Here is a 210,863-nt window from a genome sequence, read left to right as displayed (position 1 = left end):
CGGATGGTGCTGGCAGCAGAGTAGTGGCCCTGCTGGCCTTTTTTGTGGGGCTTCCCACCTCATATCCAGTGTTATTTTGGGGGTTTTGTGGGGTATGTTTCATTTTTTGAGGGGAGGGGGTAAATTTACTTATTTTATTTGTTATCATTATTATTTTTTATTTAACAGAGGTACTGGGGATCAAGCCGATGACCCGGTGTATGCTAAGCATGCACGCTACCACTGAGCTATACCCTCCCCACTTTTACCCAGTGTTAGAACAAAACAAAAATTTAATTAGGAGATATTACATAAATGTCTGCCTTTCCATCTTCTCTTGAAATTTTGGCCAAGCTGGCCACTCCAGGTTCACGTTCTGATGCAGCCTGAGCCTTCGGCCCAGCTGGAGCTGTGTGGGCAGAGGCTGCCCGCAGTAGATCTACCCTCAGGGACTCTGTTTACCTCGGTCCCCACCTCTCCCTGTTGTTTCCTGCCAGCATGCTTTTCTCATCTCTGCTACCTAGAAGGCCCCTCTAGGCATTGCAGCCTGTGGCCTTGGCTCCAGTCTCTCTCCAGTCATTCATTCAAAAAGTACTCAGTGATCAGGGGCTGGGGGGAGGAGGAAATAGGGAGTTAGCGCTTGAGGGGGACAGTTTTGGTTGGGGAAGATGAAAAAGTTCTGGAGATGGATGGTTGTGACAGTTGTACAGTAACACAGATCCACACACTTAAAAAGGGTTAAAATGGAGCAAATATGTCCCCATTAAGTCCATGTCTCTTAAACTAAAAAAAAAGAAAAGGTGAAAATCATAAGTTTTATGGTATGTCTATTTTATCACCACAAATTTCATATCAATAGAATTTAATATTTTTTAAAAAGTGTGCAACAAGTATTAACATCTAGCAAGCCCCAGGCACTCTGCTGGGTGCTAAGTAAGACAGATGTGGTCACCACTGTAGCCTGTGAGACAGACACTAAACAATAATTTCTTCATTATTACTCTTGAACAAGGGCTTCCAAGGGGGAAGCAGCACAGGGTCTGGGGAGATCTTCTCATAAAGGGACCTGAGCAACCTTCTCAGACTATGAGGCGGGGTCGTTCAGAGGATGAGGATGGTAGAGCAACAAGATACAAACAGGGTTAGGTGTGCTGACATCTCCCTTCCCTCCCCTCTGGACCACCCACCTCCAGGCTTCTTTCAGATGAGAAATCAACTTCAGTTTCATTTCAGCCTCTGTTATGCTGAATTTTCTTTCACTTGTATCAAAGCCCGGTGCTTACTAATACACGCTTCCCGTGGAAGACTTTCTCGCCCTCCCAGTGGAAACAAGGTTCCCTGTGGTAAGCTGTCCCATCACTGTCTGCTTCACTCTTTGTGGCAACTGTCTGGTTGTAATGGAATTATTCAATGTTTAGTGTTGGTGTCACAGGCTAGAGCGGTGATCACATTTAGCTTACTTAACGTCACATCCCCGGCTCCCAGCAGAGTTCCTTGGGCTGCTAGACACTGAGCTTTTGTTGAACATAAGAATGAGTGGAGAGAACTGGGCCAGATCAGGGCTTATAATCTTAAAAGCCTACAGAAGCCTGCTAGGTCATGTAAATGAGGAAAGTAGGCAGGCTGTAAACAGGAAGGATGTCTGCATTCCTGCCCAAAGGAGAACACACACGCTCTCCCTTGAAGGACACCCCTTACGCTTTCAGTTCTCTCCCTTAACCCGGACTGAGTCGTTTGGCCATGTCCAGCTGCAAGGGAGGCTGGGAGGTATAACTGAAATTGGGGTAGCCATGAACTCAGCTAAAAACTGAGGGTTCTATTACAAAGGAAGAAGGAGAAAACAGACTTGGGGGACAGCTAAAGGGCTGTGCAGAGAGACAGCTAAGATCTGAAGACTGAGTACAAATTTTCTAGATTAGTGATTCTCAAAGTGTGGCCCACGGGGGTCCCTGAGACCCTTATAGGGGGTTTGCCAGGGCCAGCCATTTTCGTATAAAGTAATAAGGCATTATTTGCCTTTGTCACTATGTTGACATTGCAGTGATGTTGCAAAAGCCATCTGGGTTAGACTGCTGCCTTAGCACAAATTAAGGCAGTGGAACCACACCATGCTAGAGACGTTGTACTCTCACTGCCAGGCACTTGCAATAAAAAAAGAAAAAAATAAGTAATGCCAGTTTCACTTAAGAATGCCCTTGATGAAGCAGTAACTATTAATTTTATTAGCTCTCAATCCTTGAGTACATTGTGTTATGAAATGAGAAGCAGCATAAAGCACTTAGGCTGCAAATAAAGCACAGTGGTTGTCTCAGTAGAAACCCTTGTACGAATGGCTGGAGTTGCAAGCTGAACTCGCCACTGTTTTTTGTGGTAAGGAAAGGCCATGATAACGTGCATGTTGAACCGGTCACTCAGGCTGCTGTGCAGGAGATGGCCTGGAGGAAGGCAGAAGGGAGAGGCCAGGAGACCAGTGAGTCCAGGCAGAGAATGATGATGGTACCCTGGATGGGAGTGGTGGGTGGCAGTGGGACAGAGTGACTTGGACAGACTTCAGAGCTACTTAAAGGGTAACATCCACGGGAATTGGTAAATAAATACTTGGAGGCGGGGAGGTTGGGTGAGGAAGGAGTCAAAGGTTACACCCAGTTTCTTGGGCTTGAGCAGCTCGGTGGATGGTGAACCCTTCACTGAGTCGGGAAACTTGAACAAGAAGTCTGGGAGGGCAGTAGTACGCAGGCCATAAGTTTGGTTTGGGGTGAGTTGAGTTTGCCATGTCTGGTGAGCATCCAAATGGAGAGGCCAATGGAGAGACAGAGACCACATCTGGAGCTCAGGAGAGATCTGGGCTGGAGAGAAATGTTAAAGGCTGGCCAGAGACAAAGGCCCAGAGGAAAAGAGATTGGCCCACAGTTGCTCTGGGTGTCTCAGATGCCTGCTGTCAGTCCACGGGGCCAACGACAATGCTTCAGGTGCCAGGAGCCCCAGAAGCACCCACTGAACTCCTCAGGGCCCTGGAGCCAGGGGCTGTGCGGCGGTTGCCACCACTGCGGTCACATGTCCTCCGTCTGCCTCCCACCTCTTTCCCTGAAGCCCAGGCCAGCTTGTGGTATCACTGATGCAATCTTTCTCTCGCCACCCAACAAAAAAGCACGGTGATGATTTTTCTTGGCACCCCAAGAGAAGCATGGTGGCACTCTGGCCTCTGGCCGGGTTCTGCTCAACTTTTTCCCTTGACTTTGCCATTTTCACTTTGACACCTTCCCTGAGAGGCAGGGGGTGGGGATCCCAGTCCCAGATGGTGACGCTGGGGGTTGGCCCAGGCCCAGGGCGTGGAGGAGCCTCACTACCAGGTTTCCTGTCTCTCGGTTTAAGCACGTCTCTGCAGAAGTAACAGGCGCCCTCCCCAGTGGGCTCCTGCTCCCAGCCCTCACATCAACACACCTGTGCGAGAAGCAGAGGGGAAGAGAGACACAGGCCCAGAGGTAAGAGGGACAGATTGCTCCGTTCCTTCCCGCTGGTCAGGGAGGGGGAGGGGACCGTGGCAGCAGATGTGCTGCAGTGTGCTGGATTCCTGGGTCTCTGCCCACAGCTCTGGCCACCTTCTCTTGCATTTTGTGAGCAGTGATTTTCCCACTGGAAGCTTCCAGAGGCGGGGAACTAGGCCACGCTTCTCCCTTCGTCCCCACTGTGCACAGCTCAGTGCCCAGAGCGGAACGGGCTCCCCAGAGGCTTGGCAGAAGGTTGACTTGGACTCTGAGGGACGGGTGCTTGGGAGCCCCGGGCTGAGAAAGGCCACAAATCATGGGGAGTGGAGATGAAGACAGAGAGGGGGAAGAAGGGAAAGAAAAGAGGGAAGAAGGAGTGGGGAAGACATAAAAAGAATAAACAAATATTAAGGAGGGAGGAGTCCTAAACAAAAGACAGGAAAAGAGAAAACAAAGTAAAAGCAAGAAAAAGGGTGGAGTCTGTTCTAGAGACAATTCTCCCCCAAATCAATCTTCCCAATGACACGGTCAAAAACACCAGAACTCATACTTGCAGCGTCTCAAAAGCCAAATGTTGGATGTCGCTGCCTTTCACTTGCTCCTTATGCGTGTTTTTATGTTTTTCGTCTACTTTTGCAGATTTTTAGGACTTGTGAACAACAGGTCTAAAGACACTTCCACTTCAGTTAGCTTTAAAATGATGAATGAAATGGGAAAGCTAACATTTCCAGAAAGGGTTGAAACAGCTTTTACGGATGACCCGCTGGGAAAGTGATAGATAGCCGTATTTTTAGGTCATACGTCGTTAGAAAAATGGGTTCTGAGAAATTGGCTTTAAGTGTCTCAGCTACTCCGAAAGGGGAACCTAGTGGCGTTAGAAAAGGATTTGCAGGCCCTCCCTGGGCTTGGTGGGTTTGGGGGTGGACGCAGGAGGGGAGATGCTCTGCAAGTGGGATGCCCTGACCGACGCCAGCCTCTCTGCCCTCAGTCTTGTCCCCTGTCCTGAGACCTCCCTGGCCTCAGCCTTGTTCCCTGGGCGTCCTCTGCCTCCTCTTCGTAAGTGGATCCTGGGCCAGGGCCTCATCGTACAGTCAAGGCCCTCAAAATAGGAGAGGCCGCGTCCTCACTAACTCGAAGATTTCGCTCTGGGTGGGAAAGCTCTTCTTGAAAGTCCTGCTCTTGCGGGGCAAACTTTCTGGGGTGCGAGGCTGAGAGTAGAGCCTGATGGGGGAGTCTCCGCACCTCACTTCTGACAATTTCTTGCGCTGTGTGGAGTCTGGGCTCGTACAAAATGGCCGCCCTCTTCACCTCAGATGACGGGCTTCCCAGGGGACCAGGTCAGGGGGAACTCGAGATGCCTCCCTCTTTCAGTGTGGGGGCACTTGGGTAGAGGAGGTCCACCTGAGATACCAGCTGGCTCTGGGCAGACGCCCCGCAGCACCTGGGCCTTGATCCTGGCCCTAGTGGTGAGCTGGCAACCAAGGAGCTGGGTAAACCAAGGGCCTGGCACGTTTTAGGCACTTGGTACATGTTTGTTGAATGAATATCTTTGATGAAGGTGGGTGCGGAGAGGGGCAGGCGGGGGCCTGGGTTCTTCAGCTCCGAAGTTGAGGTCTGTTCTACATCTTTCGGGGGATCGTGGAAGAGGGAGGGCTCCGGTCCCCCAGCGTGGGTGGCTGAGGCAAAGGAGAGGATGGTGGAGGTTGCAGCCACCGAACCACAAGGGTCCCTTCCAGGGACCACGTCTCGAGGAAGTTCATGTGAGGCGGGTAGCAGCAGAGGGGGCGCGTGCGGTGGGGGCGCATCCCGCCGCTGGGCTGGAGGGGCTGATGGGGGGCCGTGGGGAGAAGATAAAAGCGCCTGCGGGACCACAGACTGTCACTGTGGTGGGCTGTGCCCTCTTCCTCACCTCCCCCCACCGCCTGCCGCTCAGCCCAGCCAGGCGGGGGCAGCTCACACGCTCCGAGGGTGTGAAGTGCTGGGTCAATGCTCTGGTCTCTCCTCACCCAACGGCTCCGCTCCTGTGTGTGTCTCGCCTCTCAGAATGTGCTCATCTCTCTCCCTCTGCCCCGACCTTGTTTGCACCGTCCTGGGCTTGGTGTGTGCCTGTACAGCGTGTGAAGTGTCTCTGCTGCTTTAATGAGCTGCTCTGGGTCTCTCCGGGCCTTCCTCTTTCCCTCCCACACTCTCGTCGCCCTCCCTTGGGGCCTCTGTGTGTTCCTCTGAATCTAGCCTTTTCCTTTTGTCCACCCTGCAACCATCTCCCTGGCATCCGCCCCTGGGCTCCAGGCTGTGCTCTGCAGGCTCCCATTGCGTGGAAGCTCATAGAAGCCTCCATCTCTGCCAGAGGCCTTGGATGCCAGTTTCCAGGCCAGAAGGGACTAGAGCTCAGTGGCAGCCGAAGAGGGGAGGGAAGCAAGAGGAGAAGAGGCAAGGGGCACCTCCAGGGAGACCAGGAGAGCCGGGATTGCATCCTGAGGCTCAGCGGAAGACAGACACAGATGCAGGGAGCTGAAAGTGGAGGCATCCACTTGGGGAGGCACAGAAACAGGAGTGCACAGATATGAGCAGAGAAACAGGGAGATGGAGGGAGGGAGTAGAGGGGAGCCAGGGCCTCGGGGACCAGCGGGCCTCCCAGCCTCTCTCGGGGGACTGTGGTGTACAGGATGCTACTGTACTGGGGCAGAGCACCTCTGGGGAGGCTGAGGATGTGGGAATCAAAGGCCAGCTCTCTGGGGCGGCAGCGGAAGCCCCAGGCACTAAAGCAAACAGCAGCTGGAAACCCATAGCCTCTTCCTCCCAGCCGAGCCCTGGCGTGGGTTGGGGCAGGGCAGGGAGCTGGTAGCAGGGGCGGGTGACCCCAGCATCACAGAGTGGGGAAGAAAAAGTGGCCACCACTTGGGGAGGGGCAAGAATGACCCCTATTTCTATCTATTGCTCGGCCATTGGAGCTGACTTGGGACCCCAGGGAAGGGCTATCCCACCTGGAGAGTCCCCAGCCTCTGCTCACTGAGGCCGCAGTGAATGTAGGATGGGGGCACAGAGGGAAGCATTCCCAGTGTGAGAGTGCCCTGCCCGCCCCTAAGTGCCTCCGTGGCCCGCGCTGACTTGTAAACAACTTCACCTGTGACGGAACCTCCTTCCTGCCCTCTTCTCCTCCTAATTCACTGGTTTAAAAAAATTCTGTCAAGCCCCTACCCTGCGTTAGGCCCTGAGTCATTCTTCTTTCATGCAGAGCGAGTGACCGGAGGGGGCTTTTTTTTTTTAATTTCCCTCAAACATCATTAGGAGGACCAAGCCTCCAGCACCCATCAGAGTCCTGAAGGGGCAGGGCCGACACGGTGACTCTGTTGTTGTTGTATGTTGTTGAGGGGGGAGATAATTAGGTTTATTATTTTTGTTGATTTAAATGGAAGTACTGGGGATTGAACCCAGGACCTGGTGCGTTCTTAAGCATGCACTCTACCACTGAGCTATACCCTCCCCCAACATGGTGATTCTGGAACCCAGCAAGGGTTTGAGCTTCAGGTAGGGAGCCACCTGACGAGAGTTGTAGTCCACGGTGGACACGGGGAGAAGCGGCGGGGGTCGGGGGTGTATACAGCCAACGCTAGAAAATATGCCCAGAGCTGGAAGAGGATAAGGAAGAATTCCCTAACCTTTTCCCCCAACCCGGCCCTCCCATCTCTTCTGGGTGTTTCTCAGTGGCCGACCCCAACCAGGTGCTGGAGGGTGAGGGGGCCTGGGCAATGCAGTGTGTAGGGGTCAGCCTCCTCCTTGCGGGGAGCCGGACAGAGAGGACGGAGAATGCCTGCGGGTGGGGTGGGGGGAGGTGGTGAGCACGGACTGGGATGACTTGGCTTCGTGCAGGCTGGTGTTCATTGTGTCCCAACACGTAACTGACCCATTTTAGTAACAGAATTGATATATCTGAGTACAGAAAAAAGTCGTCAGTGAGTTTCCCTCTTCCGTTCAATTCAATTTGGTTTAAGTTAACCAAACACATCCTGAGACCCTTCTCTGTGCTCCAGCTGGTGCCACAGCTGGCACTGCTGGCTGGACCATCATCTCCAAGAGCTGGTGAAGGAGAGGTGGGAACCCAAATCACTGCAACGTAAGGTAGCGGGTGGGCACGCCCAAGACGGTGTCCACTGCTGGGGGCTGTGGGAGGCCATAGTGCGATCACTGCTAAGGAGGTCTCCAGGAGAGAGAAAGACCAGGCTTGGGGGTGCAGAAAAGAGGTCTGAATGCACAGGCTCTGGGCCAGGTCTGTGCCAACACTGTCCCCAAGGCCGGTGCCGCTCTGAGGTCTGCGAACAGTCTGGGCCTGGAGTTCAAAGATACTTGAGCCTGCTTCTGTTTGTCTGGTGGCCTTCCTTTAGTCTCTCCTCCCTCCGTGTCATCTGGTCCTGTTATCAGGTCAAGTTTCGTAAAGCTCTACAAAGACCACGTCACATCTCTGCTCAAAACATCAGCAGTGTTTGGGGAGGGTAGAGCGCGTGCTTAGCATGCAGGAGGTCCTGGGTTCAATCCCTAGTACCTCCTTTAAATAAATAAACCTAATTACTCCTCCCCACAGCCCCCCCCCCAAAACCCAGCAGAGGCTCAGTCTCCCTCAGAGCCAAGCCCAAACTCTCCTCTCTAGCTCTGTCAAGATTCAAGGTCAGTCTCCACGTGCCTGCCCCCACCCCTGTCATCCCCAACAACTTCCCTCCCCAGCCCTGCCACTTTGCATCTCACAGTGGGGCGCCGCTAGCTTTCCTTTCCAGCTGGCTCATTGAGCCTGCATCTGACACCCAGAGGTTTTGAAAACGCAGATGGCTGGACCCACCCCATTCCTGATTCAGCAAGTCTGGGGTGGGCCCGAGGAGTTGCCTTTCTCACAAGTTCTCCAGTGACGTCTGCTGCTGATCTGGGACCACACGCTGAGAGTCACAGCTCCAGCCTAATGCTGCCCATTCCTCCAGGTCCCCTCCCCCACAGCCTCACCCACCTTCCAAGATTTGGGGGCCAAGTTCTGCAACAGCGTCTTTCTGCTCTTCCCACCCAGAGTCCTTATAGGGTCGGTCTGACAGTGAGCAGGGCATCACTCCCGCCTCTTTCTCTGTCTCCCCTCACACCAAATCAGGCCTCATGTCCTGGGGATTTTTTACCTCAGAGCAGTCCCTCAAGTCAGCATCTTTGAGTTCCGGCCCTATCATGTCACCCGGATTCTTGCAATCCTGCCCCCTGTGCTTGGCCTCCTCCAGCTCATCATTCACTCAGCAGTGAGAGAATCCACCTTGCAAATCTACTCCTGTCCTTCTCTCCGTAAAATCTTCTACTGGCTCCCTAGTGCTCAGGGTCAAGGCTCAGCCTCCCAGCATGGCATTCAAGGGCCTTCATGACCTGGCTTGGCTCCTTGGGCCCAGTCCCCACTCATTTTCCACTTTGTCTGAGAATCTTTTTCTGATTCCACCAGGCAAAGAACGCACCCTTGGCCGGGGCACCGCAGGTTTGGGGCGAACCGGTGGGTGTCTGTTTAGAGGGCTTCACGTCTAGGCCCCAGCCTGGCTGTCTGGGTCTCTACGGGGCCGCAGGCCCAGTGAATGCCTGTTAATTGATGATTTGTGTCTCCCCTAGGCCCTGCCCTGTCTGCTGGGGAAGGTGCAGGTCCCTGCCTGCCTCAGCAAGGCCACAATGGACCTGGGAACCTCTCTTAGGCACCTGTTCCTGGTGCTACAACTGGGTGAGTGCTCAGACTTGGGGCCTGAGTGCCAGGTGGCCTGGGAGGAGGGGCTGAGTGGAAAATGCAAAGTGGGGGTGGGGTGGAGGCCGGACAGCCACACCTGGAGGCCTGACCCTGTCTTTTTCCACCTAGCGATGCTCCCAGCCGGCACTCAGGGGAGAACAGTGGTGCTGGGTAAGGCAGGAGACCTAGTGGAACTGCCCTGCCAAGCTCCTGAAGAGAAGAACTTGCCCTTCACCTGGAAAAATTCTCAGAACATAATTCTGGGGATGAGGGGCAAGGGCTCCTTCTCGATCAAAGGTAAGTTGGCTCTGCTCCCTGCTCCCCGCTCAGGGAGGACAGCACCGGAGAGTGAACACCTCTGGTGTCAGAGCCCAGCACCTCATAGTCTCTGGGATTCCGGAGGGTTCTGACTGGCAGAGACTCAGGGCCCTCTCCAAGTCCAGAGTTTCCCTCTGCCAACTGCTGGTGGACCGGGAAATGTTGTTTGGTGGTCTATTATAATTTCAATATCTTAATATTCATGGACTTGTTTCAATGGATATTAGGAAAGTAATTATCAAAGAAACTTCATGATTTCATGATTAGTGTTGCTACAGGCCCCTGGTAATACTCTGTTGACTTCCATTAAAAGCTACGGAATGATTTTTCCCTAGCTTTTTTAAAGTGAAAAGCATTAAGATCTCAATACATCTCAGGGACATGCTTTGCAATAAAGGAGATTATGTTTTCACGTAAGATTTACCCTCATGCTCGCCTTTAAATACCTCTTCTTTCTTCTGTGTGTGGCCTCTAAAATTCAACACATTTTTGAATAGGAGCATCATATGAGTCAAAAGTAGAAAAATGCCAGGGGGGCAGAGTATAGCTCAGGTGGTAGAGCACATGCTTGGCATTCACGAGGTCCTAGGTTCAACCTGCAGTACCCCCTCTAAAAATAAAGAAAGAAATAAATCTGATTGCCTCCCCCTGACAGAAAAAAAAAAGCCAATTAAAAAAAAAGTCACCAGCATGAAATGTATTTTTGTAAATATAGATTTTATTTTATAAGCTTATTAGATATATCATTTTTGCATTTCACCACTTATTTTTAATTAATTAATTAATTATTTAGTAGAGGTACTAGGAATTGAACCCAGGACCTTGTGTATGCTAAGCATGCACTCTACCACTGAGCTATACCCTCCCACCCCCATTGCTTATTTTTAATATTATATTTTTTAATTATGAAAAAGTCAAACATATATAAAAATAGATTATATAATGAACCCCTCCATGTATCCCACTCAGCTTGAACAGTGATCAATTTGTGGACAATTTAGTTTCACATCTATCTTTGACCCTCCAACCACCTTATTATTGTATAGCAGATACCAAACTTGTCTCATTTAATCTGTAAATATTTCAGAATGTGTCTCTAAAATGTAGTGACTCTTTAAAAAAATGTATCCACAGTATCATTATCACCTCTTAAAAATTGAAAATAATTTCTTAATGACAATAAACATCCAGTGTTCAAATTTTCCCAATGGCCTCATAATACTATTTTTAAATTTAGTCTATTGGAATCAAAATCCAGATAAAAATTCATGCATGGTATTTGCTTGATATGCCCCTTAAATTTTCTTGAATTTATACATTTATTCTCCTTTTTTTCCCCCCTTCTTGCAACGGATTGTTGAAGAAACCAGGCAATTGTTCTGTTAAGCTTTGTGTGTTGTCAGTAGGAGCTGCTGCACTCCTGTGGTGTCATTTAACATTTCCTCTGTCCCTTGAATCTGCTATAGATTGGTGGTTAGATCTAGAGGCTTGTTCAAGTTCATATTCAATTTTTGACAAGGTGGTGTTTTGTGCTACCAATTTCATTACATCAGGAGCCGTGTAGTATCAATCACTCTTTTAGTGCTATTAAGATTAATCAGTGGTTCAAGCTGAGTTAAGTGATAATTATAGTAACATTATTTTTGTTTGTTTGTTTTTCGGTGAGGAGGTAATTAGATTTATTTATTTATTTTTGGAGGAGGTACTGGGGATTGAATCTAAGACTTCCTGCATGCTAAGTGTGCAACATACCACTTGAGCTATATACCCTCCCCACAGTAACATTATTTTTAGTTTTATTTTTCAACAGTTGCTGCTGTTTCTATCAAGTGATACTGGCTTTCAGCTTATTACAGTGATATAAAGTTTCCTTTTAAAATAAGTTAATTTTTTAAAAAGTGAATCCACTTAAAGATGTTATGTAAATAGGACAGGTACATTTGGCCAAAATCATGCATGAGGGGAGGGAATAATTGACGTTTCGGAAATACAGCTCCAGTCCAAGACGCTGATTTTACTAGTGAGGAAGCTGGGGCCCAGGGAGAGGAAGTTTCTGCCCTGAGCTTTTGTGCCCAGTTAGAGGCAGAGATATGGCTAGATCTTAGCTGTGGCTATGGTCTTCCGACTTTCAGCCTAGGCTCTGCTGTGGAGTCATCTTCAGTGCAGTGGAAGCTGAACTGGCCACGGTGCATGGGAAGCCATCTCTGATGAAAATGCATCTCCCCTTCCTGCCTCCATTGGGGGGATAAAATCTCCTCCTTTTCTGGCAGGAGGTTCTTGCTGGGCTCCTGGAGTCATGATTCAGATACCCATGGTCACCCTTCAGGTCTGGACATGAAGAAAAAGGGGGAGATTGGGCTGGATCTTTATTGAATCAAAGCCATTTCCTAAAATTAACAAAACCCCCAATTCCTGATCTCTTTCTGATAAAAACACAAAGCAGAAACCAGCACATTAACCAGGCTGACTGCCCTTTACCTGCCTGTGTCTTCCCCTCCTTCAGACAGCTGCTTCAAGAGGCCCCTGATCAAACTAACCTGCGTCCGCCCCTGGGGTGGGCTCGGGGTGCCCATTACATAATGTATACCCTTGGGCAGAGCTCAGGACAATAATCTCTCAAAGCTTTTTTTTTTTTTTTGTCCTAGAATTTTATTCTGCTAAACTGCTTGAAATAAGTGGACTTTCAGCTGGGATTTTATTTTATTTTTTATTAACTTAAAAGTTAAATTAATTTGCAAAAGTAATACAGGTCCATGGTAAAAATTTTAAATGGTGCTAACGACATACAGTGACAATAAATCTCCCTCCTACTCCTCATGTTTGTTCTTATAAGGACATTAATCCCTTCACCATCATGCCTCACCTAAATTTAATTACCTCCCAAAGGCTCCCTCTCCAAATATAATCGCATTGACTGTTAGGGCTTCAACATATGAGTTTGGAGGGGGACACAGTTCAGTCCATAGTAACATACTTTTCCCTATTCCTCTCACTAAACACAGCTGAAAACCCTGCACATTGCATGCAGAACTCACTTAAGAAGATTCTGAAGGGTGTTAAGGAGAGGGAAGTCTGGTAGGGACCTCAGGGCCTGAGGAACAGCACAGTGGTGAGTTTTCTTTTTGCCTCATATGCCCTAGTCTTGGGGCTGAAGAAGCTGGCAACCTGGAAGCTCCAGTGGGCACATGGGCACAGACAAAAATAACTTTCAAAAAAGCCTGCTCCCCTTAGCCAAAGGACCGGGAAAAGGAGCAACCCAGTGAGAAAAACTTCAAGACAATCACAAGTCTACTCCAGCCAAACAGGGAGGAGAAACTGTGGCCCCACCCCCTCCCATGGGAGCAAAGACTGAATAGTAGCCTAAACTTCCACCCTCCTGAGGCTGTAATGAGGCACCCAACGCCCCCACTGAGATGGGATCAGAGGATGCAAGGTTGAGAGCAGGGCCATTCATCCCCACCAGCCAGTGACAAGGCTCCTCAACCCCTGCAATGTCAGTGGAGACCATAGGAGGGAACTGGCCTGCCGCCCCCATCATGCAGTCAGGAGGCAGCCCTCCTTGCTGGGGTGGTGTCAGAGGGTCTAGCGAAGAGTTAGGACTTTCACCATCACCCAGTGATAACCAGGCCACCTCCACCTCAGGGTCCATGGAGACCATGTGGGGAGCTGGAACTTCCACCTCTGAGTTATGAGGAGCATCCCCTTCTAGCACAATGGAGGATGAGAGGGGAACCCAGATTTATTCCTCTTCCCTTGTCAGAGTGGTGTCCAAGAGAGCCAGTTAAAATAGAAGGTTTAAATAAGATCCAGAATCTCATAACACTCAAATGTTCAGATTCCCACTGAAAATCACTTGTGATATTAAGAACCAGAAACATCTCAAACTGGATGAAGAAAAGAATCAACAGATGCCACACTGAGATGAAAAAGAGATTAGAATTATCTGACAAAGATTTCAAAGCAGTCATGATTAAAAAAAAATCCTTCAGCAAGTAATTACAAACATGCTTGAAACAAATGAAAAACAGAAAGACTCAGCAAAAAATAAATAGAGGATATAATTGAAAAAATGGAAATTTTAGAACTGAAAAATATTTATGTAGAAAATCTTAAGGAATCTACTTTTAAAAATTTCTTAGAACTAATAAGTGAGTTCAGTAAGGTTACAGAATATAAGATAAACATACAAAAATCTAATGTAATTCTATCTACTAGCAATGAACATGTATACACAGAAATTTAAAATACAATGCCATTTACAATTGCTCAAAAATACTTAAGTATATATTATAAATATGCACAAGATTTGTGTTCTTAAAACTACACAGTGTTGATGAAAGAAATCAGAGATCCATATAAATGGAGAGACATGCTATGTTCATAAATTGGAAGACTCTACACAGTCAAGATACCAATTCTTCCCAAACTGATATACAGGTTGAACACAATTCCTATCAAAATTCTATCAAGATAAACAAACAAACAAACAAACAAACAAAATTCCAGCAAGATTTTTTTGAAGATACAGATAAGGTTTTTCTAAAATTTATATTGAAAGCAAAAGGAACTCAAAGAGCTAAAACAATTTTGAAAAAGAAGAATAAAGTAGGAGAAGTCAGTCTATCTGCTTTCAAGACTTATTATACAGATAGAGTAATCAACACTGTCATATTGGCAGAGGGAAAGACACATAGATCAGTGGAGCAAAATAGAAAACCCAGAAATAGATCCTCAGAAATATGCCTAACTGATTCTTTTTTGCAAGGGTGCGAAAGCAATTTAATGGGGGAAAGATAGCCTTTTCAATAAATGGTACTGGAGTAATTGGACATCCATAGGTAAAAAGCAAAATCAACAACAACAAACCTTTGACCTAAGTCTCAAACCTTACTTTATTTTACTTTTTATTTTTGGTACTGGGAAGTAATTAGGTTTATTTAATTTTGGAGGAGGTACTGGGGATTGAACCCAGGACCTTATATATGCTAAGCATGTGCTCTACCACTTGAGCTATACCCTCCCCAGAACTTATTTTAAAATTAACTTGAAATGGACTATAAACTTAAATGTAAAATGTAAAATTACAACACAGAGGAGAAAATCTTTAGGATCTAGACTAAGCAAAGAGTTCTTAGACTTGACACCAAAACCATGATCCATAAAAGAGAAAATGGACAAGTTGGTCTTGCTCAAAATTGAAAACTTTGCTCTGTAAGAGACTTTATTAAGAAGAGGAAAAGACAATTTATAAAATGTGAGAAAATATATTCATACTACATATCCTATAAAGGACTAGTATCCAGAGTATGTAAACAACTCTCAAAACTCAATACCCCAAAACCAAACAATCCAATTAGGAAATAGACAGAAGACGTGAACAGACATTTCACCAAAGAGGACATAGAGATGGCAAATAAGCACATGAAAATGTGTTCAACATCATTAGTTGTCAGGGAAATGCAAATTAAAACCACAATGAGGTATCACTACACACATATCAGGATGGCCAAAATGAAAAACAGGGACAACATCAAATGCTGGTGAGGATGCAGAGAAACTGGTTCACTCTTACATTGTTGGTGGGAGTGTGAAATGGTACAGCTGGTATGGAAAACGGTTTGGCAATTTCTTTAACAAACTAAACACGCAACAACCGAGCAATTGCATTCCTAGACCTTTATCCCAGGGAAGTAGAGATTTACGATCACACAGAAATCTGTATACAACTGTTGATAGCAGCTTCATTCATAATAGCCAGCAACTGGAACAACCCAGATGCCCTTTAATGGGCGAATGGTTATATCCATACCATGCACTATTTTTCAGCAGTAAAAGGAACGAACTATAGATTCAGACAACAACCTGGATGACTCTCCAGAGAATTATGCTGTGTGGGAAAAAAAAAAAAAAAGCTAATCCCCAAAAGTAACATACAGTGTAATTCCATTTATATAACATTCTTAAAATGACAAATTACAGAAATGGAGAACAGATTAGTGATTGATTACCAGGGGTCAAGGAAGGAGGCGTCTGTGAAGGAGGAAGGGGGTTTGGCTAGAAAAGAGCAACATCCTTATGGTGCTGGAAATGTTCTGTGTTTTGATTTGTATCAATGACAATATCCTGGCCGTGATATTGGGCTATGTAGGGTTTTTTTTTTTTTCTAGTTTTTGGGGGGGAGAGGTAATTAGGTTTATTTATTTATTTATTTTTAATAGAGATACTGGGGATTGAACCCAGGACCTCGTGCGTGGTAGGCACACAGTCTATCACTGAGCTCTACCCTCCCCCTGCTAGTTTTGTAAGCTATTACCTTTGGGGTGACCTGGGTCAAGGATACTCGAGATCTCTCTGCATTATTTCTTATAATTGCATGGGAATCTACAGTTATCTCAAGATAAAAAGTTTAATTTAAAAAATCACTAGGGTGAAAAAACGAGCTTTCATAATTTCAGAACACACCAAACAAAAAGAAGGAAGAAACTCCGCGTTTGTACGCTTAGAAGGATGACAAGCACATTTTGTCAAGTGGAAAGCAAGCTATGCATGTGATACGGTCCCATGTGAATTTAAAAATTCAATGCCTGTGACTATATGTCTTCATGGACAAAGAAAAAAACATGGAGGAATCCACATCAAATTGTTTCCAGTAGTGTCAGGAGGGTGGGCCAAGGGAGCAGGGTAGTGTTGAGTCTGTATGATTTTTGTAGTTCAAATAACTAACCTAAAAAGTAAGGATTATCTTAACGCAACGTTATGTATTTTTCAAATTATTTATTAAAAAAATTTTTTTGAACAGGGACTTTTATTGATTTAGGTTTTTTGTTGGGGGATACGTAACGAGGTTAATTTACTCATTTATTTTTAGAGGAGGTACTGGGAATTAAACCCAGGACCTTGTGCATGCTAAGCATGCGCTCTACCACTTGAACTATACCCTCCCACCCTTAACACAACTTTGAAAATGTATACTCATGAATGTTTCCCTTTCATGAAAAATTATTTCTAAATATCATTTTTAGTGCTAACCTAATAGTCCATCAAGTCAATATACTGTGATATATAGCCATCGTCATTTTGTGTAATGTTGTCCTCTGTTAACAACACTGTAATTATTTTTGTACCTCCATTTGGGCTTGCATTTTAAAATTATTGTTTTAAGGATAAAGTTCTAGAAATGGAATTAAGGATATGCACTTTTAAAAATAGTTGGTGTATATGGCAAGATCTCTTCCAGGAAGGTTCCACCCACTTACAGTAAATCTAGATAATAGTGTCCCCATGTGCCTCTCCCCACAGCACCCTTTGGCACTGAGCAGTATTATCTAAAACTTCTTTTTTTTCGCTAATTTGATGGTTGAAAAATATATCACAGTTGTTTTAATTTGCATTTCTATGATCTCCTGTGAGACTGGAACAATGTCCTCCTTTCTAAAAATTCTTACCTCTTTTGTGTCAATGTTTTTCTTCTGTTCCTGTGATATGATTTTCCTCCAGAACAGCCCCTCTTCCCAACTTCCTGATCTTCCTGACTCCTCCAATTTCTGAACCCCAGAGTCAGGTATTTTTCTCTACTTCAGTCCCTGGTTTCCCATCAGTCACTGACTATGGCCATTCCTTCCCATGGAAGTGTTCCTCTGTTTCATCTCCTCTGTTCTCATGGAAATACCACCATCACGAGCCAAGGCCACATAGCTCTCACCTGGATTACAGTGGAAGCTTCCTGACCATTCTCTCTGCTAGTCTCTGCTACCTTGATTCCCTTACACCTACTGCAGCCCTGGCTTCCAAAGTGATGCTTTGCACCTGTCACTCCTTCGCCCATTAGATTAAGCCTGGAAGCCTCTGCCAGACTGTCACCTCCTCAGCATCTCTTCCTGCAGCTCCGCTGCCGGGAACCTCCACACCCGGATGTTTTCCTCCCTGCCTTGAGCTGGTTGCCTGTGCTACTTTCCTGGAGCTTTTCCTCCTTCCTAGATGTCCCTGCTGCTCCCCTTGCCTCTAGTCTGCTGCCTGTACTCCTTTTAGGGCTTAGTTCAATACTGGTCTCCTCCACGAAATGATCCCAGACTCACCCATACTCTTCGACCTTTCACAGAGTACCGTCACTTTTACAAAGTGTGGAACGGTCTGCACAAGGGGATCATGATGAGCCCAGAAGACGTTTTAAAAGGGAAGCAAGGAGGAAAAGTTATTTTAGGGAAAGGGTGATATGTCTCATTTTGAACCAACTGAGTTTGGAGTGATGGCAGGACACCCAGAAGAAGTTGTCTCTTGGGCCACTGGAATGTGGGCCCAGAGTGAAGGAGAGAGGCTGGGGCTGGGAGTCACCTGCGGAGCTGACAGAGGATGCTGTGGAATTTAGAATGTCTACAGAGATGGGGAAGAGGATCCAGAACAGAGTCCAAGGTGGCATCTAACGGAGATAGCAGAACAGGAGTGCCAGATGAAGACAAGGGAAGGGTGCTTAGATATGCAGGAGAGAACCCAAGGAGGCAAGAAGGAGGCAGAACCAGAGAAGGCTCTCCCTCAAGAAGCATGGTAGATTGTGAAAGGACTGTAGTAGGACTTCAGAAAAACTGGGGAGCTAGCCAGCGCGTAGACCCAGGGGAGAGAGCAGGTAGGGTAGGGACTCCTGTAGGATAGATGGAAGGGGAGGTGGGTGAGGGCTGGAGGGAAAGCTGGGGTTGGGTGTGAGCCCAGGGCTACGGGTTATCTGGAAAGGTCTCCTGGAGAGGATGAGCCTAAGCAGTGGGAAGGGGCTGGGAGGTCTGGAGGAGGGGAGAAGGGAGGATGAAGGCTGATAACTCCTCTCCTCATCAAGGCCAAAATAGGGAGAGCACCAATGACCTCTTGGGGGGGGCGGGGGTAGAGGCAGTGCCAGGGGGTTGAGGTGGGGGGCTTTCTCTCAGCCGCCTTCACCCCATCCCTCCAAACATGCATTCCAAGGAAAAGGCCATGTGTTGGCTACGTGAACTCAGCTTCTAAAGCCCTCCTCTCCAGGAATCCTGGAGCTGCTGCTGTACCCAGAAAATTTCAGCTGAAGAGAAGAGCTTCTTCTTGGTGATGGTTGTTAGTTTTAAGGAGGACACTGGAGGAGGCCACATGTCCGTGCCTGAGGAACTTTCCAGAGACAGTACTGTACTGTGTACCCAACAGGCCTGAATTTTGATCCTGGTTCCACCACTTACTGGAGTCAAAATCCGAAAGGTAGAAAAGGGCAAGTGAAAAGCCCCTCCCACAGCCGTCTCAGGGTGTTCACTTCCTCTCTCCAGGGACTGCCAAGGTGACCATCATCTTACGTTCACCTCTAGAAATACTTGTTTATAGACATGGCAGGATGGATAGGTAGATAGATGACAAATAACCTTCTCCCTCCTTTTAAAACAATGGTAGATATTGCTTTATTCAGTTAGTGATGTTTCTTGGATATTATTCCATCTCAGTATATAAAGACCCTCTTCTACTGATTGCATCGCACTGAATGGCTGACCTCTGATCTATTTAACCTCTCCCTTCCTGGTGGACATTTAGTTCTGTATGTGCCTCTATAATTCTGGTAGCTATTCCAAATTACCTTCCAAAGAAATTGTACTGGTTTATGCTTCTTTTGATAATATGTAAGCAAGAGTTTGGGCGACACCTTAATTCTCTGAGCCTCAGTTTCCTTATCTGCAAGATAAACAAAACAGCACATGTTGCTTTTTAAAAAATTATTATTATTTAAAAAAAATTTTATTGACGTACAGTTGACTGACAATGTCATATTCGTTTCCTGTGTACAGCATGGTGATTCGATTGTTTGAGATGATGCATATAAAGTATTTGGCACGTAGGAGTTGGTGCTCCCTAAATGAGGATATTAGTTTATTTGGGATTAGTGAGATATTGTCCTGGCCAGGTAAATGAATGTCCTGGGACCTCCTCGCCAGTCTGGGGTTCTCAGATTAGGACGAGGGGCAGATTCTGCCAGAAATTGGCAACTCAGATCAGAAGAGTTGTGGGCACTGCCCTGGCCAGAGGTGCTGGGTCTCCAGGGTACCACAGCCTCCTCCATATGGTGTTCTCTCCCAGGTGCCTCCAAGCTGCGCGCTCGCGTAGAATCAAAAAAAAACCTGTGGGACCAAGGATCCTTTCCTCTGATCATCAAGGATCTTGAAGTAACAGACTCTGGGACTTACATCTGTGAAGCGGGGGGCAAGAAGACAGAGGTGGAGTTGCTGGTGTTCAGACGTGAGTGGGGCAGGCCTGGGACAAGGACGCCTCCAGCCAGTCTCTCTTCTGCCTTGACTCCCAGCCCTGTACCCAAACCAGGGCCTGAGCCGGTGGCACCCTAATGTCCAGAGACTGATCAGACAGGCTACCATGTCTCCTCAAACCCTTCTCAGGCCTTGGGTCGGGCAGAGGGAGACAAAGAGACCTGGGATGAGGGATGGAGTGGGGAGGAAGGCAGGAGACAGAGAAAGAGGCAAGAGAGACAGGGAAGAGGGGAGTGGAGGGAGAGGGAAACCCTGCCTTGGATGGGGGCGGGCAGAAGGGACAGAAGGGTGATGCTGGGACGGAGTAATGGAGAGACACTTTGGGTTTCCTGGCTTCTTCTCTTCTCCTGGGGGTAGTGTGTGTGTGACACAGGCAGCCTGCTCCCTCCACAGTGACTGCCAGCTCCGACCGCGTGCTGCTGGGGCAGAGCCTGACCCTGACCTTGGAGAGTCCCTCCGGTAGTAACCCTTCAGTGCAATGGAAGGGTCCGGGGAACAGAAGCAGGAAGGAGGGCAAGAGCCTGTCACTGCCCCAGCTGGGGTTGCAGGACAGCGGCACCTGGACGTGCACCGTCTCCCAGGACCAGCAGACACTGGTGTTCACCAGGAACATCCTGGTGCTGGGTGAGAGGCGCTCCCCTCCCCTGCAGGCTCCCCCTGCCTTGGTGGCTGACAGACCCTCCCTCGGCTCTCACTGCTCTGCTCCTGGGTTGGGGTGGGGGGAGACAGAGAGAGGCCAATGCCAGGGCCCCCTAGAGCGGAAGTCTGTCCTGAGGGGTATGCTGGGTCCTCTCTTCCTCAAGGAGCTGATTTACACTCACCTTTCAGGGTAGTGGACCCTGAGGAAGGAAGGGACAGAGGCGGTAAGGATGTGAGGGGCTCCAAGATCCCCAGAGGAGTCCCCAGAGGACGAAATTCAAGCGCATCTATCTTCTTTGTTGCCTCAGCTCCCTGCCCCCCAACCAAGTTGGCAATCCACTAACTCAGGGACACTAATGGCAGCAAGCCAGCTCTGATGAAATTTGATGTCGCATCTTCAGAATCCTGAGCTAGGTGCTGTGAGGGAAACCCAGGGCCCAGAAGGCAGGCTCTGCCCAGATCCTGTCCTCTGGGTGCTTCTGTGACACACAGTACAGTAGTGCAGTGGGGAAGTGCGTGGACTCTGGTTAAAATCCTGGCTCTGACTTAACCATGTGGCCTGGGGCAAGTTGCTGAACCCCTCTGGGCTTTGGTTTCCGCATCTGGAAAGCAGGGATGGTGGAGCCTACTTTATCATGTTATGGGGAGAAGTAAACTATGGAAGGCACGTGGTCAGCCCGATTCAAGTATCTGCTCTTATCTTGTGAGGCTGATAAATTATGTATCCAAGTGGCACAGGCCCAGTGCCCTCTGTGCTCCAGGATCCAGAAGACGGAGAGGCCCCTTTGGCTGGACTGTTCCAGGAGGGCTTCTAGGAGGAGGAGGCACTGCCACGGGACCCCCTGGGATGGGAGATGAGAGAGGAGATAGAGAGGTAGAGGGGCATTTAAGGGCCTGAATGGTAGCCTCGGTGTTTGGACTCACCCGGTCCCCTTCCATCTCCGGGCTGCCCCCACAGCGTGCCTGCCCTGCCCTGTATGGACCCAGGTTCTCTCCCCTCCCCGCTCCAGCCTTCCAGAAGGTCTCTAGCACAGTCTATGTGAAAGAGAGGGAGCAGGCGGTGTTTTCCTTCCCACTCACCTTTGAAGACGAAAGCCTGAGTGGGCAGCTGATGTGGTGGCCGGCGAAGAGGGTTTCCTCCTCCGAGTCCTGGATCACATTCTCCTTGAAGAACATGAAGGTGTCTGTGGAAACGGTTCACAAGGACCTCAAGCTCCAGATGAGGGAGAGGCTCCCGCTCCATCTCACTCTGCCCCAGGCTTTGCCACAGTGCGCGGGTTCTGGAAACCTGACCCTGGTTCTCACCCAGGGGAAGAGGAAGTTGCATCAGGAAGTGAACCTTGTGGTGATGAGAGGTGAGGAGCAAGGCTGAGATGGGAGGGCAGGACAGGCCCCGACAAGGACGCCTAAGCCCTGCCTGCCTGATGGAGCTGATCAAGGGCCCTCTGGTTTGGGGGCTGGTTTTGAACTGAGGCTGGAATCCGCTGTCCTTCCCTGACATCCAAGAGCCAGCCTAGAGTGGGCGCCACTAGAACTCCCAAGGGCAAGTGCTGAGAACCAGGTTCTAGTTCCGCGTCTATCCAGACCGCTCTGACCCCAACTCAGCCCCGCCCCCCTGTGGGTTTTCTTTCTCCTAAAGAGGATAACGAAATCTGCTCTTTGTATGACACTGCTGATGCTAAGGTCAGGAGCTACACGGAGGCCTGCACATCCTTATCTCCTTCGTCATCATAATAACCTCTCAGATAATAACGGCGAAGACTGGATGCTTAGTACATGCCAGGCCCCACTCAAGAGCTTTATATATTATTTGTCCTTTTAAATTATCATCTGGGGCTCAGGTTGGTAAGTAACTTGCTCAGGGACACACAGATAGTAAGCAATGGGGCTGGGATTCAAATCCAACACTGCTGAACCTCAAAAGCCGCATCCCCTCTCTTAAAACTGCATGAAAATGTGCTCTGAGAGGCTGAAAGAGGGGTGCTGGTGTAAAGCATCATTTTGATTGTTCTGCAGAATCCCCTTAGAGCACGGAGGTGCTGGGAACCCAGGGGCCCAGGCTCCCAGCCTCAGGCTCTTGTCTCTCTGCAGTGACTAAGTCCCAGAACAGTTTGATCTGTGAGGTGCTGGGACCCAAGTCCCCCGAGCTGACACTGAGCTTGAAGCTGGAGAACCAGAGCGCGAAGGTTACAAATCAGCAGAAGCTGGTGACGGTGCTGGACCCTGAGGCAGGGATGTGGCAGTGTCGACTGAGTGACAAGGACAAAGTCCTGCTGGAATCCAAGATCGAGGGTGAGTGAGGGTCCAGGTTCCATGTCTGAACCCTGAGCTTCTGCCTCGAGGGCTGCAGGACCCTCCCAGGGCTGTGACCACCCAGCCACCTAGTTCCTCTGAGATGAGTGGGTTATAGGCAGGTGCCTGGACACAGGAGTCCAGGTGAGGGGAGGTGGGGTGTGGTCCTAGGCTCTTGCAGTCCTGTAAGTTCCCACCTCCCTAAGCTGTACAACCCAGGAACGGGGCCCACCTGGCCAAGAGCCCTCCTCCCTGGCTCCTCTTCAAACCCAGACACACACAGATCCCCGCCCCCCCGCCCCCACATACACAGACACGCATGCGCACAGCACACTGCCTGGACTGCAGCTTCTGGCTCCCTGGAGTGCCCTGTAGTCCCAAACCTTGAAACCACTTCCCCAGCCTTTCCCTTCAAGCCCTGGTGGACGGCCCTGAGCATCCTGCCCATTCTTCCAGCCCAAGGATCAGACTAAAGTGCAGCTGGGCAGCAAAGCCTTCCTCGGGCCCTCCACGGTGCCCTGTGCCCTGCCGGAGGGCAGTGAGCTCACACACCTCTCTCTCTTGCAGTTTTGCCTCCCGTGCTCACCCAGGCCTGGCCAAAGCTCCTGGCCTTCGTGCTGGGCGGCATCACAGGCCTCCTGCTTCTCACGGGGTTCTGCGTCCTCTGTGTTAAGTGCTGGCGCCGCAGGGTGAGTGAGCCTCCTCAGACCCCCTCACACCCCACGGGGAGCTCGAGCCCTGGAGGCCTGTCCAGCAGCAAGGGTACCCTGGATCTGTGACCTGCTTCTGCTCCGGCTCCCGCTGCCCACTGCCGAGCTCCCTCACTGCAGGCTGGGCCCTGTCCCAGGTCCCATGCGGAGGGAAAGACAGGAAGGAGCAGAGGGAATTCTGGGACAGATGGCCACAGGCACTGCCTCTCCCCTCTCAGCCCTCCCCACTCCCCCCTCCAAGGGGCAGCTCCCTTTCGGAGGCCTGGGACCCTCATGACCCCTCTCCTTCTCCCTGGACAGCGCCAGGCAGAGCGGATGTCTCAGATCAAGAGACTCCTCAGTGAGAAGAAGACCTGCCAGTGTCGCCAGTAAGGAGCTGAGGGGCAGAGAGGAAAGGGAGGGGCACGTGGGGGGAGGGGAGGAGATGGGGGCTACAGGGAGGTGAAGAGAGGTGAGAAGGGGGCAGGGGTGGCCCAGGAGGTAGGAAACAGGTAGAGGTGGGGGACAGAGGTGAGGGCCAGCAGGCCTGGGTATGTCTGGATATGGTACCCTGGCTGTGGCACTGGAGGCCATCCCTGCCCTGGAAGAGAAAGTTGGGGTCTGGGAGCCATGGAGGCCCCAGGCAACAAGGAGCTGGGGAGGAACAGATTTGCTCCTCTTTTTCTTTGCCCCTCCAGCCGGCTCCAGAAGACCTATAATCTCACTTGAGGCCCCGGCCAGGAGGAGGTTCCACCTGCAGCATCCCCAGCTGTCTTCCCCTGCCTTCCTGGGCCTGCAGACCAGATGAATGTAATCCACTGAGTGCCTCTGGCCACCCCCTGCCCTCCTCTTCCATTGTAGGCCTTGGTTCTCCTCTTCCAGAGGCTCGCTGGCACCCTCTCTTCCCCATCTCCTTTTTGCTCAAACTCTGGCCCTTCATTGATTTCTTCTCGACTCTCTCCCTCACTGCTCACCTGGATCACAGAGGCGCATGTGGGACCAGCCCTGCCTGGCCTGGAGGGGGAGGCTGGGTGTCTGAAGCACGAAGCACAGGCCTGTCACTGTACGGGAGGAGACCCTGGGACCAGAGGCGGCAAGGACTAGCCCCAGATCACACACGCAGTCAAGGAGAGTTCAGGATCCAAAGGCTTCTGACTGCCAGCCTGCTCTGCTCCATTCTACCTGTCTCCCCCTGCGTTGGCAGAAACACAGATTCACATCCTTACCTGACACAGACAGGCACCCAGGCACGCTTGTGCGCACACACAACTCCATATCACCCAAGCAGCACGGCTCGGTTTATAAACCAGTTTCACATCCTTTGTCTATTTGAACCTCATGAACATCCTACAAGGCTGGTGGTGACAGGATCGAGATTAGCATCTCCAGCTGACAGACTGGAAATGGAACTCAGAGAGGGCAGATGATAGCCCTGGTTCACACAGCCAGTAAGTGGACTAGCCAGGACTCCAGCCCTCTGGTTCCACTGCTGTCTCTTGAACACGGGGACAAATACCACACAGATCTCTGCAGCTGGCTAGTCATAGATGCCCAGCATGTACTTGGATTCACAGGAGCCCTCCAGCACAGGGAGGTTGCCTCAGAGAGTTCAGGAACCTGCGGGAGGGCCTCCCTGCCTCACCTGCTGGCAGCCTCCCTGTTCCCAGGGCACAAAACCGGCAGTTCTCCTAATTAGGACACAGGCTGGGAGCACAGGGCCTGTGGGGGAGAGTGTCCAGCGACCCACTACTCACCTTGTGCAGAACCTTCTGGAAGGTGAACTTTGCCAGAGAGAAGGGGTGGGGAGCTGGCCAAAGACTGAACCCTCTGAGGGGACCTCCTGTGAAGGCTGACAGCCCTGGGCCTTGGTCCCCCTGCCCTGCACCCTCCTTCATCCCTCTCCCAAACCACTCAGGACACAAGAAAATTGGGGTTCCAAGTTTTCTTCTTCCTCCTCTCCTGATCCATTTCTCTCAGGACCCCCAGCTCCTCTGTCCCTCTCTCTCCCTTCCCTTCCTCACTACCTCCTGCAGTCCCTACCTCCTTTTCCTTTTCCAGCTTGCCTCTTCCAGGAAGAACACCCAGCTGCCGTCAGGGCTCCCCATGGCTTGCTCTGTATTCCTGCCCACTCCCCACCCCTGCCTTCCTGTGCTGAGAGAAAAATACAACATACTTACAGTAAAGAAGATGCTGTTCTGTGTGTGTGTGTGTGTGTGTTTGTGTGTGTGTATGAAAGAGAGAAAGGGAGAGAGAGAGACAGACTCTTCTCTGGAGACCTGGAAGCTTCTGATCTTTGGGATCAGATCCAGAGGGGGAGAGGTTGCCAGTCTCGTTCAGAAAGGAGATGGAATTTCCCTAGAGAGGGAAAAATCCTTTGGAGACTGATTACCCACGTCCCCACCCCAAAGGGCCCTGAGTGTGCGGTGGGTGTGTGGCAACTGAGGGAGAGAGACTGCAGGGCTGTGTGCTCTACTCATGAGAAACTGCGATGCGTGTGGGAGAAATGTGTGTGTCCCCAACACCAGTGTGAGTTTGTGTTCCAGGAAGAGGCAGCGGTGTGTATGGGGGGATGCATTCTTCTAGCCCTGTGTACCCCCATCCCACAAGCAGCCTGGCCTTCATCCCCACCGCCCCTCACTCCGCACAGCCTCCAGCACCTGCCCGTGGAGCTACACCCCAGGCACAGCCCTTACAGACACACTCACTGCCTCCCCAACACCAGCTGCCTCCTCGAGCTTGTGTTCGTGAGGAAAACGGGGTGGGGTGGGGGCAGGACACCAGCCGGTTCGCCAATGAAGCCGGTTCCCCGCTGTCCTCCTCGCCCCCTCCCTCCTGGCGCCTTCCTCGCCCCTCCCCCTCCCAGTCCCCACCGTGCGGTCCCCCGCCCCGCCAAGCTGGCCTCCATCCCGACCCGGGGCGGCGGGCGGCGGGCGGCGGGAATCCGCGAGAGAGGGGCTCGGAGAGACCTAGTGGGGCCGAGCCCGAGAGGCTGGGATGTGCGGGAGGAGGGAGGCCCGGAGGGCGGAGGGAGGGGGGAGGAGGACGGCGAGCTGGAGCCGGCAGGCGGCGGGAGCCCGGGCGAGCCGCGTCGGGAGTGCGCTCTCCAAGGCAGTGCTGGGCGCAGCCCGAGGTAAGGCGACCCCGGCCCTGCCCCCCGCGGTCCCCTCCCCACTGCCCCCGCTGCCTCCTCTCCCCTCGGGCCGGCCCTTCCTTCCCAGCCACCTGCTGTCTCTGGCCTGGAGACCTCGGTGGGTGGCAGGCAGGAGGGAGGAGCCTTCTGACCTTACCCACTTCACCCCAAAGGGCGAGGGACCCCTGTCTGCCTGGGAGTCCCCCGACCCCCTCCCACCTTCCTCTGATCTTTCTCCGTCCTTCACCTCCTCTCTCTGTCCTTCACATCCTTCCTGCCGCCCTCCCTGAGTCCCCAGCTCTTTCTTCCTGAACCCACCCCCGGGGCCTGGGTGGGGGTGGGTGGGAAGGGGGTCCAAGGCTGTAGGAGAGGGTGTGGGGGGGCGCTCCTGACCAACTCCCTCCACCTCCCTCTGGCTGGCCATTGCCATGGCAACTAGGGTGTACTGGGCTCCCAGGGAAGACAAAGGTGGGGGATGGACTAGGACCTCTGAGGGAGGGCAGGAGTCTAAGGTTCTTCCATAGGAAATAGACCCTCCCACTGATGTGCCCCATTCTTATCCCTTTTACCCCATTATGCCCATCCTTCCTGCTTCCACTCTGTTCAGGGTTTCACCCCCAATTTCCTCTTAGCCCCCTTCCCAGGGCTCAGTGAAGCCAGGAATCACCAAAGGCAGGACATCCTTCTTCCCATCGGAGGGAAACTGAGGCTGGGGCAGGGGAGGAAAGAGTGGGGTCCTACCAGGGGGAGTCTGAACCCTAGTGAACACTGGGCTTTTCTTCTCAGCCTCTTTATTCCCTGCTCCCTCCCTCCATTCACCTCCTTCTCCCTGCAAAGCCTCCTCTCCGGGGGTCTCTGGGCTTCTCCTTCCATTTTCAGATACTCACTTTGCCCCTTCTTTTTATCTCTTCTGCTCAAACTCTCCTCCTTCCCCCCTAGTTTCCCCTCTTTCCATTTCTGGATGCTTCTGATGTCAGCGGTTTCCCTGTCTTTGGGTTCCCTAGCCACCCCCCTCCTTGGTCCCAGCCTCCTTTCTCCTGTCTTCCCAGATTCCCAGTGAGTGGGAGGGTGATTGTGCAGGCTCGGGGAGATGGGGCTGAGCACCAGGACCACTGGACCCAGGAGCCTGGAAGGTTGGGGAGGGGCTGTAATATCACATCCCAGTTTCCTATGAGTCCTCGAAGAGAAACAAGTCATGCCTCTGCCATCCATAGCTCTGAAGAAAGATTCAGGGATGAAGACAACAGTTGAGTAGGACTGAGCAAGGGACAGAAGGAGGGACCTGGGAGCCCCAGAGGGAGGAAAGATGGCTGACAAAGGATGGGAGACAGGAGGTCAGAATAAGTTCTGGAAAGCGGGGTTCTTATCTGTGTAGGGTGTTGGAGTAGCCATCTGGTTTAAGGCAGGAGAATGACCCTGTGACCCCTAGTAACCAGTCATTTCTATAGTTTCAAGAGAAGGGAGACATTGGGAACCAATGAGAGAGCAGCCTAGGCCCCATCTTTCCCCTCCCCCTCCTACATCTCATCTCTCCCTTGCAGTCTGTTCAGGCAGCTGAGCCTCCCCCCCACACACACCCCTGGGGGCACCCAGAAGAGCCCTGATTGGTCAAGAACCAGAGGAAGAAAAGACTTGGACGTCCTGGCATGGGGACCAGGTCTCTGCAACCAGCCTCACAGCTGGGGAAGCAGTCAGCTTGCCTCCCCCGTCAACTGTAGGGTTACTTCAGAAGGGGCCCCACCCAGTATGGAGGCTGAGGACGACCTCTGCTGACCCTCAGTCTCCTCCTCTGCCTGCAACACCTGACCTTAACTGGGTCAGACATGCAATGCTGAGCCGCAGGGTAGACCAAGGGGCAGCCTGCCTCACTCCCGGGCAAGGGTTGTGGGCATCATGGGGGTGTGTGTGAGTGGGGCTCCTGGGTGAGACCTAGCCCCCACCCCCAGGAGTTCGAGGGGGGTGGGGGGACTGAGGAAGGATGGCTCGGGGTGGGGCGGGGGCGGAGGAGGCCTCCCTTCGTTCAAACGCCTTGTCCTGGCTGGCCTGCGGGCTCCTGGCACTGCTGGCCAATGCCTGGATCATCCTCAGCATCTCAGCTAAGCAGCAGAAGCACAAGCCGCTGGAGCTGCTGCTCTGCTTCCTGGCGGGCACGCACATCCTCATGGCGGCTGTGCCCCTCACCACCTTCGCAGTGGTGCAGCTCCGGCGCCAGGCCTCCTCCGACTATGACTGGAACGAGAGCATCTGCAAGGTCTTTGTGTCCACCTACTACACCCTGGCCCTGGCCACCTGCTTTACGGTCGCCTCCCTCTCCTACCATCGCATGTGGATGGTGCGCTGGCCCGTCAACTACCGCCTCAGCAACGCCAAGAAGCAGGCGCTGCACGCCGTCATGGGCATCTGGATGGTCAGCTTCATCCTCTCCACACTGCCCTCCATCGGCTGGCACAACAACGGAGAGCGCTACTACGCCCGCGGCTGCCAGTTCATAGTCTCCAAGATTGGCCTCGGCTTTGGCGTCTGCTTCAGCCTCTTGCTACTTGGGGGCATTGTCATGGGGCTGGTCTGTGTGGCCATCACCTTCTACCAGACGCTGTGGGCCCGGCCCCGGAGGGCTCGGCAGGCCCGGAGAGCGGGGGGCGGGGGTGGGGCCAAGGGGGGCGGGCCAGGGGGGTTGGGTACCCGGCCAGCCTTTGAGGTGCCAGCCATTGTGGTGGAGGATGCCCGGGGGAAGCGGCGATCCTCGCTGGACGGCTCCGAGTCGGCCAAGACATCCCTGCAGGTCACCAACTTGGTCAGCGCCATCGTCTTTCTCTATGACTCACTCACAGGGGTGCCCATCTTGGTGAGACTGGGGTCCCTCCACCTGCTCTCTCCAATACCCAGGCCCCAGCATGATCACCTGACCTCCAACTCCATCAGCCACACAAGCAGCTTCATCATCTATCTTCCCTCCTCTCCCCAACCCCACTGCATTTGTGAGTCCCCATCTCCGTCATCCATCTTCTAGTTTCCATTACCCTCAGCTCTGTAGCCTGTTCTCCAGTTACCAGTACTCAACTCCATCATCTGTCCTTGGGTTCCACTCCCTGTCTTCCGGCTCCACCATCTATCCTGCAGCTCCACTATTCAGTGCCCCAGACCTATCATCCAGCTGCCAGGCTCCACTCTCCACTCCTGAATTCCCTCTAGACACAACAGGATCTTGAGCACTTCTGGTGGCAACCCCAGAGAGCTCACCCCACCCACCCCAGCCTTCTGCATCCTCATCTGGTCCCTATTCCTGAATTTCAATCTGTCTTCAGGTTTACTGTACCGCCTCTGCTCCCTCCCTCTGGACCCCAGGGCTCTGTTCCCAGTACTGTCTCCTGACCTTCCTCTGAGTCAGTCCCTCCCACTTTGTTCATCGTCTTCATCCTTCAACTTTGCCTCTGTCGCGATCCTATGTACACTGAGCCATCCCCTCCTGACTTCTTGCCCCCCAGCTACATTGGGATGTGGGATCTGGGGTCGAGTGAGACTCCTCAGCTCTGGGCCCTGACCAGGGCCTCTCCTGTCCTTCCGCCAGGTGGTGAGCTTTTTCTCCCTTAAGTCGGACTCCGCTCCCCCATGGATGGTGCTGGCTGTGCTGTGGTGCTCCATGGCACAGACGCTGCTGCTGCCGTCCTTCATCTGGTCCTGCGAGCGCTACCGCGCCGACGTGCGCACGGTGTGGGAGCAGTGCGTGGCTATCATGTCCGAGGAGGATGGTGACGACGGTCAGAGGAGGGACTGGGCTCTTACTTTCCTGGGCATCAGCTTCCTTTCCTGACCTTTTCTAGCCGCCCTTCTCCGTGTGGGGATGGGCTGCCCTGGAGTGCCCCCTGCTGGACAGAACCTGTGCTGCCCCTGGGCTGATTCCAGGCTCCCCTTTTCCCAATCATCACCCTTATGTACACCCACTGCTTCCTTCTGCACTGAGGGCTCCCTCCACTGGGGGTCAGTTCCCTCTGGAAGCCTACACTACCCAGCTCTGCCTCCAGAGTCCCAACACAACCATAAAGGAAGGATGTGAAACAAAGGGGGAATCTAAGCTTCCTGAAGGACCCCCCCCCCCAGCTATAGACAGCTTCGGGGGGGGGGGGGGACTGTCTCAATTAAGTGTGTCTGTATGTATGAATGACTAGGGATTCAGCATTGGACACTACAGACATTAGCCACTCTTGCTTTCCTCTTGGAGTTCACAGACTAATGGGAACAGGAAGATTCCCTGGAGGAGCTTAAAAGGGGGTTGGAGCTTTTAAAGGGGAATGGGAGGTGTGCATTCGCTGCCTGTGACCACTCTGCCCCTTTTCTCTCCTAGATGGGGGCTGTGATGACTATGCAGATGGCCGAGTATGCAAAGTTCGCTTTGATGCCAACGGGGCCACAGGACCAGGAGCCAGGGACCCCACCCAAGTGAAGCTGCTGCCTGGAAGGCACATGCTCTTTCCCCCTCTTGAGAGGGTCCACTACTTACAGGTATGGGACTAGACAGTACACTTCCTGTCCTAGGTACTTTTCTCCAGTCTGTTACCCAACCCCCTCCCCCATTCCCTATTCCTGGCCTGCAGGGCACATTAGGGGTAGGTGAAAGGAGGATGTGGTGAAGGAGGCTCCTCTTCAGGCCTCTCAAAACCAGGTTTGCCCAACAGAAGATGTTTTGCAAAAGTTTAAGGGGTGGCGCCATCTTGCAGAGGAACCCCACTTTTGTTCCTGCCTCTAGCCGCTTGTCCCTGCAGCACCTCTGGGTCTACTTGCTCTTCTCCCCAGGTCCCTCTGTCCCGCCGTCTGTCCCACGATGAGACCAATATCTTCTCTAATCCTCGGGCACCAGGCTCCTTCCTGCACAAGTGGTCATCCTCTGATGACATCCGGGTCCTCCCAGCCCAGAGCCGGGCCCTAGGGGGCCCTCCTGAGTACCTAGGACAAAGACAAAGGCTGGAGGATGAGGAGGAGGAGGAGGCTGAAGGTGGGGGGCTGGCCAGCCTCCGCCAATTCCTGGAGAGTGGGGCTCTGGGGTCAGGTGGGGGACCCCCACGGGGTCCTGGCTTCTTCCGTGAGGAGATCACAACCTTCATCGATGAGACACCTCTGCCTTCTCCGGCTGCCTCTCCAGGGCCCTCTCCTCGCCGGCCCAGGCCGCTGGGCCTCTCACCACGCCGACTCTCCCTTGGGTCCCCTGATAGCAGAGCCATTGGACTTCCTTTGGGCCTAAGTGCAGGGCGACGCTGCTCCCTGACAGGTGGTGAGGGGAGTGCGAGAGCTTGGGGAGGATCCTGGGGCCCAGGTAATCCCATCTTCCCCCAGCTGACCCTGTGAATCCAAGAGGACCTGCTGGACTCAGAGGAGGGGGCCTGGGTGGGTAACACCTCGATCCATCACTGAGCCTGGGGCAGCTGCCACCAGACTCCGGGGAGATGGGCACTGGATCTGGGGCCCTGGAACCCCTGCTGTCTCCCATCCAAGTGACCAGATGCCCTAATCGCCTCCCATCAACCCTAGCAAAATGTATTAAAGTCTGAAGTGTTACCATGGAAACCTCTGTGTCCAGTGTGCTATGGTGGCAAAGGGATGGTCAGAGGCTTGGGGGTGGAGAGGCTCACAGAGGACAAAATAGAGCAGGGGCAGAGGACAGAGGCACAGAAATACTCACAGAGAAAGCCAAACAGGCAGACACACAGAAACAGGCTTACGACAGCATGCTGAGCTGGGGTGGGGGGGCATGGGGAGAAACTTGGGGTTTTGGGGTGTGAAGGATCTTTGTTGAGTTCTGTAGAGATGCTTGTAGAGTAGGTCTCTATCTCCCATGCCTCAGCTCCCCTCCTTGCTCCAAATCTACCAGCCCACTTGGAAAGGCTTTGAGCAGATGGTGTCACAGGCCTGGAGTTTACCCTCCTCCCTGCTGCTTTCTGAAGCTCTTTTTCCAAATGTGTGTGGGGGTGGGTAAGTGTGTGGGAGGCACGCACACTCCTTTTTCTGGACCCAGGAGTGCAGGGGAACAGAGCTGCAGCAGCTACTCCCACCCCGTGGGCCTCAGGGGTTGGGGTCAGGGATCTAAGTGGCTCCTCACGCTCTCTCCTGAGCACCAGGCCTGCTCCAGCGTCAGCTGTCTGCCCGGCTCCCTCCACGGTCCGTTTCCCGTCCCGCACTACCCGCTGGTCCGAAAGCCCGCGTTCTGGAAGTTCTGCCCGACTTCCCCCGACTCCTGTTTCTCTCTCATACCGGCCTCTCCTGGGGTTGGTTCTCAGCCTCATCAGCTCCCTTCGGCGACGCTCATTCCTGCTCTCTTCCTCTCCTCCCTCCTCTCCATCTCTCCTTCCTTTCCCCTCCCTCTCCCTTCCCCCTTTCCTCCCTCTCCCCCTCCGCTCCCGCATTTCCCTCCGGCAGCCGGCCGGCCGCTCTGGCATCATGCTCCGGCTCCTCCGGTTGCTCCTGCTCCTGCTGCTGCTGCCTCCCCCGGGGTCCCCCGAGCCCCCCGGCCTGGCCCCGCTGTCCCCCGGGGCGCCTCCTCAGGCCCCCGACTTGCTCTACGCGGACGGACTGCGCGCCTACGCGGCGGGGGCCTGGGCGCCGGCGGTGGCGCTGCTGCGGGAGGCGCTGCGGAGCCGGGCGGCGCTGGGCCGCGCGCGGCGGGACTGCGGGGCGCGCTGTGCGGCGGAACCGGGGACCGCGCTCCCCGCCGCCCCGGGACCCGACTCCGGGCCGGGAGCGGCGTGGGCCTCATGGGAACCTCTGCTCCTCCGCGCCGCGCTCCGCCGCGCCGAGTGCCTGACCCAGTGCGGGGCGCGCAGGCTGGGCCCAGGGGGCGCGGCGCGGCTGCGGGTGGTGAGCGCGCTCCGGGACGCCTTCCGCCGCCGGGAGCCCTACAACTACCTGCAGAGGGCCTACTACCAGGTGCGCGGCGGCCCGGCCCCGTGGGTCCTCCCCGCCCGGCTGCCGTCCTCCCCCCAGCCTCCTCCCTGCTCCCCGGGAGGGGCCGCGCGCCAGTGCCCGGACTCGGGTGGGGCTGTGTTGATAGGACCTCTCCTTGGGAGTCGGTCCTGTCGAACTGCGACAAACAAGCACCCATCGAGGTGGCAGAGGGACAACCTTTGGAGTGTGGGAGCAAAGTTGGGATGGGGGGCATGCGGCGGGGTGGAAGCAGATCGAAGACGGAGGGCAGGGGCCTGACGGTTTAGGAAGTCTGACTGAGACCTACGTGGGGTGACAGCCACCGCTTCCCAGGAGTGAAGCGGAGCGAGCAGGGGCGTAACGCGCCGCTGGAGAGAGAGCGTGGGGGCTGTGGTGGGGGGTGAGTGAGTGGGAGCCTTCGCTTGGGCTAGCGGGGAACTCGGAAAGGGAAGAAGACGCGGACGAGGATAAGGGGCCGCGTGTCCAGGGGCGGGGGCAGTGGACACTGGCAGCTTCTGGTACGGTAGCTTCTGGCTGCGAACTAACGCCTACGTGGCCGGGGAAGGGGGGCGCTGGTCACACGCACCTCAGCTCAGGGTCCTAGAGACCTGCGGCTTTTGCTGGCCGCTCAGGTCACCCTGGCTTCCCCACCTCACTTAACCAACATTTCCACCTAGTCTCCCAAACTGAGGCCCCAGGTTCCTCTGCCTGTATCCCACCCACTCCAAAATCTTTAGACCCCCCCCCTTTCCTTAGCTACCAGACTCCTGAGAGTCCTAACATACTGGGGGTCTGGAGGTTGGGAGGTGGGCACTTCTGACCAGTAAGTCTTCAGAAGGCTCTGGGGCAGTGCCAGGTGTGTCTAGGGTTGGGGTGGGCTGGTGAGGGGGCAGAGTCTGACACCCCCACCTCAGGGCTGACTCCCTCATCCTTCCCGCTTCTCAGCTGAAGAAGTTGGACCTGGCAGCAGCTGCAGCACACACCTTCTTTGTAGCAAACCCAACACACCTGCAGATGCGGGAGGACATGGCTAAGTACAGACGAATGACCGGGGTTCGGCCCCAGAGCTTCCGGGACCTGGAGACACCCCCACATTGGGTGAGACCCTCAGCATCGCCCCAAGCCTATCCCGAGCCTCTAACTGGCTGGGTAGTGGACTGTGGCCCTGTCCACTGGGCATCAGGAAATCTGGGTACTGTCCTCGGTGACCCTGGATGGGGAGTCCCTCTCTGGGACTTCGTTCTGTTCCTGAGGATCACTAAAGCCCTGTGTCCCAACATTCTGATTCTGAGGTTCGCCCTTGTATTCCCCAAGGACTGGGGAACAGGGACCCGGAGTCCAGGCCCCAAAGGGGACCAACGCCCCTCCCCTTCTTCCTACCTCCCAATCTCCTTCGATACCCCCTCCCCCAGGATCTCAGGTGACTTACCACTCCCTCCACAATAGGCAGCCTATGACACTGGCCTGGAGCTACTGGGGCGCCAGGAGGCAGGACTGGCACTGCCCTGGCTAGAGGAGGCCCTGCAGGAGAGCCTGGCCCAGATGGAGAGCTGCCGGGCTGACTGTGAGGGGCCTGAGGAGCAGCAGAGGGAAGAAGACGAGCAGGAAGGGACAGGGAGCCAGGGGGGCCTCTATGAGGCCATTGCAGGTACAGAGCCGGGAGTGCAGGGGTGCATGGGGGAAGGCGCGTCACAAGCTGAGTGGCTCAGGTGTGTCTCCCGCAGTGCACTGGATTCGGGTCCTGCAGTGCCGGCAGCGCTGTGTGGGGGACACGGCCACACGTCCTGGTCGCAGCTTCCCTGTCCCCGACTTCCTGCCTGGCCAGCTGAAGCGGCTGCATGAGGCCTATGCTCAGGGTCAGTTGGGGAAGGGTGAGCCCGGGGGATGACTAGGGTTGGAAACAGGGAGAGTGAAGGTTTCTCTCTGATGGTACCCTAAGCCCCCTCTCTCCATCCCTCCATCTGTCTCTGCATCTGTACTTGGTCAGGGCTCCGCGGGGACCATCACCTTGGGAGGACTCTAATTTGCTCTCCTTTGGCACCGTTGTGGAAAGCCCGGGATGGGGTCACAGGGCTCCTCCTGCCCTTGCTGCTTCTCACCCTCCTTTACTCTCTCCTCTTTGCCTCCTATCTGAACTCTGCCTGCGCAGCTCAGGTATGTTCCAGGAAGCTTTGGAAAGAAGCAGTGGATGAGCCTGTCTGCGGGTGGGCTGGGGGCTGTGGAGTCGGTTGGCACTGGGGACCACCTTCTCCGGCTCTGCCTCTGTCCCGCTGGCTTCTCGCCTCCGCCCAGGGATCGCTGCGGCACTGGGTCTGTGTGCCCCGCCCCACACTGTTGCTCTGTCTCCAGTGGGGAATCTGTCCCAGGCTGTGGAAAATGTCCTGAGCCTCCTGCTTTTCTACCCGGAGGATGAGGCTGCCACGAAGGCTCTGGACCAGTACCAGGCCCAGCTGGGAGAGCCAAGACCCGGCCTCGGGCCGAGAGAGGTAACTGCCTCCGCACTACCCTGTGAGGTAGCCCCACGTCAAACAGATACTTGAGAGACAGCACCTGGAGCCCACCCCCATTCCCGCCAAAGGCCACCCCGAGCCCAGCATCTGGCTTGTCTCCACTGCCCGCTCCCCACTTAGACTCTCCTTTTGAGTCCAAGCGCCAGCCTGGCCCCTCCCCTTAACCTCACTCCTGCCTGCCCCCACCTTATGCACGAGTGCACACACATGTGTGCACACACTCACACACATACACGCTCCCCCCTCAGTCTGAGCCCCGACACCCTGAAGCTGCTGAGGGAGGAGGGTTGCACCGGGGGGCACAGCCAGCAGTAGGGAGCCTGGGGCTCCTCCAGCCGTAACTTCCTGCACCCCCACCCCCGCCTGCTCCCTGCGTTCACCCACCTCAGGACATCCAGAGCTTTGTCCTTCGATCCCTGGGGGAGAAGAGACAGCTCTACTATGCTATGGAGCACCTGGGGACCAGCTTCAAGGATCCTGTGAGTGACCCCACTTCTCAGGAGGGAGACAACAGTGATGCCCTACGTGGATGTATCGCATCAGTCCCCCCCCAACAGCCTTTCCTATTTCTCCACAACCCTGTGAGGCCTGAGAGGACACTGTGTCCCTGGGTCACAGGGACAGAGGCAGGTGCCTGTCGTTAAGGGTGGTTTTGGGGTCATGCGGGCCTCTGTGTTGGTCTCTCCTCTGCCACAAACAAGCTCTGGACCTTCACTTGGCTCAGCCTCAACTTCCTCACCTGTAAAATGGGAACAATCACACTTATCTCATAGGGCTGCTGAAGCCCCGCATTGGCTTCAACATCTCTGCTGCTGCTGCTTTTATTACTCTTCTTCTTGCTGCTGTTTTTATTGTCATAATGAGGGGAAACTAAAGGGCAGAGGTGACTCTCGCTAGTACTATAGCATTAGGCAGGGCTTCCCAACGTTTTAGCGCTACTGACATTTTAAACCATACTTTCTTATTGGAGAAAAGGGACGATCCTGGAATGTGAGGCAGCCAAGGCCAGCTTCTCTGACTTCTTCCCAGTAGGTGTCGCCAGTGCTCCCTGAGTCATGAACATCAGCACTGTTTGCAGACATAGCAGTGTCCCCTGACTGGCAAATCTCCCTGTTTGGGAACCGCTGGCTCAAAGCGTGGACTCTGAAGCTAGTTTAAATCCCGACTCTGTCCCTTACCAGCTGTGTGACGTGATCATGTTACTTTACGTCTTTGTATCTCAGAGTCCTCAACTGCAAAATGGGCACTTTAACACTGCCTGTTTGAGGGGGGAGGGTATGACTCAAGGGCAGAGTGCATGCTTAGCATGCGTGAGGTCCTGGGTTTAATGCCCGGTACCTCCTCTAAAAATAAATACATACATACATACATACATACATGCATACCTTCCCCTGCCACAAACAACAAAAAGCAACAACAACAAAAAAGGAAAAAGTACTTGTTTGATAAGCCTATCGTAAACTTTAGATGACAAATCTCACTTCCATGTATAAGGCTCTTAGACCAGCACCTGGCCAATAGAGACCTGCAAGTGCTATGTTGTTGTTGTTACGTTATTAATATTGTTATTACAGAGTTGGGCCCAGTGTCCAGGGCTCCCGACAGTGAGTCCAGGGCTTTCCCACCTCCACCTTCTCCTCTGGAAGCAGGAGGACCTTCATGTGATTGTTCAGAGTCTACGGTCAGGGATTCAGGGGTGGACTTGATGGGTGATGGTGCTTTTCCTGACTGTCCCAGGATCCCTGGACCCCGGCAGCTGTCATCCCGGAGGCTCTTAGAGACAAGCTCAGGTAGGAGATGCCTGTGTCGGGAGGGGCGTGGCCTGAGCTGGAAGAGGATGGGAGGGGCCCAGGGAGGCCGGATCTGGGGAAGATGGGTCTGGCTGGCCTGTGCCTCCACTGAGCATATCTCTCACCCCTGAGAGAGGATCAGGAGAAGAGGCCGTGGGACCATGAGCCTCCTCAGCCGAAGCCCTTGACTCACTGGAAGGGTGAGTTCCTGGGATAGCAGGAGGCAGGAGCCCAGAGAGGCTGGGGCTGCCCTCAGGGGACCCTCAACCCCCTCTGCCCCATCCCTCCCCTGCAGATGTCCTCCTCCTGGAGGGAGTAACCCTGACCCAGGACGCCAGACAGCTGAATGGGTCTGAGCGAGCAGTGCTGGATGGGCTGCTCACCCCAGCCGAATGTGGGGTGCTGCTGCAGCTGGCCAAGGTGAGGAGACCTGTCAGTCGGTGGCATGGTGGCTGGTTGGGGACCCTCAGGCACAGCTACCTTCTCTCTGGCTCGTGGCCAGCCTCCTGTCCTGCCGTCTCTGACTCCCCAGTGGGGAAATGGTTCTTGCCACTGTCTCACTGCTGTGGACAAGTTCCTTTTCCTCTCAACTTAGCTGACATGGGCTGGACATTTTACAAAGGAATTTTCCTAGAAATTGACAGGAAGAACAAAACAAAACACAGAAAGGCGTTAAATAGGGGTGAGTGCTTGGTTGGCTGGGAGCTTAGTTACTGGCTCAGCCGCGGGCGCAGCAGACACACAGCCTTCTTCTCCATCATCGCATCCCCTCCTAGTTTGGGTTGAATGATCCATATTCACCAGGCTGAGTCTGCCATTTTATGAATCTTCGGTCGTCATCCTGGGCTAGTATTCGTTCAACACTCACTCTTTGAGTGCTTGCTGTGTACTAGAAACTCCTAGGTTCCAGAGAGGTAGACAAACACAGACCGTGCATTCAGGAGCTCAGTGTATAGAGAAGGAATTGGACGTGGAGACACACAATCAGAGTGGGTGATGAGTTTGATAAAAGAAGTATGTAGTCATCCAAGTAGAAGCCCTGAGATGCAAAGTCATGGAAGATTTACGGGAGAGGGTGGCATTTGAGCTCCGTCTGAAGGTTGAGTGAACCAGGCAGAGAGGGAAGGAAAGTCAGGCTGTGAGGGAGCAGAATGAGGGGGGTCCTGGGAACGGCAGTGGAGCACAGGAGTTAAGAGCACGGGCCAGTCCCAAAGGTGATGACCGGTGTGACCTTGGGCCACATATTTTAACATCTCTGAGCCTAGTTTCCTCCTCTATGAAATGGGGCTAAATGCAGCAGTTTTGTTGTAGGGTTGTTGCAAGGGTTAAATGAGTTAGCACATGGCAGAGCTCTTTGAAGAATCTAGAAAGTGTTCAGGATTAGCTGTCACCATTGCAGGCTGTGTATTATCCAGAGGCGGTATAGGAGTGGAGGCACAGGAGAGATGGGGAAGGACCTCTGCACCCTACTGAGGACTTAGGACTTTTTTTGTAGTTGGTGGACAGCTTTCTGAAGGATTTAAGGAGGGGTTGACTTTGCTGTTGCTGTAGAACCTCCAAGTGCAGGATCTGGAGTCCCCATCCTGCAGGGCCAGGAGCTCCCTCTAGTGGCACTGTGGAGAATGCAGTGGGAGAGGAAAGTGAGGGGGAGTTTCTGGGGTGATGCCAAGAGCGCCCCTGCCCTAGGTTAGGGCCTCATTTCAAGGGGATGAAGATGGGGACAGATGAGAAATATTTAGAAAATCAAAGATAGAGAAGCTAAGATAGAGGACTGAATCTATGTGGAAGACGATGAAAGAATGGAGTCAAGGATGATCCCCAAATATCCGACGTTCTTCCTATTCCTTGATTACACTAAACCCATTCTGGCCTCAGGACCTTTGCACTTGCTATTTCTGCTGCCTAGAAAAATTTTTTTTCTCTCAGATATTCCTTCATATCATTTAATTTAAATTTAGATGTCACCTCGTCAGTTAGCTGTCCCCTGACTCCTGCTGGGGTATGCTCAAGGTTGTAACCCTGCTCTAATTTTCTGTGACACTTATCACCATCTGAGTTGATCTGGTTGGTTTGTCTGTTTGTTTATTATTTCAAAATATAAACCCCATGAAAGCAGGAACTTTTCATGTTCATAGTTGAGTCCCCAGTGCCTAGAACAGTGGCTGACACATAGTAGTTGCTCAGTACCTACTGAATGAATGCATGAATTTAGGAATAGAGGGTTAGATGCCTTGGGTGGCTAGGTGGCCTCTAAGAGATGTGGTTTATATATGGGGTAACTAGGTAGTGGTACTCTGAGTTTAAAGAGGTGTCAGGAAAGGGACATCCAAATACCAGGAGACCTCCAGGTGATGCGAGTCGGGTAGGCAGTTGGGTAATTGGGACTCAGCATCCAGGGTTCTCACGTTCTCCAAGAGAGTGTCAGGTGGGAAGAAGTCGGAGAGAGCTACCTGGGCAGATGCTATGTCCCCACCTGAAGTTAGCCAGGACCTGGCCCCGGTCCTGCCAGCGTCCCGTTCCAGACAGACTCCTCTATTCTCAGCTCATCGGGGATGAGTGGTCGTGCCCCTCCTGCCTCACTCCCGCAGCTGTCCTTACCTCTCAGAGCCCCTTCCTCACTGAAGGAAGCTCTCCAGAGTTCTCTGCTGAGCCCCTTTGGCGAGTGGGATTCCAGATCTTTACCAGCAGTGACAGCACAGATGTGGAGATAGTCATTCTCTGGGAAAAAAGCAGCTGCTCAGAGAACTCTGGAAGCGTCTACCCTCTTCCAGGGAGTGGGAGCGTTGGAGGGAAGGCTGGGTAGCCCTGTGGGCAGTGAGGGGAGGGCAGTAGCTGGGGGCCCAGCGGAAGTGACTTCACACTCCAGTGCTCTCCCTGTTTAGGACGCAGCTGAGGCTGGAGCCAGGTCAGGCTATCGGGGCCGCCGCTCCCCACACACCCCCCACGAACGCTTTGAGGGGCTTACGGTGCTCAAGGCTGCACAGGTGAGAAGAGGCGCCCGTGGCCTGGTCTGATGCCGGAACCTGAGCGAGCTGGGCACCGGGGCCCAGCGTCTCCTGGGGGGGTGTGCTCTCATAGGAGCAGCCGAGGCCTCTGCCCAGGGCAGAGGAGGGGGTTCCAGACCGAGGGGCCCATGTTGTCATCAGTGAGAGGAGCAGGTTGGGCTAATGGGCTGCTGAGCCCCAAACTGTAGGCGGAGGTAGCGGAAGTGGTGCCGGGTCGGTAGCTGGGACCATCCTTCCAACCCGCCCTTTCCCTCCTTCTTTTCGCTGCCCGCAGCTGGCCCGGGCCGGGGCCGTGGGCAGTCAGGGTGCTCAGCTGCTCCTGGAGGTGAGCGAGCGTGTGCGGACCCTGACACAGGCCTACTTCTCCCCGGATCGGCCCCTGCACCTCTCCTTCACCCACCTGGTGTGCCGCAGTGCCGTAGAAGGTAACCACCGGGCAGCCTGGCCGCTCCTCCCCACCTTGGGCCCCTGTTGGGCCCTATACGCCCTCAGCTGTGTGGTTTCAGTCTTCACTCCAGGAAGACTGACTCCTCTGCCCGGGCTGCGGCCAGCTCCTCGGCTGGGCTGTGACCCTGGATCTGCAGGGTGGGTGTGGATAGGCTTCCACCAGGCCCCTTCGCTTCGCAGGAGAGCAAGCGCAGCGCATGGACCTGAGCCACCCGGTGCATGCAGACAACTGCGTCCTGGACCCCGACACCGGGGAGTGCTGGCGGGAGCCCCCAGCCTATACCTACCGGGACTACAGGTGGGTGGCCCTCCAGGGTTCAGGCAGGTGGGCCTGGCCGGGAAGGGGTCTCACTGCCTCCTGTCTTCCTCCCTCCCCAGTGGACTCCTCTACCTCAACGATGACTTCCAGGGCGGGGACCTGTTCTTCACGGAGCCCAACGCCCTCAGGGTCACGGTAAGTGGGGCAATGTGACAGGGAGCCCAGCTGTGGGCTCAGGATTCAAAACAGAAGGTTCCCAGAGGCAAATGCAGGGAAATGGATGGGCCCCCTTAACCATCTCCTTTCCTGGCCTCTCTAACACCTCCCACCACGTGTCTTTTCAGGGCCTCTCCTAGCAGAGGTCCATTACGCCAGGAGACCCTGCCTTCCGCATTTGCCTCACCTCCTAAGGGAGGGCGAGTGAAGTGCAGAATCCCAAACCCCTGTTCCAGGTGGAAGCTCAGGGCTGGGATTGGTGGAAGGGGAGGAACAGTGATTTTTTTACCATGAATTGCTCTGTCTTACCCAGTTACTGCCTTCTCTGCTACCACCACCAACTACCTGTAATCCAAGCCCTTCTTGGGGTGGAAAAATGTCCCCAAGATCCCGCCACCCAGAACCCAGGGTTTGTTACCACACCCATCCCCTCAGATGGCTTCACACCTGGTTCAAAGGGTTGGCCAGGAAAAGTCAGGGCACCTGGGGGATGGGCCAACCCAAGGCCCTTGAGGGAGGCCCCTTCTCCCTTCAGCTCCAACGCCTCTGGCCTCAGGCTGGCATTCGTGCTTCCCAAGTGGAGGTCCATTTCCCATTTGCGCCAAGATAGTCTCTGAATTAAGGAGGGAGAAGTGGTAGGCAAGAAAGCTGACCTTTCCGGGGCCCCTGCCCCCGTCCTGCTTTTGGGCAGGAGTCAGGGCCAAGTTCTCTGAGGGACTTTCCCTGGAGCTGACCCCACCCTCACCCCCAGGCGCAGGTTCGACCTCGCTGCGGGCGCCTTGTGGCCTTCAGCTCTGGTGGGGAGAATCCCCATGGCGTGTGGGCTGTGACGAGGGGACGGCGCTGCGCCCTGGCGCTGTGGCACACGTGGGCACCTGAGCACAGGGAGCAGGTGAGGAGGAGCGGGAGTAGTGGTGTGAGGTGTGGGCAGGGGCTGAGATCTCCCAGGGAAGGTCCTTGGGCCAGGGAGGCAGGGGATGGAGCCAGACCCTCCTCCCCATCTCCCAGGAGTGGACAGAAGCCAAAGAGCTGCTGCAGGAGCCAGAGGAGGAGGAAGAAGAAATGTCCAGCAGAGACCCTGCCCCAGAACCCCCCAGCCGCAGGCTTCAGCGGGTCCAAGACAAGGCTGGGAAGCCATCTCGTGTCCGAGAGGAGCTGTGAGAGGCTGAGCCAGCTTGACTTGTGAAGGGTCCACCTTGATGCCAAGACCCATGAGAAGCCCCTATGTGACAGGAGGAGAACAGCCAGCTCTCTGTCCCTGCACCCCCATCCTCTTGGGGATAATGAGGGACATCAGCCCTGGACTCAGAGGACACGGCACAGACTGGCTTGGGGGGCCAGGCTTGGCCCAGCTGGCAGACCTCCTGCCCTGGGACAGACAGAAGACTGGATGCCACCCTGGAAAGAAATGGCAGGGGATAGGGCCCGACTGCGGGGTTTAAAGGAGGAGGAAAAGAGGGAGGACACCCCGCTGCCCTCTCCCAGCCTGCCAATAAAGGTCCTGAAGACCCTCAGCCAGGGCCCAGTCAAGTGTCTCGCAGTTTGCAGTTTCAGGGTGGCTGAAGGTGGGAGTGGCGGTGGCTGTGGCTGGCCTGGGAGGAGACAGGTATCTTGGGCCTCCGGAGGTGGGGCCGCTCAAGGCTGTGATTTGTCAGGGAAATCTCGGCCACCTGCTCCCCTCATGCAAATGACCCCTAACCCCTGACAGCTGCTCCTTCGGCCTCCTACCCTAAGCCCCGTCTTCCCTCACCGAGCTTGACTGAGACTTAGGGCAGCCTGATCCCTCTGGTTCTTGCCTTCACAGCCCCAGCAGGGCCCCGGGTGTCACGGGGGCAAGGAGTGGGTCCAGCCTATGATAAGAGTAGGGGACAGGTTGCCCTCTACTTGCGAGTCTTTCTCCACTGAAAGCAGGGCCAGGCCTGTCCATTCTCCTTGCTGGATCCCCTGGACTTGCCCCCACTCCCCCAGGATCAGACCTGGGGGCAGCTGGTTGGGGTTTGTCCAGAAGAAGGATTATCCAGATCAGTCCCTTCTAATCTCAGCTCCTGCCTGCACCCTCCCCATATTCGCTGTAACCCGCTTCCCCCACTACCCTGAGCTAAGGAACACAACTTGGGGTGTTGACAATGGGCCATCTCTCACCCTCATTCTCTGCCTCCTGGACTGGTTGCTAGGTAGGCCCTGAGGGCCAAGATCATTGCCATGGGTGGGGGCCAGGGCCTGGGGGGCCCCTGGAACTGTGCTTGCTGCTGCTCCTTTGCACCCCTCCCAACCCTGACCCTTAATCCTCACAGCTTTGCTCTAATCCCATGGGGCCTGATGCTCTGCTCTCTGCCTCGAGAGAGACCGGCTGGGGGAGCACACCCCCCCCCCCCCGCCGCCAGGGCTCGCTACGGGGGGCTGCTCCTCTGTATCACCCCGCACTCCTGCTCCCACCCTCCCCCGGGCTGGGCCCAAGTCTCTCTGGAAGCCACACATCTCCCTCCCTGTCCTCTCCCCCCACCCCTGCCAGCTGATTTCATTTGCCTGACGTTAGCCCTACCCTTCCCTGTCAGTGCCCCCCCGCACCCCCCAGCCGGGGCCAGGCCAGGCCAGCTCCTCTGGCAGTAGAGCCGGGGCAGGTGACAGGCGGGCGTCGCAGCTGAGGGAGTGAGGAGGCACCCGGGAAGCGGAGCTGGAAGCCTAGAAGAGGTCCAGTCAGAGCCCAAGTAAGAGGGAGCTGGCCCAGCTCCGCCCTCCGGGGCTGGGGGCTGCAGGGAGGGCGGGCTGCACCAGCGCTGGCTGGCTGCACCCTTGGAGGGGCTGGCAGAGCAGGGGAGGTGGTGCCAAGCACCCAATCATTTCTCTCTTTGAGGGGTGGACTCATGAGGAGTCCTGTGTGGGGTGAGGGCCTGGTGGGGATCCCCTGACACCTACCCCCATTTCTGGCAGGAGTAGGAGCCACCCCTCAACCTCGCAGCCATGGGGGAGATGGAGCAGCTGCGGCAGGAGGCGGAGCAGCTCAAGAAGCAGATTGCTGTAACCCCAGGACCCTCCTGCTAGGGGACCCCCGAAAACATGGAACCGGGGCATGAAGGACCGTGGCCTGCGGGGAGGGGGCTGGATTCACCCTTGAGTAACACCTTAGAGACCCCTGACCTGGAAGTGGCCAGAGACTTTCTGAACTTAGACCTCATATTTGGGGTGCCCCCCAAACCCTAGAGTCCCAAGCCCACCTACCTCAGATGACCATTCACCCCCACACCCCACCTTTACCCTCCTCTGATGCCTGCTTTCCCCCACAGGATGCCAGAAAAGCCTGTGCTGACATTACTCTGGCAGAGGTGAGCTCTCCTGTCCCCCGACAGGGCTGGAGGGGATGCGAAGGGAGGGATGGGAGCTCCCTGAGCAGCCACAGCCTGGTGCCCAAGCTCTAGAACAGCACGTCCTTGGAACGAGGAACGACATTTATTAATTCATTCAGTAAGCATCCTGTGAGGTCTGCTCTGGGCCGGGCACCACGTCAGAGACCAAGGAGGAAGATGCCATCCTATCTCCGTCCGTAAAACAAGAGTGATCACCCCCTCACAGGGCGGTGAGGATGAGGAGGGGGCCGTGCCTTGTAAATCAGAAAGCCCCTGGAGGCTCTCATTACTAGTTGCCTAATACTGCAGTTTGGCGGTTCTAAGATGCATGTTTTCACATTTTGACATTTTGGAAATCAAGATGCATCCACTAGAGGGTATAGCTCAGTGGTAGAGCGTGTGCTCAGCACTCACAAGGTCCTGGGTTCAATCCTCAGTACCTCCATCAAAAAAACTAAAACAAAACAAAGATGCCTCCAGCAATTAGTGATCCCTCACAACTATAGTTGGCAGGGTTTTTCTTTCTCAGTGACCCCTAAAAGAATCATGCTTCTTAGAGTTGGTAGCACCTCAAATTGGATGAAATGTTAATAATGAGTAAATATTTACTGAAATTGAGCCAGACACTGAGCTAAGTTACTTAAATACATAATTTTAGTTAATTTTCGTGGCAATCCATTAAGGTAGGTGCTAGAAACCTCATTTTACAGAGGAGGAAACAGGCTCAGAGAGGTTAAGTAACTCACCTGAGAAAACAAGTAAATAGAAAGTCAAGTCTATTGTCTCTGGACCCCCAGCCTAAGTCTAGAAGCTGGATGGAGTTCAAGGGGCATAGGACCATAAAGTTCCGGAGGTGCAGTGCAGAGCCATGGCGCTGCCCTAGGTCCCAGTGAGAGCTGGCTGTGCTGCAGTGGTGCGTGAGGGCAGGCTCCTAGCGGCTGGGTTTGGCCAAATGTGTGCATCGCTTCCCAAGTCCCTGTGCAGAGGCCTCATGTTGGCAGCTTGAATTGGTGAAGGTGGGAGTATTTACATGGTGGAAATCCATCCCCCCCACAGAGGAGAGGTGGTGGTTAGACCCTTAGCAACCTGCCCCGGGCCACACCGGTGTCTGTCCCCAGCATCCGCATCTGTCTAAGCTACTCCTAGGCAGAGGCTGGTTTCTCTGAGGCTGGGGGCCTGACCTGGAGGCTGGCACGGAACAGAAACTTGTACAGATCAGTGGCTGTAACACTGACATGTGGACATATGCCCTGCTCACTCTGATTTCTAATGTCCCCTTTCCTGCAGCTGGTGTCTGGCCTAGAGGTCGTAGGACGAGTGCAGATGCGGACCCGGCGAACGTTAAGGGGACACCTGGCCAAGATATATGCTATGCACTGGGCCACCGACTCCAAGTGAGGCTTGAGAGGCGTGGTGGGGATGGGGGGCAGGGAGGAAGGAGGCTTGGGTGACCCAAACGTCCTCTCCCCAGGCTGCTGGTAAGTGCCTCGCAAGATGGGAAGCTGATCGTGTGGGACACCTACACCACCAATAAGGTACTGTCGCCCTCTCCCTTGGGGCTTGATGCCGCCCTCCTCTGCCCTCCCCACCGGGAGCTCGGCTCAGGCCCCCTGCCGCACGGCCTCCTGCAGGTGCACGCCATCCCGCTGCGCTCCTCCTGGGTCATGACCTGTGCCTATGCCCCATCAGGGAACTTCGTGGCGTGTGGGGGGCTGGACAACATGTGTTCCATCTACAGCCTCAAATCCCGGGAGGGCAACGTCAAGGTCAGCCGGGAGCTCTCTGCTCACACAGGTGAGTGAGAGACCAAGGGTCCAGGGAGGCCCTGGTCCTGGTGGGGTGTGGCCCTGTAGCCAAGGCCCTGTCCTAACCGCCCCCAGGTTATCTCTCTTGCTGCCGCTTCCTGGATGACAACAACATTGTGACCAGCTCTGGGGACACCACGTGGTGAGGACCGAACACCGTGGGCGCTGGGGCTTGGGAGGCACTCCTGTGCTGGCCTTTCTCTGTGACAGCCTCCCCTCCCTCCTCAGCGCTCTGTGGGACATTGAGACGGGACAGCAGAAGACTGTGTTTGTGGGACACACGGGGGACTGCATGAGCCTGGCTGTGTCTCCTGACTTCAAACTCTTCATTTCGGGGGCCTGTGATGCCAGCGCCAAGCTCTGGGATGTGCGGGAGGGGACCTGCCGGCAGACTTTCACTGGCCATGAGTCCGACATCAACGCTATCTGCGTGAGCCCCACCTCTGTGCTACACCTCCCAGGACTGCCTCCCACCTCCAGCACCCCGTCCTGTATCTGCTCCCGTAGGCCCCCTGCCCCTTTCCCTTTAATTTTCCCCTTTGAAATAATTTCGCCTTACAGAAAAGTTGCAAGAGTAACAGAAACAGCTCCCATCTGCCCTTCACCCACGTCCACTGTTAACGTTTCACCACATTTGCTTTACGGAGAGGGAGGAAGTGAGGGAGGGATGGACAGACATACACCAAGATGGAGGTGTAGGTACATTTTGTTACTTCTTCCCCTAGATCTTTTGAGAGCAAGTTGGAGACCTCCTGCCTCTTTACCCCTTAAATTCTTCAGTGTCTGCTTCTTAAAATCAAGGCCATTTTTACACAGCCACTGTCTATTTCTTAAAATCAGGAAATTTAACACCAATGCAATACTGTAGCCTACAGTCTATATTCAAATTTCACCGATTACCTCAAAAATAGGAATTCTTTTTCTGTCCAGCAACGTGCACCTCATTTCCCTGCCGTGTCTTTTCAGTTTCCTTTAAACAGGAACCATTTTTGACCTTTCTCTGTCTTTCATGACATTGACATTTTTGAAGAGTACAAACCAATTTTCTTAGACGTCCCTCCGCGTCAGGTTTATCTGACATTGCCTCAAGATGAGATTCAGGGTATGCGTTTGTACTCGGCCCTGCGCTTACACGCTGATCCAGCCAACTGTCATGGTTGGAGTCTGGGACAGCCTCCGCCCTTCTGGTGGGGTGACCCTGGGCAAGTTGCCCAGTGCTCTCCCCTGCAACGTGGACATAATGAAGGCCAGTGAAGGGTGTAGGGGAGCCCCGGCAGCAGCTGGCAGGTGATAAACATCAGCGACCACGCAGGCGGAGGAAGGGACGACCAGAGAGGCTAAGGGAAACAGCTGGGCCTGGAGCCACCAGGGCAGGAGCAGGGAGAGGGCAGGAGAGACAGCAGGGTGCCCAGGACTGAGTCCTGACCTCCCGGCCACCTGTACCCCCAGTTCTTCCCCAATGGAGAGGCCATCTGCACAGGCTCGGATGACGCCTCCTGCCGCCTGTTCGACCTGCGGGCGGACCAGGAGCTGACCACATACTCCCACGAGAGCATCGTCTGTGGCATCACATCCGTGGCCTTCTCCCTCAGTGGCCGCCTGCTCTTTGCGGGTTATGACGACTTCAACTGCAACGTCTGGGACTCCATGAAGTGTGAGCGCGTGGGTAAGGCCCCCGCCCCCACCCCCGCTCCCCTCTTACTGCTTCTCCCTGACTACTGAGTGACTGACTCCGAGCTCTACCCCTAGAATCCAGTCCCCCTTGGTTCCCAACCTTGGACCATCTCCTTTCAAAGAAAAGTTGCTCTAAGCGGCCCTTCTCCACCGCCCAATGCCATAGCTGCTCCCCGCCCGAGGGGCCCCTCCCGTCATCCCCAGACCTGTGGACCCTGGATGTCCAGTCAGTTCTGGGTTCCAGGGGCATCCCCTGAAGGGAAGGGCAATCTCAGGGACAATGCAATGACAGGATCAAGGGGATCGCGAGTGACCTGAGGGCTCTGGCCCAAAGCTGGGTGCTTCTTGGGGACTGGCCTGGTCTGAGGTTGAATCAGCGAGTGTGGCTTCTTCTCTTGGGAGAGGCCAGGTGCCAAATGAAGGTAATGCTGGCCAGAGAGTCAGGATCCAAACCTTAATTCCGTTGTTTTCTTTCTGAGCGCCCTTGGCCAAGTCACTTCTCTCTGGGCCTCAGTTTCTATTTGGAAACCCTCCCTGTTTTCTAATGCCCATCAAGGTGCCCTTGCTTTTTCTCCCAGCTCAGTGACACCTCCCAGTCCCTCCCTGCCCCTCCCCCACCCCAGGTTCTCGGCACAGAGATTGGCCTCCAGAGAAAGCCTGCCCCTTAGGGCTAATCCTCTTTCTCTGGGGGCTGGAGTCCCACACCCCGCCTACCTAACCTAGGGCCCCTGTGTGTGACCATACACTCCCTGTCAGGCTGACTCCTCTCCCTTTTCTTCAGGCATCCTCTCTGGCCACGACAACAGGGTCAGCTGCCTGGGGGTCACAGCTGATGGGATGGCTGTGGCCACTGGTTCCTGGGACAGCTTCCTCAAAATCTGGAACTGAGGAGGCTGGAGGAGGGGGAGGTAAAAGGCCATGAAGACACTCAGCTGGCCCTGCCCTGCCCAATTTCTTTAAGATTTTCTCTTCTAAGACCCCAGCTGCCATTCCCGCCCAGCTTTCCCCTTTGAGGGCAGTGGGGAGGATGGGGAGTGTGCCTTTGGGAGGCAGCATCAGGGACATGGGCAGGGAACTGCCCCATCTCCTCCCATGGCCTCCCCTCTCCATGGTCCTGACAGCTTCTCCCTTAATGAGCAAGGATAATGCACCCCTAACCCCCGCCCTTGGCAGGCCTACCAGGCTTACTGTCTGAGACCTTAAGCCCTAGGATCCCTCTCCCAGAGCCACCACCTTTGTCTAGACCCAGGTGGAACAGGGTGCTCGGCCCCGTGACTATGGCTCTGGCACCACTAGGGTCCTGGCCCCCTTCTTCATGCTTTCTCCTTTGTCTACCTTCTTTTCTCTCCTAAAGCACTTGCAATAAAGCGTAGCTGTGATTCTTGCCTCCCACCTCACTTCTGTCCCCAAAAGATGCAGGTCCCACTTAAATAACAAAGTATTATGGGAGCAGTGATAAAGGTTGGGGATCAGCTAGCTGTGGGCAGAAGAGAGGGTGGAGGCAGAAGCCCAAGCCTCCTGGGGAAGGCCTGAGATGGGTTAGGAGGAGAAGGTGGCTGGTGGGGTGTGCACGACAGTTCACACCCGCCTGCCTTTGGTGACTGTGTATTTGTCCAGAAGGGTTATGTTGAGACGGGATCAGACTATAAAAGGCCTATAAAAAGCCAGAGTCTAGACTTTATCCTAAGGGCAGTGGGGAACAACTGGGGAGTTTTAACCGAGTAGTAACGTGATCAGTGATGCTCCTCCGGAAGATCATCCTAGCAGCAATACAGGTGGATGAAATGGAGGGAAGGGAGCCTGGAGGGAATAGAGGGAAACAAGGTAGGAGGCAGGTGGCAAGAAATGCAAGAGCAATAGGACAGAGGGGCAAGGGAGGGGATGAGGGAGAGATTAAAGATACAGAATCACTAGGATGTAGGGATTGTAGGGACCGAGTGCGAGGATAAGGGATAGTCCGAGGGAAGGATTCAAGGTGATGGCCAAGGTTCGGGTTTGGCAACTAGGTGGCTAGTGCTGTCATTCACAGGGATGGAGAACGGGGGAGGAGGAATAACTCTGGGGAGATCACAAATTCAACTTTAAACAAGCTGACTTTGAAGCACCTGTGGGGCAGCTGGATAAAGGTCAGGCTTAGGCAGAGAGACCTGGACGTTACCAGAATACAGATGAGTGACAGCTAAAGTCCTAGAAGTGAACACCCAGGGAGAGAAAGAAAGAGTCAAGGACAGTGCCTTAGGGAACAACAGGATTTAAGGGAGGTACGTAAAAGAGGCTTAGAGGTATCAGTGCGGGGGACACTCAGGCCAGGGAACACAACACCCTCCCTCTCCAGACTGTCTTTCTCCATGCAGAAGACCCAGCACAAGGTTTAGGTATAATACTTAAAAACATCATTTAAAATCACTTCCTTTAATATACAGAAACACATAAAACACAAAGAAAGCCAAGGAGGCTCTGAGTCCCAGAGTTGGTAGTTTAGGAGGGGCTGAGGAAAACGAGCCTTTCCAGTCTCCCAGGGAGAGAAGGGATGAGAGGCACAGAGTATCACTCAGCTCCTGGCGAACCCTGTACTGGGGCCATGCACGGCCTAGTTCTCCACCAAAGGAAAGTGCCGATTTTCCTTGTCCTGGCCCTGGCCTTGCTCCCATGCTCTTCCTCCAGTTTTTGGAAGTCGTCCAGTTCCCAGAACAGCCCCTCCTTTTAGTTCCTTAATGTTTTCACTCAGGGGAGAAGGCCGCTTACTCTGCAAAAGGCAGTGTGCAAGTTGAGGGAGGGAGGTTGTCCAGGGGAGGGAAGAGTCGGGGAAAGGGCCTCCCACCTTTCCGTTGGATTTCCTAGTAACAGATTTCACCCTGTGTCCCTTTACCTGCCGTGGTGTCAGAGTCCCGGGGGAGTTGTCATCCTGCAGGATGGTGAGAGGAGATCTTCCTAGTACCTTGCTGTTTGGTTTCCACCTGCTGCGCATGGAACCTAGGGTGGGGACGGAGTTAAAACAAGGAGCCAAGATTAGGGGCTTATAGTTTATTCCTCCTCCATTCATCCAGGGACATTATCCCAGAGTGTTAGCCCAATTTCTCTTCCCCATACCTTGCTCTTAGATTCTGTACCTGGAGATCGAGGTGTCTCAGGGTCTCTCAAGGGCTTGTCTGAGCCCTGGCTGCCCACTGGGGTTCCTGAAGACTGTCCTGTTTCCTCCTTGGAAAACACCTGCTTGGAAGGGAGCTCAGTCTGACTCCAAGGTGACATCTGGTCCTCAAGGGAAAACTGGCTGTCCAAAGGCAAGTCCAGTTGAGAAGACGGAGGTGTCTCCAGGGGCAGAATAGGCTCTGGGGGAAGATCTGATTTGGGGTCTTCGGTCTCAAATACGTCGCTCAGCTGTTTCACCAGTGGGCTTGGTGGCTCTAGCGGGGGAGAAATGAAGTGAGACAGTGACCCTCTGATTTGTATCAGGTGGCTCTAGCGGGGGAGAAATGAAGTGAGACAGTGACCCTCTGATACAAATCATTCAGCAAGGAGGAAAAGATGTACGAGCCTTAGGAGTCATGCCCTCGTGGGTGAGGGACTGGGAAGAGAGAAGGCAAGGCGTGAGAGAGCAAAATGTTCAGAAAAGAGTGACACAGGTCCAAAGCAGGAGGATGGAGCCCCCTTTAAAGTGGTGCCCTGAGAGGATAGCTTCATTTGACCCCACCTAAGGGTGCTAGGTGACGGCCTGAGCAGAATAACCTGAGCCCAACACTTACCTCCGCTGCTGGTCTTCATAGGTGTCCGTGCAATGCCAAGGGTAGGAGAGCGGGGATCTGAGTCCTGGGTCTGCTTAAGATCCTCCAGCTTCTCTCCTGCTGGCTGGTCTGGCTGTGGAGAGCTCTCCACCTGTCAGAACCAAAAGTTAGAACAAGTCTGGGCCCTGACTCTTCCCTCCCAGGTCTCTAACCTCAGTCCGATACTACAGGCTGGAATTGCCAAAGCCCTCAGACATCCAGCCTGCTTCCCCTGGTTGAGAATGTGAAAAACAAGGCCTCAAAGTAGGGGAGTGAGGGTGGGGTGGGAAGTGAGAGGTCTTTCAGAATCAAGGCAGTCAGGTTAGGCAGAGGCCCAAGAATTCAGACAATGTCGCTGCCTCCCCTACCCCGGCCCGGAGTACCTGGATGGGAGTGCGCAGGATGCCGGCGGTGGGTGAACGGGGGTCCGCCACTCGAGAAAGAAGCTTGTTGTGCGGCGGCGGCCGCGCTGGAGTGACTGGGACGCTCTTGGCTGAGCCCATCTCAACCGGTAGTAATAGGATGGGGCGGGGCAGGGCCCGGCCCGGGCGAGGAGGGGATGCCTGTGAGAAGTGACTCAGGTCTCAGTCCTTACCGCGACCACGTTCAGCCTGACTCCAGACCACCCGATCTTCCCCGTTCCCCTCTGAGGAACCGCCTGGCCGCTGGGCTAGAGGTCTCTATGGGGATAATGACTATTACAGCTGATAGGGCAGCTCCTTCCGGGCCTGCCGGGCCCTCGAACTTATCCACCAACTTATTCAAATCACTTACCGGGCCCCAATTTCACCTTTGGGTGCAAAGCAGCTCGTTCCTCAGCTCCCGAGGCGGTTTCAAACTTCCCGCCACGCCCCTGCCTTGGCCCCATTGGCTGAGCCGACGCAGGCTGCTATAGGCCCGCTGTGTGAGACCCGCCTCCAGTGGAGGAAGTCATTGGGCTGAGAGGACGTCCATCATGGGGGCGTGGAGCCAGTGGGCAGCGGCTTGGCTAGCCCAAGGGAGACGCCTCCTTCATCACGGGACTTTTGTTCCGTATGGTGCTGCGAGTAGTCCGTAGAGAGATTTTGCGGAATGCCAGTCTTCGCTTTTGAGACTTTCAGTTTCATTATCATATGATTTTATTAAAAAAATAGAATCATGAATTATTACGCTATTCTGCACAGATCCAGCTGGAGACAGAGTTATGAAGATTCTTCTCAGGCGAGAGAGATAGTAATCTTTATTGGTAGACAGAATTAGCAATCACTCGACACTAACCCTCTCAAACCTCGCCTCATTGGACAGCTGCTTTTCAAATACTAAGAGTACAACTGCCCTTCTATTTTCCAATTGGACGAGCCCCCAGGAAAGTTTCTGGGATTGACTAGTTTGAACAATCGTCAGTCTCTGCGCTTCCGTGGAAGGCACGCGAAGGGGCTGTAGGGGGTCCCCGAGTCCCAGCAGTCAAAACTGTGAGGCCCACCTCGCTGCTCTACGTGCGCTCTGCCCTGGAGGAGTGGGATTGGTTCTTTCGACCATCCATTGCAATAGAAGCGCTTTTCACTGGCGTTAGTCAAGAGGCGGGCAGAGGGCGGAGCATAGTGGGTAGACTGCGTCCAACTGCCATTCTCGCGCGTCTTCCCTTCCGCGCAGGCGCCTAACCAGTAGCGCTCATTGGACGGAGGGGAAGGGGGTGGGGGACTAGGAGCGGTGGGAGTCGCCGTGTGTGGAGGAGCTGCTGCCGGTGTCATGGCGGAGCTGAGTGAGGAGGCGCTGCTGTCAGTTTTACCGACGATTCGGGTCCCCAAGGCTGGAGACCGGGTCCACAAAGACGAGTGCGCCTTCTCCTTCGACACACCGGTAAGCCCATTCCCCACGCCCGCAGCAAGCACGACTTCCTTCCATCGCCCTGGTCATTCTGCCGGGGCCTGCAAGGCTTGGGCCACCGCCTCCCTGCGGTGCACCATGGGACTTGTAGTCTCCCACGCTACTCTTGCCGTTGCTTTAAATTCGCGGAAGCTGTCGTGTGACTACGGCCCCCAGAAGCCACCGCGCCCGCCTCACCCGCTCCCGGCCTCGTGGAGCACTGTGGGGATTGTAGTCACTCACTCCCCTCACCGCCGTTCTGAGCTAGAGGAGCACGCCGGTCGCCGGACTACATCTCCCACGTGGACCTCTGCGAAAGCCGGGAGTTGGCGTTGCCTGTCGCGCATGGCTCTCCGGGTTTTGTAGTCTCGTGTGGGAGTGATGGGGCGACCCCCCGCTGTTCTGGGCCCGGTTGGGGTAGGAGCGGCGGGTACTGCAGTTCCCAGGCGCCTCGTAGCCTGGAAGTGGCCACGAAGAAGGATGGTTCTGAGGAAGGCCGAGTTAGAGAGCCTCCACCCGTTGTTAATATGGACAGGGGGCGGGGAGGTGGGTCACTGGTGGTAGAGAGAAGAGGTAGAAGGCTCTAGTCGTTTCTCCTTTGAGGTGAATTATGGCCGCAGCCCCCTCTCTTTCTCCTGTCCATCACACAGCCAGAGGGAACCCTTTTGAAAGTGTTCCCTCAGAGATGGTTTCCTTCGTGGAGGACTCTTAGGGCCTTTTCCCATCCCGCTCCCACTCTTGACTAATTAGACAAAGCCGCCACCCACACCATGCCTCACGTTTTGCAGGCTCCACCCGGTACCTCCCTTCCTGCAGTTCTGCCTTCCTGTGTCACCCTCGGGCAGAGACCAGCCTAAGGCCAGGCCAGGCCAGGGCCTGAACTGAGAGGGCAGCTGCCTGGTTGGGATCCGCCCCCCTCACCACCCCTCCCTCAAGCTGCTGCTGGGCCCTGCCCTGGGTGTTCAGCCAGACCAGCTCGTGGCAGGGAAAACTGCAAGTCAGAATGGAAAGGCTTCATCAGTGCATCGCCAGTGCTGAGTGTAGCAGCATGATCTAAGGCCCAGTTCAGGATCATCACTGTGATTTGTGGTTTGCTCTGTTTGCTAGTCTTGGATCTGGGCCTCAAACAATGTGCTGCTTCTCCAAAGCCTGGCTTTGGCAGAGCTAAAAGAGGACTGCTCAGAGCAGAGCTCCAGGGTTCCCAGTCCTTGGTGGAATCAGCATCTTTTATTTTTTTATTTCCAACAGACGAGTTTAATCACTGCAGAGCTCCCCATGCCTCCCAGTTTATCAAGTGTATGACTTGGTGAAGCCTTGTCTTTCTCAGGAGGGAAAGGGTTTTTTTCCTTAATTATCAACTTTATCAAAAGAAGTCTCCCTTCTTTTAATTACCTACAGTGGCTCCCTCTTTCCTGTCTCTCCTTAATGGCTTGAATAATCCAAATGGGGTTTTTGTCGTTTTATTATACTTGCCTTCTCTCGCCCAAGCCAAGAGACCTCCATTGGTTGACTTTGCTAACCAACTTCTGGCGTATTTGAGTATCTTCAAATTGGGTTCATGGTAGAAAGAGCGTTTCTTTGACCTCTTTGATAAGAAATGCTCTATTTGTTCATAAACGTTGTCATCCACAGTCTTCTAGGGAGTGGTACAGAGCAATCTATGGGACCGAGAACTGCCTTATGGTGTCCTATTTTTCATTTCATGGCAGAGAATTTTTCAAGGCCACTGAGATTTTCATTCCAGGAAGAAGATGCCTGTTGTTGCTTGGACCTGAGGGAAAACTCTGTTTTTGTCTCCAATTTCCTCCTCTCCCTTCTCCATCACTTTCGTCACAAAGGCACTGGGAGACTTGCTCAGTTTAAGAGAAGCCCAACTCCCTTCTTCAGCTGTGATTTACGGTGGACACTTGTCTTTCCCTATTTTCTTCCTGGGTTGTATGTGTTCTAGCTGTCTCAGCAGGTGTTGCTAGATTGTTCTAGAAAGGGGCTGGCTTTGAGTTTGGAGGTTGATGGAGCTTCAGTGGGGATTTGGTTATTGGTCAAGGTGGGAGGCATTAGGGTGGCGACTGGAGGATATCCCTGCCAGACTGGGTCCCAGTTCAGCTGGGAGCCCCAGGCAAGGTATTGGTCCCCTGGAGCCAGGCTTCAGCAGGAGAGGAAGGAAGAGACCAGTGTGGACCAGGGTTCAGCTGCCTGGCAGAGTGAGGTAAAGGAAAAGTCTGGGTTTGCTGGCAAGCTCAGGGGTTAGATGTCCTGCTCAGGTGCCGGCATCTCTGCCCCGCCAGTCTGGAAGGTTTTCTGAATCTTGGAGATCAGGTAGGGTGTGTCACGGTGTCCCTGGTTTAGGCTCAGTGTCTGACATGTAGCTCTTTTCAAGTCCATGGTAGCTGATCCTCATTTACTTTCTGGATCTCTAGGCCCCAGGAGAGAGGTAAACGTAGTTCTCTACAGTTGACTGGAGGGCTCCAAAGAAGGAGCTAGGAGGAAGAGGAATGGTGACGGATAGGTGTTACTCAGGCCCGGTGTCCTTGTTGTTTGTTATCAAAGTCATGGGAGGCTGGGCAGAATCTTAGCTGGGTACCAGGTCCTAAAAGGCTAAATGACTTGCCAGAAACCACACACTGTTCAAGAACAGACCTTTCTTCTGGAAACCAGCCGTTTCTGAGCCCAGGTCTTGCTTTCCCCTGGCCAGGCTTCATCCTCCCTGTGTTTTTTCCCCTGCCTCTTGTCCTGCAGGAGTCTGAGGGTGGCCTCTACATCTGCATGAACACGTTCCTGGGCTTCGGGAAACAGTATGTGGAGAGACATTTCAACAAGACAGGCCAGCGAGTCTACCTGCACCTGCGGCGGACCCGGCGCCTGGTAGGCGAGGCCTGGGGACATTTCAGGCCCATCTCGCTGGGCTCCCACTTTGTTCTGAGCTCCCATAGGTCTCAGTTATCCCCCCCACCTCTTTCTCTTGGTGTCATTAAAACTCAGCGCGTGTGTTTTTTAGCTCCTTTCTCTTCCGAGCTGACCACACTGCATCCCATCCACCCTCCCAGTTCATCCCTTCCCTGGTGCTCATGACTGACCTTGCCCTTCCCGCCTCATTGCAGAAAGAGGAAGACGCGACTGCCGGCACTGGAGACCCTCCCCGCAAGAAGCCCACCCGGCTGGCTATTGGTGAGCATTGCTGCTGTCCTGTGCTCCTCCCTGAGCTCTCAGAGCTGCTAGGAAAGCCCCCTGCAAGATGGTCCCTGGAGCCCTGGAGGGGCCAAGGTGAAGTGCTGTGTCAGAGGACTGGCACCAACCTGTGGTGGTCAGCCTACTCCCCCTCTTCTTTCTTGTCTCACCAGGTGTTGAAGGCGGGTTTAACCTCAATGAGGAGAAGTTTGAATATGATGAGGATGTGAAAATCGTCATTTTGCCAGATTATCTGGAAATAGCCCGGGATGGGTTGGGGGGACTGCCCGACATCGTCAGAGATCGGGTATGAATACCAGCCCACCCTGCCGAAGAGTCTAGGGCCGGGGGGCAGGGGCCAGAGCAGTCACGTCTTGGGCAAGCCCTGAGCAAGCTAAAGGCCACGGGGCTAGAGGGGCGTGCGGGGCTGTGGGCTGGGTCCTGTCTCTGACCCTCTGCTTCCCCCAGGTGACCAGTGCAGTAGAGGCCCTACTGTCAGCCGATTCGGCCTCTCGCAAGCAGGAGGTGCAGGCCTGGGACGGGGAAGTACGGCAGGTGTCTAAGCATGCCTTCAACCTCAAGCAGCTGGACAACCCTGCTCGAATCCCTCCCTGGTGAGGCCTGGCCCCTCTGCCTCGGGGCACAACCCCAGAGCAAGGCAAAGAGGCCACCCTCCTGGGGGATCTGGTGGGAGAGAGAGTCGGAAGCAGGATGAATGGGGAGACTCGGGGGAGCTGAATGAAGCAAGGGGATGTCCAGAGGAGATGAGAAGAGAGAGGTCTTGGACCAGCCGGGGGCCCCCAGAGCCCTCTCTCCGCCACTCCCCTAAACCCTGACCCCTATTCCAGCTAACTTTCTTCTCCCGGGGTTAGCGGCTGGAAGTGCTCCAAGTGTGACATGAGGGAGAACCTGTGGCTCAACCTGACGGACGGCTCCATCCTCTGTGGCCGGCGCTACTTCGACGGCAGCGGGGGCAACAACCATGCCGTGGAGCACTACAGGGAGATGGGCTACCCGTTGGCTGTCAAGCTGGGCACCATCACTCCTGATGGAGCTGGTACTCCCCCCTCCGCCAGCCGCCTCCACGCGGAAATCCCTGGGTCTTAACCGTTAACTCATCTCATATGACACGAGTAGCCCATGAGTTCATCTCTCGATAAACTGTGAAAGTGTTGCAGATGAGCCTGTCTGCAGTTAACTTCCCAAACCCAGGCCCCTTCCCAGGGGTCCCCGACATTATCTGTTAGTGTGTATCCTTCCAAACCCATTGCACTGTAGAACCTCATCCCACAGGGTGGGGTCACACTTAATCCCAACCCTCACCCTGTTTCACCCCATCTTCCCTGGCAGGCAGTCCCAGAGGGCTTGTGTCCTCACTGACATTCAACGGAGCAAAGAGGGTGACCCTGGGCTCGTCCTTCTGTTCCACACAGGCCCCGCAGGGCAAGGGGTGGGGTTGGTGGCCAGGCCGGACCTGAGCCACCCCCTCTGACACTGCTCCTGCCTCCTGCACTAGACGTGTACTCATATGACGAGGATGACATGGTCCTGGACCCCAACCTGGCCGAGCATCTGTCCCACTTTGGTATCGACATGCTGAAGATGCAGAAGGTGAGACCCCTTCTGCTCCAGTTCTCTCATCCCTGCGCATCAGGCCCTCCTTCATTGCCCGAGGCTGAGGCAGCGTGCTGGGGAGGAGTGCCAGTGATCCCAGGCCCCAGATATGTGAGCTTCCTGTGAGAAACTTTCTAGAATCATTTATTTGTTCATTGAATGCTACTGAGTACCTACTGTGTGCTAGTCGCCATGAATAAGACAGGATGTGGTCCGGTGTGGTTCTTGCTTTCATAGGCTTATGTTCTAGATGAGAGGCAGGTGTTAATCACATGCTCACGCAGATACGTGAATAACTGTAAACTGTGGGGGGCGCTGCAACAGTTTACAGCAGGGGATCAAGGGATTGTCCCTGAGGAAATGATGCTTGGGTGGAGATCTGAGGGTGAGAGGGGTGACTTCAGGATGGAGAAGCACTTCAGCTGGAGGGAGTCAAGCATTCGTTTCATTCCCTCATTCAGGCAGAGGCCTGATGCTTGACAGGCCTTGGGGCAATTGCCTGTGGCCTTCTGGAACTCCCACTGGGTGATATCCAGTGTGCCTCCCCTGCTAGAGTCCTGGAGTCCATAATTCAGTGAACTCTGGGCTCCAGCTGGCTGTCGTCCTCGACCCTGTGAGAGATCTACGTAAAAGATCAGGGCTGCTTTTTGCAGCCAGTCTGAAGTGCCCCTTCCTGTGCAGACGGACAAGACAATGACGGAGTTGGAGATCGATATGAACCAGAGGATCGGCGAGTGGGAGCTGATCCAGGAGTCAGGGGTGCCGCTGAAGCCCCTGTTCGGGCCTGGCTACACGGGCATCCGGAACCTGGGCAACAGCTGCTACCTCAACTCGGTGGTCCAGGTGCTCTTCAGCATCCCTGACTTCCAGAGGAAGTGAGTGCTGCCCTCTCCCCGTCCCTGAGGGCCCCGGCTCCTCCCAGCGGCCAGCCTCCAGGCCCCCTCCTTTGGCTGCCCTCAGGACCTCTGTTTTAGCCCAGCTGTAGTTCCTGGTTCACAGGGAGGGGAACAGGTTATAGAACCGTCCCACTGCCACCCGGTCACACAGAAACCCCCCAAGGGGGCTGACTGCCAGATCCCAGGGCCCTCTGAGGCCTCCTGACTGAGTTAAGGGTGAGCAGGTGGTCTTCATTTTAGGCCAGTGACATCAGATGAACACCTAACGTGGACATGGAGCCTTGGGGGAGAGGGGAGGGCTTGGGACACAAAAACAGAAGATAGGCAAGTTCTCAGTATAAATGAGTTTGCTGTCTAATCTGGAAGGCGTGATGCACGTGTAAAAACTTGGAATGTTTTGGAACAATTTCTGTTCGAAGAATCTGAACTGTATTTATCCTCCTGGGCTGTCTTCGCCTTCCCTTGACTCTCTTGGGGAGGAGCCTGGAGTATACTGCATGCTGACCGAGTTGGGAAGTGGAGGAAGAGGAGGGAGGGGCTTGCCAGAAAGAAACGGACTGCAGGGTTCAGCCCTGTGCCTCCCCACTTTGGAGGGGGCCTGTTCACTGAGCTAGTAGATAATTGCTCCCTTCCCTTTCCTCTGAGCCTGGGCCAAACCCCTCCTCCTACCCTTCCCTTGGCTCTTAGGTACGTGGATAAGCTGGAGAAGATCTTCCAGAACGCCCCGACCGACCCTACCCAGGACTTCAGCACGCAGGTGTATGTAGCCAGCCCTGTGCACAGAGGCTGCTGAGAGCCCTGCAGCCTGTGGGCAACAGTTTAGCCCCTGGCCAGCTAGATGATTGCCTTCTGAGCATGCTCTCTGCCCTGCGTTGGTCTCCTGGGGAATCTAAGGCTCTTCACATTTCAGAGAGTTGTGTCAGGAGGGCTTGGAGCAGGGGTTGAGTTAGGGAGGAAAAGGCGTAGATTGGTGTCGGACAATCATTATTTGACAGAAGCTGAATGGATTTCTTGGATGTTAACACAGGGCCAAGCTGGGCCACGGCCTCCTCTCGGGAGAGTATTCCAAGCCAGCACCAGAGTCAGGTGATGGAGAGCAGGTGCCAGAACAGAAGGTGAGTCTGGGCCCCTGTCCCTTTCAGGCTCTGGAATCGTGGGGCCACTGAGGTCTGGGAGATATCTCGAGGAAGGCCACTTGGTGACCTCTTGGGCCCCAGCTGAATCACTGCCCTGGCTCTGCCTAGGAAGTTCAAGATGGCATTGCCCCTCGGATGTTCAAGACCCTCATTGGCAAGGGTCACCCCGAGTTCTCCACCAACCGGCAGCAGGATGCCCAAGAGTTTTTTCTTCACCTTATCAACATGGTGGAGGTGAGGCCTGGGAAGAGGGGCCAGGGGGGCGCTCTTCACCCTCCTCCCGTGGGCCTGCTGTTGGAGTCACTCCCTTCTCCCTGCTCCCCATTCTTCCCTCTGTCCCACCCCACTCGCCGTGACCCAACAGCCTTCACACCCTGAGCCTTTCCTGCGAGTAGGGGTTCCCCTGAGAGCAGCAAAGCCGTGAGCCTCATGCTTGATGGGCTTGCGGCCTAGGGAAGGGAACTCCCGAAGACAGTGCTGGGAGGATGCTTAGTGCTTGTGAAGAAAGTCCAGGCACGTTCCCACAGGGTGGCAGTGGGCCCGAACTTGATGGGGGCGGGTGATTAGGGAAGGCTTCCACTCTGCTCCTGCATCCCTTTGCCTCTTTGTGGTCGTCTCCCTTCCACTCCCCTCTCCCTGACCCCCCAGTGACTCTTTTAGGCCCCCATTCTAGGGCCTGGCTGCCCAGAGCTCCCAACCCCATGTCTTTCCCATAGAGGAATTGCCGGAGCTCTGAAAATCCTAATGAAGTGTTCCGCTTCCTGGTGGAGGAAAAGATCAAGTGCCTGGCCACGGAGAAGGTGAAGTACACGCAGCGCGTGGACTACATCATGCAGCTGCCTGTGCCCATGGACGCGGCCCTGAACAAAGGTAGGGTGCTCTGCGGTGCCAGTGGGGCCTGGGCGCGCGGGGCTGCTGTCTGAGGCCCGCGAGCAGGGCCTGGGCGCCTCACAGGAACAGAGTCCAGTCCGCCCTGCTCAGCAGAGCTGTTGGGAGAGAGGCAGGATCACAGCCGGGCGTGGGTCAGGTGGGTCTGGGGAGGCAGAGGAGCTGAGGGGGTCGTGACCCAGAGCCAGTAGGTCAAGGTTAAGGAGGGAAAGAGTCAGCCCCCTCTGGAGGCTCCACCTGCTGGTTCTGTCACCAGAGGAGCTCCTGGAGTATGAGGAGAAGAAGCGGCAGGCTGAGGAGGAGAAGCTGCCACTGCCAGAGCTGGTTCGGGCCCAGGTGCCCTTCAGCTCCTGCCTGGAGGCCTACGGGGCCCCCGAGCAAGTGGACGACTTCTGGAGCACGGCCCTGCAGGCCAAGTCAGTAGCCGTGAAGTAAGTCCTGTGGGTCCGGGCCTGCGTAAGGGTAACCCTGAAGATGCTGTCGGCCTCTTTTGCATTCTCGTGTCCCTTTGTGGTCAGAATCTCAGGCTTGTATCAGTTGAGGCTGGTACTCTGGCCCTGAGGGAACCAAGAAGCCCTAGCAGGAGTGGATGCAGGTGATTGCTACGTGTCACCTTGTCCTACCCAGTCCCTCCTCCCCAGGGGGTCAGGGTCACTTTCCGGTACAGCCTCTCTCCGTTTACTCTCCCAGTCCCAGCAGAGCACAGGCCCTTAGTAACAGTCGTGGACAGAGCTGAGATTTCCGGCAAAGGGCCTCACTTTTTGCTAACCCATCGTTGGCATGAGCTTAAATGTGAAGGAGTGATTTGGTCTCAGGGATTTCACCGTCTGCCCCATTGCTCCTCCTGACGGTAGGACAGCGCCCCCTGCTGTTGCTGCTGCTCTTTGTCTGCAGAGGCTCTGATGCCTGCCCAGGGCGGGAAAAGAATATGGGACATCTTCTGGGCTCTTAGGTCTTCCACCCACGAGAGGCTGAACCCAGGTGGGCCTTTCAGGAGATGTTCTCTGGGTGCCAGGACATTCTCTCTTCCCTAGGACCACGCGATTTGCCTCATTCCCTGACTACCTGGTCATCCAGATCAAGAAGTTCACCTTCGGCCTAGACTGGGTGCCCAAGAAACTGGGTATGGGGGCTGGGATGAGTGAGGGAGGTAAAGCAGAAAGTGCTAGAAAAAGAAGGAGGCCTTAATACTTAAACGAGTGCTTCTCCAACTTTCCTCTGAGAGGGGAAATGTTACCTTAGATGTGTCAAAATGTGTCTAGTTTCAGGAGTGGGGGGCATAGCTCAGTGGTAGAGCACCATGCTTGGCCATCCCCAGTACTTCTGTTAAGGCAGAAAAAAAATGTCTAGTTTGAAAAGCACTGACTAAAAAAACTAAGGTTTCTTTGATTTTTAGTTATTATTTACAACCAAAAGTGATTTTCATAGTTTTATTTCTATAATTGGTAAGGTGTTTTCATTTTGATTATCTTGAAACAATTTATTATCACGAGTCTCATGCGCCCCTAACAACTTGGCAAATTGCAGGATTAAGTTCATGTCCTAGACAAGTTGACCCCATGGAAGTATACAGTGGTTCTGTCGCACAGTCGCAGGCCGCTTCCTGGCTCGTGGCTCGGTGGTGGTAGATCTAGAACTGAAATCCAGGTCTCCTGACCCCCCAGGCCGGTGATTATTTTTACTACATGAGACCCCTGCGATGGGTCCTGCTTGGAGCAGCTCCTTATTACAGCGCAAGACGGGGGCAGGGGCTTGAGATTCCCAGAGTGCTTTTCTCAGGAGGGCCTCCCAGAGTTGCCCAGGTGACCCTCCTCCTGCCGTTCCACCGGCAGATGTGTCCATTGAGATGCCCGAGGAGCTAGACGTCTCCCAGCTGAGGGGCACAGGGCTGCAGCCTGGAGAGGAGGAGCTGCCCGACATTGCCCCACCCCTGGTCACTCCGGATGAGCCCAAAGGTAGCCTTGGTTTCTATGGCAACGAAGACGAAGACTCCTTCTGCTCCCCTCACTTCTCCTCTCCGACATGTTAGTGACTCTTCTTCCTGCCTGCCTCTTTCCCTTGCTGATGGGGGTCTTCTCTGCCTGCCTCCCCTTGACCCTGTCCTTTGTGTTTCTCCTGTCCTCCCTTTCAAATTTCCTCAGCCCTCTTTTGATGGACGTGAGGACCGATAGAGCGCTCCAGCCACACTGTGTGCATGGCACTAGTACCAGCTGATTACCCTCGTTCCTACATGGGGTGGGGGTGGGGGATTGGACCCCAGAAACGGCCTGTTCCGTGAAACCCAGCAAGGAAGGGGCTTCCTGGGGGCTCGTTAGGCTCAGTTCTGTACCTTTAGGGTACTGCAGCCCCCACATTGTGTTGTCATCCTAGTTCTGGAATAAGGTGCCAGGCCCTGGGAGAAAAATGCATGGAATGGGTGGTTGGGAGAGGGCTGGGGGTTGGACTGTGGGAGGGAGGAGGGGCAGGGAGTGGCCTCAGGCCTCAGATGCCTGAGGCCACTCCCTGCCCCTGCTTCTCTCCCAATAGCACCCATGTTAGATGAATCAGTCATCATCCAGCTGGTGGAGATGGGCTTCCCTATGGACGCCTGCCGCAAAGCCGTCTACTACACGGGCAATAGCGGGGCCGAGGCTGCCATGAACTGGGTCATGTCACACATGGACGATCCAGGTCGGCTGGGGTGGGGAGCCGGGTGGGACGGGGGCCCCCATCCTCCCCCAAACACTTCAACCCCTTCACATCTGCAGATTTTGCAAACCCCCTCATCCTGCCTGGCTCCAGCGGACCTGGCTCCACAAGTGCCGCGGCTGACCCCCCACCGGAGGACTGTGTGGCCACCATTGTATCCATGGGCTTCTCCCGGGACCAGGCCCTGAAAGCTCTGCGGGCCACGGTATGGGCTGCCCCCAGCGGAAGACAGGTCCTGGGGAAGGAGTGGGTGGCAGCGAGGTTCCATCCCTTATAGGCAAGAACAGTGACCACCCGCATGGTGCGGCCGATCTGTGTGGGGCTCCACTCTGTTATGGCTGTGACGTGGAAGCTGAGGCCTCCACTGGGGCTTTCTCCACCCCGAGCTTGCTAGTAAAAGTAACGCTTCTCTCCTCCCCCAGAACAACAGTTTAGAACGAGCTGTGGACTGGATCTTCAGTCACATTGACGACCTGGATGCAGAAGCTGCCATGGACATCTCAGAGGGCCGCTCAGCTGCCGACTCCATCTCTGAGTCCATACCAGTGGGCCCTAAAGTCCGGGATGGTCCTGGAAGTGAGTGTCCCGGGGAAACAGGACAGGCCTGGTGGAATCTAACCAGTCGGCTATACCAGGTCCTCATCCCAAGGCAGCTCTGCTTCCCTTGTGGGTGACGGGGGTGCATAGGGGTCAGAACCTTCTTTCTACTGACGTGACTCCTGAAGGTGGGATCCTGGGAGGCTGAGATAGACTTTTGGCTCATTACACGCCCCACAAGCTGAGAAGTCACGTCCTGAGCTCGGGCTGTTAGATATATTTCCCTCGCTGCCTTCTCTGCTGTCTCTCCCTTCCCTAGAGTATCAGCTCTTTGCCTTCATCAGTCACATGGGCACCTCGACCATGTGTGGTCACTATGTCTGCCACATCAAGAAGGAAGGCAGGTGAGGGGCCGGCACGTGCATTTTGAGTGCGGGGTGGGTGGGGATGGGTAGGGACATCCTGGAAGTCCCCAGAATCTTTGTGGGGGAAGGTAAAAGACTGCCTGACGGGGCACAGATTCACCAGAAATTGACAGAAAGCCTGCCAGCAAGGAGCAGCAGACTAGGGCCCAAGGGCTGAATCCAGCCACTTGCTTTAGTAAATAAAGTTTTTAAGAGCATGGCCACACTTAACTCATTTATGTATTGTCTGTGGCTCTTTTCACGCTGCATCAGGAAAGTTGAGTAGTTGTGTCAGAGACCAGGTGGCCTGCAAAATCTAAATAGCTCCCGTCTGTCCCTTGACACAGTTTGCCAACCCCTACCCAGCGGGAGTGGGTGGTAAAGATACCACGGGGTCTGAAGACCCCGAGTAGAGTAGGAATGACCCTATGAGGCTGGGATGCTCCCTTCAGGCAGGTGGCAGCTGGACTGTAGGTTTGGGGGCCCAGGCAGAGTATGTGGGGAGCCTTTGCCCCAGAATCACCAGGATCAACTCCAGGGGTGGCGCAGACCAGGTTGATGCAGCTTGGAAGGCCTGGGTGGTTCATCCTCTCCCCCGACCCCTCCCCCAGATGGGTGATCTACAACGACCAGAAAGTGTGTGCCTCTGAGAAGCCGCCCAAGGACCTGGGCTACATCTACTTCTACCAGAGAGTGGCCAGCTAAGAGCCTGCCTGGAGTCCAGACCACTGAGGGCAGAGGACAGACCACCGGGCGTGGGGGGTGGGGCTGAGGGGTGGGCGGCAGCCCCCCTGCTCTGTACCCTTTTTTCTTTTTGCCCCCAGCAGAAGGAAAGAAGCTAGAGGCCCTAGGAGAATGGCCAAGCAAAGCCGTGGGAGACTTTGGGGTTGGAGCTGGAAGGGGATGGGAGGGACCGGCCACCTGTGAGGAGACTATTGCTTTCCTGCCCTTGACCCCACAGCGCTCTGCTTCTCTGTGATCCCGCCGGCCCAGCGTGGAGCGGGCTTGTTTGTGTGTGTGGCGTGGGTGTAGCTTCGTGCAGCCTCTTCCACAGGAGGGGGCGTCTGTGCCTCCCCTCCCTCTTTGTGTGTGCTCCCCGTGTGGTTGGGCACGGAGGGATATAAGGGAAATGGGGACCCCCTTCGCCCTCCTGCCTGTCTTTCCCCCACCCTATCTCTCCCCTGTCCTCTGGAAAATGCCAAAATACAGGATGTGAATAAAGGTACCATGGCTAAGTCGTGTCCCGTCTGATACTTTGGGGGAGGCTGTCCTCCTGGGGTTAGCAGGAGGGCCAGTATCTACAAACACCTGGCCCTGCCCCTCTGCCCCTCCGTGCCCCCTTGGAGGCAGTTCTTGGGAAACTGGGCTGAGTGAAGTGTGCACGGGGGATGAGGGGCAGTCAGATGAGGGGAAGTGAAGTGGGGGTGACAGACCAAAGATGGGTTTAAAGAGCCCTTCCTTCCAGCCGTCGCACGAGAGGGGGCCCAAGTAGGTAATTCCCAAATGTCCTCAGTGGTTAGGGAGCCCCGGGCCCCAGGCCCTGCAGTCCTCCCTCAGGCCTTGGTCAGAGTGGGATACCGGGGTGGGGGGCAGACTTCTCAACTGCCTGTCTTACCTGCAGTTTCTAGCCAACATGGGCCGTCCCCCCCACCCCGTGAACCCTGTTACTTGCGCAGTCAGTTACTGTGGGGCTAGGCTGGCCCTGGGATGGTCAGAGGTGCCTGCTCAGCAGTCAGGGACGTCGCTGCTCCGATGGGGGAAGGGGGTTCCTTTTCCCGGAGTTGGAAGGATGCCCTCAGGGCTCTGAGGCCAAGTCTGGAAGTGGAGTGGTCGGGCTGGCAGCCAGCGCACAGTTCTCGCCTCCCCAAAGTCAAGCAACTGAGTCTGAAGCGACTGAGCCTGACTCCCCTGGAACGTCGCTACAAGAAAGGGGGTAACGTCAGAACCTCGCAACGCCGGCGGCGGGCGGGGCGGCGGGCGGGCCGGCGGGCCGGGCTTCCGCGGGGTGGCCCAGCCATGGCCGAGGACGCGGGCGGGGCGGGGTTCTGCCTCTCCGCGCTCTATATAAGCGGCCAGTGGCAGCGGCTGCGCGCTGCTCCTGACCTTCAGTGTGCTGGCTCCAGCGCCATGGCGCCGTCCAGGAAGTTCTTCGTGGGGGGGAACTGGAAGATGAATGGGCGGAAGAACAATCTGGGGGAGCTCATCAACACGCTGAACGCGGCCAAGGTGCCGGCCGACACCGGTGAGCCCTGGCCGGGGAGGGCCGGGTGGGAGGTCGGGCTGGGCGGTGCCCTCTCCCGAGCTGTCTCGGCCGGTGTCCGCGTGGCCCTGCGTGCAGGGCTGGGACCAGGGCTGTTGGGCTCCGCGCCTTGGCCCCGCGGCCTCAGGACCGGGGGTGTGTCGATGGGGAAGGGCGGAGCCACATCTCCTTGCGCCCTCCGACTGTGGATCGTCGGGAGGAAGGTGGTCCCGGGCGCAGACGGGGCCTGTACCTGCCGGGAGCCGAGGGTAGAAGCGGGGCCCAGGCCCTGCGGGCGATCAGGAGAGGTGGCGGCAGCCGAGGAGCTTGGGGGAGGAGGCTGCGTGCGGGCTTCAGCGGCCCCCTCGGCGCGGGCTCCGTGCGCCGCCGCACGTAGCCCGAGACTCCTCCCCGCGCCGGGCCCGGCGGGCCGGCTCCCTCACCGAATGGCTTTGGCCTCCTGCGCTAACGGCTCTGATCTTTTCCCCTCGGCAGCCTGCGTGACTCCTGCCTTCCACAGAAGGGACTGAGCAGGTGCCAAACGGGCTGAGCCTTTTGGGAATGAGTAACGATCCTACAGCTTTCTCCAGTCTGGAGACGGGAAAGCGCAAGGCCTCTATGAGCCAGTCGACTCGCTGCCACCCACGGGCAGAGTGCCATCCTCAGTCCTTCCCCTCCGACCCACCTGGCCTGATCAAGAGGCACCCCCTTCCGGTTTATTCCCGCAAAGACCCCAGTACAAATCTCAGGAGTTGGCCCCTTCTGCTTTTGCTCAGAATCCTCGCCTGGCCCGGGGGAGGTGGGGATGTGCTATTTTAGAAGGGAGGCGGGGTTGGCCCCCAGAGAGTGCTGAGTCTAGGTGGTGCTCAGGCCCAGAATAGCCCGGGGAAATCAGAGCCACAGCTGTTAAAAGAGCAGAGGGCAGGGCAAGGGCCGTGGCCTCTCAGGAGTACCTGGAAGGCCCAAGGAGTTGAATCCTGGCCCAGCCCGGACAGCAATGTGGACAAAGATTATCTTGCTGGGATGAAGAGGAGAGGAAAGCAGAACCCTCAGCAATGGGTGGGGTCTGGAGAATGAAGGCTTCCTTGTGATCTCATCCCTTCCTGTCACCATCTCATCCTCAGAGGTGGTTTGCGCACCCCCCACCGCCTACATTGACTTTGCCCGGCAGAAGCTAGATCCCAAGATTGCTGTGGCTGCGCAGAACTGCTACAAAGTGCCTAATGGGGCCTTTACTGGGGAGATCAGGTGAGATGCAGGTGGGAGAGGGGTGGGTGGGGGACCCAGTCCTCACTGTCCTTATGGAGGGGAAGCCACAGGGTGGGCTCACTGCTGAACCATGGCTTTGTCTCTTCCTCTAGCCCTGGCATGATCAAAGACTGCGGAGCCACGTGGGTAGTTCTGGGGCACTCGGAGAGAAGGCATGTCTTTGGGGAGTCAGATGAGGTTAGTAACCAGGGGAGGAGATAAGAGATGGCTTATTCCTCGAGAGGTGTCTCACCAAGTCTGTTCCTCAACAGCTGATTGGGCAGAAGGTGGCCCACGCCCTGGCGGAGGGACTCGGAGTCATCGCCTGCATTGGGGAGAAGCTAGATGAGAGGGAAGCTGGCATCACTGAGAAGGTCGTTTTTGAGCAAACCAAGGTCATCGCAGGTATCTCTGGAGAAAGGGACCTTTGAGCCTGGCCTTGGCTGCAGAGACACAGAGGGTGGGGCCAGAATCCCTGCAGCCCATCCTCATGCTGATGCAGAAAGGGGAGGGTGAGAACCCTCATATCCTTCCTATCACTTCTGCTCCTGCCCCTCATGGTATAGATGCCACCTGGAGTTCCTTTAACGGCCACCAGGGGACAGTAGGTTACCATCGGTCTCATTCCCTGGGGAACAGCCGCATGCCTCCTTCCTTTTCACCCTGCCACCCCATGATCTCTGCCCCACAGATAACGTGAAAGACTGGAACAAGGTTGTCCTGGCCTATGAGCCTGTGTGGGCCATCGGTACCGGGAAGACTGCAACACCCCAACAGGTAACCAAGCCCAGGAGCCCTGCCCTCATTCTTCCTACCTTGGTAGACTGGACGGCCACAGAGACCATCTGGGCCAACCCCTCATTTAAAAGACAGGAGGACAGAGAGTGACTTGTCCAAGAACATCTGTTCCAGCGCCTGGGTGGGATGGAAGCCCTAGTGTTCTATCCCAGATTCCAGGGTTGTTGCCCCCAAACCACACTGCCTCTTTCCACTGGTGCTCAGGGTTTTTTTCCCCTTTGAGTGAAAGTCTTAGTCTTGCTTCTTCTTCTAGGCCCAGGAAGTACATGAAAAGCTCCGGGGATGGCTTAAGTCCAATGTCTCTGATGCAGTGGCTCAGAGCACCCGCATCATTTATGGGGGTAAGTGGGTTTGGCTCCAGCCTCAGGTCGGGGGGGAGCTGAGAACTAGACCTGGGGTGGGGATGGAGTATCCCCATCCCATCCCTGACCACCCCCTCTCTCCCTCCTCAGGTTCTGTGACTGGGGCAACCTGCAAGGAGCTGGCCAGCCAGCCTGATGTGGATGGCTTCCTTGTGGGTGGTGCTTCCCTCAAGCCCGAATTCGTGGACATCATCAATGCCAAACAATAAACCCCGCCCAGATCTCCCTTACCCTTCCTGCTGAGCCAGGGACTAGTTAGCTCAGAAGCCCAACGTAACTGTGCCGCCCCCCCACCCCCACACATGCTTCTGATGGTGTCACCTTGCCCCCTTTCGTGGCCTAATCCAAAGTGTACCTCTTCCTTTACCGTTTACACCCTACCCTGTTAATGGTTGGGACCAGGCCAATCCCGCCTCCACTTACTATACCAGTTGGAACTAAACCTGTCAACAAGGTGGCTTCTCCTAGGCTGGGAGGTGGGAGAGGTGGTTCGCTCGTGGGGGTCCCCTCAGTCCCCAGTGAAAGCAGGAGAGAGAAACAATCCTGTCCCATCTCGCGCCATGAGGCCAAGGGCTGAGAGAAAGTCCTGTCCTCCGCTGAGGCCAGGGTGCTGCTCCTTCCCACGGTGCCAACACCTGTGTGTTGTCTGTGAGCAGTCCCACGTGTGGGGGAAATAAACACCTGGCACTGAGCCTTGTGGTGTGTCCTTCTTCACCGAACTTGCCAGATCACCTTTTTCCTTTTGGAGGCAGCCAAGGGACCCTCGTGCAAAATAATACCACCACAGGTTTCTACAGCAGCACTTTTCTTACTATTTTTACTTGCAAATGTGTCTTGCATCCCAGGCTGCCACAGCCTTGAATACCAGCCCCCTCCCATCCCCCTCTGGGTGGCCCTGGGGCTGCTGTGCTCCCCAGAACTGGGGTTGGGGTGGAGCCCAGCCTCACTGGCTTTAGTTTGGGTAGCTGATCTCGGCCAGCAGTGACTCCTCCCTGCCCCAGCCCTGAAGAGGGGTGGGGTCCAGGCCCCAGTGCAAACTGTGGTGTCACAGGGGTCACTGGTAGAGCAGGTAGCGCTTCATGGCAGGGGGCAAGGGCAGAGCAGATATATGGCCAAGCCGGGTATCCCCAAGGGCGCGGCGCACACACAGGCGGCTCAGGTGCAGAAGGGAGTGTGGCTCCGCTGGGAGAGAGAAGAGGGGAAGGTAAGTAGGGGGTGTGGCCACCAGCCAGACATCCTCAAACCACAGGCCCCCACCTGCTTTCCTGCTGCAAGTCTACTCCCACCTTGGTTGAGAGGGTGATCTAAGGCACCCTGAAACTCTGCATCTGCTCTTGGGGCAAGGGGAGGCACCACGGATTTCACACATCCCCAGTCAGAGCTGGGGTGATGCTTGAAGGCCCTCTAAGCAACAGGCCAAGGTGGCTCCAATAGCAGTGGAGCTAGCCCAGGCTTCCATTCCAGAGAGGCCTTGAAGCTGGGGCTGAGATGAAGGGCCCTCCACTCTCCAATAGCGCCCATGGGCGATGGGAGAAAGGCAGCCACCCTCTGCTGAAGACTTTGCAACTGCAGAGAACAGTTAAGTCCGGTCAGCCCCAAGGCCTGGCTCCATCAGTTCTCCCAAGGCCCTGCCTCCTTCACTGCTCTCCTGCCTGGTGCTGGGGGGGCCTCAATGGCTCCCTCTGAGGTTTGACTGAGGAAGGAGGCAGCCATGCATTCTAGAGAGTCAGAGGCCAGTCAGTCTGGCACACAACCTGGGTGCCTGGCACTGCCAGTCCTATTGCTTTGGGACTTGCACACCTAGACCAGTACACACTTAACCCTTTGCACCTCTTGCTGCAGGGGCTGATCTCTCCGGTGAAGCCCTAATCCCTGTGGCATGCTTCTCTCCATTCTGAGGGGTCACCACATACTAGCAAGCTGCCTTCCCAAGTCTTACTTTTAACTCCATGGCTGTTAGAAAAATTAAATTAGGTAACAGCTGTGAAGGCCCTTCGCCATTCCTGGCACTGAATAGGGGTAGGAGACCAGTCAGATGAAGGCCCGTTCCCTCTGCTCCTGTAAGGCATTGAGTTTCCATTCCAAACTACAGCCACCAGTGGCAGAACACTCTCCCCACACCTGCTCCAGGGCTCACCTCTCCTTTCGCCCAGGTAGCTGATGCGGACCTGGCACTGGCCCCAGACGGCGCTTACAGCTGGATAGAGAGTCCTGCCCTTCAGTCCGTGGAAGGCGGGACCCAAGTAGGTGCCCCCAATAGCGTAGCCCAGAGTTCCCTCCTCCATGTCCAGAATCACCAGCAGCCTCTCTGGCACCTCCAGCTGCTCACCCTGAGGTCCGGCTGGATACTGGGGGGCGCCAGGCCCCTTGCTCTGATGGTACAGCTTCCCCCGCCCAATGTCCCAGCCCCACGACTCGCTGTTGCTGCCCAGCAGCGCCGCATAGTGGTCAGCCTGCAGCGGGGCGAGGGCCGTGGCCACGCCCACCACGGCGTGGGTGCCCCTCTGCTCAGGGGGCCAGGTGATCTCCCAAGCGTGCAGACCCCTCGAGTAACCCCTCTTACCCCGGGCCCCATCAGTGCTCTGGGCCACGGGCCTCCGTTCAAAGCACAACCCCCCTTCCTTGACCTCGATGTTCTCTGAGCAGTCCTTGGGATTCCAGCCGTGGCGTCGCTGGGCCCCCAGATCAGGAGGGGGAGCAGACAGCAGCTCCTCCAAGCCCTCGGGACAAGAGAGGTCAGGGCACAGGGCCTGAGGGGTGGAGGTGCTACTGCTGCCCCCTGCCAAGGCCGTCTGGCCCATGGAGGTGACGAGCGGGAGGATTCCCCGAAAGAGTCTTGCTGGCGTCTCCTCTTCTGAAAGTTGAGCTCCTGTTCGGCATCGACCTAGAGAGGACGCGGGACAGAAGAGAGAGTGAAGCGAGGGATCCTGGCGGGAACTCTTCACTCAGATGCCCCATCCTTTCCCCCAGGTTTGCTCACCGCCTTGCTCCTCCCTCTTCGCTCCCCTCAAGCTCCTAAACCCATCATCACCTTGCCCGCACCCACCTGTCCCGGTCTCCCGAGACTCGCGAGTTCGCCGCCTTTGGGCCTGTCCAGAGACCGTCCCCCTCGCGCCCCACCCCCCCCCGTGCCCTTGTCACCACCCCCCGAACCTCGCCTGGCTTCCAGTGCCGGGAGGTCGTCGGGCCTCCGGAGGAGCCCAGCCGAAAGTCGCTGAGGCGCGCTAGCCTCAGACCGCCTGCCGCTTCCGCCTCCAGCACCGCCCCCAGGGCTCGCCCCGCCCTAGGCCCCGCCCCCAGGCCCTGCGGAGCGGTTAACACTCTCGGCGCCGCTCCAGGTGGCGTCCTGTCCCGAGACCACGCCCCCTCGGGGGTCCTTCGGGGGCAGTTACTGTCAGCTGGGTGGTGGCTCTGGAAAGGCCGGTAGTGCGCAGAGCCCAATCCCGAGCAGTTAACCTCGGGGCACCGTCCCTCGCCGCCCTCACCTCCGCCACCGCCCCAAGGCCCCGCCTCTGCGAGGGGGCGTCGGAGCGCTTAACCCCTCTCTGGCTACTATGGAGTCCAGCCCAGGCAGTCCAAACTCAGAATTAACCCTTCCATGGTATCATCGCTTTGGGATCCCTGGAGGTCTGTTCTCCACCGTCAAGAACTTTGAGCCTCTTGTACAACCAGCTCCTGAGCCCCTAGAGATGAGGGGTGTGAGGTCAAGGATGGGCTGCCATTGTGATACTCCCAGTCCTGGTGATTCTGGGTCACTGTTACTGGGCTGGTCTTTTTCTGGCCCCAGTTGTGAGTTAGCCTGTTCTGTGCCTGAGGTTCTGAACTCTTGAGTATCTAGCTCTGAGGGGCAGGTGTCATAGGTCTCCACGCTGTTTTAGTCTTCATCCTGCTTGTCAATCCATTCCTGAGCTGTTGGCCTCATCTGGGAGAGTGTAGCGGGCAAGACGTTGCTTGTGAGTGAAGCTATGCCACTAACTAGCTCTGTGACCTTGGGGAGGTTCCCAAACTTCTCTAAACCTGTTTTCTCTTATGTAAAATGGGAATAATGATGGTACTTAACCTCACAGGATGTTGTGGAGTTGAAATAATCCAGGTAAAGCACTTAGCACAGAGCCTGCACTCACTAAACACAGCTATTACTGAAGTGTCCTTAACATTTACAGAGTGCCCGCTCTCTAGAGAGTTAGTGTAAGATAGTGGTAAAGGATGCCAACTGTGACTGGGTGTGAATACCTGAAGGCTGGCAGGTAGGGGACCTTGGGCCAATTACTTAACCTCTCCATGCCTGTTTCTTCTTCTGTAAAATGGAGATGCTACTGCTACCTACTGCATAGGCTGTAGTGAGGATCAGTGAGGTTTTATACATACATACATAAAGCGTTTAGAACAGTTTCTGGTTCAAATTTAATCATTTGTGGGGGAGGGTATAGCTCAAGTGGTAGAGCGCATGCTTAGCATGCACAAGGTTCTGGGTTCAATCTCCAATACCTCCTCTAAAAATAAATAAACCTAGTTACCCCCCCCACCAAAAAATGTAATCATTTGTGCTAAAGACTGAAGATTACGCAGTGAATCCTCAAGGAAGTTAAAAAGGACATTTATAAAACACTTTATCATGTAGTAGGTAAAATTCTGGATATCCAGAAAGTACTGTGGGAGGAAAAAGGATGGGACTCCTAACCAGGGATCAAGCAGTTTGGAAAGAAAAATGTCCTGGTCCAGGGGATGACACTGGCCTGAATCTTTAAGAATGACAAGGAATTTGCCTGGGAGGTGGTTCCAGATGAATGTGGGTTAGATTAGAGTTGCTGCAGTAGAAGACATTCAGGCTGAGAGGTCAGCGTGAAAAAAAACAGAAGTGGTAGGTGGGTTTGGGGAATGTGGAAGATTTCAGGGTTGCTGTAGCAAGATCGGAAATGTGAGACAAGCCTAGAGAAGTTAAGTGTCACCGGCAAGCCAAGTCAAGAACGCAAGTGTCAACTGAAAGAAATTGCACAACCTAGAAGTTGAGAGTTATGTTTTATTCTCAGACTTTCTGGGGACCTCAAGCCTGGGAAGCAGCCTCTAAGATCACTCTTAAGGGACTGCTCCAAAGAGGCACGGGAAGAGCCAGGATATATAAGTTAAAGACCATGTAGTCAGAATATGCAAAGATTAGTGTTAACTAAGGAAAACCAGATATTCCAAGTTAAGAAATTTAGAACTTTTGTGTGTATGGGAAGATGCAAAAGTCTGGGCTCACTGAAATCATTCCTTTGATATGTGTCTTAACTATCTAGGGCTCATATCCTGTTCTTTCCCATCTTGAGTCCCCTCCAGGTGGGGGGTGGGTGCAGAGGCAGGCAGCCCACTTGTCTCCATCCTGAACTCCGTCCTTCTCACTGGCTCACCTTTGGGGGCTGGGGGGCAGAGGTGGTGGCTGATGGCTGATGGTGTTTACTGATACAGCAGGCAATATTTTTCATTCACAGAAATGTAACAGGGCCAGTAACAGGGAGCCATGTAGGAGAAAAGCAGGAGAGGATCATGGTCAGATCCTCATTTTAGAAAAACCACCCTGGCAGCAATGGAAAGGAGGCTTTGAGGAAAATAGGGCTGGAAGCAAGGAAATGGGTTCCAGGGGCTCAGGTGACAAGTATTGAGAGCCTGAAATAGGGCAGTCAAAATAAGGATGAAAAGAATTCAAGAATCACTGATAAAACGGCAAGATTTGGTCACTGATTAGATGCTGAGGGAAAGGAAAAAGTCTAAGAGAGGTTTCTAGCCTGGAAAACTTTGTTGGAAGGTGGTGCATTGAGTAAAGATGGCAGAGACAGTGCCATTTGCAGCAACATGGATGGACCTGGAGATTGTCATTGTATTGAATTAAGCCAGAAAGAGAAAGAAAAATACCGTATGATAGCACTCATATATGGAATCTAAAAAAAGGAAAATGATGATACTAATGAACTCATCTACAAAACAGAACCAGAATTATGGAAATAGTAAACAATCTTATGGTTATTAGGGGAAAGGGACTGGGAAGGGATAAATTTGGGAGTTTAAGATTTGCAAATGTTAAATACTATATATAAAAATAGATTAAAAAAACAAATTTCTTTTGTATAGCACAAGGAACTATATTCAATATCTTGTAATAATCTTTAATGAAAAAGAGTATGAAAATGAATATATGTATTATATATGCATGACTGGGACATTATACTGTACACCAGAAATTGACACATTGTAACTGACTATACTTAAAAAAAATGATGAATATCTGTGTATGTTCGTGTATAACTGAAAAATTGTGCTCTACACTGGAATTTGACACAACATTGTAAAATGACTATAACTCAATAAAAAAAGTTTTTTTCTTAAAAAATGGCAGAGACAGGAAGATGCCCTTGGGGGCAAGGGCAGGAGGATGGGAGAGAGAGATGGTGAGTTCAGTTTAGCAAGTGTTTTTGAAGTGTCTGAGCAACAACCCATTAGAACCATCCAGAGCACACTTGAAAATAGCAGAGCTGCAGGGCAGGGAAGGGAAAGGAAGGGCAGCAAAGGAAAGGGAAGGGGAGTGAAGGGAAGGGAAGGGAGAAAAAAAAGGATGGCAGGTCTGGAGGGAACGGTGAGAGGCTGGAGATACAAATTTGGGAGGTGTGTCAGCCTTCAGCCAGGAGTTGAACTATCAAGTTCAATCAAGAGGGGCCCAGGAGAGAGAGTGCAGAGTAAGAAGAGAGTCAAGGAGGACACAGCACAGCACACAATTCAGGTGAGTTTGCATACATGATTTTTTGGTCATTAGCAACTTCAGTGAGAGAGCACACATAGGCTGTGGGAGGTGGGGGTCCAGGCAGAAGGGGATGAGCTGGCACTTTCCGTGTGTCAGGTGTTGTGCTACATGCTTCAGGTTTTTAGGGGTTAGAGAGTTGGGAGATGTAAGGTGATAATTACGTCTCATAGTTAAAATTATCCTTGAAAATCCCTTGCCCCATCTATTAGGTACAGTGTATGTTAGTTTTGTACAAAATATGTGTCAGTACACATACAATGATGCACAAAATAAGATTTTATATTGTTTTAATTAAAGAGAAAGAAGAAAGCAAATTCAAAAGAAAGGTATGAATCTGAAGACCTGTCATCCACCCAACCTTGATATTCTTGTGACAACAAAAATCGTGACATCATAACTGTGGATACTGCCATGATAAATATTAGTGCAGGAAGGCTTAAGAGACAGTGAGCCTAATCCATGGCCAACTCAGTTCACCTGGAGACCCTGTACCTACTCAGTTGCTGGTGGTTTGAAATCTTGAACTCCTCAAACATCGTTGGTAATAGCTCAAATAGTCCACAATGCTACAAGTAATTTTAACTTCTTACTTTTTTATTGTGATGTATATAGAGTACACTAATCTTAAATTGCTCAGTGAATTTTACAGATTTACATGCAACAAAAAGACCAAGAACATTTCCAGCATCCCAAAGGGCCCCTTCTTGTGCTGACACTACACCCCCAAAGTAACTCCTATCTGACTTCTATGCTATAGATTAGCTTTGCCTCTTCTTCAAGTTCATGCAAATGAAACAATACCATATGTATTATTTGTACTCTTCTGTGACTGACCTGTTTTACTCAACATGTCCATGAGAGTCATCCCTTTCTTTGCACGAAATGGTAGCTCATTATTTCCATTGTTCACAGTATTCCACTGTATGGATACACCACAACTTACGTCTTCCACTGTTGGACATTTGAGTTGGCTCCATTTTTAGTTACAAGAAAGCTACTATGTACAGTATCAGTCTTTTGGCGAACCTAGGCACACATTTTTGTTGGGTGCATACTTAAGTGCAGAATTGCTGGATTATAAGCAATTACAATGTATAGATTTAACCACATGTAATTTCTAGGGTTCTCACCATGGAGGGATTTTATTCAGAAATTAAACCATTCAGGTATGTTGCAGCATGGAACACTTCAACAAGTTTATGAAGATTTGAACTCTTGTCTTTCTGTCTTTCCTTCATCTTCTGGGGGTGATTTGATCAGTTCTTCAGCTTTTCATTAGTGTTTCTCTGTGCCTCTCCAGAAGTTCTTCAATTTCTTCTGCAAAGCCATCACTATTCACTTCCTATGCCACTTGAACAGTGAGTTTCACTTCTTTGTCAATATAAAACCTTTAAAATCCTAAACATGTTCTTGCCAACATGCCAGGACTATTTTAGGCTTGATTGTTTCCATGCCTGCTTCATATAAAGGATGCAACTGGCCATACTGGAGAACTTTCAACTCTTCCAGCTCATTACCACATTTAGATTAGGGTCAGCATTCACGGCTCTGCAAGTCGAGGAGGAATCTTAGCCTCACGCATGTGGCTTTGAAACAGCAATTCACGCTGAAATCAGCAGAGTGAAGAAGGGTGATGGTGGGGGAGGAAGACTTCAATGTCTTCATCAACACACTCATTAAGTCTGTGGTACCTCACTGTGATGCCGCAGCCTGTGAGCGGCAACACCAAAGCCGAGGCCTTTCTCTCCAAGGACCTACTGGGCTTCTAGAATGTAAACTATAAAACCGAATCAGGAAAAGTGCTGCAGCCACCCAGGACTTCGCATTTGACTGACAGAGTACAGCAGATTTTTTTAAGGGCACTGGCATTTGTATCTCTGCAGACCATGTCTGGCTTTATTAAACACAGTACTACATTGCCGCCAAGAGAGGAGAGAGAGATGGTCACAAGGTCATTAGCTGCTTTCAAACCAGGGCCTTGTGTTTCTAGCTTGGAAATATAAAAGCAGTTGGGCATCCCCCTGCCCCCAAGATACTAGCCCCCTTAGATTCTGGAAGATAACTCTGGCCAATAATTACTTTTAGTAGCTCTGGGTGGGTTTTGCTGCCTGTTCCTTAACAGATACAACCTCATCAACAGTTTGAACGTTTTTGAGGTTGAAGTGGTTTCTAAAACTGTTATGACATCCTTCGCTGGTTTTGAAATCCTTCCATCCCAAACCTGACTTCTCTGGCAGGAGGTGTGAACTATGACTTGAGACCAATAGCTTTTCTCTTTCCTTTTTTGCCCATATGGCCATTGTTAGGCACATATTTCTTCTTCATAATCCAGGCATAAGTTTAGTGCTCTTTCAGTCCTCATTAATGATTTATCAGATGTAATTTGCTGTCACTGTAACAGTTATAGGAGAACTTGACGACCTGGCTTCACAAATTTGTTGAATCTTCATTGCACATGTGACTTCCCAAGGTCATATTCATGTGCCACGTTGGAGATGGACATACTGCCCCTTGGTGTGTAAGCTAGTTTTCCTTCCAGCATGTAGCCTCAAATGAAATGGTTAGACTGCCTTCAGAAGGGTCGTATTATGCGGTAAAAAGGCATCTTAAAACTGGAATCTAATTTAAAAGGCAAAACACTAGCACCGCAGTCAGCCTCCCAAGAGACACACTGGAGCCAGAACTGGGGCCAAGAGAACAGAGTCCAGTCTCTCGTCTCATGCTCGCGTGGAACCGTGGCTGGCGACCTTCTGCCCTATTTAATCTGAGAATCGTTGTGTTCACGTTAAGTGTGCCTATGATGAAACTCCATCACACCTCATTTAGATCCGCACAACAGACAGCCCCATTTTTACAGATTCGTAAACTGAGGCTCAGAAAGATTAAACAACTCGTCCAAGACTAAAGCTGGTAAAAGGCAGTGGCAGGATTCAAAAAAGGACACTGCGCCAAACCCAAGAGCGGTGACGAAACGGGGACTGCAGAACACGCTGCCCAAACCAGATGAGCCGCCCCCCGCTGCTGCCCGGGCGCCGGTTACGTAACCGCGGCGGGCGGCGGGCGGCGGGCGGGGGCGGCTCCCCCGGCGGGGGCGGTCACGTGTGCCGACACCTGCGCAGGCGCGGCGGCCTGGCGGCGGAGTGGCTCGCGCGCCCCCCAGCGGCCGCAGCCTGGCCTCCGCCCCGCCCGCCGGGAGGGCCGCCCCTGGGCTGCGGCTCCGGCTGCCGCCCCCGCCAACCTCTTTCCGGCGCCGGCGTTTGCGTCTGGAACATTCTGCGCCGGAACAAAGGCCCCAGGGCGGAAGCGAGGGCCTTTGAGGGGTGGCTGTAGCCCCGGGTTCCAGAGGGGAGTGGAAGGAGTTGAGTGCTCTTGTAGATCCGCTCATCGAAAATAATACCCCACGGTTCTTTACATTTGAAGGGCTCCCTTCCTCCGTCTCTCAAAAACTTGTCCTTACTTCCCCATCTCCCTCTCCCTCCTGCTGGCACCGTTGTTCCGTCTAAGGACTCTGCTCCCGAGAGAATCTTTGTGTTCACCCGGGAGGAGGGAGGCCTGAAGCAAGAGACAGCCAGGCTGTTCTAGAAACTGCCGTGTGAAGGAGCTCGCCTGTTACGAACGCCACTCCCTCTTAAACTCTACCTACTTAGATCAGTCAGTCGTCAAGTCTTACTTGCCAAATCAAATGCCCTTTTGTTTATCCTTGCTGTTTTAAAGTAGTGACTCAACTCTCTTTAGTTTTCCTCCTTTATGACCTTCAGGGCCTCCACCCACTGGGGATCCCTGGCTTGTCCTCTGTTCACTCCTCATCTGTGGGTTCTCAGAGTGGAGAGAGGAAGTAAGGGCATTTTATCTATAAGAGCAAATCCAAATTGAGGGCAGAGTGTCATTAATTGCTTTTTTTTTTTTTTCTGAATTTTGTGTTTTGTTTTGGTGGGGAGGTTATTAGGGTTTACTTATTTATTTTAGTATTATTTTTAATGAAGGTACTGGGGATTGAACCCGGGACCTAGTGCATGCTAAGCATGTACTCTACCACTGAGCTATGCCCTACCCCCTTAATTGCTTTTAAAAAGCACATTTAATATTCATTCAGCAAGTATTTCTTGAGCACTTTGTGGCATGCACTGGGCCAGGCAGTGGGAGGCAGAGCAAAACTGAAGGTCTGTTGGGGTTAGGAGAAGCCAACATAGAAGTAAAACGTATTGTTGTCTGGAAGGGAACAAACTTTATGATACACAGATTCGTGTGTAAAGACAAATTGTGTTTGCTGCTATCAAGGAAAAGCAGGGGGTTCCTAATTCAGATTATTGGTCAGGAAAGGCCTTTCTGAGAAGGCCCTATTTAAGCTGAGGCCTAGAAGACCGCAGGAGTTTGTTAAGAGTTCCACGCAGAAGAGTATGTGACAGCCCCAAGGAGGAGGGAGCTGGCTGGTTTGAGGAACTGGCTGTGTGGCTGGAAGCCAGAAGCAAAGGTCGTGAGAGACCTGGCTGGGCTTTGCTTCTAGGCCTTGGTGAGGAGAAAGCATTTTATCCTAAGACCAATGGGGAAAGCCTGAGGGGGTTTACGTAGAAGTTTCTCTTTACATTTGATAAAGCTTACTGTAGCTGCTCCTGCAAGATGGTTGGACGAGAGAGGGGGAGGGAAGGAATCAGGAAGACTGCTTTGGAGGCTAACACAGCCCTTCCGGGGAGCAATGCTAGAAGTCTGCGCCAGAGCAGTGTCACAGAAGATGGAGAGAAGTGGATGGATTCAAGACCTATTTTGGAGATAGAATGGATCACCCTTGGTAATAAATTCAATGGGGGCCGGGGGGAAGGGTGTTTTTGAGGGAGAAAAAGTGAGAAGGATGACCCAGACTTTCTGGTTGGAACATCTGAACGGTGATCTGTGGAGCACTGAAGAAGCAGAGTTAGAGGGAAAGATACGGAATTTCTCTGGATATGTTAAGTTTGTGATGTCTCTGAGTTATATAAATGAAGAAGTAGGAGGTTAGCTATGACCCTGGGACTGAGAGAAGAGTTCTTGTGTGTAAATAGAAATTTGGGGTTCACTGAAACATGCAGTGGTGTGCTGGAGCTGGCTCCAACGGGCTTGTGAGAGCTGGTGGTTAATTTTTCATGAATTCTGTGAGCCGGTTATTAAATGCAGTCATTTTTAAAAATTGAGGAGGGGAGGATATAGCTCAGTGGTAGCGTGCAGTGCTTAGCATGCACAAGGTCCTGGATTCAATCCCAGGCACCTCCATTAATAAATAATAATAATAAATAAATGAATAAATGAACCAAATTACCTCCACCCCCCCCAAAAACCCTTAAAATTGTATAAACATAGCTTAAATAAATCATATTAAAAACAAAGGTTAACAAGTACTCACAACCCATCACTAGTGATTTTACTGCTGCTGTATCAGTTTGCTAAGACTGCCATAACAAGATGCTAGGTAGTTTAAAGAACAGAAATGTATTTTCTCACAGTTCTGGAGGCAATCCAAGAGCAAGGCGTCAACCGGGTTGTTTTGTCTGAGGCCTCTGTCCTTAGCTTGCAGGCGGCTGCCTTCTTCTGTGTCCTCACATGGTCTTTTTCTCTGTGTGTGCATTTCCTCCTCTTATACTGACACCAGGCAGGTTGAATTTGGGCCCACTGTAATGGCCTCACACAATCACCCCTTTTAAGGCTCTGTCCCCAGTACAGTCATGTTCTGAGGTATTGGGGGTTAGGGCTTCAACAAACCACTTTTGGGGATACACAAAGCCCATAACAATTAAGCCCATAACAATTTTACTATTACTATGTTTTTGAAATTATTTACCTCTATTGTGTTTCTATGGTGGAAACACCACATTGTGAGTTGCTAGCTTGAAATCGACTATGGTGGGAGTATTTACACCAGAGAAATCAGTAAATGCTAAAAAGTAGGGCTTTTTGTTTTCCCTGGAGAGACTGGTTTCTAAATATTTACCAGCACATCACTGCCATCGATGTTATTTAGTCTTTAGAGTATAATCTGGATGTGAAAAATGGGAAACACACATGAGCATGCACACATGCACACCCATGCCTTTTGCTGAAGTGCTGCAAACTCTGGCTGGTAGAGATACAAAGAAAGACTTCTGAGTGTCACTGGTTTGCAAGGAGAGGCCGATCAAGAGGCTTTCCACTGAGTGACAGAAACTGATCAAATGATATTAAAGGACATCTCATAAGGATGTTTATTATTTCACATAAAAATAAATCCAAGGGCAGTGGGGTCTTCTAGTAAAGAAGGTTCTTTTCTCTTATGAGAAAGCAGCAGGAAGGAACTCTCTCTGCTGAATGTGAAAGGCTTCTCTTGGGTACCAGATTGCCATCTGCAGCCATCACAGGACAGCAGGGAGACTCAGCCACAGGAGAAGGCAGTACTGTGGACAGCAGTCCTGGAAGACACAGTGGAGGGGAAGGACCAGCCAAACTTGAGGCTCAGCTGTAGCTCCCTATTTCCAGTGGTCTAATGGATATCTCCACGTGGATTTCCCACTACCATTGCAATCTCAGTAATTCCCAAAGAAATTGATTATCTTCTGTAACTCCAAGCTCAAATCTTTCTATTCCCTTCAGTGCCAATATTATTTTCCCAGCAACCCTAGACTCAGTCAAACTTTGGATATATTCATCTTCTTCATATCCTATGTCCATCCAGTTGCTGAGTCCTGTTGGACTTTTCTTTCCAACCCACCTCCTTATTCTAGGCCCTTATCATCCCCAGCTTCCTAATCTTTCTGCTTCTACCTTCAATGAGTCATTATTTATATATGTCATAAATGTGTAGTTACTCTGCATTTTCTATTTTAAGAAGTTAAGAACTTAGCATCTTAAAATTTATTGAATTCCTCTACTTCTCTATCCAATAGACAGCCTATATATTCTATTATTAGAACTAATAAGATAGCAGAGTACATGATATATATAGAAAAATTAATAGTTATGACAGTGTGGTACTAGAGCAGAAATAGCTAGGCATATTATATATAGATCAATGGAAAATAATAGTCCAGGAATGATAGATAGATAGATAGATAGATAGATAGATAGATAGATAGATAAATGGCATTTCAAATCAGTAGGTAAAGATAGGATTAATCATTTCTTTAAGGCAACACTCTATAAACAAAATGAAAAAACAACTGGGAAAACATTTTCAGCATTTATAAAAGACAAAAAGTTAATGTATTTGTGTGGTGGTTTTAAAATGTGCCCACAAATTCTTGATACTCTTCAAGAAGTGGAGCCCAATTCCCCTCTACTTGATTGTGGGCTGGACTTAGTGTCTAGCTGCTAAAAATAGGATAAAGTGGAAGTGATGCGTGTGATTTTGGAGAGTAAGTCATAAAAGACACAGTGACTTCCATCTTGGTCTCCTCTCTCTGAGGAATCCAGCTGCCGTACTTAAGGACACTTGGGCAGTCCTAGGGAGAAACCCATGTGCCAAGGAACAGCCCTGCCAACAGCCATGTCAGTGAACCATCTCGAGACCTAGTCAAGCTTTCAAATAACTGTAGCCCCAGCTAAGATACTTTTAGATTCCTGATTCACAGAAACTGAGATAATAAATGTTGTTTTAAGCTACTAAATTTTTTTAAAACTAAAGTATAGTTGATTTACAATGTTTTGGGTGTACAGCAAAGTGACTGAGCTATATACACAGTGATTCTTTTTCTGAAAGATTATTTTCCATTATAGGTTATAGTCAAGACATTCACAATAGAGGAAGGGTATAGCTCAGTGGTAGAGTATGCACTTACCATGCACAAGGTCATGGGTTCAATTCCCAGTACTGCCATTAAAAAATAAATGAATAAATACTTAATTACCCCACAAAAAAGAAAAAAAGTTATTGACTATAGTTCCCTGTACTATACAGTAGGTCCTTGTTGTTTATTTATTTTATATATAATACTGTGTATTTGTTAATCCCAAATTCCTAATTTATCCTCCCTGCCAAACTACTAAGTTTTGAGATAATTTGTTATCATCAATTAAGAACTGCATTTGGCTACAACATAGCTCCCCCAAATCTGGTGGCTTAATGAATTTTTCACTCTTAAATAAAATAAGTCTGGAAATAGGCAGTTCAGTGTTGGTATAACAGCTTCATGATATTTTCAGTGTCACAGCTGCTTCCCGCTTTTCTTCTGGCATCTTAGCATGTGGCTTATATTCTCTGGGTCATCTCATGGCCCCATGTGGTTGCTGGAACTGTAGCCATCATATTTCTGTTTTAGGCAGGAAGTCAGAGAAAGGGGAGGAGGAATAAGGAACATTCTAGAAGGTTCACACGATGACTTTCTCTAATATGTCATTGATCTATCAGCAGTGAATCGGGGCTGAGAAATATTTTTAGCTGGGTACAGTGTTGCCCCAATAATATGAAAGTTCTGTTAGCTCACAAATTAGAAGGCTATAAAAATTCAATTAAAAAATAAGCAAAGAGTTTAAATAGACGGTTCTCCAAAGAAGATACACAAATGGCCAATAAAAACATAAAAAGATGCTCAACATGTTTAAGGTTAAGTATAGAGTCTCCATTTGATCCAGCACTTCCACTCCTTACAATTCCATTTGTAAGGAAAAAATTGCAATAAACTAAGTTGAAATATCTGAGGTCTGGTTCTCTCTGTAACAGATTTTTCAAATGAAAATAGTTTCTTCCTGGGGATTTGCATATGATATTTTATTTCAGGCTCCTAGCAAAATGCCTGGTACATAGTAAGCACTCAATATATAGGGTTGAGCAAATGAACTACTATGTTGACACTGTAAATATTTTAGAGTGAAATCTCCACGTGCGAAGAATCATGTCTTCCTCTGGAATCCATTCATTATAGCATAGAATTCATTATTTTGATACGAAGTGTTATTTTTGTATTGATACTAGTTGGGTATATAACCAAGAGAAATGAAAATATGAGGCCATACAAAAATTTGTACATGAGTGTTCATAGCAGCATTATTCATATATTTTTTCATTTTTATTTCACTTATTCTTTTTCATTATAGGCCATTATAAGGTATTGAATATAGTTCCCAGTGCTATATACAGTAGGACCTTGTTGTTTAGAGACTTAGTTTCCTCTTCTTCCAAATATCTATCTCACAGGATTGGAGTGGAAATTCAATATCATCTCACGCAATGTCTGGCACGAACTCTCCAGAAATATTTCTTGCACCTCAACGTCTCTTTTCCATCTCCTTTAACAAGTCACACAGACTTGAGTGTCTGGGTGTGGCTGTATTAGTTCTTGCTGATTATTTATATAGAACAACGTCGGATGAGTATTATTTTAGTGGGAACATGTTGGCTTTTCTCCCTTTATGTCCCACAGAAGATTTGCATCAAAATAGTTGAGTATGTGAGGAGGATGGAAATGGTCCCAAACTGGGTTTAGCAGTCAATCCAGCGCTTCAGCACAGATTACACTCTTACTCGGCCCCTGACAGTCAGTATAGTTAAACCTATTTTACAGATGGAAAAGTGAAGTCTTATTTAAGTTAATAGTAAACTGCAGATCTGTCAAGACACCAACCACGGTCTTAAGATATATCCGGCCTGGGCTCCTTCCACTCCACCAAGCCACCTGCCAAAAGTCTACCTGAAAATAATTAATGGGTGGAACCTATGCGAGAGTGGGGGAGCCAGACCACTTACCTTGGTATTTCTTGCTCCTCTTCCTCACCTTTTGCTTCAAGAAATGAGTTTCTTTTGAATTCACAGTACTTTTGCATTGAGGAATCCGGTTCCTTTAAGGTTTCGGACGACGTAATGACTAGCCCCGCCCTTTATCCCCTCCCCTCAGCTCTTTGCTAAGCCCCGCCCACCGGCTTTTGCCCTGGGCCAATTACCGCGCCTCATCCGGGTTCCTGGGACTGGGAAATTGGGTTCGTAACCAGGCAACTACTGGTCCACAGGCTTCGCCGAGGATTTTCAGTTCAGCTATTCGCGGCTTTTCTCTCAACGGTTGCCGGCCGCGGAGGCCAAGGGCTCGCCTCCCGCCCTGTTGCCATAACAGCAGCACCCAGCGCCTCCTTCTCCCTTGCCCTCTACCAAACAATCCTTCCCTCTGGGGCCAGGATCTCTCCAGAACAGCTTCTAGTTGAGCAGAACCAGGGTCTCCACCCCTTTGCAGGGTCTGCTCCTTTGCAAAGGAGAATTAATTGAGTGGGAGGGTTGGAGGCTGGGCGTCAGTCTGGTGTCCCACAAGGGACAAGGAAATGGTGCTGCGCGGGGTGGGAGAGGCAGAAGACAGGAGTGGAACAGTGGTTAGGGATGAGAGGGGAGGGGACAGATCGGTAAGCGAGATTGGAGAAGAACGTGGCTTAAGGCAGAAGTGGGAAGGACTAGGGAGAGGGGAGTCCAGGAAACTGGAGACCGATTTACTGGAAGAGTGGGAGCCACTGAGAAGGGCAGGAAAGGTCTTGGGGGTCTGGGAAAGGGGTCCTTGGTGGGAAGTGGGAAGTGGAGGTTGAGAGTCAAAATGGGATGTTCATACGGATGAGGAAAGAAACATAGCTGGGAGGAGGTCATGGGTGATAGGGTGATGGGAGGAATACCCATCAGTGGAGGTGAGGGAGTGGAGGCTTGGCGGACACTGAGGAGACCTTCTTTCTCAGGACGAGGACCTAGCTTGATCTGACTCCAGAACCTTCAGCAGGGAAGAAAAATGTCAGATGAAGATCTGGAAGACTTTGAGCCAGACCTGGATGATCTGGAAAGGGAAGACGATGAGAAGGAGACAGAGGAGTGGGAGGACTACAAGAAGGAGGGAGAAGACTTCTTGGAGGAAGTGAGAACAGGGACACGGAGTGGTCCCGGGGTTAAAGGGTGGGGTTGGGCTGGAAAGGGATATCTGAGTCTGTCCACTTCCTCCTGCAGTGGATGCCCACCCCCCTCACAGAGGACATGATGAAAGACGCGCTATCTTTGCTCTGCAAGACGGGTAATGGGCTGGCTCACGCATATGTCAAGCTGGAGGTTAAAGAGAGGTGCGTTTATGGGGGACCAGAAGAGGTCTGAGGTTGTAGGGCTCAATTTCCTTTCTCACCCTCCATCCTGGGTGTTTTGGCCAAGTTTGGACCTCTGCCATCCTAGGCCAGTGAGGAGGGAGGGATAGAATCTACTTGTCAGGAGCCTGTGACTCCTTGAGTCAGGGCTGGCCTGGGGAAGTGGAGGCTGTGAGGGTATGCGGGGGGATTCCTGTTGGACGCCCTTGCTTGTCCTTCGGAGTGTCAGTTCTCCACCCCTCACAGACACGGTCCCTGTCCACTATTAAGAACCACTTTCTTTCCCCCTCCCTACCCCTCCCATCTGTCACCCACTCTTCTCTTCTTCCCTATAAGCCATCCTCTTGCTGCCCATGCTGGATTCTTTACCCTAACCCTGGCCTCTGCTGTCTCCTAGGGATCTGACAGACATCTACTTGCTGCGTTCCTACATCCATCTGCGCTACGTAGATGTTTCTGAAAACCACTTGACAGACTTGTCCCCACTCAATTACCTCACCCACCTACTCTGGCTCAAGGCTGATGGCAACCTGTTGCACACCGCCCGGCTGAATGAACTGCCCTACCTGCAGATTGCCAGTTTTGCCTATAACAAGATCACTGACACTGAGGGCATCTCCCATCCTCGTCTGGCCAGCCTGGATCTCAAAGGTGAGGCCTTAGGTGGACCTCACAAGATTCCTTCCTAGCCTGGGGCCAACAGAATTGGGTAGCATGGTCCCTGACTGTGCCACACAGCAATCTGCATTCATTCATTCATTCATCACTCCTTCAGACCCTGATCATGATTCATGATGACTGTTCCATGTGCTAGAGAGGTGGCAGTGAACAAAACAAAGAAAATCCCCATTCTCATGTAGCTTACGTTCTAGTTGGGGGGGACAGACAATTATCAGTGATCACAATAAGTAAATGTATAAAGCATGTTAAAAGGAGATAGGTGCTATGGAAAAATAGATCACAGTAAAAGGAATGCGGGTGATTTCAAACAGGTTGGTTAGTATAAGTGTCATTGGGAAGTTGACATTTGAGCAAAGACTTGGAGGAGGAGAGTGAGTGAGCCATGTGGATTTCTGGGCACCCTCATTCTCTTCTCAAAGCCTTAGGTGGACATGTCCATCAGGCCCCTGGACCACCAGACCACTTTCCCCGGACCCCAGGAGGTGTGAAGTCTGGAGCTGCCCCTCCACACACCCACCTGGCATTAGAGAAGATGATGCAGAGGCTCCCCAAATTCCTGCTCTACTGCTGAACAGCCAGAGCTGCCCTTTGAACTCTTGACATTCTCCTTCTCCTCAGGGAACCACATCCATGTGGTGACAGGTCTGGACCCCCAAAAGCTGATTAGCCTGCACACACTGGAGCTTCGGGGGAACCAGCTGGACAGCACCCTGGGAATCAACCTTCCTAAGCTAAAGAACCTCTTCCTGGTAGCTCACTGGGTCAGAGGGGGGCTGATACTGGGAAGGGGGTGCCTGTCCTGGGGGCCAGGATGCCTGACTTCTACTTAATTCACCCGCTAACTTCATCATCATTTACTGAGCCCTTACTGGGTGCCAGATGCTGTAGGGATGCAAAGTCAAAACAGACAAGGTGCCTACCACTGAGCGGGGCTGACAACACACACTGTGTAGATAATACAGAGACAGTTTACTCTGATCCAGGCAGTAGCATAATGTGCCCGACTGAGGCACAGACATCAGGCTAAGGCCACTTCTGTGTCTAGTCTTTTAGACTCTTGAGCTTCTTCATTCCAGGATGGTGCTGAAGCCATTGCTCCTCAGAGGAGCAGTGAGGACGCTTGGGCCGGGGGATGGGTTGAAGCATCTCCGTAATCAGAGGCATCTATGGTGGGATGGGCAACAGGGGTTTATGGCTGACCTTCCTCTGGGCCGGCAGCTTCTCCTGAATTCTTTATGCCCTGCACTAATCTCTGCCCACCTCCACTCCCCTCCTGCACCCTCCCTCTCCACCTCGTGGATTTGCTCTTTTGCTGCATCTCTTTCTGATTTCTCTTCCTCCCTGCTCCCCTCCCCTCTCCCAATCCACCTGCTATACCCTGGGGCTAGGCTCAGAACATGCTGAAGAAGGTGGAAGGCTTGGAGAACCTAAGCAATCTCACTACCTTGCATCTTCGAGACAACCAGATTGAAACTCTGAGTGGCTTTTCCAAGGAAATGAAGTCACTGCAGTATCTCAACCTAAGGTATGCACCCCCTTTAGGTCCCACCTTGCTCCTGCCCCAGTCAGGAGCCTTGTGTTCCTCCCTGGTCCCAATCCCTGAGTCCTAGCCTACTCCCAGATTCTTATCTCATCCTCCATCCTGATCCTTACCCTCCTTTCCTTAATTTCTTCTGCATTCAGTCCTGACTGCAGCACCAAGACCTTTATAGTCTGAGATCCCTGAGCCCTATTCATTCAATCCACGGTTACTGAGAACGTGCTATGTGCCAGGCCTTGGGCTGTGTGTCAGGAACCATCTAAAGGAGTCAGAGATGGTCTCTGTTCTCAGGGGACTCACGGTCTGGCTCCAAGTCTGTTTTCTCGGTCCTATCCCATAGAAGTTTCCACTGCCCTTCTCCATCTCCTGGACCTCAATTCTTCCAATTTCCTGCCTCTCTTCTCCCAAGCCCCACCTGTAAGGGATGGCCCCACATTGATATAAAACACAAGGTGTGCTCAGCTTTGAGGAGAGGAGTATTTAAAAGAAAATCCCTAGGTGGAGAGGCGCTGAGGAGCGGGCGATTTTCTTTCAGCAGCTCCTGTCTGGTGGCGGATGTTACGTGTGTTTCTTTAAACAAAGATGTAAAGAAATTTCCTCTTTAGTCAACAAGGTCAAATCTTTGAGGCTGGCAATGGAAAGAGACTCTCCAAGTAGGGAGGGGTGGTTGTACCTTGAAGCCCCGAGTCCTGGAGTGATCGCACAGTGGTCTGGTGGGGTGGAGGGGCTGCTGTTTTCCTGTTAATGGTCTAGACAGGGATAACGGACCTTCCTCACTGGCTGTCAACCAGGGATGTTTGGAAGTAAGTGGAGGGAGAGGGGTTGTCTCAGTCAGTGACCGGGAGGTGCCTCTGGGGCAAAAGACCTGCAACGCACAGGACAGCTGGGGACCAAGTGCGTGTAGCTCTCCCATGAGAAGCACCGTGCAAGGTTCAGCATCTCTCTGAGATAAGGCTGAAACGTGGAAGCCTAATTTCATAAAGGAGTGAGGCAAGAGCAAGGAAATAAAAGCAGAGTCTCATACAATATACACACACCCGAGGGGAGAATGCTTGTTCTTCAGGCTGAGAGGCCCCGACCCACCCCTAGCTCTAAGCTCCTTCCTGTGGGAGCCCCAAACCTCTGACTAGGTGTGACGACACAGAAGAAATCTGTCCCTGCGAGGGAGACTCCCCCCTCCTCCCCAACTGCAAGACAGGGTTGAGACCTAGCTCTGCTGCTCCAAGAGGATAAATACAACACATTCCAGAATAGACAGTGGCACCTAGAGATTCCTTGAAGGGCAGAAGCAGGACAGGAGTGGGGTTGGATGGCATCTCAACAGCGAATCTGGCTATGTTTGGTGGGCCAGCCCACAGAGGCCACGTTTCTAGAGAAACTGGAGCCCAGCGGGAGATTTGCCCCAAGACCCCATTCCTGGCAGTTGGTCTCCAAAGCCCACAGTTCCCTGGTGAACCCCTCCCAACTGCACCGCACCGCACCGGCAGGGGCAACATGGTGACTGACCTGCGGGAGCTAGCCCAGCTGCGGGACCTGCCCAAGCTTCGAGCCTTGGTGCTGCTGGACAACCCGTGCACGGACGAGAACGACTACCGCCAAGAGGCCCTGGTGCAGATAGCACAGCTTGAACGCCTGGACAAGGACTTCTATGATGAGGAGGAGCGGGCTGATGCCGATGAGATCCGTCAGCGGCTGAAGGAGGAGCAGGAGCAGGAGGCTGAGGCTGAGCCCGAGCCCGAGCCAGAGCCTGAATCTGAACAGGACTAGTTATTGATCCAGCGGTTCTGGCCTCCAGGGATAGTAAGAAAGTGGGGCAGGGAGGCAGGAAGAGGAGGCTGGGGCCTGCAGATGGGGAAGAGGAGGAGTGGCCGTAGGAGGAGGGGGTGAAGAAGGCATAGCCAAGGAGAACCCTTGGGGATACCTGGGTTAGGAGCCAGGGGTGTCCCAGGTTCAGGAGAAGGAACAAGAAGGGCCTGGAAGGAGCTGAAAAAGGCCGAGGAGATACATCAGGAAGCCTAAAGAGTAAGTGAAAAGAATCCGGGTGGCAGGCAGAAGTGGTGGTGTGGGCTGGGCAGCCACACCTGACTCAGAGTGGAGATCAGCCAGAAAGGCTAGGCTGGGGCATGGTGAGGGGTGGGTTAGGGGCAGTGTATGAGGATGTGGGCCGGGTCTAGGGAAGGGGAAGAGGGGAAGATCCTGTACAATTATCTGAAGCTAAAAATAACAGGACACAGGGGCAGAAGGAAGAAAGGAGGGCAGGGTGAGGCAGAAAGAGATGGAGGTGATGAGTCCAGGGAAGGGTGGCAGCTGGCACTCCAGATGGGGCAGAGGCAGCAGTGGGAGAGCAGCAGGGCCCAAAGGCTTGGCTTCTGTCCCCTTCCTCCAGGAGAGCAAAGACGCTGGTCCCAAACTGAGAAGACTCCCAGTTACAGGAGCCACCACACGCACACCCCTCATCCGGAGCCAGAGGCTGCCTTCTCCTGCCCCAGGCCTGGAAATCTATCACAGCCTGGCGCCCAGGATCTCTATGGGACACCTGGGCAGCGGTGCTTAGGCAGGGGGCAGCCCTCAGGCAGGTCTGGTGGGAGTCAGGCCTGGATGGGCCAAGGGGATGCTGCAAGAATTGGCTGTGGAGGAGCTTAGGAAGCGGCGGCCTGGGGTGTTAGGAACAGCTCGGTTTTCCAATAAAGAGACATTTTGATACTCTTGTGTCTGATCGGGTTTGTGAGACACTGAGTCTATGGTGGGCTTCACTGGCGTGAGGCTGAGGCTGTTACTTTACGGGGGGTCGGTGTGTGGGTATGAATGCGCGTGGGTGGTGGGAGGCCAGGTCCTGGGTCGCCCCCAGCCCCTGCCCCATCACTCTCCCCGAACCCTCCCCACCCCACCCCATCGGTCCCCCACCCGCGCTCCTACGTGCGCCTCCGCCGGCGGCTCCTGACTCATCGGGGGCTCCGGGTCACATGCGCCCGCCCGGCCCTATCGGCGCCTCCCCTCGCCCGCCGCCCGGGAGCCGCAGCCGCCGCCGCCGCCACTCCCGCTCTCTCTGCGCCGCCGCCGCCGCCGCCACCGCCAGCACCGCCGCCAGAGGCTGGGTCTGCAGCCCTGAGGTGAAGCCCCGGCGGAGCCCCGCGCCCCTCCGGCCCCCTTCCCTCGCCGCTGCGCCCCCGCCCCTCTTCCCCTGCCTCGCGCATCCCTTGCCCCGCGGCGCTGCGCACCTGCTCCATCACCCGCGCCTCCCCGGCACCCCTCCTTTCCTGGCCTCCCCGGCCGGTCGGTTTCAGGAGGTCGCCCCTTCCTCATTAGGGCGCCAGGCCTCTCCACACCTGTGTGTCTCTAACTGCGCCCTTCTCTACCCTTGCCTGCCCCCTCCCCATGCCCGTCTTCGCCTCTGTCGATGTTTTAAATTCATGGTCTCTCAGGGCTGTGCATTTTCATCCTGGCATGTCCCTTGGCTTTGCATCGGGGAAATGTCTTCTCTCATCCTTCCTCAGCATCCCCAGACTTCCTCTAGACCCCCTTTCTCCCACTCCTCCCCCGCATTGCTCTCTCCCATTACGGTGCTGCTCTCCACTGCACGGGGGAGGGATGGGAGGCGGGGGGAAATTTGCCTAGGGGTCGAGGGGAGGGTTGGCCCAGGTTTGCCTCTCCCCACGTATCTCTCCTCCCCCTCCCTCCCGACTGCAACCCCCAGAGACTGAGGACCCTCTCTCCAGACTTCTCTACTGTACATCTCTCCGGAAGAGGAGGGACGAGATTGGGACCCAGGAGTGGGGGCTAGGGTGTTAAATTGGCTGAGATGGGGGCTCCGGAGGACAGGCCCCAGCTGTCCAGGCAACCCATGTTCTGACTCCACGGAGACAGGCAAGGCTGGCAGCCACACGGCTCTGAGGAGATCTGGGGGAACCCCACCAGCCGGCTGCTGCTGCAGCTGCCGAGGGGGCGAGGGAACCGCTGCCCCTCCCCTCCTCACTGCGGTGTCCTCCCTTCTCGGCGTTTACTCTTACCCCGCCCCTCACCGCAGTGACCTCCCCTTCCTCACTGCATTGACCTTCTCCTCTCCCCACGGCGGGGGGGATCCCTTCTACAGCCGACGGCCGCAACCTGCTCCTCCCCACCCCCACCCACTGCAGTACCCACTTTCCCATCCCTCCCGGCCTCCCACCGTCCGGCCCCTCCCACTGATCTCAGGCTCCACCCCTCTAAGCCTCTTAGCTTTCTCCTTCCTTCCCTTCCACCTAAGATCCCAGCCATCATGTCCATCGAGAAGATCTGGGCCCGGGAGATCCTGGACTCCCGTGGAAATCCCACGGTGGAGGTGGATCTCTACACTGCCAAAGGTAACGGGCAAGGCCTTCCCACAGCCCTCATGCTGGGTTGCCCTGGCCTGGGAGGGGAGGCTTCCCAGATTCCTGGTGGGGATGGGGTGCTGGGCTAGGCTCACAAGCCCGGACTGTGGGGGCTGGATCATTCCTGTCCAAGGGAACCAGTAGAGGCTGGCCTCTGGGTTCTAGTTTCTGCCTCTGCGTTCTGGTTTCTGCCTCTGCACTTCTGCGTGTGCACTGTGTGTGTGTGTCTGTGTGTGTGTGTGTGTCTGTGTGTGTGTGTGTGTGTGTGTGTGTGTGCTGCCTGCTTCATTTCCATGGGTTCCTACTTCTCCGTGTGGCACCTCAGTTGGGCAGATGAAGAGGTCACTGCTTGTGCATCTGCCTCTGTATGAGTTTGTGTGTGTGTGTTAAGGAGCAGTGTGGGAGAAGGCTGGATGTCGCAGGTGGGAATGTGGAGCTGGGAGGCTGAAGGAATCCCTGGTCCCTGTGGTGTCCTGTCTTCCTCCTCATTCCACGTGCCCCTCCCAGGACTTTTCCGGGCTGCAGTGCCCAGCGGAGCCTCCACTGGTATCTATGAGGCCCTGGAGCTAAGGGATGGGGACAAACAGCGTTACTTAGGCAAAGGTGAGGCCCTTTCTCTGTTCTGGGCTCTCGCATTCCTCAGCGTTATATTCCTACCTCACACCAGTCCCCAGCCCTCTTCCTGCATGCCATCCCCCCACCTTTTCCCTTCTGGCTCCTCCTAGCTTGACCTGGCATGGCCTCTCTACCTCTCCCCAGGTGTCATGAAGGCAGTGGACCACATCAACACCACCATCGCCCCGGCCCTCATCAGCTCAGTGAGGCCCACTCTTTGCTGGGGATGGCAGGACCAGAGTCCTGGAAGGGATCCTAGATTAGGGGAGGGTGAAGAAAAGGGCGAAAGGCCCACCTCTTCGGATCATGGTTACCAAGGGAAGGGTGCTCCTTGTTCCCATGGGGGTTCAGGTCCCCTAATCCAGACAGGCTGCTGTCTCAGGAACCTGGTTGGACCCTGGCTGGATGTGAGCCTGTTTGTGGATGGGGGTCCCCTCTATCTTAGGGTCCAGTCTCCATCCCAGCCTTGGGTGATGGAGGCTCTGTTTGCAGGGTCTCTCTGTGGTGGAACAGGAGAAGCTGGACAACTTGATGTTGGACTTGGATGGGACTGAGAACAAGTGTAAGCGGGGGCTGGGAGAAAGCGGGGGTGTGCAGGTGGGCATGAGAGGGGCAGACAGACAGCTGAAGGGCCAATGCTGTGAGGGCTTCTTTGGAAGGACCAGCCTTTCCTGTGGCCTCCTCCCAAAGCCAGAGCAAGAGAAGATGAGTTGCCCTGCAGTGGGAGGGAGTGACATTAGACAGAAGGAAGAACTCTGCAGCATAAGGAAGGGGGAGTTGGCAGCAGAAGTCTGTGGTCTCAGGGATGTTTAGGAATAATTACAGCTCTCCACCCTTTCCAGTCATCCCCGCCCCCTGCCCCTGCTATTTTCAGAAGAGGATGAATGAGGAGTTGCAGGAGTGGAGAGGGAGGAGGGGGTCTCCTTTACTGGTTCCTTCTGGGGAGTATAGGTGGAGGCCAGGGCTAGAAGGGAAAGGGGACATGTTTGCTCAGTGCCTTCCTCTATAATCTCCTAGCCAAGTTTGGGGCCAACGCCATCCTGGGTGTGTCCCTGGCCGTGTGTAAGGCAGGGGCGGCCGAGCGGGAATTGCCCCTCTATCGCCACATTGCTCAGCTGGCTGGGAACTCAGACCTCATCCTGCCTGTGCCGGTGAGCACTGCCTCCTGCCTGTGCCTCTCCCAAGGGTGGGTAGGGAGGGAGCAGGAGACCTTGCAAGGACCGATGGGAGGGAGGAAAGTGAATTGGGGCAGCTAAAGAGAAAGGATGGGGACAGGAGACCCTGAGTCTGGGCAGCTGGAGGAAGTCTGGGATCTTGGGTTGAGACTCCCAGGGGCAGAGAAGGAAGTGCTCTGTGACTTTCCCATCCGCTTGCGGCTCCCAGGCCTTCAATGTGATCAACGGTGGCTCTCATGCTGGGAACAAACTGGCCATGCAGGAGTTTATGATCCTCCCTGTGGGCGCCGAGAGCTTTCGGGATGCCATGCGACTCGGGGCGGAGGTCTACCACACACTCAAGGGTGTCATCAAGGACAAGTATGGCAAGGATGCCACCAATGTGGGAGATGAAGGTGGTTTTGCCCCCAATATCCTGGAGAACAGTGAAGGTGAGGCCCGGAGCCACACTCCCAGCTCTAAGTCTCACTCCATCCTGGGACATCAGGGAGGGCCACCCACTTCACCAAGTCCCAAGGAAGATGCAGGAGGGTCCATGAACTAACTCCAAGAGGTACCAGTCCTCGGAGTGGGTGCCAGACGGCGTAACAGATTCACATGCAGGCCTAAAAGGACAGTCTTTACCTGCCCAGACAGATCCGTTAGCATCTGCCAGTTCCCACTGGAGCCCCTGGCAGTGCCGGGAGGTAGTCTGTGGGATCCATCCCAGCCTTTAACTCTGATGGATTCTCAGTTTGATGAGATACACCAGACTCCAGGGAATACACTCCAAATGTATCCCATTCCCACTCCAACCTCGTAGGCCTCTAGGATTCTTAATTTTTCTCTACCCTGGGAGAAACCTTATAGTGATGAGAACAATACAGACAGGTCATGGCTAAGAGTTAATGTTCTGGAGCCAAACTGCCTGGATTTGCATCTTGACTTAAAGAGTTCCTGGCTGGTGACCTTGCTCACTCGGTTGTGCTCTCTGTGCTTGTCTTTCTTATCTGTAAAATGGGAATCATTACAGTATCTACCTCTTAGCATCATTGTGAGGATTAAACAAGATCATATGTGTAAAGTGCTTAGGTGACACAGCCCTCAATAAATGATAGCTATTTAAAAAAAAAAAACTATTATTAACAGCATCCCATTCCTCTGTCTTCCTTGAAGGCGGCCTGCTCGTCCCAGACCTTGGGATAGCCCCAAAACCACCTCCACCAGATCTCTTCCCAGCCACAACCCTCCACCTCTGTTCTGAATTTCTTTCTGTCTCTCATTCCTCCTCATGCACCCTTCCTGCTGGTGATCTCACTATATTCCACCCACAGCCTTAGAGCTGGTGAAGGAAGCCATTGACAAGGCTGGCTACACGGAAAAGATTGTCATTGGCATGGATGTCGCTGCCTCGGAGTTTTATCGTGATGGCAAATATGACTTGGACTTCAAGTCTCCTGCTGATCCTTCCCGATACATCACTGCGGACCAGCTAGGGGCTCTCTACCAAGACTTTGTCAGGGACTATCCTGGTGAGAGCAAGGACTGGGGCTGAGAGGGCAGGGGGACGGGAGAGGGTAGGCAGGATGTGTTAGAGCAGCTCTGGACCTTATGGGATGCTGCTTCAGGGGCCAGGTAGATATGTCCTAAGAACCAGAGACGGGTGAAGAAGCCTCCTGCAGGCTGGGCTTTGTCCATCGTGTAAATGTGCAGGGACCTGTGATGAATCTGTTCCATCTGCTTTGGATCCTGAGTAAAGTCACGAGCTCTGAAACTGCTGCTGAGGTCGTGGGGAGGGTGTGGAAGGAGCCAGGCACGGTGAGAGAGTGACCGGATCCGGCAGGGAACTAGCACAGTTCAAATTCTTTGATTGATACAACTGGGTGCTGAGTGGGGCTGGAGCCACGTGTGGCTAGAACAGGAGGCCGAGGGGGAGCTGAATCACCTGCTCCAGGTCTCCTGGGGCCTTTTGCCCATGGATGGAGGCAGCTGGTTTCCATCTTCCTGAGACTGAGTGAGAGAAAACAGACATAACTTGCAGAATGAAGGATTTAGAACAGCAACAAGGAAGGGCCTCCTGGTAGAAAATAGAAAAATGCAAAGACAGATTGTGAGCAAGTTTCTAAATCTTTGTTTTTTCAAAGGTTTTAGGAAAGAATCAAGATAAGAATCAGTCAAGGCAGGATTATTTCAGGGGGGGCAGGAAGTGGGGGTGCGGAGGCACAGTCGGCCAGGGGGTCTCATCTATCCATTCAGGGAGTCAAAGCGGGGGTGCTCCGGCCTGACACAGAGCCCCCTCACCTCTTCCCCATAGTGGTCTCCATTGAGGACCCCTTTGACCAGGATGACTGGTCTGCCTGGTCGAAGTTCACGGCCAATGTGGGGATCCAGATTGTGGGTGATGACCTGACTGTGACCAACCCAAAGCGAATCGAGCGAGCTGTGGAGGAGAAGGCCTGCAACTGCCTGCTGCTGAAGGTCAACCAGATCGGTTCGGTTACAGAAGCCATCCAAGCGTGAGTGCCCTCCGGCCTTCTCCCACTCAGCTCATTTCTGTGGGATGCCTCTTGCAAGTGGCCCCCTTCCTCTCCTGCCCCCCACCGTCCCCCAGAATCCTGGAGTCACCTTCATGGCCCTCCTGGTTCTGCTCCGTCCAGATGTTTCCTGACCGATGTTGGGGTGGGGGAGAGAGTGCAGGTGTCGGGGGCTGGGGCCCAGTGCTGCTGTGTGGCTGCAGGTGCAAGCTGGCCCAGGAGAACGGCTGGGGGGTCATGGTGAGTCACCGCTCAGGAGAAACTGAGGACACGTTCATCGCTGACCTGGTGGTGGGACTGTGCACAGGCCAGGTGAGTGTGAGGGAGACCTCTGTGCAGCTGGTGGGTTCTGGGCTCAGGTGAGTCTCTCCTTCCAGGTGTCTGCAGGTATTGGGGGAATTTCAAGGGAGTATAGATTTTCTTTCAGGGAGCGAAGGGGCAGCCACTGAGCTACTTATCTTCTGGGATGTTTCAGATCAAGACTGGTGCCCCGTGCCGTTCCGAGCGTCTGGCTAAGTACAACCAACTCATGAGGTGAGGGAACCTCGGGGAACGGGGGCCAAGGGACCAGAGGGCTCAAAGCTCTGTTTGCCCACCATTTCATCTCCAGTGCCCAGGGCCTGGAGAACTGGAGGCATCCAGAAAATATTTGTTTTTCAATGATGTGTTTACAGATGGCCTGACTGATGGCCCATGAAAAGCCAGGGAATGCCCTGGCTCAGTCCAGGATCCAGGAGCGGATGGTGTGAGGGGCTTGGAGAATGGCGGCCTCCTGGAAAGAGAGGCAGGGGTACCACTGCTCCCCTGATGCTTCTTTTTTGGCTTATCTCTCAGGATTGAAGAAGAGCTGGGGGATGAAGCTCGCTTCGCGGGACATAATTTCCGCAATCCCAGCGTGCTGTGATTCCCCTACCGGCCTGGAGACTTGGAACCCCTCACCCCTCCTCCTGGAAGCTCTTCCTTCTGGTCCTGCTCGAAATTTCACCCCAGACACCCCAGCTGACCTGCTGCGATGCTCCTTGGCTGGTCCAGCCCCTGCTGTCTCCGCTCGCCCCGTCTCTGGGTTCCAAACTCTCCACTCCTTCCTTTCCATTCTCCCTCCTCAAAAACTGGCCATGGACTGAGGGTTTTAAGGGCATCCACGGAGGGCCGATCAGGGTCTGAGACGGAGTGTCAGAGTCAGTTGCTGTGGTATTTGTTTACAGAGGGGGCATGCGTCACGTGTCCTTTGTGCTGGTCGTGTTTCTGTAATCTGTATGAGGCAGAACTGCGCTGAGTGCTCAGTGGAGGGGAGGTCTGTGCTGGCTGCGTGCTCGTGCCTGGCCGAAGGAGGCTCTAGGGTAAAATTTATTCATTTATTTATTTTTCATTCATCTTGTTAGTTAATGAATCACTTCCCCATAACTCCAGGGCCAGAGACCGGCCTGACTGGAGGGGGTTCTGTGTCTGTATTTCATGTGACTGTAGATTCCCATATAGCCTGGGGTGGGGGTCTTGCTGGAACAGGAAGGGTAACTGAATGATGACAGTTCCTGTGTGTTCCAAGCCTTAACTGCAGCCTGGCTCGGTCCAGAGGTGGGGCTGTGCGCCTGGGGGCTCTCCCCCATTCCTCTCTCCCTGGCCCTAGCTTCCCCGTTCTTCCTCCAGCTGCACCCCAGCACTGTCTCACTCCCCTCCGTGCCGTGTTCCACAGCTGCCAGCACCTCTGTGGCGTTGAAATGAGCACCACCATTAAAGTCTGAGTCACCGTGCGTTAGTGTGTCTGAGGAGTCTTACTCTAGTCTACACAAGAGGACAGAAGATGGAGCTCCTGGAAATCGGTGAAACTGGATAGCAGAGATGGGGAGGAAACAAAAAGAGGAAGAAACCCAACAAATATGGCCAGGAGGATGGCACTGCCTACCCTGCCCTGGCCAGGTGGGGAGCACGTTGCCTTGCCTTAGCAGCAAGCCTGGGTGCCAGGACCCAGGTGAATTAGGGGTTCTTAACCTGGGGTCCAGGAATCCTAAAAGGATCAAAAATTTTGTGCTTATGCATTTTTGGAGAAAAGGGTCCAAAGTATTTCTGGATTGGCCAAGGGCCTTAACCAAAGAAGGAATGAGGCTGGAGCAGCTCCTTACTGGCCCTCTCCCAGACACCATCTTGGCTGCTTCTGGGACAGGACAGCCCAGCCCAGGCAGCACCCCTGCAAGGTGGGGACCTGGGGAGGGAAGAATGGACCAGGGGGCCTGGAGGAGGCCTGAGGAAACTCAGCCTTCCTGTAAACGGGAGGTTCAGGACCTGGCGGGCTGGGTCAGCCTGCCGGTAGGATGCTGGTGTGTGGCCAGAGACCCACTGTCAGTCTTCAGCTCCAGCAGGGCCTCAGCGTTGAGATGGGAATCCAGAACCCCCTGGGGGAGAAGCCCCCTCACAGGGCTGGGATACCAGGGCCCAGATGGCTCAGGCGGTGGGGAGCTGCGGCCACTAGAGGGAGTAAAGGTTCTGCAGGACGTGGCCTGCACCCGGGCCAGGGGTGAGGTGGGAGGAATTTCAAGGTTGCTCCCTCTGTGGGCCTCCCACTCTGTTTCTTCTCTGAGTTCTGGTTCTGGGCCCCCTCTGCCATCCTGCTGGGCTCCAGGACTGGAAGAGGATTCCAGTTCTGTACAGGGAGGATCCGTTTCTCTGCTTTTCTCTTTCCTATGTTGCTGACAACTCAGCCATTTTAAGTTCAAATAGCTCCTTGCCCTCTCTAAACCTCTTCACTCCAGTGGGGGCATCTCAGCTTTCCCTTCTCTGCTGTCTGCTGTGCCCCTTTCTGTTTCCCTTGGGCACGGTGTGCTTTTCTGGGGTCCATCATGTCTGCTGTTCTTCAGTAATCTTGGACTGACCAGGGCCCTTCTGGTTGGAACCACATTTCCTAACCTCTGCCCTTTCCTCCCTCCTTTGCTAGGTGGCCTTCTCTGGCAGCCACCCCCTCAACCCCCCCCAACTACTCCCCCAATCCAACCCCTCAGGTACTGGGTTGGATTGGGTTACAGCTAGCTCTGCCTGGGCCTCCCAGGCCCCTCTCACCACTTTCTTTCTGTGCTGTTGCCTGGAGACCAGTGGGTTGTGGGGGGCTGGGGCCAGAGAGGGAGCCAGTGAGGGATGACGGGGTGTGTGTGATGCTCCCTGAAGCAGAATTGGGAGCCTGGGTCCCAGGTAGGGGAGGAACTGGAAGGAGGAGGCCCTGCCTTCTCTCCTCACTCTCCCCACCCCCTGTTCCTATCAATGCCTAAATTTTTCTTTTAGGCTCAGATGTGTCACCATCCTAGCCCATCCCTTAGTGGTTAAAAAAGGAGGGAGAAGAGCGCTGCCTGGGAGCTAAGAAGGGCCTGGGCCAGAGCCCAGTGGGGGACTGCACTGAGAAGTGCAAAGAGGAAATGCACTGGGGGGTGGGGAGGTGGGGAGGAGTCTTGGAACAAAGTTAGGGGGTGTGGAGGAGGAAGGGAGTGGGCAGTGGGGTGGGGCGGGGCTCTGTGGAAGGCCCTGAGGGATGCGGAAGGTGGGCCTGGGGTAATAAAGTGAGTGCCAACCAATTCAAGTGTCTGAAGAGTGGTGATTCATTCCTAAGCCAAGGAAGCCTTCCGGCTCAGGTCCCCAGTGCTTTAGAATCCGTTTAGAGCTTTTGGGTATTCCTAGAACTTGGCTGAGCCTGGCCCTAAGAAACATGAGGCAAAATCTACTAGTTGCTACAAAGCCAACCTCCTTTCTCTCCAGAAGGCTGGCGGGGTTCTGCCTTCAGGGCCATCCCTCTGCCTCTAGCCAGCTTGGCTACACACACACCCCACCCCCACCCCAAATCTGGAGCGCTATTGAGGGCTCTCAATCCAGATCCATACTCCAGCTCCAGCTCTTCCTGTTTCCCAGCTTGCCTCCCTCCTGTTCTCCCGGGCCTTCCCAATCTCAGCTGCCAAAAATCACCAAGCATCTAGTGTCCTTTGTCCTGGGAGATGTTGCAGCTTGGTATGGGACAGGGAAAGGGCCCAGAAGACACTGGTGGTGGACTGGGGGTTGCTGGGTTCATGGCTGAAGATGGAATGGGGGGGGGTGCTGTCAGAGTCAGAGGCTGCCTGGAAGGCAGTGCCCGGAGGAGGAAGAGCCCGCAGTCTGTGGAGGGATTGTCTCCACATTAGTGACTGCGACTGGGGAACCAGGGCACCTGGGGTTGTTTCCACACTAATCCCCACCTGACCCGACCCTGTGGCCCAAAGTACCATGAGTGATGACTTCGAACAGATTCGAGAAGGAAAATGGAGCTACAGCCTGGCAGAGGGCCTGAGGATGGTGTCCCACTCCTATAAACGAATGCCTTCCCTACACTGGGGCTTGGCCTCCCCATCTCTACCATTTCCTTCTGGTTTCCCTTCCCATCTCCATTGGCTTTTCCTCCCCATCACTGACCTTCCCTCCTCCATACTGCCACCAAAGGCCTTGTCTATCTTAAATTTCCTTCTAATCTTTTCCCAGACCCCTCCACCTCATTCTATCTACTTGGTCTTACCCACCCTCCTCAGCCCTTTTAGAAACCCTAACCCCCAGAACGAGGGTGTCTTCCACCCTCCTGTCCCGCCCAGAACGTGGTCCCCCTGGAATATGCATCTGGTCCCACCTCCTTCATCCTTTCTTAAGGTTCCTCTTGCTTTCCCTTCTCTTCACATGACATCTCTAGACTTGTCACTCTTCCAAATCCTTACATTCCCTAGTCTTTCCCCAACATCAATCACCCCCAAACTCTTCACTCTGGTCCAGAAACCTCATTCTCCTGTATGTCTCCATTTTTAATTTCTTCCCCTCCTCATGACCCCAAACTTCCATCCCATTCTCTCACAGTTGCCCCCCAAACCTCTCCTGCTACGTGTCTACCAGAGACGCTGTCACCCCAACCTTCTTTCACCTCCCCTTGTCGCACACCTCACTGCCCCCAGGAAGCTCCATGCCTCCAGTCTTACCCCAGTCTCTGCCACAACCTCCCACCTCACCTCTGCCACACACCCTTGGCCCCCAAACTTTCCCCAGCCTCCGCCACATCTGCCCTTACAGCCCACGGCCCCTCCTACCTAGCCCTCTCCGGCGCCAGGCCCGCGGGCTCCCCGCATTCCGCCTCGGCGAACCCCTCCCCGCGCCCCGGCCCCCTCGGCCTCGGCCTCGGCCAACTCGCACGGCGCCTCCCCCTCTCCGGATCCCCCTCTCCCCTCCCCTCGCCGCTCGCCTTGCGCTCCCTCCCTCGCGGCTCCCTCCCGGCCCCTCTCTCCTCCGTTCCTCCGCGCTCCCTCCTTCTCCCTCTTCCTCCCTTCTCCCATCCCCCTCTCCCGAGCTCCCTCCCTTCGCCGTCCGCTTTCCTGTGCGAGTCGCCGGACGCGCCGGCCAACCCGCCCGCCCGCAGCCCCGCGTCGGGCCGGGGCCTCGGGCCGGGACCCGTTTCGGGGGGACCGCCGGCCTCGGGGAGGGGCCAAGAGGGGGCGAGGGAGACGACCGCCCGGGAAGGGGCGGGGGCCGCGGGCGGAGGCCGCCTAGGGGGCCCGGGATCGCGCGAGTGCGGGCTGCGCGGGGCGGGCGCGGGCAGCGGGCGGGAGGCGGCGGCTCCGAGCCGCGCAGAGGGCCGGCCGGGCCGCGGGGGCGGGCGGACGGCGCAGCGGGGGCGGGCGGCGCGGCCCGGGCGTTCCGGGCGGTCGGGGGAGGCGGCGGGCCTGGGGAGGGGCCGAGCGAGAGCGGGGATAGGGATTTGCTCCGGGGGCCGGCGGGCGATCCGGGCCAGGTAGGGGAAAAGGGGGGATGGGGGCCACCCTCCGGGGGGGTCGGGGCCGCCGCCGCCGCCGTCGCGGCGGGGACTGAAGCCGGGAAGAGGAGAGGGGGGCGGGGGAGCGGCTGCCGCCGCCCCCCAGAGGCGCCAGAGCCCCGAATCCTGCTCGGAGCCAGCCAGCAGTCCCGAGCTACAACCAGGTAAGATCTGCTGCCGCCCGGGCCTCGGGCCCGCCCGAGTTCTGGCCCGCGGCTCCCCACCCCCACCCCTCCCAGTTCCCCCTCCCGCCACCGCCGCCTCCATTTGTTATTTTCTCGATCCGGTCCCCCACTGCGGGGACTGCCTGGCCTGAGGCTGGGGGCTCAGGGGGTGGGGCCGGCCCCCGTGGAGGGATGGGGGCCAGGACATCTGGAGGATCGGGAAGGTGGGGGAGGTGGGAGGGTCTCACGAGGAGGGCTGATGCGGGCAGGAGGGTAGCCAGGACTCCGGGACCCAAAGAGGAACCCCGAAGTGGAAGGCTGGTGGAGGAAAAATGGGATGCCGGTGAGGGGGCAACGGAGCGAAGGCAAAAAGGAATGGAGAGATGGCAACGAGGTGGGGCGTGAGGACTCCAGGAAAAGCCCCAAAGGCCCAGATCTCAGGTTTTAGAACCCAATTTCGGGGTGCTAGGTATAGAAGGGAGGTGGGAAATGGGGAAGGGGTGTGGTAAGTGGAAAGAGAGGGCTTATAGTTGATGAGGGAGGAGAATGGAACCGGGAAAGGGCCGATGAGAGGGCCACCTTTGAGAAGAAGAGCCCGAGGTCGACCCTGGTGGGAGTGGGAAGGAGATGCCTTTGTGACTCAGTTTTCTTTCCCCTACTCCAGGTCACCTCTAACCTTGTTTTTCCAATCCCAGACATAGGTACTTCTTGGAGAGGGGCACAATGGGGCCCAGCAGTGTGGGTCCTCCCGCAACTGAGGAGGAGGAAGATGGGAACACTGAAGGGAGAGTTAAGGAGGAAGGGCTTCTGGCAGGGTGGAAACAGGAGAGAATTGGGCAGTCTTACAGGCACTCCAAACAAGTTGTGACCCCCACCCTCAAATCATCAGAGCACCCACTGCCCCTCTGGCTGTGGTTTCCTTAAGAAGGGGTGGATCTTCTTTACTGTTTTGAGCTCAAAGATTTCCCTTTGTGCATGGACTTGTTTCTACTGGGGTAGGTACTCTTAAGCTCCCTTCCCTGCGGGTGCTATAGGGGCATAGGAGTTGCTTTGGCAACTGGAGGGGAGGTGGCTGGCACATAGATCCCTTGGGATGGATTCTTGAGGGGCAGGTTCTGCCATTTTGTTGCCATGGCAATGATCCAGCAGGATGTCCAATAGATGAGGGTTCAGAATCTAGACTGGGCCTCAGCCTTTGACTGTGTCCTTGAGACTCTTGACTGGGTTCTGGAGGATGTTTCTGGTGCTGCTGGTGGAGAGGAGATTCCCTAGGGGGTCCACCCCCTTCCATCTAGTAATCTTTAGGAATATGTAGACATGTTACTTGCAGGTCATGGGTGTTTCTCCAAGTCCCTCCTCTAGGCATGGTGGGAGGATGGAAATCCTCCTGTACCAAGTTATACCATCCTTTGGCAGTTCTTTCTGGCCTCTACCTCCTTCATTATTAGGGACTTTTTGTATACAGTAATCTTTTTTGCTTATTTGCACAGATATTCTTCCATATTCATAAACTTGAGCCTTCCTTCCTGAGTATCCCTTTTCCTCTTTCCCAGACTATCCTTACAATGACCCCTTCCCCCAGCTAACCTTCGACCTTATGTTTCTCTGACCTTATAGGAATGGCTGGGCTCTCCATGCCCATCCCAGGGGAGGGTGGCTCAGGGGAGAGGGCTGTGGAACAGCCTGGTGCAGTGGAAATATTCAGGAACAGGAGCCAGCAGACCTGGGTCTAGTCCTGGCTGGACCTCTAACTGACCTTGGGCAAGTCACTTCTTTCTTTGAGCCTCCACTTTATTGTCAGATAAAGGGGTTATAGATAAGATGATATCTGAGGCCCCTCTGACAACTGTGCATTCTAAGGCTTAGGCCAGTGCCTTGTCATTATCTGCTGGTCTGGGCTGCACTGTTACCACTTTGGACTGGTTTGTTAGTCTGGTTGGTCTGGAATGATGGTGGGGCTGGGCCAACGATCCTGAAATTCACCCTGCAAGCCAATCCTAGAAAGCCTTGCAACCCAAGTGTATTCCTTCTGAGATCCTCCTGGTATTGCTGCACGAATTTCTTTTCCTGGTCTTACTTAGAGACTCTTCCCCTGTTTCTCCTGTTTCCACCTCCCCAGTCTGGCCTTTATCGCTTTGCTTTTGCAGTAAGATGCTGAAGGTGAATTTGCTTAGTGTTTTCCAGATACATAGTAGGTGCTTTATAAACCTGAGTTATAGTGACTGGCTCCTGGGGCAGGAAGGAGGGTGGCTCAGCTCGCTGGTGCTAACATATGCTCCAGGTTCAGGAACGTGTATATAACCCAACCCTACCTTCTCTCTCTCCTGCCACTCCTTATCCCCAGGGTCACCTACCATTTTATGACTGCTTTTCTCCTTCAGAGCTACTCATTGCTAATTTTATCAGATTTTAGCTGATTAACAAAGTTGAGGTGGGGCAGGGGCACACTATGATTGTTCTGTTCTGGTACATCCCTGCCTTTCTCTGACCTTTGGGATCCCCTGGCTCTCACAATGAACAGGTTCTGTGATGGGGCGGAGGGAGGAGCATCTCCTTTAGAGGGGCTGGCAAAAGCACACCAGTCACAGTCATCCCTGGGGTGCTTTGTTAAGATTGTTTTCCCCTTTTGTTATGTTGGGTTTTGTTCTTTGGATTTTGGGGGTTGACAGTATTTGAAAATCAATTTACACAACAACTCAAAAAATGTGGTAATAGTTGTAGTTGAAGAGAAATGGCTGGTTTACTGGGCAGAGCGTCAGTTTAGAAGTTTAGAAGACCTGGACTCTGTCCCAGCTATTTTGTGACTCCAGGTAAATTGTTAGTAAGTTCCCTGGAAGGGTGAGGCTCGCCCCTCGCTGCAGGCCTCAGTAGGGTTCAGTGGAAGTGAGTAAGAAGTAATTGCTCTGTATTCCTTGTGGAAAATGTGCTATAGAACGTGGAGATGCTGTTTGCCTAGCCAGGCCTAACAGGTGGGGAAGCTCGCTCTGTTCCCATGCAGGCCAGCAGCACTTCATTCAAGAAGACCTACTGAAGTTAGCGGGTTTAAAGGTCAGTAAGGAACAGACCATAACAGCCATATATGCATGGCATCAGTGGGGGACATAGTAAGGAAGAAAACAGTGAGAAGATACCATTTTTGTTCTCAAAAGATCTTATGCAATACAAAGTGTTAAAAAAAAAAGATCTTATGGTTAGTAATATGGAGAGATGTGACACTTGGCAAGATATACAAGTAAGTGCAAATGAAAATTGCTGACTGTGTTGATACGGCTCTATAAAGAAATATATAGATACAGATTGGCTGTGAGGAGGCGTGAGTCCCTGTCTCAGCCCGTGGGATTTGTACATTCGTCTTGCGTGTTCATTGATATTCGCTGATTTGTGTGGTAAAGCCAAAGCCCTGACTTCTGCTGTAGCCTTGGGAACCCAAGCCCTAGCGCTGCGGGTGGGGAGGTCTTATGAGACTCCCACAAACGAAGTTCTGCACTCTGGGGTACCTCGGTTTGGTCTCAGGATGGGTAGGGCCGTGCGCCTTTGCCTTGTAGAATGGGACATTCTTCTCCCACCTACTCTGTTGTGAGAAAAGATTCCTTTCATATCTCTGGACTGATCTAGGCCCTCTGAGAATTCCCCCCCACTGACTTCTGATGAGAGTACAGCTAAGTACTGAAGAAAGAGCTTTGAGTCATTGAGATGAGGCTTGGTTCCGGGGCCGACACTGCTTCCTCCCTGTGTATCCATCACATGAAGCTGGGCAAGTCATGGTCATAATCTGTGCTCCTCAGTTTCTTCACCTATATAATGGGGATATTAAGAATACCTGCTTTTCAGGAGTGGTTGTACATATGAAATGAAATTGGATATGTAAGGGCTTGACATAAAGGCGCTCAATAAATTAGCTAATACCTCAGCTACGTTTCTTTATGCTCCTTTGTAAGGCTCTGTGGAATTCGTGTGCGTGCGTGTATCTCCTCGGGGTTGTAGAAGCTGAAACAGTGTGATCTCCGGACTTGGGGCGCATAGGCACATCCCAGTTTTCTGCCTTCCCCAGAGATGAAAGAGATGAAATTGTGAGCAGCGTTTCCTTCGTGAACAGATAGCTGGGGAGACCAACAGGGCGCCGGTGTCTTATAGCCCGTGGCAAGCGCAGAAGTGCCCCCTTCACACTCTGGTCCCCAACTTGGAGACTCTTACGGTCTTTTCCCAACAGGCTTCCCTGAAAACAGAGCCGGCAAGTTCCAGGTGCCCATACCGGAAACTTGCAGATCCTGCCTCCTGCTTCCCAGGCCACAGCGGTGGGGGACTTAGGGTGAAGCAGTAAGTTTCTGTATTCAGCTGCCCAGGCGGAGGAGAATGGGGTCTCCACAGCCTGAAGAATGAAGACACGACAGAATAAAGACTCAGTAAGTAGTAGCTAAAGTGAGAGACATGACAGATCAGGGGCAGGGAAACCTCTGGCCTGTCTCAGGGCCCCGCCCACCCCCCACTTCTACACTTTCCTCCCTCCCCTCCATTGCCAGACAGCACCCCCTGACAGCCAGAGCCTGGCTTTGAACCCCATCCTTCTGTGACACCCACTGGAGAGGAAGACTAGAAACAAAGGCACGTGATAAGGTGAGGTACAGTGTAGAAATCTACATTATCTGCTTGCTTCCTTCTCCTGCAGATGTCAATGAGGAGTGGCCGAAAGAAGGAGGCCCCTGGGCCCCGGGAAGAGCTGAGATCGAGGGGCCGGGCCTCCCCTGGAGGGGTCAGCACATCTAGCAGTGATGGCAAAGCCGAGAAGTCTAGGCAGACGGCCAAGGTATCCCCTGGTCCTCCCACAGGCTGCCTGGGCACAGGGGCTGAGGATGTGTTGGGGGGAACTTCCTGTCTGGCAGAGGGTACTGGTGGACCTTGGGAGGTTTAGGACAGGAATTTTCTTTCGTTCTAACAGAAGGCCCGAGTAGAGGAAGCCTCCACCCCAAAGGTCAGCAAGCAGGGCCGAAGTGAGGAGATCTCCGAGAGTGAAAGTGAGGAGACCAATGCACCGAAAAAGACCAAAACTGAGGTGGGGGACCCTGGCAGCCATCCTGACCCATTTTCTGACCATTCTTTCACCCAAACTTCCTTTCACTCACAATTCCTATTTTAATCTTGCCTGGAGTACGAGAGCAGAGTCATATCCTAATGCTTATTAAAGTAGCCTGTCTACTTTAATATGTCAGTTAGATCTTTAGGGCTTTGGCCAGACCATCAGATGACTAGGCAGGGCCAATAGGGGACTGCAAGGGTATGGGGGATTCTAGCCTCTCCTTTTTGCAGGTCCTGATTTCCATACAGTGGCTGGGGAGGAGATGCAGGGTGAGAAGTCTTAGTGGAAGGAACAAATAAGTCATAAGGAGCATGTAGAAATGGTCATTCTAGGAGACAAGGGTTCTGGGATGTTTAGTTACAGGGGTAGAGGAGATGAGAGGAGGGTAGAAGAGCTGGTGGAAGACAGGGATTTGGGTTCAGCTGTGGACGGGGAGAAGGTGCTAGAGATGGACACTGGAGGAAGGAACAGGGTTTTACAAGGAGGGAACCCAGACCGCTACTGGGGAGCAGCAGATACTGTGGGGAGAGTGGGGGAGTCCCCAGATGCAGGGAGGTGGACTTGAGCATGGTTATTCATCACTTTGTGGCACAGTGGTGTGCTGTGAGCGGGGCTGTGCTGAAAGGGAGGCCCCAAATCCCAGGGAAGCAAGGAAGGAACAGAAAAGGGGAAAATGGTCCTCCCTTTTCTACAGCAGGAGCTCCCTCGGCCACAGTCTCCCTCGGATCTGGATAGTTTGGATGGGCGGAGCCTCAATGATGATGGCAGCAGTGACCCTAGGGATATCGACCAGGATAACCGAAGCACGTCCCCCAGTATCTACAGCCCTGGAAGTGTGGAGAATGACTCCGACTCATCTTCTGGCCTATCCCAGGGCCCAGCCCGCCCCTACCACCCACCTCCACTCTTTCCTCCCTCCCCTCCACCACCAGACAGCACCCCCAGACAGCCAGAGCCTGGCTTTGAGCCCCATCCTTCGGTGACATCCACTGGATATCATGCTCCCATGGAGCCCCCCACATCTCGAATGTTCCAGGCTCCTCCGGGAGCCCCTCCCCCTCATCCACAGCTCTATCCTGGGGGCACTGGTGGAGGAGTTTTGTCTGGACCCTCAGTGGGCCCTAAGGGGGGAGGAGCTGCCTCTTCAGTGGGGGGCCCTAGTGGGGGTAAGCAGCACCCCCCACCCACCACCCCTATTTCACTATCAAGCTCGGGGGCTGGTGGTGCTCCCCCAGCAAAGCCACCTAACACTCCAGTCGGTGGTGGAAACCTACCCTCTGCTCCACCACCAGCCACTTTCCCCCATGTGACACCAAACCTGCCTCCCCCACCTGCCCTGAGACCCCTCAACAATGCATCAGCCTCTCCTCCTGGCCTGGGGGCCCAGCCACTACCCGGGCATCTGCCCTCTCCCCATGCCATGGGGCAGGGGATGGGTGGACTTCCTCCTGGCCCAGAGAAGGGCCCCACTCTTGCTCCGTCACCCCATCCTCTGCCACCTGCTTCCTCCTCTTCTGCCCCGGCCCCCCCGATGCGGTATCCTTATTCATCCTCTAGTAGTAGCACTGCAGCAGCCTCCTCTTCCAGTTCTTCCTCTTCCTCTGCCTCCCAGTACCCGGCTTCCCAGGCATTGCCCAGTTATCCCCACTCCTTCCCTCCCCCAACCAGCCTCTCAGTCTCTAACCAGCCCCCCAAGTATACTCAGCCTTCTCTCCCATCCCAAGCTGTGTGGAGCCAGGGTCCCCCTCCACCTCCTCCCTATGGCCGCCTCTTAGCCAACAGCAGTGCCCATCCAGGCCCCTTCCCTCCTTCTGCTGGGGGCCAATCCACTGCTCACCCACCAGCCCCAGCACATCACCATCACCACCAGCAACAGCAGCAGCAGCAGCAGCAGCAGCAGCCGCAGCCGCAGCCGCCGCCGCAGCAGCAGCAGCAACATCATGGGAGCTCTGGACCCCCTCCACCTGGAGCGTATCCTCATCCCCTGGAGAGCAGTAGCTCCCACCATGCACATCCTTATGCCATGTCTCCCTCCCTGGGGTCTCTGAGGCCCTACCCACCAGGGCCAGCACACCTGCCCCCACCTCACAGCCAGGTGTCCTTTAGTCAAGCAGGGCCCAACGGCCCCCCAGCCTCCTCCTCTTCCAATTCCTCTTCCTCCTCTCAAGGGTCCTACCCATGTTCACACCCCTCTCCTTCCCAGGGCCCCCAAGGGGCGCCCTACCCATTCCCACCCGTGCCTCCGGTCACCACTTCCTCGGCTACACTTTCCACGGTCATTGCTACAGTGGCTTCCTCGCCAGCAGGCTACAAAACAGCCTCCCCCCCTGGGCCCCCACCATATGGCAAGAGAGCCCCATCCCCAGGGGCTTACAAGACAGCCACCCCACCCGGTTACAAGCCGGGGTCGCCGCCCTCCTTCCGAACGGGGACCCCACCGGGCTACCGGGGTGCCTCGCCGCCTGCAGGCCCAGGGACCTTCAAGCCGGGCTCGCCCACCGTGGGCCCCGGGCCGCTGCCACCTGCAGGGCCTTCTGGCCTGTCATCCCTGCCGCCACCACCTGCGGCCCCCGCCTCAGGGCCACCCCTGAGCGCCACGCAGATCAAACAGGAACCGGCTGAGGAGTATGAGACCCCCGAGAGCCCGGTGCCTCCGGCCCGCAGCCCCTCGCCCCCTCCCAAAGTGGTAGACGTGCCCAGCCACGCCAGCCAGTCGGCAAGGTGAGCGCCGGGGCGGGGTGCGGCGGGCCTGGGAAGGTGACGGAGAAGGGGGAGCTGGCGCGGGAGGGGCCCTGCGTCCATGTGGTGCTTTTCAAAGTACTTCGGGCCCTGGCCTCGCCTCGCCTGCGGCCGCTGGCTCAGAACAAAATCACCGCGAGGCTGAGTGCGCGTTTCCTTTGCGCCCGGCAGGTTCAACAAACACCTGGACCGCGGCTTTAACTCGTGCGCGCGCAGCGACCTGTACTTCGTGCCGCTGGAGGGTTCCAAGCTGGCTAAGAAGCGGGCCGACCTGGTGGAGAAGGTGCGGCGCGAGGCCGAGCAGCGCGCGCGCGAAGAAAAGGAGCGCGAGCGCGAGCGGGAACGCGAGAAGGAGCGCGAGCGCGAGAAAGAACGCGAGCTGGAACGCAGCGTGGTGAGTGCATCACCGTGCGCGCCGCCCGCCTCCGGCCCGCCCACTGCACGGCGCAGGGAGGCTCGGGAGGGAGTGTGGTGGGGGGGCGGGGTGTCAAGCGCCACCCGTCGGATAGGAGGAGTCACTGCAGCCCAGGAAATGGAGACCAAAGGGTTCCAGCGGGAGGCGTTGCATTCATGGGTTGGGGAAAGGCAAGCTCCACAGGAAGTACCTGTGGATCGTAGGAAGAGCCATTGTCCTATGTAGATAGAGAAGGGAGCAGGGAAGTCCCTGGTAGGCTGAGTTCCAAAGAGTTGAGGCTTTATGGCGTTTAGATGCTGAGACAAATGAGCAGCTAAGAACCAGGGTCAGCCGCCAGGATCTTTCCGACCTGCCGTTTTGACCCCACTTCTCCCTGTATCCCACAGAAGTTGGCTCAGGAGGGCCGTGCTCCAGTGGAGTGCCCATCTCTCGGCCCAGTGCCCCATCGCCCTCCATTTGAGCCAGGCAGTGCTGTGGCTACAGTGCCCCCCTACCTGGGTCCTGACACTCCAGCCCTGCGCACCCTGAGCGAATACGCCCGGCCCCACGTCATGTCTCCTGGCAATCGCAACCATCCATTCTACGTGCCCCTGGGGGCAGTGGACCCAGGGCTCCTGGGTTACAATGTTCCAGCCCTGTACAGCAGTGACCCAGCGGCCAGGGAGAGGGAGCGGGAAGCCCGTGAAAGGGACCTGCGTGACCGCCTCAAACCTGGCTTCGAGGTGAAGCCCAGTGAGCTGGAACCCCTCCACGGGGTCCCAGGGCCAGGTCTGGATCCCTTCCCGCGACACGGGGCCTTGGCGCTGCAGCCTGGGCCACCCGGCTTGCACCCTTTCCCCTTCCATCCGAGCCTGGGGCCCCTGGAGAGAGAACGTCTAGCGTTGGCGGCTGGACCTGCTCTGCGGCCAGATATGTCCTACGCCGAGCGTCTGGCAGCTGAGAGGCAGCACGCGGAAAGGGTGGCTGCCCTGGGCAACGACCCCCTGGCCCGGCTGCAGATGCTCAACGTGACCCCCCATCACCACCAGCACTCCCACATCCACTCTCACCTGCACCTCCACCAGCAGGATGCCATCCACGCAGGTGAGGTTCCTACTTCCCTGCCCTGATCCTCTGAGGGCATCTTGGGCCCTCCTCTGCCTGATTGGGCCCTTCTGTTCCTCAGGCAGGAATGATTTCCCTGCCCATGTCTGGCATGAGCCTCTCTCCTAAGATTGCTGCCCTGGTCTTTGCCTCCCCAGCCTGTCTCCTAACCTGGCCTTGCTACAGAGACCCTTCCCTGCACCCCAACTCTCTTTTCAGGTCTCACGTCCCACTCATGATAGAGGCCCAGGACCTTTTAAGGAGCACCCCTTCCCACCCCTACAGCCCCTGTCCCTGAGCCCTTCACAGGACTGTTTTCTTGCTCCTCTGGATTCAAATCTGTTGTTTCTTGCCATCTTCTCCGCTCCCAGGCAGAGGTGTTTCATGTTCCTCTCTATCTCTAGATATGTGACCTTCCATAAAGAGCCCTGTAGCTCTGGCTGTGGGATGATAGATGACAATGAGTTTTGCTCACAGTCCTTTCACCATGTTTCTTCTTGCCCCATCTAGCCTCATAGTCACGTTCATTCCAGACTCCTTGTGCTTTCTCTCTCTTAACCTCCTCTCTCCCTGTCTCATTTCCCACACCTCATCTCCTCTAAGAGGTCCCCTCCTCTCTTCATATTCCTCAGGTCCCTCTGACAGCTGTAATCTCCTGCCCTCTGCCATCCATACATCCCTACTCCCCTAGCATCTTGCCAGGTCCATCTCCCAGGCCCCTAGTTCCTCCATTGTGCCTCCATAATCCACCCTGGATCTCCCTGTGTTTGACTGTCCATCTCTCTGCCCAGGTTTGGACCCCTTCACCCAAATGCATGGTTTTCCCCAAACCTGCCTTCTGGTGACACCTTCCTCTTCTTTACCCTCCAGCCTCTGCCTCGGTGCACCCTCTCATTGACCCCTTGGCCTCAGGGTCTCACCTTACCCGGATCCCCTACCCAGCTGGGACCCTCCCCAACCCCCTTCTTCCTCACCCTCTGCACGAGAACGAAGTTCTTCGTCACCAGCTCTTTGGTAAGGATGGAGGTTGGGGGCAGGGAAGGTCTCATGAGAGAAGGGCAGAAAGGAAGACATTAGGTAGTGGGATTGGCTTTGTTGGGCTTGGGGAGAGGTGCGGAGGTGCCCCGAGGAGCTGGGAATGGCAGTAGGAGGGCTGAGGCCCTGCCCACAAGAGACACGGGTTTTAGGGCCAGGCTGAGAGGTCTGAATCTCAACCGCCTCTGGCAACTTGCAGGACTTGTTTAGTCTCAGTTTCCTCTGTATGAAAGGTGGCTGGCTACCTCCTCGCCCGGAGGAGGTGCTCCGTCCCCCCATCAGTCATGTGTCCCCTGCCCTTCCTGCCCACAGCTGCTCCTTACCGGGACCTGCCAGCCTCCCTCTCTGCCCCGATGTCAGCAGCCCACCAGCTGCAGGCCATGCACGCGCAGTCTGCTGAGCTGCAGCGCTTGGCACTGGAGCAGCAGCAGTGGCTGCACGCCCATCACCCGCTGCACAGCGTGCCGCTGCCGGCCCAGGAAGACTACTACAGGTACTGCAGGGCGCCCGAGGCCAGGCTGAGGGGTTCGAGCTCAGCCTGCCTGGGATGGGCGGTGGCTCCTGCGGGAGGGAACCCCTCCTCCACCATCCTCCGTGAGAGGGGCCAGGTCAGGATGGACCTCAGTCTCTCAGTCCCTGCTCTGCATCCCCTCTTCCCCCAGTCACCTGAAGAAGGAAAGCGACAAGCCGCTGTAGAAACCTGCGATCAAGAGAGCACCCATGGCCTCCGCATCTGGAACCTGGAGGCCTCCCTCCCCGCCTGCCACTCAGAGCCGAGGGAGGGGCGGTGCTGCTCAGTTTCAGGGCCTTGGGGCCACTGAGCAGAGGGAGGAAGGAAGGGACAGATGGAAGGCCAAGGCTCCTGTGGTGTGCAGAGGTGGGGAGGTGGCGGGGGTGGGGGGCAGAAAGCGCACAGTATCTTGACCAGGTCCCTCTCCCTTGTCCCCCCGGCTTTCTTCCCAGACGTCCAACCCCGTGGCCACCGCCCCTCCCCAACCCCGTTGGTGTGATTATTTCATCTGTTAGATGTGACTGTTTTGCGTAGCATCGTGTGCTGCCCTTTCCCCTCCCCAGTCCCCGTGTGCGCGCCCCCACTGCGATGTATGCCCCTTCCCCCACATTAATAATTTATATATATAAATATCTATATGACGCTCTTTAAAAAACATCCCAAACAAAACCAACCAACCAAACAAAAAAAAATCCTCACGACTCCCCAGGAAGATGGCTGTGACTGTTTCTTTGTGGACTATGGGGGCAGGGGTGGGGTGTGTTGGTGGTGGTGGTGGTGGTGGTGGTGGTCACTGCGCAGCGGCGCCCGGACAGAATGCTGTGGGACCACCGGAGATTAGCCTGGAAGTGAGTAGGGACCGTGGAGAATAGGAGAGGGGATCTCGAACAACATGGAGCCCGGGCTCCGCCAGAGTGGGTACCGGTGCTAGTCCCGTCCTTCTAGGAAGTCGGGATGCTGGCGGCCTGGGACAGGCACGTCTCTACGCCCTCCAAGGAACTTCTCAGACTTAGGAGGCATTTCTGCCACTGGTCCCTCGGAGCCACCAGTATATATATAGCTCGGAGCCACCAGTCCTGAATCCTCTCCGAAGAATGGTTAGAAACGGTGATAAAGCAGAGGTGCAGGGGCGTGGCTGCAATAGGTTGAAGCGATTAGAACCCGGGAGTGGGTTTTAAGAGGGAGTGGGTGACAATTTCAGAAGGGAAGGGAAACAAGAAGGCGTTAGCACACACCCCTACACAAGGCCATTTTAGGAAAGCACAAGAGCTGATTTAGCGCCCAGTTTTTATTGCTGCGAAGCTCTGTCTTGCTTCTTAAAAACTAAAGGGGAGTGTCTGGCTTCTTTCTCAGCCAATCGGCATCGACTCATTTGCATAGACTTGTATCAAACATTCACAAATCCTAGAAAGAAAAATTTGAGGGAGTTCTTTAGAATACTGTTTTTCCCTTTGAAAGTTACAGCGTGCCTCGTCGCTTGTACAGCAATAGGGGTTAGGAAGCCCCAATCGGAGCTCACCCTCACCAAGAGTGGAGTTAGTGGCTATGCCGTCTTCTCCCCGGGCCTTCAGTCCTCAGTGTAACAGCTCTTTTAGAATTTGTCTAGTAGGCTTTCCGGTCCGCACCGGAAAGCCCCCACGTACGTCGTCTGCAACAATAGAATCATTTTCGCGGGGGCGCGGTGCTCTCCGCTTGCTGCCTTTGTTGGGTGCTAGCTGTCTATTTTCTTCCCGAGAGTTCGCAGTGGGGAGGGTTCGGACGCTTCCGGCCTCGACTGGTGCAGCTTCCCCTCCGCCCCCACCCGGCCAGAGAGCCTGTCTGGGAGGCGGCTCGCTGCTTTGGAGCGTTCTCTTGGAGGCGTTGCACGTGCATCTTTTGTCCTATGGCGTCCGCCTCGGCCCAAGCCGCCTCTCTGAGTGCGGAACAGGCCAAGGGTGAGAAGCCTGCTAGTGACCGGGTGGGTTTCCTGCGGGAGGAGGGTGCGGGCGGGAAGAGCTGGGGCGAGAGATGTGGCTGCGTTCGCCGGGGAGTGGGGCCGCGCGGTGCTATCCTCCCCCTCTTAAGAGAGGTCCTTTCCTCTTTAGAGGGAGGGATTCGGGGCCCTAGTTCATCGCGTTAGTGCGGTGTCAGTCCACTAATTCCCTGCTCTCTTCCCTTCACTCTCGGCTGGGCCTGTCGGCCGTGCTCTGATGCCTACCGGGACTCCTGCCTGGGATTCATCTGCCGCACAGTGGTCCTGGCCGAGGTGATCCAGGCGTTCTCGGCTCCGGAGAACGCCGTGCGCATGGACGAGGCTCGCGACAATGCGTGCAACGACATGGGCAAGATGCTGCAATTCGTGCTACCCGTGGCCACGCAGATTCAGCAGGAGGTTATCAAAGCCTATGGCTTCAGCTGCGACGGGGAAGGTGGGTCGGACGGCGGTCGGGGTGGACTGGGTTGGGGAGAGGGCGACAGAACCGTCGTTCCCTTTCTGGCCACACGGCGGCAGCCACAATCTAACAGTATTGGCACTCAGAGATCCAGGGTCTAGTGTGAACCTGAGCCAGGCGAAATCCTAAGTGCATTTTACAGTTATCATTGATTATACTATTATCCTATCTTAAGATGAGGAAACAGAATCTAGTAATAAACTGCCGGAGGTCACAGCAGAGCTGGCCTGAACCCCTTCTCGTGCAGGGATGTCTGCATAACAGCACGCTTCTGCAGCCCCTTCAAGGTGTTTCAGCTAATCTCTGAGGGCTGGCAGTTCAGTTTCTTTGGTGAGGGCGTGGTGTTTCCCGAGGGTGTTTATTGATTCAGTCCAGCTGGCCCACAGCCCTCCTGTATCCTGGTCATCAACCGGTGATCTTGTGGGCGTGCATACTTTTGGGTCTTGTGATGAAATTGCTAAAATGGTTCACCTGATAGTGAGAATCACAATGCTTTGGGATATTTTCATTCACTGCATCCCGTCCAGTTGTGCCTGGCGTAGACCAGGAAGTGGTTTATCGAAACCTCACAGGGCAGAGGCCTGCATATGTCTTGTTTGGCAGACAGCTACCTGGCTACCAGAGGGGTGGCAGCCAGTGACTCATGCTCACACTACCTCCAGCCACCGTCTCCCGTTCTGTCTTGGACTCATCTGTCCCCTGGGGTTGTGGGTTAATTCTCCGCTCACCCTTGCAGGTGTCCTTAAGTTTGCCCGCTTGGTCAAGTCTTACGAAGCCCAGGATCCCGAGATTGCCAGCCTGTCGGGCAAGCTGAAGGCGCTCTTCCTGCCTCCCATGACCTTGCCGCCCCACGGGCCTGCTTCGGGTGGCAGCGTGGCCGCCTCCTGAGTTGGCCCTCCCATGACACTGCCAGGGAAGGGAAAACCTTGGTGTTCTGGAGGATAATAAATGTGCCTGAGACTTAGCCTTGGTGTCAGTCTTTTGTGACCCTGACAACCCTTGTGTCCTGGTCCGGTTCCCTCTGCCTTTCAGGCCATTCCATCTCAGTCCAGATCCTTTCTGGGCTCCAGGGCAGGGTGGGAGGATGGGCCGGCCCCCAACACCCCAGGTGGGTGGGCCTGCACCGGTGGCACCTCCTCTGAGAAGTGGGGCTTCCTGAACTTTTCCTGAGGCTTCTAGGCTTCTGTGCCCTGAGAGGCTTCCCCATTGGCTGATGTTCCCCTGGCCAAGGTTACTTCCTGATCTTTGCCCCCACCCACCCTCTCCCGTTCTGTCATTTTGTCTGCTGAAACTCCAGGTGGCTCCTCCCCTCCCGAGGGAAGGAGGCCCTGGACAGGCAGGCAGAGCTGGGGCTGCAGGGAGAAGCCAGCTGCTGTGGGCGGTCTGAGGCCAGCCCCACCCCACCTGCCCCTTTTCCGGGGACATTTAGTCCAGGGGCTTGTCCCTGTGGTGCCTTTGGCCTGGTGGGCAGCCTTGAGAGGGAGGTGGCTGAGTTCTGAGTGCTCTTCCTCACCTGGCTTGAGCCGCTGCACAGCTGCGTCCCCGGCTTGGCCCCGCCCCCTGTGGCCTTCTGCCTGTGACTCCCCACCCCTCTGGGGAGATGCTGTCCCGCGGGTAAGTCCCCTGCTCCACCTGGGTGCCACAGTCTCCTGTTCTTCTGGGAGGGGAGGGCAGTGTTCATGCTCACCCCTGACAGGTATGTGCCCGTGAGTGTGATCTGTCCCTGTCCCCTGCCTGGGGTCTGCTTCCTGTCCTACTTACCGCGTCACCCAAGATGCCAGGAGCTCCAGGCTCATTCACGCACCTCTGCCCTGCTCCCCCCAACCTTCTCTAGCACTTTCCCCCTGACAGATGATACTTATTTTCACCATTGTATTTCTCTCTCCACCCTCTGGTCCCTGCTTCTGCCATCTACTTAGGACCTGTCCCCCTGGGTAGCTCTCATCACCTGCAACGTTACAAGTATGCAAGGCAGACCTGAGAAAGCTCCCTAGTTCCCACTCAACTTCCCAACGTCCTTCATTCCGCTTTCCTTCAGTTTCCCTTCACACCGCGTCCTCTGCATCATTCATCCCACAGATACCCACTGAGCATCCAGTATACGCCAGGGGCTTTTAAGGTGCTGCCAACACTGTAGCAAACAAGACAGAATCCCTGCCCTCACGGAGCTTCACTCCAGGGGGAGGCGACAGCCTGCATGAAGAGCCATCAAAAAGGATAATTGCAGATTTTCAGACGTATTACCCAGAAAATGAAACAGCTTCACGTGGCTAGCAAGTGACTGGGGTGCCAATGGCATCTGTAGCTGGAGGTCAGGGAGGGCTTTCCTGAGCAGGTGACATGGGAGCTGAGACCTGGATGAGGAGGAAGAGCCAGCCTCCAGCCTCCAGGCCAGTGCCCCCTGGGCAGAGGGAATGGGCAGTGCAAAGGCCCCACTGTGGGAACAAACAAAGTAAGACAGTGCCTGCAGCAGAGCAGGCCAGTGGGGAGGGAGCCAGGGCCCGGGCAGGACCAGGCCTAGCTGGAGTTTGTTGGTTTTTTTGTTTTTTTGAGGCTTTTTTTGGGGGGGGTAATTAGGTTTATTTATTTATTTTGATGGAAGTCCTGGGGATTGAACCCAGGACCTTGTGCAAGCTAACCATGTGCTCTGCCACTGAGCTATACCCTCCCTGCCTTGCTGGAGTTTGGATATTCCAGTGAGGACCAGCTTGGAGGGTTGGTGAGTTGGAAGGTTGGTCGCCCTCAAATCCTCAGGTCCTTGCTTCTCACTCTCACACCTGCCCTTCCTTTCCGTGTGCCCTACCTCCCCCAAGTGCACGGGTTTTTTCCTTCAGCCCTGATGACAGGGTTCTCAGCCAGTCTTCTGGTCTCTGATCCCTTCCACACACCTGCCTCCATCATTTTCCTGCCAGACAGTTGGCCAGGCCTCTCCTGGTACAGAATCCTTCCTGGTTTGCTCAGCTGGTCCCTGTGAGACCCTCTGCCATGGGTCCCAGCCTCTCAGCAGCTCAGCTCTGCCACAGTGCTCTGCTCAGAGCATCCTGGGCCTGCCATCTGGGTGCCCTGGCCAATGTTGGGTCTGCCAGAGCACCAGCCCCTCTGGCCTCCGTTGTGGGCTGTGCCCCGGGCCCACCTCTTCCTGCAGCAGCAGGTGGTGTGGTGGGAAGGGCAGTAGACTCTGGTGTCACACAGCCTTGGTTTGTCGTCTTCCCACTCACTAGCTTGTGACCTTGGGCAAGTAACTTCTCTGAGCCTTAGTTTTTGTTTCTAAAATTGGGCTAGCAAGACGTACAAAATAGGGTTGGCATGTGGATTAATAACATCACATGAAAGCTGTTTGTGCTGAAAGTCTATTTTCTATTAGCTTTTTTTGGCAGCATTTGGGCAATCTTGTTAAGCCCATTTATCAGGTAGGGATCCTGAGGCGAGGAGAACTTCAGTAACTTTCCAGCGATTTTTTCACTTTGTGCTTCCAGACTGCCTGTCTTTCCACATCATCATTGAGCTCCACCTCTCCCTTTATTTCCTTGCTTCCCAGGTGAAGAATTTTCTCTTCTGAATTAGTAGGCACTTATTTTTGCAACTCCCGGCTTCCTCAAGCCTGTTTTCTTTCCCTTAAAAAAGGAATCAGGAACTTAACTCCCACATCACAGGGATGTTCGAGGCCCAGATGGGATTGTGTGTGTGCATGTGCTCTGCAAACTCCGGAGCCTGTGTGTCATGGTTATTATTTATTTTCCCGACAAGGGACAGCAGAGACTGTACACCTTAGTGTTCATCTTCTGGCTTGACGTCTTTCAGAGGAATTCCTGCCTCTATCATGGTCAGGAGTTTCTGGGTGGCTAGTAGTTTCTCCCTTCTGAGTGGTTTAAGCCCCAGAAGGAGAGTGGCCTGTGGCCAGGGTGCAGCGGGTGTTTAGTGCCGAGCATGGATCTGCAACTTCATGTGTGGTTGGGATGCTGGGTCCATGTGTGGTTATTTGCAGGTCTGTGTGTAGATGGACATGGATGATGAAGTGTATGTGGTGGGACTGTGTGTGCATAAGTGATGCTTGTGTGTGTATTTGACAAACAGGGTGTGGACATGCAGGGCCTGGCTGGGCTTGTGACCATGTATGTGCATGGGGACTTAGCAGCTTGTTTATTGGACATATACTCTGTGTGTGTCATCGTGCTAAAATTTGACAGCTTGGAGGTGAGCCAGACTGGCGGTGGACCCCACTGTGGTAGAGGCGACTGTGCCCACACTCTTCCTGCCCCCTGCTGTGGGTGGGAGCTCATGGTCTTTCAGGGCAGCTGTCCAAGACTGAAGGTAGTCAGTGTGCAATAAACAGACCAAGCAATGTCCCCAGGGCACCAGAAAGAGGGAGAGAATGTAGCCCTTTCTGGGGGCAGGGAAATTGATGTTTGATGTTTCAAAAAAATGATAAAGTCATTATAAGAAAAATACACTTTTGCTGGGCTTCAACACTTTGTTATTTATTTTCTCCCTCTCTCTTTTTTTTTAATGGAGGTCTGGGGATTGAACCAGAATCCCATGCATGCTAAGCATGCACTCTACCATCGAGCTATACCCACCTCCTACTTTTCCTTACTTTTTCTGAGGCATAGCGTACATGTGAATATTGAGCATACAGCCTGGTGATCATCGCATTCACTGACATCTGTGTATAGCACCACCCCGATCGCGACGTAGAGCATTCCCAGCCCCCAGAAGTGTCCCAGAAATTGCCATCTCCTAGTTTCTTTATTTTTATAAAGGCAATGCATGCCCATAATATAACCTTCAGAAAGGTGGAGAGGAGAAGGGAACGTCCCTCCCAGCCCTCTCCTCCGGCCGCCCAGCCCCCTGCCCGAGGGAAGCCAGCTGCAGGAGTTTCTCCTCAGTCTTTGGTTGGGCTTCTTTCCTCCTGCTTTGGTTTGGTGGTGCTTGTGTTCGCATTTGGAATTACTGGAAGTATCATGAGCTTTTAGTATTTAGGGCTTCTCCAGGCCAACCAGCCCTGAGAATAAGCCATGGCAGGGCCTGGGCCCCCAGCCCTAGGAGACAGGCCCCAGGTCAGAGTCCAGGGCTTTGGCCAATTCAGACCAGACCCTTGGCAAGAACCTATAGCTCAGGCCTAGGGTGGATGCACCCACAGGGGCTGGCGGCTCTGCTCCCACCTGCTTCCCTAGGTCTGCATTCCCCCCTCCAATTCCTTTCCTCACCCAACTGCAGGGTTGGGGCGGGGGTGGGGGGCAGGCAAAGCCTGAGGATGAGAAGCAGAGGAGATGCCAGCTGGACAGGGCTGCTCAGGGGTCATCCCTCTGCCCCTGGGCACCTCTTCAGATGTGTGTGTCGGGGGTCAGGGCACCTGTCCCTCTGTGGGCATCTGCACGGGCTTGAAAATCAGGGAATCTTCCTCCCACTGCAGCCCCAGTTGAAGTCTCCCAACCTCTATTCTTTGAAGCCCGGAGGCCTAGCATACAGTAGCTAAAATCACTGGCTTTGGAACCAGACTGTCTGGTTTTCAACCCGTCGCTACCACTTACTGACTGTGTGACCCCGGGCGAGTTCCCAACCCTCCCTGAGCCTCAGGTTCCTTGCCTGGAAAGTGGGGTAATGAAGCCACCTGGTACACAGGGCTACTTTGAGGAACGGGTCAGATAAGGGCCATAAACAACGTAAGCATGGTGCCTGGTAGACAGTCACACTCCACTAATGATAGATGTCACCATCACCATTATTACTGGCTTGGACCAGAGAAGGCTGTGTGGACACAGTTGGTGGAGCAGGCAGAGATGGCAGGTGACCGTGTGGGTTCACAGTACAAGCGCGATCGTCTCCCGGAGTGGGCGAGGCGCACCAGAGTCCTTGTTCGTGAGCCGCTGTCCCGTCCCGGGTGTGGAGTGGCAGTGCCAGGCTCCTGAGGCCTTTGATGGCAGACGTGTGGGAAGTGGGCCCCGTCCCCACCCCCACTGCCACCCGGCTCTGCTTCTCCTCGCTCTGCTCTAAAACGAGAAGTACAAGTGAGTTCCCCCAAGGGGTCGGCCGCGCCCCTTCCTGTCCCCGCCCTGCCGGCTGCCCCAGGCCAGTGGAGTGGCAGCCCCAGAACCAGGACCGCGGGCGGCGAGGTGGCCTGGGCACTTCGAGCCCGCAGGCTTTGCCCCAGCATTCTCGGCCTGCCCAGACTCAGCGGCACCCGCTGCTGCCTGCATCCCCTCCCCCGCTCCGGGGACCCCCCCCCCCAGGATGGTGAGGTAAGGGCCTGGGATCCACCATAGGCAGGAGGCAAGGTGCCCCAGGGCCCAGGGGACCTCCCCTCACTGCCTTCCCGGCCCCCAGGTGGTTCCACCGAGACCTCAGTGGGCTGGATGCCGAGACCCTGCTCAAGGGCCGCGGGGTCCACGGGAGCTTCCTGGCTCGGCCCAGTCGCAAGAACCAGGGCGACTTCTCCCTGTCTGTCAGGTAGGTGGGCCTCAGCTCCAGCGGGAGCCAGGACTTGGCAGCCCCTTCTGGTTCCCCAGGCTCTGTATGTGTCCGCCCATCCCTGCCTGCGCTCCACGCTCGCTCGGGACCCCCGCCCATCCCCCACCCCGGCCCCACCTCGGCTCTTGCACCCACTGGCCTCCCCACTTGATGCCCTGCAGGGTGGGGGATCAGGTGACCCACATTCGGATCCAGAACTCGGGGGATTTCTACGACCTGTATGGAGGGGAGAAGTTTGCGACTCTGACGGAGCTGGTGGAGTACTACACGCAGCAGCAGGGCGTCCTGCAGGACCGCGATGGCACCATCATCCACCTCAAATACCCGCTGAACTGCTCGGACCCCACCAGCGAGAGGTGAGGGGCTGTGCACCCTGGCCGGCCGGCCACCCGTCGAGGGGGCCTGGCCTCGACCTGGCTGCCCCTGCCTCCCCATCTCTGCTCCTCCTCGGGGCTCAGCGGGCCTCCTTCTTCTCTGTGATCCTGGGGCCCATCAACCCCTGAGGAACAGAAGGTCATCTCGCCTTTCTGCAGGGCCCCTGTCGGCCGGCAGCCCAGGCCCTACTAGTGACAGGGCCACTCCTCGTGGCCACGTTTCCTAGCAGGCCAGCTCTGTTGTTAGAAAGCTCTTCTTCCTCCCATGGACCAGAATCTCCCTTCCTGTGACTGTTCCCTTCCCCAGTACCGGTTAAGAGAGTGAGAGGCTCTTGTTGAGGAGGAACATAGGGACACTTAGTGCCTGTGCTCAGCAACCCTGTGGGGGTGGGTCTGCGCTCTGGGGCTGAGTAGAGCTGGACCAGTCCCTTGACCAGAACACAGACCATTGAAAACTGTGTGATAGGGTCACATGTGTAAGAGGCCTAGAACCTGGACGCAGGGTAACACTCATTTCCCTACCATCTTTTTAGCTCCAAAGATGAGGCCCCCAGGATCGGGCTAGCTACTCCCCATGTGGTCTCCCCCGTGCACAGGCGGGGGGGGGGCACTAATACTCAGCCTTACACCGAGGCTCATTTTAGCAGCCCCTATAAAGGGGGAAGGTGAATAACTTTTTTTTTTCGCACACTCCTGAGGCCAAACCAACTTGCACTTGTCCGCTAGTTCTGTATTGCTTGTTGAAAGGATTCAGAACCTTGATTCTGTCAGTTTTCAATCTTTCTGAGATGCATGCCTCCCAACTTGCGTCAATACTTTCATTCAAGTCACTGATGGAAACTTAGAACTGGATGGCGGCTGAATAAAGGCTTAGAGGCCCACCCCTGGAGACCTCTTTCCAGTGGACATGAAGCCTCCTCTTCTAGGAGGGAAGCCATATTGATGACCTTGCTGGTGGCTGTACTTCCTTGGTGCCTGACCCCTCTGGCCCCTTTCCTGCAGCCCCCCTGCAACATTCACAGGGATTTCCCACCCAGACCCTCTTAAACTCCTCGTGGCCTTGCCTCCTCCTTGTCCACAGTCAGGATCTGCTCTGCTGGCTGCTGGAGGAGGATGGGTTACCTGAGACCCCATACAGGAGGAGCAGGTTGTGGATGGAGCTGGAAGAGGCTTGAGCTGAGCAGACCCACTGGGGAAGAGCCTGAGGCCTGCGCTCTGACTGGGGCTGGGAGAGGTCAAGGACAGAGGGAATGCAGACTCGGGAAGTGACTCCAAGAGGCCCTTTGGGTTACCCACGCCAGGAGGCCAGGGCTCACCCCTGACCCTAGGAGTGTGTGGGGAAGGCTCTTTCTCCAAACCTCCACTTGTGTTCTTGGCCTTGGCAGTGGGCCCTTCTCCTCTGCAGGAATTTGCATTTGTCCTCTCAATGGCTAGCTCTCTGCCTGTGGTCAGCCTGACATTTGCATGGAGACTTCCTCATCCTGGGGCCTGGGGGAAGAGGGTTAGCCCCCTCCCCATTGCCCAGGGCAGGGGGAGCCCTGGCCTACCCCTGGGTAGTGGGATAGGGTGGCTTGGAGGGGGGCTCCTGGACAGGGTGGGAGACCCTGGAGGTCTCTGAGCTGCAGTCTCCTCTGGGCAGGAGTGAGATGGGGCGGGACAGACTGGCCCCCTCCCTCCTTCCCCCCATTCCTGCGGTTGGAAAATGCCCCCCCTTCCTCTGGTCCTTGGGCTGAGGAAACCTCACAACCTCACTTCTCACTCTCTCCCCAGAAGGAGTTTTGTGTTTTTTCCATCACGTGGTTTCCTGTGGGGCTGGGCATTGCGGGGCTACAGTTTCCTCCTGGGAAGGGGGTGTGCTTTGGGGAAAGGTCCTAGTTCTGCTTTCTGCCCATCTGAGCCCCACTGAGCCCCTCTGAGCCCCAGCGTCCCCTTGAGTGACATCATCCTGGGCACCTCAGAGCCCCTACACCACTCTTTACCCAGAGTGGGGGTTGTCTGCCTTCCCTGCCCCCCGGGGGACTTCTCCCCATTGCGCCTCCCTTGTGACTTCCGTCTCTCCATCCCCATCACTCTCTGTGGTTTGGCCTCTGTCTGCGTCTCTCTTTCCCTAGCCCAGCCCTGTCTTTCACGGAGACCCTTCCTGGGTTTCTGCCCTCCAAATATTCTGGGTCTGGCCCACCTTTCTACCTTTGTCTTAAACTTTCAGAGGTGGACCAGGTTAGAACTCCTGAGCTTTGCCTCATATCAACAAGGGCTTTGGGTTAATGTGCAATCACCCAGCCTCAGTTTCTTCATCTGCAAAACGGGTAGTATCTACCTCTCAGCATTTTTGTGAGAGTCATGGGCCGACATACGGTGGTGGATTTGGAAACATCTAGCATGGGGCCTGCACATGGCGGGGACTGGATTTCCTTGCCCTCTCTGTTAACGTCTGCCCAGTGCCTGCCCCTGGCCTAGATCTCACCTTCTGGATGCTGCCTTCTCTAGGTGGTACCATGGCCACATGTCTGGGGGGCAGGCAGAGACACTGCTGCAGACCAAGGGTGAGCCCTGGACATTCCTCGTGCGTGAGAGCCTCAGCCAGCCTGGAGATTTTGTGCTGTCTGTGCTCAGCGACCAGCCCAAGGCTGGCCCCGGCTCCCCGCTCAGAGTCACCCACATCAAGGTCATGTGTGAGGTAAGGCATCCAGGCAGTGTGGAGGTCCTGTCGGGAGCCCGTCTGTGCCCACAGCATGGGCCGTGGGGAAGGTCAGCCTGGGCTTCGGTGGGAGGCTGAGGGTCCAGGGAGGGCAATTTGGGTCCTGAGAGGTGGCCTGACTTGACCCCACTCAGGGTGGCCGCTACACGGTGGGTGGTTCAGAGACCTTTGACAGCCTCACGGACCTGGTGGAGCATTTCAAGAAGACGGGGATTGAGGAGGCTTCGGGCGCCTTCGTCTACCTGCGGCAGGTGAGGGGTGGGCCTGGCTGCCGCCTTCATTCCCCGAAAGGAGACGTGTGAGCTTCTGAGACCAGAAAGCAGCTGACTTCTCACCCTCCCATGCCCCAGCCATACTACGCCACGAGGGTGAATGCGGCCGACATTGAGAATCGGGTGTTGGAACTGAACAAGAAGCAGGAGTCAGAGGACACAGCGAAGGCCGGCTTCTGGGAGGAGTTTGAGGTGCGGAATGGGGACCCACAGGACACAGTGGGTGGGGCCCGGAGCAGACCCTGTCCCCTCTCTCCCCACCCCTCACACTGATCTGCCCAAGTCCTCTCCCCTTGTAGTTACCCTCTGCAGGGGCTGGTGCTCCATTTCCCCCTCTCGCCCCTCAGAGTCTGCAGAAGCAAGAGGTGAAGAATTTGCACCAGCGGCTGGAAGGGCAGCGACCGGAAAACAAGAGCAAGAACCGATACAAGAACATCCTTCCATGTGAGCGCCCTCCCCAGGGCAGCCTCCAGCCCTCCCCCACCAGGCAGCGTCCATTCACTCAGGAGACCCCCTTCCCCCAGCCGACCTCCCCCATCTCATAAGGTCTCTATCCTCAGATCAAGGAGGGACCCACTCCCCACCCCAACAGAACCTCCCCTCCTCCAAAAAGCCTCTGCTCCCAGTGAAGCCTGCATCCCACCCCAACCCCATACAGATGCCCCACCTCTGCCGGCCCACCTGCTCTGAGAGCGCAAGGCATCTGGGCAGGAATTGCCTGGGAGCTCAGGAAGGGTCTGACCCAGGCCCTTCTCTTGTCCTCTCTGCCCACCCCCAGTCGACCACAGCCGAGTGATCCTGCAGGGACGCAACAGTAATATCCCTGGGTCCGACTACATCAATGCCAACTACGTCAAGGTCTGGTGTGCCTGCCGGTCACTTGGGAGGGAGGCTGAGCTCCTGGACCCCACTCATCGTGGTGCTGGGCCCAGAGACATGTGGACAAAACTCATGCTGGCACCTTGGGTGGGGGTGAGGGTGGTGGGAGTGCAAGGGGCTCACAGTCCTGTGTGTCCCTGTCCTCGCACCCAGAACCAGCTGCTAGGCCCCGATGAGAACGCTAAGACCTACATCGCCAGCCAGGGCTGCCTGGAGGCCACGGTCAACGACTTCTGGCAGATGGTCTGGCAGGAGAACACCCGCGTCATCGTCATGACCACCCGGGAGGTGGAGAAGGGCCGGGTAAGCCGAGCCCCACGCCGCCCCACCCCTAGCACTGCTTGGCCACTGCCATTAAGCCAAAGAAACTTGGGGCACCTCGGAGGGCAAGGGTCCTATCTTATTGGGAAACTGAAGAATCAGGTCTGGGTACACGCTGACTTCTGGATCCCTGATTCCCACCTTGGGCTCACCTGACCACCAGGCCCAGGTGTCCAGGGGCTTCTCTCCTTAAAGTGTCCCCCTGCCGTGCCCCCACCCGTGCCCCTCCAGGCAGCAGCCCCTCCTGTCCCTGGGGCCTCATAAATCTCTCTGAAGTCAGCTCCTCCTCCTCCCCCACCGCCCAGCTATCACTTTGCCAGCAGGCTGCCCCCTCTGAAAACCCTTCAGTGTCTCCCACACTCCCAGACCCAGCACTAAGGCCTGGTGGCTGCCCTCCAGCCCTCGCTGCCTCCAACCAGCCAGGCCCCTTCAGGTTTCCGTACCTCTGCCCGAGCTCATTTCTGCTAGGAGATGACTTCCTCTCCCTGCACTATCTCTGCCTGGCAGACTCCTCATTTTCCAAGACCCAGCTCAGATGCTCCCTCTTCTGTGAAGCCACTCCTGATTTCTTCCATTGCCTTGAGGGAGAGTTAGTCTCTGCGGCTCTGGTTCCCTGCTCCTCTGTCTTTCTCTGTGCTCCTGGCGGCACAGGGGCACCGGCGGTGTCTTGTTTGTATTTGTGACTCCAGCCTGGTTCTCTTCAGGTGCAGGTCTTTCTGCCTGTAACAGGCTGAGCCCAGGTTAGCTCCTAAGCCAGTTCACCCATTCATCCATCAGATGCTGACAGGGCCAGCACCAGGGGCGCAGGTCCTGCTTCGGTGCCTCAGTCCCCACCTCCACCCTCCCTTTTCAGAACAAATGTGTCCCATACTGGCCAGAGGTGGGCTCTCAGGGTGTTTATGGACCCTACGCTGTAACCAACTGTGGAGAACACGACACAGCTGAGTACAAACTCCGCACCTTACAGGTCTCCCCGCTGGACAATGTGAGTGGCTCCCACCCCTGCCCCTGGCCCCTCCTTACACCTCTTCTCTTCGGTTTGGTAGAATGAGGTCATGTATGGGAGTAGGGGATACTAACCCTACGCACTTGGCCCAGGGGGACCTGGTTCGGGAGATCTGGCACTACCAGTACCTGAGCTGGCCTGACCATGGGGTCCCCAGCGAGCCTGGGGGTGTCCTCAGCTTCTTGGACCAGATCAACCAGCGGCAGGAAAGTCTGCCTCACGCAGGACCCATCATTGTGCACTGCAGGTGAGAATAATAATAATGATGACATTAGTAATAATAATCGAAGTAGTAGCTGGCAAGTGAATTCGGCTCAGTAAGCACCATGCCCTATTGTAATTCACATTACAGAAAACTGCAAACAAGTGTGAAATTCACATACTTAATACCTCCCCTGGCCCCCACCCCTTCTGGGTTCCTTGATGGCTCCGACCCATGGGTGGAGCTTAGCTTGAACCGAGCCCACTGTGATCCTGTGTCTGGAGGTAGCTTCTCAGACTTCCCTGGATGTACCATCTAGTCCACCTCTGTCAAATACAGACTCGGAAATGGGCCCGGCCTCTTGCCAGGTCACTGCTGGTCGGTGGGGGAGCCTGGACGGTAGACCCAGATCCTGGTCACTCCTGTTTTCTCACACATGCCTACCCAGCTGGGGTTTCCTCTTGGGATTGGTGTGGCTCCCCATTTGTTCTCTTCTCCACCTGTAGCCCTGGGCGGGAGGCTGAGGCTTCCTCACTGCTGCTCCGTGTCTCACTTCACGCCAGTGCCCCCAGCTCGGCCCCAGGGTTGCGCAGGGAGGGGGGATGTATCAGGAGGGGCACAAGCATCACTAGCTCCACTGGGGACCCTCGTGTTCATGACCAGGAGACCCTGTTCCTGTTAGAGTGGGGAGTTGAGGGGCCAGCAGGGAGGAGCAGGGATCCCATCAGGCCTGAGGGTAAGAGTCCCGCAGACGGGACTGCCCAGCTCGGTCTGGCCTGGGTGGGTGGGAGACAGCGGGCACAGGGTCCTGGACAGAGGCTGCCTTTTTAAATACCAGCTCCTCCACTCACTGGCTGTGTGATCTTGGACAAATTACTTCGCTTCTCTGACTCTCATATTCCTCGTCTGTAAAATCAGGATCTCCTAGGATTGCTGTGAAGATTAGATTAGGTGAGAACCCCCTCACTGGGTTTGGCACACAGTAAACCCTTGAGAAGGGAGCTGTTAGTGCTTGCATATCTCACTGCAGGTGGGGAACGGGAAATGGGAATCTGCCTGGTCCTTTTCCCTTCCAGCTCTCTCCATGTGACTCCAGGCAGTGAGGGCTGGGACTTCCTCCTTCTTTCCACTGTGTATCCTGGGGCAGGGCTGTGTGGGCTGAGTCTGGTGGTGCCTCCACATGCTGTCTCAGGGACTCTGCCTCCCGGGGCAGGCCCATTGCCAAGAACCATCCTGTTGCCCGTGGCCCCCCCACCCCATTTCTTGAAATCCCCATGGCCTTTATTTAGACATTACAGGAAGGAAGTGGGTGAGGGGGGTTATTTTTGACAATCTGGGTTTGAAATTAGACAGTGCGACTCAGGGCATTGGCCTGACAGGCCCAGCCGCCGATGGGGTGGGACTGGGGTCTATGTGGGGTCCTGAGGCTCCTGGGGTCTGCTTGCCCAAGGGTGGCGGCAGAAGGTGGGGAGAAGGGAGACTTCCTACTGCACTGCTCCCCCAAGTTTCCTGAGCCCAGTGGCCCCGTGCACTGCTGTCTCCGGGTTGCCCTTGCACGCCCGCCGTCAGGGTCTGAAGAAAAAGGGAAACGGAGCCTTGCAGAAGAGACCTCTCAATTCCGGGAGGGAAGCCTCGCTCAGGCTGGGGAGGCCCAGAGTGCCTGGGGAGCAGGCCAGACAGAGGTGGGACGGGGTCCTGGAACTCCCGGTTAGGGAGCAAAGTGAGGTGTGGAAGCAGGCAGCAGCGGGGGAGCTGGGTGCTGGGAAGGAGGAAAGTGATGGGTGTTTGGGGAGCAGTGTCTAAGCACTTGAGAGGCAGGCCCTCCCCCCCCAGATCCCTTGGCTGATGTGACCTGCAGAGTTGGGCAAACTTCTGCCCTGCTTGCCTGCCCAGTGACCTGGTTCCTGCATCTCATCTCACTGCAGCCTCAGTTCCTTAAGCCCCGCCCTGGTTGGCACTGAGCGCTGGGCTCCCCCTTACCTTCCCACGAGGTGGAGGTGCGGGTGAGGCCTCTGACGGCGGTGCCCCTTCTCTCCCCAGTGCCGGCATCGGACGCACAGGCACCATCATCGTCATCGACATGCTTATGGAGAGCATCTCCACCAAAGGTGAGGGTGACCTCTGGGGGACGCGGGGGCGGGTGGGTGAGCAGCCCCACCACCGTGTCCACCTCTGCCGGGGCCTGACATCCTGCTGCCACTTCCGCCAGGCCTGGACTGTGACATTGACATCCAGAAGACGATCCAGATGGTGCGGGCCCAGCGCTCAGGCATGGTGCAGACGGAGGCGCAGTACAAGTTCATCTACGTGGCCATCGCCCAGTTCATTGAAACCACCAAGAAGAAGCTGGAGGTCATGCAGGTGCGGGCAGAGCAGGGCCTTACAGGGCCGCGGTGGGCAGTGGGCATTACCTGGTGCCGCTGGGACCACCGCCCAACCACCACACCTCTTCCCACAGTCCCAGAAGGGCCGGGAGTCAGAGTATGGGAACATCACCTACCCTCTAGCTATGAAGAACGCCCACGCCACGGCCTCCCGCACCTCCTCCAAGTGAGTGGCCCCTGCCTGTCGCCTCCCACAGCTGCTCCTTCCTCACCTCCAGCCCGACCCTTCCTTTCCAGGGAGGTTGGGGTTCGAATTCAAGCTTGGTTCTTCCAACCTGTGTTCACAAGTGAGCGCCCTCCTGGTGGGGCCTGTGCCAGGGACTGGCAGTACACTGACACGTGAGATGGAACTCCTGCCTCTAGGGGCTTCTAGTCTAGTGTCAGGACAGTCTAGTGTCGCTATCCTGGCCTCAGTTTGCCCACCTGTGAGATGGCATGGCCCCGGGGGCTGCTGGTGCTGATTAATCCGCCCTGTGTCCTGACTGCCACCCTCATCCACCCCACCCGCAGACACAAGGAGGACGTGTACGAGAACCTGCAGAGTAAGAACAAGAAGGAGGAGAAGGTGAAGAAGCAGAGGTCAGCAGACAAGGAGAAGAGCAAGGGCTCCCTGAAGAGGAAGTGAGCCGGGCGCGTCCAGGGGCGGCCGAGGTACCGCTCCTCCCTGGCCAGCCCCGGGCCCTCTGCCTCCAGTGCTCTCCCCTGGATGGATGGGGTGGCTGCAGCCTCACCCTGCCTTTCTGCCCAGACCTGCATTGTGTCCCCTTCTGGGTCCCAGTCACCCCCTTGTTCCTTCCTCCCCTCTCTCTGCAGCCTCAGCCCATCCATCCCTGCAGAGGCCTCCAGTGGACGACCCACAGCCTGGACCTCAGTGCCTGCCCCCATTCTATTGTAATTTAAATGGCTGTGTCCCCACCTCCCTCTCCCAGACCCTGTACATAGCTCAGCAGGGCCCCGGTGGGGCCTGGCCCTTCTTCTGTTGTAAATAAAGCCCCTAGGATCACCGTGTGTGTGGGTCTCTAACTCCGTGCGCTTGGGTGGGAGGGGAGGCAGGCAGGGGAGACCATGTTTGGGCACAGCTAGGCCTTCTCGCCTGACAGAACTGGTTCCGGCCTCTGCTTGATAAACGAGGACTGTGAGCGTGGGGCGGCTTCCGCCGTCTCCGTCTCTTCCCTTTAAAGTGGAGGATGATCTGGAAAGGGCAGTTGTGAAGATCTTTGAGATCAGGGATGTTGAACACAACTGGCAGCAATAATTCCTTACGCGCTTGCTGTGTGGTGGGTGCTATTTAAAAAGACTGCAGCATTAATTCAACCGAGGTACCACATCATTCCTATTCTACACTGAGAGAAACTGAGGCTCAGATAGATTAAATAACTTGCTTAAGGTCACAGGACTCATTTTTTAGAAAAACTTTTTTTTTGGAGGGGGAGGTAATTAGGCCTATTTATATATTTTAACAGAGGTACTGGGGGTTGAACCCAGTACCTCGTGCACACTAAGCACACAATCTACCGCTGAGCTATCCCCACCCTCAAGGTCACGGGGCTCTTGAGCAGTGAAGCTAAGATTTTAACTCAGGCCTTCTGACCCCAGAGCCCACATTCCTGGATCCGCAGCCGGGGATATCCCCGAGGGGCACACAACCACATTCTCAGGCCTGGCTTCTAGATCCAAGAGCTAAGAAGATGGATAAAGGCCATGAGCATAGGCCTTGCTCCCTGTGTCCCCTCCCTGCTGGGCACCAGGTGCTCACAGGGGCGCCCTGCTTCTCCCTTCCTGGGGCTGCTGCTACACTTTTGCTCCTGGTCAGTGTTTTATCTTTTCTCACTCTTCCTTCCCCTGTGTCCAGAGTGGACAACAAGCCATTCCTTCCTTGTGTTAAGGCTTTATGTCGATTTAAAACGCTTGTCTCCTGGGGAGGAGTCTGTGAGAGGCTCAGACTTAAAAAAAGACCAGCTCCCTGTTGCCTGCCTGGCTGAGCAGTGGGCGTCCTGAAGCCAGTAGGCTGGGCTGTCACTCAGCCTACACTGTCTTTGTTGAGTGCCCCGCCGTGTCCCAGGCACTGGAGCGGTGCTGGGGCGTGGTGGGGAACCCGCCAGTGCCCGTCATTGTGGAACTGAGGAGACTGGAGAGGAAGACAGCCAGAAACAGTCCACACAGAAGTACAGAGAGGAGTGAAGAAGGATGTAAACTAAGGGGAGAGAGAGAGTGCAGAGCTGGGATTGGGCCACAGGACTGCTCAGCTCCCAGGAGCTCTTGCCCTCCAGGGGGTGGCTGGGTGGAGCGGCACCTGTGGGCCTCAGGGCCCCTCTCCTGGCAACGCCCTTTCTATCCCAGCTTGAACTACACAAAAGAAAGGCAGGTCCCACCCCCTCTAACGGCCCTTGGGCTGACTGCCCGAGGCTGGGACCTAGACTCTCCAGTGCTGTGAGGTGGGTCCAGGAACAGCTCTGCCCGGCAGGGTGCCGGGTCCCTCTGGGGAGCAGAGCGTGGTCGGTCCTCCCCGCAGGACTGTGGATGAAGGCTGGGGGCCGAAGGAGGGCAACTCAGGACTTTGATTGGCCGGGTCAGTGCTGATGCTCCTGGCCAGCTTGGGGCTCTCAGCAGGGGTGGGCACCCCAACACTAAGGGTGAGGACAAGGAGGTGCCTGTGGGGACCCGCCTGCCCTCCACAGGCCCAGGATGTCCAGCACAGGTGCCCTGGGTCAGGGCACAACTCAATCCCTGCTAAGCTGAGCCCTCTCTGACCTCAGGGTCTCTGGGCCTCCAGCTCTGGGCCTGGGCAGAGGCCTTAGGGGAAGAGGCTAGCTGGTAGCAGGAGCGGCTGTGGAGTGAGGCCAGGGAGGAAGGCAAAGAGGCCCAAAGACAGCCCCTCCCTCTGTCCCTCTGGTGACCAGGCTCCCAGGCCTGGGCCCCGGGGGCAGAGGAGGCAGGTAGAAGAGGGCGGCCAGGGTGGAGAGGGGACCAGGCCTCAGAGGAGGCGCCTGTGGCTGGCGCTGGGAGGGAAGGGGTTAAGGCAGCGGGGGTGCAGCCTATGGCAGGAGGACACACCTGTGCGCAAGGGCGGCGGGCGGGGCCCAGGTGAGGAGTCTGCGCTTCCCGGCAGGGCAGGCGAGAAGGAAGAAGGAAGAGTGGAGGCCAGCGCGGCCTCTAGGTCTGGAATCCCGGGCCCTGACTCCCCTTCCTCTCCTCAGCCTTCACTCTCTGGGGGGCAGGCGGCCAAGTGACAGGTAAAGGCCCTGGGGAGAGTGGTCCTGGGGCTGAGCTAGGGACCGCTGAGGGGGCCGGGGTGGTGAACCGGGGCGTATGTGGTGGAGGACAGGCTGCGGGGGTCGGGGGAAGGGGCTTGGCGCAGAGAAGAGGTGGGCAGGGGGCTTCTGACTAGGCCCCTGACTAGGCCCTCAGTGGATCAGCGACCCAGGGTGGGGCTGGTGGCAGCTACAGGGCTCACCCGGAAGTGTCCCTAGGGATGCGGTTGGTGGGGGATGGGAGCCAGCGTTCCGCAGCTCCGTCGGGAGCCTGGGCCTAGGATGGCCTGCCCTGGAGGAGGGCAGCGGGGTGGGGGCCCCCGTCTTACCCAGCAGTGTTTGGGTGCTGGTTGGGAGTCTCTAATACTGCCGGGTAATGATGGAGGCCCCTATCCCTGTGTCAGCAACGTCCATGGTCTCAGGTCCCCAGTGCCTACCTGGCTGCGACCCCAACTCCGTAACCCCTTCCCCGACCCTGGAAACCCCTTCATCTTGAGCAGAGGGTGTTGCAAAAGAGGTGGCTCTCAGGTTGGCTGGCTGCCCACTGAAGGGACACAATGGCCCCAGCCCCTCCCCCAACCCAGTGTGATTTGTCATCTGGAGGATCCAGAACCCACAGCTGACCTTGAGCTTGGGATTGGCTCGTATCCTTTCAAGAGACCTCAGCTGGCCTGCGGTCAGGGTTCTCGAAGCAACTGGCCAGCTCCAGTCCGGATGTCTGTCGCCGGCTCTGGGTCCATCTTCCAGCACAGTGTTGGGTGGTCTAATCAGGAAGCTCCTAACACTGTCTGGTAAAGATGGCCTCCGGCCGGCGCCCTCGGCAGTGACCTTCAGGGAGCCCCGAAGACCACGGAGGCCTCCGGACCAGACATCTCTGACCTTTACCCCTGGGGGTGGTGGGGGGTGAGTCTTCAGGAAAGGGAAACAATGGGAGGAGACAAAATGGCTGCCCAGAGCCACAGCGGGACTTGGAAACATGTTTGTCCTCAGGCTCCTCCATCCTCTTCCTGCCTTGGGAAATGTGAATAAAGTGTGGACAGAGATTGAGCAGACTCATTTGGGTCACTTCACTGGCTTTTGTCTAGTTGTTGATCTCACTTTGGGCTCCCAGGCCCTGAGGAGGGGTGGCCACATCCGCTGCCCCCTGTCCCTTTCATGACATTCAACCTGCAGAGCAGGGGACAATTAATCTTTCTTCAAAAACCGAAGCAGATCAAGACCCCAGGTCCTCCTAACCGTGCAAGGTGCACCTCCTCCCCCACCACGAATTTCATGATTCCTGTCCACACTTTCACCCCCAGGGCTGTCCTCTGGTTCCCACTGTTGTTTCCCCGCAAGGACAAGGGATTGGAACGTGGTGGTGGCACGCGGGCACAGCCAGCGGCCTCGTTTCTCTGCTGCTCGACATTCAGAGATGGCTGGATTGGGAAGGACATGAGGCACCACTCTTGTTGGGGGCCCAGAGCTGTGGCAGTGAAGAGCCCACCTTGAGAGGTCGAGCCCTGAGCAACTCAGTGTGGGTAGCCCAGGGCAGCAACAGGGTCCATGAGGCATCTGAACTCGTAAGGCCCTCAATAAGCACAAATTGTCTCCCAAAGCCACATGGAACCCTGTTACCAGGGAAGCAGCTCCTGTTGGGGTCATCAGATTTTTGGTCTAGCTCAGCAAAGCCACAGCTGCTCCAGCCTTAAAAAAAGAGACGTTGGTAAACAAGTGGGGTGATGCGGTTCTGTGAGGGTGGGGTGAAGAGTGCAGCTGGCCTCAGGGCCAAAGGCCCACCGTTCCCAGCCGGGTTCTGGTTTGGATCCGCCTCTGCTGGGCTAATAGGGTTAGGGCAGCGGCTGGGCGCTCTCCCCTACCTGCCCGGGCCGGGGTCCTCACGCCCCCTGCCGGCAGAGACAAAGAAGGACCCAGGAGTGCGCTGTCTGAACGTGCGCATGCGTGCCACCCTAGCCCAGCCCAGACACTGGACACCTTGACTTTGCTTAAGTAATAAAAATTTATTGGGAATTCCCAGGGTGGTGGTTATTGCCTCCCGACAGAGAGGGAGGAACCAACCCCAGGAAATCACTGAGAAACCACACACTGTCCCGACACAGGGCGGAAAGTCATTCCCCTGAAAATGGTCAGTCTTTGTTCATCCAAGGGCTGGGAGGACAGATGTGGAAGGGACCATCACATGATACTGGGGGCAGGGCGGGGGTGTGCTGGACCCCAAGCTGGCTCCTCAAAAACCAGGGGACGAACAGATCCACTTCTTCCCTGGGGGCGGAGTTCCTCGTCACCAGGCTCATTTCTTACCCTTGATGAGGCTGTCACTGTGGAAACAGACAGATGGTGACATTAAGGGACCTTTGTGAGAAGCAGAGAGCCTCAGGCCACTTCCTCCTCCCTGACCCAGGGTGTGTGTGTGGGGAGGTGAGAAAGGTGAGGTGATGGGGGAGGAGGCAGGTACTGGGAGATGGGCTGCAAGACCCCACAGAAACCAGGATGCATCAAAAGCTTACCTTCCTCTGTGGATGCCAGGTCACCAGATGAACAGGGAAGACAGAGAGAGAAAAGAAAGGTATGTGTGACTTGACAGTTTCAGGCGCCACCCAGCTCTAAACCCTCCTTCGCTCCCAAGAGGAAAAGACAAGCATGTTGGAAGCCAGGAACCCCGGGTTCTGGGAAGAAGAGACTTGCTCCCTTGGCCACTGCCACTTCCCACCTCTTCTCTGCTAGCATCCTCCCATGCCCCAGAGCAGTCCCCAAGAAACAATGCTAAATGTTATCTTTTACCACTTTTCAGTGAAACAAAACTTTACAGTTAAAGTGCTTTCTACATGAATAACCCTATTTGATCTTGCAAAATCAATCCTGTGAGATTCAAGTTAGGAATTGTCAACCACCCACTTTTCCAACTTTGGTTCAGAGAAATGGTGTCTTTCAAGGGTCACACGATTAAGCTGGAAGAAGCTCTAGAGCCCAGGTGACCAGCCCCTGCCCTGGGTCTCTGTGACACCCCACGTGAAGGCCGTGTCTCTCACCGGGTGAAACTCTCATCCTGCAGGTTCAGCACAAGGTTGTCAGCAGTGAGATAGATACGGTTCTGTGATGTGGCGATCTATAGGGCCAGAAATGAGACATGTTTGTATCAAGCAAAGAAAACCTCCATTCCTACACTTGCAATTCCAATCACTGATGGAACACGTGTGGGTGAGGAACGTGGGTAGTGAGATGAGAAAGCCATGGTTTCTGCTCTCACACAAGGATCCAGAGCAGCTGTGACGTACTGGTACCAGGAAAAGGATGAACAAAACGTCAGGGAAGCCTGGGGGACTCTGGGGAGTTCAGTTTTGATGGGAGGACGAGTGTCAGAGAAGCCAGTTTGAGTAGAAATCTGAACAAGCAAGACTTTAGTCTTCTCACTTCAATGTACAGAAACACCTTCACTCCCAAGGTGGCTTGGAGGGAGGGGCCGGACTCACACTCACCGTCTTGGAGATGTTCTGGGCTGCCCGGATCTTCCGCAGCTTGATGTAGCCAGGGTTCTTGCTCAGAGCTTCTCCGAGGTGAGCAGGGTGGGGTTAAGGGTTCACACAAGGCCAGGTCTCAATCTGAGCTCCATCCTCACTTCACTGCCCGCCTCACTCAGCCCTCCTCTGGGCGGTCAGATCCAAGGTTGCGCTCAGGTGGCTCGTGCCCAGCCCTACTTTGGTGCCCCCTGTAGGCCTCCCTGCAGGCAGCTGCCAGGAACTGGAGGCAGCGGCAGATGAAGAGGCAAGGCCAGCAGTGTTGTTGATCTGCCTTACGGTGAGGAGCCAGCCTCTAGTGCCCCCACTAAGACTTCAGATCCTACTGGGAACCCCCACCCCTGGGGATCGGAGAGCACGAGTCGCATTCGCCTTAGTCTCATCAGCCAGCCCTTGAGGGAAGACGGGGAGCAGTGTTCCAGGGGCTGGGCGGGGAGCTCTCCAGCAGAAGGATATCATCCTGGCGGCCTCGGCCTCACCCTCTGCCTGGACGATCTTCTGCCGCTGTTCCTGTTTTGCTTTTTCCACCAAGAACTGGGCCCGCTGGGCCTCCTGCTGGGCTGTGGTGGAGAGAATCAGGGTCACAGATGCGAGGTGTCAGGAACACCATCCCTCCTCCTGCGTCCTCGGAAACCCTCCCCTACTCCTCTTGTGACTCACCCACTTGTTTGGCTTCTACAGCAGCCGTGTACTCTCGGCTAAAGCTCAGCTCTGTGATGGCTACATCATCCAGTATGAGGCTGAAGTCCTTGGCCCTCTCTGTCAGCTCCCGTCGGATCAACAAGGATACCTGAGGGGCGAGGTGAGGAGGGGAGGGGAGAGGGGAGTTGAGGGGACTGGAGAACTGAAAGGAAGGTGTGCTGCCGTGACCATCTGAATCCCAGATCTCCCGAGAACAGCAGGGAATACACCACCCCCCTCTCACTTCCTCACTAGAACAGCTGAGCTGGAAAGGACTTGGTCCCACTGACTCCTAATCCCCACTCTCTGCAACACAATGCACACGTCTACACTTGCGTGTTTTCTCCCAAGCTGCCTAACACGAACTGCTATCGAGTTCCAGTCTGGGTTCCTTGCTCCCCACAAACACAGCTTTCGGGTGCAAACAGACCTAGGGCCACAACCCTTTCCTAATATACTGGGAGCGCTGGAAGCTGCAGTCAGACCTGGGCCCGCTGGGTGATCAGCTGGGAGGCATTGAACTTGGCCACCACACTCTTGAGCACCTCGTTGACAATGGACGGCAACACGCGCTCCTCGTAGTCCAGCCCCAGGCGCTGGTACATGCTGGGGAGCTCCATGGCGTTGGGTCGGGACAGTACCCGCAGCGAGATGTTCACCATCTGCAGGTCTAAGAGTGAGGTCAGCAGGGGCTGGTCAAGGCCATGGGGGCCCCCCGGCATTTTCTCCTCGTGCTTTCCTCTATACCTAGTGCAATGCTGTGTGGTCTGATACTCCTCATGAAGGAGGATGATAATCAGGTTGACAAGATGTGCCTCGGCACCGACCCGATGCAAACTCGTCCACTGTCAAGTCTTCTCTACCCACAGCCCCTTCACCAATAAAGCTGACCTCTTTTTGCCACTGCACTGTGTGCAATCCCGATCTACGCTCTGTTACGTTGTATCATAATCATGTCTCCTGTACTTCAGGACAAAGACTGTTTTGTAAATTCTTTACTCTCAGGGGCTAGGGTTTCAAAAATGTCAAGCAACCTGTGCTAAAAATAGTACAAAAAAGCACACTACAGGTGAGCTACCTGCCTTACTGTGTACATGCCTGGGTGTATGCGTGTGTTTGACGAAGGGTCTGGGGAATCTCAAAGGCACAGCTTCTAGGTGTGGTCCAGGAAGGAACAGGTGCACTAGTGAAGAGCGGAGCCAGGTTTCCCCAGGACAGGGCGTACTAGTTAATGCAATTAATAAGTGAAGCAACTACAAGGAAAAAAAAGGCTTTAAAACTAGGCTTTGACCTAGCCACTGAGTAAGACAAAGGACAACAATGCTCTCACTGAGTTTACATTAGGGGAGGGACAGCTAAACATGCGAAACACACAGTGCGTCCAGAATGTGCTGGTTTAACCCCAGAAGCTGGTGCTTTTATTATCGCTCATTTGCAGACGTGGAAACCAAGGCCCAAGGGATCTGACACCATCTCCCCTAGTCTCTCGCCAGGCTCCCTTGTTTACTGCCAGCGACGCCTCAGTGCCTAGACCTACCTTTGGAGCCTGTGGGGGAGGAAATTTTTCGGGGTCTGGCCCGAATGTCATAGATGATGGGGTATTGGAACCATGGAATCCTGGAGGAGAAGGAACAGGGACAGGAATTAGGACACTGCAGTTTCACTAGTTTCAGCCGGTCTTGCTTCACCACGTGTTTCTTGGCCTGCTTCTCCTCCTAATAACCACGGTCAAGGAGAAATTCTCTTCTCTCTCTGGACAACAACAGCATATGCTGCTGGAGTTCTGGGCAATACCCACTGTTCTGGGAGATGGGGTGAGGAGGGGAATGAGCAGGGCTGAATCCCATTAAAAGTCCTACTAAGGCCATTGGTGGGTCGGCGTTCAAGGGTGAAGGGTCAGGTTCAGTCCGCTCTGCCCGCCATTACCTGAAGTGAAGGCCCTCGGCCAGAATGGTGTCCTGCTGCACGCCTCCGATCCGATTAAAGAAAATGGCTCTGTGCCCGCCTTCCACTGCGGGGAGAGGGGTCGGGGTCAGGCCAGGCCGAACTCAGAGTACGTGCTAACTTCTGGGGGGGCGGGGTGAGCGGCTGGGTGAGCGCGGGGACCCGGCGGGGCCAGGAAGGAGTCCGGGGAGGGTAGAGCGGGGTCCGGAGAGCGGGCGGAGGTTGCTCACCGGTGAACACGGACTCGCGGACGCCGTAGGCCACGGCGCCGGCCCCCAGCAGCAGCTTCAGCGCTGTGCCCATGCCCCGGGGCCCGGAGGGCAGCCGTCCCGCTAAGTCTTTCAGGTTCTGGGCCATGTCCGATCCTGAGGCCGGCGGCACCAGTGGTCAGAAGGGGGTGCTGGCCCGCCTCTGCGGCGCTCCAGCTTCGGGCTCGCACACGAGGGTCCGGGCCCCAGGTGCTCGCGGGAGAAAGGGCACCGGAAGTGCCCTCCGTTCTAAATCCTCCCCCCCGCCCACGGCGGACCCGAGCTTGGCGCACAGGAATCGCGCACCCGGAAGTTCCCGCCCCTCTCTGGAACCCTGCCCTCCCGGAGAGGCTTCGGGAGCGCAAGACAGCGAGCCGTCGCCATTTCCGAGCGCCCACTTTCAAAATGGCGGACGGAAGGAAGTTTGAGATTGGGGCGAGCGGGCGGTCCTAGTTGCAGGATGTTTGCACAATTTCCGGTCCGGTAGCAAGATGGCTGCGCCCAGTGGTGGATTCCAACCTCGTGAGCGGCGCGCGGAGGAGCAGGATGAGGGCTGGGATGCTGTGGTGCCCAAGCGGCCCCGACTCGGGGCGGGAAGCAAGAGCGGAGGCCGTAGGCTCATTGTGGTATTGGAAGGAGCCAGTCTGGAGACAGTCAAGGTAGTTTGGGACAAGGAGGTGGAGAACTAGTGTATCAATAGGATGGGACCTGGTGGGATGCGGGTGATGGGCTCAAAGTAGAGGGAGAAAGCAGAGGTGTAACGTGCATTTGGAGAAAGAGGGGTCTAGTTGACTGTCTTTTGGTTTAACATCCTGGGTTGGCAGTACTCGTTTTCTTTGCCTTTGAATCCCATTGCAGCCGTCACCTCCTTGATTCCAGTTGATTAACCGGGATTCTGTGATATAAAGTCGTCTAGGGGAAGAGGGTTTCGTCAGTCGCGTCATCCCCCTTCATACCAGGACGAGTTTACTGGGCAAAGGAGAAAAGGGGTTCCTGTAGTTGAGTCTGCTCACCCTTTTATTTGTAAGGACTTAGTGTTTTAATTCATTAAAGGGTGTCTGTCACCTTCCTTTATATTACTGTACATTCCGAAACACTGCTTGGATCAGATCATCGTTACGTCTTTATTTTTACCTATCATTTGGCTCTTTCCTAGAATAAATCCAGCAACTCCCTGCCTTAAAACTTTGTGCGGTGTTCTTATTCTTTCTAACATTGTTTCTCTTACCATTTAGAGCTAAGCTTCAATGAGTAGGGCCAGGAGAAATAGCACTGGTTTAGAAGAAGACCTGGATTTTAATCTTGGTTCTTATACTTGGAATGTGTGATCTTGAGAAAACAAGTTTGTGCTCAGTTGGTAAAGCAGGGGTTAATACTTTACAGGAGGATTGTAATGAAAGTGCTTTGAAAGTAGTACATTTCCATAGTAATCTAGGTGTGATTCTTTTCTATCTTTCCTTTCTCAATCACTGTGGTACTTTGTTAAGTTTGCAGTTTAGAAAACCCTTTTTTTTAAATGACCAGCCAATCAGGTTTCTTTTCATTTTCTTGTGTAATTGGTATTTCTAGTCTAACTATAGGTTCTTATATTCATCTCACACTTAATTGCCTGCTGTCTTTCCAGCCTGTTAATTCCGTGTGTCACTTAACCACTTTGTTTCCGCATGTGTTCTGTCGAGATAGTAGTACCTATTTTACTGGGTTGTTGGGAGGATTAATGGATTTAATATATGTAAAGGGTTTAGAATAACGTCTGTCACTTGGAGTCAGTAGTTACTATTATTGATTCAGGTTACTTATTAAAAAGTTGAAAAGGTCATGGCCAAGTTAAAGTTCCTGGAGCATGCTCTGGAATAAATTAGGCCAGGTTGTCATTAATGGTAATTCCACTCCAAGGATGATGGAATTCATAGCTGGTTGAAATCTTATGTACTGTTACCTTTTGCTTTCCTTGTGCTGGTACCTCTTGCTTCTCCCAGCCTCATCGGGGCCTGCTCTCTCCATTTACTCTTTATGCTCACCTCACTGGCCTTCTTTAAGCTCTTTGCAAGCACTAAGTTCTCGTATCTTAAGTCCATTGCACATAATGTTCTCTAACGGAAGGAGCCCTTTACTCGGCTCTTTGTTTCATTAATTCCTACTTAATGTGTATTCATTTAACAATTATAGAGTCTATTATGCTGCTCATTCTTCAGTTATTAGGTTACTCCTTTATAGAAATGACTCCCTTTCTGGTATAAATCAAGTCCTCTTATTATAATCCTTTAATGGACCATTTAGTTCTCCTTCGTGTTTATCACACTTTGCATTAAATATTCATGTGGTTGTTTAATTTGTCTCTTCCACTAGAAGGCTATAATGAGGACAGAGAATAAGATTTTAAAAATTCTTATGTCTCCGGTACCTATTACAGAATACATGTGGTATTCATTCTGACTATTCTAATTAGTGTTTTCAAGCTTATTAACCACAGCCCACTATAAAAAAATTACATTGTGAGCCAGTACACGTACTTAACTATGTGAAACCAAGTTTCATAAGCTTTTGCTTACTTAGTATGGCTGCATTTGAAGTACTCTGATGTTTTCTATTTTATCCCATTAAAAGAACAAAACCCTGGTTATAACTTACTAATGGGTAGAAACTAGATTCTTCTATTCAAGAGGTTCTTTTTCTTCTGTAACTAAGAGTGTCCTGTGGACTTAGTTCTTGGTACTTAGTTCTTACTCTCTGTGACATTCTTGTTATTTTAGTTACTCAGTTAATTTCAAAATCTGTATACCTCTTCCTGAAACATTTTTGGAGTCATAGTTCAAGATGATGCCAGACATAGAGATGTTGTATTGATATATAAAAACTCAGCCTTTCAAAACCTGTATTTGTACTTAGTGGTTTTTTTTTTTATGTGAATTTATTTTTAAATGGAGGTACTGGGGATTGAATGTAGGACCTTGTGACACTCTACCACTGAGCTATTTCCTTCCCCTGTTAATGGTATGTTTTTTAAACTTTTTGCTGACCACCTGAATGCTCCCTAGGGCTTCAATTTGCAATTTATTTTTTTTTAGCTGTTGCTCACATGCCTTAAAACTGGAATAACCCTTCTTCTTTATTTCTGAGAGTATTGTTAGATTAAGGTACATCGTTAGATGTATGTAGTCTTGCATCATTAGAATTTTCACACTTCTTCCTGTTCAGATTTGCAGCTCTTCACTTTGTGTTTGTTATAAGCAAACTGAGGATAGTGACTGTGTATATTTTGCTGAGTGTATACATAATGCTCTTGTGATAAACAAGCATTCAGCCTTGTTCACTAACCTTATTTCTACCTGGTTCCAGAATCCCTCACTGGCTTTGCCTAATACCCACAGGTTTTAAAATTAAATTCAGTTTAGATTGTGTGGAATCACAGGCTGCACCCTTCCTCCCTTTTCCCTCCAAGATCAGTTATTGGTGGTGGGGCTGTTGGGGGGAGGACGTGGCCACACAGTAATTCCCTGGATCTAGCTAGTCTGGAGTGGGCCTGAGAACGTGACTGACTGACAGGTTTCCAGATGCTGCCAGTATGGGGACCACAGTGAGAAACACTGTTCCAGGCAAAAGCAGCTCATGCTGCTCCCGATCTTGTTCCCTGGTCTCCAGGTGGGGAAGACGTATGAGCTGCTCAACTGTGACAAGCACAAGTCCATGCTGTTGAAGAACGGGCGGGACCCTGGGGAAGTGAGACCAGACATAGCTCACCAGGTAAGTCTGGGGACAGAGCGCAGGCCCCTGTGCCTCTGGATGGGAGGTGAGGCAGCTGTGTGTGACTTCTTTTCAGTTGTAACCATACCTGGATTTCTGCCTCCCTCAGAGTTTACTGATGCTGATGGACAGTCCCCTGAACCGGGCTGGCTTGCTGCAGGTCTATGTCCACACGCAGAAGAACGTGCTGATTGAAGTGAACCCCCAGACACGAATTCCCAGGACCTTTGACCGCTTTTGTGGTCTCATGGGTGAGAAGCCTTGGGACTTAGACTTGGGAGTAGTAGAGCAGGGAGGAAGAGGACAAGGGAGAAATGTGGAATTTTTAAGAGGGGCCCACATGACTGATCCCAGTGCGGGGGTCTGCACTTTCTTCCCACGCACCTGGGTACAGCCTGCATGGGGGCTCCTGGCTGAGGAGAAGGGAGGGGAGCCCACATGCTTGACAGCTGCTCGTTCATAACATTTTTAGGAGTAGTGTGGACACAGGACATGAGGAGCCCACCTTACCAGAGGGCTTTTCTGGCTAAATGACTGGGCAGAAGTGGGGTCACCACCCCGCTCTGAACTCTTTTTTCCGTCCTAGTTCAGCTTTTACACAAACTCAGCGTTCGAGCGGCTGACGGCCCCCAGAAGCTCTTGAAGGTGAGCTGTTCCACCTGTTGGTTGGAGGGAGGGTTCTAAGACTGCTTCTGGGGCTGACTTCTTTTTCTCTCTAGGTGATTAAGAATCCAGTGTCAGATCACTTCCCAGTTGGATGTATGAAAATTGGCACTTCTTTTTCCACCCCGGCGGTCAGTGATGTCCGCGAGCTGGTGCCCAGCAGCGACCCTGTCGTCTTTGTGGTGGGGGCCTTTGCCCATGGCAAGGTAAGGTCTGGGCCCAGCTCTAGGTTCTTCACGGAGCTGAAGCCTAGTACAGGATTCTGAGAGCACTTAGCATTTTGACAATCCTTGTCCTTGTAAGTTGGGAAACAGGATAGGAACAAAGCTGCGGACACACGGGGGTTCCATCTCCTGCCACAGGGCGCATCTTTGAGGAATGCTGGCCTGTTTGTCGTGGTCAAAACTAGTATTAAACAGCACCATGAACTGGCAGTTTTCCTGCCTGGAGAAGGGCTGAGCCCATGACAGCGACAGCCAGCTGACAGACTGCTCTCCCCTCAGGTGGATGTAGAGTACACGGAGAAGATGGTGTCCATCAGCAACTACCCGCTTTCTGCTGCCCTCACCTGTGCAAAACTCACCACAGCCTTTGAAGAAGTGTGGGGGGTCATCTGACAGTCGGACCTTGTCCTGAAACAGAGACTGTGGACATTGCTTCCCTAACCCTGTTCTCAGCGGACTGCCAGGAGGGCGCCTTCCTGCACTGAGGCCGGGGTGTGCGGGAGCTGGGGCTGTACACCTCCTGTTTTTCCTATAAATGCTGTTCTTGCAACCCTGTTGTCCTTTGGGGGTTCCTGCATAGCAGTATGTGACCTGGTCGTTGCGCTCACCTCAGAGAGACATGCGAGGTTACACTGCTGGCAGTTTGCGCCTGGCCCAACTTTGCTTGTGCTGTAAAGGAGAGCCCTGATTATTTCAGCTGCTGCAAGCATGGAGGGCTGTGTCTGAAAGAAAGGCGCAGGAGCGCTAGCAGTGAAAACTGAACAAACTTAAGTGATTTTATCTGGTACAGTCCAAGGTAGAAAAGTGGAGCAGGCGGGGCCTTGCCCGTCCCCTCCCCCCATGGGGGGGTGGAGGTAGCGGCACATATACAATCATAGTAAATTGGCAGAAGAAAACACAACAGGTTCCTGGCTGGAGGGGGAGAGATAAGGCAACGTGCATGGGGGAGCCCAGAGGGGAGACGTGGGCCCCTCTACTCCTCCCACGAGAGTTTCCCCTTTGGCCCCAAATGGAGACGTGGCTGGCAGCAGAGGCATGGCTGGGGGAGCCACATCTCCCCACTCCCTGGCTTCTGTGTCCTCTGTGCTCTGGGGTCAAGGAGTGCTGTGACAAGGGAGGCGTTTCCACACCAGTCCTGCTCTAGGCCACCTGCAAGGGGGGATGTGGGAAGGCTGGTCAGAGGTGCTGCTCCTGGTCGCTGGTCTGTGGTCCCTCCAGCTTCCTCCTGGCTTGTCCAAGTTAGAGCAGTCAGTGCCCCTTACTGGGTTGCCTAGAAGCCAGGCCACCTTGCAGTTCACCCCACATTTCCAATACTAACCCCACCCCCCACCAATCCCCCCAAGTCTGTAGTTGCAGCTTAGCTGTAGGGATGTTTGCTTACCAGGGAAATAGATTACTCCATCTTCTTTAACTTCTCTTTCCTCGGCACCATTACTTTGCGAACATAAGGCAGTATGAATAGTAGACTCAAGAAGAAAATGTGGCCAAGGAAATAGACGGATTTATACACCTGTGGAGAGACACAGGCCACTGAGGTAGACAGAGGGCCTGGAACAGCCCTTACTGCCCGAGCTTTCAGTGGTTCCCTCCCGTCCTGGCTGGCACGCCGTCACTCACCTTGAGCCACTTGTCCCACGTGAAGAGGGAGAAGCCAGTCATTGAGTACCCCATGAAGAGCCAGTGGATGGTCTGCTGCACCAGGTAGAAGAAGGGCTGCAGGACAGTGACGGAAGCCAGCCTGCTCAGGGCCGGGCTGTCTCGAATCAGGCTGGCAGCCTGCGGAGGAAGGGCAGCGGCCTCAGTGTCACCTCTTCTCAGGCCCCTTTCACCCGCCACCCTTCCGGCTTACCTGTCTTTCCACGATAACAATGAGGAATTCCATCTGGAAGCAGACCAGGTACCCTGAGTGGAGGCCATGCCAGAGGGCCAGGAACAGCAACGAGAGACCCTGGGACAGTTCTTTACTTCCCAGGAACTTGAGTCGTTTGAAGATGTAACTAGAGAGAAGGGTAGGGAAGGACTTCAGACCTTTCCGTCCCAGTGCCCTGGGGGGTGCAGAGGTGGCACCTGCTCCCCCTGGGAGAGGGGAGGCAGTGCCCTCCGATCAACTTCAGAATGAGAGGCAGTGAAGTGAACCAGTCCTGGTTTAGACAAAACAGACCTACGGCTCAGCCAGGGACCACCTGAGCGCCTGGCGCTGAGGCCGGCCCTCTGCCCTCACTGCGTCTGCTCTGGGGGTGGGACTAGGAATGTTCGTAAATGGGGCCCTGGAGGGTGGAAGACAGGCAGCAGAACTGGGGTGAAAACCCAGGACTCGAGGCCATTTATGTCTTGCTTTTGTTTTTCAAATACGACAGGAATGGGTTTTGGGGGGTTTTGGGGTTGGGGACAAAAGTTAAGTGGGTGTGGGTGTGAGAGTGACCGGAAGTCCCACCCAAAGTGGGTGAAGACACAGAAGTGACTGCTGCCTCTCTGCTCCCCTGCCCCCGTGCTTACCGGGCCACCCAGGCGTTCGTGTTGATGTTGAAAGAGGCGATGGTGCCAGTGAAGCGGGGGTTTGTTTCAAAGAGCCACACCTTCATGTTGGCGCAGGCGTCCCACTTGGCCTTTCCGTTCTCGTCAAAGTCATTGAAGCCCAGCCCCGTGAGGATGCACACTCCTTCCTGAGGGGGCAATGGCTCTGTGAGCGTCCCCACAGCTCGCCCCCACTGTGCCCCGCAGCTTGTCCAAATGGGACCCTGGTTCATCTTTTCTCCTTACCGTGATCAGCCAACAGGTGACATATTTGTACAGCACAAACTTGCCCCAGATCAGCATGTACATGCAGCGGAACCAGAAGTCATGGTTCTAGAAAAAAGGGAGCAGCATGCATTAGGGACACCACTGGGCCAGGACGGTTCCTGCGTGTCCCTCCTCACGCGCGCGGTGACTATTTCACGTCCACCTGACAGTCCACTCAGCTGCTTGGTGTTGGTAACAGGCCATGAGGAGCGAGCAGGGAGCCCCCTCAAAGAATCCCAGAAACAGTGCTGTCCTCAACTCCTCTCCTAAAGCGCTGGGCACCTGGGACACTAGAGCTGGGGGACTTCAATATCCACGTTCAACGTCAGCTGAAGACCGACTTCCCCAGAGCTGGGACGGAGCCCAAGCCAGCATTCCCCCTCCCCAGGTCCTGAGTTCCTAGAGCTCCATCTGTCTGGGCTGGAGAGGACTTGAGCCGCCGTGCTCTGTGGAGTCGCCTGGCTGTAAGAAGCGAGCTCGGAGCGACAGGGGGCAGGTCGGGGTGCTGAAGGGCACCTGGCACAGCCCTGTGCCCACGAAGGTCGTTCAGTCCTGGCTGATGAACGTGTCCTGGCCCGGCTGGCACTGACACCAACTCTCAGATCTAGAGCAAAATCAACATGCGTTTGTAGGTGGTGTTGCCCACTTCGCGGCTATCTACGGGGGCCCTGGCCCGTCCACTCTCTCTCTGGCGCAGTCACACCGCTGCTATTCGGGGACCACTCACTTCGTAGTCGTCAGTGAGGAAATAGTCTTCTGTGATGTGGGGGCTGAGCAGGGTGTAGCCCACTAGGTAGACAAGGCCCAGACCCAGGCGCTCGAGAGCAGGTATGGTGCTGGAAAGGAACAAGGGGGTCATGACGCGCTTCGCCTGGCATGACGGAGGGGCGTGGCAGAGGGTGGCCCTCCACCCGCTGCCCCAGGCCTGCACTCAGCCTCAGGGTTGGGGTGAGGAACGGAAGGTGCAAACCCTGTGAGTTCCCGGGCTGGCGGGGAGCCGAACGGGGGAGTCTGTGGTGCTTGCCCCTCAGGCCTGTGGGCCTCGTGCTCCCGACAGTGTGCTTGGTCTCCATTGGGACTGAAAACCCAACGCAGAAATGAGAAGGACCAGTTTTGAATCTGCTGCTTCCTCTCCTGGTTGAACCAATGCTCAAACACAGGCTGGACAAGTTCTCAGCAGAGGGATTTTCCTGGTAACTTACTAATTTTCTAATGTAATATATATTTATAGAGATTTTGATATACTTAATATTTTTTAAACTGGGAAAGTGGATTTTTAAAGGCCAGGAATTGACTGGGTCAGGCAAAATCCTACGGCATAAAAGTGAATTTTTATGTTTGTACCAGGGGGTTGGAAAGGATGGCTGGAGGGGACCCAAGCTGCAGGGGGCCTGCTGCCTGCAGGGAGTAGGTACTGAATGCCCGTCGCAGGCCCATGGGCCGCCCAGGCTGGAGAATGCTGGGCTGGCCTTCAGAAGTCACTTTAGAAGTGGCTTTGTATCGGGTGAGACGCCTATACAGAGGTCTGGATGGAAGGGGGCAGTTACCTGTTTGGTATCCTCCCTGGTGTGTCAGTCAGCTGTCCCTGCACCAGCTTCATGTAGTGGTTCATCGAGAACTGGGGCCCCACCAAGAAGGCCCCATAGAAGTAGGAGAAACCAGCAACTTCCAGCAAGGAAGGGACACCCCGTATTGCATATTTCTGTTGCTCAGAGGACAAGGAATTCTATGCCGAGAAGAGAAGAAGGGTGCACGATAGTCTTGAATCTCCCCGCAAGAGCCAGTCTTGGGGTCCCCCATCTTTGTGCCCCGCTGAACCGAGTTCTTCAAATAGTCGCCTCTTTGAGGGGCTGATACTATGGGGAGAAGCAGGCGGTGCGCGTGGAGGTGAGCAGGTGCTGTGGTAGCTCAGCAGCGGCTGCCGCCGCTTTCCCCACACTTCACTGGCACCGACCTCTGGACTCTGAGCAAGAGCTGGACCCAGTGAATGAGACTGGTTGGTCCTGGCTCCGTGCTGTCCTAAGCAGAGATGTCACAGGCCGGGCACTGGGGGAGGGCCCCGCCCTGGCCCTGGGTCCAGGCTTCGGTAACAGCCTTTCTCCTGCTCTCTGGTGAAACTCCCTCACCTCTCTGCGGAGGGAGGGAGGGGCACTCACCTGATCTTTCCCTCCATCAAAGTAGTCGATGGCCAGACCTGAGCAGGGAGAGAAGGTGCGGGTGGAGTCGCGGGAGAGGACACAGTATGTGACCTGTGGGCTGACCGTGGCCAGGAGCGCCCAGGGCAGGACCCAGCATAGGCTTCTGGTCAGATGGGAGGAGCCTGGTGTCAAAGGGGAAGGCAGTGACCCACCACTCACCGATCAGCTTCAAGGTCAGAACACAATGTGGCATCGTCCACTTGATGTCGTAGGTGCCGGTGGCTGTGTAATAATATCCGGCAAGAAGGTAGGCCTAGAAGAGGGGCAAGTGTTCATTCTACCATTGCAACCATTTCTTTATTTTCCCCCTGCTCTGAAATCCACTGTATTCCTTCACTTTTCCCTTCTCCTGGTCTAGAAACTGAACCTGTAAAGGGGAAGAGACTTGCTCAAGTTTCCTCAGCAAAATGAAGGCTCAACTGGGAATTTAGATGCTTACATCCTGTAGCTCATCCTAAGCAGATTTTCTGCCTTGCCTTTAAGTGAGTCCGCTCATGGATGGCTGGACTAGTCCGGTCAGACTCAGAGAACCTTAATGGCACAGTCCTCTGTGAAGGACTGGCTGTGCCCCATCCTTGAGGTGGCTGAAGTGTCACCACTGTGGACTGCAGATGCAACACCCGGGGCCTCTGGAAAGGGACCCAAAGCCACGCTGCTAAGTGTCGTTGGGAGAAAGGATTGGAAATTGGATCTCCTGGCTCACTGCTTCTTCTACACCACAGTCCCCGACCTCCCCTGTCCCCAGCTGCTGTCGGCTGTGGCCTGAGCTGCCCAGGGAACGTCGTTTACCATCTGGAAGCAAAAGGTAGTGAAGACGGCAGTGACCGTGCGGCCCATCAGCCGGAGGATGAGGAACTGGAGCACGACACATAGAAGGGAGTGGTAGAGCTGGCTTCCTGGATGCAGGGAAGACAGCCCATTTTAGCCTTTTTTTTTTTTTTTTGCATTCCCACCCTTCCTGAGATTTCTAAATACAAAGAGAATATATAAAGAAAAACTTTGGTATTGGGATTTTTTCCCCCCCAAAATAGCCTCATGTTTTGGAGAAAGGGAAGGAAATTAACTGTATAAAAATAAGGGACTGCCAGGGAGTTCCTGTATTTCTGAATGTCGGAGCTAAGGGCTGCCCCTGAGGGGACTGCTTGGGTCTGTCGGCCAGTTACAGCCACAGCAGAGGGGAAGCTTCTCTGTTGCTGGGGTCTGGCAGGGGTAACCATTCTCCAAAGGTTTTTATCTGGGAGAGGGATGGACATGAAGGGAGAAGTTAAGCTGCGCTCCTGCCCATGCAAACCCTCTCTCTGCAGGCAGAGCAGGACAGCTTCCCTCTCCACCAAATTCTCCCCAGGAAAGTTTGTTCGGGTCTGTTCCTTCTCAGGTTCCCTGTAATCGCAGCACCACCGCTAACTCAGTTCACTCACCGAAGTTATAATAAGCAATTGAGAGGCCTGTAAAGGTGTGGAAGAGGTGGATGAGGTAGCTGTCCTTGTAGAAAAGGTAATGCCGATAAAACAAAGCCAAGGGGTAGCCTGGAGGAGAGAGAGGTCAGAAGGGGGTTACTCGAGCCTGCTGCCTTCCCAGGTTTGTTTTGGAAGTTCACCTGGCACGAACTCAGCCCAGAGAGGAAAAACACACATCATATGGATGTTTTAAGACAATAACAGTATCCCCAATTATCAAGTCTCTAAAACTGAAGATACTAATTTTATATTGAAACAATACAAAGAGGTCCCTAAGACTAGGTTTCATTTCTGGCTTATTAAATACTGCTAGGAGTTTTCTCTTGCACTTTTCTTAAATGATATAAGGCACTGAGCGTGCCCAACTATGCCCAGAAACACCATTTTGCACCTTTATGATCTATTATAATTTCATCACTAGCAGGGTGTTGTCAGATTATTAAGAGGATAAATATAAATTATTCCAGCCTACAAACGGGTTGCTGAATGCATACACGTTTGCACAGCAGCTATGGGAGACACGAAGCATTGTGCTGTACACCAGAAACTGACACAACATTGTAAACTGCCTATACTTCAAAAACAAACAAACAAACAACCCAACAAAAACGAAAAATAAAACAAACAAAACAAAACTTTAACCAATTGGAATCACTAAAACCCTTAATCATTTGGGATGCTCTAAATTAAAAACACAACACACATTACTCTGCCTCCTTGAATTGAATATAAGTGAACATCTTCTTGGTGATCTGGGTCATAATATTCCGAAGTCACGATGGCCTGATGACCTGCTGGGGTGTGTGGAACCGTAGTAGGGTCCACACTGTCCTGTACTCTGAGTTCTTGCGTCCATTTCTCACAAGAGCAAGAGTCTTGGTGCCTTCTGTGTAGACTGAGTGCCCAGGCCTGGTAACAGCCGTTCTGGCCACTCAAGGCCCTTTTGGCTATCTCCTGCTTTCAGGTGTATTTGGGGGAAGGGTTGAGTTCCATGCAGGTGAAGTGTAATTGCACACCAGGAAGCATGATACGGAGATGGAGCAACTGGCAGAAGAAAAAGAATGCGGCAGGTCAGGTTACTTAGAACATTAAGATCATAACAGAGAACAGCAGAGCCTGGAATTCAGCCGCGAAGGGGAAGAAGGAACTGTGCTGGGCGAGTTGCTGTGACAACCCAGAGCTGACTGTGAGTGTGTAAACACCAGACCTTGCTCCCGGCTGGCACTCAGCTCAGCAGGCTTTGGAGCCTGGCTGCCCAGTCACCCCTTGAGGGCTGCGCTGTTTTGGGGGAGGGTGTCGTCCTCCAAGCTGTTTCTGAGTCTCAGTGCTTCTTTGTGGGAGCCAATATATAGTGGCTACTGTCACCTGAAGAATCTCTAAGAACAGCAACAAAAGCAGCTCCTCACCCGCCTGCTTGCCTGCCTGCCCACCCGTCAACAGTCCGGGCCAGCAGGTCTGAGTGATTCCGATGTGCAGCTGGGACTAAGAAGGACTGTGTAACTAAGACCCCAGTGCAGGGTGGCAGTACTCACTAGTCCTGAGGCTGAAACCCTGAGCTTGATGCCTGGGGCTTCTGTCTTTCCTTGAGTGGCGCCAGACAGACGGAGGTTTGCGTATAAACCTGGTCTGGAGGTTTTTAAGAGCTTCTCTGGCCGCCGTACTGTAATTATTTCTTCTTTTTGATTGTTTGAAGGAGGGTCTTTAGGAACCTTATTAGCAGATGAAGGGTGATGACCTGACCTGCACCCCTAAACGCGGGAATCCCCGATTAGAACAGGAGCATTCCAAGAGCAGACAGGAGGGCACCCACAATGCTGCGACCTTAAAGCGGACTGGACTTGGTCCCTTCAGGGGTTCAGGTGGTCAAGACATAAAGCTGACAAGTCTGTCGCTGGACGTTTACTCAGGTCTGAGGGCCACCTGAGTTAGAAACTTGGATCCATCACAAGCTAGACTGCTGGTGGCACTTTCTCTGCACTGCAGTGGTTGTAAGATTACTCGTTAATCCTAAAGGTTCTCAAGTTTCGTTTGAAGAAGGAGACATGGGCTCTTTTCATGAAAGTCCGCTGAGTTTCTTGGCCTCTCATCCAGTATTGCTATTTCTGGGCTCTGCGGGAATATGATCCAAGCCTGTTTGATCAGTGTCCCTGTGACCCTGATGAAAAAATAGAGCATGTTTTGGCAGGTGTGAGGGAGAAGGTGGAACTAGGCAGAGCTGCTATGTGCTGGCTTAGCCAGGTACTGACACCAGTCTTACCGAAAGAAAACCGCCTCCTACACCACACCGACGGAACATCCTTCGCATTCAGCAGCAGTTTTCAAACTTTTTGGTCTCAGCACCACTTTACACCCTTAAAAACTGAGGACCTCAAACAACTTTTGTTTATGTGGATACTATCCATCAGTATCTACCGTATAAGAAAATAAAATTAAGAAAATTAAATTTTTAAAATTTTGAATTCATTAAAACAAAAATAAACCTATTACATGTTAATGTAAATAGCAAACTTTGAAAGGAAACAGCTATATTTTCCAAAACAAACCATTTAAATAAAAATAAAACCACTTAATGAAAAGAATGGCACTGTTTTACATTTTTACACATTTCTCGCCCTTTGGCTAAATAGAAGATGGCTGGATTCTCAAATCTGCCTCTGCATTTAGTCTGCTGTAATATGTTATTTTGGCTAAATTATAGGAAGAAAATCTGGCTTCACACAGATTATACAGTTGGAAAGAGAATCTTAAAAGCCTTCACAGATAACTTGGGATATTCTTTGATAATATCCCAAACTCAGCAAGTAGTTTCTTGAAGGTTAGGTGTATGTGGAATCCAGACTGTACCAATGAGCTTCCCCCCCCTTTTTTTTTTTCCCCAATGAGCTTTTCACACTGTTACGTTAAAAGTCATTGGTATCGTGTGCTGTGAGTGAGTCTTCCGTAACATCATGCATTGGTCACATGCATTCGCTGAGTTAGGCAAACCTTCCAAATATTGACACATCATTAGAATATATAAACAAAAAATCACAGTCCTTAATGTCACCATTGATTTCCAGCAGGGAAGTCTTTGTACACAGGGAAGTTGTTAAGCTCAAGGTAGCGGATACAGGTTTTTCCAAAATTCTTTTTCACTTGAAAGCTCTAAATTGAGCACCGACTGCTTTCCTTGAAGTGACAGGCTCACCTTGTACATTTTCAAGAAACTATCTGCCAAATGCCCGAGTCTAAGTAACCATAGTTTGCCTGTCAGTCATTCTGTTCCGTGAAAAAAGGAGCCGCAATTCAACGTGCAGCTCCAGCCAGCGCGTAGGCGCTTTGCCCCAGACACCCTCACTTCGGACACAGAGGATGCTTGAGGCACGTGTGTCATTTCTTCAAACAGAATGTTAAAAATACGTGTACTCAGCATTGAAAGTTAATAAAATAGTAATACTGATGCTCATCCAGGACATTCTGAAGTGGACCTGCCCTTTTCTGACTCTGTGTGTGTGTGCTGGCTCAGTCTGGTGCCCCTGCCCTGGCTCGTGCTAAGGGGCCAGCAGCTCTACTCGCCGCTGATTTTGCACTGTCCATGCAAATGTCAACACAGTGACCAAAGCACATAACATCTTAGTTTTATTCTGAAAATAACTTCAAGGTTCTCAGGGACCCCTAGGAGTTCACGGGCTTCACTGTGAGAACCGCTGGCACGAAATGATGCTTTGGTTCAATCTTCCTGGTTAAAACGCTCCAATCCAACAGCCTTTTCTTCCTCCCTGCTTTCCTCAACTGCCCCAATGTGTTTTCTTTTCTTTTGTGGGGGGAAAGCTTCTTTTTTGTTGGTTTTGAGATATACAGTTTCCCTGTTTTTTTTTTTTTGCCCCATTGAGATGTAATTCACATACTATCAATTCAAAGTGAAGAATGCAGTGGTTTTCAGTATATTTACACGATTGTGCAACCGTCCCCATCCTCTAATTCCAGCACGTTTTCATTCCCCCGCAAAAGAAATCCCATCCTTGTTAGCAGTCACTCTCCAGGCCTGGTCACCACCAAGACACTTTCTGTCTCTACAGATTTGCCTCTTCTGGGTATTGCATATGAATGGAGTCATCCTAGATGTGGCCTTTTGGGTCACTCAGCATAATATTTTCAAGGTTCATTATGGTGGAGCAGTATCAGTACTTCATTATTTTTCATGGCTGGATAATATTCCTTTGTTTGGATAGACCATAATTCGTTTATCCAGTAGTCAGTTGATGGACTTTTGGGTTGTTTCCATTTTTTAGGTATCAAGAATAAGGCTGCTATGAACATTCCTGTATAACTGTTTGTGTGGACATGCATTTTCAATACCTAGGAATGGACCTCTTGGCTCTTTTATCCTCTGACCAGCACTTCTCGGTCAGTGGTGAGACCAGTTTTGAAAATTCCCCATCTGTTGTGGACCAATACTTTTGTAAAATTCAAAGTCACTGGGATTGGATGATGTGGCATTATCCAATTGCTACAAAAGTTCCTAAATATTTACTCTCATTTTCTGTGCTTGCTTTCAGCTTTGACTTCATAGAGGGTGGCGACTATAATCTGAATAGATTGCACCAACCTCTCTTTGTCTCTGACCTCCAGGCAGTCTTGCTACACTGCCTCTTTGGAGACTCCACCTACTCTCCTGTCACTTAATATCTTTATGCCAAAGACAAATCCACGTCTTTAGCCCCGACTTCTTGAGTTTCAGTTCCACATTTCCTGCTTCCTGGCTGGGCATTTTTAGTTTGACATCTTATTCTGTCTCAAACTCTGTGTACCTAAAACATGACTTTCCCCCCAAATCGGCCTTCTCTTGGCTGCTTCTGTTATTAATAGTGTTACCGTTCTCCGGGTTACACAACTCCAATCAAGGGCTGGAAGCTGTCTTCGCCTCCTCCCTCTCCTTGGTTCCCTGTATCTAATCACCAAATCCTGTTGAGGACTCCTTCATACCATCACACCGCCCCTTCATTTTCTGTGCTACGCTGGCAGTGAAGGCCTGCAAGCACTCACCCTTAAACACTTGCCATGACCTCCGACCTCACCTCTGCCTGCAGCCTCACTCCGAGCAGTCCTCCACCAGACTGCTCTTCCTTCAGCTTCTGCTCTGCAGCCATCGACGACTTCAACGGACTACTCAGTAGAGCACCAATTCCCAAGCCTAAGATTCAGGGTCTGTCTTCTCAACTGCATTTTCAGGTAGCGCCTCCGTTTCCCTGCTTCAACTAACTGGTGTGCTAGTTTTTGCTCAAACAGGTCTCCTGTCTTTCATCTCTAGACTTTGGCTTGTGCCAGTCCCCTTGCGTGGAGTACCTGCTCCAACCACCCCTCTACCAACGGAAAGGCAGGACAGGGTTTGCTGACTGACTGGGGTGAGGGGCAGGGGAGGGGCTCGGGAGGGGGTCAGGGTTGATGGGAAGGTTGCAGGGCTTCTGTCCTGAGTGAGCAGGAGGGTGAGTTGCTGTTTGCCGAAATGGGGAAGCCGGTGGGGGCAGGTAGGCTTAGGGAGGGAGGCGTGCCCACAGTTCAGTCTGGGACTTACACTGACTCCACGTGGTACACGAGCGTGAAGTTGAGGGGAGAGGCCTGGGCGAGAGATGAAAGTTTGGGAGACACCAGCAAACAGATGGTGTTTAAAGCCGTGTGACTGGATGAGATCGCTGGGCGCCTCTCTGTTAAAGGAGAGCTGAAGCAGCTCACATTTACTGAGCATCTAATACGTACCAGGCTTACTATATGAACCCTCACCGAGATACTCATTTTACTGATGAAACTGAGGACCAAAAAGGTTAACTCATCAACCAGCCTGAGGTGACAGCAGTGCCACAGAGATTCAAACTGAGCTCTGCCTTAACTCCAGACTCCCTCTTCCTCCAGCTATCTGGTGCCTTAACTAAATGGTACGTTGCATTTTAGAGACAGAGCACTTGGCAAGCCGTAAACAGTATCCTCATAAAATAAATATGCTATGACTCTTCTTTCAAAATGAAGATGGGAAGGAAATCCCTTAGTCATCTGATCATCACATGGAATGAAGATCAGATTCAGAAGCCCTGATACCCACTTTAACCAGAATTTCTCAGATAAGACCCGCTCAACCAACTCCCGCTGGCTTTGTGTGAATGTGTGTGTGGAGAACTTCTCCCCCAGGTCCCGGTCAGCACCATCTCTGGCCTGCGTGGTTACAGTTGCCTCCTAGCCATCTGCCCCCCAGGCCTTCAGTCTCTCTCAGCAAAAGCCAAAGTCCAACCAGAACCGACCAGAACCCATCTATTCCCCGCCCCCCAACCTCTCTCTGACCCCTCTCTTACTCTCGGACTCTCTTCCTGGAATGTCCAGCAGGTGCAATCTTAGAGCCTTCACATTAATAGCTTCCTTGCCTGAAATGCCTTTTCACAGATAAGCTCAAGTCCCTGCAGCACTTCAAGGTTTTACTAAAATGTCACCTTTTCTGACCATCCTATCTAAACCTGCACACACCTACCCCACCCTATCTGCCGCCAACACACACGTTCTCTCCTCCTCGCCTGCTTCATTTTTCTATTTTCTTTTCAGTACTTATGACTCTTTCACATACTATAGAGTCTACTTATTTATCAGTCTTTGAAGGCAAGGATTGTTGTCTGTTTTTCCCCCTGCTGTACCATAGTGCCTCATACAGTTCCTGGTACAAAAAAGGTCTCAAAAGTGTCTGTTGAATGGAAGAAAAAAAATAAAAGACTGAATGAACACATACTCTATATTCCAGGCAGTCAATAAAATATTTATTGAGCATCCATTATGTGGTCAGCAATGCATTAGGCAAAAAGGGTTGAGCCATGAGAGAGGCATTTCAACTCCGGAGGAGCTGTTTAGACGGACGGAAAAGAATACCAAGCAATGCCGCTTTATAAATGCTAACTGCACGGACTCGCCCATGCTGCAGAGAGAAGAGAGGGATCAGCGATGAACAGAGCAGTCGGCATGGACAGAGAAGAAATGAGGAAAGGGCATTCCAAGGGAGGGGCGTTCCGTACCAAAGACACAGAGGTAGGAGACAACACGGACAGTCACTTAATGAGACCCGGCTACTGCAAGAGGGGAGGAACAGTGTAACAAAAGGGATGGGAAGGTTTGGACAACCAGGCAGAGCCTGAAATGGATATACTAGGAAAACGCATCAATAGGATTGATTGGCTGTGGGGGATGACGGAGAAGGACAAATTAAAGATGGTTAAGTTGCTGCAGTGGTCTTCAAACTTTTTGCTGGAATAGCCCCTGAGGGAATTCTGAAAACTACACATCCCCTCTCACATCTGGGAGTTGCTATTTAACATTTGTAAGTTTAAACAACAGCAAACGATGTGTGTTTTTTAAACGTATATCGAAGACGCACTTTAAGTACCCATGGAAAATGTCTGCCATGTAATCAAAATGGCGAACCAATCAGCTCGACAGACTTACACTCCGTCAGAAGAGTTCTAACTTTGTTTTTTAATTCAAATAAATGTGCTAGTACCTCCCCCTCTTGACAACCATCTCGCTCCTGAATTCTTCTAAGATGGGCGTAAGGCAGAGGTTTGCCACGCGTCTATCCCCTGGATAACATAAGGGGCTCCTCTTTGCTTTACGTTAGTGGCTCCTGTGAAATGTTTACCACCCACCAGGCCGTTGCCCTTTAAGGCTGGTGCAGGGTGACGGTGGGAGAACCCTCAGAGCAGACATAGTCAGAAGCGTATCAGTTTTAGAAAAGGATGCGTATGGAAGCTGAAAATCTGGAAATGGATTCCCTCACCCCCGCCTGTGTACCCCCGGGAAAGTCTCTGGGTTCCCCTGAGGTACATGTGCCCCTATGTGACGACCAGTGACCTCAAGGTTCCATGTCAGAAGGTGGTGGCACTGACAGAGGCACACAGATTGGAGGAGAGAGCTGGCTCTGCTGCTGACAGCTGGAGCCAGGAAAAAAGGGTAAGTGTTCACAGGGAGAGACCACAAAAGAAGGCCCAGGGCCGTCTGGGAAAATGCCTGCACTTAATGGAGTGCAGGCAAAAGAACTGGAGATAAAACAAAAACAAGGAGGTGAATCAGGAGAGTACACAGGTGAGAAAGGAAGACGACCACTGGAGGAGGAGGAGTTTAACAGCATTAGCGGTTATGGAGCCTAAGGAGGCGAGGAAGACGTGCACCATGAAACAGTCAGAAGCTCTGAAGCAGTGCAGGACCAGGGCCATGGCGAGCTGAGAAGGGAGTGGGCGGATAAAGAGGAAATGAAGGCTGCACACGGAGGCCCCGAGTTCAAGACGTTTGCCAGAGAGCGTGGCCACTGAGTGAAGGGAAGTATTTTTAAGATGGAAACGTTCTCTCCCTAGGCATTTATGGAAGAAGGCAGACAGCAGGAAGGGACCCCATCTGTGCCCCCGGAAGGGGGATGAGCTGAGAAGGGGGGCCCTGGCTCTTTCTGGAGCCTGGAGGACAAGGCAGGGAGGCTGACAGAGGGACCCGGACGGCAGATGAGCAAGCTCAGGGAAAGCACCTCAGGTGCTTTGTGGGAAGGGTGACACGGGGCTTCGCTCGGGAAGGACCATCACGTGGGAGGAGCAGAATGAGACCGGGGGTGGAGCAGGGGGACCAACCACCCAGCGGGGATTCTCTTTGGAAAGGTGATGGGAAACAGAAGCGGCAGTCCCTCAGCTATGGGACAGGCCTCTTCCTTTAGAAGTTGGGCTTATGCAGCAGCAGGGCGGGCAGCTCCGAGCTCTGATATGAAACATCACTGCCAACTCACGTGTCTCCCTAAGTGTGAGCGACCCAGGGGCCGGAGGCCAGCAAGACGCACCCACTTCTTAGCCGTTCTGCAGGAAAAATTCTCAAGTCCTTTCACTGGTAAGTCACTTAACTGCGTTCAGACAAAGAGATTCTACCAAATCGAATGCAAAGTTGCCCTGTATTTGAAAGATACAACCCGAGACTTCAACGGCGTTGCTGTCTCCTGGAGCTGCTTTAGGCGGGGGTCCCGAGCCCTGGAGAGCAGACATTTGTTCATCGTCACGGCCTTCAGGGAGCGGTCCACAGAAACCTTAGGAAGCTCTGCCTGAAGTCCATGCTTCCATCCTTCTCTCCAGACTCAGAGGAAGATGTCCCTCCCTTCTCCCTAGACGTCCATCCCCGCCTCCCCTTTGGTCCCAATCCCCTGAATTCTAGCCATAGCAGGCTTATTTGGGAAATTCCTCTATGATCTTTCTTGCCACTTCCTTATTCTCTCCTTCTCAGTAATAACACGCGTTATCACCATCAGTACCAGCAACCACCCTTTCCTTTATCACACACTCACCAGGTCATGTCCTGAGTTATGCTAAATTTACCCACTGAGTCCTCAGAGCAACAAGGTGAGGTAAATAATTTATTGTCTTCATTTCATGGATGCAATGATATCAAACAAATCAAAGCAGTTGTCTAACCTGTGCTGACTGCTAGTAATTGCTGAAGCTGGATTCCAACCCACGACGGAGTCACTCAGCCCATTCCCTGCTCCACTTGCCAGCGTGCGCAGACTCAGTCCCATCTTGCTGGACCCTGCCCCCCTGTTCCCCGTTCGGCCGCTCAGGTCTGCTTACCCCTTTTGCCGTCAATCTCCTAGAATTGTGGCCTAACTCATCACCTCTATTCCCTGTCTACCCACTTTCTTCTTGGCCTTCGGCATCGTGGTAACAAACCCACAGCCCAGGCCACCTCCCTGAACTCACTCTCACCTCTTGCGAGACCTGGTGCAGATGGTCAATGGGCTTCTTAGAGTAAAGTGACTGAAACGCACCTCAAACTCAAAGTTCATGCTTACAGCTGGAGATAAAGTGATGGCGGCAGAGGAAAAAAAAAAAAAAGAGCTATGTCTGTCACTGCTCTTTGGGATGGTTTACTGACAAGATTATGGCGACTCTGGAATTTTTAGTGAAAAGAGATGGTTGGAAAAACCTCAGTTTCATCCTTCGATCTTCTGGAGGTTGAAATTTTTTTAGACTATGAAACATTACCATGGATAATGGATATTTTGCTTTGGGCAACAGGAAGGCCACACTCAGGGTCAAACTTCAGTTCAATTTTCCCAAGAACCGCAGACTAAAATGTAAAACAGGACTGTTTTTGAATGTGGCTTATTTGTAGCTTATTTTTTTTGTCAAATATTTTCACATCACAATTTTATCATTATTATTTCTACTGGGAAGCTCAGGCATGCAACTGTTTTCCTACTGTTCCACCAAAGTGGAAATGCCTTGTGCTGAGGAACTACACGGGGAAAAAGAAGACGAACAGAAACAGGAAGGAGAGTGGAGCCCTCCTGGATGCTGTTTCTTTAAAGTGGTGGGTAACTGATGACACACTCAGTGCTCTGCACTTAGTTCTGACCACCCTGCCAGCTGGAAGGGCGCTGGGGGGTTATGGGCACTCACATGGGGATGAAGCTCACCTTTGGAGTTTGTTCGGAACCAGTCCTCCGTTTCTGTCCACTAGATTAAGCCCTGTCAATAGTCTGGGCAAGGTGCCAGCCCACCCTCCACACCCAGGCAACCCTGTGAGCTCAGTCTAAGTCATGTGCCGAACGGTTGCTCACAGGATATACAGATTCTTCGAACTGAAGAGCTCCTAGAAAACACTGCCTCCAAACTCTTCATTAGACAGATAAAAACTAAAGCCCATAGAGGGTAACTGGCCCGCCTCAGCTTCACAGAGCACAGCTCAAACGAGAATCCACATCACTTGATTTCCACACTAATATTCTTGCCACGTGCCTTGGCACCTGGCAGCGACCCACGAGGGAACCACTGATAACTAGCTGTGTGCTTTCAAAGACGCAGCTGTATTACCCTCTGATTTCTCAGTTACAGTCTACACTCAAGCACCTGCTCATGGACACACGCATACCTACGTTTGTGTCTGCTTCTCTTCCTGTCTAAAAACATTAAAAAACTTCATTTTAACGTTAAGTTTAGGTGCTCTCCCACACTTTCTTTCTTAATCAATTCTTGGGGACGCCCCGCCCCTACCCTCATACTGTGCAGTAAGAGTATGGCAGTTCATTTCTGAAAGTTGCCTCCAGCTGAGTATCTCAAGTATTTTGACAACAGGATTAGCACAGGATTCAGGGAGACTTGGACAAGTGATCAAAATGTCCTGGGAATAAATGAAGAACAGAGGGGACATTTTAAGTGTAAACTAGTAAATGGCTAATACTTATGAGAAAGGAAGGTTAAAAAAATACTAGTTTTCTAGTCACTTAACCCAACCGAACAACCTAAGGCTGAACTGCCCCGAAGTCCCACCAAAACTAAGTCTTTAATTGCTCCATGGAAGCCAAGTGCTCTTAGTGATTAACAAGCAAAGGCCTTAAACTTAGTGCCAATGACACATATGCTGGCAAACTGGTGGGACTTGCTGTCAAAGTGGAAAAGTTATGAAGCAACAGCAGGCTGAATCTGAAGCCACCAGTCCCCTCTTTGTTACACCCCAGGAAGGAGACACAGGTGCTCACTGGATTTTGAACCCAGGAATGAGTCAGTCACCTGTCAAAGGCCAGCATGGAGTAGTTCAAGCCTGATCAGATGGCAAAAGGGACGTTAGGAACATCGTCCTTGTGTGTGAACATCTGGATGACAGTATTTTTCCCTAGTACTGCAGGTTGTTCAAATGATCACATAGTTATTTTGTTACTTTCATTTTCTTCACCAAAAAGTATGCTACAAAACTGTATAGGCTGAAAGAACGTTAAAGCTGAAAGAGGCTGTTGGTTAGCATGTCTTCCTTTCAGTGGAACAGGTACAACAGATGTGCTGACTGACTTTCAGGCACTTTAAGACACCAAAACGCCTTTATTAGCAAAGATAAATGGCACCCCTGTTGCCTACATTCAGTGCATTTTATCACATTGAAATTCTCTGTAAGTTAGTAAACTGCATGGTGGCATCTTGTAGCCAAAAGATCTGATTCTAGCTAGAATGTCCCTGGACTCACTTATCAAGACTAACCTAGTTCAGAAATTCAGCTCTGCCGCTTGAACAATCACTTAGATTCTCTGGTCACCTTCTCCATCTTCAAAATAGAGATGTAAAGAAAAGAATGTTGCCCCCCATTCCAATTCCACAAGGATCGAGCCATCAGCTACTTCAGCCGCCCACCAACAGCGCACCCAGAGGGGAACTGAGGATGCAGAGAAACTGCGAGGATTCTGTGCTTCTGACACTGGCCCTAGATGGTTAAGATGTGTGTCTGAGGAACAGCCGCAATGAGCCCAGATTCCTGCGTCTTCCCATCCTTAGTAAAGCACTCAGTTCATTAACTTGAGATGTCTGTTCTGCGTGATTATCTTTTGACGTTAGACGTCATGTTTTTTCCCGGCAGAAAATTTGTATGTATCCTGGCTCATTCCTTAACCTCTTCGGAGCAGCTCCTCAGCGCTACCGGAGAGGCTGTCTCCCAGGCTATAGTTCAGTAAGGTCTTCAAATAAAACCTAGCTCGCAGCTTTTAGGTTGAGCATTTTTCTTTCAGTCGACAGGGAAAATACTAGCCATCGTGCAGATTAAAAGAGAAAATATCTTTAAAAGCATCATACATGTACTCCCTTGAGGCCACTTAAAAATATTTATATATGGGCAAATGTTTTATATAAGCATATCTATACCTAACTTCTTAAAATTTGAGTATTCTTTGAATTGGCTTTCAGATATAAAATCTCAGGCTCAAGCCTCTAACCTAGGGGTGGGAAATTTTGACCTCTGCCCACCTCAATCCGATTTAACTAAATTGAGCTCATAGCAAGTTTCAAAAACAAAGGTCTGAGTTGTACCGAGTTGCACTCCCAGGAAGCAGCCGCTTTGCCAGGAAGCTAATCAGGCTTTGGTTTGAGGCCTCAGGAAGCGGGGTGGGGTGGAGGTGAGAGCTAGCAACGTGTTCACGTGTTTGTGTATTTCTGCAACACTGGTAAGATATTTCTGAATTCTTTTTCTTAAAGAAGGTCACCAAGATTATAGAAGCTTCAGGTTGCACAAATCCTGGACTATTAAAAAAACAAATCAACCACCAAAACAAAATTGGCATAGGCCAGAAAATTCTGCTATGCCCAGAATTCTTCATCCAAGATCTTCCAAATAACAGGCATATTCCCAAAAGAAGTTCTGGTGGGGGTTTGGGGTGAAGGTGTTTGGCAGCAGCGGGCTCCTGGCTCTCAGCAGCTGCCTCAGGCCTGGGAGGGGTGAGTCTAAGGACAGGATTGCTGCTGGGAGGGATGTCAGCGCTGGGAAGCAAATTTTGAAGAGAAGGGGCAGTAAGCCCGTTGGTCGGTCTGGACTCCGGGACACACTGTCACCCCTAGTCCAGGGTGTGGAGTGAGGCTGCTGACGCGTGTCGTGGAAGCCCTCTTCCTTTTGGATTTCACACTTTACGGTTCTCTCTCAAAGACGTCTAACTAGTAACCTAGGCTTTTCCCCCTGCCTTTTAATTTATGGCCCTGGTTTTAGATAGAAAGGTGGTTCTTCACTCCTGTTGTGACTTAATCTGGAGTAAGGGTGCCCAGTCACGCCGCCAAGTGGCTAATTAGCTGCTCTTTCTCCAACCCTCACAAACACCTACGATAATTTCTCTCTTGTGTTAGAGTTGCCAGATCTAGGCTTTGTAAATACAAACAAGGGTAGGTGAGACTTCTTTTTCTCAGCAAGTATTTCAGCCAGGGAAACAATAAACTCTCTTGGCCAGCTGAGATGCTAACAGGAGGAAAGACAACGGCTTCACACCGCCTAATTGTCCTAATGAATCAGAATGGGTGTAATTATTTGTTGGGTTTTCTTTCTCTACCTTTGCGATCATACACAGTAACTCTTTACTCTTTAAGTGTGCCATTCAGTGGTTTTTTAGTATATTCACAATGCCGTACAACTATCCTCAGTGTCTAATGCCGGAATACTTCCATTACCCTAACAAGAAACCCCGCACCTCTCAGCAGTCACTCCCGATTCCACCCTCCTCTCATTCCCTGGCAAACACCCACTTACTTTCTGTCTCTATGGATCTGCTTATTCTGGGCAATTCATACGAATGGAATCATACCATGTGGGGCTGTTTGTGTTGGGCTTCTTTTACTTAGCACCATGTTTTCAAAGCTCATCCATGTTGTAGGAAGCATCAGTACTTCATTCCTTTTGACGGCTGAATATTCCATCATATGATTATAACCTTTTGTTTGTCCATTTATCAGTTGGCAGACAACCGGGTTGTGTCCACTTTTTGGCTATTATAATAATGCTATCAACATCTGTGTACAAGCTTTTGTGTGAACGTAAGCGTTCCATTCTTCTGAGTCTACAATTTGGAGTGGAATTGCTGGGTCACACTGTCACTGTTTAACTCTGAGAAACTGCCAAGTTGTTTTTCCACGGCGGCTGCATCATTTGACATTCCTACCAGCAATGCATGAGGGCTCCAGTTTCTCCACATCTACACCAACATGTGTTCCTTTTTTTTTTTTTTTTGGACTAAAGCCATCCCAGTGGGGGTGAAGTGGTATGGCATTATGGTCTTGATTTGCATTTCCCTAATGACTAATGATGTTGAGCATCCTTCCATGTGCTTATTGGCCATTTGTGTATCTCCTTTAGACAAATGTCTATTCATTATCCCTTGCCCATTTTAAAAAACTGGGTTATTATTATTTTTTTATCATTGAGTTACAAGAATTCTTGATATATTCTGGATACTAGACCCTTACCAGACATATGATTTACAAATATTTTCTTTCTTTCCACTTTCTTTATAGTATCCTTTGATGCACAGAAGTTTTTAATTTTGATGAAGTTCACATTATCCCTAACCATTCATGCTGGAAATGATCTGTCTATATCAGCATCTCAATATTCCTTGAAAGTTTGGGAAGACTTTTCAAAAATATTAAAAATTATGAGACGATGACTGGGTTCCCATAATTACTCTGTTTGGCTCTCGGTATAAATAATGTAAATGCACGCTATATAGGAGTTCCCATGTTTTTGCTTTTGTTTCCTACTCTTTCAGAAGAACTAAAGCAGAATTAAAAAGTGGAGTCACATTATCCTTTAACTAAGGAATGGGGATTTCTAGTAGCCCTTATGGTTCAATGTTTTTAGTCAGGGCCTTGCATATTGTAGTCCAACTGTAATCAGTCTTGCCCACTTTTGTCTGAGGTATACACCACCCATAGGGGCCTTAAAGGGCACAGTTCCAGTTTGGCCTCTGCTTGCTGGCTTGTGAACTTTAGTTGTATATTTATGGACAGTAATCTGGAGTGGTGTCCAAGTCCATCTGAGTTTAGAATTGCTATCACAGCAGAAACTGGAAACCTCAAGAGCTATAAGCCATTCAACACGTCTGCATGGATGCCACATCTCATTAGAGCATATACAAATATACAGCGATCAGAGCCTTAACCCCCTAGGATCTCATGTCCTCCTCAGATGTGCATACAATGTGTGCACGAGTCCTTTAATTTTTCTCAAATTGCCTGCAAAATTACTATCTCACCATCTATAATCTTATGTAACAGGTATGACCAACTATGCTTTTCTTATGTAAATACCTTAGCAACACGAATATTTGGTACTAGCCTGCGGTTAGCGTGGTGGCATTGAAACAGTCTACTCGATGACTTCATGTGAGTCAAGAACAGAACCTGGGTCTGATCATTCTGGCCTGAACTTCTACCTGCTTTCTGACAAACTGTCCCTATAATTCAAATGCAGTGACATTTCCATCAGAAGCCTCTATTACTAACAACTATGGTAAACATGGTTCTCAGGTAGAAGCCTTCATTCAAGGTGTCCAGAGTTTCATGAATCTCACTTATCTTCAGAGCCACTGCTTGAATAGGAAGAACTTAGATTTAAAAATCAGTCCATTTCAAAGCCAAAAGGAAATTTTTATCCAGAAATTACTTAACCTTATTTTTAGTGTCTTACTCGCCCCCTTGCCCCTTCTCGTTTTGAAAATAGGGAGAAATACAGATGCGGACAACATCTTTTGGGCTACACAAACTGTAGAGAGGCTTTAAAGTCTCTAGGAAGCGGTAGTTGCTTCCCCAAGAGATCTCCAAGTGGGTCCTAAATCTCCTTGCCCTTGACCTGGCAACTGCTGGGAAAATGTCCAGCACACATGCACAGACCCCTACCTTACAACTCTCTGCTTGAGAAGGACACTTTGCTTGGAACAGCTCCCCCCAGCAGCTGCAACGAGGGCTTTTAATTTTTGTTAAAGCTGCAAGTCACAACAGATGGTGTAGGTAATGATGAGTTATAATAACAAAGATGATGATATAATATTGTCATTATCATGATATTCATCATATGACTCAGCAATAATAACATATGAAGAACAACAAGAGATGTTAGCAAATGGGATAAACTAAGCCATCAAGAATCTGAGAGCATTTTGTGTACTCCAAAGACCAGAGGATACAACGACACTTCGACAAGTGTAAGGGACTCTCGGGACATCACGTATTGCAAAACAGGTACTTGAAGCCACACACGAAACCTGTGAATCTCAAACGCCAGGCTAATTGGTACAATCTGCGGGCTTGTTAAAATACAGATCGCTGGGCCCCCTCCTCAGAGGGTCTCCTTCAGCTGGTCTGGGGTGGACCTGAGAATCTGCACTTGTAACAAGCTCCCAGGAGATGCTGATGCTGCTGGTCCAGACCACACCTGGAGTCTCCCTGCAGGGGGAGGAGATGGATATCTACTGAAGGAAGGGAGGGAACAATTATTTACAACTACCCTGCATCAGGCTTGGCCAACCGTTCTACACAGCTCATTTCAGTTAGAGCTCCCAGCTTTGCAGGGAGCAAGGCTCCTCGGGCATTTCCAGAGCAGATCGGAGGGGACACACCTGGACGGGGCCCTGGCGAGGCACTTTCTCATTAATAGGAAAGTTCTTTGATGGCTGTATTATTTAAAAAAAAAATTCAGGTAACTTTTGCATTCTGTTTCGAAATACTTTGGCTTGTTGTGAATTAAATATAACTTAAAAATTATTTATTACGATACACTGCTTAACTCAACCTCAATACTTCAGTAAAATTGGCCCTTGGGAACACGAGGGGAAGGACGGCTGAAATTTAGTAATTGGTCTATGGTGAAAGAGCTAGTACATATTTAATTGTCATTAATTGTAGAGACTTACCCAGGCCTGCAGGTCCCTAGAAGTAACACGCAACCTACCAGCTTACTCCGCCACACCCCACCCGCCCCAGTTCTGTCAGGTTCTTCTCTGCTTTTTCTTCATGGAGCCTCTACTGTTGTGGCCAGATTGTTCTTGCTTTTCCTGACCTCCACATACATGCTCATTATTCTTTGCCGCTGGAACGCTCCCCTTTTCCTCTCCACCTGCCTAGACTCCTCCATGCCCTTTAAGGTCCAGCAGATATGCCATTTCCTTTTGGAAGACCACATCCCATTTTTAAAAGGCTGCTGGACGGAACACCTCCAGTGGGTGCCCAGACAGACAATGTCAGTGGCTGCGTAATGGTTTTTGTTAAATTAGCTTGTGTATATGATCTCATGGGCCCTCATTTACACATGCCTCTGCAAAGAAATGCTTCTATTTGATATTTAAGTGATGCCGGCATTCAGAACGTGAAGTTTTGTGCAATGTAAGATATTGGGAGTGCAGATAAAAAGTAGTTGGAAAAATATAGTTAAAAGAAATCCCCAAACTAGAATCTTCAGGTTATGATGAAACCTGTCTATGAATTCTATGAATTAGAATAAAGATAAAGTCTAAAATGTAGACTTTAAACCTAGTCTTTTAGGATCGGAGGAGGCCTTGAAAGTCATTTAGGACAACCCACTTGTTTTATAGTCATAGGATTTTTGGACCCTGCTTTGCGTGGTCAGAAGTCCCCTTTGTTTAGTTAATACTGCTTAATCCCCATCGAGCTTAGCACTGGTCTCTTTACATTGCTACCTGAAGAAAGCTTTGTGTGGTGAATGATGGATTTAGTTCTGAAGGGCCAGACCTGCCTTTGGTCCAAAGGGAACCTAACTGCAAGTCCTCCTTTTGATTTTAAAGGTTGCTAACCTCAGTGAAGCTAATTCTGAACCTCTGAGGAATGGATCCTCATCCCCAAGTGCAATTTTTTATGAGTCTAACAGCCAAGCCACAGTCGTGGCCAAGAGTAGAAGAGAACGCTCACACGAGGCAGGATGGCCATCTGTTCCACTTGGCCGGCAACAGCTTTGGACGCTGAGCGGTATCTCATGTGCTGATTTCATCTTGGCTTAATCATGGAGAATGAAAAGAGCAAAGGATACCAAGGGCATTTCTCTCTTCCACCCCCGCACGCTCCTCCCAATGCCAGTGTGGTAAAGAGCAGGAACTCAAGAGTTGGGTAGGAATGGGTGTGACCTTAGGTAGGTTATTATTAGTGGAGGCTCCAGTTTCCTATCAGTACAGGGGCGATGATAACAGTACCGTAAATATCTTAGGGGTAGTTGGCAGGCTTGGGTGGGGTATTGTTGAGCACTCAATAAATGTCAGCTACTGTCATTATCAGCAAGGGGAAGCAGCATCACCGTATTCTCTGTGTTAGCTTCTCCATGGCATTTCATCCCCCTCCTCACTCAATTATGATGCCAAAATTGACTCCTAAAACTGTTATTAGTCCAACTTCTCTCCTGAGCTCAAGACTAGGCTTCACAACTCTCAGGACACCTGGACATGCCCTTGGAACCTAAAGCAAGTCCAAAACTAGATCATCGCCTGGCACCAAACATCTGACCATCCTTTTGACCTCTCGGCATTTCTGAAAGATACAGTCATCTTTCCAGCAACCCAGGCAGCAGGACTGAATTTTTTCTTTAAAGCCATTCTTTATCCTCCATGTGATCAGTTGCCAAGTCATTCATTCATACTTTTGCTTACTTAACAAATATTTACAGGACCTTTTCCATAAGCTAGGTACTGTGTTAAACTCTGGGTATACTGTGGTGGACAAAACTTAATGATTTCTGCCCCCATCTACAAATACATAGTTACATGTTGGCATACGAACTTGGAAGGAAACTTCAGTCAGTTTGAGAAAGTAAAACAGGGGACATAATTTCAAATGAGAGTCAGGAAAGAACTCCCGGAGGCAGTGACAATTTGAACCGAGACCTGAAAATGGAAAGGGATCTGCCAGGTGGGGAATGAGTGAAGACAGATCTCGGCAGTGGGGCCAGTAGGTACAAAGGCTCGAGGCAGGAAAGGGCTTGCTGCCTCTTTTGAGGAACTGAGAGAAGGCTATGTGGCTACAAGGCTGGAAGCTTGCTTGAAACGAGGCTGGAGCAGCAGGCAAGGGTTCCCCAGCGGTGGATGGAAGCCCCTGAGGTGTCTGAGCAGGAGCCACACAGGGTGGACCACCCGGGCTGCTCTTGGAGAACAGACTGGAGGGGCAGGAGGAAATCAGACACTGTGTGGAGGCCACTTGGGCGGTTCTGGTGACAGATGGCAAGTGGCTGCGGTGATGGAGAAGTGATGGATGTATTGGAGGCACAATTTGGAGGTGGTACTGATAGGACTTGGAGACGGGGGTGAGGGGAGAGAGTGAGAGGGAGGTGCCCAGCTGCTGTGCAGCTGAAAGTGTCCACGGAATTTCAAAAGTGTCTCGCGTGGGATCCCTATGCCTCTCTCAGGGCCGCCACCTTGCCCCCAAGTCATGATGCAGATCATAGTTCCGCTGGTTAGTTTCCCTCCCTCCCGACTGTGTCTCTGTCTAATCACCCTGCGCTGCTGTGTTATCTCCCAGGCCAGTGCCAGTCCCTGCAACTTCCCTATCAGCTACTGAGCTAAGCACACATTCTTTGCCTTGGCTTTCAAGGCACCACAATGCACGTTTCCAGTCTTTCTGTCTACCTGCAGCAACATGAACTCCAAGCGGACCACTTCCTGTTCCTGGAGCGTGTCACCACATGTCCCACCGCGGCGCCTCTGCTCATGCTACTCCTGTCTCACCGCCTCTGTCTGCAGAAAGCTTATTCGGCTTTCAGGGTTCATTAAAGGTCCAATCTTTAAACCTCATAAAGCTTTGGAACTTTCTAATGACACTTAGATTTCTGCCTGTTATTGTGGTTATGAGGGTCCTTAGCTCACCATCCCCTGCCCACTAACAGACTGTACGTAATACTTTTGAGTGCCTGGCCCCATTACTCATACCGCACCATGGCCTCTGCGCTTCCAGGGTCAAGCACAGTGCCTCACCTACAGTAGGTACATTTCATTGCATTTATTTGGAACAATTCACGTTACCAGTTATGCTAGGGAGCAACGAGATGCAAGTTGTTGCAGGGGAGAGGCTTTCCAGTAGCGCCTGCCAGCACCAGAGCTCACAGCAAAATTTATCTTCCACAAACCCCTGGCAACTGTACACAAACACCTTGACCAGAGTCCTCTGCCTCTTCAAAATACTCCAATGCAGCAGTCCTCATACGCTTACCCTTTCCTTGAAGTACTGAATACTAAAAATTACAGCCTCTAACTCAGGATTTTTCAAACTACTTGTCGTAACTCATTAATGGAACATGAAATCAATTTAGAGGGTTGTAAATAATACTAACAAATAAAATGGAAAATAACTAAACACACTGCCTGTAGTCAAGTTCCTAACACTTTCAAATCCATTATACATCTATGTGTATACCGGGCCATGATGTAAAACCCATTTCTTACCATGGGTCCCTAGTTAAAAAGGTTTGAAGGCTGATGCTGGGGAGCCCACCCCAAGGTCAGCATGCAGAACTCAAGGAAAGCAAGATGCTAAGGAAATAGTAATGAGACTATCTAACTAAAACAGTAATGAGATTATCCCTTTGAGATACGAATGTCTGATATTCCTCACTCTTCCCTCAGGGTATCTGCTTTAACCCCAATTAATCCCATTCGTAGAAAGTGAGTCAGAAATCATTTTGGACTTCTTGGTACTTCGAGCAAGGACTTTAAGGTCCCCAAGAGAGTGGTCCAGGAACCAGAAACTCCACTGCCTAAAGGCTACCAGTTTCTAGGTTACAACACACAGAAGTGTTAATACCTTTGTAAGAGAAATATATTTACAAGCACCCTTCCTTCCATGCTCTTGTCAAGCATATCAATTTATGTTTGTATGCATATATTTAACCTAAATCTATCAAATACAACCCGATATATCCACGTGGAAGACCTATGCCTGACTGGAGGCAACATGAACCCCAAGTCGATCTAAAAAAGAGATATGAGTCACTGAAGGCAACGGCACGTGTGAGTTAGGGAGGACACGGGGAATGGTAGAAGGGGCAAGGGGGCTCAGAAGTGTAGTAGATGCATTCATTACACCCATGTTTACGACTGTGATGATTGGTGGTAATGAGAGGATGAGGGCAGAGGGGTAGGATATGGAGAAAACAGTTTCCTAGACAACTGTATGCCCCGTAGAAACAGCGCAGTAGTCCACCAGGAGCACACAGGCTGGATTTGATTATGTCAGCACTAAAAAGACAGGCTCCCAGTCCTAATTCCAGCCCTAGCTCCACTTAACAGGTTGCTCTTTATAAGCTGTTACTACTTGTGTTACATTCTCAATTTATATCTGAGAAATCAACAGCGAGCTTTCTAATGAACGAAATGTAAACACTCTGAACTGCCAATTGCAGTTCCAACAAATAACCTAACTGGGTCAGTAACAAGGGTGAGGAAGTAGGAAGTTCAAAGTTGGTGTGATGCAAAGAACTCTAGATTGAAGGACTGATAAATGTGGGTTAGCTCTAGGTGACACTAAGCAAGTCACACAATCTAAGGTCCCATCCTCCTCTAAAATTTTACAATTTTACAAGGGAGGGAAAAGGTGACCTGTATCTGGAAAAAGGAAGATTATCTTGGTTTGATGTGTAGCACTGTAAATGACAATATTATCCAAGGCTGTTTAAATATGAATTCATGTCTCTCTCATTATCTAGATCTGGTAAACACCCTTAGGTGATATTACATGTCAGTGTCTCTACTGACTGCTGGATAAATTCCAGATTTTCTTTTTGGCATTTAAGGCTTTCCACATCTGCCCAACTTTATCTTAAATTTCCTGTGGTTCAGATCTGCTAATGGCAGCGCTCCCTGCCCCGTCCCACCCTGTTGGCTTAATTCTTCCGCACCCCTAATTTCCTAGCTAGAAGTCCCATAACCTTCATAAAACCTTCCACCTACTCAAATATTTATATATCAGCTCTTGACCTTTGAATTCCTTTAAGACTTTACAGCAGTCCTATCAGGTGGGCATTACTGTTTTCATTTCATAAACAAGAAAATTGAGGCCCAGAGAGCTTAACTGGTTCATCCAGGGTCTCACAGTTTGTAGGCAGCAGCAGGGCTGGGTCTGATTTGCTCATGTTCCAAGTCCACACTTTTTTTTCTTCATTGTGCCATGATGCTTCCGTGTATTAAAAACCATGGAGGAAAGGGGGAGGGTATAGCTCAGTGATAGAGCAAGGGCTTAGCATACATGAGGTCCTGGGTTCAATCCCCAGTCCCTCCATTAAAATAAATTAATTAAATAAAAACCTAATTACCTCCCTCCCCCCCAAAAAATGACTGGTTAAAAAATTTAAAAAATAATTAATTTTAAAAAACCCACGGAGGAAGGATGCAGTAAAAACAAAAAAAAGCCCATAAACCAGTTATAATACAGTCTGTTGTTATGACATAAATTCAGTTACACCACATCCTTTGAACTATGTGAGTAATAGACGCTTGGGGTAGCATGGATCGCTTTTAAGGAGTTCCAAGTTCTGTTTCCCAAGCCCAGTATTAAAACGATATTCCAGGATAAATGACAGGTGGTTAAGGGAAAAAAAGCAATATGGTACAAGAAGAAAATATTAGAAATGGGACAGAGATCAAGGTGTAATATAAGCAGACGATGCACAAAACAGAGACTCAGAATTAGAATGGAGTATGGGGGCTGAGGGAGCCCACAGGACTGAAATATCTAAGTTAGGGGGCCTGTGCCTGCCAATAAGAAGCGCGCGTGTCTGAGGGCTGATATTAACAGACAGCAGTACACATGGACAGAGAGTAGAACTCAAGAGAGAGACAAATAAGGACAGGTCGTGGGGACACAGGGTACAGCAAGGCAAGATGAGAGGGCGGTGGCGCCGAATGAGGGGCCCGAAGGGTACAGCAGGGGTCAAAGAGAAAGGTGAAGAGGTTAAGAGGTTCAGAGGGCACAAGCGCCCCCAGACCCGAGACTAGACTGGCCCCTCCTCTCGACAGCTGGCTGGTGTGTTCTCGGATTCTGGTCCACACCCCGCAAAGCCCTCCGGTGGCCCCGCGAAGAGGGGAGGTCACGTCCCCGTCCCCCGGGACTCCGCAGGGGGTCCTTACCTAGAAAGATGGAGATGATGAGCCGCAGCGCCTGTTCTGACGCGCCTAGGGATGTCGCCAACTTGTTAAGGCTCAGCTCCGAGAAGCCCCACCGCAGCACCCCTGCCAGCTCCGCCTCGGCTCCCACGTCCCCCTCGGCTGCGGACGCCATCTTAGCTGCGGGCGCCCCCCAGGGACCCCTGAGCTCCGCGCGCCCCGAATGTGGGCACAACGCTGGAGCTTCACCCCCAATTCCGGCCCGGAGCCCGCCCACGGCGTGCGCATTGGCTGCGGGCCCGCCCAGCGGCTCCAGGCCCAGCCGATCATTGGTCGGCTGGGTCAGGGGGCGGGGCCTCAAGCAGCAAGGTAGGCAGGGGGCGGGGCTGAACGTTTGTAAAGCAAAGGTGACTGGGGCCGAGAGTGAGTGCGGGGCAGGCCGGGGGCGGGGCCTGGAGTCGGGAACTAGACCTGCGATTGGAAAAGTCCGCAGCCGGCGGCGAGGTGACTGTACAACTCAGTTCTAACAGCTCAGGGGAGGAGTGTCCGGCCGGCTGGTGCGCTGCCTCCCCATTGGCTGAGACGGAGCAGGCGAGAGTCGGGGCGGGGGGGCGGCCGCCCGACCCGAGGTTACTCTCGGTCGCCGGCGGGCCGGGGTTACTGGGGCATGTAACCGGAGGGCGGGAATTCCAGTGCGGCCTCGCGGGCGCTCCCCAACGGCGCCTCTGGCAGTTCTTAAACCGTTAGACACGCCGCCTTCCTCCCAAAGGGTGGGGAGAGTCCAGCGCCCAGCGCCTCCAGCCCTTTTTGCCTGCCCCTTTTATTTCATGCATCGTCCTACATGAAAACGTTACCTTCCCCTGAGAGGCAATGAAGTGAAGATACGCCGCTTTAATTCTTACTGTTTTCATAAAAAATTAAACTAGTTTGTCACTAAGTAATACAGGTTCAAGGTGAAAGTACAAAGAGGATTAGAAATTGAAGACAAAATAAAAGTCCTTTCTTCCCACCTTGCTTTCCATTCTTACTTCCTACAGGTAACCGTTCTGGTTACACTAACAAAGATGTGTTGAGCACGTAGCACTTGCCAGGGCCTGTGCTGGACTCGGAGCCCATAGCAATGGAGTGGGGTGATGCATAGTCATATAAAGCGTTAATGAAGGTGTAATTGCAAGCGAAGGGAAGTGCTCTGAAAGAAAGGAACAAGGTTCCATGAGAGTATGTAAATAAAGGACCACTAAGTTTCCAGTAATAACTGCAATTTATGGAGCATTTTTGTACAATTATAATTTATACTTGTATAGCACTTCGCACTTTATACAGCACTTATATCCATATTATTTCAGTTAATTGATTATAAAAACAATACTATTATTTTCTCTTACTGACACAGAGGCTTTGAGAAATTGAGGAATTCACTAAGTTCCTTTCCCAGTAAGTGGCAGAGACAATTAAAACCTAAGTCTGGGTGGGAGAGTAAGTTCAGTGGTAGGGTGCCTGCTTAGCATCCATGAGGTCCTGAGTTCAATCCCCAATACCTGCGTTAAAAATAGATAAATAAACCTAATTACCTCCCCCCACCAAAACAAAACGAAAAACTCCGAGTCTGTTAAACTTCACTTTTGTACCCCTTTTGGGGAAGCAAAATTTAAGAAAAATTCAGAAAAGTCAAAAATAATAATATAACTTACCCCAGATTGAGGAACATCACATGTACAGCTGAGGAGCCTGGTATATCCCTTCCTCCTGGCATTTCCCTCCTTCCCAAAGTCGCCACCTTGCTGACTGTGGTACTTAGCAACCCCATGGCTATTTTTATACTTTACACACTGTATATATCCAGAAACAATTAAAACATAGTTTTGCATGCTTTTAAACTTTCTATTTATGGTATTACAGTGAAAGTTTCATTTTGCAGCTTGTTTGCTCAATATCTTTACTGAGATGTATTCATGTTTTTACAGGTAGCTCTAATGTAGTTGTTTTAACTGTGATGTAACATTGTACTGTATGATTATACCACAATTTTCCATGGTCATGTTGAGGAATACTTGGATCATTTCCTATTTATGTATTTTTTTCTATTACAAACATTGCTGCTGTGGGCATTCTCCTGTAAGCAACAGTGAAAGTTTCTCTAGGGCTGTGACTCCAAACTGTTTTCCTTTTCTTTCTTTCTTTTTTTTTTTTAACTAACTGGGATCTACTGTAGGAAACACATTGCTATCCTGAATACACACATGTTCATACACTACGCAACAAATACATATACCACTCACACCAAATACACACACTCCACACTACTGAACTATGTGTGTTTTCTGATCATTTCTATTCTAATTCATTTAAGAAATTGCTGATCCAGATCCACTAACTTGCTATCACTGCTTACTAGTTCATGATTCTCAGTGTAGAAAACGCCCTTCTAGGGCTGTGACCAGGAAGGGAGTTACGAGTTGTAAGGTGGGCACACCTTCACTTTTACTAGGTTTTGTCTAGTTGAAGTGTTTGGCTAGATGTTATTTAAGACCCTTAAATTCTCTGATTGGCTGAATAAGTAAAATATATCTGTAAAAGCATCCAGTCACCTGGACTCTGTTTAAAAATAGAGAAAGTCAGTTTCCTTTTGTTTTATACAATTAGGTAACACATTTGCCCCTTCTGGCACCTCTGATATCCAGGAGCAGGGTGGCCATGGCAAGAGGCTGTGTCTCTGTTGACCTAACAGGTGCCTGTTTGCCTTCCCCCGCAGGAGTGTGACCAGGTACATTCCCTGCATTCTTCCTACTGCTCTAGCCCAGCATGTTTTCCCACTTGTGAACTGGTGAGTGGGAGGAAATTAAGATTTATGGCCTCATACTTTATAATTAAGGGCATTCCAGGAGGGCTTACTAAGTCAGCTTCTGTGCTGATCCCTTGAGGCAAAGATGGGTAACAGACAGGACCTGCCCACAGGGAGCTGTGCATCTGGGGGAAGAGAGACATGGAAAGATAATCATAAAACAGAATGGAAGCGTCTGTATAGAAATAACACATTAGTGAACCTCTCCTCTCAGTACCGCTTTCCCTGGCCCTTTCTTTCCTTCTGTAGCGATGTCAGTATCTCTGTCTCCTTCTCCCTTTCCTCTGCCTCCTTGACCTCTGTTATCTGCAGGGCTTCCCACCTGAAGACTCCGTCCCTTTCTCTGAAGTTCCTGCCCTCTTTTTCCTTTCCCTCCCTTCCATTCTGGTGGAGAAAGGATCTGGTCAGAGTTCACGCAGTATCCTTGTGTGGGTTTACAGCGTCTCAACTCCCTTGCAGTAAGGTTGGGACCACGTGACTAGTTACCGCCGATGGACTCCAAGCAGAAATGAAGTGGCATTTCCTGGCCAAGGAGGTGTAGTGTAGAGCCAGTGTGACTCCCTCCCCAGTTTTTCTCTTCCCTGGACATAGTAATCTGACAGAGGCCATGCCATCTGTGTGGCTTGGTATGAGGTGGAGGAAGCCCCCCAACCTGCATCTTGCTCAACACTTAGCTTGAGTGAAAAATAAGGCTTTGTAGTATTAAACCTCAAGATTTAAGTTTACTGCTTTAACTTTCCCTGACTGATACACACCCACCAGTCTTCAACCTCATTAGAACCCGGTGTTCATTTTCACCATTTATGAAACTTCACACAAAGGCCACCAACTATTCCTTAACAGTTACAGGTACTGTCTCATAGTTTAAATTTCCAAAAACTCTTTCTTTAGGTTGAGGTAGCACCCCCCCCAACCCCTTACCCTGCCAGCATTCTTGTTTTATGGATGCAGTCTGCTCTACCAGCCTTCTGAGAACATTAATTGAGGATTTGGAGGGGGGGTTTGTTTATTTCTATCTCTTCTTCTTATTTTATTCCCTGCAGTTTCCCCTTTCCCTCTGTATTTCTGCTTTGTTTTGTCTCTTTTAAGATGCTGACTGTCCTTTCATATACAAACAAAGCATTACAGAGCTGACTGTCTGTATGGGTTGTGGATAGGGCTCGTTGACTGGTGCATTTCCCTGAAAGGGACTGAGCTGGGGGCTCCCGTCTGGGTTGACAAACTTCTAAATGTCAGTATGTGAGGGTTTACTCCTTAGGTTGATTCCATCTCTCCAAGAGAGGAGTCTGCCAGTCTCCTGCTGGCAAGGTATGTGCCTGTTTCTTAGCTCCGTCTCTCCTCTGTTTCTTGCAATGCCTGATGCCTTTGGGCCCCAAGTTTCTCTAACCACTTTCTCAGAGAATGGAGCATCAGATTCTCGGCTTGCTGCTGGTGGTGGGGGTGGGCGCTTACCTGGCTGTGCTGGGGGGGAGGGGGCTTGCAGGGTGGTGGGGGTGGGCGCTTACCTGGCTGTGCTGGGGGGGAGGGGGCTTGCGGTCCAACTTTTGCAGTCTAGGCTTTCAGGCTAGTCCTCCCATTTTGGCTCCTTGTCAGCCCCTTCCTCTCTGCTGTATCACCGCTGCTCCCCCATCTCCTTCCCATTTGCCAAAACTGTGTTTCATCTGCTGGCATCTCTTCTTCCACTCATTTTGTTCCTATAGACTTTTACCTCCCCCACCCCCCACTCCCCCTTTACTATATTTTAGCAGGATTTTAGGCACAAGAGGCAAGCTAATTGGCCATTTATGAGACGTCGCCTTCTCAATTTTAAAAGTATTTTTCTAATGGTCTGCTTTAAAAAATACTTTCAGATAATCAATTTTTAAAAAACAGTTTTATGTCTTTAAAGAATGTAAGTAAGCCTCTGTATTACTCTGGATTCTGTATGTGTGTGTGTGTATATATATATATATATATATATACACACACACACAGTTGACTCTGAACAACAGAAGTTTGAACTGTGTGGGTCCACTTATATGCAGATTTTTTTTTTTTTTTTTTACTAAATACATACTGTAGTATGACACAGTCCACGCAGCTGGTTGAATCAGCAGATGCAGAATCACTGATATTTCAACTGCACAAAGGGTTGGTGCCCCTAACCCCTCACGTTGTTCAAGGGTCAACTAGTGTATGTGTATATATATATATATATATATATATATATATATATATATATATATGAGTTGGCTAATGTGAATATAGGGGCTGAGACTCACGGTCGGCAAACTGGAGACCCAGGAGAGCCAGCCGTCTAGTTCCAGTCCAATTCTGAAGGCCTGAGAACCAGCAGAGCTGGTGGTGTTATTTTCAGTCCAAGTTTGAGTCTGCAAGCAGGAGGAGACCAGTGTTCTAGCTCGAAGACGGGCAGAGAGCAAATTCTCCCTTCCTTAGTCTTCTGTTGTATTCAAGCCTTCCGAGGACTGGGTGAGGCCCACTCACATTGGGGAGGGTAATTTGCTTTACCCAGTCTATATATTCAAATGCTTATCTCATCCAGAGACACTCTTACAGATACACCCAGAAGAATGTTTAACCAAATATCTGGGCACCCCATGGCTCAGTCAATTGACATGTAAAATTAACCATCACAAGTCTACCCCATGTCAACTTGGCACCCATACTCATCTCCTTAAACCAGATGTATTCTCCAAATAAAGACAACCACATGGTCAAAATTCTGGCTATTGTGATACAACCATCTTGTGTACAACTGAAAATGCACTAACCCCTTCCCCAGAAGAGGCAGGAAAGTCCTGGAGTGACTTTTACTCTTCTCCTGGATATCTCATGACTTAAATACTATGATGTAAAATTAAAAACACTTAAGTACTGTGATAGAAAGTCAATATATATTATGTTACATGGTAAGGGAATAAGAGAGAAAACAAAGATATTATAAATATATTCATAAAAATAAGGAGGAGTACTGTTGATAGTCATAGTCCTTATGTAACTGGTCATGTGGTCAGAGCTGGTACTTATCGCTACCGTCCTCTTCTGCACATTCTATATTTTCTTTGCCTTCAGCAAGCACCTTACTTGGTTGTGGTTCTTTACTTGGTGGAATGACTCAAACCTTTATTTCTGAAGGGTCTGGGCTTTAGTAGTCCTGCCCATGGCGGAGAAGAAGTCCAATTTCCCCCTGGTAGCCAGGGTCAGTCAGCCCAGCCAGCACAATAACTCCCCTCTTTGAATTCCTCATGCCTCTAAATCAACAGGCAAAGTGGCCAGGCAGCAGTCTTAACTTTGAATTTAAAGAAATCATTGCTGGTCTCCTGGTGGAAGCCTTCCTTCCTCTGAACCAAGACCTCCAGGCCAGCAGAGCATAAGGACACAGGCAGAAATGTTGCTAATGAGTTAGGGTTAGTAGTGAGTGCTGCCACTCCCATTCCCACCCTTTGATTCCTGGACCCATTAATCTTGGCTGTGAGAGAAATATCACTATGCATTAGGTGCTGATTCAGAGCACACACAGCCTTCTGGAGATCCTTGCCCCAGCACTGCAAAGTATTGCTCCTATAGGAGAGCAAAATTTGAACCCAGAATGTTGCTTTGGCTTGTGGATTATTTACAGCTGAAAATAATCAAGACCTACAGGACTCAGGAAGAATCTTTGACCTTCCTCTAAACTGCCTAAAAGAATTTAGATAGAGGGCCTGTTCCTGGAATAGAATTATCACCAGAGATGTCTGCAAAGAAAACAGGCTGAGTGTGGTGGGGGAAACACCAGACAGGGCCTAGAGACCAGAATCTGCTCTGTGTCCAGTGTCTCTGCACAGCCCAGGAAACATTTGTTTACCAAAGATTTGCTTTCCATTTCTACATGAATTTCCTTTCTCCCCTTTGAGGTCCCAACCACCACCTCCACCATCTTCTTTTGTCTTTAGCTGCAGATGGTATTTAAAGTGAGGATTTCAGATCATTTCAGTGAGTCACTCAGTTTTCCTGGGTCAGTTCCATGTATACTTGTTGTTAAACTTTTGTTTGATTTTCTCCTGTTGTTTGTCTTATGTTAACTTAATTCTTAGAATAGCCAGGAGAACCTAGAAGGATAGAGGAAAATTTCTTCCTCCTCGAAACCCCCTCCCACATGAAACCACCTGGGTAAAGGGGAATTTCCTCCTCTTTCCCCTCTTAGTTCTTTCAGTTGGCAATTAAAGTGACAGAAGGCAGATTAACAGGAGAAAATCAAATTTATTACATGTGCATAAGGATTCCACATAAGCATTTCCAAAGCATTCCTCCCACCCCCCCAAAAAAATCCATGTAAGCAAATTCCAAAGACAGCAAGGCAAGATGAGGTATATATACAATTCTGGGCTAAGGAGAAGGACGCTGGAGTCTGTCACTTCAAAGGAAAGTAAGATAATTCACAGGAAGATAAAAAGAGTTAATATTTGGTAAAAAAAATCCAAAGACAGTGGGACACAGAGAAGACTTTGATCAAATGAGCTTAGGTTCCTCCTTGTCTATCACACTTAATTCAAACTTTACTATCGTTATCTATGGTGATAGTGCCTTCTTGGGACAAGCCTCTTATCTTAAATTCTTTGGGGCAATAAAGCGGGGAGGGTTGTTCAAAGATTCTTCCTGAGTCCTTTGGACCTTGCTTCTTTTCAGCTCCAAATAATCTATAGGCCAGAGTGTCACATCTTGAGGTGGCCTGTCCTAAACCCCATCACCACTTAGCTGACTCTGGAACTGTCTTCAAAGGTCTTCAAAAGCTATCAAGCCAGCTGCTTCAGGATGGTGGGGAACATGATAAGACCAGTGAGTTCCATTGGAATGGGCCTACTGTTGCACTTCTTTTGCTGTGCAGTCGGTCCCTTGAAAAGAAGGATTGCTATCCATCCATGATGATGGATAAGACATTCTTTAAATCCATGCATGATGGGTTTGGCAGAGCATTGCATGCAGGGAAGGCAAATTCATATCCAAAGTGTCTAATTGGAGTAAGAACAAAATGCTGGCCTTCCATGGTAGAAGCAATTCAATGTAATCAACTTGCCACCATGTTGACCGCCCCTGGGAAATAGTGCCAAACTGGGGTCTTAGTGTTGATCTCTGCTGTTGGCAGGTTGGGCATTCACTGTAGCCAAGTTGGCCTTGGTGAATAGAAGTTCATGTTGCTGAGCCGATGAATAATCTCCATTCTTACCACCATGACCACTTTGTTCATGAGCTCATTAAACAATGATGAGTGGTTGGGAAGGGGCTGATTGGTATCCACAGAATGAGTCATCCTTTCCACTTGATTCTTGAACTCCTGCTCTGCTGGGGTCATGCTCTGGTGAGTTTTCACATGGGACACGAATATCTTCACACTTTTTGCCAATTCAGAGAGGTGTACTACATACCTTCTCTCCAAATTTCCTCATTACCAGTTTTCCAATTGTGTTCCTCCCAAGTGTCCAACTATCCAACTAAACCATTGGCTACAGCCCATGAATTGGTCTATAATTGCACATCGTGCCATTTCTCCTCCAAGCAGAGTAAACAGCCAGTTGCACTGATCTATGATTTGCCCCCTACGATTTCCCTTTCCCACAGTTCTTCAGAGCTGTCCCAGAAAGCGGCTGTCCACAGTCCAGGGCTGCCTGCAAGGCGCCAAGCAAGTCTTAGATCCACTGTAACTTGTTCTCTGAATCAGGGGTTTTTAAACGGGAAGAACAGAGGAGCTGGGGTCAATCATCTTAATCACCTGCAGTCTAAATGTCTTTGTTCTGGTGATGTGCGTGGGGAGGGGTCCACTCGTGTCAACGTAATATATAAGGCCATTTGGCCCTGGGAAATAACCTAGAACAGCACCTAAACAGTGATGCTTGTCAGAAAGTGTGGCTCAAGGCATCTGATCTTCATTACTCCTTATTGATTAGCAAACATGTGATCGAATAGGTCTGGGCTGGGACAAAAGGGAACAAAGGAGGAACGGGAAAGACGAGGACAGAAATCTGAGCATTGGTTTCAATTATAAATGAGTCATAGGACTCGGTTTTACAAATGGCATCCCTACCTGCCACTGCCACTTCAAACCGCCTGCTGAATCACTTGCACCACGTGGCTGAGCAGCTTACAAAGCAGTCCTGGACCAGTTGCAGCGTCTTCCCTTGTTCTCATCGCCAATAAAAACCAGCAGCTTTACTGGAGGAACAAACCCAAAGGGGGACTATGTTTCCTCCCAAATCCAGAGCAGTCCACCAGGCATCGTGTCTCTTTTTTGTTGGTAGGAGAAGCCAGATGCAACAACTTATCCTCTACCTTAGAAGGGATATCTCAAGATGCCCCATATCACTGACTCCTAGAAATTTCATGGAGGTAAAAGTTCCTGAGTTTTGTTGCCTTTATTTCTCATCCTCTGCATACAAATATTTTACCAATGAGTCTTGAGTAGTTGCTATTTCTGGCTCACTAGGTCCCATCAGCACAAGGCCATTGATGTACCGGATGAATGTGGGATCTTGTGGAAGGGAAAGTGATCAAGATTCCCGAGATTATAACATAGGCGGGGAGGTTAATATGCCCCTGAGGTAGGCAGTGAGTGGGGCAGGCAGCAAGGTCTACCGCTGGCCTTGCCAGCTGCAAGCAAACTGCTCTGGTGATCTTTACTAACAGGCACTGAGAGAAAGCATGTGCTAGATCAGGAGCAGTGGAGCAGGTACCAGGGGATGTGTTCATTTGCTCAAGCTATGGAAGCACATCTGGTATAGCAGCGGCAGCTGGGGTCATCACCAGGCTGCACTGATGATAATCCACTGTCATTCTCCAAGATCCATCTCTCTTCTGCACAGGTCAAGTAGGTGAGTTGAATGGGGAATGATGGAGATGATGCAGGAAGATGGATGTGGGGTGTGAGGAGGGTCGAGTCCCAGGTCTCAGTTGAGCCCCTGGGACTTGCCCTGCCAAGTGTGGGTCCTTGGCTTCGTGCAGAAAAGAATTCAAGTGTGAGCCACCGTTGAGTTTATCTAGAGAGACACATACTGCATAGAGTGTAAGGCAAGAAAAAGGCAAGGGAAGAGGTGTGGGAATTGGGTGCTCAGGTTGAAGTAAAAGTAGGTACACACTCCATAGACAGAGTGCGGGCTGTCTCCAAAGAGGGGAGAGAATGCAAAGGGCCACTAGGCGTGGTGTTGCCACTTTTTATGGGCTCAGTGTCTTCACATGCCTACAGGTGGGATCAATCCAACTGTCCTGGGGAAGGGACTGGGATTACCAGGAATCGGGCCACTGCCCATTCTTTGGCCTTTTGCGGTTAGCCATGGGCCTGTCATGGCGCCTGCGGGCATGTTATTTGATCGCGCCATTACAATGAGCATATAATGAAGCTCAAAGTCTACTAGAAGTTAAACCTCTTAATCCTCAAGGCCAACCAGGAGGTGAATCTTCCACCATTTTGGTTGCTGTCATTCCTTGAGTGGCTGTGTCCTGCCTCCTTCCCTCCTGTCTCAGAAATCAACACCCCAGTTCCATTGGGAGAGAAGCTCCTGCACTCAGGACCCTTCCAGACCTTACTCTATGTACCGCTTAATCTGGCTGTTTATCTTGTCCTTTATAACATCCTTTGTAATAAACTAGTAAATAGAAGTAAACGTTTCTCTGAGTTCCGTGAGCTGCTCTAGCAAATTAATTGAATCCAAGATGGGGTTGTGGGAGCCTCTGATTTATAGTCAGTTGATCAGAAGCAAAGGTAACAACCTGGACTTGTGATCAGCATCTGAAGCGGGGGACTGAGTCTTGTGGGACTGAGCCCTTAACCGGTGGGAGGTAGATAGTTTCAGAATTGAGTTAAATTTGTAGGACTCCTGGTGAGTGTTAGCTGAGAATTGGAGAATTGCTTGGTGGTGTTGGAAAAACATACACCAGAAGCAGGAAGAAGGACCAAGCAGAAAACCCAGGGGAATATTAGAATTTACAGGACAGGCAGAAGAGCTTGGAAATGAGCCTGAGAAAGCGCAAGGAGTAAGTAGAAAATCAAGCAAGTATAATAGAAAAACCAAGAGAAGACAGAGCTTGAGGACGGAGGAGTGCCAATAAAAGATCAGGCCGAGGAAGCAGCTGCTGAGATCGCTAGAAAGCTGGAGAAACTGGAGAAAAAATGCTTGAAGGAGAAGAAATGGCTGGCTGCAGTCGCAAACAGCAGTAGTACTCCGGAGGAGTGTGAGGAGACAAAGAGAAGCAAAAGCAAAAGCCCCAGGAGGCTCCTCAGGAGAATGGAAGACACATCTGTCTCCTTCTCTAAACCCCAAAAGAGAAATCTTTTCCCAGGAGGAGCTGGTTAGTAGTGATCTTCAAGAGACGGCCGGCCAAGAGGAAGACATCTTTCCCCAAAGAGGAACCGCTTGGTGACCCTGAAGAGTCAGGAAATAAAGAGGGTCCCCAAGAAAAAAAGGAAATGCTCCAAGGAGGAACCACTCAGTAGTGGGCCTGAAGAGGGCGCTGCCAGCAAGAGCAGTGGCTCCACGAAAAAGAAAAAGCTCCAAAAGCTATCCCGGGAAGAGCAGAGCGGCCAGCTCCCCGGTGGGGCGGGCGTAATGTGCACAGACACTTCCCAGCCCAGCCCCTGTATCCCAGTACAAACAGGAACAAATTAAAAAACATTAGAGAAGAACACCAGCCCTGCAAACCAAACCCAAACCCCAAAGTCAGTAGAAGAAATCATAAAGATCAGAGCAGAAATACAGACAGAAAAAAAAAAGATGAGAGAAAAGGTCAGTGAAACTAAGCTGAGAGCTGGTTCTTTGAAAATTGAACAACACTGACAAACCTTTAGCCAGACTCATCAAGAGCAAAAGAGAGAGGGTCCAAATAAGTCAAGTCAGAAATGAAAAAGGAGAGGTTACAACTGACACCACAGAAACACAAAGGATCATACCAGATGACTACGAACAGTTATACACCAGTAAAATGGAAAACCTGGAAGAAATGGATAAATTCCCAGAAGTGTACAATCTCCCAAGACTGAATCAGGAAGAAAGAGAAAGAAAATATAGACAAACTGACCCCCTAGCTGTTGATGAGGGCACAGCCCTCATGACCTAACCACCCCGCAGGCTCCAGCTTCCACCACCCCAGTCACGTTGCGCATTCGGATTCCAACAGGTGAACTTGCAGGGGAGGGGCGGGGAGGGGGGTGGACACAAACATTTAGACCATATCAGTTACTGCTCCTTTTCTACACTTACTTTCTTTTATTTTTCCCCCTACATTCACTTTATTTCCTCTGATGTAGCTACACATTTTTCTTACGATTTTACTACATCAAAAAAGTATGTCAATGAACAATCACGTCTTAGTTATATTGGACAATACATGAATTGGTGTTTTGGCAAGCACTGCTTACACTTAGAATTTTTGCCAACAGTCCAGATCCTCTGTATGCTGTAGGGATGGGACTCTCCCTCTTTATACCTGATGTTTCCTTCCAGGAATGTCTCCGGCAGGAAAACTGGGTTCTGCAAGTGCTACACGGCACTAGGGAGATTCTAGCTTTAATTCCTGAGCACCTGGCTAAGGTAGGGAGTGCTAAACTGGCAAATTCCATTCTTCATTCAGGGCCAAGGAGGAAGCTGGAAAGTCTGACCTTGAATTCAAGTGGCTTGTTCAAAAATTTAAGAGCGGAAAATTCTCAAAAAGTGACTGGGTGGGTTTCAAGGTGATAGACTTACTGTAGGTAAGCGTGCTGACATTGCCTGTGCCCTGAAGTCACCCTAATTTGTTACTGAAATTAAAAAGTGGAACAAAGACTAGTGTCAGGGCATCTGGCAGGGGTATTTGTCCTTAACCCCTGCTCACAGGCTTCAGTCACAACCTCCTTTCAAGGATGCACTGAGGGTATTTTTTTCCAGCTGAAGTTAGCATGGGGATGGAGGGAAAGCCTCATCCAGGAGGAAGGCTTTTTAGGTCTCAGTGACTCCATAAAAGAGGCAGAAGCCACAGAGACCCAGGCTTGAAAACGTCTACCCTCTTTGCACTGCAGAGGCTGGATTACTAGACAGACCTCACCCACCAAAGCAGCTCTGGGTGCCAGACCCTGGGGGCCCCAGAGGGGAAATAGAAATGGAAACCTTCTACATAGGAGGCCCCCATATGGTAAGAATGTCAAAGTTAACTTTTAAAAAGAGGTTTCTCCTATTGTGCTTAGGTTCACATGATATGGGTTCTGAACAGTCATAAACTGACTGGCATCAACGTGAGGTCAGAAACTTAGATTTTTCTCCTTTCCTCAGGCACTATTAAATTTCTTCCTCAGTCTTTGGGCTTTAAAAAAACCCCACTATTTATTTATTTATTTACCCATTAAAAAGAACTGAAGTACAGTTAGTTTGTAATGTTGTGTTAGTTTCACATGTACAGCAAAGTGATTCAGTTATACATATGTATCTATTCTCTTTCAGATTCTTTTCCATTATGTTAATTATAAGATATTGAATATAGTTCCCTGCACTATACATTTATCTATTTTATATATAGTAGTATATATCTGTTAATTCCAAACTCCTAATTGATCCCTCCCCACTAAGTGTCGGGTTTTGGAAATACAATTTAAATTTTGCCTGGGACGCCTACTTTGGGGTCTGGGGATGGCCTGTTTTCTAAATTTTGTGGTGGTGGGGCTCTGATGTTGCAATATTCTTGTGTCTCTTGAACTCTTTGGAATTTTCTTTTTCTTTTTTTTTTTGTACTTTATTTTATTGAGTTATAGTCAATAATGTTGTGTCAAATTCCAGTGTAGAGCACAATTTTTCAGTTATACATGAACATATATATATTCATTGTCATTTTTTTCACTGTGAGTTACCATAAGATCTTGTATATATTTCCCTGTGCTATACAGTATAATCTTGTTTATCTAGTCTACATTTTGAAATCCCAGTCTGCCCTTCCCACCCCCTGCCCCCTTGGCAACCACAAGTTTGTATTCTATGTCTATGAGTCTGTTTCTGTTTCATATTTTTTTTAATTTTTGTTTTTTTTTTTTTTTTTTAGATTCCACATATAAGCAATCTCATATGGTATTTTTCTTTCTCTTTCTGGCTTACTTCACTTAGATTGACATTCTCCAGGAATATCCATGTAGCTGCAAATGGTGTTATGTTGTCAGTTTTTATGGCTGAATAGTATTCCATTATATAAATGTACCACATCTTCTTTATCCAGACATCTGTTGATGGACATTTAGGCTGTTTCCATGTCTTGGCTATTGTAAATAGTGCTGCTATGAACATTGGGGTGCAGATGTCATTTTGAAGTAGGGTTCCTTCTGGATATATGCCCAGGAGCAGGATTCCTAGGTCATATGGTAAGTCTATTCCTAGTCTTTTGAGGAATCTCCATACTGTTTTCCACAGTGTCTGCACCAAACTGCATTCCCACCAGCAATGTAGGAGGGTTCCCTTTTCTCCACAGCCTCTCCAGCATTTGTCATTTGTGGACTTTTGAATGATGGCCATTCTGACTAGTGTGAGATGATACCCCATTGTAGTTTTGATTTGCATTTCTCTAATAATTAGTGATACTGAGCATTTTTTCATGTGCCTATTGATCATTTGTATTCCTTCCTTGGAAAATTGCTTGTTTAGGTCTTTGCCCATTTTTGGATTGGGTTGTTTGGTTGTTTCTTATTAAGTCGTATGAGCTGCTTATATATTCTGGAGATCAAGCCTTTGTTGGTTTCATTTGCAAAAATTTTCTCCCATTCCGTAGGTTGTCTTTTTGTTTTACTTACGGTTTGCTGTGCAGAAGCTTGTAAGTTTCATTAGGTCCCATTTGTTTATTCTTGCTTTTATTTCTATTGCTTGGGTAGACTGCCCTAGCAGAACATTTTTGAGATGTATGTCAGGTAATATTTTGCCTATGTTTTCTTCTAGGAGGTTTATTTTCTCTTGTCTTGTGTTTGTCTTTGATCCATTTTGAGTTTATTTTTGTGTATGGTGTAAGGGAGTGTTCTAGCTTCATTGATTTACATGTTGCTGTCCAGTTTTCCCAACACCATTTGCTGAAGAGACTGTCTTTATTCCATTGTATATTCTTGCCTCCTTTGTCGAAGATTAGTTGACCAAAAGTTTGTGGATTCATTTCTGGGCTCTCTATTCTGTTCCATTGGTCCATATGTCTGTTTTTGTACCAATACCCTGCTATTTTGATTACTGTAGCTCTATAGTATTGTCTGAAGTCTGGGAGAGTTATTCCTCCAGCCTCTTTCTTTTTCTTCAGTAATGTTTTTGCAATGCTAGGTCTTTTGTGACTCCATATAAATTTTATTATGATTTGTTCTAGTTCTGTGAAATATGTCCTGGGTAATTGGATAGGGATTGCATTAAATCTGTAGATTGCCTTGGGCAGTTTGATCATTTTAACAATATTGATTCTTCCAATCCAGTAGCATGGGATATCCTTCCATTTTTTTAAGTCTTCTTTAATTTAGTTTTCTGTGTGTAAGTCTTTCACCTCCTTGGTTAGATTTATTCTTAGGTGTTTTATTACTCTGGGTGCTATTTTAAAGGGGATTGTTTCTTTACTTTCTTTTTCTGTTGATTCATCGTTAGTGTAAAGAAATGCAACTGATTTTTGAAAGTTAATCTTGTAACCTGCTACCTTGCTGAATTCTTTGATTATTTCTAGCAGTTTTTGTGTCGATCTTTGGAACTTTCAAAACCAAGCTCCGGGAAGGCTTGCCGTGGCACTGGTGTGGTCCCTGACCCTGGTGGGAATGCACTCGTTCCAGCCCAGGCTACAGCTACCGAAAGGACCATGCTTCTGCCGAGGTGTTGGAAACCCTGTAGCTGGGACTGAACTGAACACAAATTGGGACAGGTGGTTTTGTGACCTATACTTTGAACTTCAGTGATTTTAGACTTTAACGTCTTTGAAATTTAGTTTGCAATGGAATTTGGACTTTAATTTTGGAGTTTCATAATGGGAGGGTTCTTTTATTGTTGTTCAAATTTGTGACACCCCTTAATGTTGGCATCTTACTATTGGAATTTCCTAGCACCATCATTTATGCAGAGGTCTGACAGCTATCTTATTGACATGGCTGGATGAAATTTGGGATGGGAAATGCAACAGGAAGGGAATTTCCAGCGGCATAGAACATAGTTAATGCTAGTGGATCATTCAGAATAATTTTGGGGGCTTCTGGGGCTGGTGGGGCTGGCGAACACAAGAGTGGTTGGCACTGGGTGAATGGACTGCCCTAATGAGAGTCCTAATCTCGTCTCCCAGGTACACAGCCACATCCTTGGCTGGTTATCTGCTTAATTGTCAAACCTAGCAGGTTAAAGAAAAAAGCCTTGAGAATGTTAGGGAGAAATGTTTCCACTACCTCTGATAGGCTTTCCCTGATGGAGAGAGCTCTGTGGTATGACTCTCCGTGCCATCACTTACTTTGCCCTGGGCAGGTGGAGTGACATCTAACTGGTAAAGATGGGAGAAGATCCATGATAAAGAGTACCTGGGCCCTTCTTCCTCTTGGGAGTGAGGGAGGGATCATATGTTCTCTCTTTGGGGAGGTCTCCTCTGGCCTACCATTGCCTGTGTCTCAAAAGATAATTCTGTTTAATTCTGGGTTCGTTAGCCACCATTTGGCTTTTATACTAGGCTACTTCCTCCATCTTGGCCTTTATGGGTTTTAAAGAGAAGATTTTGGCCTCCATTTACTGCTTTTTAAAAATTGCTATTTTTATTTTTTGGCCGGGGGTAGGTAATTAGGTTTAATTTTTGGAGGAGGTACTGGGGATTGAATCCAGGACCTCGTGCATGCTAACCATGCACTGAACCACTTGAGCTATACCTTCCCCTCTGGTGCTTTTTGTTTTCTCAGTTTCTCTAGAACTTGGAATGGGAAGAGGGAGGCTATTATCCAGACCCTTTGGAGACTCTAACATTGAGAATATGAGAGTTACGACTCTGAGTAACACTAGTGATTTTTTTTTATAAAATGCCCTATTCGTATTGAGAGAAGAAAGCGTAGCTCAAGTGGTAGAGCACATGCTTAGCTTGCAGGAGGCCCTGGGTTCAATCCCCACTACTTTCCCTAAAAATAAACCTAATTACCTCCCCCTGTAAAATAAAATAAAATGCCCTATTCATTTTGATGTATGTGTGTGTTAGTTGTACTTAATATTAACATGTAAGGTTCTAATTTCTGGTTTGTATATCCACATTATTACACCAGCATGTTGCAGAGCACCCTGCGGGTGACAATAAGGACCAGCGTTTTTATGAATCCTAACGATACTGGGCACATTCGGTAACATGGCACCTGCTCTGTCAAGATTGTCACTGAAGTGTCTTGGCTTCAGTCCTTGTTGAACTGGGGAAGGAGACGGGGCCCAGAGATGCCATTAGATGTATGATTTATTGTCTCCTCGGAGGTTTAGAGAGAAAAATAAAATATTTCACTTGGATGGCAAAATTGAAGAAGGGAGGACAAAACGTAGGTGTGGGTAGAAGAAAGTCACCGATTTTTCTGGTGAGTATTGAATTCAGAAGGAGAAGGAGAGGAAGCCCTGGGCAATTTGGTAAGATTTGGCTCTTTCTATTTCTCCCTGTATATTGAAGCTTGGTCCGAAGCTCTTGTGGAGGAAGATGCTGGTATGGCTGCTGTCAGTGTTTGGAGATGAAGTTATTATTGTTTATTTATTAAGTGGTTACTGAGTGCTGGATAGATGCTGAAAGCTTAGCATCCATGATCTCATCTAATCATGACCACAACAGGCCCTGACAGTGATAGCTGTCTGAGGTCAGTGATGTTATTCCCGTTTCACACATGATGAAGCTCAGAGAGGTTAAATAAGTTTGTGAAGGTGACACAGCTCAAAGCAGCTAGTAGATGGTCTAAACTCATTGGCGCAGTCATTTAGTCATTCATTTCTCAGGTACTCACTGAGCATTGTTCTCAATTGCAAGAAGCAGAAACCAGCTCTGGTAGATGTTAGCAGAAGAAGAATTTATTAAATGTGTCCTGGGTTGCTCACAGAAATGCCAGGCGAGCTGGAGAGACAAGTGTGGACGCTTCACAGTTGCTCCGGAGCTGCTGGTCTGGTGAGAGACACACTTCCTGCACTTGCATCTTCTCTCCTGGGAGGTGGACTCTGTTCCCAAGACTCACGATGAGGAACTGCCCAACGTGGTCTAAAGAGGTTCAAGTGCTGAGCACCACAGGAAAACAGATGGTCGTCTGCACATCTTCTGTGTGAGTGATGCTGCGAGATCAAGGTGAATCCGACCCAGAACTTGCCTGCAGAGAGCTTATAGACTCATAATTCTCTTCCTTTTAACGTGTGCATTTATTTGGCACCATAGTTTGCAAAGCTCTTTCACTCTCATTGTTTCATTAGCTCTTCCCAAAAGCCATGGAGGGTAGACAGAACTGATATGATCTCTATTTTATACTTAAAGAAGCTAAGAATTTAGGTGATGAGCCCAAGGTCTCACTGCTGATGGTGCGAGGACTGGCCTGTCCTCTGACGCCAGGCCCAAGGCTGAGTCAACCAGAGGTAAGACATGATCACAAACACTGTACTTCATCGACTCCTAGGCACGTGGTTTTCCTCCACATGTTAACACTTCTGGAATCAGAATGCATCTTATAGTCAATAGGGTATCATAGTTTAATTGGCAGCTTTTTTTTATTCCTAGTGGTATGTAAAACAAGGGAGCATCTGCACTCAATGAAGCTGTAGATTTATTGGAATACGGCCACTGAGATGGGGTGGAAAGCGATGAGAGACAGAGGAGAGCTGGATGGTCAGGGAAGGGTCTGTGGAGGAATTGTCACAGGCCCACCATCCCTGGGTCCCTTATCTGAAACTTTGACTTCTACAAGCCTCTGGAAACAAAATGTTTTTTTTTCCTTCCAAATTTGACACCAAAATTCCTTTGTCAACAAAACCTGACCTGAATGGATGTGAAGTAATTTATAACTCTAAGTAATTTATTAATGTAATACCTAATGATAACTAAATGATAACTTTAGTTATTCTACTTACTGCAAAGATCAACATGTCTAGCTGCAGAAATAATGTTTGATGATGGAGAGTCATCCCAGCCCCTTGAGCGGAGGTCCGTATACTGCATGGTCTTTTTAAACTCTGTGACATTCTGAATTTTGAAGCATTTCTGGACCCAGGGGTGATGGATAAGGGACTCTGGATGGCATCTGAACTGGGGGTTGATTGGTGGATAGAATTTAAGTGTTCAGAGATGTGGAGGGAATTTTAGGAAGAGAAAAAAGCATCATCACACAGCGGCTTGGGTCTAGCTATGTCACTATTCAGCCATTGTATCTGCTCTAAAGGCAGGGATGACCTGCATTTCTGATAACTATTCTACCTTAATTCGTGATTCGTACACAGCTGGAGGGTTGGACTTCTCGGGTTTGGCTTTTCCCTACAGTATTAATCCTCTCCTTTTCCCACAAGTCACCTGACTTCCCCGAAAAGTCTGTTAACACACCCTTTGGCTTAAAAAGAGCATTAGGCAATTGGTGAAAGTCCCCAGTTCGCGCCCTGTAGTCCTGGACAGAGGAATCATAGGCCCGAGAGAAGTGTGTAATTCTTGTTCCAAAAGCAGAGGGAGCTCCAAGATCAAGGTTGAGTTCCCCTTTCCCTGTGCTTGGTCTCCCAGCCCCCTCTTTGTTTGGATCAGGGAATTTCAGACATGCACTCTGGGGTGGAGGATCAGAGGAACAGAACCAGGACAGGGAGGCCGGCAGAGGGTCCTGCAGAGGGAGCGCCCAGGTCCTGCGCTGCTCTTCCTGGGGGCCGGCAGGCAGGGTGGCCTGGCATGCCCACTGGCAGGAGAGAGGGGACCGATCCACTTACTCCCATCAGCTTCTGAAGGTAAAAACCTTAAAATCGAAGAGCAGAGCTTTGATGGAGGAAAAGGAAGGCAGAAAACTTCATGTAGGAAGGTTTCGGGCAAAGATGGAGGGCTGGGAAGAGCAGAACCAAGAGAAGGCAGACTACAGACAGCCTGTTTCTCTTAGGTTGCCCCGCATCCACTCCCATGTCACCCCACCACCTCCCACTGTTTTCAGGGTTAGATATATATTTGGCATGACTTTTATAGGAACTCTGGGGAGATGCCTTGTCTTTTTAGTAAAAAAAAAAGAAACCTGGAAAATTAAGGTGGGAAATTGAAGGAATAGTTTTCCTTCCCTTTTATGTTTCCTGTCATCCAGCTTTTCTCCTTCCCCATCCAACCCTGTCCAAGACCACTTCCCCCAAGGTCACTGCCTTTCCCTAGGAACAGACGCTCATCCAGCAATCTTTGGGAACATCAGCAGAAATATATGCAATAATGAACACAGTAAAGAGCTGGTTTGAAGTGATAAGGCTGGTCATTGTCAAAAGAGGAGGGAGGAGTGTCCTAGATGGATGCTCATGAAGGGGAAAGACTCCTGAAACCTGGAATGGAAATGGGGATGTTTTGTGAGGGCAGGAGAGAGACTGATTGAATCAAGGCTGGGGTTGGGTTGGGGTGAGGAAGGAGAACAGAAGACGAAGAAAGCACTGAGTATTTTGGAGCAAAACTGGGAAAAGGCCCCAAGAAGCCATGGGAGAAGGATGAGGTTTAGTTTCAGTCTAGAAGCTGGGAGAGCGTGAGAGGACGGGTGTCGTAGGGTGATGATTAGTGACATGGCTCCGTATAACCTGCGTGTTATTCCTACGAAGGTGACACTGACCCTGACCACCAAAGCAGGTGCCTGTGTTTGTTAGACAAATACAGCAAGGCCTGCCACCCCTTTAGCGCCAAAGTCCGGAGGTGCAGAGAGCCAGGACCGAGGGATGGACAAATCGCCAGAGATGTGGTAAGTGATCACCAGTCTACAGAGAAGCACACAGTCTCCAGTCCCTTCACCTTCTCAAGAAAACGGCTCTGAAGCCTGGGTTTTGGGTTGACCTAGGCCTTTTTGGTTTATTCCAACCCAAGTTTCCCTCCGTGTGCTGTTGGCCCTCTCCTTCCCCCTCCATCCTCCCTGTGCCAGTCTGCTGCCACCTGGGTCACCCAGCTCTCCATATGCCTTTTTTCCCCAGGTGCATTGTCGTGTTGCCTCTTTTGGCATGGGTTTATGCCGAGCCCACTATGTATGGGGAGATCGTGTCCCCCAACTATCCTCAGGCATACCCCAATGAGGTAGACAAGTCTTGGGACATAGAAGTTCCTGAAGGGTACGGGATCCACCTCTACTTCACCCATCTGGATGTGGAGCTGTCGGAGAACTGCGCGTACGACTCGGTGCAGGTATACTGCAATCAGCACACAAAGTCAGGGCGGGGCTGGTGGAATGAGAGGTGTGGGAAGGGGTGCCACAGACATGCAATGAGCTGGAGTCAAGCAGCCCTACGGTGGGAAATGGTCTAGCCTCTCCGCCCCCTTTTCTCTGAGCTCCCTACCAAAATGTTACCCTTTCCTAGCTTCTTTTTGACTCTTCTCTTAGATAATGTCAGGAGGGATTGAAGAAGGGAAACTCTGTGGACAGAGGACCAGCAAGAGTCCCAACTCTCCCGTGGTGGAAGAGTTCCACATCTCGAACAATAAACTCCAGGTGATCTTTAGGTCGGACTTCTCCAACGAAGAGCGGTTCACTGGGTTTGCTGCCTACTATACTGCTGTGGGTAAGGCTCACTCTTCTGTGTGCCTCATTGATCAGCTACAAGGTTATGAGCAGTTCAAACATTGAGCAATGCAGGAAATGAGGATTCTGTTTACAGCTCTTATGAAGTGTTGGCTTGGCTTGGATCCCTCCATGAATTGCCTTTGTGACATTCAAACACATAATTGTATCTTGGTGATGATGATGATAAAGATGAAAATAGATAATAAATAGTAACTTATCGAGAACCACTATGAACTGGCCACTGTGTTAGAAATTTTACCTATATTAATTTGTTTGTTTGGTTTTTGTTTTAAAAATTTTTTTATTGAAGTGTAATTGATTTACAGTGTTAGTTTCAGGTGTACAGCAAAGTGATTCAGTTATACATATACATACATGCAAGTATTTTTCCTTTCAGATTCTTTTCCATTATATGTTATTATAAGAAATTGAGTATAGCTCCCTGTGCTATACAGTAGGTCCTTGTCATTTATCTACTTTATATAACGTTTATTAATTTAATCTTCACCTCAGCTGTTCAAAGGAGGTGTTATTATTGCCACTTAAAGATAAGGAAAGTAAGGACTAAGAAAGTTAGGGACTAAGAAAGTTAAATAACTTGCCAAGACTCGCAAAAGGAATGTATGGTATTCAAACCCATTTAACATATGGCAAACAAACTTTCAAATTCTGTGTACATCTACGTCTGTCTCCAGGATAAGATGAAGTTAGAACATCTCATAAAGCCAAAGTATTGTTTAGATTTGACAGAAACGCTAACATCATATAGGGTATTGCATGGACTAATGGTTCCTCCCTGCAGAAGATTTACCACGTTAAGCTTGCAGAGTGTTGTCTCTGGAGCTGAAATGCTCTGTTTGTGAGAAAGGTCAAAGGTCTCTGGCGTTGAGAAATCCCCTATAGCCATGCGTAGGGCGCAACTCTGGAATCATATTTCAGGAGAGTAATACAGGGTAAGACCATCTTGAAATGTGATTCACTGAATGTCTTTAAGCAACAGACCCTCCCTACTTTTCTTACCCTTGTAGTTTTGGGTTTAACCTCATTCTTCCTTCTAGGTCTTTGCCCTTGACCTCAATCCTCCTCTGCTCTTTGTAGATATAAATGAGTGCACAGACTTTGCAGATGCCCCTTGTAGCCACTTCTGCAACAACTACATTGGTGGTTACTTCTGCTCCTGCCCCCCTGAATACTTCCTCCATGAAGACAAGAGGAACTGCGGAGGTGAGCCTGGCATCAAAAGGGGTACATGTTCCCTGGGATTTGGAATGGTTTGAGGCTTCGGTAAGGGGTTTGTCTACCCTTCCAATTTTGATTAGCCTCAGCCCTGACTTGATGTCTATTTTTAGTTACCCATAAACTGCGGGAGAGCCACAAGAGTGGAGGAAGAGACGCCTACAGGGTCAAGTTAATTAATTGGGAAAGAGAGATAGGTGCCTGTGACGAGTTAATCTGGGGCTCTTCATAACCAGGAAAGACTCTATTATAAGCAATGTGATGGAAGCCCATAGGTGTTGGGTACTCTACTAACACGCATTGAGTGTATAACTGCGGCCTGTGGGCTTCTGTCGGGACTATCAGATCATGAGAAGAATCATAGAAAAGGGCAGGAACTCCTCTGCTTGACCCTGTATTTGATTCTCCTTTTGTCTTTTTCCTTCTCAGTCAATTGCAGTGGGGATGTATTCACTACTCTGACCGGGGAGATCACAAGTGCCAATTACCCCAATCCATACCCGGAGAACTCAAGGTGTGATTATCAGATCCTGTTGGAGGAGGGGTTCCAAGTGGTGGTAACTCTGCGGAGAGAAGACTTTGATGTGGAACCAGCTGATTCAGAGGGCCACTGCCCTGACAGCTTAATTGTGCGTGACGGGTGATGAACTTTTCTTCCAACTCACAGAGAGGTTTCTCCTTGAAGGCACATTATCTTGCTTTATGCCTCTTCTTTTTTTCCCCCCCGACTTCTTATTTCATTTTACTTTCATCCCCTCCATTTTACCTTTTTCTTTTAGTTCTTTCTCTCTTCTGATTTCATCATTTTGTTTCTCTTCAGTTTGTTGCAGGAAACCAGCATTTTGGTCCTTACTGTGGTAATGGATTTCCTGGGCCACTAACTATTGAAACCAACAGTAATACCCTTAATGTCATCTTCCAAACTGACAGCACAGAGCAGAAAAAGGGCTGGAAATTTCGTTATCATGGAGATCGTGAGTAACCTAGACTCTGCTGTTCGGTCGGTGGTACCAAAGTCTCCCTGCACAATGTAAAATCAAAACAGATAGATTGCTGTACGGATAGGTACAGTAGTTACTGAGATACCTTCCTCAGCAAGATCTGAACCTGTCAGTGGTTGCTAGGAATGCCTCAATTGCAGGAACTCTTCACCTGGACTTGCGAATGCAGATAGCTTGGGGGTGGTTAGTTGGTAATGCCATATTATTTGAGACACTTCCACATTGGAATCTGGGCATCAGGAGTGAGGATGACTGGACAACTGAACAACTGCAGACAGTGTGAGAATGATATCAATATAATAGAGAATCTCCAGCTATTTGGTAAAATTTTTTTCCTATTCTCTCCAAGCAATCCCTTGTCCTAAGGAAGTCACTGCCAATTCTTTTTGGGAGCCTGAGAAAGCAAAATATGTGTTCAGAGATGTGGTGAAGATAACCTGTCTGGATGGGTTTGAGATTGTACAGGTAAAGTACTGTTGGAGGCTTCTCTCTAATCCGTAGGTTAGGGTGAGCATCCTGGGGTTGTCTAATCATTTACTGGATGTCCTCGTTTGAGCAAAGTATGACATCTTTTCCATAAAGAGAACTTCTCAGGATCTTCAGTTCTTTCTTGTGAGTCACGGAGCTGCTTGGACAGCTTGACATTTAATTTTTGCCTTCAGTGTTCCTGGGGAAGGGGGTGCTGTGGCAAAGTTGTCTTGTAGCCCCAGCTCCTGGGTGCTTTGGGTCATTCTGCTAAGATGTCCCCAGGCTTCTTGTGGTGAGGACTCCCCATTGATCCAAGGGCAGAGATTGAGTCCATTTTTGATCTTGATTCCCCATATCTCTCTGTTGGGTTAATGGTGATGTCTGTTCCTCTCCAGGGCAGTGCTAGCTCGACATCTGTCTATTCTACTTGCCAAAGCAATGGAAAGTGGAGTAATTCCAAACTGAGGTGTCAACGTACGTATCTCCTTAAAATGGAGCTCTCTTTTTTCTCTTCTCACAAAGGAAATTGAAAGATTAGTGCATTAAGATTCAAATGCACGGTGTCCTCTTAGGCTTGTGAGAGAGTGGATTCAGTTTTAGAAGGGAAGTCAGTCATGCAGTCCCAGCCCTGATCTGAGCCCAGGCCAGTCACACTAGCAGTTTTCTTTCAAAGAAAGGGGCCATGAGATTGGTAGAGTTAATAGCACCATATGGGTCCATTCCTGGAGAGGCCTCACCAACCACCGAGAACCAGGTTCATCCTTCTAGCTTTCAAGGTGCTATCTGAAATGGCAGGACTCAGCACGCTGGGAGTTGGGAGATGCCAGCTGGAGAGCATGGCCACATAGAAGCTGGTGTGGGGAGATTCATCCCTAGTGTGCTTATGATTTTGGGGGGTAGGGAAGGAGTGAGGAACATGGCTTGGAGGATGGAACTGTCCCAGCGACTCTTCCTGGAAGGAAGCAATCATCCTGACCATCACTCTCCTGCCTTCCTTTTGCAGCTGTGGACTGTGGCTCTCCCGAACCCATTCGGAATGGTAAATTTGAAGAACCAGAAGATACCCTGTTCGGTTCTGTCATTCGCTACACTTGTGAGGAGAAATATTACTACATGGAAATTAAAGGAAGTGGTAGGTTTCTTTGACTAAAGAAAAGATAAAGAGTGAGTGTGTCGGAGAGTGACTAGCACAATTTTTCTGGGTTGGAGAGAGTTTGGAGACAAATGAAGGTGATGAGCTAGATTTCATCTTCTTGGCTTAGTCTGAAGACACGGTTTTCATCTGGGGCAGGATAGGTTCTAAAGGATCATCCATAGCAGATCATGGAGGTCACCTAGCTCGGCTTCACTACTGTGGCAGGAACTCCCCCTACAATGTCCATTTTCATGTGGTTTTCCAGCTTTTGACCAGTTATTTAATGTAGAACCCACGGGAGTAATGCTTCCAGCTTCAAGTCACTGTTCTATGACGACTGACTTTCTTGATGGAGAGGCCTTGGTGGTGCCAGATGAAGGGCGGATGGTTCACAATGTGTCCCATTTCATTGCTTCTAATTTAGTTAATTTTCCCACTTGACGCACTTTCCCAGTCTCTGCCATAACCCTCTTCCTTCTGCTTTGGAGACGGTTCTTCTCTCTTCTTTGGCAGGATGGGGGCCAGAGGCAGTGTTTGCAGGATGTTCTCAAGATCTTTTTCTAGTTGGTTTGATCCCATTGCCTCCTCAAATCCCAGAGCGTAGAGGCTCTCAGCGAAAGGGGGGATGGAAAGCGGGAGGAGGTGGTGGTGAGTGTGTCCCTTGTCCCTTGTTCTGTTCCAGAGGAATATCGCTGTGCTGGCAACGGCAGCTGGGTGAATGAGCTGCTGGGGACAGAGCTGCCAAAATGTGTTCCAGGTAATCAGGGCTCAGACTTAGGGAGAGACCACAGCCACAGGCGCTGGTGCGTGGGGCTCACAGTCTAAAAGTGGCTGTAATCCTCTTGGGAAAGGACTTGACAATCTGGGCCTACCAGAGTCCAGCTCAGTGCAGGGGAGACAAGGCTGGGCAGTGGGCCTGCAGGGGCCTTGGGGACTTCACCAACCACACGAAGTCAGGCCAGCTGATGGGAAAGAGGAAAGTCAACCAGTGACAGTGGTGTCAGAGTCTGAGTCAGTTAGGTTTGGTAATGTGGGTGTAGTAAGGGGATCTAGAATTGTTAAAAACAGCGCCTGCAAACTGGTGAGGAACTGACACTCGGAAACAAGACTAGTTGAATAGCTTAGTCATTGTGTTTAAAGTCTGCATGGCAACAAGATACAGAGGGATAAAGAAATAAAGGGCTGAGTAGAGTTCAGAATGGAGCAGAAGAAGGCTCTTAAAGCCATAATAATACTATTGATATTAATACTATACCATATTATTATACCATAATAATGATCCTCGTGTGACAACAGTGCTATTGAGAGCTAGGGACTGAGCTAATTAATTGCATTTATTATCTCATGCCATCAAGTCTTCTCAACAACCCTATGGCATAGGTATTATTGGTTCTATTTTACATTGAGTGAATTGAGTGCAAGCTCACAGAATTAGTAAGGGGCAGGGGTAGGCTTTGAACCCAAGTCTGTCTGTTATGCTCAACTCAGAACATAGTCCATTCAGGTGGACTAGTGAGGGATTTAGGTAAGCCAACTATATCTGAAATAAAATTCAGTTTTAGTAAATTTGGGTGATGGCAGAGTGATCAAACCTGGAACCAGTCAATGGGGAAGGAGATGAAAGATGAAAAAAGAGAACCCTCCTTTTGCCCTACTTCCATGGATTATTAGGAGGGACTCAGCTGCAATTAGGAGTTCAGTAAAGAGGCATCAGACGAAGGTAGAATGCTTGCCTTCCCTCCCACCTGTACAAGGATAGACTCTCCCAGCACTGGCTCCCAGCTGGGGCCCTGGCCCCATGTGCAGAGCCTGGGGTGAAGTGTCCTGAGTTAAGCCGTCCATAGTGCAAGGCGCTGGCTCATTTGGGTCCAATAATTCACACACTGCCTCAGTTTAACCAGTCTCTCCCACAAGGCCACTTGTGACATTGACAAAGTGGGATGGTTGGTCCTTTGGTAAGTTCAGGATGAGTCAGGCACTGAGGTGGTTGACCAGATACAAGGTTGGCCATGTTGTGCTGGGGACTCTGAAGCCCAGCAGGTGTATGAGTGGTTGGAGGATGGGCAGGAGGGCGGCAGTCTATCCTGCTCCCTCCCACCTGGTTCTTGTTTCTTCCTAGTCTGTGGCGTCCCCACTGAGCCCCTGATGGTAAAACAGAAGATATTTGGAGGATTCATTGCAAACATCGAGAGTTTCCCCTGGCAAGTCTTCTTCTCGAGCCCGTGGGCAGGCGGAGCTCTCATTGATGAGTACTGGGTGCTGACGGCCGCCCACGTCGTGGAGGGAAACCGTGACCCCATAATGTATGTTGGGTCCTCCTCAGTGCTCACCTCAGTTCTGGTCAATGCCCAGATGCTCACTGCTGAGCGTGTGTTTATTCATCCGGGTTGGAAAGTCCTGGATGCCTCGGAAACACGGAAGAATTTTGACAATGACATTGCGCTGGTGCGGCTAAGAGAGCCAGTGAAAATGGGACCCACTGTCTCCCCTATCTGCCTGCCAGGCAGATCCTCAGAATACAACCCCTCAGAGGGAACCCTGGGACTGATCTCAGGCTGGGGCCGAACCGAAAGAAAAGATCGTGTTATTAAGCTAAGAGGGGCAAAGTTACCTGTTGCTCCCTTAGAAAAGTGCAGGGAGATGAAGGGGGTAAATCCCAGAATAGATGTAAATTCCTTTATTTTCACTGATAACATGATTTGTGCTGGAGGAGAGAAGGGTGTTGATAGTTGTAAAGGGGACAGTGGCGGGGCCTTTGCTCTACAGGTCCCTAATGAAACAAGCCCCAAATTCTACGTAGCTGGCCTGGTGTCCTGGGGCACCCAGTGTGGGACCTATGGAATCTACACGCGAGTGAAGAACTACATTGACTGGATAAAGCAGACGATGCTGGAAAATAGTGCCCCCAGCGTGGACTAGCCATACAGGCATCACCAGCCTCTCCAAGGGCTGTGACCCCCCCTGTTGATTTCCATTCCTTACAATAGTCCCATTACTTCATCATGACTGCGAGAAGGCACGGGGTATGATTTAAGTAGAACTTGATTGCTGAGATACCTGGTTGGAGGTTGAGTTTAATCATGTCACTGTGTTGGTCATTCACTGTGGTCAGAATCCATGGGGTCCTCTCCCCTGAACCCCTTCTGTGGTACAACCTGGGAAGGGCACGCCTGTCTTGCACTATTCCACACGGAGTCCTCCCTTTCCTGATGATTGCCTAGCATTCCAGTTCTGACTTTGAAATTCACTGTTGGGCATCCCCTTGATTTCTTGTTTCCCCTTTACCTGTTCAAAGTTCCGTTTACATCATCATTCTCAGCGTCTACTATCTACTTGTAATAAAGCATGATTATAACCCAGTTCTGGCCAACTCGTCTTACTCCACATCAAGACTTCAGCACCACAGGCAAGCGGGTGTGATGGGCGGGCTGTTGTGTCATGGAAATTCAGGCCCCTCACAGCTAACATCTGATTGTTGTGAAAACGGGGAATTCAGCTTCTCTCTTCCCTTCCAACTGAGATTTACTGAATATGGTGGGTTAACATGAACGTCATCAACACAGGGTACCATATTCTGCCATTGAAACTCATCAAACATACATGAACTGCACTCAGAAGTCCACATACAACAGTCAGAACTGGCTGTTCAAAGATGTTTAAGTGTCAAAGTTCGAAGTATAAACCATATATCTCCTGAAAGTTAGTTTTCCTTTCGTGTGCATTTGTATAATGCAATATTATGACTTAATTGAAAAAAAAAAAGAAATTCAGCAAGCTCTCATCTGCTTTCCTGGTGGCATGTGTCAATATGTCAGTCGAGCGATAATGTCTTCTTTGGACTGAACTCTGCACTGAGATGTTACAGCTCATCCTGGTGAGTATAGACCTGAAGTCTCCCGTCTGTTTTTTCCCTAAGGGAACAGGAAAACAAATGAACAACTCCTCTCCACAAAATGATTCATGATGAAAAAGGACCGGACAACAGAAATTAGTACTTTTTCAACTGAGGACTGGAGAGTTATCTCAGGGTGGCCATTGACCTAACAGGGTGTCTTACGAAAGCCATGGCTTGAGATTAAGAGTTCAGGTGGACTCTGGTCTGTTTGATATGACAGGTGGCTTTCAGGAGAGCAGTTTTTATCAGAAGCCAAAAGGGGTGTATCTGTGACCATCAAGAAAGGACTTTGATCTTCCACTGACCAAAAGGGCTAAATTCAACAGCTAACCTTAGACTAGAGGTTAACACATGAAATAACCAGAACTCTAATCAAAGGGTCTGAAGAGTCAAAGGGGCATTACAATAGGAAACCTCTGGAAGGATTATGTTAAGTCAACCAAGCAGCATAAAGCCATTCACATTACTCCTTAACTGCGTACCTGCCAACTACCTTCCCCCACCTACCTGCTGTTACATGTGCGGTGGAAATGACAGTATACCTTGGACTACAGTGTTTTGGGCAGGAGAAGGGGAATTCCTCCAGAGAAAAAAAGAAAGGGAAAAAATACTAAGATTAAGAAACATTCTTGTGATGTAGACATTTTCCTTCTTTTAAATAATTGGAGTAATAATAATAAAAATTAACCCGGAACCTGACAAACAACAGAAAAAGGAAGTCTATCCCTGCCAGGGAGAGTCTCCAGTCTGTCTGGGTTCTGCCCTTGCAGACGGGCTGAGGCTTGCCTTTCTCTGCCTGGCTTATTTCCCTTAAAATAACACCCTCCAGATTCAGCCGTTGTTGCAAATGACAGACTTTTCTTCTTTTTTAAGGTTGAATATTATTATATATTGTGTGTATACACATACACACACACACACAGTATTTTCTTGACCCATTTATCTGCTGAGGGATGCGCAGTTTCTTTCCATACTTCGGCTATTGTGAATAATGCTACAATGAGTACAAAGGTAGAAACATCTCTTTGAGATAATGGTTTCATTTCTTTTGAATAAACACCCAGAAGTGGATTGCTGGGTCATGTGGTAATCCTATTTTTAATTTCTTGAGAAAACTGCATGCTGTTTTAATAGTGACTGTATCAGTTTACATTCTCAAAAACAATGTGCAAGAGTTCCCTTTTCCCCAAATCCTTGCTAGCATTTGACATCTCTTTTCTTTCTTTCTTTTTTCCCCTGAAGTATAGTCAGTTTCCTGTAATGGTTACAGCCTAGGCAATTATAGAACAATATCAAAGCCAGGAAACTTACATCGGTACAAGGTGCTTGTATGGTTTTGTGTCATTCCCTCACTAGTGGAGATTCATGCATCCACCACTGTAATTAAGATACAGAACTGCTCCGTCTCCACAAAGATCTCCCTCATGCTACTCCTCTAGGGTCACATTCTTTACCTTTACATTTTCTCTTCCAAGTTAAAAAAGACACTTTTGAAACATCCAGGCTTTCTCAGTTGTTCTAAGAGGTCAAGGAAATTGGATTTTGAAATGAGCCCACCCTTCAGTCAGAGAAGGGGACAAACTAGATAAAGGATGGGGGACAATGAGACTGTGGCAATAGGAACCTTTTCCCAAAGGGAAAAGCATAAACTTAAAGAAAGTCCCCTAATAGCCTTGCTTCCTGGGGGTGCAGGTTCTGTTTGAAAAACCTCTTGTACTACAAGGGAATACAGATGACAAAGAATACCAACAATTGCTGGTGAGGTGTTAGTTCTAACTTTAACCACTGTATTATGTCTGACCTCCAAATAGGCTGTTTGCAATCTCTGTCTCCCCTTATGTTTCGTGTGGAAGCAAATTATTTCTTTGTCTTCACTGCTTGGGAATGACTGTGAAATATTTTTGGCACAGTCAGCTCAGGTTGTTCTGGGTATCCATCTATTCATGGGTAAAATGAAAATGTTTCTTGATCTCTCTTGGACAGAAAGCAAGAAGAACCTAAGGTTTCTAATAGGAAAAAAAGAGGATGGTTAGAATAAAAATTCACAGAAGCTGGAGACAAAAGCAAAAAAAGTGCCTGAGAAGACTGTGGAGAGAAAACTCAGGATAAAAGAAAATCCAGGGGGTCACTGGAGGCCAGTGTCCCAAAGAGGCCCCAAAGGAGAGAATCTGGTCTTTTCATGGAACCAAGCAGAGGTAATTAGAGTGGGGAGAGCTGAACCCAAGAGACTGGACAGAGATACCCTGATCGAGATTTTGGAAAGCAGTCTGCCTTTTGCCCTCCTCGTTCCACCAAACTGTGCTTGTCTGCGTCACTGCTGACTTTGACATTGCTTCATCCCAGGATCGATCCTCTGTCTTCATCTTGACCTACAAGTGACCTTTGCCAAGTCGATCGAAGTGATCGCTCCTTTGCCTTAATGTATTTTTTTCCTTGGCTTCTGAAATTCTGTACTCTAGGTTTTCCTCCTACTTCAGTGGTCACTGTTTTAGTCAACTCAGGCTGCCGTCAGGAAATACCACAGACGGAGGCTTCATCAATAGACACTGTGGACAGTGGGCAGCTGGGAAGTCCAAGGTCAAGGTGCCAGTGGGTTGAGTTCTTGGTGAAGTCCCTCTTCCTGGCCTGCAGACAGTGCCTCACCACATGATCACATGGCTTTTCCTTGGAACATTTGCTTGGAGAGCGATCTTCCTCTTCTTACAAGGGCGCTAATCACATTATGAGGGTCTTACCCTGATGATCTAATCTAAATTTATTACTTCTCAAAGGCCCCTCCTCCGAATACCATCATTTTGCTTCAACATACGAATTTTGAGGGAACGCAGGCATTTATTCTGCAACAGTCACTATTTCTGAGTCTCCTTTGCTGATTTTTCCTATTCTCTTGGACTTTTGTTTATTTTATTTTAATATTTTTTGATATCCTTTTTAAAATTGAAATTTAGTCAATTTACAATGTTGTGTTAGTCTCTGATGTACAGCATAGTGACTCAGTTACACATACGTATATATATATACTTTTTCATTATACTTTACTACAAGATGTTGAATATAGTTCCCTGTGCTGTACAATAGGACCTTTTTTTTCTTTTAACATTTTTTATTGATTTATAATCATTTTACAATGTTGTGTCAAATTCCAGTGTTCAGCACAATTTTTCAGTCATTCATGGACATATACACACTCATTGTCACTTTTTTTTCTCTGTGAGTTATCATAACATCAATAGGACCTTGTTTACCTGTTTTATGTATAGTAGCATTTGCAGATCCCAAACTCCCAATTTATCCCTCCCCACCTCTTTTCCCCCTAAACAAAGTTTGTTTTCTATGCCTGTGAGTTTATTTCTATTTTGTAAGTACGATAATTTGTGCCATTTTTTAGATTCCACATATAAGTGAGATCATATGGTATTTTTCTTTCTCTTTTTGGCTTACTTCACTTAGTATGATAAGCTCTGGGTCTATCCACGTTGCTGCAAGTGGCATTATTTCATCCTTTTTTATGATCGAGTGGTATTCCATTATATATATATATATATATATATATATATACACACCACAACTTCTTTATTCAGTCATCTGTTGATGGACATTTAGGTTGCTTCCATGTCTTGGCTATTATAAATAGTGCTGCTCCGAACACTGGGGTCCATGTGTCTTTTGGAATTAGACTTTCCTCGGAATATAAGCCCAGGAGTATCTCCCAGATGTTTAATTCTGGCGTGTCTCAGGGTATAGTCTTTGGTCTTTTTCTCTCCTCTTTCCAACTTCACTCACTTGGTGGCCTCATTCAAGCTGTAGCTTTAAACACCTACCCATATACCTACCGATGACTCCAAAATTTACACTATCAGCTCGGACCACTTCCCTCAATTCCAAGTTTATACATCAAACAGCTTATTCAGCATCTCTCCTTGGGTATGGAATAGACATATAGGCAACTTTTTGAACATCCAAGATACAGTTATAACCATTGTTTTAATGTCCCAGTCTGCTAATTCTTTCATCTATGTCAGTGTCAGCTTGGTTTTGGTGGATTTTTCTCCTCATTATGAATCGTATTTCCCTGCTTCTTTGTCTGTCTCATATTCTTTGATTGGTTGCCAGACTGTGAATTTTATCTTGTTGGGTGCTGGATATTTTTGTAATTCTATAAATATTCTTGAGCTTTGTTCTGGGATTCGATTAAGTTCCTTGGAAACAGTTTGATCCTTTTGGGTCTTGCTTTTGAACACTTGTTAGCTGGGACCAGAGCAGCATTTGATCTGGGGCTCATTGTTCCCTCCTCCTGAGGCAAGGCCTTCTGCAAACCCTATCAGATGCCCCAGGAATTTCTGAGGTTTTCTAGCCTGACTGGTGGGATCAGGCACTGTTCACAGACCTGGTGATCGCTGGGTGCCGTTCCCTCGAATCATCTCATATGGCTTTGTTCTCCATCCTTCAGTAATTTCCTCGCATGCCGGTGCATACTTGAAGGGATCTTCTGGAGGGTCTCTCTGTGTGGCTGCCTCCTCTGATACTTAGTTCTGTCCACTGAGCCCTACCTGGGTTTCTCCTTCCAGCCCCTCAGGTTGGAAACTCACGGCAGAAAGCTAGGACAATCACAGGAGTCAGTCTCTCAGGAATCATTATCTTTTGTACCTAAGGTCTAATGTCTTGAAAACTGTTATTTTGTGTATTTGATGTTTTTATTGCTGTTGCTGTTATTTGTTTGTTTCAGGAGGGAGGGTAAATCTGACCCCTGTTGCTCCATCTTGGCCCTAATCTAACAGACCTCTATTAGAAACTCAGCATGTTCAAAACAGGACGCATGTTTTTCACCAAGCCTCCTCCCCTTGTAATCTTCTGCATCTAGTTGACCTCTCTGTTTTTCTCAACCTTCTCTCTCCAATGTTTACTTTATCAGGAAATCTTTTGGCTCCTCCTTCAAATTTCATCTAT

At 51.8% G+C, this 210,863-nt stretch overlaps 17 protein-coding genes, 2 long non-coding RNA genes, 2 other non-coding genes and 1 pseudogene across 43 annotated transcripts; 15 read left to right on the top strand and 7 right to left on the bottom strand.

Annotated features, from left to right (window-relative positions):
- Positions 1–3,335: 3,335 nt before the first annotated feature.
- CD4 (CD4 molecule) lies at positions 3,336–25,578 on the top strand. Its single transcript, XM_006210869.4, has 10 exons — positions 3,336–3,461; positions 9,087–9,192; positions 9,325–9,492; positions 19,588–19,746; positions 20,166–20,396; positions 21,422–21,766; positions 22,503–22,703; positions 23,271–23,392; positions 23,714–23,781; positions 24,091–25,578. The coding sequence occupies exons 2-10, from the start codon at positions 9,144–9,146 to the stop codon at positions 24,119–24,121; spliced, it is 1,374 nt and encodes a 457-aa protein (XP_006210931.1). The 5' UTR covers positions 3,336–3,461; positions 9,087–9,143; the 3' UTR covers positions 24,122–25,578.
- LOC116276912 (uncharacterized) lies at positions 20,494–32,845 on the bottom strand. The gene is made up of 4 exons (XR_004186426.2): positions 32,766–32,845; positions 31,286–31,463; positions 21,492–21,595; positions 20,494–21,253 (listed from the first exon to the last, which is right to left on the bottom strand). It is a non-coding gene; the product is annotated as an uncharacterized lncRNA (long non-coding RNA).
- Positions 26,347–32,081, top strand: GPR162 (G protein-coupled receptor 162). Its single transcript, XM_031670722.2, has 5 exons — positions 26,347–26,522; positions 28,064–29,367; positions 30,091–30,280; positions 30,865–31,022; positions 31,314–32,081. The coding sequence occupies exons 2-5, from the start codon at positions 28,501–28,503 to the stop codon at positions 31,860–31,862; spliced, it is 1,764 nt and encodes a 587-aa protein (XP_031526582.1). The 5' UTR covers positions 26,347–26,522; positions 28,064–28,500; the 3' UTR covers positions 31,863–32,081.
- P3H3 (prolyl 3-hydroxylase 3) lies at positions 32,837–43,191 on the top strand. 2 transcript variants are annotated; one of them, XM_031670721.2, is made up of 15 exons: positions 32,837–33,437; positions 34,380–34,532; positions 34,881–35,082; positions 35,159–35,290; positions 35,784–35,920; positions 36,334–36,423; positions 37,682–37,734; positions 37,867–37,934; positions 38,030–38,154; positions 40,617–40,718; positions 41,014–41,164; positions 41,367–41,484; positions 41,565–41,640; positions 42,413–42,553; positions 42,670–43,191. In XM_031670721.2, exons 1-15 carry the CDS (start codon positions 32,952–32,954, stop codon positions 42,820–42,822), a joined length of 2,187 nt encoding a protein of 728 aa, XP_031526581.1. In that variant the 5' UTR covers positions 32,837–32,951; the 3' UTR covers positions 42,823–43,191. The 2 variants fall into 2 exon arrangements, with proteins under 2 accessions (XP_031526581.1, XP_031526580.1); XM_031670720.2 differs by having other exon boundaries at positions 32,840–33,437; positions 35,144–35,290.
- Positions 43,192–43,324: 133 nt separating this feature from the next.
- Positions 43,325–49,858, top strand: GNB3 (G protein subunit beta 3). 6 transcript variants are annotated; one of them, XM_072954652.1, is made up of 11 exons: positions 43,325–43,835; positions 44,217–44,369; positions 44,593–44,679; positions 44,946–44,984; positions 46,293–46,399; positions 46,477–46,540; positions 46,637–46,799; positions 46,886–46,952; positions 47,039–47,240; positions 48,260–48,476; positions 49,266–49,858. In XM_072954652.1, exons 3-11 carry the CDS (start codon positions 44,623–44,625, stop codon positions 49,370–49,372), a joined length of 1,023 nt encoding a protein of 340 aa, XP_072810753.1. In that variant the 5' UTR covers positions 43,325–43,835; positions 44,217–44,369; positions 44,593–44,622; the 3' UTR covers positions 49,373–49,858. The 6 variants fall into 6 exon arrangements, with proteins under 6 accessions (XP_072810753.1, XP_072810752.1, XP_072810750.1 ...); XM_072954651.1 differs by having other exon boundaries at positions 44,593–44,984; XM_072954649.1 differs by lacking the exons at positions 48,260–48,476; positions 49,266–49,858 and having other exon boundaries at positions 47,039–47,914.
- A 1,019-nt stretch (positions 49,859–50,877) lies between these two features.
- Positions 50,878–53,128, bottom strand: CDCA3 (cell division cycle associated 3). Its single transcript, XM_006210874.4, has 6 exons — positions 53,020–53,128; positions 52,629–52,808; positions 52,228–52,357; positions 51,595–51,888; positions 51,354–51,457; positions 50,878–51,230 (listed from the first exon to the last, which is right to left on the bottom strand). The coding sequence occupies exons 2-6, from the start codon at positions 52,746–52,748 to the stop codon at positions 51,075–51,077; spliced, it is 804 nt and encodes a 267-aa protein (XP_006210936.1). The 5' UTR covers positions 52,749–52,808; positions 53,020–53,128; the 3' UTR covers positions 50,878–51,074.
- A 763-nt stretch (positions 53,129–53,891) lies between these two features.
- USP5 (ubiquitin specific peptidase 5) lies at positions 53,892–66,653 on the top strand. Of its 2 annotated transcripts, none has more exons than XM_006210875.4 (20): positions 53,892–54,084; positions 56,827–56,952; positions 57,189–57,255; positions 57,429–57,562; positions 57,724–57,869; positions 58,128–58,312; positions 58,772–58,866; positions 59,551–59,744; positions 60,453–60,524; positions 60,793–60,880; positions 61,010–61,135; positions 61,618–61,771; positions 62,046–62,220; positions 62,824–62,912; positions 63,622–63,813; positions 64,316–64,459; positions 64,537–64,682; positions 64,900–65,053; positions 65,334–65,418; positions 66,030–66,653. In XM_006210875.4, the coding sequence occupies exons 1-20, from the start codon at positions 53,974–53,976 to the stop codon at positions 66,121–66,123; spliced, it is 2,577 nt and encodes an 858-aa protein (XP_006210937.1). In that variant the 5' UTR covers positions 53,892–53,973; the 3' UTR covers positions 66,124–66,653. The 2 variants fall into 2 exon arrangements, with proteins under 2 accessions (XP_006210937.1, XP_006210938.1); XM_006210876.4 differs by having other exon boundaries at positions 53,893–54,084; positions 63,622–63,744.
- A 766-nt stretch (positions 66,654–67,419) lies between these two features.
- Positions 67,420–70,756, top strand: TPI1 (triosephosphate isomerase 1). Of its 2 annotated transcripts, none has more exons than XM_072954653.1 (7): positions 67,420–67,660; positions 68,782–68,905; positions 69,019–69,103; positions 69,178–69,310; positions 69,597–69,682; positions 69,957–70,044; positions 70,156–70,756. In XM_072954653.1, the coding sequence occupies exons 1-7, from the start codon at positions 67,435–67,437 to the stop codon at positions 70,272–70,274; spliced, it is 861 nt and encodes a 286-aa protein (XP_072810754.1). In that variant the 5' UTR covers positions 67,420–67,434; the 3' UTR covers positions 70,275–70,756. The 2 variants fall into 2 exon arrangements, with proteins under 2 accessions (XP_072810754.1, XP_072810755.1); XM_072954654.1 differs by lacking the exon at positions 67,420–67,660 and adding an exon at positions 67,932–68,191.
- Positions 70,757–70,853: 97 nt separating this feature from the next.
- On the bottom strand, positions 70,854–73,357 carry SPSB2 (splA/ryanodine receptor domain and SOCS box containing 2). Of its 3 annotated transcripts, none has more exons than XM_015244954.3 (3): positions 73,219–73,357; positions 72,203–72,949; positions 70,854–71,247 (listed from the first exon to the last, which is right to left on the bottom strand). In XM_015244954.3, the coding sequence occupies exons 2-3, from the start codon at positions 72,864–72,866 to the stop codon at positions 71,120–71,122; spliced, it is 792 nt and encodes a 263-aa protein (XP_015100440.1). In that variant the 5' UTR covers positions 72,867–72,949; positions 73,219–73,357; the 3' UTR covers positions 70,854–71,119. The 3 variants fall into 3 exon arrangements, with proteins under 3 accessions (XP_015100440.1, XP_031526578.1, XP_006210940.1); XM_031670718.2 differs by having other exon boundaries at positions 73,224–73,321; XM_006210878.4 differs by having other exon boundaries at positions 73,112–73,288.
- A 9,663-nt stretch (positions 73,358–83,020) lies between these two features.
- Positions 83,021–86,646, bottom strand: LOC116276909 (uncharacterized). Its single transcript, XR_004186425.2, has 2 exons — positions 86,523–86,646; positions 83,021–83,253 (listed from the first exon to the last, which is right to left on the bottom strand). It is a non-coding gene; the product is annotated as an uncharacterized lncRNA (long non-coding RNA).
- Positions 86,647–86,734: 88 nt separating this feature from the next.
- LRRC23 (leucine rich repeat containing 23) lies at positions 86,735–92,798 on the top strand. 4 transcript variants are annotated; one of them, XM_072954414.1, is made up of 8 exons: positions 86,735–86,752; positions 87,485–87,657; positions 87,747–87,856; positions 88,272–88,525; positions 89,174–89,304; positions 89,944–90,080; positions 91,583–91,895; positions 92,482–92,798. In XM_072954414.1, exons 2-7 carry the CDS (start codon positions 87,535–87,537, stop codon positions 91,860–91,862), a joined length of 1,035 nt encoding a protein of 344 aa, XP_072810515.1. In that variant the 5' UTR covers positions 86,735–86,752; positions 87,485–87,534; the 3' UTR covers positions 91,863–91,895; positions 92,482–92,798. The 4 variants fall into 4 exon arrangements, with proteins under 4 accessions (XP_072810515.1, XP_072810513.1, XP_072810512.1 ...); XM_072954412.1 differs by lacking the exon at positions 86,735–86,752 and adding an exon at positions 86,779–86,966; XM_072954411.1 differs by lacking the exon at positions 86,735–86,752 and adding an exon at positions 86,779–87,001.
- Positions 92,799–93,097: 299 nt separating this feature from the next.
- ENO2 (enolase 2) lies at positions 93,098–100,498 on the top strand. Of its 2 annotated transcripts, XM_072954815.1 has the most exons (12): positions 93,098–93,205; positions 94,339–94,435; positions 94,952–95,047; positions 95,204–95,262; positions 95,552–95,621; positions 96,077–96,210; positions 96,443–96,665; positions 97,548–97,745; positions 98,528–98,729; positions 98,951–99,059; positions 99,223–99,281; positions 99,582–100,498. In XM_072954815.1, exons 2-12 carry the CDS (start codon positions 94,351–94,353, stop codon positions 99,649–99,651), a joined length of 1,305 nt encoding a protein of 434 aa, XP_072810916.1. In that variant the 5' UTR covers positions 93,098–93,205; positions 94,339–94,350; the 3' UTR covers positions 99,652–100,498. The 2 variants fall into 2 exon arrangements, with proteins under 2 accessions (XP_072810916.1, XP_072810917.1); XM_072954816.1 differs by lacking the exon at positions 94,952–95,047.
- Positions 100,499–103,980: 3,482 nt separating this feature from the next.
- ATN1 (atrophin 1) lies at positions 103,981–116,277 on the top strand. Of its 3 annotated transcripts, XM_072954813.1 has the most exons (11): positions 104,526–104,708; positions 108,647–108,778; positions 108,919–109,111; positions 109,375–109,512; positions 109,645–109,758; positions 110,477–112,503; positions 112,693–112,915; positions 113,323–114,019; positions 114,890–115,033; positions 115,367–115,547; positions 115,717–116,277. In XM_072954813.1, exons 3-11 carry the CDS (start codon positions 109,085–109,087, stop codon positions 115,748–115,750), a joined length of 3,585 nt encoding a protein of 1,194 aa, XP_072810914.1. In that variant the 5' UTR covers positions 104,526–104,708; positions 108,647–108,778; positions 108,919–109,084; the 3' UTR covers positions 115,751–116,277. The 3 variants fall into 3 exon arrangements, with proteins under 3 accessions (XP_015100395.1, XP_006210942.1, XP_072810914.1); XM_015244909.3 differs by lacking the exon at positions 108,647–108,778 and having other exon boundaries at positions 103,981–104,708; positions 110,480–112,503; XM_006210880.4 differs by lacking the exon at positions 108,647–108,778 and having other exon boundaries at positions 103,981–104,708.
- An 863-nt stretch (positions 116,278–117,140) lies between these two features.
- Positions 117,141–117,202, top strand: LOC116276979 (U7 small nuclear RNA). The gene has a single exon (XR_004186479.1). It is a non-coding gene; the product is annotated as a U7 small nuclear RNA (small nuclear RNA).
- On the top strand, positions 117,146–118,961 carry C34H12orf57 (chromosome 34 C12orf57 homolog). Of its 3 annotated transcripts, none has more exons than XM_006210881.3 (3): positions 117,146–117,499; positions 117,797–117,973; positions 118,734–118,961. In XM_006210881.3, exons 1-3 carry the CDS (start codon positions 117,448–117,450, stop codon positions 118,883–118,885), a joined length of 381 nt encoding a protein of 126 aa, XP_006210943.1. In that variant the 5' UTR covers positions 117,146–117,447; the 3' UTR covers positions 118,886–118,961. The 3 variants fall into 3 exon arrangements, with proteins under 3 accessions (XP_006210943.1, XP_072810337.1, XP_072810336.1); XM_072954236.1 differs by having other exon boundaries at positions 117,146–117,522; XM_072954235.1 differs by lacking the exon at positions 117,146–117,499 and adding an exon at positions 117,529–117,633.
- Positions 118,962–119,332: 371 nt separating this feature from the next.
- PTPN6 (protein tyrosine phosphatase non-receptor type 6) lies at positions 119,333–133,609 on the top strand. Of its 3 annotated transcripts, none has more exons than XM_006210882.3 (16): positions 119,334–119,611; positions 124,322–124,444; positions 124,627–124,821; positions 127,327–127,516; positions 127,672–127,788; positions 127,888–128,001; positions 128,157–128,253; positions 128,588–128,667; positions 128,842–128,991; positions 129,863–129,994; positions 130,108–130,262; positions 132,258–132,325; positions 132,427–132,578; positions 132,676–132,767; positions 133,112–133,252; positions 133,415–133,609. In XM_006210882.3, exons 1-15 carry the CDS (start codon positions 119,598–119,600, stop codon positions 133,224–133,226), a joined length of 1,794 nt encoding a protein of 597 aa, XP_006210944.1. In that variant the 5' UTR covers positions 119,334–119,597; the 3' UTR covers positions 133,227–133,252; positions 133,415–133,609. The 3 variants fall into 3 exon arrangements, with proteins under 3 accessions (XP_072810414.1, XP_006210944.1, XP_072810415.1); XM_072954314.1 differs by lacking the exon at positions 119,334–119,611 and adding an exon at positions 123,757–124,236; XM_072954313.1 differs by having other exon boundaries at positions 119,333–119,611; positions 133,112–133,609.
- Positions 133,610–137,832: 4,223 nt separating this feature from the next.
- PHB2 (prohibitin 2) lies at positions 137,833–142,490 on the bottom strand. The gene is made up of 8 exons (XM_072954785.1): positions 142,223–142,490; positions 141,975–142,059; positions 141,586–141,665; positions 140,534–140,718; positions 140,028–140,157; positions 139,824–139,927; positions 139,329–139,406; positions 137,833–138,958 (listed from the first exon to the last, which is right to left on the bottom strand). Exons 1-8 carry the CDS (start codon positions 142,347–142,349, stop codon positions 138,878–138,880), a joined length of 870 nt encoding a protein of 289 aa, XP_072810886.1. The 5' UTR covers positions 142,350–142,490; the 3' UTR covers positions 137,833–138,877.
- On the bottom strand, positions 139,503–139,757 carry LOC116276982 (small nucleolar RNA U89). Its single transcript, XR_004186482.1, has one exon. It is a non-coding gene; the product is annotated as a small nucleolar RNA U89 (small nucleolar RNA).
- Positions 142,491–142,597: 107 nt separating the features above from the next.
- EMG1 (EMG1 N1-specific pseudouridine methyltransferase) lies at positions 142,598–147,421 on the top strand. Its single transcript, XM_006210885.3, has 6 exons — positions 142,598–142,899; positions 145,883–145,984; positions 146,094–146,235; positions 146,571–146,629; positions 146,704–146,853; positions 147,151–147,421. The coding sequence occupies exons 1-6, from the start codon at positions 142,732–142,734 to the stop codon at positions 147,262–147,264; spliced, it is 735 nt and encodes a 244-aa protein (XP_006210947.1). The 5' UTR covers positions 142,598–142,731; the 3' UTR covers positions 147,265–147,421.
- A 201-nt stretch (positions 147,422–147,622) lies between these two features.
- LPCAT3 (lysophosphatidylcholine acyltransferase 3) lies at positions 147,623–176,952 on the bottom strand. 3 transcript variants are annotated; one of them, XM_072954784.1, is made up of 13 exons: positions 176,697–176,952; positions 153,269–153,376; positions 152,640–152,746; positions 152,010–152,103; positions 151,809–151,846; positions 151,200–151,378; positions 150,380–150,488; positions 149,632–149,718; positions 149,368–149,534; positions 148,721–148,868; positions 148,489–148,647; positions 148,253–148,381; positions 147,623–148,096 (listed from the first exon to the last, which is right to left on the bottom strand). In XM_072954784.1, exons 1-12 carry the CDS (start codon positions 176,845–176,847, stop codon positions 148,265–148,267), a joined length of 1,464 nt encoding a protein of 487 aa, XP_072810885.1. In that variant the 5' UTR covers positions 176,848–176,952; the 3' UTR covers positions 147,623–148,096; positions 148,253–148,264. The 3 variants fall into 3 exon arrangements, with proteins under 3 accessions (XP_072810885.1, XP_006210948.1, XP_072810884.1); XM_006210886.4 differs by having other exon boundaries at positions 147,623–148,020; XM_072954783.1 differs by having other exon boundaries at positions 148,015–148,141.
- A 5,722-nt stretch (positions 176,953–182,674) lies between these two features.
- On the top strand, positions 182,675–188,659 carry LOC102524884 (uncharacterized; annotated as a pseudogene).
- A 7,601-nt stretch (positions 188,660–196,260) lies between these two features.
- C1S (complement C1s) lies at positions 196,261–205,380 on the top strand. The gene is made up of 12 exons (XM_006210887.4): positions 196,261–196,400; positions 197,235–197,371; positions 197,598–197,805; positions 198,002–198,179; positions 199,280–199,405; positions 199,847–200,046; positions 200,238–200,391; positions 200,768–200,883; positions 201,282–201,360; positions 201,890–202,018; positions 202,704–202,778; positions 204,141–205,380. The coding sequence occupies exons 2-12, from the start codon at positions 197,349–197,351 to the stop codon at positions 204,938–204,940; spliced, it is 2,088 nt and encodes a 695-aa protein (XP_006210949.1). The 5' UTR covers positions 196,261–196,400; positions 197,235–197,348; the 3' UTR covers positions 204,941–205,380.
- The last annotated feature ends 5,483 nt before the right edge of the window (positions 205,381–210,863 follow it).

The sequence above is a fragment of the Vicugna pacos genome, chromosome 34, assembly GCF_048564905.1.
Source record: "Vicugna pacos chromosome 34, VicPac4, whole genome shotgun sequence".
In the NCBI taxonomy this organism is placed as follows: Eukaryota; Metazoa; Chordata; class Mammalia; order Artiodactyla; family Camelidae; genus Vicugna; species Vicugna pacos.
This window is presented reverse-complemented; position numbering and strand designations above follow the sequence as displayed.

Excerpts from the sequence above, each read along its gene's own strand:
- PHB2 (XM_072954785.1), bottom strand. The coding sequence starts at position 142,349 with ATGGCCCAGAACCTGAAAGACTTAGCGGGACGGCTGCCCTCCGGGCCC. Across the intron at positions 141,666-141,974 it reads GCCGAGGGCCTTCACTTCAG|GATTCCATGGTTCCAATACC; the intron begins GTAATGGCGGGC and ends CTTCTCCTCCAG. Across the intron at positions 139,407-139,823 it reads AGGCCGAGGCCGCCAGGATG|CTCGGAGAAGCTCTGAGCAA; the intron begins ATATCCTTCTGC and ends CACCCTGCTCAC.
- GPR162 (XM_031670722.2), top strand. The coding sequence starts at position 28,501 with ATGGCTCGGGGTGGGGCGGGGGCGGAGGAGGCCTCCCTTCGTTCAAAC. Across the intron at positions 29,368-30,090 it reads TCACAGGGGTGCCCATCTTG|GTGGTGAGCTTTTTCTCCCT; the intron begins GTGAGACTGGGG and ends TCCTTCCGCCAG. Across the intron at positions 31,023-31,313 it reads AGAGGGTCCACTACTTACAG|GTCCCTCTGTCCCGCCGTCT; the intron begins GTATGGGACTAG and ends TCTTCTCCCCAG.
- GNB3 (XM_072954647.1), top strand. The coding sequence starts at position 44,886 with ATGACCATTCACCCCCACACCCCACCTTTACCCTCCTCTGATGCCTGC. Across the intron at positions 44,985-46,292 it reads CTGACATTACTCTGGCAGAG|CTGGTGTCTGGCCTAGAGGT; the intron begins GTGAGCTCTCCT and ends CCTTTCCTGCAG. Across the intron at positions 46,541-46,636 it reads ACACCTACACCACCAATAAG|GTGCACGCCATCCCGCTGCG; the intron begins GTACTGTCGCCC and ends GGCCTCCTGCAG.
- PTPN6 (XM_072954313.1), top strand. Across the intron at positions 127,517-127,671 it reads ACATCAAGGTCATGTGTGAG|GGTGGCCGCTACACGGTGGG; the intron begins GTAAGGCATCCA and ends GACCCCACTCAG. Across the intron at positions 132,579-132,675 it reads AGAAGCTGGAGGTCATGCAG|TCCCAGAAGGGCCGGGAGTC; the intron begins GTGCGGGCAGAG and ends CTCTTCCCACAG.
- EMG1 (XM_006210885.3), top strand. The coding sequence starts at position 142,732 with ATGGCTGCGCCCAGTGGTGGATTCCAACCTCGTGAGCGGCGCGCGGAG. Across the intron at positions 146,630-146,703 it reads GCCCCCAGAAGCTCTTGAAG|GTGATTAAGAATCCAGTGTC; the intron begins GTGAGCTGTTCC and ends TTTTCTCTCTAG. Across the intron at positions 146,854-147,150 it reads GGGCCTTTGCCCATGGCAAG|GTGGATGTAGAGTACACGGA; the intron begins GTAAGGTCTGGG and ends CTCTCCCCTCAG.
- LRRC23 (XM_072954414.1), top strand. The coding sequence starts at position 87,535 with ATGTCAGATGAAGATCTGGAAGACTTTGAGCCAGACCTGGATGATCTG. Across the intron at positions 89,305-89,943 it reads AGCTAAAGAACCTCTTCCTG|GCTCAGAACATGCTGAAGAA; the intron begins GTAGCTCACTGG and ends CCCTGGGGCTAG. Across the intron at positions 90,081-91,582 it reads CTGCAGTATCTCAACCTAAG|GGGCAACATGGTGACTGACC; the intron begins GTATGCACCCCC and ends CCGCACCGGCAG.
- C1S (XM_006210887.4), top strand. The coding sequence starts at position 197,349 with ATGGACAAATCGCCAGAGATGTG. Across the intron at positions 200,392-200,767 it reads ATTTCGTTATCATGGAGATC|CAATCCCTTGTCCTAAGGAA; the intron begins GTGAGTAACCTA and ends ATTCTCTCCAAG. Across the intron at positions 202,019-202,703 it reads CATGGAAATTAAAGGAAGTG|AGGAATATCGCTGTGCTGGC; the intron begins GTAGGTTTCTTT and ends GTTCTGTTCCAG.
- TPI1 (XM_072954653.1), top strand. The coding sequence starts at position 67,435 with ATGGCCGAGGACGCGGGCGGGGCGGGGTTCTGCCTCTCCGCGCTCTAT. Across the intron at positions 69,104-69,177 it reads TCTTTGGGGAGTCAGATGAG|CTGATTGGGCAGAAGGTGGC; the intron begins GTTAGTAACCAG and ends GTTCCTCAACAG. Across the intron at positions 70,045-70,155 it reads CACCCGCATCATTTATGGGG|GTTCTGTGACTGGGGCAACC; the intron begins GTAAGTGGGTTT and ends CTCCCTCCTCAG.
- ATN1 (XM_006210880.4), top strand. The coding sequence starts at position 109,085 with ATGAAGACACGACAGAATAAAGACTCA. Across the intron at positions 109,513-109,644 it reads AGTCTAGGCAGACGGCCAAG|AAGGCCCGAGTAGAGGAAGC; the intron begins GTATCCCCTGGT and ends TCGTTCTAACAG. Across the intron at positions 115,548-115,716 it reads GCCCAGGAAGACTACTACAG|TCACCTGAAGAAGGAAAGCG; the intron begins GTACTGCAGGGC and ends CTCTTCCCCCAG.
- SPSB2 (XM_015244954.3), bottom strand. The coding sequence starts at position 72,866 with ATGGGCCAGACGGCCTTGGCAGGGGGCAGCAGTAGCACCTCCACCCCT. Across the intron at positions 71,248-72,202 it reads CTACCTGGGCGAAAGGAGAG|CGGAGCCACACTCCCTTCTG; the intron begins GTGAGCCCTGGA and ends TCTCTCTCCCAG.
- C34H12orf57 (XM_072954235.1), top strand. The coding sequence starts at position 117,573 with ATGTGGCTGCGTTCGCCGGGGAGTGGGGCCGCGCGGTGCTATCCTCCC. Across the intron at positions 117,634-117,796 it reads TCCTCCCCCTCTTAAGAGAG|TGGTCCTGGCCGAGGTGATC; the intron begins GTCCTTTCCTCT and ends TCTGCCGCACAG. Across the intron at positions 117,974-118,733 it reads CTTCAGCTGCGACGGGGAAG|GTGTCCTTAAGTTTGCCCGC; the intron begins GTGGGTCGGACG and ends TCACCCTTGCAG.
- USP5 (XM_006210875.4), top strand. The coding sequence starts at position 53,974 with ATGGCGGAGCTGAGTGAGGAGGCGCTGCTGTCAGTTTTACCGACGATT. Across the intron at positions 58,313-58,771 it reads CATCACTCCTGATGGAGCTG|ACGTGTACTCATATGACGAG; the intron begins GTACTCCCCCCT and ends CTCCTGCACTAG. Across the intron at positions 64,683-64,899 it reads TGAAAGCTCTGCGGGCCACG|AACAACAGTTTAGAACGAGC; the intron begins GTATGGGCTGCC and ends CTCCTCCCCCAG.
- P3H3 (XM_031670720.2), top strand. The coding sequence starts at position 32,952 with ATGCTCCGGCTCCTCCGGTTGCTCCTGCTCCTGCTGCTGCTGCCTCCC. Across the intron at positions 36,424-37,681 it reads GGACCAGCTTCAAGGATCCT|GATCCCTGGACCCCGGCAGC; the intron begins GTGAGTGACCCC and ends TGACTGTCCCAG. Across the intron at positions 40,719-41,013 it reads CGGTGCTCAAGGCTGCACAG|CTGGCCCGGGCCGGGGCCGT; the intron begins GTGAGAAGAGGC and ends CGCTGCCCGCAG.
- CD4 (XM_006210869.4), top strand. The coding sequence starts at position 9,144 with ATGGACCTGGGAACCTCTCTTAGGCACCTGTTCCTGGTGCTACAACTG. Across the intron at positions 21,767-22,502 it reads GAACCTTGTGGTGATGAGAG|TGACTAAGTCCCAGAACAGT; the intron begins GTGAGGAGCAAG and ends GTCTCTCTGCAG. Across the intron at positions 22,704-23,270 it reads GCTGGAATCCAAGATCGAGG|TTTTGCCTCCCGTGCTCACC; the intron begins GTGAGTGAGGGT and ends TCTCTCTTGCAG.
- LPCAT3 (XM_072954784.1), bottom strand. The coding sequence starts at position 176,847 with ATGGCGTCCGCAGCCGAGGGGGACGTGGGAGCCGAGGCGGAGCTGGCA. Across the intron at positions 151,847-152,009 it reads TCTGACCTTGAAGCTGATCG|GTCTGGCCATCGACTACTTT; the intron begins GTGAGTGGTGGG and ends CTCCCTGCTCAG. Across the intron at positions 148,648-148,720 it reads TTGTTATCGTGGAAAGACAG|GCTGCCAGCCTGATTCGAGA; the intron begins GTAAGCCGGAAG and ends CTTCCTCCGCAG.
- ENO2 (XM_072954815.1), top strand. The coding sequence starts at position 94,351 with ATGTCCATCGAGAAGATCTGGGCCCGGGAGATCCTGGACTCCCGTGGA. Across the intron at positions 95,263-95,551 it reads CCCCGGCCCTCATCAGCTCA|GGTCTCTCTGTGGTGGAACA; the intron begins GTGAGGCCCACT and ends CTCTGTTTGCAG. Across the intron at positions 97,746-98,527 it reads CTTTGTCAGGGACTATCCTG|TGGTCTCCATTGAGGACCCC; the intron begins GTGAGAGCAAGG and ends TCTTCCCCATAG.
- CDCA3 (XM_006210874.4), bottom strand. The coding sequence starts at position 52,748 with ATGGGCTCAGCCAAGAGCGTCCCAGTCACTCCAGCGCGGCCGCCGCCG. Across the intron at positions 51,889-52,227 it reads TATGAAGACCAGCAGCGGAG|AGCCACCAAGCCCACTGGTG; the intron begins GTAAGTGTTGGG and ends CTCCCCCGCTAG. Across the intron at positions 51,458-51,594 it reads TGAGACACCTCGATCTCCAG|GTTCCATGCGCAGCAGGTGG; the intron begins GTACAGAATCTA and ends TCCCCACCCTAG.